Source organism: Xiphophorus couchianus, chromosome 12 (genome assembly GCF_001444195.1).
Source record: "Xiphophorus couchianus chromosome 12, X_couchianus-1.0, whole genome shotgun sequence".
NCBI lineage: Eukaryota > Metazoa > Chordata > Actinopteri > Cyprinodontiformes > Poeciliidae > Xiphophorus > Xiphophorus couchianus.
Genome location: NC_040239.1, coordinates 10,024,105 through 10,312,462, shown reverse-complemented (window position 1 = coordinate 10,312,462; position 288,358 = coordinate 10,024,105). Strand labels below are relative to the sequence as shown.

Sequence of the window (288,358 nt, the reverse complement as noted above, 5' to 3'; positions counted from 1 at the left end):
TTTGCTCCTCTAATTCATAATTGTGATCAGGTCTTTCCCCATAGATTTGCTCTAAGTTTTAACCATGAAAGAAAAACGAAATCTCAGAAATACTGAATAGATAAACTAACAGACTGAAACTATGCCGAAATGAAAATTTTGGAGTAACTCTTTTTTCAAAATGGTTTGCTTTGCTTTTGAGCTACGGAAATTAATTTTAATTGTTACAGCCTGACTTATATCTTCATGAGAAAACAAAATGTTTCTTTTAAGAGGAACTGCATCATCTTCCTCAGTCATACCAGTGAGGTAGAGAGAGAGTCACGTCTAAAACTGACCAGAATCAAGAAAAAATTTCATGTACCATAAAGATGGTCTGTTTGAAGAGCAAAACCCGATTATTCACTGCTGTCCTAAAACTCCCCAAAATAAAACAAACTAAAAAAACAACAATAAGCAATACAATAGCTAACAAAATAGGTGAATAGGTGACTAGCTGTGGTCAAGTCTTTTAGATCTAAATAACATAGATTATAAACAGCATTAAACTATGCAGATCAACTGATCATTAGACTCAGAGCATAAATGATATCTATCAATAAACAGCACCCTCTCCACAACATAGTGGACAGACAGCGGAGCACCTTCACACATATTCTGCTCCAGCTCCGCTGTCGTAGGGACAGATACAGGAAATCCTTCCTGCCACATGCCATCTCACTGTACAATAAAAGCTAAATCATTGTTCTGCACTAATCAGTCCAATTTTGCACAACTGCACTGTGGCACACTTGCTGTACATATATTACATATACATACTGTATCTGCATTTTTGAATCTTTGCAAGGACTGCTCTAAGCTGCTTTTTATATTAACAGCATTTTATTTTTTATTTTATCTACAACTACCACTCAGTGGTAGTTGTTATTGTGTCTTGTCTCTATGCTGTAACTGCGAAGTAATTTCCCTGCTGGGATGAATAAAGTACTTCTATTCTATTCTATTCTATTCTATTCTATTGTTCACATGTGATCTAAAGAAACTGCTGAAGGGACTTCACAAAAGTCAAAATGAAATATTTTGATCATTTGATTATTACATGGTTTAAACATGATTTAATAATGGCAGATGGGCTTAGAGCAGATTAGATTTAATGTATAAAAAAAGTTGGATGAGACGTATTGATCACCTCTGTGATGAAGGAATTACCGCAGTTATTCAACCTTTTTTCTTTTTTCATTTCATTTTTATTATCATTTTTGTCATTTAGGACAATAAATGCAATAAAAACCAGACTTAGACTTTTTAGAATTATTAATCAAGATAGTTGTTATTCCATAGTGGACGGTGCTAATTGTGCAAGATTATAAACATATAAAAATAAATGAAGGCAAATTGTAAAGAAAAGCGACGCTGCAATGGTAGTTGTACATCTGCACCTCCATATTTCTTATATAATTTTACTGTGGCCTTAAAATAAAGGTATGACTTAATCATCACCTAACAAAGTAAAATCTAATGAGAAAAAAAAATTAATCACATTAATCTATGGAATTTTCTTTACAGTAAATGTCACAAGAATCACAAGAATAGATCACAATTATTTTTGAAGATGTCCTATTTCAGTTATGGCAAAACCATTAATCCAGTGCTCAACCTCTTATGGATGACTCAAGTGAATGATTAACTAGACTTAATAGGAAGTCCCATTAACAAAGTGGCTTTGAAAGCGTGAAGACAAACGATTGACAGGCCAACAATGCAGCTGCCCCCCCCCCCCCACATTCTGCTCCCGTACCACCAAGTCATTACTACCATTTCAATATGAGCATGATGCACTTCAGATTCAGGGCTTAAAAGAAAAGAAACAGAGGTACTATATAAAGACATGAATGGATGATTTTGCTATGACAGGAGAGAGAATTATTCGCTCCCCTCCACTTGTCCTTTCTTTCTTCAGAACAGAGGCAGCCTGTCAGGCTGGCCATTAGGACAGTAATTTGACAAGCTGTGCAGAGTGCATTTACTTTGCCCTTACACCTATTGAACATCCTGAAGCCCAGTTCTGTAGCTTCAGTTCATATTAAGACAATAAAGAGCTGAAAAAGACCACAGCGGACGGACGGAAGACAGATGGTGCATCGATCTTATGTTCTGATCTGGTCAGCAAGGCTCTCTGAAGGAAAATATGGGGGACGAGTGGATTTGCACACACGGTCACAGAAATCCTCCCAAAATTTATTGAGGCCTGAGATAGCAGATGTTGATTGGTTATTAGCCACTGCTCATTAGGCCAGACAAATGCCTTGCAGTCATTTATGCCATTAAGATTTTAATTTATGTGCGTGTTTATTAGAAGAGATGACTTCAATACAAGATGCAGGAAATGAAATGAAAGGTTAACATCAGGAAACGGCATGGGGAGAAAGATGAAAATGAGAGGAAATGAGACCCGTTAGAAAAGACTACAAGGTGAGATGGAAAGAGAAATTATTCGGTGGTTAGCAGTGAGCTTGTGTGCAGAAAAAGGTTATGTGAGGATTTGATGTGTTTTATTTACATTAGAACAATTAATGAAGTTTTAGATTAAAAAAATTTGGGGATTCCAATTTACTCCTCACAGCATTCTTTATTACATGTTGTTTAATTATATATATATACACTGCTCAAAAAAATAAAGGGAACACTTAAACAACACAATATAACTCCAAATAAATCAAACCTCTGTGAAATCAAACTGTCCACTTAGGAAGCAACACTGATTGATAATCAATGTGATTTTGTTGTCAGCACATTCAACTTTGTACAGAACAAAGTATTCAATGAGAATATTTCTTTCATTCAGATCTAGGATGTGTTATTTGAGTGTTCCCTTTATTCTTTTGAGCAGTATATATATATATATATATATATATATATATATATATATATAAAATATACATGTCAAACATCCTTAATTAAAATATGTTAGAAAACATGTAGGTGTCATAAGGTGTCTTAATGTTATGACTGTTTTTCTCATGTTGCATCCTTGATATTTCCTCTGAAGACAAATCTACAAAAGAAATTAGCTACTGAATTAAATGAACTTTTCAATAATGCTTTCAAGAAATGTCTTAGAATATTTTTTAAATATATATATTTTTTCTAATATTTATTATTACACAGGCATGAGCGGCACTAAAAAACATCTGACTGGAAGAGCAAAGCAACAGGGAGAGGGATTCAGGTAACCCAGCATGGAAAGTGACAAGTTCTGAAATGTTCTGACAAGGAGGTTACAGACGCTGAGGTGATTCATTGTCTTGAGAACTATTCAGTTAACAGAATGGAGTACCTAAATAAACAGAAAGGTTACAGGCAGATGACTTATGAACAGAATAGAGCACAAAGTACCTGACAAAGCCGAAAACTAAAGACTAATACAAACATGAACCAACTTAAATAGCACAGAAAAACAAACTGAGAATGACAAACAAAGAGTAACTCATATCCTGAAGGCTGAGTTACCCCAACAACCCAAAGGGATACAAACACAAAACCAAAGTTAGAAACAAAACACAAAGATTCACAGACAATGACATTTTGGTCTAAAGCTTGAATTCATAAAGATGAATAATTGTTAAATGTCAAAGATTGTCACAAATAGCTTCTCCTTATCAGTAAAGTCAAGTGAAATACGCTCCATAATAGTAAACATTCCTTTACAAGCACTTCCTTTAAGAGAGTCAGATTTAATATTTTTGCGTCAATTTTGGTATCTTCTGAATAGTTTTGTGATGTTTACTGTTATGTTAATTTTGAAAAGGCCTGTGAATTTAATCAGTTATTAAACCTCAGTTCTTTTTCTCATTTTAGTTTCTGTTCATCTACAGTCACACATACTTGCCACACAAATGTGTAAAAGTAAATAAGAAAATAATTGCAAGTTACTTAAGCAAGCAAATTTAAACAATCAAAATCAGTAGTTAATTTATGCCCATTCACACATAGATAACAAATCTTGGGTGCCTAAAGGGACATAATCAAGTCATATTAATGGATCGGATCAGAAATGGTCCAGCCGGCTGATAACTGTTGCTCGCCCATTAGAATGCATTATCACACTCTTGCAAATGTCTTGCCCTGTAACCGCATTTGTTTTTCTATTGATGCCAGAAATTCCTCTTTGTATATCACCAACTTCTCCATGGAGTCTGCTTGAATCTGCAAAATAGTGAGTCCAATTCTAACATTAGTGGCAATCATTATGTATTTTTTCTCTGCTTCCTTAAAGCAACATGATCTTTTGTTTCTGATTAATGGTTTGTTCAAGATTTTTCCGAGAATCATTCCTCCGCTGCAGTTTGCACAGGTCAAAACAAAAGTTCAACAGCATGCATTAGTGCCTTTGAAAAGTTATAATTAAACTGCCCCTCCTCTTTGCTCCGTCTCTGACAGGCTACTCAATTAAATAATCAATTGCTGAGGAAAACTGGGATGCTTTTCACTCCAAAACCCATTTTGATTGAGTTTAAGGCATTAAAAAGGAGAACTGAAAGACAAGGGAAGAATTTTCATGGATGTGTGATGAGGGTGGCTGAAGAAAGCAGACAAAGTTGAGAAAAAAGCAATAGGAGAAAGAAGAGGTGTTTCCTGATGATGGATGGCATGAGGAGAAAGTGACAGGATGTGGGAAGTGAGGAACATAGCACAGAGAAGGAGTTATAATTTCTCCATATTATAATAGAGACACAACGAAGGAATTAATGTTGCCATTTATAAAATAATATGGTGACAATCTCACTTGTTTCTCTTTAGTTAGAAGCAGTTTTGTCAGTTTATGAAACGCTATATTGACTATATTCGAGTAATTTTTTTTAGGGTTTGATTTCATAATGAATTATAGATCTTAGGAAATGAAAATACAGCAAAGTTCATGTAGCCTAACATATGTTTCAAAGTTTCTTTACTTATGATGTATATGTTTTGAAAGTTTTATAATAGGTGAAAACATTGTTGAAATCATGCAGACTTCTAATTGTTCAAGTTTATAACCACACAGCCAGTAATTGTGAATTTTCAGCTATTCAATGATCTAAGACAAATGATAGACCCCCAATTCTCAACAAGTATTATATTAAGGCATTATGTAAGCTCAAATCATAGATAGATCTAATTTGGTCTAAATACATTTCAGATAAACTGAATCATTCAGTAAATCATAAAATTATAACATTGCGTATTCAGATTGAGTTGATAATTTAGTATCACATGAAGGACTAGCTCAGTCTAACAAGAGTGACTTTCCTGGACAGAATGATTGACAGAGCTATTTCTACCTTTAACACTAAATGTGTTCTCTGTCTTTCTTTTCTGTGTCTGGACTTTTTTCAATGCAGTCCTGCCTCAGTGCTGTTATTTTAAAGAGCTATAAAGATTGAAAGAAGTAATACTGCAATTAACTTTGTGTCTATTTGTGTGCCCGTGTTTAACTCTATGTATCATTTCTATTTTCTTTAGAAAGTACATCTTACTACTTGCTTCTGGAAAGTGTTTCTTTCCTGGACAAACTTAGTGACAGATCTATTACTGGCATTAGCTTTGTGTAATCTCTTTATTTTTATTTTTTATCCATAGAAAGTGCTACTGGCTCTGTGCTGTTCACTTTAGTTGTGTTTCTTGGCTGAGAACAAAGTGATCTATAGAGGTAGTGCTGCCATAAATCCAATGTCCTGTTTGTTTTTGAAAGCTATTCATAAATTTAATGGCAAATTGTTTGCCTGTATATTTGACTGAAGCTTCAGACTGACAGGCTGTGGTCTCTTGTGTATTAGTTATTCAAGCTCTAGTCGGTAATCTGAGGAAGAGGAAAGTGATTGATTCACCTTCACAAAATTTGGCCACTTTTTGTTGCTTTTTAAAAATAACTTTGCTAAAGCAAAAAAAAAAAAAAGCCAAATATTTGTAGTGAATCATGGGACAGTCTTATTAACTTTTTGCTGGTGAGAAGAAAACTATTTTTGACACATTACAATATGTTATTTTTCTTTCATTTTTAATGATAGCTTTTTATTTTATTTTGTAGAGGTGATGTGACCTGTGACCTTTGTATTTTGAAGGCTAATTTCAAACAACAATGCTAACACAATAGAAATAGTATGTTGAGAAAAATAAATGAGGGCTGCACAGTGGCACAGTCAGTTGCACTGTTGACTTGCAGGAAGAAGCTTATGGGTTTGACTCCTGGGGTTTTTCTGCATGGAGTTTTCATGTTTTTCCTGTGAATGTATAGCGTCTCTCTTGGTGCTCTATGTTTCTCCTACGGTCCAAAAACATGACTGTTGGGTTAATTGGGCCGTCGAAAATGTCCTTATGTGTGAGTGACTGCTAAAGAGGCACAAATTGATGTGTTTTGTTTACAGCAAAAGGCATAAAAGCACATAGAAAAATACAAGTTTAATAAACATTTTAATTCTCCCCAAAATACACAACACAGCCAAAGTTGTACGCAAAATATGATTTAAAAACATAAAAACTGCCATGGAAATTAAGAAGGTTAAAGATCTATATAAAAATGTTTATGCTATATTTTTCTCTACATGATTGCATTTTTCCCAATATACTTTAAGACAGGCATACTTATTTATGTGTACAAAAAAACATTCTTAATTGTCTTGGTTTTTTGGCTCAAGGTAAATTTGAAATGGAGAGGGAAGCGGCAGAAATAGCTCTTTGTATGACAAGATTGTATCTCCTTACCCTGCAGCGCAGAGGGTAGACTGCTGCTCTGTCCTTACAGCTTCATACAAGATGTTTTTAAATATACAAATAAACTGATGCACAATGAAAACTGCAGAAAAATCTTAAAGCGTTAAAAACATCAGCAAAATGTATTAAAAAAATGTACTTTGAATAAATAAATAAAAAGCAAGAGATGGGGTATGCTTTGGACAGATAGCCAGTCCATCACAGGACAATTAAGGTTGAAAGCATACAGTCCTTTATTAGGGTGTTCAGTTGTACAGTACTTTAACTATTATTTATAATTTGCTTTTCCCCGATGTAAAGTTCATACATGATGTAAATGTTTTGCTTTGTAATCAAAGTAATCGGGTCATTTAGATTGCTCCGAGTTGAGTTTTTCATGCCAAGTGACTGACAATTTCAGGCTGAGACAATGAACGCTGCTCAGGCCCTTGAAACGGGGCCCAGACGCACAGTACAGCTTACAGTGAAGATGCATCCTGCTCATCGCAAGAAGGTCCTAATGCATCCTCAAGGGCCCTCCACCTGCTCTCTGCTGCTACCGTCACCATGGAGATGAGCCTATTTCAGCGAAACGATAGGGTTAAATAAGTACACATTCAGTGGAGCATGAGCAGCGGCAACAACATGTAAACACTTGTTGGATACCAGGAACAACAGCATGCATGAAGAGGGACGGGATGTGATGCTTTGATATGCTTTTAAAACTTACATCTCTCTCCTTCTCCATTTAAAAAAAAAAAACAAGTTTTAGTAGCTGCTCTTTTGGGATACTAAATGGGACACAAATTGATGAAAAAGGGGACCAAAGAGCTGGTGGAGGAATGGTGTGAATGTAAAGGCTGAATAGAATTAAAGAATTAAGCAGCACTTGATATTCTTCAGGCCTCCAGAACCCATTAGAGAGGAGGGAAGATGGGGTGGGGGGAGCAGCCTTTCCTCTAAATTAGAGTAATGAGGAGTTTGGTACCCAAGAACAGAAGGAAGGAGTGGATTCTGGGATCAGGGCAGAAAACATATGATTTTTGATAGAGAGAAAGTGAGAGAGAGCAAAGAGTTGCAAAAAATCCCCCAGATTTTAATCGCAATTGTCTAATTGCCTGTATATGTTTCAGGAACAGTTTGCTGGAGAGTTGGTGTGCAGAATATGTTTGACAGAGTCAAGGTTTTTAAAGACGCAGGACCATAAACACAGCAGGCAGAGGTGGGAGGACAGCACTGGTGATAAGAGAAGAACGGATGAGAGGAGGATAGAAAGACGGAGAGAAAGTAAGGAGAAATTTGAATCACACATGGCAGCTATGATCCCAGCATGTGTCCATCTCTATCCCAACTAGACCACCCGCCTGGCCTCCAGGGAGCGCGTGTGTGTGTGACTGACAAGCTTGGGCTTTGGTCAGCAAGCACACACTAGTGGATGTGTGCTTCAGTGCAACCACTATGTGTCTGTGGGTGTGTGTGTGCGTGAACACTCTCAGCAGGGGTGAAAGCACATGGGATGAAGGGCACATGCGGCTAAACACATATTTAGTCATAAAACAGTCTCTCAGCAGAGGTTTTTCCCAGAAGCTGTTTCAGATTTGTGTCGTTAAAGGAGAGCAAGGCTGCACTGTTTCTGAGAACTAACTGCAAACAAGAGGCTGAATGCAGTTCCAGCTAAATCATCAATGTTACCCCTGACCTGGAGGAGATTATCTTCATCATCCTGCTAGGAATGTAGAAACTAAACAAAAAAAACCCCCAATAATAACAATAAAAAGTTTGATTATTCTTTCAAATAAATTTCAAATATCATTGGTTGTTTTGTCAGGAAGATACTTACAGATATACACTGCACAAAATATATGTATATGTACATTTATAATGCTTATAAGGTAGAAATACAAAGTGTTTATATCCTTTTTCTGAAGGAATCAAATATTAATATTTGATTAATATTAACAAATATTGCAATAATAACAAATATCATTGTGCAAAATACACTGCACAAAATATATGTATATGTACCTTTATAATGCTTATAAGGTAGAAATACATAGTGTTTCTATCCTTTTTCTGAAGGAATCAAGTATGAAACAACTTTAGAGTGATGATAATCAGTATTCACTTCACTTTTGAGATGAAGAAACAAACCCTAAATACACCCATCTTTCAAAACCTTTCATTTATTTTCAGTTTCATCTACACCTCCCTCTTTTCAGGCCCTCTTAAAACGCAGCTCAGACTTTTAAAATAAAAAAATATATTTTTGTTTTTAAGTTACATCATCTCCTATTAAAACTATTGTAATTTTTAGTTGTGAAGACCTGTTTCTCCTCCTTCACAATTTTCCTCAAAGTGTTTGCTGGCTGAATAAACTTGGGTCTTCCTTGTATTGCTTTGTCTGTCACAGCTCCAGTGAATTCAAACCTTTAAATTATTGCTCTGTCTGTAGAAATAGGCATGTGGAGGCAAGTTGTTATTTTTTCTGTAAGTGTTACCTGATACACTTTTGCATGTTTTTGTCTTTCTAATTTTGTGGCTAAATGAAATGGGCCTCATCACAGGTATACTTCAAGGAAACGGAAAGTCTCGGGTCTCTGTTAAAGTTTGAAACACGTAACACTTATTTCAATCACATTCATTTAACCACCAGGAGTAGAATATGATTGAATATAACATAATTTAAATTTCATTTCTCGTTTCAGTGGCTATGGTAAAATACTGCTTGGCGGTTTTGACCGAAAACGGTAAACATAAATAGAATGAAAACAATTTGACTGCAAAACAATATAACAGGGTAGAGTTCAATGCTGCAAGCGATAATTTAGGTTCTACAGATAGAGGTGAAAACATTCCTGCATTGGTTACAAATATCAGATTTGTTGCACAGCTATTCTGACTAAATTCAAACAGTAGTAGCATTTTCCGTCTGCAAAATATTTTAGGGTAAGAGTGCCACTAGTTGTGACACTGTTGATTGGGTTTAGAACAATTGATTTATTCATTAACTTGAGATTATTTTTTTTTTACTTGTTTGATGAATGTGTTTAGATTCAAATTAGATTTGTTTTTGTTTGGGATACTGTTACAGCAATAAAACTACAAAACTTATTTTGAGTTTCTTTTTTTTTTAGAACATATTTACCAAGTGTGCCAATCTGTGATCAAGATGCTCTGTTTTCAGACAGAATAAAATGTGAATGCTGCTCCAATACCAATCAGGTTCCTAGTGTACCATCCATTAAAAATGTAAAGAAATACAAAAAAAAAACCCCAAACTTGTAGTTTATAAAATAATTATGTAGAAAAAAAACATGTTGAATCTGTTTAAACTCTTGATCTGATGAAAGTTTTACAAATATTTGCATTTCAAACTAGATCACACCCACACAGTAAGCAGAGCTTCAAAATGCAAGATACTTACGATATTTATGAATATGACATTTGAACTCAAACATACTTTCCATTAGCTGGTCAAAGCTTTATAGATATTATTCAAGGAGAACATTAACCTTTTGATAAATTGTATGTTTTATTTCTTTGTCTCGTTCTCCTGATTCTTGTTTTTGCATTTTGAAACTCTACTTAAAACCTGGTTCTGATCCATGAAACAGGATAGTGTGGATTAAAACAAATTAAAATGTCTAAACAGATTTTTTTGACTAAAGTTTTAAAGGTTGTTAAATATCAAGACAAACTCCTTATCAAAGTACATTGGCAACTGAATTATTTATTGTTTGACTTGGTAGAGGGCTGCACAGTGGCGCAGTTGGTAGCACTGTTGCCTTGCAGCAAGAAGGTCCTGGGTTCGATTCCCGGCCGGGGTCTTTCTGCATGGAGTTTGCATGTTCTCCCTGTGCATGCGTGGGTTCTCTCCGGGTACTCCGGCTTCCTCCCATAGTCCAAAAACATGACTGTCAGGTCAATTGGTTTCTCTAAATTCTCCCTAGGTGTGGGTGTGTGTGTGCATGGTTGTTTGTCCTGTATGTCTCTGTGTTGCCCTGCGACAGACTGGCGACCTGTCCAGGGTGTACCCCGCCTCTCGCCCGGAACGTAGCTGGAGATGGGCACCAGCAACCCTCCCGACCCCATTAGGGACAAGGGTGAACAGAAAATGGATGGATGGATGGATGACTTGGTAGAATCATATAACTAAAGAATCATATTTCATATATGTAGTAAATACTGATAACGATAATGTAAATAAATAAATTTGTTTTAGTTTAAATTTCCTTTCTAATGTAAAGTTGTCTGTGTAAATGATGTACATCTGAAGAACATAATTATTGCTTTTTTGCATAATCCACTGATGAGAAGCATGTCATAAACCTATTAGACACAATTAAGGATGCATATCATCTCTTTGTCTGCACACATTTGTCAGGGATTCTCCTGATTAATTTCTCACTCTGTGCAAGGACACGTTCATGTAATTACTTGTCAACGAGCAATTAAAGATGTAGTTAGGATCACTTAGGGTTTGTTACGCACAAAAAGTGATACAGTGATCAGGTGCGCTGACTGTCTGTCTTTTCTCCTGTATTTGCTTCATAAAGTGGTGGTATTAACCAGATTTTAGGACAAAAAGCAGCTTTATATATTGTTAAATTTGGAGTAAGCACATTGATATGAATTAAGCCTTTCCATGAATATGGATAGATATACTTTATGATTTGAGTCTTTGGTGCTATTCTTTTGTAGTGAGCAAGCATGTGGTGACAGTGGATAGCAAACTCTCCTTTAAAAATAAGAAACCTCAAGCAGAACCTCAAATGACTGGGGATGACAGAGTAGAAAATACCAAAGCACTGGTCCTGGTTATTGGCAGCAATAGTTCAGCCGTAGGCCTTTCCACAGGAAGGTGTCACAGCTAAACAGAAACACAAGTCATAATTGAGGAATAGTAGAAGCATAGGCTTTGATGTATTCACACAATGACATTTACCAATAGCCCTGACAGTTTCTGAACTTGACTTCTACTTGTTCCCAGCACGTCTTCGAGTTGTTATTTTTATGTTCCCTGACATGTTTTTAAGATCTTTCACTTCCCTTTCACCTGTGGCTTCACTGTGATCAAAGAAAAAAAAAAAAACACAGAGAAAGGACAATTATATTAACTATCCAGACAAATTGCTGCTATTAGTAAAAAGGTTCTGACAGCAGACTTTAACGAGATTTAAATAATGAACCACAGAGTAACAACTTGGCTGAGAAATGTCATCCTCCTTTTTTCAGTCAGTTTTTTTAGTCTTTTAGCACTAAAGGTACTAATTGGCTTAACTTTTCTATTTAAGGCATATTTCATTCTTCTTTGTAGCCATTTTCTCTGGCGTGCTTATTCAAAAACTTCATAGGGAATCTTTTTGATATGCAAATCCTCACAAAGCAACCATGAGCAAATCATCCAAAGAGAAGCAACATTTGAAAAATAAGCAATATATATGCAGTACTATTTTTATTGTCTTTTGTCAACATTTTCTTTTCTAATTATAACATATTAAAAGTTCATTTTGTCAGTTCTTTCAGATTTGAGCTGTCTGTTTTGATAGCACATAGAGATTTTCACTCATGTGCTCTTCCAATTCAAACAAAAGGAGCTCAACTGGTGTCAAAAACCAAATGCTCTGAAAATGGTTTGCAGTGATTTGGATATACATTTTTATGAGTCATAGGATTAAATGTGCCAGTGACAAATAAATCAGATTTTTTTTAATCATCCGAATGAAAACAGCAAAACAATAAAAAGTATGGTGTTTTCCATATATCTCATGTTTAAAATTAATTTTTTCCCCCTTTCATAATTAAATATTAACATGAAGAGTTCTTTTTTTACTCACAGAGGACACATGGAAACACTGAAACCGAAAATGCCCTATGTGTCAGTCTCTGATGGCTGATTTTAATGTTCCTTCTCTGTGGGTGTGTGAAATTCACACATGCGAACGCACCTCCTGCCCACCGAGAAGGGAGCCATCTGACCTTTTGCTTGTGCCGTTTTTAATGAAGACTCTGTCATTTGGTGTTTCTATGACTGCACTCTCGAAACCCTCCTCTTTGTTCTCCTGAGCAGACTGATTTGATCCCATTGGCTAGTGGTAATGAGCTGGATTCCTAAAAAATTGGCCTGCCTATCAGACCAGCGAGCTTTAACAGGTGGTCTTAGGTGTCAATGTTGTGGAGGAGGAACTAAATATCAACAGTGACATCTACTGGTCTAAAGGGAAACTGTTGGATTCACCAAGAAAGGACGCGTTTGTTGCACATTACAGTGCGCTTGTTTAAACAGATTTTCTCTCCTTTTACTTTTTAAGGAGTAAAAAGGAACAGATGAACTCATGTTCATTCATGTTTATTGGAATAAATATGAGTTCATTCCAATAAAGTCATGTTATTGAAATGAACTCAGCTCAGCTTTAAAAAGTCATCTCAGTGATAACTGTTGGATGATGGAGTTTTATCTTAATGCTTCTCTGAAGGGACTTGAATTTGGTTTTAATAGTCTGATATTTTAACCAAGTTTTATTTTGATTTATTTGTCTTCAAACCCTGTTTTGAAGACAGAAATCACAGCTCAGCTTCTGATTTCATTGTTTAGCTTCTGCTAGGTGCCAGAAATGTGTATTATCACAGTTCTGAACATCAGAAATGGACTTTAAAAGAACCCAGAATGCATTGCATGGTGGGGCTTCATATTTTAGCTTCTAGTTCAGCTGTTTTTGCTGCAACCCCTAACAAACCATATACTGTTTTCATTAAAATGAACTCCTCTATCAAACTACACTGCCTGGCCAAAAAAAAAGTCGCCACCAAAAAATGGTCACACTCTCTAATATTTTGTTGGACCGCCTGTAGCTTTGATTACAGCCCGCATTCGCTGTGGCATTGTTTCAATAAGCTTCTGCAGTGTCACAAGATTTATTTCCATCCAGTGTTGCATTAATCTTTCACCAAGATCTTGTATTGATGATGGGAGAGTCTGACCACTGCGCAAAGCCTTCTCCAGCACATCCCAAAGATTCTCAATGGGGTTAAGGTCTGGACTCTGTGGTGGCCAATCCATGTGTGAAAAAGATGTCTCATGCTCCCTGAACCACTCTTTCACAATGTGAGCCCGATGAATCCTGGCATTGTCATCTTGGAATATGCCCGTTCCATTTGGGAAGACAAAATCCATTGATGGAATAACCTGGTCATTCAGTATATTCAGGTAGTGAGCTGACCTCATTCTTTGGGCACACAATGTTGCTGAACCTAGACCTGACCAACTGCAGCAACCCCAGATCATAGCACTGCCCCCACAGGCTTGTACAGTAGGCACTAGGCATGATGGGCGCATCACTTCACCTGCCTCTCTTCTTACCCTGATGCACCCATCACTCTGGGACAGGGTAAATCTGGACTCATCAGACCACATGACCCTCTTCCATTCCTCCAGAGTCCAATCTTTATGCTCGCTAGCAAACTGAAGCCTTTTTTTTTGGTTAGCCTTACTGATTAGAGGTTTTCTTACGGCTACACAGCTGTTCAATCCCAACCCCTTGAGTTCCCTTCGCATTGTACGTGTGGAAATGCTTTTGCATTCACAATTAAACATACTCCTGAGTTCTGCTGTTGTTTTTCTTCGATTTGATTTGACCAAACATCTAAGTAATCGCCGATCACGATCATTCAGGATTTTTTTCCGACCACATTTCTTCCTGGAAGACGATGGTTCCCCACCATCCTTCCAGTTTTTAATGATGCGTTGGACAGTTCTTAACCCAATTCTAGTAGTTTCTGCAATCTCCTTAGATGTTTTCTCTGCTTGATGCATGCCAATGATTTGACCCTTCTTAAACAGACTAACGTCTTTTCCACGACCACAGGATGTGTCTTTTGCCATGGTTGTTTAAGAAATGAGGAGTTACTCATTGCATCAGCTGGGGTTAAATAACTTGTTGCCAGCTGAAAGATAATCGCCTATGCAGTACTTATCCAATAGGAGGCCTGTACCTATTTGCTTAGTTAAATCCAGGTGGCGACTTTTTTTTTGGCCAGGCAGTGTATATTATATATATATATATATATATATATATATATATATATATATATATATATATATATATATATATATATATATATAACAGTAAAAAAAAAAAAAAAAAAAATATATATATATATATATATATATATATATATATATATATATATATATATATATATATATATATATATATATAAAGATTGCTTATTTCTTTCTGACCAAAATGAGGTAAAGAAAAAATTTGATGATTCAATCGAAATAAAGCTCTTTTTGTCCGATTAACACACATTAAAGTTATAGAAACAACTAATATGAATTATCTCAATAAACTCCTTTGATCACTTTTATAATCATGCAGTAAATGTGACCAGCATTTGGAAAATTAATCATAACAGTAATTTTTCTTCTAATAACTTTGTTCAAACCGTGTTTTTGAGACTCATAAAGTATGACATGATTGTCTTTCCGAATCAAATCTTTATTTAATTTGAGCCAAAAATCTTCACAAACTAAACTGTAAAGTTTCCAGTTTGAGCAAAAATCCATCTACAACCTTAAGTAGCAAATGAATCTTGTGGACCTGCTGAGCCTTGTGGTCAGAACCTGCGTGCTGAACCGCTCAGAGCGCCCGCATCAATTTCCTCTGCCACACTAAGCCCAAAGCGCTCCACTCAGCAGGGCTGCCTGCCGGCCTGGGGAAATCTAAACACAATCCCTCAGAATCAAATGAACCAAACTGCAAACACACTCAGTTCTATCGAAGCAGAGACGAGCTCGGCACAGAAGTTTGCCGTGAAGAAAATGAAAATACGTCGCCCCCTTGTGGCGTGAGAGCAGATTACCTGGCATTAGCGATACTGAGCAGCAGTTTGGAGGTTTGTTCTGAAAGATCCGAAGGCACCAGAACCTCCACTGGGTTTATCCTCAGGATACGGCTCTCCAGCTCGGAGCGAGACGGACCATCAGGAAAACAGTCCAGCAACACGTCTCCAGTACTGGGCTGGACCGCCTGATGCACAAGATACAAGCACAGGAACAGAAAAATGAGAAAACAAAAGATTAGAGGGTAAAGAGGTAGTTTGATCACTCAGTTCACATTAGATTAGACATTTTTAAATGTGCATACAAATGATTCTCCTTCCAACTTTGTTTAAATAAAGATGAACATTTTTTTTTTTAAATGTTGTCTTTAAAATCTATCTTTATGACAATATGGTAAATTTATTTATTCCTTAATCCAGACAAACATACAAAAAATATTTCTATAAGAGATTTTTCTCAAACATATTCACATTTTTTTTCTTACAAATTTCTGGCATCAGAGAATATTTCAGTACTCATATCGGAATGTTATGCCTTTAATCGAGGAAAATATTCATTTTATCTTGATAATTTATTATATTTTAACAAAGAATATTAAATACGTTTTTGGCAGATATTTACTCATTCATAATCTTAATCTACGATGGCCCTAATACTCTGTTATGGATTGAATATAACAAACATGACAATTCATATTTTAGAAAACTTATCTCACACTTTGCACATCATAAACCTGTGCATGCATCATTGATAATTTTGATCAAATATCAATAACATCTGCCAAAAAAGACTCCAATATAAAATATCAGCACTGACCAACATTTCACATAAGTTTTAACAGATGAATTTGTTCTGAAAATATCTCACTTAAACAGAGGAGAAGATGTAATCAGCTACAGAACCTCTTTAGGTGGAAAGTATTGTCTTACAACATGAGGCAGCCAGACACTCTCAACCCTGTTGACAAATAACCACAGATCTTCTCACGGTTTATCTGGTTCAGATACAGAATAACAGCTAAAAAAAACTATTTCCCTTCAGGTATTTCTTAAAATCTTCTAGATTTCAGATACATTCAGTATCGGTGTGCTTCATATTGTTGACCTGAATACAACGTTGCTTGGTTTCAGCTGTAGTTTATGTTTATCAGACTCACCACCACCCCCACGGAGAGCTGCTTCTTCACTTTGTCCCAGTTCTCACTGATGCACAGCAGGAAGCTGTCAGGAGGGTCCGACACCACGTCAGCACAGCCCCCCTCCTCCACATCTGCCACTCTGCAGACCGGGTTTACGTCTGGAAATAATACCTCGTCAAGGACATCAAGGGATGAAAAAGCTATTTTAGGGGCATGTAAGGACAGAAAATGTCCGTAAGGATACCCTCTCCCACCAGAGTGGACATGGTGTACAAGGCGCTGAGCTGACGGCTGAACAGAGCGCTTCTGTTGGTCCCTGACGCCTTCAGCGCAGATGTTTCTGTCTGTTTCACAACACCAACCTAAAAATGACAGACAGAAGTGACGAGACAATATCTGTCTCTGCTAACAGAGTGGAAGGGAGAGGAGATGCAGAATCTAACAATTATCTGGTACCTTGTGTCCATGAGACACCAGGCGCCTGACGTGAACAAACAGGCGATGAGTCGGGATGCTGCACGTCATGAAGTTATGATCCAGGTGACAAGTTATGTTCAGCTCTTTTGCAGCAATCTGTTCAAATGCAAAAGTTTCTAAATTATTATTTGGTCTAAATCTGGAGCAAAGATGTTTTCTCTCCTCCCCCAGTACTAGGAAATGGGGAGTGTGTAATTTCAAAAAGAATACTTTCTTTTGCAAAGTAGCAGATAAACTGGAGCTATGATTACATCTGATTATTTAAGCAAGTTCGGGTTTTTACCTCTGCATCTTCTCCAAAGAACCTGTATTTGTAGCCACACTCCACTGCCAACAGGACATCCTTTTGTTGCTGTTTCAGCTCCAGGACCTGCTGCTCCAGGGGGGTGTATGTGCTTCTGGAGCGTCTGCAGGGGGCGCTGGAATCCGACGGCGACTCTGCAACCTCGGCTCCCTCCCTTCCTCCTGACTTTGTGATCTTAGACAAGCAAAATCCCTGCAGAGGAAGAAAATATACTTTAACAGGAATAACTTTCCTGTTAAAGTAGTTTCCAGACAATGTGCAGACGCTTTCGCAGCCATTTACATATATAGGTGAACTGTGACATCCTGTGTAAAACGCCTGTCTTTGCAGTTGCCATACATGGAATGCATTTCCTGTACTTGCCTGTGCTGTTGAACACCTGTGCTTTGAAGAGAATAAATATTGAAGGTTTGCAAGCTCTCGTTGGAGTTAGCCTAAACAGCAAACAACAGTCTGACAAGCTTCTCTCTTTTTGCTAAAGACAAGTCTTTATGTCCTTGTGATCTTTTCAGAGTTTATGTGAAGAATAAACTTAACAATCACTGTTTGCTTGATGACGCAAGCCTGGCTTTACTTGACCCCATCTGAAAGAGTTAGAAGTCTGAACTTTTGCTGCATGTCCAACTGGCTCTTCCAGAACTTGTAAAATATATTAGCCAACCATTACCGCACTCCAAACAGTCCTCTGTCATATGAATATTGTGCACACTGATATTTTGATGATGATGACGATATACAGTACAGACCAAAGGTTTGGACACACTTTCTAATTGAATTCAATGAGAAGGTGTGTCCAAACTTTTTGGACACACCAAAATACAGACCGTACTAAACTTGTGTATATTGCTTTCAATGCTTTCAATCCTCATTACATTTAAAACTCTTTTACACTTTTCCATTACTTTTTGAATAAGAATTTTCCAAGTAAGGTTTTCATCCAGCCATAAACCCAAAAACTTAAACGGCTTTACCCTTTCTAAATCATAATTATATATTTGCGATTTTAAATTTTCAGACACTTCCCTTGCAAAAAAAAAAATAGTATTTGTTTTGTCTGTAAAAATTTTTAATCCCCAGTTAAAGGACCAATCTTCCATTTTATTAATTGCTTCTTGTATATTTTTTACCAATAAAATTTAAGATTTTACCCCTCTTCCAGATTGCTCCATCAACAGCAAATAAAGAAAACGCCATCCTACTCTCCAAATTGTGAAACAATTCCAGGAAAACCTTTTTAGATGAATTACTAAGCTTATTAAACATAATATAAGAAATATTATCTGGGGATGAGTTTTTTGATTTCCTATGAACATTATTTAGTTCAAATAAAGCAAAGGGGCCATTTAATAAGTCATTAGATCTTACAATTTGTTCCAACAAATGATCATTTTCATTGATTTTACAAACTTTTCCTCTGTACTTAAATTATTACACCTGTGAACTTTAACAAAATTTATAACCAAAATGTTTCTATTCTTCTCCCCTGTCACAACAATAATATCTCCATCTTTCAAAAATGGACATCAATGGGAAACAATTTCCGGTTTTGGCCGTTAAAAAAAGGTGACTCATTAGTTTAAGTGGACTATTTGCTGTAATATTAGATTTTTTTTTTAGGTAATATGTAATCTCAGATGAACATATTACACTTTTATTTTGAAATATAAAAATGGCTTTTGGTATTAAAAGTTTTTCCCCACATAATCTTAGACTCTAAAAACTAGAAAGAAAGTCAGTTTGACTCACCGGTGTAATTCTAATCTGGCAGAGCTTAACATTAACCTGCACAGCAGTCAAGGTTACGTATAGGAATAATTAACCTGCTTACCTCGATAATGCTTGTATGTTTTGTCCATATCAGACAGTAATGTCTTTTACTGTCTGATATGGACAGTACAAAATTTTAAGTAGTTTAGTGTAACTTTCCAAATTATGGCACTTTAAACTTTGAAAGTTTATAAAGTCTTGGAAAACTTAAAGTAAGAAGTTTAAAATAGTTTATAGTAAGAAACTTTAAACTTTCCAAGGAGGAAATACAACCTCAGAGAACTTTTTGATTTTTCTGACATAAACATCTAAAAGTCATCCTACCAATGAAGAAGTCTAACAAGCTAAATACTGAGCTCATATTTATCCAGAGTTCAGAACATGACATGTTAGAAAACCTTTTGTAGCTACAAACACAAAAAAAGTCATCACAAAACAGTGTGTGCAGCATGAACAATATTCTAAGTAGATTGATGCAGCATTATTGGGCCAGAATCACAGGAAACCATGTGCTCTTTTAAGTTCTGTTATTGTGCATTCACGTTTTGCTTGTGTCACTCCAGGAAAAACTCTGGTGAGACATCACCGAGGATGTCTGTGGACAAACCTGACCATCAACAACAAAATCACAATAATAGTAGTAATGATCTGCTTTTCCAATTATTTTTGACTATTTAACTAATTTACTGGTAACTTTGGAACATATGGATGGGATTTAAATTCTTAGCTTTCACCTGCAGAGAGAACATTTACCTCCTTCAGTTACCATTTACTGTGAAAGCCAATAAAATTATATGTTGAAATTCTTATCTTTACTGTAGCTAATTTTTAGCTAGATCATTGATTGCGTTTCACCAATTTGTTAATGATTTCTTAAAAGTGGATCTCTCGTTGTGTTAATTCTTTTACAAGATACTTGACTGTAAATGTTTTATACTCACTCTAGTGAGTAAGAATAACAATTGTCTGTGGACAAACCTGACCATCTTCTTCATGAGACTGTCTCAGGAATAAAAGAGTGTCTTCAGTCAGAGGGTTCTTCAAAATCACTGTAATACAGACTGTTACAGAAGATCTTTCCTGTTGTAGCTCTAGAAGAATTAATGAGCTACAACAACTTTTAATTTTCCTTTGAGATTGTTCAGAATTTTTTTTTCATTTTGATAAAGAGAGATGCACTGAATCAATCAGAGAAATGCACATTTGTTTTTAGATATTTTATTTAGAAAATCAGAGTAAATATCAGCGTCTGAGAAAAGAAAAGCAAGAGAGAAGGAGGAAGAAAAAATGAAACTTAACACATACAATTCTGCTTTTGTATCTTATCAGTCATGTACACTCTGCCTTCCACCCACCTCTCCCATCTCTGGTTAATTAGTACCTCTGTCCATAAATCAAACCTGCTTCAAAGGAGTTTTGGTTTGAAAGAGAAGAAAAAACATCTTCACTGAAACCTCCGTTATCAGATCCATAAATATAACCTGACCATCAACAACAAAATCACAATAATAGTAGTAATGATCTGCTTTCCCAATTATTTTTGACTATTTAACTAATTTACTGGTAACTTTGGAACATATGGATGGGATTTAAATTCTTAGCTTTCACCTGCAGAGAGAACATTTACCTCCTTCAGTTACCATTTACTGTGAAAGCCAATAAAATTATATGTTGAAATTCTTATCTTTATTGTAGCTAATTTTTAGCTAGATCGTTGTTTGCTTTTCACCAATTGTTAATGATTAATTTGTTAATGATTTCTTAAAAGCGGATCTCTCGTTATGTTAATTCTTTTACAAGATACTTGACTGTAAATGTTTTATACTCACTCTAGTGAGTAAGAATAACAATTCTACCATAGATTGTTTTCTATTTTGCTCGTAAACGATACATAACTTTTTTCTATTTGTTCACTTCAATGGAAGGCCTTTAGCATAATCTGGAAAATAAAATAAAGTTTTTTTTAATATGTCATCCTAGTTGACTCTTCTTATTATGCGCTGTAGCAACAAAAGTATTTGCTCATCCATCCAAATTATCAAAATCAGCTGTTCCAATCACTTCCATGACCACAGGTGTATAAAATTAAGCACCTAGGTATAGAGATTGTTTTTACAAACATTTGTGAAAGAATGGGCCGCTCTCAGGAGCTCAGTGAATTTCAGCGTGGAGCTGTGATAGGATGCCACCTGTGCAACAAATCCAGTCGTGAAATTTCCTCGCTCCTTTCTGCACTCAATCACTACAGACCTCTAAACTTCATTCAGATTAACTTAGTAAGAGTGTGCAGAGAGCTTCATGGAATGGGTTTCCCTGGTGGAGCAGCTGCAGCCAAGCCATACATCACCAAGTGCAATGCAAAGTGCTGGATGCAGTGGTGCAAAGCAGGTCACCACTGGACACTGGGTGTAAATTTTGTAGAGTACATATTAAAATATATCCAAATCACTTTATTTACATAGCAAATACAAGTGCTATACAGAGAGACGAACACTTAGGCAACCAACTATTTAGAATCAATAGCAAACACTTCTTTGTTACTGTGAAAATTATATTAACATTTATGATTTGACATCAAATATTAGCATTTATAATTTGACAAAACTGAAGCTCAATTCTGTATGTTGGTAAATTAATTGTATCACAGTAAGTTTCCACAACATGACAGAAGCAATTTTTTGTCTCATTTTATTCAGGATCACAAAAGCTTTGGAGCCTTTTATAAATAGACATCAGCATAAATTCAGCTAGTTCACTGATGAGTACAAATACTTTTTTTAAAATAAGCTCCATAAATTAGTCATAGATAAATGTTCCAAATGTATAATGAATGAAAACATGCTTATATTTTTTCATCATATCTACTTTAATACCTGATCTTATAAGGACAGGACAGTTTTCACTAAACTTTTAATTTGCCTTGTTTTGCAATCATTGTAACAAATTGGAGGTTTAAAGGTCATACTTTCTTAACAGTTTAATGTTATGATTTAGATTAGATATAAAGCTGGAGTAATTACTATTTACTTATACTGTTTATCAGGACTCTCAAGGCTGCATGTGTTAAAATGATCCTCTCATCACTATTAATAGTGCTAAAAGCACTTCAGTTGTTTAAAAAAAAACATTAAAGTAATAAAATTAATATTCTGACTGTTAGAAAAATTATCTAAGTTCATTTACTTGTGAGTTTATTTGAAAGGTTGTTTTCATATTATTATTCTGTTTGTTGTTTACTTGACTTCTCTCTTTTGTAGTACTTTATTAACTATTTTTAGTATGTTTGCCTGGAGACTAGAGACGTTTGCACATTCTTGTGTTGTCAGCTTTCTGTGGGGCTGATTGGTTGCGGTCAGCCTCGTGCCCTTGTAAGGGCATGTCCACAGAAGGTTCCAGAACATCCTGTAGTAAAGGTCATTGGTCAAATTCTTTGTGTGACTATGCGAAAAAGCCCAACCTCCTTCCTTGTTTTTTCTAATAAAAGAGAAGTGCAGACAAAGAGCTGTTTGACGGCGGCTATCCGCGTCGGGCTCAGCTCTCCTCTTCTGCAGAAATGTAATTTGTGTCTCTGGTTGATTCTTTGCAGGTTAGGACCTAAAATAAACCTATCACTGACCATTACTGGTAGAAAAATCAAAACAAAACTTAATCAGGATTAGAGAAAAAAAAGTGCACAATATTGGTATTAGAATAGATAAAAAATAAGCTGACATGTGATGCAGGTGGAGAATGAGTACCAAAGTAAAAAATAAAAATGATTTATTTATATTACTTTTCTGGTTTCATACATACATACATACATACATACATACATACATACATACATACATACATACATACTGTTAAGAAAAATGATTATTTTAGTGCTAAAAAATACAGTTAATCTTACAACATGTGTAAAGGTATATTAAGCACTCTTATTTGAAAAACAGGCTTCGAGATGGGCCAAAAGGAGACAAGCAGGCGCCTCTACAAAGGCCATAAAATTAGTATTCCCATGGAAACGGCAGCTGGAATGTGGGAGGAAGAAACTCCAGGGGAGTCAGCGAGATTTATATCAGGACTTCGGTGCTGGGGACATTCGTGCGTGGTACGCCCAGGATTAAGGGGTCCCCCCCCCTTTTTTTGGTTTGACAGAGACCAGACCACCCTTCGAGCTGAGCCGTAATGAGGGGAGTTACAAATTTCTCTGGGGGCCGAAACAGGTCTCTGATTGGTTGAACAACAGAAACGTCTCTTGAGTATAAAGTCTCACGGAGCGCCAAAATGTACAGAGAGTTTCCATTTTTTCCAGCAAAACTTTCTCCAAGGGCGCGCCTTTGTCATTTTTGTCTGTCTTTGTGTTCGTTCTGTTGATCTGTCTTCTCTGTCTTTGTCTATGTGGGGGAAAACAATGCATATTTCTGTACCTCTTTAATTTTATTCTTTTCCTTTTAATTCTTTTGTCTCAGGTAAAGAATGTACATCTTTGTAACTTTGCAGTTTTCTTGTGATTCATATGGTGTTTTTCTATTAGATTAAACTCTGTAACTCTGTGACGTCATCACGCCTCGCTGTTCTTTTCCAGCCATGAAGCCATCCGGTCAGGACCCGGGGAAAATAAGAGGAATTAGAGAGCCAAGCTTTTTTCCAAAATTAAGCTAACTTAGTAAATATTTCCTCTTAATAATACATACATACATACATACATACATACATACATACATACATACATACATACATACATACATACATACATACATACATGCATGCATGCATACATACATACATACATACATACATACATACATACATACATACATACATACATACATACATACATGCATACATACATACATACATACATACATACATACATACATACATACATACATACATACATACATACATGCATACATACATACATACATACATACATACATACATACATACATACATACATACATACATACATACATACATACATACATACATACATACATAGCTTGATGAAAACTTGCAGTTAGCCACAAGCTCAAGTTTCAGAAGTGTGACTGTGACGGTTATAAAGTGTCACTTATCAAGTGAGTTGCTCTGTTTGAAATAGTGCAAACAAGAACTGTTTCCTGTTATAAAACTTTGTGTGAGAAATAATTTTCAATTTAAAATATAAAAAAACCTTTAAAGATGGAATTTAAAGTCACTTTAAAGTTGACAGCTGGAATGTCAACTTCAAAGTGACATTCTATTCTATTGTATTGTTTTAACCACTGTTGAGGAAAAATGATTATTTTTAGTGCTTAATACAGTTAATCTTACGGCATGTCTAAAAGGTATATTGAACATTATTATTTTGAACAAATTTCTTAATTTTGAACAGGTTTGTGTTAAGGATTTAAAACTAAACTATTAATGGGTAAGTATTCAAAGTACAGTAACCAAATGCAGATCAAAGGGGATCTCTCAATGGGGCTCCTGCTGTGTTGTCAGAGAACAGGAGGCCATAAAATTAGCATCTCCTGCAGGGCAATATCACTTGAGCCTGGAGGAGAGAAGTCTGTTTGGTTCACAGAAGATCAAAAGTCTTCCAGAACCAACATCTGGGATGGTGTAAAACTGAATACAACATAGAAGGTTGAAACCACTAACATTTAATTTCTAAGACATTCTTCTAAGTACTAATAGCATGTTTTGTAATGAAGATTGTATTATCTAATTGTAGATCTACTAATCTAGTAAATGATTAATGTATTTGAAAATTGTACTATCTGTGACTATATCAGAATCAAATGGAAATTGTTTGAATGAAAATGTTTTGTTTAGTATTAGAAAATTGCTCAGGATTTATGCTAAATGGGGTTTTGTGAAGATAACCTTTCCTTGAACCAAATTACTGGATTTAAGTTTCTCCTGAGAATTTATGTAAGGAGAGATAACGGGAGAGACTCCGGATTCCACAGGTATCTGTGAAATCTTATCTCATGTTTTTCTTTACCCAAATGACCGTCGAACCCAGGAGGCCAGGACGCAGCTGTTGGCTCTTTTGTTGAAACAGAGAGCAAATGGCCTTTGATCTTTGGCGTAAATTAGGGGGAGTTCTAAGTTTCTCTGAGTGTCCAAGGTAGCTTCCAGTTGGTCAACCAGAGGTACGCCTTAATTGAATAAGGAAAGGAAAAAGGAAAGACACACCTTCAGTATAAGAGTTCGTGCACAGGAGTAATAATTCAGACAGCTGCCACTATTTTGCTTTTTTTGCATCAGCTCTCTCCAAAGACGCGTCAGTGCCTTTTCTTTCTCTATTTTTCTTGTCTCAGGTAATGAATGTATATCTCTGTTCCTCTGCAGTTTTGTTGTTAATTCATACGTTGCTTTGTATGGGATTAAACTCTGTAATTCTGTGACGTCAACACGCATTGTTGTTTTTCCTTGTGGCCGCACGTCGCCCGCTGAGAGTACCTGGGAGTTTGAGGAAGAGAGAGAGCCAAACTTTTTTTCCAAAGTTAATTTATAAATTATTCTTCCTTAACACCACAAAAAACAACACTGAAAGAAAAAAGCTGTTCATTTTACTTAATTTTATTGTGTACATCCGTCCCACACAATGCAAATAAGTAGAACCGACATATTTTCCCTCTTTCCCTCAAATACTTAAAGCTCGTCAAATCAACATATTTTATTTACATGAGATTACTTGAAAATATTAAGTTGAAACTACAAACATTTTATCTCTTACCCTAATGTAAATATATTATGTATTATCAATAACTTTTTTTATGTCTCAGCAACACTATTGTAATGAATAACACCAGCTTATTTTTCATTGCCAGTATTACTCAATGAAATTGTGTTGGGCGAACACAATTCTATCATGTTAATGGAACACATGTTACAGCTTTAAATCCTACTTAATTTTTTCAAGTTCTCTATATGCTGTTCTACTGTAAAAAATTAAAGACTGATATTTGACAAGAAAGACAAAGAAAGCGAGTGCTACTGAACAAATTAGTTTTATTTGAAAGAAAATTTAAATCACACCATTTTGTACTTAACATATTTTAAATTGAAGAGACATACATTTTTTTTAAATTTAGTAAATACAATTTTTATGAACATGAAGGAAAACCTGAGACATATTTCTATAAAAGATGTACAAGATTATGAAAAGTATGTCAAATTTCTACAAACTGTTTTTGAACATGTATTCAAATGACATTAATTAATGCTGCAGTACATAGCTTTACAGACTTTTTTAACATATTTGTTAAAACTATCAGTATGTTATGTCAATATGAGACAAAGCTAAACTTTTTACACCAATTATCTGTCACATGTCTTACTGATTACTATGTAATACCATAGTGATAGTCTAAACAAATGTGTAAAAACGAACATTTTTTTACAAGGGAAACACTACAGCTTAGAAGTTTATCTTTAAGATATTAATATGAAAGACAAAATGATTTAGAAAAGTATGTAAAATTTCTAAAACAATTCTGAACATGTAATTTGCATGACAATAAATCAGTGTAATGTAACTTTTATAGCAAATTTCTTTAACATATTTGTAACACTAAGTAGCAGTAGTGTTATAAGTAGCACTACATACTGGAACGTAAAAGCTGCTGAAGCCCAGTCTTTCAGGTGAACGTTCCTCATTAAAAAAATACATTTGTGTCCTCCAATAAAGAATACAACAAGAAATACAAAAACTGAACATGAGAACATTACCAAATTAAACATGAGAAAATCTTTATTCACTCATAGAGGTGGTTTTTAAGGGGCAATGCCTTGTTTGACAGTTTACCTCCATCCAGTTCCATTACTATTTTCTGTAATACCTCGAAAGTGTAGCGGAGGTCAGCAGGGTAGGCGAGGTTCATTGCATATATCAGTCCAAAAAGCATTGCAACAGCTGTTGGCACACTATCCAAATTGGACAACACTCTGATGCCTTCAAGAACGACCCCGATGTCTTCATCTGCTGAAGAACAGTCTTTAAGATGAAAAACACCGATGGTGGTGGCTCCAATACCCTCTTCAATATTAGCTTCATCCACACCCTATGTGAAGAAATGACAAATTAATCTCTTTCTCTAGACCTAGCTGTATCTAGTTCTTGATATATAGATATAGTTAACATAACATAGAGAAAGAAATAGATATATAGATAGATTTATATAGATCGACAGTTTTAGAGATAGATTTAGAGAAATAGATAGTTTTAGATAGATAGATATCTCTAGTCCTTTCTCTACAGATATCTCTAAGTATACCTACATGTAGATATAGACAGATCTATGTGTCTATTCATGTAAAGATAGATCTATCTCTAGATATCTAGAGACATCTAAGTCTATATAGATACAACTATATGCAGATCTAAATCTATTTCTATATTTAGATTGATTTATCTATCACTAGGTGTAAATACACATTAAGATACATACCACATATTTATGGATGAGCTTGGCTGGATCTTCTTCCATATATATGCAGACTCCCTTAATGACACACTCCCGTGCAACATCAACATCTTCACACTGAAGGAAATTCAGTATGAAAAAATTAGAATTTTTTTCAAGCCTTGTACTTCACAATGAAGTTTAATAATGTACTTTACCCAAATGTTTTTTATGGTGAAGAGATAGAAACTAATAAAGTTAAAAGTAAAGTTTTAAATGAAAATAAGCAAGAGTAAAAGTCCAAGTTGACAACATTTAAAACAAGAAAAATGTAATTTTCTATATTATTAGTTGTGTTATGGCTACATCACTTACATCATCCATTTGTGCAACAATTTGTCTAAGCTTTTGTCCGAGCTGTCCTCCTCTTCTTTTGAAGAGCTTCCTCAGGTTGTCACAGTGGAGATCCAGTTGAGAGAAGAACTTTGAATGAAGCGGTATGGTCGTAATTCTCTTAAACTCAGCATTTATCTGAAAAAAAAAAAAATGTGTTACCATATATTGCAGTTATCAGTAGATATTTACAAAGGACACTTTGCATAAGTCTTGAGAATTTGGAAAACATTCGGATTTTTACTCATACCGAATACTGTGCTCCAGCACTGCGCTGGACCATTGCGCCCCCAGCGAACTGTGCTGGATGGCCTTGGCATCCATACAGCGGCGCTTATGCAGTCGAACCATTACGTTAGCAAATTGAAATATGAAGATGGAGGGGATCATTAATGTTGCGCAGTGCACCACAGATAAGGGAAAATAACCCAGAAACCCGTCGAAGAACTCAAAATCCCTCATATTCTTATTTTGTCGTTCTGTCAGCGACGCTACATGCAGAATTGTTACCATAATAACGAATATCGGTTCTGTTAGTGTATCATGTTTCCACAAGGGTATAATCCCAGAAGAGGTGGCTCATTTGCTTGACAGTGCTAATATGAAATAACAAAAAACATGCATTTTCTATACGAACAGAACATTGAGAAGCCAGTCGGTTCTAAATCGTCACAGTAGCCATGAGGGAAATAAAGTAACGGACACTTCTCCTGGTGGCATTTCACTGCTTGGAAACTATTGAAACCACCTCGTTGATCTATCCCAAGCACACAAATTAAAAATATGATCGGTAACAACCGTCTTCTGTGGACAACTTTGATGGACTATAGCATACTGTTCTGTACTGCTGTATTTAGCTACAGCTATTAGCTATACTAATAAGAATAGCTAGCAAAATGAAAACAAAAGAACATGCAGATAGTTTAACAATGAGCTATTATACAAGACAATAATCATGTGGAAACATTCTGAACTACAAAAAATATATATATTTAGATCACTTACCTAATCGATATTCCTCTAAAGATTTGTCTTAAACGTTCTTGTCGCTGAGGAGTCGGAAGAAACTGGGCGGCAATCGCCATATCTTTACAAATATCTTGTTTGGCTTCTGATTGGTTAAGATTAAAAAGACCGCTCTTATTATTGTCCAATCATATTTGATAGTGTCTTTTGATATATTGCATCATTTCCGGTGATGATAAAACATGATTACAATGGTTTTAGTAATGTAATATAATTACGTTAAACCAATGTAAAGAAAATGTGTAGTTTCATTATTGTTGATAATTAAGTAAATGATTCTTTATTCAATTGTGTAAATACAAGAGACATGATTGTCTTGTGTAGTATTAACTTATTTTGTTTGTGCAAAATGAAAGACCCCTCAATTCTCATTTTTTCAGTGAATAGACTTCCTAAGCAGGAAAATAGATGCAGGCGTGTTATGTTCAGACAAAGTCAGAAAATCTCTCATTTTCCCTCTGATGATTTTCAGCTGCTTTTTTCAGGTCTTCAGTATAAAGTGTCTAGAGTGAAGACCAACAGATATAGACTTTCCTTTATACCTTCAACAATTGTTATGCTTGATAACTTAAAATTTTAATTATTGCTGCACATTGTACTTTGTTGATGCTAAAGGAAAAAAACTTGTGATGTTCTTTCAGTTAAATGTGGTTTGACATTGCCATTTCCTTAGACAGCTCATAATGAACCCAAATGTCACTTATGGCGTGTAGAACTAGTCAACATCAAAAGAGTTCACCTTTGCCTTTTTTGCCACCTTTTATTTCCATTCAAATTGATTATTGTTGATCAGTTTCTCTTGTACTTTTCTATATTTACGATTGTCGATGTAAACTAGAACTGGAGTATGACTTCTTTTGGATGAGAAGACAATTATTTGACTTATTTCCCTTTATTTGTTGGTGCTATTTCCCCCCTCTTTAGTTATGTCCTCTCAGCAATTCTTGTTTTAAGCTTACTTAAAAGAGTTTATATTAAATGTATTATTTATGTTTGTTTTTGTTATCCAGCTAAAATGCAACACAACCTGATATTATAATTTATAATTTCCAACTAATTCACTGCCAGGTAAATTACATCATTTGTGGGCTGTTTGTTCACATTACAGGCAGTCTGTTGGAGCTTGCAGGAAACCACAGAGGGTAAAAAAAAGTCTGCAGGACCCATATTGATTCAGAGGGCTGATGCACAGATCAAGTTCACAATGAAGCTTTACGGAGTTCTGATCCTGTTTCTCTCATTCTCTGCAGGTCAGATTAGATTTTCTTTCTAACAACGACCGATCAAATTTAAAACGCATGTAAAGCAAATGTGTCTCTCTGAAGATACTTTTTTTAACCTGAAACATTCAAGAATGTATCCTCACCTTATAACTTGACTAAATAAACCTATCAACATTCTAAATATTTCTACATTAGTTTGGAAAATACGGGTTTTGCATTTAATACGTCACTTTATTGTCCTAACATTATTACCTGTATAAGTTTTACTACATTCAAATGTTCCCTTTTAGACAATGAGTGTAAATATGAAGTAGACTCATTTTGTCACATTTTACATTAACATTCTATAACTTGCTCATGTTCAATACTTTTTTGTTTCATTATTTAGCATGTGGATTGAGATGCTACACATGTGTAGCAGCTGAACCTAACTCCTGCACTGAAATTATAACTTGTTCTGCGCCATTCAACCGATGTTCTTCTCTCAAGACAAATGGTAAGCTGCTAAATGTCTTTGCTGCTAGAACTGATCACTTACAAAAAGATTAAATTATAGGCATCAGCATTTTATGGACATAATAGTATATTTATAAACCCCATTGACATGTTCTCCTGTTCTGACTGACAGGACTGGTTTCCAAGAGCTGCATGATCAGCGTAGCATGCATTCCTCCCATAAAGTGCTGTGAAAAGGACTTGTGCAACGGTGCCGTACCAACTGGCCCCGGTGTCACCCTGCTGCTCCTGTCTTCAGCCCTTATGATGCTCTTTATTTAAGGCTCTGAAATCATGATCCTGTTCTGGTTTATTGGTCTCTTAACAATTACTCTGAGGTGACAGCAAACATGCAGTTAGGAGTCAGGACAGATATGCAGCATTTTTATTCATCATGTAATACACATGTACATTAGTTTTACCTTATTTAGAAGAACTGAAAGAAAATTAAATGACTCAATTAATCCCAATGTCCACCAACCTCATTAGAATTTTATAGTATAAATTTATTAAGCAAGCGTAAGCAGGGGTATGTGACATACAAATCAATCATTAATTGTATATAATCCAAAAGCAGTATAATAAGATCAACATGTATAACCATACTATCCTGTCTCTTTTCCCTAACCTATGTCGCAAGTTCTGAGATGGACTTTTAAGGAACAGTTTCACCTTATACCCAGCTGATGTTGGATCTTGGCAACAGTAACATTCAGAATCCTTGGTCAGAGTCTTTGTCCTTGTGTGGGAAAATCCTCCTCAGAATCGATGCAAAACAGAACGGGTCCAAATCCTTCGAAAACCCAGCTCTTTATCCCTTAGGGACCTTTGTCGTTTCTCCAAGTCTGTTGCCGAGTTAGAGATCGTTGGGTTGAGGCAGGGCCGACGGTCGAATCAAGAACCAGGGCTGGGGCGGTTGGATCTTGTCCCTTCTTAGCGGCGCGAAGTCTCGACTTCCCCGTGGCTCCAAGGCGCGGTCCGCTGCTGTTACTCAATCTGCTCCACCGTGTTGTCTCGTCTTCAGTGCCGCGGACTAAGAACAGTTGCTTCCTCATTTCAGTCTTCTTTTATACACTTCTCTGCCATATGTGTGTGTGGGGATCTACGTGACTTTCTGCCCATCTGCTGATTCCTGTGGAATGCCCCGACAGCCCCCACCCTGTTTACTGGACTGGGTCTTGTGAAAAGTCCCATTCTTCCTGAGCTTGTGACATCTCCTGTCAGCAGGACCTTGTGACATATCCTGTCAGCAGGACCTCACTCATCATGCTGACTCTAACTTCATATCTTCCTCTCTTTTCTATAACTCACTATATTATTTGTTACAAATCATTTACCACTGTATTAAAATCATTTTGAATCAATGTTATATCATCTCAGCTTTGATTATTCATTAAAATTAATCCTCTCTTTCGCTTACTATAAATCATCAAACATAATCATTACAGTTTGTTACCCTTACAGATCATTATTCCGAGATACATTTCCTAAAGTTATTTAGTGATTACTTACACACATATTACCAATCATATTCATACATTCAACTTAATTATTATTTTAATCAAACCACAAGATCGCTTTATTTCTCCCAGGCCTTCATGCACCTTTTCTGCGTGTACCTGGAAAGATCTCACAACCCCATGCCAGTTTTCTTGACATGAGACATCTGTTGTAAAATTGGTGTGTTATAGATGAACTTAATTCAATTGAACTGAATTGTTCTAAAATTGTTCATTTCCTTTATTTAACCAGGTAAAACTCCTTGGAGATCCAGATCTCATTAATCTGTAAACTCTGTGTGCTGCTGCCATTCTTGGCCAGGATTGTCTTAATATCAGTGGGATTTTCCTGGTGAAGTAAAGGTTTTTAATTTATTTACACTGCCACTCTTGAGTGGGTCTACTGTTCTTTTTCATTTGTGGATAATGTCTCTATATGTGGTTCACTTTATAACCATTTCTGGTTTGATGGATGTCAGAAACTGTTCTGACTACAAATATGCACCTGATATTTCCAACCAGTGTTTAGACCTGAAGAAGCTTTTTGGATGAGTTGAAACTTCTGTAAGAAACAAGAGATTGGATCCAGTTGCCATTTGTTTAAGTACGAAGAACAGTCACCCCAGGTGTGACTGAGAATCTGTATCATTGGAATCAAGAATCACATCAATGCAAATTTAAAATAAGGTAGTTAGATGTTGCACTCTCAATGACTTCCCTGGGAAAGAGGAGAACCTGTTATTTTAATTTTTTAACTCTATTGTTCACAAAATCTTCCGTTTTGCTCACTGGAACATACAACCTGTAATACTGAAAGGCATTTCCTCTTTCAGTCTCCGATATCAATCAACATTTCTTGATATATTGTCTAATCCTTAATTATTTACCAAATCATTAGTAGCTCTTGATTTTTCTTTTTCAACATATTTGTTTCACTGCAGCAGATTTATTGTTTTCTGTGTGTAACATGATAAAGTACAGTAGGGTTATATTCTCTTAAACTCTGTAACATTAGCAGTGACTAGAGACACAAACAATGGTTAAAATGTATTATATTTATTAGTGAAACAAATCAAGTCAAAATCAACACAATAAGGTTAGATTGTGCCCAAAAATATTTTAACATAGCAGCAAAATAATAAAAGTGGGAAACCAAATGTGACTGTTTTAACATATCGCATGACTTAAACCTAAAATTAAATTGAGTTTAACACTGAAAAAGGAAGTTTAAGAGGCAGATAAGTGTGAGATTGTGCTGGAATCACATGCCATATCAGGTTTTTGCGTGTCCTGCAGTACATTCAATCAAAGAAGTGGAAATAAAGAAAGTCAATAATCAGAAGAAACTGCTGGCATAGATTTACCAGCCAAACACTATAAGGAGTGTGAGAACTAAAAATATTTTTTTACACATACAACCTTGTTAAAAATATTACATATGAATACTATAATTACAATATGGTACAATGTTGCAGAGCATATTCATATTCATTCAAACCTACAGAATGTTAGGAAATCCATACAGAATCATTGTGAGGAATGCACAGTTCTCTGGTACACTTCAAACATACATGCACTGCATTAATAATGCATTGTTCATATTGTTTGGCACTCGCCCTTTAAATACCAAGTGTTTATGTGCAGCAACCAAATGTTACCATTAAAACAAAATTTTTAAAAAATCCCCCTTAAAGCCTTGAAAGATCTCTGGTGTCACGCTGGAGGTCCCTGGGTTAATTTCAATAAACATGTCTCAAATAACTCAGCCGTATTTTTTTGATTTATTAACAGAGTTCCCTTTAAAAAGCCTTTGGGTGGTTAAAATCTCTGCAAAGGTTATATTTTACATTTTGCTGTCATCTTTTCACTTCCTCCCAGCTGTTTTTAGCTCTGCTGGAAAGCAAAACAAGTCTGAAGACAAACCTCATGACATATCTATATATTAAGAGTGCTACATCCAGATAATTTAAACATCTTTGTGCTTTTGTCTCATGCTAGCATTCACTGTAAATGCATAATAGTTCATGCATTTGCAAAGACGTGGCTTCAAGCATTTCAGCGTGTACAGAATTGTATCAAGACTTTGCTACTTACTTTGCAAAGCAGAGATAAGGAAAGAGAAACTACAAGGCAAATGTGAAGAACAGGAAAAATATGGCGTCATAAAAAATAATAGTTTATAATAAATCTGCTACTGAAAATAAAGAACATCTCAACATTAACGGCACCCTGAGCAATAAATTTAGCTTGTGCAATTTTGAAAATGAAATGGCACAATAGGTCAGGAATCACCAGGAATTTGCAGTTTGCTTACGAGTACCTAGAATGACAGGATTTCTCCTTAAGCTGTTTGTTAAGGAGAAATCCTTAACAAAATGACAAGAAATTACAATAAAGTGCAGAAATCAAAAATGTAAGTTTATGTGTGTTAACTTGGGCAGTTGAAAAGTTGGCAAGTTCAGACAAGCACTTTTACCAGTGGTCCAAAAGCCCAAGTCAGGGTCCATATTCGCATCCAGAGCAGATGCTTTCCTTATCGTATGGCACAGTTTCTGAGCTACCCTGTATTTTAGTTTACACTGTACTTCACAGAGTAAAAAAAAACACTCTCACACAACCATGACCCTATTTGCATGTCATCTAAAGCTGATGGTCGTAGGCATTGAGAATTAGCTTTTCGCACTACAAAGGAAGGCTTTAGTTATGGCACTTTCAAGGATTAGCTTGATGGAAGGCACACAAGGATGAGGTTTGGCATAAAAATGTAAAGAAAACTAAAAACGAGATGCACAAATCAATCACCATATCTGGCTTGATAGGCTCTGATCAGTAATTTGCAAAGCAGATTCTGATTTTCTTTATATTCATTAAACCTATAAAAGCTAAAGAGCCACATTTGAATAGTGTATGCATACTGGGATTAAGAATGTGGATTCAAAGTGTTCTCCTGACAAAGGATGTCATTTTTTACTGGCATTTTATTTTACTTTCTTCAAAATATCAGGACGTTGACAGTCAGTGAATTAAATTACATGCTGTATTTGTGTACGGCAAGGGAAATGAGATTAAAGGCTCATACAGATTCCACAAGAGCAGAGAAATTAGTTCCCACTCTCGGAGTTGCAAGAAAGAAAATTGAAATTATTTTCTTCAGGTCAAATTTGACAGTTTTAGCTTCTTTTTTTGTACATATTCTAGACATAATATTTTTTTTGTGTGACTGGTCACACATTTTTAACAAGTGGTAAATGTTAAACAGAATATTCATTGGAGTTCTGGACCTGAATTACGTTTTCAAACATGACATGTTTTTTTCTACGTGTTAAAAGTTCTTAGGGAAAAAACGTAAATCAGCAGGTCTAACTTCAAAGAAAATCAGAGATCTGTGTTGGTCAGTAAAGATCTGATTGGTGCATCTCTACAAAAAGGGAAATTATTTATTTAGGCAAAGAGGAGCAGCTTTTTGGATGCGTAGACTCAGCATCCACCAAAATGTGAACTTTCTCTGTAGAAAGCAAACATTCTCTGTCATTTACTGGCTTACTTGCTGAAGATACAGTGCATCTGTCAGTGCAACCTTATGTAAAGTTACTTTTTTATGTCTCAACCCATAAAAAGTAAGCTAACTCATCCAGATCCACAGGGTAGTCAGTGAGGTACATGGGACCTTTGTACGTTCCTTTTTTGCTTTTCCAGTGGCCTGCTGGGAGGTAAATGTCCCTCTCTTGTTCTCCTGGCTCCAACACTGGAGCCACCAAAAGATCATCCCCAATCAGAAACTGGGAGTCAATCTTAAAGGCTGCTTTGTCGTCTTTGGCGATCCACCACAGAGGCCTTATGATGGGGTCTCCAGTACCAACAACTTCTCCTGCCAGCTCAAGAACCCTTGGAGCCACCTCGGTTTCATGGAGTTCTGAGAACTTACGTGCTATCTTAACCACCTGGAGATTAATAAATTGTGTTTTAGCATCACAAAAGAGCACAAACAACAAAATATCAAGCACTTATGCATTTATATTTTGCATGAACGTGGGAAATTTCATTGGTGGTTGCATCCCAGCTTAATATCTGACCAGGAAGGGAGGGTTTCGGTTAATAAAGCAACAATTTGGGATTACAGTCTAATCTTCGGCTTAGATGGTCTTTAACCAGCAGGTTGTGACATGAAAGACATGAGAAGAGACCCATTGAAACCCTGAACAATTCACCTCAGATACACAGCATTCTAACAACTATTTTTTACTTTATAACAATAGCAAATTGCCTGCAAGACAGAAAGAAAAAATACTGAAACCATTGTGGGTTTCAATATATACAGTTTGGTTTTGAGACAAAAATCCTATTTAAAGAAACATGTTGGCGCCCTCTTGTGGTAATATTGAAAACTGCTCAAAGAAAATAATTTCTTCTCTGAATATGAATCATATATTAACTATTTCTTTATTTGGCAAATGTATTTAATGTATTTTAAGCATAAAAACCAATCAGTATTTATAGTCCTTGATTTTCTTAATATGTTGTCACAATCCTCCTCCATGGGCTGCCACCTTATCGTGGTGGAGGGGTTTGAGTGCCCCAATGATCCTAGGAGCTATGCTGTCTGGGGCTTCATGCCCCTGGTAGGGTCACCCAAGGCAGACAGGTCCTAGGTGAGGGACCAGACAAAGTGCAGCCTGAAGACCCCAATGATGAGTAAAAACATTGGACTTGGTGTTCCCTCGCCCGGACGCGGGTCACCGGGGCCCCACTCTGGAGCCAGGCCTGGAGGGGGGGCACAATGGCGAGCGTCTGGTGGCCGGGCTTTTACCCATGGAGCCCGGCCGGGCTCAGCCCGAAGAGGAAACATGGGCCCACCACCCGTGGGAGGGGCCATAGGGGTCGGGTGCACTGTGTGATGGGTGGCGGCCAAGGGAGGGGACCCTGGCGGTCCGATCCTCGGTTGCAGAAACTGGCTCTTGGGACGTGGAATGTCACCTCTCTGGTGGGGAAGGAGCCGGAGCTAGTGCGTGAGGTCGAGAGGTTCTGGCTAGAAATAGTCGGTCTCACCTCGACGCATGGCTCTGGTTCTGGAACCAGTCTCCTTGAGAGGGGCTGGACATACTTCCACTCTGGAGTTGCCCAGGGAGAGAGACGTCGGGCAGGAGTGGGCATACTTGTTGCTCCCCATCTCGGCGCCTGTACGTTGGGGTTCACCCCGGTGAACGAGAGGGTAGCATCCCTCCGCCTACGGGTGGGGGGACGGGTTCTGACTGTCGTTTGTGCTTACGGGCCGAACGACAGTTCAGATTACCCACCCTTTTTGGAGTCCTTAGAGGGGGTACTGGAGAGTGCTCCTCCTGGGGACTCCCTTGTTCTGCTGGGGGACTTCAACGCTCACGTGGGCAACGACAGTGAGACCTGGAGGGGCATGGTTGGGAGGAACGGCCCGCCCGACCTGAACTCGAGCGGTGTTCTGTTGCTGGACTTCTGTGCTCGCCATAGATTGTCCATAACGAACACCATGTTCAAGCATAAGGGTGTCCATATGTGCACTTGGCACCAGGACACCCTAGGCCGCAGTTCGATGATCGACTTTGTCATCGTTTCATCGGATCTGCGGCCGTATGTCTTGGACACTCGGGTGAAGAGAGGTGCGGAGCTGTCCACTGACCACTACCTGGTGGTGAGTTGGCTCCGGTGGTGGGGGCGAAAGCCGGTCAGACCTGGCAAGCCCAAACGTGTTGTGAGGGTCTGCTGGGAACGTCTGGCGGAATCCCCTGTGAGACGGAGCTTTAACTCCCATCTCCGGCAAAACTTCGAACACGTCCCGGGGGAGGTGGGGGACATGGAGTCTGAGTGGACCGTGTTCCGTGCCTCCATTGTCGAGGCGGCCGATCGGAGCTGTGGCCGCAAGGTTGTCGGTGCCTGTCGCGGCGGCAACCCTCGAACCCGTTGGTGGACACCTTCGGTGAGGGATGCCGTCAGGCTGAAGAAGGAGTCCTATCGGGCCTTTTTGGCCTGTGGGACTCCGGAAGCAGCTGATGGGTACCGGCGGGCGAAGCGGCATGCGGCTCGGGCGGTTGCTGAGGCAAAAACTCGGGCGTGGGAGGAGTTTGGAGAGGCCATGGAGAAAGACTTCCGCACGGCTTCGAGGCGATTCTGGTCCACCATCCGGCGTCTCAGGGGGGGGAAGCGGTGCAGCACAAACACTGTTTATAGTGGGGATGGTGTGCTGCTGACCTCTACTCGGGACGTTGTGGGTCGGTGGGCAGAGTACTTCGAAGACCTCCTCAATCCCACCAACATGCCTTCCACTGAGGAAGCGGAGCCTGGGGACTCTGGGTTGGGCTCTCCAATCTCTGGGGGCGAGGTTGCCGAGGTGGTTAAAAAACTCCTCGGTGGCAAGGCCCCGGGGGTGGATCTCATCCAGCCCGGAGTTCCTTAAGGCTCTGGATGTTGTAGGGTTGTGTTGGTTGACGCGACTCTGCAATATCGCATGGACATCGGGGGCAGTTCCCCTGGATTGGCAGACTGGGGTGGTGGTCCCCCTGTTCAAAAAGGGGGACCGGAGGGTGTGCTCCAATTATAGAGGGGTCACACTCTTAAGCCTCCCTGGCAAGGTCTATTCAGGGGTCCTGGAGAGGAGGGTCCGTCGGATAGTCGAACCTCGGATTCAGGAAGAGCAGTGTGGTTTTCGTCCTGGTCGTGGAACACTGGACCAGCTCTACACCCTCGGCAGGGTCCTGGAGGGTGCATGGGAGTTCGCCCAACCAGTCTACATGTGTTTTGTGGACTTGGAGAAGGCGTTCGACCGTGTCCCTCGGGGAGCCCTGTGGAGGGTTCTCCGGGAGTATGGGGTACCGGGCCCTTTGATACGGGCTGTCAGGTCCCTGTATGACCGGTGTCAGAGTCTGGTCCGCATTGCCGGCAGTAAGTCGGGTTCGTTTCCGGTGAGAGTTGGACTCCGCCAGGGCTGCCCTTTGTCACCGATTCTGTTCATCACTTTTATGGACAGAATTTCTAGGGTCGGCCAAGGTGTTGAGGGGATCCGATTTGGTGGCCTTAGGATCTCATCTCTACTTTTCGCAGACGATGTGGTCCTTTTGGCTTCATCAGATCGTGATCTGCAGCTCTCGCTGGAGCGGTTCGCAGCCGAGTGTGAAGCGGCCGGGATGGGGATCAGTGCCTCCAAATCCGAGGCCATGGTCTTGAGCCGGAAAAGGGTAGAGTGCCTTCTCCGGGTCAGGGGGGGTGTCCTGCCCCAAGTGGAGGAGTTTAAGTATCTCGGGATCTTGTTCACGAATGGGGGAAGAAGGGAGCGGGAGATCGACAGGCGGATTGGCGCAGCGTCTGCTGTCAAGCGGGCGCTGTACCGGTCCGTCGTGGTGAAGAGAGAGCTGAGCCAAAAAACGAAGCTCTCGATTTACCGGTCGATCTACGTTCCCACCCTCATCTATGGTCATGAGCTTTGGGTCATGACCGAAAGAACGAGATCGCGGATACAAGCGGCCAAAATGGGTTTTCTCCGTAGGGTGGCTGGGCTCTCCCTTAGAGATAGGGTGAGAAGCTCAGTCATCCGGGAGGGACTCAGAGTAGAGCCGCTGCTCCTTCACATCGAGAGGAGCCAGTTTAGGTGGCTTGGGCATCTGGTCAGGATGCCTCCTGGACGCCTCCCTGGTGAGGTGTTCCGGGCACGTCCCACCGGGAGGAGGCCCCGGGGAAGACCCAGGACACGCTGGAGAGACTATGTCTCTCGGCTGGCCTGGGAACGCCTCGGGATTCCCCCGGAAGAGCTGGAAGAAGTGGCCGGGGAGAGGGAAGTCTGGGCCTCCCTTCTGAAGCTGCTACCCCCGCGACCCGACCTCGGATAAGCGGAGGAAGATGGATGGATGGATGGATGGATGGATGGTTGTCACAATCCAAAATTTCAATACATTTTACACGGATTTTATGTGACAGACCAGCACAAAGTGGTGCATAATTGTGCAATCAAAGGAAAATTCTACATGGTTTTCAAAATTTTTTACAAACACAAATGTGCAAAGTGTGACATACATTTATATAGTTCTCTTTACTCAAATGCAAGAAAATAAAATCCAGAGCAGATAGTCATCTCCAGACACAACTGATTAGTAAATGCAGCACACTGTGTGTGTAAATTAATGTTTTTGAAACAGCTGTTCTGTGAAGGCCTCAGAGGTTAACATTAGTGAACAAACAGCATCATGAAGAAGAAAAAACACAGCAGTGTTTATTCCAATTGTGAGATATGTCTTGTACATGCTCACCTCATCGTCATAAGCCCAAGGTGGTATGGAGAACTCCATGGCAGGCATAAAAGCGGACAGCTCCAACCATCGGATGTACAGCTCTTTGTCTGGCAGAGCATGTGTTTCGTTTATCAAACCTGAAATACAGCAGAGTTATCAAGACCTTTAAAGATTCAGATTAAAACATCTAGGTTCTGATATTTCCTACCTGCAGTGCGGTTGGGGTACGCATTTCCTCCTATCATGTCTGGTAAGACAAACTGGTATCCTAGAATGCTTATAGTCAGAACAGTGGGAATGATGGACTTGAGGCCAAGCTCATATCCCCAAACTGAATCTCTGTTAATGATCCTGAAGAAACAGGAGATATTCTGACTCTGGTAACCCACACGGAGCTCGGCACGTGAACTGAAAGGTATGGCCATCTCGGAGTAGCGCCGGGTGAAGGTGGAGGGGTCAGACAGCGGGACCAGAGTGCTAAACTGACGAGGGAGGTAGCTCGTTTCCCCTGCGTCAAACTTGAACGACGTCACATTATAGTGCCTTTTGAGGGAATTTAAGTGTGACAAGAACCATTTAGAAGCTTCTGAGTTTGTAAAGTCCAAGATGCCTCCAATCCCGTTCCACCATCGGACCAGGGCGGGCAGATCTCCGCTTGGCTCCCGGACAAACAGTCCTTTCTCCAGAGCAACTCCAAAATTTATGGAGTCGTAGTTGATAAAAGGATGTGTCCACAGCGTCACCTGAAACCCGTCTTTTCTGAGTTTTTCAAACATACCGCTGGCATTGGGGAACTTCTGGGGGTCAAAGTCAAACTCTCCATAGTCAGTGGTGTAGCGGTCATCCAGCTCCAGATGGGACCACTTAAAGCCATATTTAATGATGTCTGATGCGTAGCGCAGCAGCTTCTCCTGAGTTACAGCTGACTTATAAAAAGCCCTAGTGGACCACACCGGCTTTCTGAACACTTCATGGGATGGAACGTTGATGGGCTTTGGGAAGTATCGACGCACCTGACAAAACAAAACAACACACAGAACATAAAGTGTTTAATAACATTTAATATCAACCTCTTTTCTTTCTGTTATTAAGGAACAGTTTGAAATAAATGCTAATTTTGTGTACCTGGTATACTGATAGAGGACATGTAATGTAAACTAGCTTTTTGATTATACTTTGTATATATTTATACATTATATTAATGGCTTCAAGGTATAACAAGGTTTTAAAAATGAAAAGTTTCAAAAATAAAATCTTTTGTCATACCATTTAAACCTTTCCTTGAGAGTCCTGGAGTGAATAGTCTTCTCTGGTTGTATGGACCAGAAGACCATACAACCAGAAATATGCATTGATTCCATGCATACCTCTGGAATCAATGCATATCTCATGCATGGAATCAATGCAGTTACTAGTGTGTTACTAGTAGTAGAGTGATTTGTATCACTAAACTGCACACAGTAGTTGTATTTTCAAATGTTTTGGTATTTATTGATGCTTTCATTGAACAAACAGTGGAGAAAATAGTAAAACTATTTATCCCAACAATAATGACAGTTTTGGGGGGTTTTAAACATCACTAATAGGAATTTATCATGACAATGACAGAAGAATTTTGATTTTTAAGAATCACATGATAAATGATATGATAAATGCCCACCACCACCATCAGCAGCAGCATTTATCAAGGACAAACTATAGAGATTATTTGTGCAAATATTTTAGATTTTAAGCCACTAATAATCTTTAAAAGCTCTTCCTAATACATAAGTACAATTAAGGTTTTGTCAGAAAATAACTTTCTGTTCTCTCCATGTATGCAAGCATACTTACCATATATTTGTGGAGTGATGTGACATCCAGCCCCACACAGACCCTGTAGCTGAGCTCAGGGAAGCCCGAATGTCCCACCAGTGGTTTAAAAGGAGAGCCCTTGTATCGGGCCACAAATCTGAGAGTCCTATTCTTCTCTGACCAGCCCAAATGAAAAGGGACAGAGTCATTAATCTTTATTGCAGTTGCATTGGAAGACAGCCAGTAACGCTCGAGGATTCCCCCAAATGCATTTCGATTGGAGTAAACATCGCTGGTGATGAAAGGAGACGGTTCCTCTTCCCCTTGGTTTCTCATAGGCCAGTACTGCGTTGCCATCTCTGCTCCTCCGTACCAGTGAGAGTCATTGTAGGCCATGGCATGTTCCACAGAGTTTACATCCAGCAGTTCCTCCCAGCGAATGTGATAGCACATTACCGTGTCCTTTTCTCTGACTGTCTGGATGAAAAAGTTCAGCTTGCCAGTTTCTGACCGAGTACAGCCGAGAATATGTCCCTCCTTTGTGCAGGAGTCCAGATCTAGAGTGCCAGACCTAGAACAATGCATGGACAGAGAGGACACACGACACGACAGGGGAAGTTATTCACAGTACAGATTAATCAAGTTATATTCTGTGCAGCTGAAATCAAAACTACCTGGAGATAGACTACAAAGCCCCAGCTATAGGCTATTTCGGTTAATATGACCTCTGCAGATATTGGTCCATGTCTAAAACGGTCTTCCTTCAGGGGGCAATCATGTGTCTGTCTCATCTAGTTTCCCATCTCTAACTCACAAACCGCAGACTGTCAGCCGCTCAGCACGAGCAACCAAAAACATTGAACAACTCTGCTGAAGCAAACACATCTAGTCACTCTACAAGAGGTAACCATAGTTCTTTTACCAATATTTATTCTTGGTTCATTGCTGAATCCTAAAATTTCATAGCAGCTCCCCTTTTCATTTTTGTTTTAGACTGCCTGGTCCATCTGCCTAAACTTTAACTTCACAAGGTCCAGTTATCAATTTATGTACAGAATGTAATTCAGACCAAGACAATTAATGTAGTTTAGTCATATACATTCATGAGGAATAACATTATGACAAGAAAAAGCATACCGTCTCATCTTTAAGCTAAGCACTCCCATATGCAACAATTTGTGGAGCACTGTTTACTATTCTAAAAGAAAAAGGTTTTAATAAAGGAAGGTCAGTTGATTGCAACGACTTGTTGACTTTATGACCGGGTAAGCAGGTGGCAGCACTGGAGAAGAAAGTCTCCTAAGCAAATGTCTCTGATTTAGTTATTATCCAAAAACCTACATGCAATTAAGATGGAAACCACAATTCCCTGTTAATGTTCTATTTTAGATCTAACTGAACTTTTCACCCAGTAGCATGAGCATTTTACTATATTATATCCATATCCTAACTACTGATTATATTGAGTGTGTCATTCTTTGCTGTTTTTTTAGCTGATGTCACATTTTTCATTCAACAAACTTAGAAGGTAATGTTCTTCATCCATCTTCTCACTCTGCTATTCTTATACTGTCACATTTAAGATTCTCCATTAATTTCATTTGCAAACCATGTTTAATTTTACAATCAACATCAGCATCTTTTTGGACTAGTCCTGTCATCACTGAACCAATGAACCAGAGAACCAATGAAAATGAAAATCTGTTGAATAATTAAACAGTTTTCCACTGCAGACTTACCTGAATGCCATGGTGAAGACAGCATCCCCTGCGTGGTTCCGTATAATGTAGCCATCTTTTTTCAGGTCCAGCGACTCGGTCTTCAGCAGCTGGGCTTTACGAAGAGACAATGAATAATAGAACCAGGCGATGACAGCGGCCAGAACCAGTGCACCACCCAACAGACCTGCCAGCACCATCGGCCGGCTATCCTGTTGGAATTTCTTTTTCCGCGGGGAGCCATGGGCTCTGTCAATCACATGCTGCTCTCCGGGAGCTCCTGGGACAATCTGATACATGCTGGAAGCTTGTATAGAGGTGTGAAGAGAAGCAGGTTTGGTGGAGGTGCGACAGCTGCTAACTTGGTATCAGTGCTTCTTGAAAATGATCTCGCTGGCAGCTGAAGTCTACCTGCAAATTCTTGATGTCTTCATATCTGGATAACGACTGATTTGTTGAAACCTGTAAGGTGAGAGATATTAAACGTCAGCTGAGGTATGCCTCAATGTTCAATCAGAAGGAAAAAGGAAGAGTAAAACATGACAGCAGAACGTCTGAAGCTGCTTTCTGGTCCGGTTCCTAGACGCTGCGCTAGAGTTACTCACCACTCTGAGTAACTCACATTGGTTGCAAGTGTCCAGCAGCATATTTAATTAACGTCCAGCAGATAATGTGCGCAGCAGATGTAATCTGATAAACATCAGGTAGTCAGGTTCAGTGTTTATATAAAGTTACACAAGTACTAGAGCTAACAGAAGTAATGAAAGCCTAACAAGCAGCTACATCAGTCAGAACGGCACAGACACCAAGTCAGCAAGGTACAGCTTCATTTATCACTGGGCCAAAGTAAATAATATTTAGGATGAGTAGCCCTCTAATATCTGCACAGCAGCAAGCCTGTAGTTTTTGGTAAACTGCACGTCTGATAGGCCATTAAAACGTCACTTAAATAAGGCAAACTATGATTAAGTTTCAACTCTGTTTTCTTATTTTTTGCTAAAGTTACTTTGAGTTCTGAACAAACTTCCCTCACTTATTTTCATAATGGCTTTTGAGATATAATTTCTCATCCTCTGCAGCTGCAATTACAGAGGTTCAGTTCTACTTTTACTTCCTTCTTTCCTTCCAAAAGCATTGGTGCACATATAACTGTGCTACATTTTGCAGCATTAATTTCAACATATTTTATTGTAGTTTTAGACCAACACAAAGTACTACATGACTGTGAATCAGAAAGAAACAGTAAAACACATCTACAATAAAAAAAAAATCTGAATAGAATGGCATGCTAATGTATTGATTAGAATTCACCTGTGTGTAATTTAATCACAATGCAAATGGAGCTGCGTTGCCAAACAGCATTAATAGGAATTTCTTATCATGACAAGAAATTCATCATGATAAATGATAAGCAATACAATAAATGCCCACCCTTAGCAGATAGGTAATAAAGCTGCAATAAGTTTTAAGACAGGACTAAATTAAACAAAGCAACATCCCAAGTTCTTAATATCTTTCTTCCCATCATCCAAAACAGAAAGAATATGATACCAATGCAAACATAGCAAAACACTGCCAGTTTGCAGCTGTTTTTAACCGGGCGAGTAAAAGAGAGCATTATTTAGAGAAGGAGAAGATGAGAAGAAGAGGAATTGCAGAGATTCACATTTCAAATAGGAGAGTGTTAGTAGAACAGCTATATAAATAGTATCTAAAGGGAAGAGTTGCATGAAGAAAGACACTGAAAAAGAGTAGGGATGGTAAGCATGTGTAAGGTGACACCACAATTTGTAGCTGATTGGCCATCGTGTGATGGAAAACAAACAACATGAACACCATTTCCACAGTGTTACACAATGCTGAGGGGATGGTTTTCCTGAGATGGGACTATGTGACTGGCCAGAGTTGATAGGAAGATGACACACAAGACAATACTTTTAGAGAATCTTTTACATGCTCCAAAAGACTTAAGAATGGGGTAAGGGTTCATCTTCCAGCAGGAGAACAAGCGCTAACATGGAGCCAGAACTACAACGTTTAGACCAAAGCATAAAGCTGATTTCAGGAAAAAGCAGCCAAGTCACACACCCCTGATCATCAATGATGCTGCAGTGGAACAGGTCAGGGACATTAACTTCATGGAGATACAGATCTCTAAATCTCTGGTCTGCTGAAGAAAGCTCACCAACCTCTGCACTTTTTACATCGGACGAGAAGAGCAAACCTCCCCCCTCCCATCCTCACCATTTTCTACACAGGGACAATAGAGACTATACTGACCAGCAGTATAATACCAGCAGCTGTCTGGTTTGGAGCATTTAATACCTCTGACTGGCACCGTGTAGGTGAGGACAGCTGAGAAAATCATTGGGACTGAGCTTCTTTCCATCCCTGACACAGCTCACAATCGCTGTCTGTCCAGGGCTCGGGAAATTATAAAATACCCCTTCCACCCTCACCATAGTTTGTTCTCCCTGCTGCCCTCTAAGAAAAGGTTCAGCAGCTTCAAATGCAGAACAACCAGATTCCACAACAGCTTCATCCCTCATGTCATGGCCCATAAGGATACTAAACTCCCATTAGTTCAATCTTTTATTATATGCATTTATATTGATCCTTTTATTATTACTTATTTATTTATTCATTTATTATTATTGAAGCCTTGCAATATTCAAGGCTTCTTTCAATTTCTTTCAATTTGTACATTTTTAAATGTATAGTTGAATGACAGTAAAAATCTGTCTAATCTACGTCTATATTCATGTATTACATTGTCTAAGTCAAAATCCAGATTCTAAATCCAATCCAAAACCAAATGTGACCAATTTAAAGGGGAAGGTGGACTTTAGCAACTCCTTGTAACATACTAAAACTCTCCTTTATTTTACAGCTGAGACAGAATGCGCTTCTGTTGGTAACTCCGGAAGTGCGTACTATTGCACTTTAACACCAAAGCATGTTTTCAAACCTTTCCTACATGATAAACACAATCGTACACCTATATTTTCTCCATAGTAACTCCAGGTTTATAAATTTATATATATTTTTTATAAATTAAAAAACAAATGAAATTCTACTTTGATAGACAAAGCTGTTGTCTAGTGTAAGTTTTCACAACAGACTAAACCAGTCGAGACGTCAGTGTCACAGTAGCACTTTTCTTTTCGGTATATGAGGTTTCCCAATACAATCTGTCCTGCCAGCTACCTTTACAGTTGAAATACACGTTAGTACAACAAATAAAGGTAGAGAGATATGCCTAACATATCTAAAACGACCCCAGCAGCTTCATAAACAGGACATATTTACCTTATTTCTGCAGTTGAGTGGCCGAGGTCACTTGGCGTAGCCTATACACGAAGTCGCGATGTCAACCAACGTATCGATCGTACTGCGCATGTGCGCAGTGGTTTGAACCCTCCCAGCCAATGCGGAGATTCATCCATGAACCAATCACTCACGTTGCACCGGAAGACAGCCTCATGGGAAATGTAGTATACAAACAGTTTTGGCTTTTGAAATGAAATATCCAATTTTTTTATAGTGTTTTGTGTTCTCAAATTACAAATTCGAAGCTAAATTAAAATCTATAAAGTACCTTTAGCCATTAAGATCATCAAGTCAGGTTTTACATGCATTAACACGGCCTAGAAATGCAAAATGTGTCAGTTACCTTCAAATATTCGTTGTCATAGGAAACACTGAGTATCTATTTGCTGCTAAAGGTAAGGTGGTAAGATTGCGAACACTATTGAGGATTTATAATTTTAGTTTTCTGCTTATACTAATTTAATTTTTGTTGTTATTACGGTTTTTAAAAAGAACTAGTTTGTTGTTTCTGTGCAATAAAAAACAGTTACCTTGGGGGGGGTGGTAGAGTAGCTAAAATTATCCTCAACTTCCTTCTTTAACCTATATTTGATCAAGTTAAAGTAAAAAGTACCCGTCCAAGAATTTACTCAAGTTAGAGTAAAAACGTATTTAATTAAAAGGCCACTGCCTAATCATAACATTTGACGTAGTATTTTAGAATGGTATAATCAGACTGACAAAAAAAATAGATATTTGAAAATTCGGGTATTTTAAAAACGAAATGCATGCCTATATTTACAAAATAATAAATTAAAACAAGAGAAATACATTTCTAAGCATTTTTATATTAAAAGTAAAACATTGCAGTACATTAGATAAGTATGTTACACCGTACTTCAATGTATAACTTATGGTGTTTACAGTATATTCACTATCTCCAAATGGCTCAGCAGATAGAAAACAGCATTAGAACAACAGAATATATGTACAAACACTATGTCACTTTAATACAAGCTGCAGATGTGTGTCATATGAATTTTTGGTTAAAATGTTTTGTTCTTCATTCCCTGAACTTAAACAGAGTATTCAGAAAAGTAAGAGAGATGCTTCATAATATTATAAATCAAGTAAAAATGAAAATATTGATGCAGTGGTAGTACTAAAAGTTTTCCTACAACGTTACTCAAGTAAAAGTAACGGAGTGAACATGATAAGTTACTACTCACTTCTGTAATTTAGCCAAGCAGCACCCTGAATGAATAAAGAGGTAACATCAGTAGAACAGGCGATGTGTGTAATGCTGTGTCCTTTTCTGCCACTGGGTGACAGCAACAAGCTACATACAGATGAGGTCACTGTTCTCTAACTAAATCTGGCTTTGATTAAACACGTTGCAGTGCCTTTCAGAAGTAGTCTGACCTATTGAACTTTTCCACATTCTTCCACATGACAATACAATTTATTGTGTTCTCAACCAGCTTTCCATGCTTAGAGAAAATCTTGTTTATTTGTTCTTTTCACGCTTGGTCAAGCTGAGTTTAATACAATTTGGAATAGAGTCATAACATTACAAAATGTGGAAAAGTGATATGCTGTAAATACTTCACATATATACTGTAAATATTTCTGCATGGCACTGTAGAAATCATGTTGATGTTTCTGTTATGTTAAATGTGGAGCAGCACCAGCAGTACCAACAGAGGGAATACTTTCAAGCTTTTCAGTATTTGTATTATTTACTTATGTATTACTTATTTTAGAGATTTACATTATATTTTGGAAAAGGTATTGTAGGAGTCTACACAGACTCAATAAACTAAAATGGGACAACAACAAAAAAGCGATGTAGCGAATCAACAGAGGACTGCAGAATCATTGTGAGAAACGCCAGATGTAGAATACAGAACAAAAATAATCAAGCCAGAATAGAAACTAACCACTGAGTCATGAGACAGATACAGTCAACTAGTTCTTGTTTCATCAGTAGTTGAAACAAGATTTTCCATATGGTTGATTTATTTTTTTAAATATCGTCTTCATTAACAGTATGGTAATAATACTTGTTTGTGTACAACGTTTTGGCCTTCAAATGAGTTAAAGTGCTTTTGTATTCCAGGTGAACTGATTAAACAGCAAAAAACACACCCGCCCCACACCATCGACACAGTTATACCAAAAGAGCATCTGGTAAAAATGGATACAAAAAATATGTGGATGCTCTGCAGCCTACAATAGGACATCCTAAAGAACCTAGAGATGTATACTTCACTTAAGATCAGAGAGAATATTTGTATATATTTAAGCCTATATACAAAATTTACACTTTAAGCGAATTGGAGAAAACCAAAATAAATGTAATGTTTTGCACCCGTTTCTAGTTTTAGATACCGTTGTGGGCAGATGATGCAAAGTAATTTAACCCTAAAAAACAAACTATTCAAACCAATGTTAAAGAAAGCAGCACAGCAGCATTGAAAAAATATTTGTCCTTGTGATTAACTCTTTTGACGACAGCTCTATCTCTGTACATTTTTTCTGACAATCAGACAGACTGACCTGGACTTAAAAATCAGAAGCAGAAGTCCAGCAACATTGCAGAGGTGTTTGCATCTTTAAAGCAATATTATTTGATAATTCTGCTATAAAATATTCAGATCTGCTGAACACATTCATTCTGGTTCATAGAGCTGCAGGGAGATGCTGCTGATTGTGGTGCTTCTGTTCCACCGCATCGTTACAGCTGGGGCCTGTCTGCAGTGTGACCGCTCCATCAGCACCATGCATGAGGACTTCATCCTGTCTGCTCCCTCCGTGGAAGACCAAATTATTTTTCAAATGATTTCCGACCAAGCCTATGTGACATACAGGGAAACAAGTCAGAGTCGAAAGGGAGTCATTGGTGAGACTATAAACCCTGAACACTGTAAAATCTATTTAGTTCATCTTACCCCTCTAATGTATTCGTCATGCGATGTGTTAGCTAATTTTTTTTTACTTGTGTGGACCGCTTGATACAAATTGAACCCTGCTAAGAATTACTAAATATCTACAGCAACTTACTGCGTACTCATTTTGTCAGGTTCACTTAAATTAAACAAGCCAATTTTCTAGAATGAGTCCTTGTCCTTCTTCTCTCTCACACACTTCTTGTTTTATTAAGGTTTTATTAGCTCTGGTGGCCTTTATTTGATAGTGTTCAGACAGGAAGGTGGGTAATGAGAGAAGGGAAGACATGCGGCAAAGGTTATCACGCCTGGATTCGAACAGCCACAGCCGCTGCAGCACGCCTCTCTCCCACTTCACAGAATTATTACTTCGTAATTACCATCACTGTCATTTGCAGGTGTCAGATTTACAGGAATACCAGAAACACAATACCAAGGTTCCAGCTTGGGACATTTACGTGTAGAAATAAATGCTATTAATTGCACTAATGGCCCAAAAAAAAAAAGAAAAAGAAAACATTAAGAGTGGTGATATCCCTATTACGTCAACACACTGTGGTAGTCCTGTGTTTGACAAGCACAGACTGTTATTGTTGGAAACTACTGTTAGCATAGCGCTAACAGTGTAGCTTAAAATAAAATAATAAATTGAAACTTGTTCTGATGTGAATGCGCTCCTGTTCATGGAAACGCTGGGATTAGTCTTTCTTCATATGTCAGATGAGATACATTACTGGTCCCAGAAAAGAAAAGAAAAACTCAAGTAAAGCACTTGTACTTGGAGGCAGTATTGAGTCAAAATACTTTCCAACACAGGAAAAAAAAAACAATTATCAAGTGGGACAGACTTTTCAACCACAAATTCCAAGTATTTTTACTAAAAGTGAGTGTTGATAGCAATTTGTGATTGCTTGTTTCTTATTATTGTGATGTTCTAAAATATCATCACCAAGATTTTTGTTTTTTTGGTAACTGCTTAGATCCAACCACGTTGTACAGAGCCAAAACTGAGTACCAGAGTGAATTTCACCGCTTCTTGAATGCTCCTCGTATTGGTGAGATTTAAAGATAAATGAGAAGGAAACTGTTACTTAAAATTAGTGAGTAAGTTTCTGGAGTTTCTGGATGCAAAGTAAAGTGATGAGCTCAGATATTACTCATATCTTTGCATTAAATCTAACATCAGTTCATCCTGTCTCTGTTTTCAAAGAGCCTCTAAAATATGAAGCCATTCAGATCATGGAGAAAGGCAGGAAGATCTTAGAGAAACACTTGGAAGCTTTCATCCCTAAAGGTAATCAACTTGAATAGTAGCAAGTTCTGTCTGGTATGAAGCAAACCACTTTATGCAAGTCAGTGCTCTGCATCAGTTATTAGCATTTGTCTGTTTCTTTTTCCTTCAGAACTTTGCCCCAACAAGTGTGGTACGTTTGCTCTCTGATCCCGCCACCTGTGTTGCTTCGGCCTGTGCAAATCGTGTCGAGTTGGTGCATGCTAACTGAACACGTGTGCATGCATGTGTGGCTTACAGGGCTTCTCAATAGAAGAGTAATGGATTGTGTCTCTTGCAAGTACAAGACGTACATCTGTCCAGCTCTGTCAGACCAGCTGGACTGTGATGGTATACTTTAATTTTTTGTACCTCAGTATTTATATGTTGTTAGTGAGAGGGCTGAGGAATGGATGGGAGTCCTACCTATGAGGTAGGAGCGCATCATTCTTGCGAGTGCATTAAAACATGTCACGGGTGTGGGAATGTGTTCTTGAGCAAAATGCTGCTGCATGTCCATGTGCAGTGCTAATGAAGAAGATTACAGAGGTAATCCGGATGCAAATGAATAAAAAAGCTCCTGTTCTGCCCTCATCTCATTTTTTTCCAGTGCATCTGGTGCAGGCAGAGGAGGAAGGCCAAGCGGTATTGAACTGCTTCCTTCCATGGCATCGTTTCCTTCTGGGAAAACCAGAGTACCACTACTCCAGGGCTACTGGAGAGACAGACGCCAAAAAGGTCTCTCACAGACGAAACATGTTATTGCAAAAGGAAGCATGCATGGCATTTTAAATTTCACTTTAACATAACTTTTCATAACCCGAACCAAGTGCATGTCCTGGTTTTATCCCATATTTAGCTTTTTGAAACCACATGTTTCCTGTTTGCTGAATCACTTCCAAATATGTATACACAGCTGACTGAAAAAGACTTCCAGCCCTTGGTGGTGACACAAGACGCGTCTATAGTCCTGAATCAGCTTCATTTGGATGAACAAGGAACATATCGCTGCTCTCTGCAAGATGAAAATGGAGCCGTCTACTATCGAGCCTCTTTCCTGCTCACAGGTGAAGTCAGGTTTTATTACATGGCAGACAGTCGATGCAATGCAGGGTATTTGCAGAAAGTGTATTATGCTGTAACACTGTGAGTGCACCCACGGTGAAGATGTGTCTTTAAAATGAATTAACTAGATTAAGGTCAAGTTGAATTCAAAATAATATGCAAGGAAACAGAACGATCAGGCACTGAATGAGAAACCAAGAAGTAGGATTTAATCTGGGCAGCTTGATTACTGGAATGCTGGATAGGTGAGATATACAGGCAGCTTGGGAGAGCTGCCTGTTAAACATGGAAAGAAGTTAATTGGTAGATGTACCGACACTTAGTGGACAATAGTAGAGATATAAGAGTACAGAAACTCCAACACTACAGATACAGATAGTGAGCTAAAAACTAACAAAGAAACAGAAAATCAGAAACTGAGATCAAAAAAATGTAATTATCAAGCAGAAGTGGGTAGAGTAGCTAAAAACTGTACACAAGTAAGAGTAGCAACATATTTTTACCCAGGTAAAAATATGCTGAAGTAGTGTTGGCTAAAAATTAACTGTCCAATAAATTACTCAAGTAAGAGTAAAAAATCATTTGGTTAAAAGTTTACTAAAGTACTGAGTAAATTATCAAAACATTAGTCATTTAATATTTAAAAACTGCATCATTAAATGGATCAAAATATAAAGTTATGTGGAAATTTGGGTAAGACCAAGATGAAAATAATTCATATGAATAATGTAATTACAAAAAACAAAATGAGGATAAAGAAAATTTCTTCCAATATAAAATTGATCTAACTTTAAGAAAAATTTGTCTCTGGTAAAAAAATGTTTTTGTTAAAACAAGCTTGTTCAGACAGTGAAGATGCTCACAGTGGGTAGAGTATCCACTAGCAATACTTCAAAATAAAATTACTCAACTTAAAGTAAAAAGTACACTACAGTAAAAATACACCTAAAAGTTTGGGGGGATTTCACAAAAGGTTACTCAAATAAATGGAACTACTGCCCAACTCTGCTAATGACTACGACTCTTAGCAGAATTAGAGTACATACCAAATACTAAAGTACAGAACAAAACTACAAAGGATCTTAAAACTACGTAATAAAAATCCTTAAATTCATGTCCTGGTTAGATTTTTGCTTGTTTCCACTCGTTTTTATCTTTTTTAAAAATGTTTTTTGGCTCATTCGGCTTATATTTTAGAGTGATTGGACAGAAAAATAGCTAAAGAGAGAAGGGGGAGACATGTAGCAAAGGTCATCATGCCAGGACTCCAACCACGTCGAGAACTAACGCCTCCATACGTGGGTTGTGCTCTACCACTGTGACACCACAGCAGCCTCATATTTATCTTTTTGGTTGGTTCTATTTAAGGTTGGAAAGCTTCCCTTACTCTTGCTACAGATTATCTCTCAGTCCGGGCAACTGGGCAACAAATCCAAAATGTTAATATTACTTCCAGTCAGAAGAACCAAAATAATTTAAACCTTTTGAGGTTTTGGGGTTAACTCTAGATGGAGTTAGAGGATGGCGTCCTGATAACTCATTGTATTCTCCTGTGTTTTGTATTAACATGTATTGATGACCTATAAAAAGTGAGGTGTTTAGCGATGTGTCTGTTTAGTGACTTTAATCTGAAGAAAATGCTTGGTGTTAACAGTCCCTGGCCTGTAACACAGACACTGACTCATGTCTGTGTTCATTCTCCTCCTCCTTCACAGTCGAGCCTTTGCCTCTTCAGACCCTCCAACCCTTCGTCACTCTGCCCCCACTGGCTCATGGCGTCTACTCTCCTACAGAGAACCGGCTTGTGCCTCTCATTGTCGTGGTTACAACACTGAGTCTGGCAGCGAGCGTAGGCCTCATAGTTCTCCTGAGGTGAGAGACCTGGGTGGATGAGTGGGCAGGGTTCCCAGGAAGGGTGTAGGTGAAAAGATATGATACCAAGCAACATGAATGACAGACTAAATCATGTAACGTGAAGTAGAGCCAGCTATGAGCTTAGATTTTATTACTAAATCCTGATTTATTAGGCTGAGTGAACACAGCTGAACTGAGTCAGTCGACTTTTGTTATTTGAAAAAACTATCTTTACTTCTTCCAGTAAGTTATATTAATATTAAAAACCACAAGCATGTTTTTCAAAAAAACATTTTTCCTTTAAAAGGACTTTCTCTGTTATCCTTTCTGTAGGATGATGATGAATCGGCAGAAAGAAGTCAAAGACTTGAGGATCAAAAAGAATGACAAACACACAAAGGCCACAGCATGATGTATACAGTAATTACACTTTCACAGGACGGGAAAGGTTTCCTCACTTCCGTTTCTAGATTTTACGCCATGACCAAATAAATTTTCCAGCATGAAGTGTCAAGTCATGTCTAGAAATGATGTGAAAGTTTGTATAGGTCTTGGTGGTATGGAAAAAAGATAAGTCACTCGAGAGTTGTAGATCTTGCTTTTATTTGGATCAGGTGTAAGCTCATATGATAGAAAGTTGGCAGAGGAACAAAAGCAGAAATTGCTCAACACGGAGTTATTTCAGCTGCACTCAGACATTTACATTCACATATGATCTGTATAAATAACATACTAATTTGGGCCTTTGGTGATTTATTTTAAACTCTATTTTTGAAGATGGTTTGAGTCTTCAACAAATAACCTAAAGACACCAGTGTTAATGTCCAGAGCTAACAAGGTTTGACATTAAAATGCACTAAGAGTGACCAAAGCACAGTAGTGGCAGCATAGGACTTTGGGACTGTTTTGCATTAAATCACACTAATAGGATCTACCAGTTGTATTTCTGTAATGTTCAAAGTATATGTGAATAATAAAGATAACCTGCAAATCTTACAATTTTACATTGAAGCTTACAAACGTAAGAACAAAATGCCATCTGTCAAGCCAGGTGTTGGAAGCGTCATGCTGTGGGTTTGGTAATGAAGACTGAATAACTTCTAAAATTCATTAACTTTGGTTTAAATCAATAATACGGTGTAGCTTTGACACTGTTGGATGTTCCAGAATGACAAAAGCATTCAAACATATCAAAAATTGCTTCAAGAATTGATAAAGCAGCCCAACATTAAGCTCCTGGAATAACTTTCAGTTCTACAAAAAGCGTGTGGACTATGTATAAAAGCCAAATCCATCCAAGCAAATCATTCAAATTATACGAGTCCTTCTGTTTCCCCCAAAGGAGGAAATTCAGACAGATTTTTACCAGGAAACCGATGATGACTACACTGAAATCAGAAAACAGGTGATCATATAATGCATTAACTGGTCACAAGTAATCAAATTAAGTTTATGCTGTGGTGGCGTAGGGGTAAAGCAAGACTTATGTACAGAGGCCTTAGTCCTCAACGAGGCCGTCACAGGTTTGAGTCACGACCTGATGACCTTTGGGAATTCCCACTCTCAAATAAAGGTCAATAGTGTAAGGATTTGGTTTTCTCTGTCCATCCATTCATCTTCTTCCGCTTATCTGGGGTCGGGTTGCGGGGGTAGCAGCTTCAGAAGGGAGGCCCAGACTTCCCTCTCCCCGGCCACTTCTTCCAGCTCTTCCGGGGGAATCCCGAGGCGTTCCCAGGCCAGCCGAGAGATATAGTCCCTCCAGCGTGTCCTGGGTCTTCCCCGGGGCCTCCTCCCGGTGGGACGTGCCCGGAACACCTCACCAGGGAGGCGTCCAGGAGGCATCCTGACCAGATGCCCGAGCCACCTCAACTGGCTCCTCTCGATGTGAAGGAGCAGCGGCTCTACTCTGAGTCCCTCCCGGATGACTGAGCTTCTCACCCTATCTCTAAGGGAGAGCCCAGCCACCCTACGGAGAACACCCATTTCGGCTGCTTATATCCGCGATCTCGTTCTTTCGGTCATGACCCAAAGCTCATGACCATAGATGAGGGTGGGAACGTAGATCGACCGGTAAATTGAGAGCTTCGCTTTTTGGCTCAGCTCTTGACGGCAGACACTGCGCCAATCCGCCTGTCGATCTCCCGCTCCCTTCTTCTCTCATTTGTGAACAAGATCCCGAGATACTTGAACTCCTCCACTTGGGGCAGGACACCCTCCCTGACCCGGAGAAGGCACTCTACCCTTTTCCGGCTCAAGACAATGGCCTCGGATTTGGAGTCATCCCGGCCGCTTCACACTCGGCTGCGAACCGCTCCAGCGAGAGCTGCAGATCACGACCTGATGAGGCCAACAGGACCACATCATTCGCAAAAAGCAGAGATGAGATCCTAAGGCCACCAAATCGGATCCCCTCAACACCTTGGCTGCGCCTAGAAATTCTGTCCATAAAAATAATGAACAGAATCAGTGACAAAGGGCAGCCCTGGCGGAGTCCAACTCTCACCGGAAAAAAGCCCAACTTACTGCCGGCAATGCGGACCAGACTCCGACACCGGTCATACAGGTTTTCTCTGTGTTGATTTGAATTTTTCTGTGTTTATTTTGGGTTCCTGTGTCTTTTGAGTCTCCGTGTTGTCCTGTCTACTTGATTGTTCCCAGGTGTGTCTCGTTCCGTGATTACCCTCTGTGTATTTAATGCCACCTGTGTTTCTGTGTCTTTGTCGGGTCCTTGTCTTTCCAGTCTGTCTACTTTGTCTGTTGTCTTCAAGTCGAGTCCGGTTGCTACCAGTGTGAGTCGTTGCCTCTGCTCACCTGTGCTGTCTGGATTATTGAGACTTTCATCATTAAATCACCTTTTTTCACTTCAACCTGGGTCCTCTGCGTCACCTCTCACCACATTTCATGACAAATAGAGCAAATAAAACCTTAAATAAGTTTATCCAAGTACATTTATTAGATGGATTACATTACAAACTTGTAGTCCTAAAAAAGAGACCAGTATCTTTTTAGGAGGAAATCATACCAATGTCTCCAAAATACTGATTTATATCTTACTGCACTGTTTATTAAACAAATAAGTATGCCAAACCTAATCTGATTACATGTGACAAATTAACAATTTTTTTATAAATTGGAGCTCGATTCTCTTATTTCAGTATACAAGTTTTGTGTCGAGCAGCAACTTGCAAAGGGTCATTTCAGCTGATATTACTAGGGCTTAATGTATTTATTTTAATGTGTAAGTATAATTTTGACCCTGTGTAGAAGAAAAACAACCCCATAAATTTCAAAATTGTTCACCCAATTGTTGTTTTTAAAATTCACTGAAGTTGCTGTTTGTGCCCGGAGTAAGTAGAAGTTAACTTTTTGACCGTAATTGCACCAGAGCGTATTACAATTCAGACCCCAGCTTGGACACCTCCTCTTCCTGCCCCAGCCAGATGAAGTGGAGCTGTGTGGCCACGTGGACATCTAAGAAGAGAATCAGGGATGAGGAAAATCTCCTGGATTAGTGTTTTTCAGATTAATAGCCCCAGCCACCCAAATAATCCTAGATAATCCCCCTGGTGGGGGAAAGGAGATAAAAACCAAGCAGCAGATGTTGTCGTCAGGAGTTCTGTTGATGTTTGTTTACTTATGCGTTCATTCAGAGAAAAAAAAAAATCAGCAAATGTGACTGTGAATATTAAGTCTTTCATGATTTCCAATCGTGACCGTTAACTGATTCAGAGGAAGTGTCTCTTCTGATCTTGACTATGTTTACAAGGCAACAGTGCTTCATATTTTGTATGCTACTGAGTTAATTTGCTTCCTGATGTCAGTGTCAAGTCACGCTTCCTGCAAAAACAGTCATTACCAACGACAAATTTAAACCAGTCTTTCAGCATTATGTAAAGGGGGAGATAATGAAATATCAAGAACTGAAAATGAAATTAACTGATGTTAGATGAGTAACCAGCACCAGGAAATCACCTGTGAAATCACAAATGGTGCTGAGAAGTTTTCGGAAAATTTCTGTCAGGGGCTTGAATATGTGTAGGTAGTTTGGGTTATGAGCTATGACAACAGAGGTTGTGACAATACAATGTGAGGGTGTGTGGAGGCTGAGGTTTGCATTGATGGTGGCAGGATGTGTGTCTGCTGCTGCTGCTGCTTCCGTTGGGGCTTGCTGACATGGGGGAGAGGAGTGAAAAAAAGAAAACACTCTTAAAGACACCCACACACAAAGGTTCTCGCGTCACAACCTTCCAGCCAAGCAGTCTTCAACATCTCACCAGTCTTACGCTATTGTGTTTAAACCCACTGTGCATGCTGAGGCTACCGTAAGTGCACTCTCAGCTGCTCTCCTGACAGCCATGATGAAGTGTGTAGTAAAGTGTGCTTGAGTGTGTACACTGCAGTGGATTGAAAGTGCTGCCTCAGCAGGGAGACGGGATGACAAAGTGGTCGCGCTACCGGAGGAGAAACAGGCAGCGGCGGGGGAAAGGGAAGTGGGAGCATGAAGAAAGTTGGAGTCAGAGGTTTGAGTGGGAGAGAATCATGTGGGAAGGCAGAGTAATTTCAGTGTGGGCTATGAGGAAACGAGGACAAAGATGTGAGATTACACCCTATCATATGAGCAATACGACAGTAAACATACAGACACCGTACTGATAGTTATGGAAAGACATCTGCATGACTAGTTCTCTAAAATAGAACTTCTGGCATTTAACTTCCTTGTTATCCTTGTTTTACTGAAACAGTTGTATTTTTACAGAACCAGTTTATTTCAAGGGTAATCTCGGACACTGCACAAGCAAGCAAACTGCTCCAGCTATAAGCAGTCTAATCAAAACAACTCATTCCATTGAATTCCCGTAAATTCACCTTGAAATACACCTAAATAGCGATAATCAAATGATTATACAATTATTCTACACAAATTTGAAAAATACTTGATTATAAGTTTTCAATTCAAATCATATTTTACTGCTTTTACTACGCCGTTTTTCTTTAAATACTTGCCTGCTTGTATTGTTGTATCTGGTTTTCAGTTTTTTACCTGTTTTAACCCAAAATATTTATAAATCTGAAGTTTGTCAGTGTCCATCATCATGTTGTGAAACTACAAAAAGATGTTAACAATTAATACTAATGGTTTTTATGCCCACTTCTAACTTTGTCTACTCTAATCACCCTTTGAAAAAAAACAAAACACTTTTCAACAAAGATCAAACATGGCATTCACCAATGATGAGTGTGAACTACACCATCCTCTTTAATGATAAAAAATGTAGTGTTGAGTTTATTAGATATTGATATTTTATTTATTAACAGCCTATTTTTGTTTGTTTTTTTGTTTTGTTCATTTATTTTGGGTCATAAATATTCATTATTTCACATTTGTTGCCAACCGAGCACGATAAGGCTGCTAATTTCTTTACTAAACATTGCAAACCTCTTAACATCCATACTTGTATATTTAAAATTTCACCCTCAGAGCACCTGCAAAACAAAATACGTAACAGTTTTAGTCGGTTTGATTAAAATATTTTCTATTTATTGCATTGTGAATTGGCAAAAGTGAACATATTTAGATCATGAAAGCAGCATATTGATCCCACTGAGAAATATTGTGTCATTGTAACATATCTTCCTCTTTCCCATGACGTCCATCATTGAATAAAAATAAATTCGCTATATTTATTGCTGAATAAGGCATTGTTTTATTTAGACTTCCCTACATAAAAGGCTTCAATGAAGGTCCTGTTTTAGTACACTTCTGTGAAACCATTTTATGACCTTTGTGATAATAAATGTTTTTACAGATTTCTTTTACTTTAATACTAAAAACACTCAAGATAAAACTGTTAGCTAAGTGGCTTGCATTTCTTAGTAATTTATATTTTTTTATAATAAATGTTGCATTATGCAGTAAAATGCCCCAGTAGTCTTGGTAAACGTTTTGTATTAGACACAAAGTCTATAACGGCATACTTTGAATGTAACATTTCCCCTTTCCAAAAAGTGAATTCATAATAGAAAACAAACAGGGATGAACGAGGAAAAGTGTAACATCTGCTTGTGACAGACATGGAGAGAGAAAGAGGGCAGATTTGCTGTGGCTTAGAGCTCCGGGGGATTAATTTGACCCAAATGATAGCACACAGCCTTCAGCGTTTCCTCTGAAGGCTGCAGTTCCTAGCTTTCAACTCGCAGCATCACGTCACTCAACACAAAAACACCGTATAACCCCAAACGACCACGTGCGCAGTAGGAAAGTTGAGCTTTACGTCAGTGTCCATATGAGGACTGTCGGACAAACCATATTTGGCTTTTCCGCCTGTGACGTTGCTGCCTGTGCGGAAAACGGGGCGGAGCCCACGCGACCCCGCCCCTCTCGCGGCTGTTATCAATGAACAACTGAAACTATGAAACTGAAGACGGTCTTAGCCGCCTCAGGGAGAGTTCAATTTCTCTCTACACTTACTCAAAATCAGTGGTTTTTCAGTTTTCATACAGGCGCATTGTTTTGCATTTACATCTATAATAGTTTAGGTCTTTTTCTTAAATAAGCACCTCGTTTTTGTGTACTTTTTAAAGTTTTTTAAGTTGACTTTTCACCTATTTCAAACTTTTGCGCCATGGCTTCAAGCAGTGTAACACTAGGAATAACTAACAACGAGCTGGTCCACATCCTCAGGACCCCACGGGATCAGTACACCTCCAGTGGGTGCGTGGTGCTGGACTGCAGACCTTTCCTCGACTTCTCCACGACGCACATTTGCGAGTCCCGAAACGTCAACTGGAACTCGATGCTGCGCCGCAGGTCCAAGAGCTCGGTGGTGGCCCTGGAGTGGCTCATCCCGGACAAGGCGCTCCTGGGCCGGCTGCGGCGCGGAGAGTTCTCCCCGCTAGTGGTGGTGGATGAGAGGAGCGGCTCGTTGGCCGAGCTGAAGTCGGAGAGTGTGGCCCAGATGTTGCTCACCGCCCTGCAGAACGAAGTCCAGACGCAAATCTGCTTTCTGCAAGGTGAAAACACTTTTGATTTCTGAACATTAATTAGTGACAAGCAATCATTTGCTAAGGCATTTTTTTTGACACTTTAAACAGGCATATTAATACAGTGAATATAGAAAATAAAACAAAATGATCAAATGTTCTTATTTCCTCCTACATTATATAAGAGGAGCATCCTTGTAAACTGTTTCACTAATCTAAAACGCTGTTTGACTTCCATTTTAGGTGGATTTGAGGGATTTTCAGAGGCCTTTCCAGATCTTTGTTACCACTCTGGTGTAAATCCCCTCCATTCAGTGGAGCCAGAGCCAATAGCGACAGGCCGGAGGACTCCAGCATATGATCAGGTATGTCAAGAAATCCTAATCAGTGCATCTAAAGGTTATCTTCCTAAATAAAATATCAAACTTATTAATTAAATGCTGTTTTAATAATTTCCAGGATGGTCCGGTGGAGCTGCTGCCCTTCCTGTTCCTGGGCAGTGCCATCCACTCGTCCCGCAGAGAAACGCTGGCAGCAGCAGGCATCACAGCTGTCCTCAACGTATCCTCCACCTGCCCAAACTTCTACGAAGGAGAGCTTCAGTACCTTCGACTGACTGTGGAGGATACGCTGGTAGCCGACATTAGAGCCTGCTTTCACACAGCCATCTCCTTCATCGGTGAGCCCCTTCACCTTCTGCTCAGAGACCTTAAGTCATTGATTGACTGATTGATTGATTTAAATCCCAGTTTGAACTTTAACCAACCAGATTTTAGAGGGCAGAGAAACTCAAGTGACCTAATTTGATATGAAATGCAACATAACACTTTTAAGCAGCTTATGTACTTGAGATCATTTTGTGGCTTATTGGCAAAATATAATAATCTAGTTACAAAACAACTGGATTATTTTCCACAAGTTACAGATGAGATTCATTCACTCCTAAACTTTGCCCTTGTAGCCAATTGTACTTACAAATCATGATCAGAATTTACTTTCTTCACTTTTCCTCACTGTGGGTAAATCTGGTCCATTTGGATAATTTACTGCATAAAACGAGGTTCTCTTGAACCCCATGTTCAACCAATCAGTCAAGTTTATTTGTAAACCACATTTAAGTAACAAGGTAGTTTTAAGTGCTTTTACATCATAAAAGTAAAAAGTAATAAAAAATCTTACATTTTGTTAAGTGCCATCATCAAAATCATCAGTACATATCAAATTGGTCAATGTTTCAGTGATAATGGGTCGAAAGTTAGCAAAGTTCGTCTATAATTCTGATCACTTTTTGCAGTTTTTATCAGTTTTTACTTTAAAGCCTGAATCTATATGTTCGTTTACCAGACAAGTAAAGATTTGGCCAGTGTAATGATTGATTTAAAATGTGTGAACAGTACGGATTGTTCTAAATTTTGTTGTTTTTTCTGGTGTTACCCACAGACTCTGTGAAAAAAAGCGGTGGTCGGGTGCTGGTGCACTGTCAGGCAGGCATCTCCCGCTCAGCCACCATCTGTCTGGCCTACCTCATGCACACGCAGCGCGTCCGCCTCGACGAGGCCTTCGACTTTGTCAAGCAGCGGCGCCACGTCATCTCCCCCAATCTGGCTTTCATGGGACAGTTGCTGCAGTTTGAGACCGACATCCTCTGTCAGGGATGAGACGAGTGATGTCTTCAGCTCAGATTCTTATCAGGACTCAACAAATGATCCGTTAGTGCAGAAAATGGTACATTTAACAAGGACTCAGAGAAAAGCTACTTGTGTTGCTGGCATCACATGACTGGATTTCTGTTTAAAGCAGAAACTGACAAATGTATTACTTGTTAAACAAACTGTTGCAGTGTAGAAACCTGCTGAAGTATTGAACTTGAAAATGACTACAGTCCAGAAGTAGCAGGTTGGAGCAGCTACTTTGTACTTTCCCTTCAGTTTTACCAGCGAGGGAAGTTGTTCCTGCTTTTCTGGTAGTGTGTTTTTGTTGTGTGGGGTGTGTGTGTGTGCTAATTTAAGACTGATGTGCCTGTTTATTTGAAAGGTCTGTTTTTGCTTTCATACTGAAGCCACTGTGACATCTTTCAGACAGCACTGTTAGCTACTTAAAGCAATAGTGAACAATTCTAAGATTTCTTCCATTGAAGTTATGAAAATGCACTAACTACAGCCTGTCTTATGAGGCGAATATTGGCTGGCAGCAGTTTTTTTTTCATTATGTAAATAGTTTTTAATTATTTAAGGTTTGCAATGACTGTTAGTTTTTGATATGTTACTGCACTTTTATCCTGCAAATTTCAATCTGTTCTAGTTTTTTTTCCACTCGAATAAAAACTTGCAGGAAAACACGTTTGATTCTTGTACTCCTCTTCCTTTTCCATAAACACACCTGTCTGTTCTGGTACATCAGATCATTTTTCTTCAACACTGCCTCTCTGCAGAGACAAAATAGTCCCGAGAGTATTGCAGTGGTTTCCCAGAGTATGTTGCAAATGCATAACTTCACACACTGACCCTGCAGTGCTCCTGCTGAATCAGGGGATATTGAAGCTGTTTGTTGCTGCGTGTTTTGGAGGATTATCCTGCAGAGAGTGGATTTTACAGTCTAAAGTCCTCTTCCACTGCCAACACGGACATAAGTTCTGTCTGCACACTAGAGTTGTGTGAACAGCTTTAGAGATTTGAGTTTTGCAGACTGTTCTCATCTAGTTTGGAGAGTCTTTCCCAAATGTCAACAGGATATTTAAAGTGCATACTGTTAAAGTTTACTTCCAAACTGACTTTTTATATACCTTATTTCAAACATTCAGCTTTAGCTCTGTAAGATATTTTCCACTTTACAAATGTCTGCCATTTCTCCTTTCATTTACATCCCATTTTAATGTGTATTTATGTGGAACTTTTGGGAAAATATTCCATGGAGTGACGAGTCAATAGTGGAGCTTTTTGGAAAGTGTGGGTCATGTTACACTGGGTGGGAAATTAACAGAGCATTTCTGGAAAAGCAGATGAGACGTTTAGTCAGAAAAGGTGGTCGTGTAATTTTTTACGGCTGCTTTGCAAATGGATCCATGATTTCTGGTCTTTACCATCCGATCCTGGAGAATGTCAAAAGGAAAAATTTGAAATGTGAAAAATTTCTCATAAGAATTTAGATTTTTTTTGTTATATATTTCAGTTGTATGGTAAATTTAAAAAATAAATAAATAAAACTGACAGTATGATTGAAATTAATTTAATTTCCCTCTGGGATCAACAAAGTAGTTTTGAATTTGATTTTGAATTTACCGTAATTGAAAATGTTTTTTTCCACTGTTTGTTCCATAAATATCAGTAAATTTGAAAAAAAAGATTAAATGCAATGACATAAATTTTACCTCTATGGGAATGTTCCAGAACAATATCTATGTTTGTGGCGCTATTGATGTTGTGCCATGCAGTCGCAGCCATATAGTTACCCAGAATTTCTTTTTTCCACGATCTTTATTGTTACCACAACAGAACAATAAAATACCAAGTCTACTTGACTTTAAACTCAAGTAGTACTTGGAATATGCAACAATTAAGTATGTCCATCTCTTAATAGCTAAAATGACATAATAAAGGTATCTGAAGTGGTCTAGTCAAAGTTTGAATGTGACTGAAATGTTCTGCAAACATAGTGGGCCAAAGTTCCTCTACAGTGATGAAAAAAATTCATGACCAGTTGTCACAATTGTTAGATTTTGCTGCCATTTGTTAAAGGTTAGGAATAATTAGTTTATAATAAAATCATTATTTGTTTGACGATTTGAAACATGTAACATGTAACCAGTGCTTTTTATAGCACTGTATACATTAATGCCCCACTTCTGTTAAAAGATCAGCTCCAACCACTACCTCATTTTTTATTATCGGGCCACCTACACTTATTTTTACCCATGGCCAAAGCAAAATCCCCCACTTCCTCTCATTTACAAGTATCTGTTCACTAACGCGTTCTTAAGTGGAACTATATTTGACTTCTTTCTTCCATTTGACACATTTTTCCACCTCTAGAGCAGAAAAATGCCCAATGGGCTTTAGTCAAGACAAACATAAATAAATAAAAAGGTTTGAAATATGAATATTTACCGATCTTTCTATAAAACTTAAACTTCCACTTCTGCACCTTGGTTTCATTTAATCATAATGTTCTCTGCAAGCCATTTCATGAATATAAACTTATAAATATGGATGCATTCCTTCAAGATTTCAGAGACTGACAGGATTCTCCATCTCGTTGCTTTTCTTTAAACAACCTTTGTAGAAATAAAGAATAAAATCTTATTACATATCAGGTTGACTTCAGTGCTAATGTGAAGTAGAAAACAACATTATATATTTTCTCTTCTGATTTATAATGTTGTAAAACAACCTACAGTTCTAACAGGCACAAAAAATCTGACATTAGTGGTAAATTCCTACTTTGACCGGACTTTGGCACAAATATGTAAAAGCACGACGAACGGTGCTCGCCACGGGTTTTAATGTAAATGCTTGAGTCTTCAGCTGAAAAATGTGGAGAAATATAACTTCCAGTTTGATTACATGTAAGAATGTAAGAATTTCTGTGTTGATTTGTACAGACATCATCATAACATTTAATGGCAGCTCATTTTTTAAAACTTCTATCTAACCAAAGCACATGTCTGCATGTCCCAGTAGAGTTTATCAAACTCCAAACAGAAAATAAACCTTTTGCTTCAGTATCTATTAAGCCATCGAATGGTTGTGACTTATTGATCTTATCATGCCTGTCTCTCTTTGCTGCACTTATGAAACTATGAGTCTTAGAGATTATTTTTACATTCTTTGCCATTCTGCTCACTATTTTTGATGACAAGTTAAATTTTAGTCTATTTTTAACTAAGTGTCCAGCCGCCAGAACAAGTGTGCCTCTGTGTCATGTCATATTTATACACCAATCATGGATTACTAATTAAAAGGATCAACTCAAATCAGCAGAAGTTTAAAAAAAGGCTCTGCAAAGATCAGATTTTTTCTCATCATCATACGCAGTGAGGAGCTACATTTATTTTCAAGGCTATGTTATGATAAATGTGGCAGTAGCTATTCTATATTATTATAGCATTTTGTTATCAAAGGGAAGCTTGGATTTGTCAAAATGTTTCAATTTATGTTCATGCCACAATAAAAGCTGTATTAACATGTTTTGCCATCTGTAATTGCATGATGTTAATATTTAAGTTGCACATTTTACAGTATGTTGATTATTTTAGCTCTGTCTAAGAAAGATTATCATAAAAAGAAACATAAAAATAAATCTGCTGTGCCTCACTTGTGGAACATCCTCCCTGACCTTTTAAAAAAAATAACAAATTCATTCAAGTTTATAACATTTAATGAATAAAATTCACAGAGTCATGTTGAGTCAAGCAAAACAACACTTTTTCAAATTGTTTGTGTTTCTGTCTGAATGTTGAAACATTATAAATTAGATTATTTGATTTTAAAATAGTGTCCTAAGTGGAGATGAGGCAGAGATAATGTGCAACGTTATTTATTTACAGGGAGTTAAATGTTCACTACTAAATATGGGTCAATCGGACAAAAGTATCTGTTTAAGGTCATTCATTACTATGATAAGAGGAAGTAGTAGTTGTGTACACAAGGAAGTTTGCTCCACACAGGGCAAGTAAACAATAATCGTCACTTAAACAATCATGTGATGCAGTTTGCTGTCGTGCATTCTGGGTCAAACGTTAGAACGACGGCATCAACTTTATTAGATTTTTTTATTTTTTAATCAATGTATGTTTTGCAGACATTGCACCTTGTACAAAACTCGTAGGCTGACATCAGTTTTATAAACATTTTGCGATTTCTATGACTATAAACAATACTGAAATATTTGAAAATCATGAAATTATAGTAAATATTTTGGAGCCACTGACCAGGGGACAAATTAAACCTGCCATGCATCAGCTCATACCTTCTGATGCATAGAATCACTCATTAGTGAACTGTAATTTGCATCAGTAAAATATTTTTTTGTTAGTGGATCGGGCACCATAACTGGGTTCAGCCCAGGGGCCCTTGTTAATCCGGCCCTGCATTAATCCATCTCCCCTCACTGAGAGGGCTTTTATCACTGTCATTGTTCACATTTTATACATTTACCAGTGTTTGAAGACAGATTTTTGATTTACAACTATGGATCAGAATCAGAGTCAACTCTATTGGCCAGGATTCTGTGCAGAAACAGGAAATTTGACTTCAGTCCCCACGTCATGTTGTTAGTTTTACTCTGGTGTGATCTGTAGGCTACTCCAGAGGGAAATGCAGACTACCTGAGAAAAGAATAAGTCCAAAAATGTTTAGTTTGCAGCAGTACAGTGCTCTCTAGTGACAGCTTTTAAAACAACCAGGAAATGAGGTAATTTCTGAGCGTCCAGCAGATGACGCCAGCAGGCTGCTTATTCTGCCTTTTTCTGATCAATTTAACCCAGAATGATCTCAATCACACACAATCTTTATCTGCGGTGCTTCCCAGTGCATTTTTTTTTTTATTAACAAAGAGTTGGTGTTATTGTCCTTCTGTGGGTTTAAATAGTCGTGCTTGGAAGTAAAACTATTCCACCATCTCTCTGTTCAAATGCCTCTCATTAAATTTGTCATATTCAGTTCATCCTTTATCAATCAGCCTCCCTAATGAAAACAGACTCAAACTATTAGTCACACTCTGGGCCTGGATTAAACTACTGTCAGCTCTAATCATATTATATTAAGCTGCGGCAATACCTACTGATGGCTTATACGTGTGTGTTTGCGTCTGTATGTCTCTGTAACGTATTTACAAATGGGTGAGTGTGTCAGATTAGGGATTAGCACAGAGATCCCTCTTCCTTTTGGACGTGGAGTTTTGCTGGGTTTGCTGTTCACAGATGAGGACGGTTCATGTCACTTGTATGAGGAATACCAGGTGATGAACATGCATCTGTGATATAAGAGGCTGCAGAATAACAATGTGCATTTATTTGCAGAGGCCTGCTGGTACATACAGAAGCAGCAGGGTCTCTCATTACAAATGCAGTTTGGGAAATTACTCTTTGACCATTTGACAGCAGTAAAATTAATTCTTTGCATGCTTTCAGAACTCATATTAAAAATAAGGCCACTAGAAGCTTGAAATACTAAACCATGATCTCTTATTTTCTTCCGAGCACTGAGTTTTCCTCTGAAATTGCTGGAAAATAACAAGAAAAACTAGCCGAATAAACATTCTTTGCATTCAATGTTTGCAATCCTTGCTATTGTGAAAAGTATTCACCCTCTTGTACATTAATTATGTTTTTGCTATATTATCACTCTTAAATGTTTTACATCATCCAACAAATGCTAACAACAGACAAAAATAGCCAGAGTAAATACAAAATTTATTTTTTAAATTGTGATTACGAGGAAAATGAACCAAACCTTCCTCTTTATACCTCAAAAAGCAACACGCCATGCCTTCATATAAAGGAATTCATGAATAGATCAATTAGAAAACCTTAGAAAGTCATGAACTCTGGGACTCCATCAAACTGTAGCATTATTCACAGAGAAAACATGGCACAGTGGTGAAATCTTCCAGGAGTGGTCAGTTACCAAGATTACTAAAAGCGCTTCACAAACACATCCTGGAGGCCACAAAGCAGGTCTCACTTGCCTCAGTAAAGGTCAGAGTTCATGATTCAATAAGTAAGAAACTGGGTAAAAATGGCAGCCATGGGAGAGCAACAAGGTGATAAACATAGAAAAATGCTCATCTCATATTTACATATTTACTGCCATGACGTTTTGGAAACATATTCTGCATAGCAAAGGAACAAGATGTTGTTTTTGGAAAATGTTTAGCCTGTTAAAAAATTCAGGTTAATGTTTTTCAGAAAAAAAGGCTAAAACATGGTGGTGGTGTTATGATGCTTCAGAACCTGAACGACTTATGGAACCATGAATTCAGGTCTCTACCGGGAAATCCTGAAGGAGGTCATCTGACCAGCCGTTGGTGACCCGGTTAAACTCGAAGAAGGTTTCAAATTGTATTTATGATCAAAATCTGGACTTAAGTACGACTGGAATACTGTGGCATCACCATATGTGGTCTGTCCATGGTAAAAAAAAAAATCATTAATATGATTAGAATAATTTTCTGAAGTCGATGTTGATGTCATATAACAAACTCACTGCTTTTTACCCCAAATGTTTGATTGTAGTCATTGCCGGTATGGTTTGAATAGAATATTTGTCTTTGTAAAATAAATTCTGATTTGAAAATTTACTGCATGTTGGAACAGATGGGAGCAGGAAGGTCCTGACCTCATCTTGTGGCTACTGAAGGTGGGCGCCATCTTGATGAGACCCTGCAATGATGATGGGAGTCAACAACACATATTTGAAAACAGTCATTTTGTTTGCTGATGTTATCTTTGTACGACATTAAAATTTGTCAGGAGATTTGAAAATATTTACTTGTGACAAAAATAAAGATAAAATCCCCAAGATACAGTATGTACAGCACTATAATTCACAGTAAACCTCTTTAAGTCACTCGAAATGTATTCTCTTGACTCCCAGAAATCAAATTTGCACTAAAAGTAGAAGCTCAATAGAAACAAGGTCCAGAAGTTAAAAAAATAATCTGAACTTTCAAATCAAAAAGGCAGGAAGTGCCCTCTGACTGATGTTGACCTGAACCTGACATGCACATAAACGCCCAGCAGAGTCCTGCCGTGAGTAAACCTGCAGAGACGGAAGTTCAAACACAACATTTATAGACTTTTCCCCAACGTTTTTGATCATTTTGAACAGATTTCAACAATGGAAAAAGTTCAGCAAGTTTTCCTAAAGAGAGCAGCTCCAATCCCCGGAGGGAACTCAATCTTTTCCAGACCTGGATGTCAAGCAAGAACTGTTGATCCGGTGTGCTTGATCCATGACAGCAGAATTACCTCCAGGCTCGTGAGTATTTGTGTGCAGCATACTGTACGTGAGAGTGTGTGCACATGGTCTTACACAACAAGCACTTCAGAGGCAGTGTGTATACCGCACACTGAACGCTATGAGTTGCAACCTTGGCATCGGTGACACACCCCTTAACCCCAGAATGCATTTCCAGCGTGTTACTAAGCACAGTTCACCTACAAAAACAGACGCACTTGATTGGAGTGCGCTCTCTCTCGCTAAAAGCTTTATTCTCCGTCCCTTTATATTTAGAATGTGTAGCAGGAGCAGGAAAAAATGTACGAGCATTATTGGCTGCTGCTTCAGGTCACGCAATCAGTAAGCGGGCCATCCAATTGTAATTCCATGGGTGGCTTGCAGAGCTTCTCTCTCATTAAAGCTGAGATACGTGTGTGTGTGTGTGTGTGTGTGTGTGTGTGTGTGTGTGTGTGTGTGTGTGTGTGTGTGTGTGTGGGTGTGTGTAGGTGTGTGTGTGTGTGTGTGTGTGTGTGTGTGTGTGTGTGTGTGTGTGTGTGTGTGTGTGTGGAGAGTGGGGGGAGAGGGGTATGCACAACAAAAACAAGCAAGCACAACCTCCCACTCACACACCATTCATAAGACTGCGCGTGTATTTGTGTGTGTGTGTGTGACAGGTTAATATACACTCCAAAAACCGCTGTTTTAAAAACAGGGTTACTTTGCTCACACACTGGGTTGATTTATTCAACAGGGTTTGATAGTTAGGCTTTTCTCTCAAATGAATTGGTCAAAGTTACTTATGTCTACCGGTGAAGCTACCAAAGAGTGGGTTAAACAGAATGACTCTTAATCTAGATTATGGGTAATATGTTGATGAAACTTTAATGAGAAGACAATCAGATGCTAGATCTTAAGTGGCCAGCCAATCACAGGAGAAGTTCAAATACATATGTCATGGTTGTTTTTCTCATGGGAGAAAGAAAGCGCTGATTCTTAATGCAGATAAATTTAAACAGAAGTCAGTTTTATGCCTGCTTCATCACGCAGTGGAGCAGGACGTCCATGAGTAAGAGGAGAGGAATCTCAGCTGGGTTAGCAAACCTCAAAACAAAGCAGAATTTCAGGAGTTTCATGCAGGTACATTACTAAGGAGAGACATTAAATTTATGAGTAATAAAAACACAGTAAAGACATTCATTAGAATTATTCAGATAACTAATCAGTGTCAAGAAATATAAACTAATTTGATATTTTTGTTTGTGAAAAATATTCTTTCTCTCCTGATTCCCAACTTCAGCATAAGATAGAAACGCTAATTGAAATAAGAGACTGTACAGCATGGGCGTAGGTTTGGGTATGGACGGTCGTGACATGTCACGACCAATATTCAAGGGATATAAAATAGTCCCGACCAATTTTTGCCATATTAATTTAAAAAAGAAAAAACATATGTATTTTTTTGACAAAAACAAAATAAATAAACGAAAATCTACATTGATTAGTTTAATATTTCAATATACAACGCAGTGGTAGCATTCATTTTAAAATTCGCTGTTATGAACTATGACGACCCATGCCGCTATTGGCTCACAGGACGTGGATCTATGTTCTTTGATTAGCTGCAACAGGCGGCGGCCAGCTGGCCACACGCGGTGGGGGAGGGGGTTGGTGAGTAAGTTGTAAGGTCCCACCAAAACTTAGACCAAACCTATGCCCTTGCTGTACAGTAACCTTGAGAAAACATTCAAATTTCACTGAGAAATTATTACTCTTGTTTATATCTTCTCTGTGTTGTTTTTGTGTATTTGTGTTTTATCGAATCTGTTTTCCCTTTATCTTTTCATAAGAAATGCTCCCTTCTTTTGTTGAATGTTATTAGTAAACAATGAAATTGTAATAAACTGATTTTAAAAGTCCACGCTGTGATTGACCTTACTGACGCAGCCTTAACCAAACTCTTATAAGAACATATCAAGGCAGTAGCTCAGGGCCCAAAGTTTCTAAATAACCAAATTCATGTTGTTGCTTTTTTACTGTTTCCAAATTCTGTTTTATGCTTCTCAAAAACTTAGAAGCCTTTGTCACTTTCTGAAATGGTGTAATTTGCTAAACTTTCACAAAATAAATTGCTTTATGACTATTCTACAAAATAATAATTAATATTAAATACTTTACAAATGTTCTTTTTCACAGTGGGTAAGGAAATTGGAGGTGCCATCCTGGGTACAAAAGGCAAAGGGAGTTTGTTCAGTGGTTCAAAATGCATTTCTCTGGATACTGTAGAAGCTCCTTCCTTAACAAACTGGGTCACAACTTTGTGACCCATTTGGATTAAATCACCCAATTTCTGTCCCAGTAACATTAACCCATTTAAGTTCAATTTAGGTTTAGAGTGCATGTTGGAATATTGTTCGTTTTGCATCCGAGTTTGCAGCAGCAACAGGAGCCCCGTCCCTGCTGCTCCTGTTTAGTTTTATGGCCCAGTAAAGCTTCCAGCGTGACGCAAGTTTCGCAAGATAATTGAACAATCGGACGCTCGATCTCAAGTGGCCAGCCAATCACAGGAGAGGTGTCGTGGTTGTTTTCTCTCGTGGGAGAATGAAAGAGCTGACAGATTCTTAATGCAGATAAATTTAAACGGAAGTCAAGTGATGATGCGGATGCATTATCGCAGAGCGCGGCTGTTACCGCTGCCCTGCGCCTTGCACCATCAGCAGAGGTGCAGGGTAACACGGCGCGTTTTCAGGCAGGGGAGTGGAAGCTGCTGAAGAGGGGAGAAGGTTATAATTTACTTATCTTCTTGTTGAAATAACCCCCGTTCTTCGGCGGGTGGTTTCATAACTGAGATCTGAAACCTCATAATATTCTGCGCTGAATTCCCAGTCCATAAGGACCACTTCTACAGTTAATGCATTAGCGCTGCAGCACTCAGGGAGGCTCCAGTCTCCAAACTGAACACGTTTATTTTTAGGTGAACTTCAGAACTTGTCATGATTTCACTTTATTAAGGAAATCTCATTATGTTTTTTACAGTGAGACATCAGTCTGTGTCGATCCAATCATTATGTGCATTATAATCCAACTGAATAATTAGACTTATAAACACAAATATCAAATTTAAAAAGTTTCTGACCAAGCCCTCAGAAGAGCGGCCACTCCTTCACATTTCCCAGACTCCCCATCCAAATATTCTCATATGCATTTATTTATTTCTGCTGCTTTGCTATACATCCACAATGGGACTCACCACCGAGGTGGACATCCTTTAATGGGGTGGCATAGAGGGCGACAAATTTATGTCAACGGCCCCAAATGTGTCTTATGTTGTTTGTTTGCTTGGCTACTCACTGGTGAGTGGACACAGCGTGCGAAAATATAGCCCATGGTTGGCTGATGATCCATAACTATTTGATTTACAGCCTGTAGGGCTACACTAAATCATTATTTCACCGTTTTAAAGGTCAGTATTATGTGTTTTCCAGACACATTTTGCCATTTTATAGCACAAACAAGTAACTATGTTACTTTCAATTGTTATAAAAATGCTGTGCATATCAAATATGACTTAAAATAATTTTGACTTTGTAATTTAATGCCTTGAAATTAGGCCTCTGTCTCTTTTAGAAACTCCTGCTGTTGTTGAAACTCCACCTTCGGGAAACCATCATAGCATCACTGCTCTATTGTTTTTATCAGCATTTCACTCAGAAGTAGCTGGTATAAGGAGCTCAGCAGACACACAGTTCCACCAGATGTTTGCTAATTGCTCTGGCTAGTTGAGGGGGGGAGGGCTACGCTGTGAAGTGACATATCGAAATCCTAGAAACTGCCTTGTGAATTTCTGTCAAACTTTTGAATGTCGTTAGCTTCACAATTCTTAAAGACTTCTACTTGTGCTCCTCTGTGTGCCACACTTTTTTCCTCCACTCAACTTCTTATTGAAATGCATGGACAAAACGCTCTTGATCTTTTCTAGATTACACCTCAGCGGAGAGTGACGTGATTATCTTGGTCATCATAACATATAATTTATCTTTTAAGACAGTTTTTACTGCAGGTAATGTTCAAATTCAATGACATTATTAGGATTTTATTTAGCTGTGATCAAATAATCAAAATGATCAAAAGTAACAGACCTCATTTGTAAACCTCTCTGTGCGTAATGAATATAAAATTTGATTTATTTTTTAAAACCAATTTATGCTCTTCTTAGTGACGCCGTCTGCTATGGTTTGTAGTCTTTTAAAAATCCTTTGGTGGATATTTAAAAATGCTTAAGCAGAAAGAGAGCGATGAAGTGGGGCCAGCTTCTGAAATCCAGCTAATATTTCCTCTGATGCGGGCGGCATCAGCCCTCATCTGGTCGCCTCAGCATCCAGGGGAAACAAGCCATGTCCCATCTAACTGTGTTGGCTTGGGTTTATGTCTTAAGCTGCGAGAGTGAGGGGGGTTTGCAGCGATGAAGAGAGCAAGGATCTCATGACGCTCCACAGTGACATCACCGGGTCTGAAAGAGGCGCAAGAGGCGGATGGGAGGCACCCCCACTTATTAGATTTCGTCGGAAGGTCCTGCTCGCAAGAGAAGATGCTGCTGCGCCTCGGCGAGGAAGTCGGGTGATGTGCGCCAGTGGAGCGGCTGATTCAAGGGTTCTTCCCGAACTTCTGTCGCACCGAGGACCAAAAAAAAGCAACTCCTGAGGTCCACAGAGCTTAGTCCGAAAAGAGGGGATCGTTTCATAATGTGAGGAAACGCTTCAGGAGCACATCTGGCTCCGTGCGCCAGGTTGGAGAGCCGAATGTTTACTTTTCCTCTTTTTCTCCCCTCCATCCCCCCTTTTTGCTCGACCGACGGGAAACACTGGGACTGACGCAGCCTGTCCTTTGAAGTTAAGAATAAGTAGCTTTTATTATTGAGCCATCGTGAAAATTTCACTTTTTTTCTCTTTCTTATTATTTATTTGATACGTGCGCGTCTCCAGACGAGGACGCACGGTCTGCAAAAGTGTCCAAATTTATCCTGATCCAATTAACAAAACTGAATTATACATATTTTAATTGAATTTCCTCGTAATTGGGACACAACTTAATCATCAAAGACAAATTGAGCGGAGCAGAAGTGTCAGTAGTTTTTCTGTAGTTTTATAACTCCGAAAGGGCAGACGCACCACATCAGAAAAAAAATTACTTTTAATCTTTTTTGAGGAAATTAGTTCCAAGAACTGACAAGAATCTGCTGTCTGCGCTCTGACGCATTGACTTGGACTGGTTTTTGTGCCTAAAATGGACTTAGAGAAAATGTTAAGGAGGAGGCAAAGAATCAATCATTTGACGGCGCTGAAAGAGAACTAACAGAAGCGAGGTAAATATGACTTTTAATTCATTATAAAAAGGATGACTGATGTCTTGTTTTAAATGCGCATTGGATTGCAAGAAGAAACGGCGCACAATTGCACAGTTTCTTGCACTTTTATACATTCTTTAAGTAGACGCTCTGTGAGTAATCACGGTGTTCTACGTGCATATTTTTGTTCTGATTTAGAGAAATAATCTAGGCATGGCTTCAGCAGTGGAGGGCGGCTGCTCCATGCTGCTGACCGGCTGGAACAGCAGTGTGAGCGGCTCCGGAGGCTCCGCGCCCTGCAACCAGAGTGTCCGATCCCTCGCCCCTTACTCCCCCGAAGCCACGGCGGCCTTCGCCACTGCCATAACGCTGATGGTCGTCTTCACCATCGTCGGAAACATCATGGTCATCATCGCCGTGCTGACCAGCAGGTCTCTACGAGGTCCGCAGAACCTGTTCCTGGTGTCTCTGGCTGCTGCGGACATTTTAGTGGCCACGCTGATTATTCCCTTCTCGCTGGCCAACGAACTGCTCGGCTACTGGTACTTTAAATCTCTGTGGTGTGAGATCTACCTGGCGCTAGACGTTCTGTTCTGCACCTCCTCCATCGTGCACCTGTGCGCCATCTCATTGGACCGCTACCTGTCCATCTCCCGGGTAACTTACGGGCGCCAGCGGACTCCCAGACGCATCAAAGGCGCCATCGTGGTGGTGTGGCTGATCTCTTCCATCATCTCATTCCCTCCTCTGCTCTCACTCAACAAGAGTGAGGTTAGTGATGAGGCGAGTGAGAGAGGACCTCAGTGCCAGCTGAATGATGAGCGCTGGTACATCTTGTACTCCACCATAGGGTCCTTCTTCGCCCCCTGCCTCATCATGATCCTGGTGTATGTGAGAATCTACCAAATAGCCAAACAGAGAACACGCTGCCCTCCTGGGGAGCCCAGGAAGGACGGGGTCGCCTGTGCAACTCCAAGTCAGCCTGCACGACACATACAAGCCAACGGAAAGGATGATGAAGAGAGCACTCCCCCTTCAGCAAGCAAAACCTCAAATGCCAGACCCCCTACCCTTGCTGTCACCCCTTCCCCATCCCCAGGAGACTCACAGAGTCCCCAGAATCCAACCACTAATAACCTCCTGCAGCCCCCTGCCCAGTCTCCAGCCGTCTCTCCGGTCACAACTCCCCCTGACACCTCGGCCCCCTCGTCCAACCCTGCGCCTCAGCATGCACCCAAAACCAAGGAGGAGGTGAAGAAGGGCAAAAAACTGAGAGGGAAAAAGGCCGACAATAACAATGGCGACAGCTCGAGCACAGAGAGTGACGCAGAGCACAGCCAGGGAGGGGGCCGGGGGAGCGCCAGCATGCCGGGGTCACCTGCTGGGGGGGGCATCCACTCCCCAGCCTCAGTCAAGCGCTACCGTGACATGATTGCCACTTCGAAGGGCGCTCGCCTGGTGCCAGGAAGAAAGTCAAAAACAGAGAGCAATCCGGGGGCTGCAAGACGTAAAGCAATGGTCAACCGGGAGAAACGATTCACCTTCGTCCTGGCCGTGGTCATCGGTGTCTTTGTGGTGTGCTGGTTCCCCTTCTTCTTCTCCTACTCTCTGCAGGCAGTATGCCCGGAGACCTGCATCATCCCCGACCCACTCTTTAAGTTCTTCTTCTGGATTGGCTACTGCAACTCTTCCCTCAATCCAGTCATATACACCATCTTCAACAAAGACTTCAGAAAGGCTTTTAAAAAGATTCTGTGCAGAACCACCAAGGGTACTTTCTTTTAGGATGTAAATGTGCTGCACAAAACGTGCACACAGAAAGAGCTTCTTCTGAGGCAAAACAGAATAATCATTTCCATTTTACCAAACACTCAAAGGGCTGTTTTAAAATATGTTAAAATGTGGAGATTTCAGTGTAAAATTTAGAACTGAAGGACACTTTTTCAACCACAGTGTGCAAACAGACAAATTGAACTGTGTTTAATCATGAATTGAAGCTGGGGATGAGTTGAAAATGGGACATGAAAAGGCATAAGACTGCTTGGCGCTTCAGGACTGCTGATAAGATCCCGAATGCAGCGTTTTATCTCCAGATTATATCGACTCAAGGACACATCGCTGCAGAACTGCACACGAAGAGCTACATGTTGCAGGAAATGTTCTGAGAACCACGTTTTCATTGTGAATAAAGACTTTTATAATATGTACATACAATGTTTTGTAAGTACCGGCTATAGAAAGGCAAGTGGCCTTAGATTCCTGTGCGCCTGGGGGCCTTTTATTTATCAGCACAGAGCACAAGGAGGACACAAGGTTAGCGGTGATTTCTTACGTCTGCAGTCTTAATTCGTCCCGCTGCAGGGCAAACATGTGTTCCTTGATTTTAAAGAGCAACAACAAGAGAAGGTTTCGAACGATCTCAGATGTGATTTCACAAACAAGGGCGCCCTTTCAAACTCAACTTACAGAGTTTTCATGTGGAAAGCCACCTTTGCTCTTGGCTTTTGCAGGAGTCCCAAAAATGGCTCCTACTTTTTTCTTCTTTTTTTAAGAACTTAAAGGAGATGTGGGTCATTTTTGAACTCGTGTGTAGGTTATTGAAGTGTGGGCCTTATGACATGTTGTTTCCTGTGTTTAACTGGACTGTCACTTTGAACGGACTGGACCACGAGGACCTCTTCCAACTAACTGGACATCTATGTAACCATCAGAACTGCTTTAATCCTCCTTCAGAGCTCATTAATGTGAGCTGCATCTGTTGAAGACTGAAAAAAAAGTTGAATACTATTTAAACTCCAAGCATTATTTTCAGAGAAATAAAACTGCTAGTATTTACCAGGTAGACACTTAGAGCGACTGTAAAAGGTGGATGAACAATGCAATTATGGGTGCATGATGTTCCCCTTAATTACACCTACAGGGGTCATGGTGAACAATGTGTCTGAGTGGCTCTTCAGCAGCACCTGGGACACATCGTCACCCGCAGCAAAACCTCTCTGCTGCAGGGAGGCAAGAGAGGATAGATGGATGGCAGAGGTATTGACAGTGATGAAAACAAGAGAGGAAGATGTGTCTAACTGTGAACGCCACAACAGGCTTATTATTAACTCTATGGGACAAGGGCTGTCAGCAGTGACACACCAATTTCCTAATCCTGCTGACCTGTGTGAATGTGTATGTGTGTGTTTCTGCATGTGGGACGACTTTATTGTTCTTTTCTCCGTCTGTAGAAACAGTCAGTGCCTCGTCTGGCTGCGATGCTGCAGATCTACTGTAATATTGATCAGAGCAGAGACCAGATTTACAGGTTCAGGCAACATATTGCTGTCAATGAAGAGACCTCTACATTGAGACAGTGTTACCAAACTGAAAGTCAGTGTTTCTCTTTATGTGAACTGAGTGCATGGCTTTCTAGTGAGCACCCTGCAGGGACCAAAGAGCCTTACAGAACACCAGCCTGACTCAGTGACATCTGGCTCTGTGACGTATTTACCTAGTATTACTTCTTCTTTTTTGTTTTGGTGTATATGATGAAACGCACAGATTGAAGATTTATTTGCCTTGCATTTTCTGTCTGTAACCTATTTATTTGTAATTATACTACGCTTTTATGCAGAGAATGAAGCCAACCGAACAAAGAATGAGAACGCTGTACAAATTTTTAAGTTCCTTGACGAGAGCGAAAGTTTCTTTTTGCCATCAAAGTTAGTGCTTGGTGAGAGTGCAGTTTATTTTAACTCAAAACAACAAGAACTCTTGAGGATTTTGTGCAGAATCCAAAAATGCAAAATTTGCCATCATTTCATCTAGTCGTAGTGACGTGAAATCGTTCATCGGAGTTACAAGCACATTCAGCAGGGGACAATTTTTACCAAGCTTAAAACTCTGCAGCAGGAAAACCTCTGCCCTCGTCAAACTTTCCTTGGAACAGTAATCGAGCATGAAAATGTCAATGGTTTGTAGGACGTTAAGGCCACGATCCATGTCACATGGAACTGCTGGGAGGTTTAAATATGATTTAATCAAACCGATGTGAGCGGGAGCTTTGTACACTTGTTTAACAGTTCCCTGGTTTCCTTTACAAAAAATGCTGCTTCAGTTCCATGAAATGACAATAAAAAAATAGCCACAAAGGTCATGTTCATGTTGGTTTTTAATAATTTTGTGTGACAAAGATGTTCAAAACTCACCAAATAAAGTCTCCTGTGACAAGAGTCCTACTTTGTTTATTTAAAAAAGTCAAAATTCATGACTTAAAAGGTCACAGATGCAGTTGATTGCCATCCTTCTGAAGCTCCCTGCTTTGTCTCTTCCTCAACTGTGTTTAGACCAAATTTTCAGGTCTAAGCTTTACAATCTACTATCTCTCCCATCTGTCATGCCCCCCCTCACCCCCACCCCCAACACACACACCCTCCCAGTTCGAAAATAAAGCAACTTGAAAAAGCATGAGTCATTCTCCGGTCCTTTTATTTCATACATTTTTATGTAATGAAGCATCATGGAAAAATAGGAGGGGGGAGACGACATTGTAATTTCCAGGAGGACATTTTGGAATATGCTCACAAATATGAGGTGCTTCTCCTGCATACGCGGCGAAGCCGAGTGCAATTCAAAGCAATTTCCAGCTGTCGTAAAAAAGCCCTCAATGGCAACACAACTTCAGGAAATAGTCCATAACATTGTGGGCTGATGGCTGTTCAAGATGTCACTGGGAAATCTCCTATCACAGTGGGACATGAGATGTAGGCTGCCTACTGCCAACAAACACAGAGGAAGTCTAGGAGGAATTAGGCTGTGTATGAACACACACACACACCCTCATGCTTAATATGTCATTCTGCACCAGCTGTATTCAAGTCATGAGACGTGCAGCAAAGCAGCCCCCACACACTCTCCCTTGTTGTGACAGCTTGTTAGATTTGAGGTCAGGAGGTCTTCAGTGAATTATGATTGATTTATGCTGACGGGCAGTTTGGAGATTTCACAGATCCAAGTTCAAGCTGCTCTGTCCTGGTTTTCCATCTCTCTCACACACACACTCACATATGCATGCACTAGTCATAGAGGATGCACCTTCAAAATCTGCCCTCCTTTATCTCCCTGTAGTTTCATTTCCATATTCATAGCAGAGCTTTGATTTAAGCTGCACTAGGAGGTGAACAGATAACTTATCAAGGCCAAGAATTGAGAGCAGTCAGTTTCATGTTTACCGTGTTGTATATTTATTGAAACACAGCATCCCTGAGCCCCTGATTCACTGACCTGAGACTGAATACAAAGCAGGACTGGTCCGCACAGCCGACCCTCAGCAGTGAGGAGGGAGACGCCTGCACTGGCAGTGAAAATGCATAATTAAAAGTTAAAAGTTCACACCCCTCCTGTTCCACCTTTATTGAGATCTTATTCAATTCAACTTAAAAGCAAAACTGTGAAAGTAAATAAATGTGCACATGCTTTAAGTCCTTGTCAAAGCACCTATAATTTTCGTTTTCAGACTTCGTTAGTAGGAGTAAATCAGCCTCTCACATCTTCATTTGGTAATATCTGCCTACTCTACCTTTCTAAACCAATCAGATTGTGGGTAAAAGCATCTCTTTTCCACAGCCCTCTTTGGGTGACAACACATATTCAAATAAGGGAGGGTTGAATTTTAATCTCATTAGGGAATAGCTACATTGATGTTGGAAGTATGCTTGGACTCAACATGATGTTGAACTTTTTTAATTTTCAGCTGCTTAGCAAACAACTGAAGATTTTGGGTAAATACTGATTCCGCATTTGAAAGTGTTCATATTTTAATCCCCTTCTACAAAAGCATGACTGCCATGTTTCACTTAGAATATGGTTTTCTTTTTAGATGTGAAAAGTTGTTCTTGTGTCAAAGTTACCTTTTGAAATCACAGCATAAAGTTCAGTTCAGATCTGTTCAGACCACAGGAGATTCTCACACAATATTTTAGCCAGATCTGGACAATTTCTTGGAAAGAAGGCTGCTGTTTTTGAAGTCCTATTCCTTACACCAAACATATCGACATATCATTTGTTTGGTCAATGATGAACAGATCTAGTGGTTCGCAGTTATTTCAACATTACTACTGGACTCTGGAAAGTCTCTCTAATCATTTCCTGTTATGTTTTTCATTAATTTTGGAGAAATGTTACTGCAGAAAATGTTATACTTTACATATTTTTCTCATATTAATTATGACTGTCTCTACACTGTGATGGTGTAAATTTAAAGAGAACCTATGCATTCTGATACTCCCGTTTAGGTCTCAACTGCTTTTAAAAACAACCCAAGTGCTTAACAAACCACTCAGCCATTTTTTTGGCAATACGTTAATGTTTTTTGGTGTCTGGAAAGTGAGCTGTTTCAACAACGTCTCGATTGTTAAGTCACGTTTGTTGGGCTCTGCGCCAGGAGAGTCCCATCACTTAGCAAACCAAGCTGACTTTACTGCTGCATACCCTGTACAATGGCTGCTGGAAGAGACACATGTTTATTTGTTGACTTAGCATCGAGAAACCACTAGCTGCACTCTTGTTGGTTGTGCAGGAGGCTCTACTTCTGCTTTTCCAAGATGTATCATTGTGTAACTGTGTATCTGCTTGTGACCATTTTTATGTGAGACATTGAGTTGGGGGCGTGGCCAGCAGCAGCTTCTTTGGATTAAAAGTGACAAGATGTCTTAAAATTGCTCATTGTGAAAGGAGATCAAACTGGCCGGACTAAAATCTCATTATCTAAGAATGATTTGATCAAAAAATGTTATGCACATGTTTTGCCCATAGCCCTTTCCTAACCTGTTCAAGAAGGAAAAAGTCACCTTTAAAGCTCTTTTTTGTTCTCCCTAACTTCACTGATTCCTTCACGAGGCAAGACAAATCCAAACAAGTTAACTTGTATAGCAATAATCAAAGAAACAGTTCATGAGTCAGATTCTTTGATCACAAGCAATCATTTTTCTCAGTCCTGATTGAAAGGATTCAGCAGTTTCTGCACATCTCAGATTGTCATGGAGTTTATTTCAGATCTGAGAGGCATAAAGACTAAATGCTGCGTCGCCTTGTTTTGTGGAACGCTGAGTAATCAGGAGTCTGAAGACTTCAGGGGTTAACACGGTTCATACTTGACAAGCAGCTCAAAAATGCATTTTGACCCAAGAACATTTAGTTCTTTGTAGACAAATGCCAGAATTTGTTTGCACAATGGGATCCTTTGGAGTCTTTGTAACATCTCTCCAAATTATCTCTTCGGATGTAAAATGTCAGATTTTATCAGGGCAGATGAAACTCATTTCAAGTTCATCAGGTTCACCATAAATGATGTTAAATACGTAAGATCGAAAGCTGATTTTAAATCAAAATGTGCATCAGCAAAGTTTCAGTTTAGGGTGCAGGCACATTTCTCCAAGCAGTTTACTGATTTTCCATTTCTTCTCCTAACAGATTTGTTCGTGTTTTAGTTGAATTTTACACAACATGCATCATATTATGTAGCATGTTTTTTTTGTTGTTGTTGGTTTCAAGAGTCACTGCAGGCTTGGATTTGGATGTGCAACAAGCATTTTATACATTTTCTGATGGATGTGGCATTTGGCTTCATGAATATGCATGTTTTCAAGAGGGCGTTCCACCAACGAGCGTTCCCCTTTTCCAATCTCAGCCCCATTCTGAGGCCAGATAAATTCTCTCTCTGTGCAATTTGGCTTCGAAAAAACTCCCGAGAGGCTGGATGAGAAACGAGAAACGGAGCGCAGGGAAGGCGACCAGAGGTGGAGGCATTAAAATGCACTTTTGCTTTGTGAAGCCTGTGATAAAAATGTCATTTTTAAGAGGGCACAGGCAATTATGATTAGAATCATTTCAGCAGCTGTTGTGTCGCAGTGATGCTCTGAATGTGTGCCTCTTCTGTTGTTCACTGGGAGAATCCCAGGTGTAAATACTGACCTGGTCGGTAAGACAGACTGGTTGGGCAAGTTTAGACAACTTATAAAGCACATCTTTTCTTTTCTAAGACCAAACAGAGGCTAGTTTTATTTATTTTTTATTCGCTATTCATTTTTTGCACGTGTGAATAAAGAAACCTGTTAAAAGCTTAATTGGGCATTCATTTGTTGTTCATTTGACTGTCCCTTCCCTCTCCCCCCTCCGGCTGTTACCTTGGAGACATCTGTTATTTCTGAAGGAAGAAAAATCTACAATTAAGTTGAGTTAGGAACGGTGCCACATGGTGTTCCTTGGTGTAATCGATCCGGGAAAACACCTGCAAGTAAACAAAGAAGAAGCAAATTTAGAAAACTACACCATCAATTTGACTTTATGGCTCCAATAATTAGCAGAAAGATTATGCAAATGTAGAAAACATTCAGATACTAAAGCACTGCAAATACCAAGTGAGACTTAGAAAATGTTTCTTTGGGTAGAAAAAAGTTTATATTAGATTTTTTTTTCTGCTTGTTTCTAAATTATTTCTAGTCCTTGCAGCAAGAAGGTCATGGGTTCAAATCCCAGATCTTTCTACATGGAGGTTCTCCCCATGGTTTCTTCTGGGTACTCCAGCTTCCTCCAAAACAGGAAGTTTTGTTCCTTAGTCCTGTTTTGTTTGTTACATCTGCTATTCTAAACTTTTTAATGGTCTGTCTCATTCTTATTATGGACAAGCTTTGAGCAACAAACTATTTCAGCATGAATCCTTCTCATTTGAATGGCATGTTCTCTTGTCTGTCCAGTTTTGAACACTATGTAATAGGAATGCAGCTGTCCATACAGACTCTATGCTATGATTGCAGTCAAAGGTGCAAATATTCACTTATTTTATGTTATATAATTTTTATTTATTTATTTTCACTCATTTTCACTTTGACATAAAAAAATATTTTTTTTTCAAAAAAGGCAAATTTTGTTGGCCAAGAAATAAAACGGTAAAACATCTAAGGGAGTGAGTACTTTTCCTGGGCTGTGTTAATGCCTTTACTCAAAGTGGTTGGTCCAGAACATTATGAACAGAGATGTCAAAAAGTTCCAAAGTTCCTATTGAAGAAGGAAATAAAGTATTTTTTTCACAGTACTTCAGCCAGTTTTCCAAACCGAGCCTTCGATGGCTGCTTGCTTGTGTCACATGCTTGTTTACCTGCTTTTACACACCTGAGGCCGGCATCATAAAATAGATTTAGTGACTTTCAGCATCAAAAAAAACTTTCCACATCGATTTTCTCACCATGATCATTTGAAGCCCAGTTTTCTGCAGAAAACCTTTGTGTAGTTCCGGGGATCCATAAAGTGGCCAAACTATTCACTAAGGTTTTATTGAAACTTCAGGAGGATTTGGAGAGATAAAGTCTGTATGTTCAGCCTTGATCCAGAGGAATTGGACAGTTGTTCAAACATCTCATTTGACAAGGTTGACTCAAACTGCACTGTAGACATTTGAGTTTTCTGCTATATTTTGTAGATTAAAATTTTTAAGTATAATTGTACATCATTGGGCACAAGAGACAAATTTTCTCTCCTTATTGTAGAACAAATTTCAGTTTAACTTGCAGTGATTTAAAAAATATACTTTGTACTTTAGGTAACCAACCGATTATGTATTCTAGCTCATGCATATTAAAGCACCGTCTTCTCATCTTCCACAATTTTTAGCTTGCAACTCATCGCCAATAATCCCACCACAATTGCAACATCAAATATTGTGCCAAATCTTATTTTCACCTAAGGGAAAGATTTTATTTTTATTTTTATTTTTTTCAAATATTGGAACCTAATAAAAAGTAGAGAAGAATGTCTCAGTTATATTTATTTTATAGTATTTGTCAAGAGTCCCAAATCGAGTTTGTTCATTTAGTTTAAAACAGTTTTTTTAATTGGAATTTTTTGCCCCCATTTAATAAATGTACTAGATTAAAAAATCTAAATATTTCCATATGATATGAAAATATTAAGGATTTTGTGGGTGGACATCTTGGAGCATATTCCTGATGGCAAAGAAAGAAAATGGTTATTTTCTGTTGAAAATGTTTTGTAAGATTTTCAAGAGGTACCAATAAATATGAAGGGTGGAACATTTGAATAATTAAGCTTTTTCACCTTAATACTGATTTGTCCTCTTTTTTACTCTTATAACTATGCACATATTTATTGAAACAGACACCAAGCATGATCATTTATTCCCCTGATATTGTATTACACTGTTGACAACAGCATACATAACTTTCCATCATACAGTAGATTAACATAATTTGAAAAATAAACTTGAACAAATAACATTTGCGCAGAAACTTCCACACTGAAGTAGGTCATAAGAGCTTTAATCGGTAACTAATAATAAGCAACAAAATGGAACACAGTTACATAAAATCAGATAAATCTATCTGCACTGCACAGAGCACTAAAGAGAGGCTGAATAAACATAAAGTTTAGCACCCCTTGCTGCATGTGATTTATTGCTTCTATGAAGGTTTTCTGCTAGATCTTTGACTTGTAATTCAGCTCACGTATTTCCAATGAGATATAACTGTAAATGTACTATTTGTTTTTATTGCACCAGTGTTGGGCTGAGCAAGGTTCGAGGTTCAGGGGTTTGATAAAGCATTATGTAAACAGGTTGGGGCTCCTGTATGTGAGTTTGAATAAATCGTATCCTAAAAAAAGGCTGTTTTCCGACTGGATGTGTGACACTTTGAGAAAAAACAAAAAAAAGATTTAAGCATGAGACTCATTTTCGTTTTCCCCGTGGACACAATTACTCCCGTGTTTTTCCACCGCTTCATAAACACTGACGCATTATTGTGCCTCCTGGTGTTGATAAAGAAAGAGTTGAGAGGCAAAGCTGTCACATGATTGTCATGGGTAGCATGGCATCAGTTTAATAACTCCATTAGAGCTGTTGAGAAAGACTACGACCTCGTCTGAACTCAGAGGACGAGTCAAAACTGAATCTCCTGAGTGAAAACCACCATTACAGGCCGTGAAATCCTGCAGATCGACGTGCAACCTAAACCTCGACTGGTGCAGTTGTTTGAGACGGCAGAGCAAAGCTGCCAAACATGAAGAGGGGAGAAAGATGTGTGTGTCTTTATTTAGCCGGACCATCATGGAAAGGTCACAAAGTTCATTGCAACGTGCACATATGTACACACACACTTAGATAAACACAAACACGCTGAAACCAGAACACATGCAGTCACACGCTAAAACAAAACCCACTCAGGGAGAGAGAGAGGGAAACAACTTGAGCCTAAAATAGAGAAACAGATGACCAGCCCTCCCTGGTACAACAGGACACACACTTTTTTTCTTTTACACTCCCTGCACATGCTTTCACACACACCTGAACCACAGAGAGCAACAACCTAAACAATAAGGACACTGAAAAGACAATAAACAAGATGTTTCCACATTAAGCTGACTTCCTCTTTTTCACTTTGCAATTCTGTGGGACCTTCAAAGTTTACTCTCAGGACAGTGGCATATTACAATAATTTTTTTTAAAAAGAGAATAAAAAGAATGAGTAGAATGTAAGAAGCAGGATGTTTGCAGAGATGCATGTTCTGTATTATTTGCGAGTCTTTATGTGTGTCATATCTGTGTTTGTGTGTCACTTTTGGCGCAGGAAGCGGGACAGGATGTACTGTTTGGATGTGAAAGTGTCGTGTCCTCCCCAAACTATACGGTAGTACAGTAGCCTCAGTGAAAAAAGGCCTTGTTAAGAAGCGACGTTTTTATCAAAATTATCAATGCCACACTGCTGTCACCCCAGACATCCTGTAAGATAAACGTAAGAAATGAGTTAAAAATAGATCAGACTGTCTGTGAACATTTAATCATGTAATCCACAACTCCATGGGGTGATGGAAATATGATTTGGAACATAAGAGAGCAAGTCATTGACAGCATCGCCAAAAGTTTGTTTTCCACTTTATCAACCTTTGGTCAAGGAAGGGATTAAACAATTGAATTTGGAGGTGTGAGTGGTGGGAATCACGTGCGTGCAGATCTTGTTGAGTCAGGAAACAGGTGTAAGACTAGATATTTTCTCTAAATCCGCCCATATCTATAGTCAGAATAACAAAAAAGAAAGAAAGAAAGTTTATGGCAGCTGGAACTTTGACAAGAAAGGTTGACAAGGGCCCAAGCTTAACCATCAATAATTGCAGTAAGGATGATGTTGAGGCAAAACAACTCCAAACTCACAGTAGGAGAACTGCACCACACAGAGTGAAACTGTACAACTGTAATAAAAGGTTGCCTTATTTTAAGTCTTTTTATGGATCTTTACCAGAAGTGCCAATAAATGTGGAAGGTGCTAAAAATACACATCCTGATAGAGTCTGGAAAATTCAGGTCTCCTGAGGTAATGTGTGATGCTTATCGGTAGAAAACCTGCATGCAACTATCATTGCTGAAGCTTGATGGTGAACTTTAAGTAAAAACATTAAGACATCTTGCTTTCAGCCCAACAATTATAACTATTCAATGGATCTTCAGATGCCTTCAAGGAAATAGCTGTTTCCCTAAACTTGTCCATTTCTATGGACAAATGAAGAGTTAAAACGTTTTAAACAACAGAAGCTGCGACACAGAGCTGTTTAATAAAAGATCTCCAAAGCTGACTGGTGTAGAACCAGAATAAAGAATGGCATCTCTGGGTCACCAAGTCTGCACAACAACCATGTGTTTTATGACATCGGTACACATCTACAGTACAGACCAAACGTTTGGACACACCTTTCTAATTCAATGGGTTTTCTTTATTTTCATGACTATTTATAAGGCAAGAAATCCCACTTATTAACCTGACAGGGCACACCTATGAAGTGAAAACCATTTCAGGTGACTTCATCAAGAAAATGCAGAGTGTGTGCAAAGCAGTAATCACAGCAAAAGGTTGCTACTTTGAAGAAACTAGAATATAAGGGGTATTTTCAGTTGTTTTACATTTTTTGTTTAGTGCATATTTCCACATGTGTTATTCATAGTTTTGATGCCTTCAGTGTGAATCTACAATGTCAATAGTCATGAAAATAAAGGAAACTCATTGAATTAAAAGGTGTGTCCAAACTTTTGGTCTGTACTGTATTTATTGTGGAGGGTGCTGTGCAATTCTTCATCCTCATACGTAATTGTTGAATCTGTTACAATGAAATAAAACACAGAGCAGGAAGTCAAAAAGAATCTGAAATACTTGAAACTAAAGTAAACTGTTTATATATACAGATAAGAGAGATGGGAGTTTAGATAAATAAAGAAAGTCCTTCGGAACAGTTTATCAGAAGCAAGAATATCTATTTTTCAGCAGTTTGATGAAAATCTTAGGGATAGGATTAAGCGTAGGAGGATTAGCACAACTCTTTTGTTCTGTCTTAAAATAATAAAGTTACAGCCGGCAGCTAAGAAGGTTAGTTTAGCATTGAGAAAACAGCTGGGTGGGAAATCTGTTTTTGTAAGTTAAATAATTGGTTAGCCTGCATCCCAGGTGATCACTTACTGATATAATATATTTTGTTTGTTATATCATACCTTAAAAATACACACTGAAACTCTGCCCATAATGAAGTGCCGATTTAAACATAATGGCCCACTTCAGACCCACTTTATTGCAGGCTTTTGACGCTGCAATTGCATTTGTGCTCATGTCAGTAAGTCATAAATATTCCATAGGCACCCCCTAATTGTAAAAGATAAATGTAGATCAAATTTCAAATCAAATTCTCTTGGTATTTCATCAGCATTACCGCCTCACCATCTTATTTCCCATCTATGAAGCTCAAAGGAGTGGGCTGACTCTGCTGCTGCAGCTGCAGGGTGATGCATGATGTGTTGGATTAGGCTTTCGGTTGCTTTTCATTGTTTAGAACTAGTATAGAAAACCACTTTCCTAATTAGACTCTGATATTTGTTATTATTCTTTGTAATACTGTCAAGTTTACTTTGTATACTGAAATTAAGTGTGCAATCAGTTCGCCATTGTTTTTACGTTTTGTATTTTTGTGCAGTTCTCACAGCTGTGACTTCCTCTGACTTTCTTGATTTAATTGAATTGGGCTGGATAAAAAACAGGAAAGGAATAACTATAAAAAAGAAAAGAAACTACTACACTTTAAGTTTTGTTTCTCTGCACACAGTTAATTTATTTGTTTTTCATTTAAAAAATATTGACAGAAATTAAATAAATTTTTTGTGGAAAGGATTTTGACAAAGCAGAGATCAAACAGCACCTGTTAATGTCTCTCAACTCCCGAGCTGCAAGATGAAGTCTATGTGTCTCCTTGGTAACCAGCGACTCTCCATCAACCCGCATTCTGTCACCAGGGTAACCAACGACTGAACTGAGCTGTGGGTGGCATTAGCTCTGATCACATCCATTGTTTTTTAAGGTTTTAGCTCATAAATCCTCCCAGTATCACAATATAGGTGTCACATCTGCACAGCTAGCATACAAATAGTATCTAGTTTTACATAGATTGTGGATTATGTCATGTTTTCTTACTACAAATATGTCTAAATCTATGTAAAAGAGTTGAGTTGTGCTACACACACCTGGACTGGCCAGACATGGGCTCTCTGTCCAGGGTGGCACAGATTTAGGGATGGCTCACAGAACAGGATGTTGGCAACAACAAACAAACTTTCTTTCGCTTATTTCCACATCATGTCAATGAAGATCAGAAACTGCCCTATATTAAAAATGGTTCTAGGACTGTAAGAAAATATGAAAATTGACTGGATAATACTAATTTTTAAGTCATAATATCTACAAACCCACTTCATAAATTTTAATATTACTGAAAAGCATATTTATGACGAAGTGAAACACGTTATATCAGATTAATTACACAGATTCATGTTTGAAAGCCTTTATTGAAATTATCTATGAGGATTTTCCACCTAGAGCTAACAAAAACATGACATTTACAATTAAGAATTTGCACCTGATCAATAAAAAACACTAGCTTTCAAAGCAGTAATGTAGCTTTGAAAAAGTGTTTACCAGTTTGAAAATGTTTTTGAAAAGCTGATTTTAATCTGCCAAACAAGACTCACCAGTATGTGTATTCTAATTAACTGAATGTGGCTGCAATTCAGTGCTTAAAAAAAAGTCTGCTTCGCTATTTCAAAATGAATCTAAACTGCATATTTATTGGGATTCAATTTAAGATGTTACTTTGGTTTTAACTGAATTACTGAGCAATGATTTTTAGGGAGCCTTTATGTACCTCCTCTGTGAAGAAGTAATCACCAAAATACAATTTTGCATGAATGCTGCCAACTAATTAGAGTTAACTGCCAAAAGCAATACTAATACCACCACAGACAGTCGGTGCTGATAAGAGTAACTGGACACATCTGAGGTCTAAACAAACTGCAGTTTAACCATATATTATAGTCGCAAAAAATAAATCCCCTTTCTATGCCTTTTTTCATGTTTATTCCTCTTGTTTTCAGCTTTGTGTCATGTTATGTTTCAGCACATTTTTAAAGTTTGACATTTCATTCATTAATTTAAATAACTGTTTGACTCATCAGTCATTTTTCCACTTTCCTGAGATGCTCTGAGATGTTTGGTTCTTTTGAAATCTGCTGCCTATTAGAAATGATTCCCCTGTATTTCATCCAAAAGCAGTAACACAATCCAAACATATATTTATTTGATTTTCATCATCTCATTGTCAGATTTTCCTGTTTGCTTCATCCCAGTTTATTCTTCTGTGTTGGCTTTTGGATTCCTCAGCTTTTGTAGATCCAGAGTTGTGTCACATTAATCGCCCCATCATGTTGTGTTCTGCCTGACGCCTGTTGCCTTCCTGCCTTTGGGTCCGACTCACTCTGCAAACATGACACCTTCTCTGGATGAATGGCGATTCTTGTTTAGGAGATCCTGGAGGGTTCATAGATATAATGTGACCAGTTAGCATGCTCAAACTGTCCTCACTAATATTTACATTCCTTTAGAAATTAACATGTTTTTAATTTTATTTTCAATCACATTTTCTATGTTGCTCCCGTTAGAACTGTTTTCTGCTAATTTAAGGTTGTGAAAGACGAATATGAGGATCACATCCAAGCTCTACTTATGCCAGTACCTTATTAACCTACTCTGCACAGCTCATCAGAACAAAACAGACTTGTATTACTGCTTTTGGCAAAGTAACATTCTTTGCTAAAAGAACATTCTTTATTTCTGAACTCTACGAGGACATGCACATGAGCATTACAGAAGACACCCACTTCTTTGCTGCAGTCTTTTTTTATTCTTATAGCATTCCATATGGCATCCTTGCATCGAGGAGTCGTTGCAACAGGATTCAGTCAAATTGCAAAAAACAACTGAATATTTCTTTGTTTTGGACCAGCTGTGTTTGTAATTATAGGAGCATTTTTCCTCGCCACCCTAATTTAAACAGATTATGTATAAACATGTGAATCATTCACTCTCCTGCTGTAACAGATTCACTCAAACTCAAATTAATTTTCCAACATTTTTTCTCTCCATGTAAAATTCACAGAAATAAAACTGTCTGGTTGTTGGGGTTTTATTTGCAAAATTACATTAGAGGAAATTTACCTGTAACACAGTTTCTGAAATGAGGTTGCTGACCTTAGACTTGCAGCATCATCACTCCGCTCTGAAGCTCTAATACGGCTAATTTCAGTGGCTGGCTTCTCATTACAGAAGCAGACGAAGAGCTCCATGTGACTTTCAGTTCTCGTTTGTTTTATTTTTTTTTTATGTAAATTTTTTGTTTTTTCAGAACTTTTGTTTTTTGTTTGTTTTGTTTTTATATGAGTAGGTATTTATTCCTGAGAGAGCAAAGAACGAGGGCAGCAGACGAAGATATTAAGGAGTGCAGACTGTGTTAACACAGCGTTCTGATGTCTCTCGACTCGTTCAGCTCTCAACCCGCACATGTACTCGTGTGTGGGTAGCAATGTGCTGGCAGTTCAGAATATTGTGTTATTACCATTTAAATTATTATGGATCCTCTGAAAAACAAAATGCTAGAATGTGTTTTGAAGATGAAGTAGCTTCACTTGCGTGGGCATTTTACAATATGGAAATGCTTGCATTTTTTTGTGGAAAATATTGTTCTCTTAAACATTAAAGTGGGAATGTGTGAGTGGAGAGAGGAAATTCTTGCTCTCTTTCTATATTCTGCAGAGATGAAAACAATGAGATCTTTAAGTTAGACATTTTCTACAAGCATCGCTGTGAAATGTAGGAAGTGCTTAGAAGCAGAATCACAGCAGAGCTTATTTCAGGATGCTAAAGCACACAAACATTGTTCCCATGCCAGTCATTTGGTAATGGTTAATGTCAAATGTCAAAGCCATTTTACAAAACATTGATGTGATTTTCCCTGAAGCACTTTACTGCACAGCAGAGACGTGGACTGTCACTAGAAAACTACTTTGTCATTTAATAGATTCTACTGCGAGATAGGTATTTTTAGTCCATCTGCTTTATAAAAACGTTTATGTCAGAGGTATACTTTGTCGACATTTAACAAATTAAGTACAGAATACAGTGTGGTATACACAGTGCCTGAAAAATGTAAGCTTTTTACATTTTGAGATCTTAAAACTGCAACCTCAATGTATGTCACTGGGATTTTATGTAAAAAAAAAAAAATTAAAGTAAAATACTGCATTATTAGGTAATTGAAGCCAAAGTGATACATGGTTTTTAATGTTTTACAAATCTGATAGTATAGTATGCATTTTTACTTACTTTCAAGAATCAGTACTTTGTTCCACCACCTTTGAAAAGTGTCCCTCTCCTACAGTGTGAAGTCCTCTGATAGATTTTTATCCAAGGGTTTCCCTATTTACCTCAACTGTGACCAGCTTCCCCGTCCCTGGAATAAAACACAGCAGTTGCAACATCATGTTGTGGGGACGATGTGCTCATCGCAACACATACAGTGTCTGACACTGACACTGTATGTGTTGCGATGATACATACAGTGTCTGACACATACAGTGTCTGACACTGTATGTGTCAGACAGATGAGACCAAAACCAAGACTAAGACAGATGAGACCAAGACACACTGTATGTGTCTTGGTCTCATCTGAGCAAATCATTTTCTTCTACATATGTCCCCATACTTTCCTTTATGAGTTGTGACAAATTGTAAACTCCTGGTCTTTTGATGCTGTTCTACTTTCCAAACATCCATACAGTGAAAGCCAAATTTCTGGAGTTAGCTTGTTTTTTAATCTGTTCTCTATTCACCAATTAGAGAACAGAAAGTTAGAAAATTATTTTCTAATTATTTTCTAATTTCAAAGGTTAAAAGAAAAAAGGTTTATCCTAGTCCACATGTTAATCAATTTCATTTTTATTGTCACAACAATTGATTATGTCCCTGTGTTTCGTTTTTGTTTTGAATGTATTCATTATAACGTTTACCTCCTTGTTTGTTTGTTTGGTTATCTGGATCCCCATTAGCCGTTGCCATGGCAATGGCTGCTCTTCCTAATAGTTAGTGTGGGATTCTTAATGCTTCTCTGGTAAGACCTGTGTATCCTTTCCTATTGCTCCATATGCACAACTTTGTGTAGGTCTGTCATGGAAAACACCAAAGAAATCCTTTGAGATTTGTGATTTTAACATGAAATGTGGAAAACATTTAAAAGGTCTAAGTGCTTTTTTTGAATAAAAAATGGATTCAAGACAATACTGGCTTCTTCGCTAATCCTAATCCAAGGGAAATTTAGAAAATGCAACCGAGGTACTCTGAAGAAAAAGAAAAAATGTTATAATACTGATATTTTTCTCTCAGAACAGGCACAAGCATTACTAGTTGAACCTAATTTAAATACATCAATGGTGTCAACAATGAATTAACTATTAGAGCAGTGTGTTTTAATGCTATTTGAATATGCCTGGGGACCATATCTGAGCAATGCAAACACATAAAAGCTGTTACTCTCTGTTACTTACTGATGTTGAGTGTCTATCATCTCCATCTGACACCAAATGGAGTTTACAAACCAACTGATAATTCTGATAAGAACCAAGACTCTGATTTCTCAGAAAGGCAGTGTCTTTATCACTGCTGGATTCAAGCAGAAACAACACCAGCCATTTGCAGTTATTGATTTTGTTATTTTCAAACGGATGAAAAAATAAAATAAAATAAAACCCACAAGCTGCTGGTGAATCAGCATAGCCTTATGATAGTTACAGAAAGATAATGACATCACTGTGCAAAGTCTTTGTAAAGTCAGAAGCTTACATAAAAGTACAAAGGGCATTAATGTCACAGTAACTACGTGACTTTAACAACAAATTTCTTTTTTTTTCCAAAGACAAAATGCTTGCAAAGCCTAAAACTTCACTTATTTTCAAAAATAATAATGTGATGCACAATAAAAAAATTTTAGTGGATTTTCTGTGTTCAAAACAAGTCAAAATTATAAATATAGGCTGAAACTTATTCATACACAACCACTAATATTTGAATATTAGTTCCTTATCAAGTTGAAGATCTATCAAACACTTATAAAGAAAAGGGAAAATAGTTAGGAATACAAATAATGACTATACCCAAAACAAACTCAAACAAACCAAGATCCTCACATCTAGTTTCTTTAATTTCACCTCAAATCAACAGGTTCAGATTCAAATAGAAATTCAAAAATACTTTATTGATCCCAAAAAGAAATTAAATGTTGTTATAACTCATATTAATTAAAATTCTTCAAAGAGTTCTTTTAGACGGACTTATCTTGGTGGACATAAGCTGATGTTTCAATGGGACAACAACCCCAAACATACACCAGAACTGATTTGGGAATAGAAAAAATAGACTAACATTAGGTATATGAAAAATGTATTAACCATTCTTCAAGACCTGTTCCTTGCCTAGAGTACAACCAAATTAAATAAACTTTCTAAACTCTCTCTCAAAAGTCTGCCAGGATCCTGCAAAGGTCCAAAAAGTATGATGATGTCTGCAACTTGTTAAAGAACTTGTACATGTTCAAAATGTTTTGGGCGTGTATGAATACATCGGAGCCTGCATCCAAAATTTTCATCCTGTGAGAATTCAAATGTGTTTGTCTATTTTTTTAATTACTATTAATTATTGAAGATACATGCTGTAACATCATTCCAACCTGAGAAAAGAAAGGCTCAGCTGTATCATTAAAAACCTCCCAAATTATTAAGACATTCACACGATGATGTGTATATGTAAACTTAGAACTTGAATGCAAATGATGGATTTGTTTTTCAAGTCACTAGATGTATAATGTATTCATAGAGCTGCTGGAATTTATGCAAATAGACAACTAAGTGGAAATGGAATAATTAACTTAAGCAAACATTTTGTGTTTACATTTCTGTGCCACTTGAGGACAATAATGCCAGAATGTTCCTCTGAGAGTTTTATATCTGTAAAAGCACAGCCAAATGAAGAGCTTGGCTCTTATATCCAAGAGCCTTTATGTGCATGTGTGCACGCTCATTCTTTTCCTCTTCGAGACTTCTCACACACTTATTTCAATATAGTGCATGGAGGCGGCGGGAGTGTTGCAATGTATGATTGTTGAATACAGATCCCCTCCTGTGGTTGTCACTGCACGCCAGATGACAAAAGCAGCTGACTGCGTGATTAAAGACAAGAGGGGAGCCAAGAGAGAACAGAGTAATTTGATTGGCATTGGCGCTTCTGATTGACAGAAGCAAAATTTCCTAAATTGTGCACCGTGCCTGTCGGATGTCAGAAAGAACAAAAATGAATCATGACACGGGGCTAACAGGAAGTCGAGGTCTATCAGTGCTCAAGGCAGGGTGACTTTTACACTTTGCACTTAAACTTGCACGCAATTCTGAATGTTAAATACTCTCTTAGAGGCTAACGTAAGTTTGCAGGGCCTTTCACCAGCAGTCAACCCATCCAGTGAATGCAGAGATGCATACTGAGTTCTATATCAGCTTGACTGAATACAAAACATGTTCAGCATCCTTTAAAACTTAATGTTCCTCTCAAACTTTTCTTGGGCACATATGTGATTTTCGTAGCGCCTACGGCAATTATTGCATTGACACATGCTGAAAAGTCTTAGAAAGACCCAATATATCAGTCTGGTAAAAAATGTGTAATTTATATACAGTTCAAAGTGGGTCTATCCCTATAATCACCCAAATGTTGTGCTTGTCTGAACGTCCCCTCTGGATAAAGAGCAGAGGAACGCCTACATGGAACAGATAGCAATTAAAGATATTCAAAGCATATATGGTGAGTCAGCCGGTAATGTGTCTCCACGGTTGATCAAGCTGAGAGACGCACTTGGCTCAAAAAAAACTATGAATTTTTCATGCCTACAATAAATATGTTATTAAAAAATACATAATTAACCAGGAGCATATGGGGCTTTTCTCTTTCTCCGTAAAGATTTTATTCTTCGTCACTGCTTCCCAGATAGGGAGCTGTTAAACTTGACAAGAGCTTTGCTGTGCACTATTACTTTGCACCACGTCTCTTGCCTCTTTAACACCTACAGCTGCACAGAAGAAGATTATTAAAAAATGGAAATAAGGAGGAGACAGGTTAAGTGGAAGGCATTGTTAAAGGTGTTTGTCAAGCCATTAAAGAAACTGCTTTTGTAATGCACGGCATTGTCAAAAGCAGCACAACCAAAACTAGAGATGTAGCCCCTGCAATAGTCCTACCCATTAAAGATTTTCACATCACTTTTCAGTCAGAAATGTTATTATATTTTGTGGACTTAATATGTAATAGAGCAAAAGAAAGTTGGCATAACTGTAAAGAGGATTTGATATCCATCCTCCACACCATGATGACATCATTTGACAAAAGGGGGAGCCTAAATCAGGCCTATCCATTTAGTGACCCGAGGTCCAAATGTTTTTAAAACTCCTTGTTCCCCCAAGAAAATTGCCTGGAACTCCGACCAGTTTGTGGATCTAATATTATGAAATACAAGTCAGCTGCTATGATGCAACGGGGTGCACATCAGTTCAGTAGATTATTTGTAAAGGAAACCATGGCACCAACATGTGTAACACTTTTTACCTGATTTACTTGACGAAAGGCAGTAAGGCATTTGGTCAAGTCATGCTTTACTTGACCAAATTTATAATGTTCTTCATGGACAGAAGAACATTGTGAAAATTAACAAAGTCAAATAGCTTCAAAATGTCTCTTTGAAAGACAAAAAGATGAAAAGTTATAAGTTGTACAATAAAAAAAAAACCCACCATAGTATAAATTAATGGCTCTTTAACCCTATGTTTGAATCTGAGGAACATAGATGTAAACCACAGAGCCTGCTTGCATACTTCTGGTGAAATCAATTAGCTATTGGACACTTTCCCACAGAACAGGACACAGCAATGATAGCATCCAAGTAGCTTTGACATTAACACAGCAGAATCAACTTTTCACTGAGGCTAAAACTATGACAGAATGCATGGCCACTTTCCTCTATGAAGTTGTGGTTGACAAAAGATTTAGGATGAGCGTCATCCATTAAAAAGTACCATTTGCGGTGGATGAATAGACAAATTGCACCGACACAGCTTAGCTTTGCATCTTTGTTCTTTAAGGTGCATCAGCTAATTTACAGACTTCCAGATATTGCTCCACATATGCAGTTTTTTTTATTTTCTGACATCCATCAGTCCATGCAGTTTGCAAAGCTCAGTAGCGAATTTGAACAACACAATGGAGACCGTTGTGATTATTGTTAATTTTACTCTCTCTACATCTAGCTTACACCACCACCTGCTCCATAAGCAGCTTGCCAAGGCATTTGCACAAACTTGCTGGTTCATAATGATAGCAGATGACTCAGCAAAAGGAGTATTCTGGTTCAATTATGTAAATTCACTCATAGTTGTTTCTTTTATTATTATTTTATGAAAACAGGAGAACATGTTTCAGATCTCATGATGGAAGAACAGTTTATGGTAAAAAAAAAAAAAAGCACTTTCTGATATTTTTGGATATTTGAACACAGTCTGTAGCAGATTTGGTTGAGAGACCTTTTTGGGGAAAAACTGCTTTCCAAACTGATACCATCTCTGATGAAATGTTGCACTTCCCAAACCTCAACAGTTATCATACCAGCCCGTTGTATTCAATATTTTATGGCTGGAGGCCCAACATACTGTGGCTGTCCATTTGAAACATGTGTAAGCAAACAATTTTCATGTTTACCAATTCATCTTATAAGGTGACATTGTATCTGAGGGTCTTCTGTTCTTTGATTTCTGATTCTGCATGACATCCGTGTCTGATTACCTATGTTTTGCAAGTGTTTTCAAGTGTGAAGTCTGTTCCCAGTGAGGATATATTGGCTGAGCTCCCTTGTAGGGATACACCTGTGTTTTCTTTGGGCTTTTCCAAGAACAGCTTCTCTCATTTCTGCAGCTATTCAGCTAAACAGTGCTCCCAGCAAGGAGCCCATGTCACTGTGAAAAAGAGGAAGGATGCTGAATCAATGGGGATCACTGCAGGTGATTTTACTGATTAGCATACCTTCACTCCCAGAGAGAGAGAGAGACGTAATCAGCAAAAGAACCTGGAGTGAATATCATATCCATCCAAGCCTGGTCAATACTTGTGTGCCTACTTACAATACAGTAAATCATGCGCCAGGTGCTTGGAAAATAATTCTCTTCCCAAAAGACAGAGCAGAAAATGAATTCTTGATGCACTTAGTGTGTTATGCTGAGCACACTGCTCTTCATTTCCCTACCAATTAAACCCTACTGACAAAAGCACCTCAGTACAACATGTAGAAATCATGATGCTTGCAATTCAGCCAAGTTATGTTTATTGATTTTTATACTGACTGCTTAACTTTTAGGACTTTCAAAGCATCCACACAACATGCTATTAGTTTTTCCCCATGGGCAAGGACAGTTTCCTGGTCTTTATGATGCTGTTTGTTCTCTAATGTTACACAACCCTGAGGCTTGTGCTGAAACGGCTGTATATCCTGGGATTGAACTAAACACAAGTGGACTTTTTGCTAATAAGGGAATTTTTTAAGGTAATTACTTTATTTGGTAAATTTTTAGAGTGAAGGGGCATGGGCAGCACATGTATAATTTGTCTGTAAAGGATTTTGAAATATTCCTTCCATTTTAAAATAATTTGTGTTGGTATTTTACATAAAATCCAAATAAATCATATAGCAGAATGAAATGCAATAACATCTGTGGTTGTAAATTGTCAAAATGCAGACAGATTCAAGGAATATGGATATTTTTAATAGTTACTGATCTTTTAAATAGAACACTAATCTTGTTTTGTTTTGAGAGCCTTCCTGAAAAAGTGACTTTTGGAATGTTTTTATTAACACAATGAAACAGAAAACATTCTGACAGGTGTTTGCTCTGCTGACTTCAAATGGGCTATAAAAGATTAAATTAATTTAATTAAATTTTCTAAACTGCTGTCTTTTTGGGGTGTTTTCTACTATCACAAAACAAAATGAGCTTACTGTTTTTAATTATTTGTTTATTCATTCAAGTCCCATCATCATGTCATTGTGACTTTCAGCAATATTGTCAAATATAACATTTCTCCTAATATGGAGCAGCCAAATGGTACAGTTTTACTTTTTTAAAAATGCAGCTCATTGAAGAGGAAAAATGTATAAATTGCTCATAAATTTGTTCTTGAACTTTCCAATTACCACTGAATACAAAAAAGACTAACACACAGTTATTTTTTCCTAACACACCTTAAATGATATAATTTATAGACAACAGGTTAAAAAAAAAGGCATCACAACAAATTGTTACTCTAACTAGGTTGTAGTTTTTAATCTTTTACGTGACAAACTTCACAAGAATTTAGAGGCAAGCTATTTTGATTTATAAATGCCGAATTAAACTAGAAAAATTAACATAATGTGCATATTTTGATAATGCACAAGCTAATATTTATTAATCAGCAAAAACTACTTGTCAGGTTTGAGTTGCATTATGGCCGTCTATATTCTTAAAATAAACATCCTTATTTTCAAAAGCAACTTATCAGATATCGCGATGTTTGGTGAATGTCATTTCCGGCGTCCATCTTCGTTTCTGATTGAACCCTGACGTTGGAAAGACCATAAAGTAAATCAGCAACACCAGAAAAAACTTTTAAAACATATGCCCAACATTCTGGTAAGTGTTGCTGTAATACTGTTTGTGTATTGAAATGCTTCTCGGGATTTCACAGAACAGATGCGATGTTATTTTTTTTTTTTTTGCTTTCCACTGAGGATCTTACCAGCTGCTAGCTAATCTTGTGATCAGGTGTAGCTTAGCTCACCCAGGGATGCTGCGCAGATCCTAAACGCCTGTCGGCTCACAGCACCGTTTTTGTGCAACTGCCTTGCTGCTGCAGGTTTGCTGGATTTTAATGCTAAGAAAAGCTGGGCTTTGGAGAGGGTAGAATTAGGGTCTTCAAATTCAGTCTTGGTCCTGAACATTTTAAATGTGTCCCTGAATAAAATGGCCGAATTTCCTTCTCCGTATGGAGTCTATCTCGTTGGCTCCGTGTTTTAGATGTTTCCCTGGCTCTGTACACCTGACTTCAATTGATTGCTGATTAACAGCATTTGCTGAACTGCCACGTGTGTTAAAGCAGGAAAACATAAAACATGCAGGGCAGTGTGCATTGAGGACCAGGGCTGGAAAAAAAAAAACATATTTAGATGACTGGTATTGAGTGCGTTTGTAAATTACAATTAAAAAAAGGGATTATGGCAAAGTAATGGATGTGTTGATTAAAAATGAACATTTTACAAGCTGGAAAATGGGTAATTTCTGTTCCCCCAATTCATATAGAAATGTGACACAAAATACCAAAAGGGGGCATATCTTATTTTTAAGAGACATACAAAATGATTCTACCATGAATTCATACACCATTTCTGATTAATTTCCTGCCTGTTAGTGGTTAAGACCTGTGTCATTTAATTAACTATGGATACAGGGATTAAGGTAAACTAATGTTGGAAAAGTTATTGTCAAAACCAGTTACGGATTTTGTTATATCATACTTTCTGTTTAAAGTGATTTTAGAAAAAGTAGCAATTTTCTTAAAAGTAACTTAAAGTGTGGCTCTTGTAATGTATAAAAAAAAATATAATACATTGTTATCTAGAAATGCATGTAGTAATTTACCAAATATTGGGTCCCTTTAGTTTTGCTAAATTGCAAACACCAGTGTTTTGATTTGACATTGGGATTTAATATTTAACACAATATTGAATTTTCCATTCTGAAAATGTAATGAAACTATTTGTTTCTTGGACATTTTAATTTCTCTACTGTAAGAAAAAAGAGTGAGGATAGAGATATCACTGAACAGAAATTGTGGCTGCTTATATTAGATCTCTTTTAACGAAAATCACACATATAGCTGATGAAATTCAAAACATGTTAATACGCAAATATTAAGAGGTCAAAAGCAGGAGTTCTGAAAGCATCAGCGAGCGCTTTGAACTAGACATAAATTATCTGTGAGGATTTAATTAAGGAATTTGCACTTGCTTGAATTTCTTTTTAGATAGAAAATCCAAAAGGCTTTTCTGACATCTAAGACAGCCTTTCAGATGAGAGGTGAAATATCATCAAGGAAATCGAGCAGGTCCAGTTGCATTCATTTAGCACTTTCCCGTCATTAAAGTCTTGTTTACCTTCTTTATATTGAAATTATGGTTTTACAGTCTCAGCTCTACAGGATCCAGCAGCAGCAGTTGAAATCGTTTTATTTGCATATTATCTTAGTGTAATTTTCATTAGTTTTCGCTTGATATACTAAAGATTTAAGTCAAAACCATGAATGTGAAAATACCACATCATTTCAGTCAAAAAAGCCAAAACTACAGAGTTGTCTGATTAATGATTTCACAGATGCTTCTTTTTCTAAATAAATGCAGTCATAAGTTTTGTTATTCATGATTCTTTCAATTTGACTAGTGAAAAGATGGAGCAATATTTCTTTAGTTGTGTCTTGCAGGGCTTTTCCTGCTCCATGCACATAAAATAATGGCGTATTTTTGTGGTTGTATTTATCTTCTGACACATAACTATAGCTATTCATTTGCTTCCTGAGTGCAAAATTACTTGGATACACACTTCAATTTACAGAAATATTTACAGTGATCTTATAATTAGTTTGTGTCAATATTATAACCCTCCACTGACTAATCCTCCTATAGAAAAAAAATGTTGGTCCCTGCTTCATATCTCAAGAAGATTTGACATTGGGATTTAATATTTAACAGAATATTCACTTTTCCATTCTGAAAATGTAAATGTGAAATAATGTAAATGTAAACTACTGCCTCACAGTTTCATTAGGCAGGGATCCTCTTTAGAGGTTTTTAAAGATCCACTTGTGTCAATTCAGTGTAAAGTTTACTAGTTTTATTGTTTTTGCTTGTTTTATTGAATGCTTTTATCTTCTAGTAACTTGAAATTACTTTATAGATATGATTATTATTATTATTGACTTTAAAGCCTGCTACTAGATCAACTTGTTCCTTGAAAAATCTAAATGTTCTTAAATATTAACAGCAATGTTGTGTTAGTTTCTTCTAACTCCTAGATTTGAAGATGTTAAAGTGCAAAATAACTCAAAGGTATATCAGGCCAACATCAGCATGACAAAAAAAGAATTAAGATGTTAACAATTAAAGTTAAGATATTCAAATATTTCAACTTGTTTCTTAATGTCATATTAAATACATTAAATAATGCACTTAAAATGGCAAGTAAATCTTTTAAGATTGACCACATGAAGGCACTTTGTAAATTCAGAACCTGGGATTGATGTTTACACAGGCAGAAAATAGAAGAAAATGCTATAAACAGACAAGTTGTCTGAATGCATTCAGCTTTAAATACACTTAATGTGGCTTTGTCCTGTCTGTCGACTCACCTTTAGTGTCTGATGCTAATGCATCTGATTGTTCTACCATGTTAATCCAAGAGACGTTATAGAGCATTCAAATCCTCCATTTGTCTTCATTTAATTTTAAGTTCAAATCTGCCTTGATTATTTGAGAAGTACCAGTGAGACGGAGCTTTACCAATGATTGTTCCTGAACTTCACTGACATATGCAGCTCACAAACATGTACACAAAAGAACTAGATTCTCCTGGCACACTGTGTGTAAGGAGAAGCCTGTCGTTATTGTTGTTGAAAAAGGTAATAAAGGAAACATAGAAATGGAAATAACCTTTGTGTCCCTCAGTGGGGAAATCTAGGTGCACCAGCAGCAAAGTGACAGGCAAGTCAAAGCATGTGAGTTCACACCAAGATAGAAATATAGAAAGTCAGAATAACAGGCTATAAAGCCTGTTGCAGAATAAAAAAAATAATACTGTGCAGTTTAATAGAAATCATAAAAAACTCAGATTAAAAGAAATGTGCAACGGAGTAGGATAATTTTAAAAAATATACAAAATGTTTGTGTATTAGTACATAAAAACAACAGAATATTTATAAAACCATAGAAAAAATGTGCAAATAATCAGGGATGCATATCAACACTTAGTTTGTTTGGGAGCAGTGATGTTTATAGAGTCTGGGAGGAAGAATCTGTAATAACGCTGCTTTGTGCTTCATGGATGCAACAGTTTGTCACTGAAGGAGCTCTCGAATCTGCAACAGCTTCATGCATGGGATGACGGACATTATTCATCACAGATGAGCTAATCTCATCAGAAATTAGCTGCTATTTCAACATTTAACACCATGGAAGACGGCCATTTTCACCAAGAACATCTTTAGGAGACCCTTAAAGATCCGTCTCCTCCGCAGATAATCTGTTCTCACCTTTCATGTTAGGTGTTGACTAAAAATATTAACAAATATGCTTGAGGTAATTTATGTCACAACTAGGGCTACAACTAACAATTAATTTAGTAATAGATTATTTTATTGATTATTCTGATGATTAATTGCTTAATTGAATACAAAAGTAAACAAATTCTACAGTTTTTAAAAAAATCTACAAATTAAGCCTTTTTTTATACAATGTCAGAAATACATAAACAAATAATTAAATTGCTTTTCTAAATAAGAAAAACATTTTTCTGCATAAAATGCTATACCAGTAGTGTAATGAATCTGAACCGAGTAAAGATAAAACTATGCTACTTGAAGTTTCGTCTTAAACATATATACAGATAAAGGTGTTTTTGTAATAAATGTGAAATGTATTTATATATATAGTACTGTTGTAACAAATTATACCGTTGAGTATAATCCTGTTAATGATTAATCGATTACTAAATTAGTTGACAATTACTTCAATTATTGACTCATCTAATTTTCTCCTTGTCACAACAAACCTTCTGTAATTTTTAAAACAATCTTAAGATTATTTTGTCAGTAAAAAAATATTAACACGTTAAGAGCACTAAAGGTCTGTCCCAGTGAAGCATTTTATGATCACCATTTGTTCACTTTTATGTAATAACAGGCTGTTTAAACCAGATTATTACTGTCTCCCCTTTATTGACTGCAGTGCCACGGCAGAATGAAATATAGCTTGAATGCAATGTCTGTACCTTTTTTTCCCAATAGGAGTTAAGTTAGTAAGAATTGCTTTTGCAGAAAACATGTTGGTGGGATAATGAAAAGAACCGATGCTTATACACGTTGGTATTATTCCAAAGAAAACAACCGAGGACACATTTAAATGACATGGGTTATAACCGCAAGCGGATTAGGATTGGTATACAAGTTTGTTTTCTCTGCATAAATGTCAGAAGTCGCAATGTTTTCTTTGTTAAAACTGTTTATCATTAGGCTGTTTTCCAATTATAATTGTTATTTCTACAAAATTCCATCTGAAAGGCTTGCTCATGTGTGCATAATAAAGGAGTAAAAAAGGAGTAACTGGTGAAAAATGAGAGGAACTGAAAGCCCCACTGAAAGTCCTATTATACTGTGTATTTTTAGGCTCTGACAGGATCAGAGGTATCATGTCATTTCACCCTCTGTTGGAGAGGAGAGGAGGGAAGCCTGCATTTGTGTGTCATGTTAGTACATGAGCTAATCCTCATTTCTTCTGGCTGCAAGAGCGTGTAGCCGTGTAGCGATAGCAGGCCTAAAATGGATCGAGTTTATGAACAGAAGCTGCGATGTCCATCTCTACTGGTTCGCCAGTCCCAGTGAATGAATGGCTGTGAATAGTGCAGGAATACATCATGATATATAGGACGGATTTGTTCTCTGCAGTCAGATGAGCTCTGAGTCAGAGGTTTTCTCCTCCCTTCAGATCTCTTGGCTCTCATCTCTCATTTGTCTTTGCTCGCTGCATTGATGTCTTCTCTATTACTGCTGATTTGACTTGTCTGCTTGTGAATACTTAATCACTCTGAAGATGCCGCACTTTCATTCCTTGAAAGGTTTATTCCCTTTCTTCTTTTGCCTCCTTTCATAGTTGGGTGACAATTATTTATCAGTGGAAGGGGAACATGCCGGATTAAATTTTTTTACAAATCCTGTGTCTGGGATGATCTTTGTTCCTCTAGCTCGGCACAGATAAATGTTCTTAGAATGAAAGAACTGTAATTGTAGTTTTTGTTTGTCACATGTGGATCTCCATCTTGTTATCAAAAATGTTTCCTTCAAGATATTATTGGTGCTAAAGTATTTTTTTCTAACAAGTTTTCTTTTTTTTCCAAGGCCACCCAGAACTTCTAGCTGCCAGTGGTCTTCAAAACATAAACTTCTTTGCTGCTACAGAATAAGGTAGGACAAACAATAGTCTTCTTGCCAACAATGCACAGCAAAATATGAAAAGTCAGCTTTGTCCTTGCTCAGTCTATTGTCTGTAGCATTTACATCTTGCAGTTGTTGTGTGTTGTAACATTGTTTTATTCTTGCCAGTATTGATTTTTTAGTTTTTCTCAATTCCACAGTTGTTTTTATTTATTTATCTTTTAACTACTATTGAAAAAGTCACTAAGCTGCTACATTTTAAGGGGCAGTAGCAACTGTACACTTTCATCACTGTCATAGTAAATGGTGAAAACAAACAGTCCTCTAAATGAGGAGTATTGCCTGGATATAAAGTTGGAAAACCGGATGCAGTTTTTAAATCATAACTTTTTAAAGCCTTGCTATACATTAATACCATAAAGAAAATTGTTCATTACTTTCATCTGAACCTAACAAACACTGTAATGAAAACACTGTTCCTGTTTGTTACTATTAACATCGGTGTACTCTCTGCTCTTTGAAGTACAACCGTGCTACAAACCTTGAACAGAGAATACAATTACCGCCCAGCTTTTATTTTCAACAAGCTGGAGAACAGCCTTGATTTGTAGGTAATGCATATTGTGAGCGGGTTGTATCAGGGATAACTGTGTCAGTGGTTTGTGATATTTGATGGAAAGTGATTGCATTTGTATCCATAAAAGAGTCATGTGATTGCTTAGTACTTGAGGGTGGGAGGCTGTAAATTCAGAAAAAGTGTTGATAGCTTTGAGGTGGTCACAAGACTTGTAAAATATAGACTGTGGTTTTTAAGGGTTAACAGATACACCATTATTTGTGTGAACTGTGAACCATTTCCTACAACAAAAGATAGACTGAAATGCTGAACCATTGTTCATGCAGGAAATTGCTAAACCATGGGATTCCTGCATAGTTTTAACCATATTGTTATCACCTTTCTCTTCGGTGGCAGTATAGTGTCTGCCTAACATTTTCGGGGGCCAGTGTAGTCTGTAACTCTCAGGTGCGAAATAACCGACAACATAAACCCAAAACCAGAACAGAAAAAATGCAAAAAACTAAACAGATGCACTCGATCAAGGATGTATTTCTGAAAGTATACATTCTCCCAGATGTATACTTTCAGAATACAATTGTGAAGTATTTGCACAATTGTTACTGCAGTTAGTTAACAAATTGACAAGACATCATATTTTGAAACATCCATCCATTGTCTATACCAGTCTGTTAGGTGAGAGGCATGCACACAGATTACTAAAATGTTTGTTTACAACAGCCTTAATATCAGTCGTGTTTTTGGTCTGTGGGGAAAAACTGGAGTAACCAGAGAGAACCCACACATGCAAATTTAATGACCTCTAGGCTGCTGGGATTTGAACTCAGTTGTCATAAGAAGTGATGACATAAATGTGTACAGTTTTCATTCCTCCTATGTTCATCTGCATGCACAAAGCCAGAGAACTGCATTTGTTAAGTAAGCCTGTAGTGATGTGGTTTCAAACCATCAATCAATTTTAAATAAATGTTTAATAAAGCTTGGTTGTGTGCCTGGTATTCCAATACCCTAATGGTATTTCAATAGTGCCTAACCATTTAAATCACAGCTGTGACCTAATTTACCAGTAGCAGCATTTTAGAATGGATGTTGGTGATTTTATAGAGGTATTGCTTATGAGGTGCCCCCTTGTGTGACAGCAAGTCAATGTGCATGCAGCTTTGTGTTTCTCCCTTTCTGCAGACATGGTGGGTGGGCTAATAATCTCATTTTCCAAGCTGCAGCTTTTATGGGTGACTAACGAGATGGCATTCCTCCAAATACCAGTTCTCTTACTGGTATTCCACTAGTTGCTGATATGTCTGCTTGATGCAGAAATGACTATATTTCTGCAGATTTAGCAATGGAGGAGTCTGAGTTTGGTTGGAGAAATGTACCTGATTGACCTCATTTAAAGATGCTTACTTTCATCCACTTTTAATAAATGTTTTCTTGTTGCCAATTCAACAAAAAATAAATGATGTACATGTTTATTTTGGTAATATTAGTTTAGCTCTTAGAAAGAAGCTATTTAACTGAAGCCTGGCTCAACGCAAATTTCCAAGGACTTTGGTTGAGTCTTTTGCTGGATATTTTAGTTTTCTCTAAAATGGTAAAGACAAGCGCTGAAAGTAGGTATAAATCTCAAAGAATAGTAATATTCACAAGGCTATGTGTTATATACAAATTAACCCTATTAAAATATTTGTGTAAGTTACCTGTGAATTCAAACATTTAAAAAAGATATTAATGTGGAAACAGTTTGGATGTTTAGTGTAATTCCGGTCTGGTTTATAGATATTTCGGTGGGTATCATTGCAATATCAGAATTGACCGCATGTGAAATCTCAAACCCTGACTGCGATCCAAATAACTGATCAACTTTGAGCTACTGGCTTACTTGTTCACTGAATGAAATGATTGTACTTTTTTTTAATCCACCCCAGTCAACTGACACACTTCCCCCACCCTCTCCCTCCATTCCTCTTCCTGAGGTGCCACTGACTGGTGAACCACAGGAACAGGCTTTAGGGAGATTGTCTGAATTTTATTCCTCGCTCTTCACTGTTATCCTTGTTTTTATCCTCCCCAAGCATATGCTTTCACACAAAGCTGGCATTCTCTTTCTTAACTGCTCATTGGATCACACTTCTGCTTGCCAGGAGACAGTGGGTGGGCATGCATGGTCTTGTGGCTGCTAAAGTATCTAGAAGTATCTTTTTAGCTCAGCATCCCAAACCACCTCTTCCACTAGGTGCTAATATGCAACTTCTTCTATGGCAGTACTGGTAAACAGATATTCAAGATGTACAGATTTTAAGAAATTATGCTCTGTATATCTGCAACAAGATTGAATTTCAGCAAAAAATCATAATTGCACATCCAGACCTGCTGTGTGAATGTAGCCTCTAATTCATGAGGTCACAACATAATAATTTAGCACAATTTATAAGTTATGCTTTAAATATTGAAAATGTACTGCAAAAGTAAAATGTATAGCACAAGTTATTGTTTTGTAAGAAATTAACAGAAGGAAATGATTGATGAAGAAAACATCCCAAGCATTCTGGAGGAAAGTTGTATTCAGTTGTGTATCCTGAGCTGCTTTGGAAAAAGTGAAAATGCTGTGAATCAAATACATGAAGACTGGTTCAGGGTAAAAAAAGAGGCATGTTTCCACTTTAACTGATGATATGGGGCTTCATCAGATCATCTGAGCAGTGCGGATGGCAGCCATTACCGCTACGTTAAATGCACACGAGACGAGAACATCAACATTTTAGACATACGTTTCTTTCCATCATTTGAAAGTAAGTTTGGTTATGATGATTTCATTATTCTTAATGATGCATTTATTGGAAATATATTCCTTTATGCGAAAAGATAAAAGTAAATGTTGCGTAACAGTATTTTTCACTTAACATTGCAGTTCATATTCCGTCATTTTCAGTAGGTTTGTTGTTTTGCTGTTTGATCATAGACCAGGTAAAATCAAACCATCTTCTTTGCACTAATGACACCTATTTCCTTTGGTCATATATTCTAAAACCTGTCATCAAATAGTGGCATATATATTGTCGTATATTTTTACTGTAAAATTTGTATTCTCTCGATTTTCTATACTTGGCAGCTCTAAAAGAAACCATCCAAAATTAGTTATGATTATCTTTTAGTTTATAAACAAAATCAACAGACTTCCCTGCAAATCTCTTGTGGCACGCTCAGATTTACTGTGTGGGCCAAGTAGAGAAAAATCGAAAGACTCATTGTGTAGGACTTTCCCATAATTACAAATATTGTCTATGGCAACAGTTGCAGCCACTTTATAGGAGATGGGACATGGACTGCTGTGTTTTTTTCCTCTCTGCTCCTGAGCACACAGGATGTAACTGTCAAGTTCCCATTAGTCTGAAATTCATTGAGCTGTGACTTTCACATAACCGTTTGTGTCAAGCGATGTCGTCTCATGTACAGTTACAGCTAATTTCCCATCCGTTTAGATAATCATATTTTCCTGTGCACAGCTGTGCTTTGTATAGTAGGAATAGCATGTTTTAGTAGTTCTTTCGTAACTTTTGAGGAACAATATGTGAGGTCCATGTGTTTACAGATAAACTTCCTTATTTTGGTGGGGATTTTTCTGCAGTTTTTTTTTTTGCCAGTTTCTGCTATTATGATGTGTGCTAGCTTTAGTGTTGTTCCTCCATTGCTACACTAAAGTGGTGGGTTTGTTGTAAAGTGGCATACATGTTTTCTACAACCAAGGTAAAAGGTATTATTAGTTACAGTCCAAGTCTTAAACTAACAAAACTGATGAAATTGCTAATAAGTTTCATTCTGATCACCAGAGCATCCAGCAGTTTAAACTCCATGGATGATTAAATAGATTTTTACATAGCCTATCCTTTAGAACAGCTTACTGTGTTTACTGAATTCAAAGGAGCTACTGATGTTCACAGCTTCCCTTCATTTATACTTGGAAGAAAAAAGGACAGCTCTAATTTAAAACTAGCCACAGGCAACTTGACAAGCTTAGTCATGAGATGACGTTGGAGTCCAGCTGAGGCTGGCTGGTTCACACTTATCCTACAGCCTAAAATGTTTCGTTTTTATTAGATTAAACGTTTAGATGGTTTAATAGTCTTATTTTTAAATCGAGTACCAGAAGCTCCAACAAACTTCTGCTTCTTAAAACGTTTCTTTATGGGAAGCAGAACATCTCAGTGTTGCTGATTTCCTCTTAGACTCTGAGTGGCACTTCTGTGACTTTGAACTGGAAATCTGATTGGTCTGGAGAACCTGATGATGCACATCAAGGAAAATAAGTATTATATAATATTTCTCTTAAGTCTTAAAGTCTAAATATCTGATTGGAATTGGTCAAAATCAGCAGGTTGGATGTCAAAGAAAAATGGAAACCAGAATAATTTCTAAAGGGTGGATTGATTCACCTCTACCTTTGCTGAGCTCAAAATTCAGGCGTTAAATCATAAAAAACACAAACCAATGCAAGAAGACTAAGAAATTTCCAAGCTAAACCTTTTAAACATGCTAAAATGATTAATAAAAAGAGGAGATTACAATCACAAGTGTTAATAATCTTTTTACTCTACAAAGAACTGTAGGAACACATTTTATATTCTTTGAAATAGAAACCAAGCTTTGTTATTCCTCCACACTGGAACTGAGTTCATACTTTTTAAATAATTGGTTGAAATAGAGTTGCATTCTCTTCATAAGAAAGTAGATTTATTTGTATACCTGGTGCTTAACTGTCGTGTCTCAGTGCATTAGAGAGGTGTAACATTGGCTGTGCGTCAGAAGCTCGTTGACGTAAATTCATTTCCACAGTGGTGGCCTCTGTGCAGCAAAGTCCTTTGTGGTGCTTTGTTTGTGCATTGTTGTCACCACTTCATATTGTAGAGTCTGCAGCACCATCTCATCTGCATTATGTGAAGAGGCTTGTTGAGTGTTTATTTGTTTCAATATCCCTGCAGGAATCAGCTTTTTTTTTTAATAGTCCATCAGCCGCTTCATACCACCACCAAATTAACACTCTAGTGACGTTTTTATAGTCTATCCCTTTCTTCCACACGCTGGTCCTTTTTCATTTCCACAGTCCCTCTTCAAACTCACTCTTAAGCCACTTATCAGTTTGTCGCCTTTTTCTTTTGACAGACTTTCTACTTTGTAGTTTCTCATTGTCTTTCACTGTGCTGCTTGTTTGGGATCTGAACTGTGTTTGCAAAGATTTTTATGTGAATAAATTGTTTGACTTGATCTGAGAGTGTAGGCCTGTTAATAGTATGGCTTATTTGATATAGTATTCCAGGAAGCAAATATTTCATTTATTTTTATGTAATTGAAATTGACAGAACTCAATTTTGGATTTAAGTTTTGCTGTATTTTCAAAAGAAATTTTCTTTACTAGTTAATCCCTTTTTAATTTCTTAATTTTGCTTAAGTTATTAGCCAATAAGGCAGTATTGGCTAATAAATGGCTCAGTTGTTCTCATACCCATCGTTTACTAATGTTCTCTATTAGACACATAATGAACAAACATCCCGACCCTTTTCTGTTCCCTCTTTTGTGACTTTGTGCTTTAGCCATTTGTTGATCTGCCTAATGGTGGATTATTTTAAGAACATTGTTAATCAGTTTTGCTTTCCATGACCCAGTTTCACTTTTGTTTGGATTCTTTAACAAACAGTCATCCACCAAAGCATTACTTGCTGCCCCTCAGACTGACATGTTATCATTTGGTGGATGTTTTTGCTATATTCCCATGACATTAATCAGATGCTCTACAGGGCTCTCAACTTTTAGTTTGTGCACATGGATTACTGGCTACTCGTCTGCTCACACTAATGGCATTGAGCTGAGTGTCATGTCCAATTTAATTTTTTTTTCCTTTTATTTCTGTCAGTTTGGCTTTTTTTCTCCAGCTCTGCCTCTGCTTTTGACTAATCAGGCTACTGTTGGATAAAAAGGTTTAATTTTCATCACTAAAGCATTAGAACTGAACATTTTATTATAGGGAAAGTTTTTTTTTCCTTCTAGTATTCTCTATGGACATGAAGTTAAATTACAAAAAGGAAACTTTGTATTTGTATTTCAAATCAATGTCAGTGTTTATTGAACTGAAAATTATATGAAATGAGGTTTGTTCATCCAGAAAGTTATATTCCCAGTAGTAGTGTGTAGACACATTTAGGCTTTGCTTTCACTTTATCCTACACTGAGTTTTATTTGATCACTTCTGGTTACTTGTCTAATTGAAGCAAACTTAATAAAACTGTTTTGAAACAAGCCTAAAAGCTCAGTGTGGGTTACATGATAGTTGACACCTAATTTTCTCTTACAGAAAAGGTTTGAATAAAATCTTTGGTGTAATATTTTTCCTCAGGCTTAAGAAATGTTCTGTTCTTACAGGTTTTGTGAAAATTAGCAACATTTCTGATCAACTATGTCTGATACAGATCACCCTTCTTACACTACTTCTCCACTCAGCTCCTTCAGACTAACAGCAGCAGCAATTAGCAAACACCTGGTGAAACTACGAATCTGCTAAGCTTATACAAACTATTTCTCAGTCCAATGTTCCTATGAATGGTTGTAAAACGCCTAAATTGTTGTGATGAGTTACTGAAGGTGGCGTGTTGAAAATAGCAGGAGCTTCTTAAAGAGACAGAGGTCCAATTTTAAGGCATCAGATTTTTAAAAAGGTTGTGTTTAATATATACAGAATATTCATAACAACTGAAGGTAAGAGTTACTTGATTGTGCTATAAAATGGCACTGTGTGCCTGGAAATTGCATAATACGGCCTCCTTAAAGCATCCATGATGTTTGATGCTTTCACAGTCAGTTTGAACCCCATTTGGACAAAACAATATCCTCCCACTGGATTCAGGTGGGTTGCAGAAACGACGCATCCAAAAGATGCCGGATAGCAGATCTCAAGGACTGGACTAAAGTTGTGGGAGTGAGCAGCTGGTTTTACTGCTGCCTTTGAAAATTCCCACATTAGGCTTTTATTTTCCATTTCCCCTCCTATATGTCTCTTAAACTTCACAGGTAGTCTTATAAAGCGTTTGCAGCTGACTTAACTTCGCAAGGATGTGACACAAATTAAAGTCAGACATGGTGATGTCTGTAGAATAATGTAGTTCCAGTAATTTAATCTGTCTTGTGACATAAGCTCCTGTTAATATTCCTCAGCTGACTGCATGCAAATAAAATCTAGCCACATCATCAGAGAGCCCAGGAGACATCTTAATGCAAAGTGTTACTGCTGTTGTTGGGTTTATCTACTTTCAGTACATCCTGACCAGCCAGGATGGATGTTAATAGTAGATCTGAACAGAACCGAGTCTCTGATGCCAGAAAGACATGTTTAAAACACAATTATGGATAACAATAAAACTAGGAGCTACCTGTAAATATTTATTTTCAATTTCCTGTTTGAAGTGTATACTAGACATTGTTCTTCTTACCCATCATGCAGAGTAGTCTTCAAATATTAGCTCTTCTAGTTGAATTTTGATTTAGGAATCAGTCACAAAATGACTTCCTGAACTCATATTTGTTTTGGTCCAATATTTCTTTTATTACTGACTTGAGATCATGTTGTTTCAAAAGGCACTAAAATAAAAAAATTTAAATGGTACAGTTCCTAATCATGAAACAAATTAGTGTCTAATTAAATTACTGAAATTGCAGAGACTTCCCTAATAGCCAGTGTTCATAACCGATTTAATTGTCTTCTCAGTTTCATAAGTGGCAGCACTGTCACTGCTGTAAAGCCTGTTATCACTGAATTGACGCAAGTCACTTTTAAACTGGTGTCTTGAGCACCAAATGCTTCAGAAATATTACTTCCCAAAAAAGGAGTCATGCAAAATTGAAAAAGGGGAACAATGATGTAAACATTGGAAGGCTTCTTGATAAGTTTAGATTTCTTAAAGTATGCAAATTAGGGGAAATATGTGATTGAGAGATGCTGGAAGTTGAACTTCTAAATTATTCAGCTTGTATTTCATAAAAATTCATTGTTTAGTTTTTTGAATATATGGCTTCATAAATTTTCCATTAAAACCTACAAGAAAAAAGGCGGTTTTTCGTCTCTCTGCTCGCTGCTTATCTCTTTACCAAAACATTCGTTAAATATGTTGCAATTTACATATTGTAAATATGTAAATTTACATATTGTAACATGTTCTGTTAAAGCAACGATACAGCAAGGAGATTAGAGGTCAGCCCGCTTCTGTTACACTCTTGACTTGTCAAATGAGATCATCACAGGCTGGCATGTGTCGGGCCACCTGCTTTCACAAACGAGTGACTCAGTGATGTCTTATAGTTTCTGCTACCAGCCAGTCAGCGAATTTCAACGAATAAACGAGGGATGTCAAACTCATTTTTATTTCAGACCACATCAAGATGATGAGTCATCAATGGGCCTGTTATGGCAGAATGTATTAATAAAATCACCTATTAAACTGTTGAAAAAAAATACAGCTCGCTCTTTCTGTAATCAATAAGTACTACTAAAAAATAAATAATATTGAACTTTTTCACATTGATGTAATTTGATACTATGCAAATGAAGTCAAGCCAGAGTTTATTTATATAGCACATTTACAACTTCATCTGATCAAAGTGCTTCACAACAATCACAACATCACAGGTAGATAAAATAAATTATAGAAAATAACATTAGATTTGGTAAAAATAATATTATAAAATTGGCAGAAAATACCAAGACATAATTAGTTTTAGCTCCAGCGATTTTTAAAAGATTTTCCCCCCAAAAAAGACTTGAATCAGTGAAGTACTAATATATAATTTATTTATTTATTTATCTATTTATTTATTCTTTAACTGGTTTTGAAGACCAGGGAAAATGGATGCATTTTCAGTCTGGACTTAAACTTACCTATTGACAAATTAATCAAAACTGATTTAATTGGACTAATAAGAAAATATTTACACACCCAACTCTCATTTTGAAGTTCTGTTTACGTAGCCATCTATAGAGTCTCAAGGGCCACATAAATAGCTTTGGCAGACCATATTTGGCCCGCTTTCCTTGAGTTTCACATTCATGAATAAAACTCAGGAATCATTGATTTCTGACTGAAATCAATGATTTTTTGTTGCTCTGCATGTAGTATTAAAACTTTTATCTGTGTTGATTGTCCTTGTGGAAGTGTACTTGCCGTACATAAAGTAAAGAAATGTTTGACCTTTTTATAATGCTCTGCTTTGATGCACCAATTTGATTTGCAAAAGTTTTTTGCAGAGTAGGCAGTCTGACAATTTTTAATAAAATTTTACAGTTGGATTTGAATAATTGGCAGTTTTTGAACAGGATGTATAGAGAAAAATCTTTGTCAGTATGCTAGATATGATTTTGTAAAAAATAGGAAAAAAAGGTTTGCAGTCAAGATTTTTATGTCTTTCTTGGGTTGGGAATTTTTTATCTTAATTAAATGGTAATGTGGATTTTCTATTTCCTTGAGACGGAAACAACATATATTTTTAATGTGTTCATTTTAATCTGATTTTGTTTTGTACATATAGTTATGTAGACAAGTCTGCTTGTGAAATTGTTCCGCACTTGGAACATAAACTGATTTTGTTAACTTTTCTTTGTAAAATAAATAAATAAGGAAATAAAATGAACAGCAACAAAACTGGATGTTGTAAAGAGCAGTGCTGTAAACATGATTGTGGAGTGGTACCTCATGCACAGTCTGCTGAAGAGGCAGAAAACCTGCATTGACTTTAAAAATTTTTGTTTTTCAATTATTTCCTGTTGTCTTTCAGTTTCCTCTCTCTTTTTCCACTTGTACTGTGCAGATTAAATTGGCTCAGAAATGTAATATCAGATGTTTTAGTTAATTTGATTCTTCTGAGACAGGCTGTAGGCTAAAACCACTTTCTTTCAAATCAGAAATTGATGATTGCTTTTGGCGTTTTTCATCCTAGTGATTTTTTTTAGACGTTTAATGGAGGAAGTATGGTGCAGTATGGGAAGCCTGAGGTAGCATTTTTAGTGCATGTAATGTTATTGTTTCTATTATTGCATTTTGCAAGCAGTTAAGTCCCTTTTTTCAGGTACCATGAAGTGTTGTTTTAGAAACTTTTTCCTAAAATTCACAGGATACCCTCACTGTTTCCATAGGTCTTCAGCAGATAGACAATTAGGGTGCATTCACACCAGCCCTGTTTTGTCCTCTGGACTCTAGTTTGATGGCCTAGAAAGTCCGATTTGTTTGGGTTAGTGTGGATGCGCAGTCAAACTTTGATGCGGACCAAAAAGCAAACTCTGGTCCACTTAAAAACCTATGTCTCCTTTCAGTTTACATAAACTCTGGTGTTTTTGAATGCATATATGAATGCCAAGCGAATCAGAGGCTGCTGTAAAAACACAAAGTGGACTAAGTCCTACAATCGCTAAAATCTGATGCCACTGCATTTTGTGAAGAAGAAAGTTGTGTTTAGTGTCTTCTTCAGATGTTTTGATGGTGTTTGCTTCAGTGATTCTTGGTGCAGCGCCACCACAGGCGAGGGGGGGAACAGGTTTTTCAAAGGGTTTGGCTCGTTTGACACAGTGCAGTGTGAAAGCGAACCGCACCAGTTGAAAATGTAACAGATGTAGCAATTTTGGTCCTGCTCAAACAGTCTATTGGACTATTAAATATACTATAAAATATTCATAGGCAATTGTTTTTACCAGGAGTTTAATAAAACTACCTTCATGAGAGAATCTCTTGTGACTTAGGAAGGAAGTAATGCATAATGTTTCTTTTTTGTTGCTGGAGAAGTGAAAAAGAAGTGTATCTCAGATTAAGGGGGAGAAAAGCTGACACCGCACAGATTTAGAGGAGAGAAAAAGCTATGAGAGAATAAGCCAGCACAGACGGTGAGGAAGGGGGGTAAATCAGACCTGGAAAGGACTGCAAAGCCTCTGTGACTCAGAGCTGAGACAAAGGATGTGACGGATAGGAGAAGGACTAGTCTGTTGTTTTATGGCTGAGGTTAAGATGCTGTTACGTAGCCTTGTGCTTTTGTAAGCGAGAAGCTCATGATGGGCAGAGGAGAGGTGGAAATGGGACATTTGAGAAAATATAACTATCCATGACGAGGTGGAGGGTGACACCTTACATGTTCATTGTTCCTTAAATCTCTGAATAATATTGCATTTCAGCAATTGTTTCTAGATTTATTCTGGTTTCTAAATATAAGCTGCAGAAACTAACTTTAAAAGGAATAAAATAAGCTGCAGGTGTCATGGTTCCTTGAGGAATTCCTTTGAGCTTTTGTTAAATGTTTTGATATTTTATTTTTTCCCCACAAAATTGTTGAAGGAAAAACTTAAAAATGGTGTTTTATGTCACAGTAAGCACGTAAATACTAAAATAAAATTTTAGGATTTTAGATTCCTAATTTTAATTTTAGTTTACTTGTTTATTTGCAGGCTGGCGCTTTTCCTACAAGTAAATCTGACTGTGCAGTGAAGCTAACTAAAAATAAGTAAACAAACTTTTAAGGATTTTTCGTTGTCTTTATTTGGGAGTGAAGTGACAGGAAAACTAATTGAGATAGGAGGAAGACATTCGGCAAAGGTCAACGGGCCGTGACGGCTGCGTCGAGGACTGAGGCACGGGTCAGGCTTTTTACTCCTGCGCCACAGTAAATGGACTTTTAAACGTTTAGATATTTTAAAAATGTTTTTCAAAAGGAATAGAAATGAAGCAAATGTCACTTCACCTCCTGTGCATGTCACAAACACAGGACTGGAGAGTTCTCTTCAGATAGGTAGGCTTGGTTTTCCTTTTTGATTGTATATGTAAGTGTGTGTGTATGTGCCTGTGTCGCATTTTGTGCTTTGAATCTTGAGTGGGTTTTGCATGCCATGCACATGTGCTTGACCTATTTGTGGGTCAGGAACTGACCTTCCGGTGCCCGATGCATCATGTGGCCGTTCTTTGGTCGGGTCAGGTGAATTGTGCTGGTTTTGTGCGCCCCATGTATGATGTGTGTTGGGGATGTGGTTGTGTTCATGTGGGTCAGATGTGGTGACGCTCTTTGTGCTTGCCCTCTGATAAAATCCTGCAGGCGTCCCTGGTTACACACGCACACACACTTCCTAAGTCTCTCTTTGGTTATTGCTCTCAATAACACTTTCGTCTCACTCTTGAGCTTGTGTTGTACTCTTCATCACGCAGCAGTCCAGCTTTTCGAAATATGTTGGTAAAAATGCGTATATTATAGTCACATTGCATTGTTCAAAGTGTGGGGAAAAATATTGTGGGTTATTGTATTTCAGTGCCTCAATATTTCCTTAACCACGTTGTTCTATATTTATTTGCTCATGAAAAAGTTTGTCTGCATGGGACTCTAGTAAAAATGTGTGTGATGCCTTGATGATTTAGAATAAATCCAGTTACAGAAATAAAACAACAGAGGCTCATTGTTTCTTAGCAAAGGCCAAAAAGTTGCAGCTCAAGAATAAAATGTCAGTTGCAGCTTTTAATAGGCAGAAGGTGATTTAAACATTGACAAATTACATTATTACAAACAATGCCCACTCAATAATTATATCAGCAAGAAATATTTTCAAACACTTAAGGAAAAATGCAGATGTAGAAAAGTTTTATTAGTGTCTGTGTGTGAGTAGGCGTGGGGTAATATTTGCATTTAGTTTGTGGTTCACACTGCATTTCTATGCATAATGTTTATCATTTTTATGTTGGGGAGAAATGTGTGTGTATTAGATGTGTGTGTTACACCACCAGCATGCCTGCTGACTAATGCTGTGAGAAGACCACAGCCATCTTGCTGATTCAGATCAGATCTTCTTTAGTAAACACTGAGTACAGTTCTACAGTACTGTGCAGAGAACCTCACGCTGAATCTGACAAAATGCTGCAGGAAGTTCTGAAATATATTAAGTAAATTCTTCATTTATGAGCTTAGATAGGACTTGGTGAAAACTGAAGGACGCTAAATGCTGGCCACACATCTTCACCAGGTCTAGCTCATATCCACAGTGATAGCAATGGATACTCATGAAATGGATCGCAAATTAGATGAGAACCTTTAATAGTAATAATAATATGTACCTGGAAATCATTCAGTGGCTTCACGTCCCTACTTTGAGTAGAGACAATGTCCAGTATTTACTGCTACTTCATCAGCTCCAAAGAAAATAGACAAACAATCCACATATTGTCCTCTGGTTCTGCAGAGGCTTGTCACAGTCCTTGAACAGGACAGAAAAGATTATTCAAGATCAGATTATTCTGGCTTCAACCAACAAATAACAAGAATAGGGATTCAAGTTAGGGAGGTGGACAGAAAGCCACACACCTCCAAATTCCACCCAGGCCTAACTGTACTGGTTGCTAGAAAATCAATGAAAGTGTGTCTATTTTTTTATTGCATTGCTGCAGATTGGAAAAAGCCAGTGGCAATAAAAAAAATTCACATCACTTATTAATTTAAAAGCATCATCCCTGCTGTGATTCCACCTTGATGCCTTTGAGATGTTGCTCTTACAGTTTTTGGAGGTTATGTTTTGTAGCTAAGTCAACTGTGAGCTGATGCAACAACAGGTGGAAGATTCTCGCATCTTGATGGGCATGTTTGCATCTGGGTGTCGTTAATCCAGTGTAGAGATATGAAAACAAAAAAAGACAGAGGAAAAAGAACTGAAGTAAGCAGTTCAGCTTAATGGTTCTGCTCCAGTGACTTTTAAGCCACATATTAGTAGAGATGAAGTCTTATCCTCCCCCTGCAGAATTCCTGTGTAATACTTAATGTGCTTTTTGACAACCGCACTTTTGTACAGATTCAGGAGATGAACGGTTGAAGTGAGAGAGTGTAGCTGGGAGGAAGGACAAAGTCCTGAAATATATCTGAAAATCCCAAAGGTTTTTCTCTTTTGTGAGTTTTCTAATGAAACAGGTGTTCCCCTTATTCTGCTGATATGAGAGGTGGGAAATGAGTTCAGTCCTGCCTCATTTAAAGAAAAAGTAACAAGCCTTTTCAACGTGTTTCCTGTAATTTGACTTGGAACAATGTGGTTTCCTTATCAATTGTGGCAAAGATTAATCTTGTTTGACCTGCTGACAACAACAATTTAGCAACTGAATGATCATGACTACGGGTCAGATTTTACCAAACTATGTCAGTACAAAGATTAAACTGGCTTTTAAAAGATCCGGTTGTTTTTATGTTTATACTACTTAGAGGATCAGTCATGAAACTTTTTCTTAAATGGTAATAATTAAACTGACTTGCCATATTTTTACTCTACAGGTTTCAAAGAATCATTGGGTGCATATTAAAACTAACAAATCATCCTGACTCGAGGGGCACCAATCAATCAGCCAGAGATAAGAAACTACTATTTTTCCTGTGATTGGCTCTAATCTTGATTGGCAGGTAAAAATACTGTAAAAAAAACAAAACAAACCCAAAATAATTAATTACCTTAAAACTGGGAACTTTTTTTGATGCAGTCCTTCGTTTATTTTCTTTTTGATTCACATTTACTACATTTATCAAGAATTATTTTTCGATTTTATGTTATTGCCCTCTGGGGAAAAATTAGGGTGATAAGTGTCAAATCAAACTTTGAAAAAACAAAACAGAAATCGTGTTTCGTGCATATTTACTCTGACCAGAAGTATCTACAAATCATTTTGCAATTTCTGTTGCCTCTAAAATTCTGATTACATTGTTTTTATGCTCTCTGTATATAATTTGCTTAATTTAAAATGCAAAAAGAAGAATCTGGACCAAGATACAAAAGTAATGCAGCGGACAATTCTGGGGGGAGACGAGATTTAAACTCAAACATGCTGCTTGTCAGCAGATCATTAGTTTAGGACCATGTCCCAAAAAAGCCACAAAAGACAACTTAAATGATAAAATAAAGACTCAGGACTGAGTACCTCTACTGTTGATTACTTCAGAAATTAACTCAGAAATGCTTAATGCAAGTCTTTTCAATTGACAGCTGGGAAGGTGACTTCACGCTCGGCCTCCACATTCTGGAAATCACAATTTTATTAACATCTCATGCCATGTGATTCAAACCAGGTGAAGATTTAGAAAAGTCTGAAAGCTGTTGCTTTTATGTTTTTTGACCGCTGCATATTTGTCCTGAAAAAGTTATCAACCTCAGTCAAGGCTGATGCCCACTTCAACATCTCCACATAGCCAGCCGTAGCTTGATGCCTCCTCACGACCTGAAGCTGTATTGCTCTAGTGAAGGCCTTGTATCTTGATGAACTCTCATAGAAAATGGGAGATTGCCTTGTCATGTCACTAATGTTGGAAACCACCATGACTATGCAGAATAAATTAATTTTTGTCAGATCTGATATCTGATTCCTGATGCTCATTTGCAAAGTCCAAAGGAGTTTGTGGCCTCAAAGAAGCCCCTTTTTAGGGGGCTGCAATTCGCATCATCAAGAACCTAAATTGGGGTTTAGAATCTGACTGTCTTCACAAAGAGCCCAGCTGATCTTATGTTTTGGAAGTACAATTTGACTTTTTTGTCCTAAAACCCTCAACACTTTGTCGGACCTTTAAAGTTATGGTTTGCCAAGATGAACTGTTGCAAGAAGTTAAAAAACATCAGCGAAAAATGCTAGTATTTTGTTGTAGATGGTTAATTGAACAATGTTACATTTGAAGGAGATGCCACACTGTGCACCAAAATGCTCAATAATAAACATTATGTTCAAACTGTTAGCTTGACATTTTGGATAAGCATTAAAATGCCACTACCAGTAAAGACTTTCAAGATGATGTAAAAAATTAAAATTTATTCACAAATAGGATTTTCAGATGAAAGTTGCACTAAGAGGACAAGCTGTCTGGACAAACTTGTGTTTAAACTTGAGAACAACAATCCCCTTTCCAATTTAATATGCAGAAGACAGATAATCTTGCTCCCTGCACTGCTTGAAACATTCATCGTTCATTTGGTGACAGTTGACTTACATCTTAGACTAATGACAATAGCAAATGAAACCTATAGAAGTAGCCACTGCCCATCTTTCCTCTCTTCACAGCCAGTTTATGACACTCCTTATAAATATCGTGTCCACTCACCTTCACTTGGGTACAGTAAAACACTTTCCAAATACCGAGTCACAAACAGACAGCTGTGCTGCTGCAATTTCTTTGGTGTGATCATCGGCCCCCACATCAACATTGTTTTAAAAACAGGAGCTCTGCCTCTCAGCCCACACACAGGTGGCACTTATTACCGTCTCACAGTCCTGCAGTCTCTAAATAATAATGTTTGTACGTTTAGAAAATGATGATTGATTAGTTCTCTGGATTGAATAACTCCTTGGATCAGGTCAAATGAACCCCACGGTTGTCAGATTAACAAAAAGATGTTATTATTTTGTGGAAAAGGGAATTACTAAAGCTTTCCATTCTCTCATTATTTATTTTTAAATTAACAGAGAAGAACTCAACTCTACTCTTCAAAGGCTGGTGGTGTTGGATTTCTCCCTGCCCTAACACACCTGAATCAAATGGCCTAATTACCTCCTCAGCCTGTCAGCAAGTTCTGCAGATGCTTCATAATGAGCAATTCATTAAAGAATTTGCCATCCTCAGAGTCAAGATGCCCTCAGAGCTGAGGTGAGAAAAAAAATAACCATATACCAGCAATAAAAAGGGTAGCATAAAAACAGGTTATTAAATCTATCTGAATAATCATTCAGGCCAATGAATTTGTTGTTTTGTCTATCTGCTGATGTTCTTTTGTTGATCACATGCTGTGGGGTGTGGCTTCAAATGATTTACATGCAGTGTTTGTAACCGAGATCTTATCATTTACAATGTTTTTTTTCTGTGGCAGAAAAAAACATCCTATCTAAAGCTGTCCACTTGTGACAGAATCAGTCAGGATGGATATTAATGCCAGCTCTGAACTTGACGGCACTTCCCAGAAAAAGGACCAGTTCTCAAATTAAAATATCAGAAGAAATGCAAGCTTGTTAAATATACAGTAAATCAGCCAAAATAGCAAGAAAATTCAGCAACAGATTGATTTCGGCAAGTACTTAAAAGATAAGGAAAAAATTTAATATTTGATCCATATCAGCTCTTCAGTAATATCAGCAGGCTTCTTTGGTTTGACCCAAGATACTTTTCATTTAAAGTATTTAGTTAATACTATCTAAATCTCTGAGTGAGTTTTATTGTTTATTTTCTTCTAATCCCCAGAATTGCAGTCATGCTGCAGAGTTTTGGTTAGCTTCTACATTATGTTACATAATCCATATTTTACATGTATTGGAAGTGTTTGCCTGAAAGCTAATGAGTTTCAAGATAAGATTATTTAAGTTAAAGAAAACTGATTTAGTCTTAAGTGAACTATTTATTTTCAGGGTGTGCTTAGGTTTTTGAAATGTTTAAAGTTTAAAATATTCTTCTTTAAAGGATCTGTAAGAAGTAAATTGTGTTGTAAAATGTTGTGATGGTAATGTGTATTTAATGACCTGACTTTACAGTATAGTTATCTGATCGCATTCTTCGGCTGTGACGTTCAGGTCTGCTGGTCGTCTGCAGCACCTGCTGAGTACGGCTGTCCCGCGGCTGGGCATGGCTTAGCATATCTACTCTCTGTGACGGTGCCAGCCTCTGTGTGGCTCTGAGTTAATGGCTTTCTTAGAATCATAAATTAGACTTGAAAGGACGGAGACAATGAGCACATGATGGAGGACTGTGAGGTACAAAGAGAGCTTGATAGATTTTTCTATCATTAATACAGATTGTCTTCCCGGAGTCTCCATCATGTCGGCTAATTACATTGATTTTGTCTGTCAGTCAAGTATTTTAGCCAAGTATAGTGTTCATTCAGTATGCATGTGTATGCCTGCTGGAGAGAATTTGCCAGGTCACACAAGGGCCTGTCAGAGGACTTCGTCTGTAATTAGAGACTGTGTGACAGCAGCATGTTTCCCATTAGGCCACCAGTATCCCAGCCATGTGACTAAGCTTGGCAGTCTGGCACTCTTTCCCTAATAGAGTTAAACAGAAACGCTTAGGCTAATTTGTTTACGTCACTGTTTGGATTTGCCTGTAGCAGTCGATCTATGGGGAGGTATCACCAATCCGCTATACAGAGAGGGATTATTAGAGTTAGCTAATAATCTAACTCATATCATATGAATGATAGGTTTCCATATACATTGAGATTTTTCATCTCAGTGGTGCCAGTGAGATGGTACCAGAATACCATCTCATTATTTTTTGTTTTTAATGCTGTTTTTCTGTGTTTTCGAAGTAGAATCTGATTCGTGCTGAAGCTCAGCAATTCATTAGGAGTGTATGAAGTGTTGGTGTGGAAATTATACCACATTAACACACAGTGTGTGTAAATGTCTGCATTTTCCTTTACAACTCAAAACATTTACTATGTAAACTACTGTAATAATTGAAATAATGTGAGTTTGAATCAATGACCTTGAGTTCTGTCTAAATGTTTTATGTAGTCAGTATTTTGAAACAGCAAAAATTAATGATTCAAATTATTGTTTATAAATTTACATTCATAAAAAAACCTGATATAAATCTTAGCTACCAACATGTAAGAAGAGTGGTAGTAAAATTGTGATCTAAGAAAGGAAGAAAATCACCCATAATTCAAAGTGATTCATCTGATGCATAGTTTGACAACATAACATGATGCTTGGGATACCATACTGCAGTGTACTGTGGGTTGAATTCAGTATTTGGAGATTTGTTGGTCTATTGCTTCATTTCTCTTCAGGCCAGTCAGTATAATTTGTCAAATTGAAACCTCCTATACCTTTGTCATCTTCTTATATGATGGATTTTTTTTTGTCTTTGCCACATGGACATTCTTCACTTCATTGGAGCGAATTTTTTATTTTTCTCCATGTCTTTCTGGTTTGGATTCCTTTATAGAAGCATTTGAGAGCATTAGTTTAGCATTTATCCATTTATTTTTCTCAGTCCAGTCAACTTTTTAATCCTATTTGCTGTTCATCTGAACAGAGTATTGAAGAGCACACTTTACTTCTCAGAGAATAGCATTATAACCAGACTGTAGAGTAAGAATGACTTGAATTGTTGGTCATTGTTGAACTATATTATTTTGAAAATGACCCATTTGGTTGTTGCACAAAATCATCAGTGTGTGTGTCATGACTGTTGTCTTCTAGGTTTGTTGGTTTTCTCTTCCTGTACTGACTACTAGTACGTTATTTACCATGTATAAGAATAATTCTTACCAAAAAGCAATGATTCCTCAGACTAGTAATGATAGACTGGGATTGTTTCCAGCAAAACTGTACATATTAGAATAACATTCAAATTATCAGTCAAAAACAACATTAAGCATATTTTGTGTGAGCTCTGAACAATAAGTTGGATTTATTATGCTCTTATTCATGCATTGTAATAAAGATAACAATAAAAATGGCTCACTAACTCAAGATTGTCGAACAATACATAAAACAACAATGTGTTGTTTGTTGCTATTAATTATTATTAGTTAATTAGTCTTTCAAAATCGACTACAGGTTGAAATTGTTTTAAAATAGGTTTGGGATGATCAGTTTACTTTTATTTTTTAGTTTGGACAGATAAGAATTTGCTTAATTTAAAATGCAAAACAATTACCACATGAACTCATGAAAAAAAGTTGCCAACAGCAGTTTGAATAAAAGCTTTTATTTGAAATCGGCTCGAAAAACATTTAGTATAATTCAGTTTGCCCTTCACATCAAGTTGATTTTGTTTTTCTTGGGGTTTTTTTGTGTTTTTCTTTTGTTTAGCTTCTGTAAGAAGGACCCAAAAATAGAATTCACAACAATCCTATTGTTTGTGATTTGCTTGATTTCCTAGAAGCACCTAATGCCTGTGAAGACACATCCTGTTTGCTGTGTTTAATCTGGTTACATCAATTGACCAGCCTGTCCTTTGGGGAGAAATGCTGGAGGAAGAACTCCTACATCCTTTGATTTTTGCTTACACTTAGAAAGATTCACTGTTTTCTCAATGACAAGTCACAGCTGCACGGAAATTGTTTTATGATTGTTTTGGTTAAGGAAGTAGCTCACATGATGATTTTTAAATATTGAAATTAGTTTGGTTTCTCCAGAGGTAGTATATCTGGTTATAATCATAAAATTCAGTCTTTCTTACCTAGCTGCACAGATAGTCTTTAAGACAGATCACTTCTCCTGTCTCTTTTAATATTTTCATGCAAATAGATCCTTAATTTTGCAAACTCCTGCTGACACAATCAAGCATGCAGATGAAAAAGATAAATTTAAAAGAACAGCTTCTACAACTCATGTTTTCTGTCCAAATCTTAGCAAAAGTGATCAGTCTTTTTAAATATTTTAACAGGTTCCTTGTGCCGTACCATACAGTAAATTTACAGCATATGCATAAAATTTGGTCTCCTCTCCTGGTTGTTGTAGATGAATAAACTTCTCCAGTTACATATTAAGAAGATACGACCTTGTCAAACAGCAAGCAGGGAATCCTGACATCTTTCACTGACGCACATAAATAATCTGATTTTTGAACTAGATTGTTCTACAGTTATCTAAAGCTAGTGCACAATACCACAAGGTTCACAAAGTTTATATAGGTCTACATTGACAAGAAAGGACATGTCAAGTGAGGCTGCACAATATATCCCAAATATATCATCATTACTGTATCTGTGTGCAATGTTCTTATTGCAATTGAATGCATATGCTGCAATAACCTTTAGAAGGACAGATGAGAGTGAAGAAAATAAGTGTATATCAAAACTGATGGTACAGCAATATTTATGAATATTATTTTGAAGACAGTTAATAGCACAAGCAGGACAAATGGACATTCTAATATAATGTTTCTTCTATAAAGTCCAGCTAGTCTGGTTCAAATCTAATTACATGCTATCCAGTTCAGTCCAAATTATAATACAATGCAGTCAAATTAATTTATTAATAATCCATGGGATGACAAACTGAGTACATGTAATTACAGAAAATGCTATTTTAATTGCTTTGTTTAGGACAGAGCCAGGCTACCCTCTACATACAGAAAAACATAAAGTTATTGGTAGCAGTAGCTTAGTTCAGTGGTTCCCAAAGATTTTCTGGGCCCCCCTATGGATTACAATTTTATCCCCCCCAAAAAAGAAAAAAAAAATCAACTGGGCACACATATTGTTCAACCAGATATAAACCTATGCACATATTTTGTTTTCAAACACCACTGAAGTTTATTTCACACTTCAGGTTGCAACAAAACACACTACAAACCATCTTTACAGTGAAACACTTTTATGTAACTGTTTTGTTTGGGGGGGGGGTGTAATTCATCAATGCCGCTTCCCATGTCCCCTCTGCATGGCACTGCGTCCTCCCTAGGGGACACGTCCCACACTTTGGGAACCACTGGCTTGGTTGATGCAACCTCCAGGTTGGTCAAACAAACAGAAATACTTGGTCTGGTGTGACTTCTATGGAGAGGAAAAACAAATATAAATTCAATGTCCGATAATTGCAGATAACACATTAGAGAGCAGTAGAAGAAAGTGGAGGAAAGTCGTTACTATGTTCTCCAGCTACCTACTCAGATTAACATAATTAAATCTAACTAAAAGCTTTATTAAAAAGAACATTTTAAAATTTGTGTTAAAAGAAGATGGGGTGTCTGTAGGCCGGCTGCAAAAAACAAATATTCTGGATGATTATCCCAAAAGTTCTTGTGATAAATGATATTGTTCTTCAAGACCATTTAATATAATGAAAACCTTCTCAAAAATCAATAAACTATCAATTCTAATCAACATTTCACACTGGAACTGGACGACATTTCAATTATCCAAAAATAAATAAGCAAAATAAAAGAAAGACCAAATAAAATAAATTATGAAGTCTCTGTAAACAAAATTATCCTTCAAAAGAAGGGCTAGTTGAGACCAAAGAACCAAATTGAAGAATTTTATGATCCAGTTTTTTTCCAAGGAGAGAGGAGAAAAACAATAAATCATGCAAATGGAAATTTTTGAGCTTGTTTTAATTTATCATGCGATTAATTGATTTATGTCTTATTGTGATAGAAACTGGGAGCTGGTTCCACTGGAGAGGAGGAACTATTTTGGTCCAGTTTGTAAAGAATCAGATTAGTAATTATGAATATCTGAGTATAAACGTTCTCTGCCACTAGACTCCATATTTAAATAAATGCATATGGTTTGGTATCCAATAACAGTTTAACTTTATGGGGCTTGCAATGAGCATAGAAGGTCATAATGCACACTTGTCTAATAACTGTACATGCAGTGAAGTTATAAACCCCAGAGCTTGCGTTTGGATGTTATTGATACATGTAATCATGGAGTGCCCTGCTTTAATGGAGGAAGAGTCAATGCCTCTCAGGAAGTCTGGCCTTTTGAAATGTCACAGTCACTTCAAAGGGCTCTCCTTTAAAAGAAAAGATTTCAACTTTTTGTCTTTCACTTGTCTTTATTTTTCATTCTGTGTTCTCTCTTTTTTTGTGCTTTACTTTTCATTGCCCTTCTTCTCTTGAAGTCCGCATTAAAGCTTTCGAGAGTTTGACAATGTGGTTTTTGATGTGGGCACTGTTGAGAGAGATCAAACCTCAACTGTGCCAGTCTGTAGCGCTGTTTTACACCCTGAGTAGGAGTGGTAGTAGTAATCGGTATTTCGTTCCATATAACACAGTAGGGTGTAACCGGTAAAGCTTTTATGGATGCAAAAGCAAGAACCCCCCAGTTGATGACTTTGTGTTTCTGTGTTTGAGATGATGTAAAGCACTTTGACATGCCTTGCTGCTGAAATGTGCTATACAAATAAAATTTGATTTGATTTGATTTAGTAGTAGTAGGCCTGTCGCAATAAACGATAAATCAATTAATCGTACGATAAATTAAAACTATCGACGTCATTTTAATTATCGGCATTATCATCTCTTCTGCCCTTTTTCTCTTTCTGTTAATGACACTGAATGAAAAAAGGCTCAACTCCGGTGCTCTCCACTGACCCTCCCTTCCTCATTTCCTTAGTATAATGCCCAGCGCACACGACACGATCTTAGAGCTGTCGGCCCATTTTTAAAACTTGACAGACCACACATTAGCCGACATAAATCCTAGGTATAAAAGTTCGACCGGGTTCGTTCCTGCCCTGTGGTGTCCAACAATGGGCACAAAATAATGGCTACAAGTCCAGTGAACTAATTTTAAAACCAGGCATTAATCAATGCTTTACTACAATCTACCTGCAATGCATGTTGCTAGTTTCAGCGTAAAGTCCTGACTGAATGAAAATCATTAGAACCTGTTTACGTCACGTTAACTGAAGAACAGCTGAAAAGTTACCGGGTTTATCAACTGCGGTAGCAATTTCGCTCCAACTCCTCCCCTTGTCATTTCTATATTCTTTGCATGTTGAATAAACATTGATGTTGTTTCCACATATCATCTCCATGTCTGCTGGACTTCTGGTTGTGCAGTGTCAGCTGTTTGGGATTCCCCTCCGTAATTTCCCCTCAGAAAGCAGTAGGAGAATCCACTCGCTTTCTGATTGGCTACCTGTCACATTCAACAGGCTGCTTAAGCTTCCAGTCAGGGAAAACCCCTGATTTGGATCAGAGCGCCATGAAGATCTACCTCTACCGTAACAACCCACACAATCTTAGAACGACCAATTTTCTTAAGATTGTCGTAAGGGGAAAAATAGGAGCAAAAATCATGTAGTGTGAACTATTGCATCAGGTAGTCGATGTGCCCATCTTCTCTATTTAAATCTAATTATTACTGAAGGGCAACATAATATACAGACTTCATAATCTTTTGGTCAAATGCAGTATTTATTTCCACTTTGGCTTTATGTTGTTTAGTTTTTTTTCAAGTGCGTTTTTAGTTAATGGAGGCTGAGAATCCTTTTTGTTTTCGTTTTTGGTTGTTTTGCTTATTTTGTTTATCAGGTCCAGTATTTAGTGTTCTTTTGAAAATAAAGTGTATCTATCTTTGGTAAGAAATCACATGCATTATTACGTCATTTCCGTTAAATCAGTGTAAAAAGGTCTTCAAACAATATTATCGTTTATCACAATAATTTCTGAGACAATCGTTCAGCAAAATTTGTTATCGTGACAGGCCTACGTAGTAATAACTCCAATTACTATGCAGGACTGTGGCTTTAGACACAGTTAGATATTTCAAAATGTTTCCTCGTTTTAAGATGCAGAAGAAGGTTTTTAGGGTTTGCTTTATTAAATGTTCCTTCTGCATCTAAAAACAGGGTAAAATTTTTAAAAGCACTAATGTAGATTTTAAAATGGCTCATTTGGACTGATAAATTATTTACTGTGGAAAGATGAATTAATCTAATGAGTCTACCATGTTCCTTACAAAATATTTGTAAGGAACATCATCCAGCATCATGGAGATTATTAATTGAAGCAAATGTTACCTGACAGAAAATCTATTTGCTACCTTTTTTTTTCAGGCTCCTGTATTAGAGTCCAAATCGATGAACTGTACAACGCGAGTCAGTTGCAGTTAAAGTTAGCTCTCAGGTTTATTCCATTACTGTTTATTTAGTCACAAAGCATCTGGAAAATAAATAGACTCTATGCAACCTGATCTCGATGACATTTACAGCATGGGGTTATTTCTATGTAACTGACCATTAAATCAGTGGTCATTAAAACTAACATTTAATGTTAGTTTTCTAACATTAAGTGTTAGAAAACTTCAAAAATACAAATAGAAAGGGAAGCAGGAACTGATCTATCAGTCGGCTCAACACATCAGCTACAATCCCTGCTTCCAGAATCTCAAAGGTCCTCCTATCAAGTGAGCAAAGAATAAGCCGTTAAGTGCTGTTTGAGAGCGTTGAGCATGAACTGGTCACGACTGGTCACTGCTGTGCTTCTTGCACATTTGTGCTTACAGTGGATTGATTATCTCACAGGGATTCTTCTCTGCTCACAACTCCTGTTGAGTTTACTCACGGTGCAAAAATGCCTCTTTGAAATCTATGTTTTCACATGCTTGTATTGCGTGTGCATCATATTTGTCGTTCTGACACTATATTGTCCCCTCAGATGTTATTGTCTACATCCGGAACTACAAGCGCACAACAATGGAGGGCAAAAAAATATTTCATTAGTATGTCGAATGCTAGTTCATAATCTCAGTGACATGCGGTGAGGTTCATAGCTGGTGAGGCACTGACTTAATCATAATCAGATATACAAATGTAGTCCACCTGCATGTTATTGTTTACAGTAGGAAATTTGCGCATGTGGACAACGCTGGAGGGCAAAAAGACAATTCTTTTACATACCATCCATAGCTGCGCTGCCGCGGTAGAATAACTGTGCTAACTGCAGCCAGCGCAATTGGCGAGAGGTTGCGCAATCCCAGGTGAGGCTCAGCTCGCTGCTGCCTCACCAGCTTCGCTTCCAAGAGTTTGAATTGGAAAATGTGAAAATTCCGTGGTTTTGAAGAAAAAAATAATCAAAATTGGTTAAGCTAAATAGAAAATAAATACTTTACAGTACAAACCACAGGGTGAAAAAAGCAATATAAATTTATTTTTTCCATTATGACAGGTGAGGCTCTGCCTCACTTGCCTCCCCTGACCGCGCGTCACTGTTTTAATATATTGGCCAGCAATTATTGCAATCCAGTTATTGGTGATATGAATATTGCACACACTGATATTGCAGTCACTAATTGGGATATATTGTGCAGCCCTTTATAGAATAAAGGTTCTGAAACAGCTTTTTCCCACTTGCCATCAGACTGCTGAACTCTTAGCTGGACTGCACTCAAAAACTGGTCTCCACTTCATACCTTGCACATATACAGAGCTAAATAACTTCCATTTTACTATCAGTCCTGCACTTTATATTTTATATTCATATTTATATTCATATTTTATACTGTATTTTATTTTAGTCTGGAGTAACCTCACAACATTGGAACCTCAAAACATTGTCCTGAGCCGTATGCAACGAAATTTTGTTCTGTATACACCCTGTGCATGCAAAATGACAATAAAGTCAGTCTAAGTCTAAGAATCAGATTGTCTAATTTTATATTTTGGCTATAAGAACATTGATATGAATTTAAACATTGATGTACATAAAGTGGTTCAGTCCTTATGAGACTCTTCTCTCCAAGAGTGCGGTGCACATATTTTACCCATCCTGTGCCAGTGGGGCCCAGCTGTTATGAGCCTCGTACACTTGACCTTAACATAAAACCTTTAAACACTCACACTGGGAGTGAAATGGTTTGCTTCGTCAAAGGTCACTCCCACAGATTTCTCCCACTCTGGTGCACTGCTTGGAGTGAGAAGAAAAAAAGGGTGAGCGCAGCAGGCTGCCACTTTATGACCTGAAGCCAAATACTGTCCTGAACAAATATGGCTTTGATTTGTCTTTACTTGTAGAATCTTGTGAAAGCGTGCTTATAGCTTTTAGAAATCTGGATATTTGATCATTTTTAGTTTATAAAAACCTTAGCATTATATTAATTAATACTTGAACTCATAGAAAAGTTAAATCTGAGCTACTATGTTCTTTGTAGAGAATAATGTTTTTTAAAGTACTGTTTTTAATATAATTATTAGATATTGTGGATTATCTATGCAACAAAAGGAAAAAAAACAGAATGCATACAGCACAGATACAAATAACTAATCAAATCAGGAGGCATGTACATAAATTACAAGAAATACTTTAAAGAAGTAACCTTGGTTCACATTACTGGCCTTTAATTTTTGAGACTGTCCAGAACTCTTTCCCATTTTTAAATGGTTGAGATTTCTCATTGAGACAATATCTCAGGATTGAAGCATTGTTTGGATTTGTGAAACTCATGACTGCGGAGTTATGTCTGTAGTTATATGTTTATGATCAATTGAAATTAATTGTGTACATTTTTAGAACCTGGTGAGCTAATCTATTTGTTACACTATCACTTATAGTCCTATTTGACAATGTGCTTCTTTTATGGTGAAAAAGCTTTGCTAATTGTTTTCATCATGGCAGTTTACAATTCTACAGTGGTTCACATATTTTACCCATCTAAATACTTTCTGGCTTTTAATTCTTATTTTTTGATTAGATTATTCCCCCCGAACCTTAAGCAAGTAACTGGTCTTTTAATATCTTTGTGCAAGATTTGTCAGTTTACTCCAGAAGATAAGCTGATTTCCAACCACTGAAGAAAACCTTGTAGATATTTTAACAAGTCTAACCTGAAAACAGCCACCCAGCACCATAAATGAATAATTTTGAACTGGCCAGCATTGTGACCTAAATCTCACTGAAAGGTTTATGTTTTTTTAATTAAACTTTTCTCCATGGACTAAATATATCAGCAAGCAATTCTGGTGTAAATTCTGACTATAAAACAAGGAGTTGTGTGTGTGAGTTACCACAAGCCTTTGCTGTATCTTCCTCAGGCCATTTATCAGTATTGAATTTTCACATCGCTAAAGGAGGATGGTTTGACTCATTAAACTCATTTTTTTGGATGGTAGTAACATTTTACTTGTTTTAATTAGAATAAAATCTAGAAAGTATCATTCAGCTTCTATGCACCACAAATCTGGAACAAACGTCTAGAAAACTGAAAAACAGCCAAAACACTGAGTTTCTTTAAATCAAGACTTAAAACCCACATTTTTTGAATTGCTTTTGAATCATAATAAATTAAACATTTGTCCAACATATATGATGTGAATGATTTTGGTGATGGCACTCATCAAAATATATTGTCTGTTCAATTGGTCAGTGTTTGTTTTCTTTATAATTTTGTAATTTTCTGTTTTTATTATGTAAAGCACCTTGAACTGCCTTGCTGCTGAAATGTGCTACAAATAAACTTGATTGACTGAAAAAAAACCTAAATCTAGAGCGCTATACCATAATATCTTTAGTAATGTAAAATTGCCATAACATATTTTATTTACTCTCATGTCAAAAAAATAATTTCCACTCTGGTCTTTTTGCCCTTGATATTCTGATGTTTTGATTATGTTTTTAATGATCTCCAGTGTGACCGACTCTGATTCCTGCCCTGTGTTTGATTCAGCAGCGTCCTATGCTCCCCTTTCATCTCTCATGGTTGCTTGCTTGTTTTGTCTCCCTGCCATGAGATGAGAACACGCAGTGAGTGTCGCTGTTTACAAAAATGACAACCAACCTGACATTCAAATGTCCATCAGCTGCCTACATGAATTCATATTACCCACGTTCTGTCCTTTTGCCTGTCACTTTCTCTCTCCATCGCTAACATCACACGCCTTTCTTCTTCCCTGTCTGCACTCCGTCCTCCTTTTTCTCCACTCTTTCTTTAAATCATCTTTACCACTTCTGCACAGCAATCGTGGATGTCGGTTTTTCAAAATGCTTTTCTTACCTTTACATTTCTATTTCGTTTGATGTTACTTTCTTGTTTCAAGTTGTGTTGGGTTAAGATCTTCCATCATTTTGTTTAACCTGGAAAGAGCCTTTTTCTCCCTTCTTCAAATATCCTCCCACCGACCCATCACATTTATCTTCATCCTCCACTCATCCCACCTTCCCTGTGAGCTTTTCAGTCTCTTCTTCTTGCACTTTAATGTTGTTCCATCTTCTCTCAGTCGTTAATCTTCCTCCTTTTCTCCCACTTTAGAACCCTGTCTTTCTATTTCTTCTTCTTCGAGATTAATATATCTGTCCATGTTTGTCAGTGAGGTTTATCAAGGTTTATGAAGGTGCATACCTTTCAAAAATGTGGAGAATCTGCCTCAGCTGATGGTGATGTTACTTGGGTTTTCTTCAGTGGCAGCTCCATATGTTGGAAGAAAATGTGAGATTGACAATTTTCCAGAGTGAAAATGCTTGTTTGCATTCTTGGGTTTTTATTGTCCAACATGATTACAATTGTGATCATGTTGTAATCATGTTACATGTTTTTGAATGTAACATGATTATATTCAAAAATCATGTTACATTTTTGAACTCAGTTCCTCAGTTGAAAGGACTGATTTAGATATTTGTTTTAGTCAGTCCAACCTGGCCAGTTTTTAAAACCCCGGAATAAATGGATAAGATCCAATTATTGAAGAAAAATGAAGATACTTTGTTTACTGTTTGTATAAAATAAAAAAGTATTTCTCGTGCCTTAAATGTTACAAAACGGGACTTTAAATTCAAGAGTTGTATTGAGCCATGATCTTTTTGTACAGTTGCGTCTCCACTATCTGTCTTTCTTTTTTTGTTTTTTTGTTTTGTGGGTTTAAAATTCAAAGTCCGATCACTGCAGAAATATTTACTAAAGACTCATAGTTACACACACACATTGCTGCAGGGTCTAAGGATAATGATGGGTTGTGTTTTGTAAACTGGCAGGACTGGTGCATCAGCTCTCCTACTTTCCCCTACTGGGTGGTTGAAGACCTTCATCTCTCTATTTATCCCTTTGTGATGTAGCAGCAGTCTGTATTTTCCCGCGTTGCTCTTCATCCTCTTCTCCTTTGTTTCCCACTTGACTTCTGTCATTTTCATCCCACCATGGTCATTTATTCTTTACTAGTTTATTCCCCTGTGGGCAAGAAAATAAAAATCAAAATGTCACAACAATGACACATCCACGGGTTGGCCACACACACAATCACTTCACTACAGCTCATTAAAAAAACACACACACAAGAGCCGGGATCATACTAAATGTTAAATGTTTTGATCTGTTCAAAACTCCTTTTAGGACAACAGGACTAATTTGTTTTTCACGGCCTTCCCAATTGTTAAGGTGATGCTCCCTTTTAAAGACCATGATTGCCAGTCATTTAACTACTACTGGTCTCTCTGCTAGGCTAGAACCGATGCTTGTTTTTCTCTATTTGACAGACATGCAAGAAAATCTCTTACACCAATCATCTAAAATGCAAACGCTGAGTGATTAACTTTATCTGCATATTAAAATATTGGAGGAACATAATCTTTGACATGGATAAGGCTTTCATAATTGTTGCTAATTTGACTGGGAATAGTGGCTTCATAGGAATGGATAAAAATTCCTCATTTGTATTTTATTGCTGGAAAACCCCTGCGCTCCTTCTACCCCTTCACCCCACCCAAAGGTTAAAATGTTATTTTTCCTTCAGTGGTTAGGCCTGTTCTGTTTTGCAGAAATGCAGATTATTTTGTATTTCTTGATTTTCTGTTTGATTTAAAATTAGTACCTCTGCAGCACATTTTTTTCCCCGTCCTTCATGTTGTCACTTAGGAAATAAAATTAAAATTATGGGGTCAGACTTCTGAAAAAACGAACATCAAAACTTAATCGGTGCCATCTGCTGAAATACTGATCAGTAAAATCTTTAATTTTGGGAACTTATGAAGGCAAAAAAAATTATTTCAATTATTTCCACATTTTCAAACTTTTCAAATCAAGTAGTTTGCTGAAAGAAAATATTCAAGGCAAACAAAAAAGTTCAATGTTATAAAATTAAGAGGGTGGGCAGCAGTAAGAGTAAATAAATAAGTGCTTAACAAACAAATCCATGGTATTGGTGATCTCATGTGATTCCACCTCCTGTATCATTATAACATTACTCTAAAATAATTGACCTTTCGCTCTAAATCGCCTGGTGTGTTTTTGATACTTGAAGTCTTCCTCTCCATCCTCTCCTATTTTAAGATTCAGCTTTTTTACTTATCAGCTTAAATCAGTTATTTATTTATTTATTTATTTTGTAATTTTAGTTTTATGCCGTTGCAAAGGAACTGATTATACCAAAAATGAGTAGAAGCAGGTTATTCTGCAGATTGACGATTGTTGTTAACACAAGAGGACCTCAGTAAAAGTGACTGAAGCATGAAGTGGACAGTCGTATTGTTAGGAGGAGCTGAGGTCATTGAGACACTTTTGTTTTTAAAGTGTCTTTATCTTTTCACTGCATGCAGCTTTTTGTTCAGAATAACCCTTTAGCCTCATTTCTGTTCCCTACAAGCTGAAAAGCTCTAAATTTAACCTATGCTCTCATAGCAATTAAATACCTCCCAAACTCAGAATCCATAATTAAGCAAACCACATTTCTGATTGAGTAATTAAAATGAGATGTGCTGTTCCCATTCCCCTGAAGAGTTCAAAAAAGCTTTTTGAATTAACTAGCATGGGACCGCTGTAATCAAATAAACATATTCACTCAATCGAGCAATATAATGTTGACTGAATTTATAAATAATCAACTATTGAGCTACGCTTACTCACTTCTTTTCCAGTTTCTGTCCAGTTAAGAGGTAAAAGAGGAAACCTAATTTATGACCACTTTTAAGATTTTTTTGCATTATATAAAAATAATGGGTATTTGACAAGACGCAAAAGATGAACAAATAAAGCAGCTTATTAATCTGCTATGCGGTTTGTAATCTCTGAATTATGTCTTAACATTGTTGAAATATGATAAATGTTATATATTTAAAGCTAATTTTTAAATAAAGTGTGTCAAACTGCTTCAACGTGTAGCTACATTGCATTAATTTTAAGCATAACAATAATTAGCTGTTTTCTTATAGGAAGAATCTATCTCTCATTGGAAATGTTACTGAGAAATTACGATTTGTACAGTTGTTATTGAAGCAGAACTTAAATCTGCTTTTATGCTATAATGGATGGGAACACCAATAGTTAATCCAATCACACCTCTGCGCTAAAATATGTACGAGCCTAAATAAATTAACCCAGCCATTGAACTTGAAACAATACAAGGTTTAAATGGATTCGTTGACAACAAGCTATTATGAGATTCTCCTCGTTTAAACCTGTCCTAATTAATTACATATTGAGATTCTCCTTTCCAACTCTTGTCAACGGTTCAGTGCTGCGTTTGATGTGCGTGTCTGACTTCTCCTTGTACTCTGCTGGATCCTGTTTGTTGATTTGCTCAGTGGCTGCTGTGCAGGATGAAAGTGTCATACAAACGCTCACACATATGCTCTCCCACATACACACACACACTCTCCCTTGAAAAAGGACCCTTTTTTTGAAGCTGCAACTTGTGTTCAAGCTGCTGAATGCCTTTTTTCCCTTCTGGACAATTGAGCATCCACAGAGCTCTTTCTTTCTCTCGTTTGATTTTATATATGTATTTTCATACTAATGTCTTTTATTTCCAATCATATATGTGTCTCTATAGCTGAGCGAATCAATTCCCATTAAGTTGAAATGCTTCAACCACAAATTTTAGGGCTGATCACCTATCACTACAGGCAAAAAATGAAATATTGCAATGTTTGAGAGTTTATTTGGAATTCAGAATGTCTTAAATATGAGCTTAAAGACTGATTATAGTTTTTCACTTAAGCTATCACTTTTGGTAAACTCCAATTTCCTTTGAGGTTTTGATGAGAAGAAAATTGTCCTCAGGAGATGGGTCTAAATAACTGCAATTTAGGAATCTCAGTGGCAGATGACACACCGATAGATAAACCTTACCTGAATTAAGCAGACTGATGTGTCCTCCTATAGCCAGATCTGGTGCTGCTGCATAAATGCTGAAGGCTCTGGAGATTGCCAGGCTGTCATAGTTGAGATAAATCTTAAAGACAGCTGGATTGGATAGGATTGGTGGTTCCAGAAAGGAGACTGGAGAGTGTGTTCAAATTATTGAGGATCCTGGAAAACCTACTCCGGGATTGTGGGTTACCGGATATGCTTGTAAGGGCTTCCCTATCCTTGTATGAACAAATCCAGAGGGGTCTCTGCTTTCTGGGCACAAAATAAAGAGTATGTTCATGCATGCATACTTAAAAGGTTTTAAATTAATAAGATATTAATAAAATTAATAAAAAATTTAAGTTAGCCTTAAAAACGTTAAACACAGGTCTTAAATTTGGTCGCGTTAGGACTGTTTAATGTTGTAAATTCTTTGTCATTTATTTTTCTCATGGGACATTTCTGATGGACAAAGTTTAAGTTGCACGCAGATATCTTCATTGCTTTCTGTGACTTGAGGAGTTTGAGACTACTGCTAATTAGATGCTAATAAACTCTTGCTAGCTAGCTTTTTTGCATCTATCAATGGTAAGTGTAAATTTATCACCAGTTGGCTATGTGCATTCTGTGCAAAACAATCTTGGCAATACTATATAAAATATGCAATATTCTTTATATACATTTGTCATGACACAAGTCTTAAACTTCATACATAAGGATCTTAGGTCTGAAAAAGTCTTAAATTTGAGTTAGTTTATTTTAAATCATTTAAAAGTCAAACTCCAAACATGACATTAAATATCAAGAAGTTATTGATAGTTGAAAGTTGCACACTTCTATTCATTGTTGTGTGTTTTGGACTGTTTCAGGAAGTTATTCAGCAAGAAAGTAGGTTAATGACTAGGTAATTAGTTAGTTATTAAACTAAAGTGCTTCTGTATCACTCCAGCATAAACAACTGGAAGAGAACAGCAAACACATTCTTCACTCAATCAAAAGGCCATTATTTTTGACCCAGTTTGCTGAAAGTGTTCCAGACATGCTCAAAAAAAATATGATTCCTTTGTCTATACTTCAGTCTTTCACTAAGTTTGACATTCGTTTTGGTCGTCCTTGTTCACTCTCTTCTATCTTTGCAGATAAGCTGAATAAAAATTAACAAAAAAGCAAAACACTGAAACCTTACCTCAGCCGTGGCGCTCCATTTGGCAGACGAGCAACAGCGATAATAAAAAACATCCTGACGGCTGTTAATATAATATGCAAGGTTAATTATTGGGATTATTCAATCTCAGATCTTAGTGGAGCTATGCCTTGCATCCAGATAGCAAATAATTATGTCCACTGCTTTGAAAGGCAGGCAGATGAGGACTGAAGTACATCTAGGGCATCAGACGTATATTAACTCAGGAGAATATTTATTTACTAAGCAGAACAATAGATGTCTATGACAAAAGTTCCTTCTCAGCTAAATTAAAAGGAATTGAAAATTCCTGGTTAGACTTCAACTTTTGCATCCACTATAGTTTATAAATTTGTCCACTGATGCTCTTTCAGAAAAACCAGTTAAAAATGTTTATTGTCAAAAGATAGATCTGTTTATCATCTTAAATATTAATGGATGTTTTATGAGCCTTCCCCAGACTAACAGAGGAATGCAATGCCTAAGAAAACTAATAAATAAAAATCTTGTATGTATTGTTTTGTTAAACATTTAAAAATCTTTTTTTCTTTACTTTGACAGGTGTCCGAGTTGAATGAGAGATCAGTTTTCTTGAGTCTAAATCTATCAAAAGACAGTATTTCATGCTACTCAGGTGACCAGTTATTGAATTTCTGACTGACAGCACAAATGCAGCCTAATAAAAGGAGTTTCTTGTAGGTCCTATTAAATTTTATGGGATTAAGGCTAATGAAGTTTGTCTTCATAAAGAATCTATAACCTGCCACACAGTATGAAATGCTTGCTTGCTCAGCTACAGAAACTCAGGTTGAAGTTGCATCACAGTTGGAAACACAAGGTAACTGAGTATTAAAAAAACTGATGTGGCTTATATATGAGCAACTTTGTATCTGAAATAGCTCAGAAATTTGACCTAAAGCAGCTGAATGTTGCAGGATAGTTGCTTCCCTCCAGTAGCACAATTTCTGTAACTTCAGGTGGATGTTAGCCTTTTCTGTTGTGGCAATGCTGCAGTATTTACAAGCTGCACAGTGTTTGGTGTGTATCTTGCTGAAAGCTGGTCTCCTATAAATGACAACTAGCTGCAGCACGACTCAAGCTGCTGCTGACCAGTGCATGTCATGGCGTCAAATTGTGTTTTCACTCATGAGGTGTTGAGTCAGTTTAAAATGAAACCAAGAACAACTGGTTTGTTTGTGTAGATGTACACACAGCAATCGCACCAGGATGCGGACCGTCATACCAACACCACCTCAAAACGGACTCTAGACAGTCAAAGGCGTTAGCATCAGACACAGGTACAAAGTGTACACTTCAACATTTGAGCCAAATGCCTTTTCTTTAAAGCATAAAGTCCTTTGCAACCTTCCCGATAGACTCCCAAAAATTATTCACTATACTTCTTATCATTTTGCCAATATAGTTCTCTGTATTTCTGTGTTTTCTATTAGTTTAGAGCACAGCATCTGCTTCCTATATTTACATTTGGTACTAGGTTTGGGCATATTGCCAAACAATTATATCATGATGTAATTAATATTTTTCTTTTTTAATGGTGGAGGTGCACAGGGAAGAATCTTTTCTTATTTACTTTCCTTTATACAGTCACTACAGTCACTTTATACAGTCACTTTGTACAGTCACTGAAAAATATTCATATATAAAACAAAATTTTACAATATGTTTAATGCATCAAACGGACTGTTTGGTGGAAACCAAACAGCCTGAAGTCAACTAGCAAATGGAAATAGAAATACTTAAATACACAAATTAAACAAACTGTTGTTAGTTACCAGTATTATCATGAATGATATAAAATGACCTTGCCTTATTTGGTACTGCTGCTCCAGACACATCTGACTAATAAACAAACTCAATACAGAATTTTAACTCAGCAGCTGTTTTGGACCAAAGTTGACAAGTTATAGGTGTTAAAAAAACACCCCAAAAAATAACCAAACATCATGACATCTTTGAAACACAATTGAAATGTCACATTTAGGTTCTAAAGCCACTTCCAGAGAAAAATAAGAAATGGTTGCTACACAGGTTTGAAGTGGACCACAAACATGTTGATTGAAAGTTGCTCTTTGTTAACCAGAGAAAAGGCTTTGAACCACTTGGAATAAAACAACATACAGAAAAAAACCCAGTCATCTTAATTGTCTCTGCTGTCTTAGAAGTAGAAAGAACCCACTTCTCTAAAGCCAATAGAGAAGTGGATTATTTAGTACTGCTCACAAGCACAGAGTGTTCAAGTTGAAGAGGGCTGCATAGTCAATAAAGCAGAATTCATTCTCAACCTGCACCCAGATCTATTGTGTTTTAGAGCACAGAGCCCTTCACAATACATTATTGTGATACCCAACGCTTTGGGGATGGAAAGATAAAAAATGGTTTATTCATTTGCTTTAATTTTATCCATTTTAACAGCATAGTGCAGGTTAGAAAGAGGTCCCTGGACAAATGGAGTGGTAGTTCATAGACATAGATGCTTGTTCAACCAAGTTAAGTGGTGTTTGTAAAAATCCTCTCTATGCATACAGCCATATCTGCTGCTGTTCCTCTGACAGCTCCTGTTTTTTATCAAGAGTAAATTACATGCATTTGACCTTTAAAACAGTAAATGGACTCAGATAAAACAGTGAACTGGGGTTATTTTTGGGGCATAAATGCATTGGAAATTTCATTAGCACACTAGAAGCTGCAGAAGGATTTTAACGGGTCGTGAGAGACAAACATGGCCACCTCTTGGGTTACATCAGTCCACCCACTGAGTGGATGTGTGAAGATTTCATGGAAAACATTTTGAAACAGCTATTCATAAAAAAGCTATTTAATGACCGTTCCTCTAAACAAGCATAATAATAAATTGTTCTACAGGCTTTTCAATGTGCTGCTTGTGTGCATTAAAAGGATCTCTGCTGTTTCTTAGTAAACTTATTCGTATAATTATTTCAGTCATTTGATTATTTTGCAAATGGTGATGTTTGTAGGATTATCACCAGCTGCTTTTTGAAATCTGCTTTTGGAAGTTTTCTCATCCTCCATCACAGACCAGAATTAATAGCATAAACACTGATATGGTAGAAAAATATAAGTACCTTGAAACTGGAACAAATAAGGTGAGATTTTGTGCCAACTTGGAAGCAATCCTTAAGAGTCAGTTGTAATATTTTCAATCACTGTCTGGTTAAAAAATATCTGCTAAAGCTTCAGGAAAATTAGGTTGGTAAAATGGCCAGTAAAATAATGTACTGCCTTACTAATATATCTAAAATATAATTAGAATATTTGTACAAATGCCATCAGTATATCTCCTGCTATTATCCGATATTATTTTGCTCCAGTGGCGTCTATTTTATAGTGAATTGACAGGAAGTGGGTTGTGAGAGGAAGAAAACATGCGGCAAAGGTCAGCAGGCCTGGATCAATGGGTGGTGCGATTTACCTCTGCGGCACCAACACGCTCGTGGTGAGATATTTCTGTTCCTTCGCTGTCACTCCACTACTTTCAGCTCTCTTTCTAATTAGGTTTATAGCTACTTGACGCATTACCCTATGCACGAAGTGGCCAATAGAATGAAAAAATGTCTTTGTTCCCAATGCAATACCTTATTTGAATAAGTAAAAGTGATCTAATTTCTTTTCATTGTTTTTTTTAGTAGTAGTTTTGTATTTTGAGGGATGTTGGCTGTGACTTGAGTTATTTTGTTGTATTTCTGGAGGAGCAGCTGAAAACTAAGTTTCCGAACTGGTTTAAGAAATGTTTGTTTTATAATAAATCTGCTCCGTCAGCAGTTTGTGGAGTACAGAGGACAAAAGATTCAGTCTTTGTCAGACAAAACGGCTAAATGTAAAAATGTTTTATCATTATGCAGGTTTTTATGTCCTTGACAGATGTAGTAAAATCTTGGACACGTTGAATTAGAGATTCAGAAACTACACGACTCGTCCTGTACTATAACCTGGTAGCTTTAATATGATTTTTCCTTTCTGGGATCTTTATGCCTTTTTTTCTGCATAGACTGAAACTTAAATGACAAAAAAATTAATATCATATTTCTTTTTAATCTTTTAGGATTATGAAAATGTTTGATTTATGACTGCTTTAGCTTGCTAGATTAAAAAAAATTCATAAAGAGAAAAGCTCCCTTTCCTCTAATTTTTGTAATTCCAGAATCCACTAGTATTGCATATAAAGCAAATGGTTTTTATTAATACATGTATGTGTATTTTTTTAATTTTAATATTTTCTAGGTCTAAAAAAGTATAGAAAAAGAAAATAAACATACAAAAAGAGTTGCATTTCCAAACTTTATCCTCATCCCATTGCATGAGTTTCATTTCCTTCATTCTTTCCTTCAGGTCTCCATTTCTTCTTTCTATAGTGTCCTTTGTTCCTCCCTTGAGTTCTTCTTTATCTCCTTCCTCTCTTCCTCCTTTACTTCCTTCTATCCTGTCATCCATTTTTCCCTAACTTCCTTTGTACTAAAACTGTGAAGGTATGCAGTATTTCTAATGTGTACAACCACAGGGAGTGCATTTCTGGTTTGTAGTTGATGCAATACGTTACCCACAATAACTGTCAATTATTTCATACAGTAAATATTCCAAAGTAGCAAAAACAATAAAACAGATTTCCCTACAGTCATGATGCTTTGTGGTATCATGTGAGTTTGGATTTTGCAGAAATCTAATTAATGCAATGCAATATGATGACAAACCAAAGGAATGTTCCAGTTATATAGTAACCTAATAAACCTAAATTTCAGGTTGGCCTTGTTTCAACATTTCAGCTCAATAAAATACAAATAAAGTTCAAAATTAACAGGTACACAGAACAGTAAAATATAAATATAAAAGAAAAGCTTACCACAATTGTTCCTGGCATTTAATGCTTAAACAAATGAAGTGATTAATAGAAATATTACAATTAAACATTCCACCCATTGTGAGACTACAAGTACTAATTGGCTGGACATGGTTGGATTAGGTCAGTTTAAAGTGCCAGAATATTTATGCAATCACTTATTTTATGATGCAATTTGTAGTTAATGGTCACTGTTTTGTAGAAATCACTTTTTACTTTGAAATTATAGGTATTTTTCTTAATTCTTTGGTCAAAGAAAGTCTAATTTTGTTGCTTATGATTTTTAAAAGCAATGAAGAGGGTAAAACCATCCAATACCTTTCACAGGCACTATGTTTTTACATCTTAGCATCATGTTGAAAAACTTTGTGACGCAACTTCAGGTATATCAGCAGTCTCTTATAATATGTTGCCCAAAATAAACTCATAAAAAGATTTGAAGGAATTTAGTAGCATGGTGTTTCACAAAAACATTTTTTTCTGCAACTGTAATCTGATAGGAAATATATCACGAGCTTCTAAAGCTGTTTGTCACCAGAAAATGTGGCATGAAGTGGATCTGTGTAATTTTGAAGTGACAAAATCCAGAACATTTGCTGAGTATCAATCAGTTCTCAATGTGTGCACTGTAATGGGGTCATTTTTAAGTGAAGGAATAAATGCATCACCAGGATTTTTCACAACAAACTGAAACATTCACAAAGTTCGATCTCAGCATTCATATTGATGTCTAGATCAATTTGCAGCTCAGTGTGTGTGTGAATGGTTTCTATAGACTGGTTAATGGAATTGCTTTTCTGTGAGTGTTTCTTGCTGATAAAACCCACAGTGCTGCTTTCACTAACAAAAAGTCCATTCATGCTTGAACCTTGACGGAGCCAAGTCCACCAGATCTGCCAAAATCCCGGCAGTGGAAAATGATGCGGAGCAGATGGGACCGTATTGGGCTGTATCCACAAATCTGGGAAGTCGATGGTGCTGCATAGATGATGGTGCATTGCTGACTGCTTCAACCTATGTTTTAAAAGTGCTGCTTTTTGCAGTGCTGTTGAAATTTTATTTTTCTCTCCATTCTACTTTGTTGTAAAAACTAACTCATACTTTGGAACACAATTAAAACCAGTTGATGATAATGGTACATTTTAATGCAGCTTCAAAATGTTACATGCGTTTGTTCATGTTGAACCATGATTGCACAATCATCAGACATCCAGGAAGAGTTTTTAAGCTCCTAATTAAAAGATAATTTGTGTTGGTGATCCTTAACACTGTACTTTTGAAGCTATTTTCACAAGAAGATTCTTTTAAGTCAGTTATGGCAGATTGGTACTGATGAATGAATACATTTCTCCAATTTCTTCTGCTGTCAGCTGGACATATACTGTTTCGAAAAAAAGGCTGCCAGAAATATAAGACCTGTCAATATGAATTAATGGGTCAGAGAAGACCTACTCATGTGCTTTTAAAATCATCCTGTACTAAACTGTAAAGCGCCAATGCAAAGTATTGCTTTTTGTTGGCTGCCATGCAAGCTTTCAGTTGTTTTTTTATATTTTTTATTTTTATAAACCAGTGCTGATGGTCAGTCAATACTCGTGTGCGTCTCTTAAGTTGAATAAAATGAAAACAGGTGTTTTGGGGGATTTTTGGCCACAAAACATCTTGACTAATTACTAACAACATTAGATTTAATGGGTTTTCAAAAGTGTACTTGTCTGCTTTGTAGCCAGGCCTGTGTTGATTTATTTAATGTATTGCGAGCTGCCAGGATTGAAAACAATCCCACACTGACCTTGGTGTCATACTATGGGAATACTCCCAGGTGCCGGAGGATAGAGTTTCATGCAGAATTTATTGTACTTACTTTTTCACCTCCTTTTGTTGGCAGTGTTGTGAAACAAGTTGCAATGATGTGAAGCATTTCTTACATACATCTCCGGTTCAGCATCAGAGCTGTCTCCACATTTGCTAAATATTAATGTTCAGACATTAAATATAAATACTGTACTCTTCAGCTGAAGATGAAGTCAACTTTAAGTATGAGTATTGGCTAAAGGTGACACAGGGGGCATTTTTAAATTAAACTATCAGAGCCATCATTGTAAGCCAATGGAAATTTGGCGTTATATATATTATTTTTAATGACAATTGTACTTTTTTTGCATAAAGAAGAGGAGTCAACCTATTGGTGCACCTGTGTATTCAATGGTATTAGTGGTATGGTGTCCTGTTAGTGATCGTTAAGTGTAATCATTAACAGAGAAACATCTAAAGAAAGACAGCTAGACAAACTTGCCAACAAGCAAACGGTTCTGCAGTCGTCTTCATTAGTACTTGTGTCAGGACACTAGCCGTCTGTTGCACGCAGGTCGATTGGCTTGATAAGGGACAATGTCGTACTAATCAGCTCAATCCACCTACTATGTGGAAAAGGGGTTACTGCGAAAGACATCACCACTACAGACCCATTTTGCATTCTCAGAGATAACCACCAGACAAACCAACTATAGTTTCTGCTTGCAGAAGTCCCAGTTTCTGGGCAATCATATATTTGCTTGCTTTAAAAAGCTGACATGTACAGTCAGTACAGAATAATCATGACAGGCAACAGGTTTGAACTTCCTCCAGTAAAGACATGCTTCAACCAAACAATCAGATGAACAAACCTGGCCACCCATTCCTGTTGGAAACAAGTTTTGACCTGACAAACAGTATTGGATTCACCAGATGTCTATTTCTTTCTTTTAAGTCAGCCATGTTGTCTGGTATTGTTTTTCATATTTATGTACCAGAAATAAACGGATTAGATACTTGAGCACATGCTTAATTACCCTGAAAAAGGTTCAGCAGGATTTAAAAAAAATAAAAAACACAATATTCCATTAAGCCGTTTGTAATAGGACAAATGTAATTCTTTAGAGGAACATATTAGGCATTTAAGCTGAATAAAATTACTCAAGTTAATTGATGGATATTTATTCTAACCAATGAAATAGGTATATCGGGGCTTCTGTGCGGTGGTAAAAGGTAAATGATTTCAAATTAAGGCCAGTAAAAGGTAGTAAGAAGTAACAAACTGTTGATGTGACAACCTTCCTTGGAGCACTTCTGGTAAATAATGATGACTTTAAACCACAACCCACTGCAGGAACTGAAGTTTTGACTGGTGATTTATCAATGATTTAACCCCATCCTCCAGCTATCATCATTTTGTCCTTGCTAATTTTATAATTTTGATACAGAAGTTTAAAGCTATCAGAATTCTTTTACTGCCTGTTTGCACATAAATATAGTAGAGGTTATAAAATATGAAATTTGTAGCTGAATCTAGTTTAAATTTGAGTATTTCTAATCTTCTCTTTGCCTCCAAAGTTTCCAAACTTTGTTGGGAGGAGAGTAAGAACCAAGGGATTGGGTTATAATGCAGTATTTACAAAGTAAATGATTTATTTATACAGTTTGTGTTTTAGCTCAAGTATTCAGAGTTCTTGAAGATTATATATGTAAATGGGTTATTCTTCCAATATGCATTGAAATCCAGACAGGCTGCTTTATCTCTTCCTAAGGCTACATATCTTATTACAATGAATATTATGCCAAATTTATAAGAACTCTTCCAATCATTTTAATTTCAATTCTAAAATAATCCAGATTTATTTGGTGATTCATACTAGTAAATTTGTCATGACTTTAATGATCTGTTATATAATATCTGTCAGGATCTGTTCCTTATCTGTGTTTATTTTGAGTTTCTGTGTCTCTTAGTCTCCGTGTTGTACCGGCTCCCCTTGATTGTTCCCAGGTGTTTCTTGTCTCCTTGATTACCCTCTGTGTATTTAACCCCGCCTGTGTTCTTTGTTCCTCGTCGGGTCTTCGTCGTGTTTGTCCAGTACCGGTTGTCACTGTTTGTGAGCTCCTGCATCCGCTCTTGTGTGCTGTCTGGACTTTGTGTTTTGGATTCCCTGGATTATTGTTTCTTTATTAAATTCACCATCATTCATCCTACCTGGGTCTCAGCGTCTGCCTCCACCACTCACCACCGCTAAACCTGACAATATCTTTGCAGTCAACTTTTGCCAAACTGGCAGATGTGGGAGAGTCTCAGGGAGGACAGTTTTGACACATGTAGGACAATGTACTCGCTTGCTGTAGATTTGTACCTATTTAATAGTCGATATTGTACAGACTTCTGATATTTTCATATTTTATACTGTATTTTAAACATAGATAAGATTTTTATAGATACAAAACTGATAGCTGCTGCTGTTATGGTTACAATTTCTGAATGGGACAGTAATATGTCTGATAGTAACATTTCTGGTGATGATTGTGAGAGCTGTGAGACTGACTGTAGGAAAGTGGATGAATACTGTAAAGCCTGAGACTAACTTCCTACAGCTGGAGCTGAAATGATCTATTGGAATATTTAGAAGCAAAAAATGTGATATTTTACAAAATGCAACATTTCTACGATAAGGGGTGGACAATCGCTCTGCTCAGAAAGATATAAACCACCTGAGATTAGGTTATCCCACTAATCCAACCAGATGACAGAGTCTAATGTGGATCCTATTTTTTAATGAAGCATTACTGAAGAAATAAGATAAACAGCTTGTGTAAGTCATAATTATGCATTTTATCTATTTATGTGTATGTCAATCTTTCACCTTCATGTTATGAGTGTGATCTCTGTGGGCCAGGATCATCATTATCATAAAGAGGCATTTTTAAGCTCATTGATATTCAGGTTTACAGTTCTGGATCTGATTCAAACATTTTCTAATCATAGTGGTCACTGAGGACATTTTATCTCCATAACCCTATTTAAGCAGGTCACTGCTAGAGCAGGAAGTGAAAGCTAAGTACCACAGAGCTAATGAGTAAAGAAAAAATGCACCAATCAGGTTTTCTTGGTCATTACTGTTTTCAAGGTTTCTTTGATGCCTGACCTGCTGATTCAGATCTTTTTCTGATTATTTCGTTAAGGGTTTTAACACAAAAAATTTAGTTTTGTTCAACATCTAAATGTGTAGTTAAAAAAAAAAAGTACTGGAGTACCTTTTAGGTCAGTGGTATCAATCTCCACTCTTCAAGGGCCAATGTCCGGCAATGATTACACATGTCTGTTGGCCTACACACTTGAATTATACAGCTAAAATCCTCACAAGCAAGAAGTCAAGCTCTACAGAGGTCTGCTAATAAACTAATATTGGAGCCAAGTGTGCTGAAGCAGAGAGACGTCTAAAAGTTGCAGGACGTCGACCCTTAAGGACCAGAGATTAAGACCACTGCTTGTGTTAGTGGTTTTTAAACCAACAAAATGACGGAATTACAACATTAAAGTTTGTGCAAGCAACTGATTTTTAAAACTACCGAAGTGTTTCTTTTTATGCATTTATCAACTATTTGTTTAATTGATTAATTGAAAGACAAATTTTCTTTAGTATTAAAAAACATTTTTGGAGTTGAATTATATGTATATACAGTATATATAGGCTCTATATACAGTATATATATATATAAATATATAAATATATATATATATATATATATATATATATTTCTACAATAGCGTTGCATTTTTATAGCACAAAATATGAAATAGACAAATATTTGAGGTTTAGTGTTTGGCATTTTTGTATAAAGCCACAGATTGGGGAAAGTGGGAAACCTGCTTGTCTATGTATTTAGAAATGAACAAGTCTGAGCCTTCACATTGTTAATTATGAAATTAAAATGTAAATGAACAACAATAAGCTTAAATTCTGGGAGTAAATCCAAAGGAAAGAGAGTCTGTTCAAACTGCACTGTTTGAAATGCAATCACAGAGAACGTAACATTTCCATTTTTCTCACAAATGACCTAATGATATGTATAATTTATGACTTTGTTTTAAATTTTATTCACTTAGATACTAGCATAATCTGTATAACTAAATCTAATTAAAACAGGCAGTAAGTAAAATGGATTTTGTTGGCAGCACAAAATCGGCATATTAACAAAGACTGGGCAGCGTTGATTAATCAAACATCTCTAAATGCTTCCATACGTTCTTACTCATGGTAAAATAAAGCTGGCCAATGTGTATTATATCATAAAGTGCATTCAGCAGCTTAAAATACGTAAACCAAAGGAGGGTCTGTTCTGTCATCTAATCATAAACCCCTCCGTGTCTTTGCTTCAGATGCTCACGCGGACACAACAAAACACCAAACCTTCTGTTTATGTAACTTGAAGTACTAACATATTTTGTTTAGTGTTTTTACACCTGAGTGTCTGGTGGACTCGGATTTCGTTGGTGATCAAAATTGCAAAAAAAAAGTTTTATTTTCACTTGGTGTGGTTTCTCTTTCACACTGCACTGTGTCAAACAATCCAAACCCTTTGAAAAACCTGTTCACCCCTCTTCATCTGTGGTGGCGCTGCACCAAGAACCACCACAAGAAATGATAGAAAAACCTCTGAAACACATGAGCGCAACTTCCTTCTTCACAAAATGCAAACAAAAATCAGGGTACCATCAGATTTTAGTGATTGTAGAATTTTTCTTTTGTTCTTTGCAAAAGACCATGAACCATTTTTCCCACTAGCGTTAGACTTGTGCATTTGTTTTGGATGTATTTACCCAGAATGCCTTGCACTATAGTTCGCTTCCTGCTTTTGCAGCAGTCTTTGGTTCACTTTGCATTCAGGCCTTCAAACTGCAAAGAAAGTTCATTTCAGCCGAACTGAGACAGAGGTTTTTAGGCTGACCACAGTTTGCTGTTTTGGTCCGCATCAGGTTCGATTGCACGTTCGCACCTCCCCAAGCGAACCGGACGAGTTTGATTGAAGTGGATTGAACTTTGGTTTTGGGAACCAATTAGAAAAGTATTTCTAACCCCGCTCATTTGACCGTGAGTGTCAAAACCTGTAATGTTGTTTTTTTTAATAGTGTTTTTAACAAACATCATGAGCTGTTTGGTTGTTTCTTTGCATTGCAGAGCGTGCATATCATATTTTCTTAACTTTATTGTACTCATGGTGTAAATTTATGAATGTTTTGATTGGAAGGATAAAAGAATGATTGGACTTGAGAATCCATATCAATAGTTTCTTCATTTTAAATTGCTTTGATCGGTATCAAGAAGAAAACAAACATTTCATCATTATGATGTCCTGAGCGTATAGTGTACTGTGTAAAACCCTTGAGTTGTTGAACTTTATATTTGTTATTGCACTTGGTCCAAATGCCTCCAGACAGATGGAAGCAAAACTTATTGTTGTGCTCTATAAAATTAATTTGCACTGACTGAAACACTTCTGTGTGTCACAAGGAGAATTACTATGCTAACTTGATAGTTGTGTTACAAATATATTACAGCATTAAAATCGAAACAACTCCACAGTCTATTAGATTTTAAAGGGCAGAGATGAAACCCTGCCAGTACCAGTCAGGGTGAAACACTATTATAAAAATAAATACTGCTAAGAAGTCTTGAAAGAGAGAGAAGAAGGGAGAGAGTGTAAGTGGGAGAGGGAGAAAGACGGAGCAAGAACAGGACCTTAAGGGCCTTGTGTAAGATATGTAAAGAAAAGTGAGTCAATATAGCCTGAGGGAACTTACTAACTTGGCTCCCTGTGGTATTTATGTATGCTATAACTCTATATAACTTACCATCTGGTGGTATGAGGACTTAGAAACATGATGTACTATTTGCACTCACTGTAACTACCTATTATGTGTAGTGGACAGGAGTCTTGGCTAAATATTTTTAGTCATTATGTCTTAAAATTTGCTTTTAATGATGGAAAATCACAAAGCTATCAATCATTCTGACATATTGTAGCACAGTGATGGTTTTCTTCACAAAAACGCTCAATAACCATCCTCAAAACATCTGTTTAGCTTGGCTTGAGCATGGATCAGTGAAACTCTGGCTTTTCTTTGGCCACATTTAGATACTTTTAGATACAGACCAACTTTGTGTCTGTGATCACAAGTTGCCCTGAAGCAAGAGAAATGCATGAAATTAAATACTCTTTGAAAGCAAAAGTCCTTACATATTTGAAGGCACTTATTCAGAAGATTGTACAACTTTTAATGGCTGTTCCTTAGGGATGGACAGAAACTTTTATTATTTTTCTATTGCGACATAAAAATTCATCTTTTTGACTACAAATCTTTAATTCTTCACAGTTTAGATTCTCACAAATAAAAACATTATTCGCCAAACTGAAACCCACCATATTAAAAACTAATTCATAGACTTAGACTTAGACTTGTACTTTATTGATCCCTTGGGAAGACTCCCTCAGGAAATTGAAGTTACCAGCAGCTCCCAGGCAAAAAACAAAGATAACACACAGTACGCAAAAATGCAAAAGAACAACAATTACATATAATTACTCTAAAGTAATCCACAATTACAATGCCACTGAACAGAACACAATCATTCTATATTTTGAAACATGAATGTGACATTTAGTGATTTTTTTCTTCTTCATGTTTTTAGCATAAAAAGTATGAGACGGTATCATTATTGTTGTATGACTATTTCTTATCCCTTTTCCGTATTCTTCCTTTCATCAACCTTTTTCCTGGCAGTGTTGCTGAAGATTGATTTAGACTATAACTTCCAGCAAGATTTAGGAAAGTGTCTTCAAACAGATTTTGTAAGCGACCCATTTATACAAGTGGGATTTTTTAACAAAACGGTGTACATTTTAGCTAAGTTTCTTGTTTTTTGTGTGTCTTTTTCCTCTTACTGACTTGTACTTGTTGCACTGTTTGCACTAGAACAGATCATACAAAGACCTTAACTTGAACACACACCCAAAGTGAAAGGGGATTAATTTCTAATGTGGTTCACTTCCAATTACCAACAATCAAAGTGGATGTGTTGGTGTAGTGGTGAGGTGCTGGTCACTTTGGTGTGGCGCCAATTCAATTTCACCTAAAACTTCATCTCAGTAAACGCATATCATTACCTTACAATTTGGTTGGTGAGTTTAATAACAAACACCAGAGGAGAATATAAGAGGTTTAGAGTTTTTACTGAATAATCAAAGTAAAGGTAAATTTAATCTTTCAGGTCAACTTTCCACCTATAGGAAAATACAGTATGTTCCTTTAAAATAGTGTAAAATGCCATTTATTTGGTCTCAGCAGTTTTAAAAGCATAAAAAATTATTTAGCTACATATAAAAACATAAATTCAGCTTCAACAATGTTGCAGCTTGCTGTGTTTAATATTCCCTTTGTCGGCCAACATGGGAAAAGCTGGTGATCTGAATTTTTTGAGACAAGACTAGAACCAAAACCTGGTCATTAAGGCTCCAACTAAACTCCATGTTTGCTTTGATGAAATTTTGCCCAACCTTCTTTAAGAAAATACAGCCAACCTTATCAATGTGTGAATACTGATAGGCTTCAGAACTCTTGGGGTTGTTCAAGGTTTCTCCATTCATTGCACTGGAGTTGACGAGACAGCTAATTAAATCAGACGCCATTCCTTCAGGTTATTCTAGAAATAATAAAGGGACTTCTATAAAAATCTAGCAGCTGCATCACTGTGTGGTTCAGCGGCTGCACCACATCCTGCAGGAAGACCTTACAGCACATAGTTAGAACAGCTGAGGAGGCCATCAGTACCCACTTTCCCTCCCTGAAGAATATCTACCAAACCCACCTGGCCAGCAAAACACTGTGCATTGTGGGTAATTCTGCCAATCCCACCAGCTGCTTCTTTAGTTTCCTTCCCCCAGGAGGAGAATAAGGAACCTCCAGGCAAAAACCAGAAAACTGAAAGACGATTTTACCCATCAGGAAGTTGAACTTCCTCCCAACTCTCACTCCCTCTGTTTTCCTTCTCTGACCTCTGCTCGCTTAAACTCTGGATTCTAAACCTCTAGCCAGAAAGTTTACACTGTTTATTCCTTTCACACTACATTATTTATTATATTTGTACTATTCATAGCTACTGCATGTGTTTTCCAAAGTATTTTGTTTTTAATGCATACTTTTATGTTTTATGTAAATTACTGTTTTTACCTGGAGATATGAGGAAAATACCATTTCAGTTCTGGGTAGAACTTTGACAATAAAGTGAAATGGAATTGAATATTATCCCATTTAGAGTGTTAAAGTTGATGTTTGCATAATGCTTTTTTTAGCTACGTTTGTTTTGCAGATATTGTTTGTTTATAAATAAGAATCAGTTCTGTGTCAATTATAGTAATTGGTTCGTGATTTATGCAAAGCATCATGGGTGCTATACCAAAAGACTTTTGCCAAAGGTAAAGTTACAAAATCCAGTAACTAATAATTACATTTTAGTTTACATTTAGGCCTTTTATTTTGTACATTTTAGAAACTAAAGCTAAATTCACAAGAATATGAAGTAGGGTTTAATCTTGGCTAATATTCAGTAGATAAGTTGCATTAGTTTCTTACATGAGTTTCATATCAATTTTGTTTATGAGGGAGATAATTCAAAAAACAAAACTGTGTTCAGTTTGACCATTTATGGTTTTGTTTATGAGCTCATGACTACGTTCTACTGTTCTATGAAATCCCACAAGGGATAATCTAAAAGGCTGATTTCACATAATAACCCGCTCTTAAATATGTTTTTAGGATTTAGGGAAAAAAGATATTTAAATGACTAATAATAATGATGTTTTTATGATCCTCTCCAGACGTTTCCTACAGAAATGAGGTGTAAAATCTGTACAACTGCATCGTTATTGAGTTTTCCAGCATGACTAAATATTGAACAGCGGTTTAAAGCAACTGCTGAAGAATTAGCATCATTAAATTACGAACATTACACTAATGAGTTGGAATTAAATCTGTACTGCAAGAAAAATGTGACTCATAATGATGGCTTTAAGCTGGATCTCTGTTTAGTTCTTCTGGGTAAATATTTTTGTAACAAAGGCAGCTTTTATACTGGCTGCATCAAAATAGCAGAGGTCTAAAACTCATAATTTAGTATGTTAATGACCATCAGCTCATACTGTGTAATCTGGGTCTACATCCATCTTCTTGGATAAAAAATGATTGTTTATGAAAATAAAGAAGCAGAAATTCTGACCTGTATGAAGTAAAGTTGGAGATGAAAGGGACTTACTGGCTGTAGACCAGCAAGCTTTTTTTAATCTTTACCCATTATTGCCATCCGTCATCAAGCTGAGTCTTTTTGGGATTAAAGCAAGCTCTGACAAATACCTCACGCCTAGTCCTCTATTCTTCAGGGTCGGTGTTTGTCATGACTTGTACAAAGACCCTTAGAAAAATGTAATTCATTTTGGGTATGCTGGATGTATTTCACAGTCTCTCCAGATTTTGAAATACTTGCCTGTAGAAACTTCAGATGAAAGAATTCAGGATGCAGTTGTATCAGATTCTGTAACCGTATGTCCAGGCTCTGGCTGCTTGAATGCATCTGCTCTGTCAGCACAACCGAGTCTGACTCCACAGCAGTTTATTCATTCAAACGGTGCCTCAATTTTCAGCACACAGGATAAAATACAATAGTAGCAAACACAAGGGTTTCATATTGTTTATTCCCAGTGCATTTCTTTAGCCATAACCTTTGAACTTTTCATGCTTTTTTTTCTACTTGACAACAAACTTTAATGTATTTTAGAGGAATTTTATGGGACAGCTCAACACAAAGTGGTAAAGAGAAGGAAACTTGTAAATATTTGAGATAAATACAAAACTTTTTTTTTTTTACAAAGTAAAGTAAATATGGACAGTATGGCATGCATGTAGCCTCCCTAGGACAAAACTTTGTAGAACCACCTTTCAATGCAATCACATTTGTAAGTGCTTTTTTCTACCAGTTATCCAGAGACTGGAAAAAGGGAATAGATGTCCCCCTATTGACGCTTACAGGGATAGAAAAACCATTTATCAAAAGATATATCAGTCTAACTAAATAACAATATTTGAAAGTGTTTAAACATTTTCCTGTCAGAAAAATTTGTTATCTTTTACTGGGAGCCTTAATTCCACATCCAGTAAAAGGAATGAGTTAAATATATTATGAAGATATATTTATTGTTAGTATCACTGTATAATTATTAACTCAATTGAAATTGCACCTAGTCACTTAAAGAATTAAATATTTATACCAATAAAGTGACTAAGAAATCTGACTTTACTCGGGTAATTTTCTAGTAAAGATGGAACTTTATCAAAAGGTCGGAGTAAACTTGTGGTTTTCACACACAATTTGGATTTCTAAGTACATGACTTAACTTTGGGGAAAGTTTGTAAAGGAAATGAAGAATTCACCGGAGAGAGTCTTTCATGGTTAGACGGGTTGTGATGCCCAGAAAACAGCCAGAGAAGCCTTGAGACACTTTACTCTTAGCCTTGGGTCTTGTTGCTTACCTGAGACTGGGTCCATTGATCTGAGGTTCTGAATGTCCCGCTCCTCTGCTCAGTGAACAGCAAATACTGAACATTTGCCCTAATGTACTCTCTCTGCAGAGAGGCTTTGCTGTTTTTAGGTGTTGTAGATTCAGGAGTTCCTTTTTTATTTCATTCAGTCCTGAATTATGATCAGTGGGAAATATTATCTTCCCAAAATACTAAATAATTTTACAATTAGCCAAAACAACAATCAAATGTCAAGCAAATGGATCGGATTAGTTTGCTGACTCAGTTGGGGTTAGCTTTAGTTTCTGTGCAATGCTGGTAAGTCATAATCTGCGTCTCTGTCCATTCATCATTTCTTTTGCTTTACTCATAGACTCAGACGTATTTTTGTCACATGTACATAAATGAACATTAGGAAAAATAGATTCTATTTTTTTAAATATTTTTTCAGAGAGAATTTAACTTCTTGGTCTGAGATCTGCGCTGAGATACTCCTAGCAGAGATTTTTGAAAATATTTTAAAACTCATCTTTCTCAAATCTTTCACATCTTGTGAAAGGGATTTCACAAGTATGTGACTTATCCTTTATCTTACCTAAAGAACTGAAGGCTCATGATTCTGCTTGTGCTCATTTCTGGATTTTACTTTGTGTATAGACTTTATTTGGGCAGGGTCTCCACTTCCAGCTAAATATTCTTGCTGTAGTACAATTCCATGTAATGTCCATGAACAGTAGTCATTGTTGACTGATCAAAATCAGTGTCATAAACTTGTCCTTATCTCTGGCCATACACAAACTCTCTTCTCTATTTTGTCTGCAAAACTACCTCTGTCTGCCTGTTTCCTCCTTCCTGTTCTGTCTTCTTTTTTCTTTATTTTAGAAATGTGTCCATGAAAATACTTACAGGACTAATTACTGTTGGAAGAAGGGTCGGGGGTGTAAATCTTTCCCTTGGGTCCCAGATTAAAAAAAACAACAAAACAAAACAGATAAGTCTTCAAAAGGCCATACAAGAACTTAAACTCTTAAATGAAAAGTAATTATCACAAATACATCAGTTCTGGATAATTGTCTGTTTTGACTCTAAGCAAGACTGTTTCAGCTATTTATTTTTTTCCAATAAATGTTGTTGCTGGATTAGAAATAAGTAGGTACCAGTTGCACCATTTGACAATCTCACACATAGTGAGGGGAAAAAGTTTCTTGTCTGCTACTGGAAGGTATAACTCACAACTTCCTCATCAAAAGATGAGTTATTCAATTCAGTTAAAATTTAATTCAGATTTTTTTTTTTACCTAAGGGAAATCAAATGTTGTAACACCTGTTATCCAAGTGTCTTGAGTCATTGTGGTTGGTGATGCCATGGACAGGAAGGATCTCTGTTAGCAGTCATGCAACAAATTTGAAGGGGCATCTGACTGAAGACTGTTGCTGCATGTCAGTCTTATTACTGTCATGACTTGCTAACGGCTCAATATCTGGGCAACAGAGACTATCTTTGACAGTGATATGTCCTACATGACACCATTAGTTGTTGACGAGCACTGCTAATCCACCTCATTTGCTTTTGCTGCTCCTCTTTAAATTTCTGTCTGGTCGAAAAGTTGAGCAGAGAGACGTTGGAGTTGGGGAGATGATCCTTGCCCTTTACGATCCACAGAAAAGATGGTTTGAACTTCCTCATTTGCTCTCCCCCTGCTCATAGTTCATGTGACTTTACAAGATTTGAGCTTTTGAGATGCTGGTCAGCTTCTTCCAGCTGTAACAATTATACTTTGTTGCCATGGTTACACATTATAACAACTGTTGGAAACTAAAAACGTAAGAGCAAAAATCCTTCCAGCTGCACAGCATCCAAAACCTGAGGAAATAATTGTCCAAACATGCAACGCTTCAAGCCAAAATATTTTGAACAAAAGTGTATACGTATATATATATTCAGAACAAAGTGGCAGAGCTATTCCAATTTTTTATTATTTTTTTTAACTGACTACAACTGCAAATCTCACCTTCCATTAACACTTATGTGGTTTATGAGAGCCACAGTGTGAAACACTTCACATTAATACCGATTTTCCCAAGCTGAGCTAATGAGTCATGAATCTTAGTGCGTACAACTGTTCTATTTTAAAGCCATCATGTCCCCACTGGATGTTTCTTGGCAGGAGGTGTTGTTTGACTCTTGCCAGCAGTGGCTTCACATATCACTCCCACTTCCACTCAAGTTGTACACATGGCAGCTTACAAGGTGTTTCTTCTTTAAGCATTAAGCTCCTTTATCACTAACCGAGATGATTTTCCGAGGTCTTATTAAAACATCTGTGATATTACTTTGGTTAGAGTACAACAAGATTTTGGAGCAAAGTACTTTTTATTTTTAAATTCTTTTAACCGTTTTCTTTCTAGTGTTTTAACTCGGGAAGAGTTCAGAAATCAATAAATGGTTTTCAATGGGGTTCAGTGTAGTGGTCTCTTAATTTTTTTCCAGAGCTGTACATTGTCATTGCAATTGCAGTTTGTGCAATATTCATCTTGGAAAGGACTTACTGTCTGCAATAATTGTTGCTTGCAATGCAATATTTAGCTGTTGGACATGGCAGGAGAGGCTCGCACTGGACACAAATGACAATGCCCAAAATGGTGAAGGTTACAGAGTGTAAAAAGCACAGCTGAAAAAGAGAGAAAAGACACACACACACATTAAAACATACATAATCCCGAAGACCAAAGGTCATATTAACACCGGTTAATTTTTCATTATGCATACTGTGATGTCAAGGGTAATCCTGATTTAATATAGTTAATTATGCAAGTAGGATATCATCCCCAGATATACAGTTTTGCTGTTGTGAGGGACTGCTTTTCAAAATAAACTTAGCTCTGTTGCGTCCTTCAGCTTGTAAACATTTTGACACCAATCACTCTAAATGTGGCACTTATTTGGGACTGGTTCTTGGCACCCAATAGCCATGCCAGCTGAGACTGATAACTTTTCGGATACAATGACAGATGATCTACTTTAGCAGCTTTACTGCTATATTGTCAACTGAATTAAACACTCGTCCTCTCCCAAAGCATTTGGTAATGAGAAAGTGAGTGAGAAGATTATTTTACACATATGGTAGCAGACAAAGGTAAAGTATCAGGTAATGTGAGTGCGTCATTAGATAGGAGGCATCTGTTTGGCAAATCTTTAAAGTATGTGCTTAATCTTTTGAGAATTAAAGGCCATCATGAATAAGTTATGGACCCAGCTGGTGTGTAATAAAATAAGTAGACCGAGCCAGAATCAGATGCTCTATGATTCAACTGTACCAACTTTTTTGAAAGGCTTTTAAAAATCAGGTCTTCATAAATAAGAATTTAAATTGGCTGGTAATTAACCAAATATTTTGTTACTAAAAGAGGCCACTTGTTTTAAATACAATTAGAATAATTGTCTTGCCTAAATGACTCATCAGAAAAACAACCAAAAGTGGATTAAGATCTACAAAACAGCAGCATCTGTAGTTTTCCACAATGTCACACTTCATTGGTTAAAGCTGACATAACCAGACAGAGCAGCTTAATTTTACACTCAATGTATCATTGCTTACATGCTATTATCTAAACATAATTTACACATACTAGTGAACATGCTAAACTAGTTTACACCACCAAGTGAAACTCTCCTGCCTCAGACTGAGGAGAGTTGTGGCAGGAGAGAGTTGTGACCAGTTGTCTTCATTATTATGTGAATTCTTTTGGAAAATTTGCCTCCTGGGGCTCCTGTTTGTGTCGAGTCAAATTTTGTAAACTTTGGCAGGCAAATTTGCATCACTGACAAGTAACAAAGTCATCTAGACAGTGTTGACCTTTTGAAGGAGCACGGAGCTGGAGGCTGCAAAATGGGGATGCTATTTTAGCCTGTTTGGTGTGTCAGACAATTTTCATTTATGATGCTGCTTTTTTTTCCTTTCTTTTACGGCATAAACAGCCTCACAAAAACTGACTGCACAACTATCTTATTGGTTCTACTAACTGACCTTTCTCACTAATTGTGGAAGGGTGGAATTAGAAAAGGTATTAAATCAATTTCTGAGAGACTGCAAACACTCGAGTGTCGTGAAAATGAACATCTGGATTGTGGTGAACATTTTCCATGGAAGTGAGGCGTAAAACACGATACGTTGTACTGCAGGGAAAGCAACTTTTTACACATGCCGACACATTCTTTAAAGATTGCAACTCCGACATTCCCTGCAGTCAGTCAGTTTTTCAGCATAATCTTTTATCAATGCAGTGACCCTTAGTAACTTTACAGTCTATTAGGACAGGTAGTCTCTTTCACACATATGTAAGGTCAAACATGCTGGAGGACAGAAATGCCCTGTCAAAACATTATTTTGTGTTTCACACATGGAGAGAAAATTCATGAACTTGTCATGGTATTTATTAGGGCTGAAACGATTCCTTGAGTCATTTGAGTACCTCGATTATTAAAATTCATCGAGAAAAATGTATCTGCCTCGAAGCTTTATTAATTTATGTTTTATTATTCAGTGCACCGTGTTAAGGGCCGGGTTATTACTTGCATTGTACAGCGCTCTCTCTTCGCCTGAGTCGTTGACGAAAGTTAAGTGTTAGCAGCATAACGTCCAGTTTTCATGTTCGGCCTGGGAAGATTTAATTGATTGATGATAATGTCTGTGTCTTTGTCATTTTTCGGGGGACCGATAAGCATCCTTAAAATGACTGGTGCGATGCCTGGAGTACGGCAGCTTTTCTCCTCCCGGAGCTGCTGCCTGGTGGCGTGGAAGAGCGCTGCAGGTGTATTTGTACAGATGAGCGAATAGACTGAAGACAGCGGGCGGCTGCGCATTAGATGATTAACATAAGTGTAGCTTTACGGACGAATCGGAAAATTTATTTCATACCATCCCAGTCTCAACAAATGTGTGGCGGGGCGCATCGTGATGGCACGTAGCTGGTTGATGTTTCTGTGTGTGACGAACAAAGGTGTCAAATCCCGTCGCTAACATAAACACAAGAGCTATAAATGTCTGGGCAAGGTGAGACTTTATCTATTAAATTGACTGAAGATGAATACATAAACTAAAAGCTGAATTGTAGACTTTTTTATTATTAGCGTATTTGTGAGCCTGCCTTTTTATTATTATTGAATATAACTTCAGATTCTTGCATAACTTTTCTTCAGGTTAACTTGGAAATTGAGTTATTATTGTTACGAGTTAATTTTCTAAACTAGAAAAAAACTTATTGTTAGGCAAGCTCAAATGTGAAAAATTGGACTGATGTTAATATGCAATAGTAATACTGGTGTTATGTTAGATTTACCAATGTTTTATTTGATCTTTTTTTCCAACTACTTGATTAATCGTAAGAATAATCGATAGATTACTCGATTACTAAAATATTCGTTTACAACAGCCCTAGTATTTATTCATTATTTTTGCAGTATGTGGACTTGTTACTGGATGTTTATGTGTTCATAGGGCAATAGACTGTGGCCTTGAAGGGAAAGTAGTGCTTCAATCTTGAAAACAACACATTCATAATTAATAAATCTTCAGCAGACAGCAGAACAGACCTTCTCTATGGACCAGAGGCTTGTGTTTGATGTTGTATCCCTTGCCCCGTTCTATTTTCCGTCTTGAAGAGAAGACTGTCTTTGGGTTCTTTCAGAGAAGGGTCACATGTCAAAAATAGAAACATTTTATAAAAACATAGTTTGCTCTGTTGTATTTCATAATATAGACATTACATCTCTGACCAAGTTTAAAGATGAAGTCTTCCTTCAATACCTCCATAAAACTATTGTACATATGCTTTTCATTTCAATTGTATAGGACAGAAAGCCATAGGAAAATAAGTGGTGAATGGACTGTGTTAGTGAGCAAACTCACTAACACAGACACATTCATACACTAACATTGAGTACCCAGAGGAACATTAACATGTAACAGGGGGAAGCTGAAATTTAATCTTTATCCTTTAGAGTACAAGACAACCACTATACCCACTGAGCCACAATCACACAAATAGCTCTCTAAAATCACCTCACTATGCATTATAAATGCTACTTTGCACTATTTTGGTCACCAGATTAGCCAGTCAACCTCAATCCAGTCAACTATCAAACCCCTTGTTCACCTCTCAAGTGCACCATTTTTAAAGAATCTACGCAAACTATATGTATAGCAACAGTCACCCAATAATAATTTAATCAAATGCTGCATTATGCTGTCTGCACTGATGAAGATTCACTCACATCAGCATGCTGGATGCAGAAAATGATTAGTTGCTTTACTTTCAGCAATGTTGCTGCAAAAGTAACACACAAAGAGCAACCACAACTTTGATCTGAATACACATGTACTAAAATGAGTAACAGGACTCAATGAACCCTAACCCTGTCCCACACCTCATCCCCAACAAAAATACACACACACAAATTTCAAAAAAGGCTTTGCTAAACTTTTACAAGTCAAGTTTGGGAGTCTCTGTTCATACATTTTGTGCAACAAAAGATGACATACAGATATAAATCACTAAACTCAGCAAGACAACACTAAAAATTAAGAATATATTATTGATGTTTTTAAAAATACAAATTGGGCCTAATCTTAGCCATAGTTGAAAAAATACATTGTCATGTATTAATCATTAATCATTAGCAGATTGTAAGTAATAATGACATAACCCTGGTCTGACTCGGAGAATTTTCAAGTTGAATGCTGAAGCTTGAATTTTTCTCCTTCAATTAAAACCACAATCTGCCCCACATCTAGCCTTCTGATGACATTCATTAAAAATGCAATAACATCTGTATTCATATTGCATAAAATAAGCATGGAAATGACAACAATTGCAAGCTTCCCGGGTTTGATTGTCATTTTGCACTAGAGAGACTTGTGTGCCTTTAGAGTACACCCACTTCTGTTTATATCAAAGCCATCAACATCAATTTGAAATTCTTGACAGCTTTCAAGAGTTGCAACAAAACAGGGGTAAAAGAAATCAGAAGTTGAAAAACTTTGGGTGAGAGAGATGGGAGCTGCAGACCCAGGAGTTTGCTAAATGAGCTATTTCTGTAATTATTGGTTACATCAATGTAACCAGCAATGCTGCGGCTTGAAAGGATCACAATCAGAGGGAATTGTTGTCCAACACCTCAGCCAAAAAAGATTATACAAATGTCTACAAAAAGAACACATCAGAACTTGTGTGACAGAACTATTCCAATGTATATATATATTTAGCTCTGTTAAGTGGTGGAAAAGCTTAAAAGCAATTGCTGAAAGTGCCTGAAAAGTGCTTGAATATGACTCTGAAAGATGTAGCCGCCCTCTTTGACCTGCTCACTTAGATTCCTCCTATACACTGGTTAGTCATTTCACTGTCATTGCCACTGGGGATTATTTTGTCAGTCAAACAAATCGACACTGACCTGAACCTTATTGATTACAGCACAAAGTGTAAAATGTGCTTTGAAAGTGTGGTGTGAAAACAGTACAAAAATTCTTTAAGTCCAACTTTTTCCTGCTTGTCAGCGTTTTTTAACACAGTGGGGGGGTTCCAGCTGATGTGATTTAGGATTTTTTTTTTTTTTTTGGTTGCTAGTCCCCAGACGGGAAATTCACGAACTAAAATGTTATGGTCCAATTATCCCATAGATTGTCATTTAAATAGATTTACCTTTTCCTCCAGTTGGTGTGTTTGGAATATTTGTGTGTGGGCACACAAGGTTCAGAAAGAGATCCATCCGAGATAACTTGCCTACCGTTACTTATATCAGCAGCCCAGATAATGCTGGTGGTGTTCTTTATTACCGTCATCAGTTTTATTGCGGGTGTTAATACTATGGTTTGTTCCTCTGGCACTCTAATGCAGAAGAGATGAGTGGATCAATCACAGCTAGATTGGTTCCTGGAGGAGAAATAACCAGCGTGAGACAGAAGGAGAAGTGGGTAGACTGAACGACAGAGATAAAAGTCAACAAAGAAAAAGTTAGACAATATGAACGGAAATAATGAGGAACCTCGGTGAACAAACTAACAGACAGAGGTGAGCAGTTTTTCAGATGAGAGTGACGGAAAGAAAAGGCAGAGAGAAATGGGATGAACTACATTGTGCTTTCGCTGTGGGCAAACCGGAGAACAGAGACAATGCGCAATAGAGGGGGAATATGTTGTTTCTCCGGTGTTTTAAGTGCATCTTTTGCTGGATTGAGAGTGGCAGTTTCACAGTCATAGACTGTGCAGGCTGATGAAGTGAGCTCTGTGTATTTTTTCTTTTAGTGCAACAGAAAAAGAAAACAAAATCAGCAGGTTGAAAAGCTGACATTTTTTAAGACCAATACAAACTGCTGCATGGCTGCTGCTTATTTGTTTCACTGATGGATACCTGGACAGAGGGCACAAAGTGTTCGGATCTGGATCTTCTCTGTGTTGTTTACTGAAGCCCCCTTTAGCTGCGCATTTAATGTTACAAACACAATCTCTAAACAGAACAATTCAATAACTAAAGAGACCACAATGGTTTAGCCTAAACTTAAGCTAAAAAGACAGCTTTTAAGGAGAAAGGAATCTTAAATGGCTGAGAAAGTCCATGTCAAATGACTCCCTGCAAGTTGTGAATCATTCATAAGTATATCCCATTCAATTTTCCCTATTAGATTGTGACCTGCCATTTTAACCCCCCAGTTTATCATCTATTTGCATTTTATGTAGAGCTGAATTTTGATGCAAGGAATGAATTTGACTGAAAATCCAAGGACACTGCATGTCACTGATAGGCGTATATGTACTCATCACCTGAAAATCAATTTGGCAAGGGTGATTTCAGCTCTCCAGTTTCAAAAGAGATATTCGTATGATGCTTTATGAGGTCATATGTGAGGAAACCAGCCCACACAAATTATTTAGAACTGATTCAGGCTTCTCCTATGCTCATTTCCATATGAAAACTCAGACTGTTTACATCCCTGCTGTTACTTGCAAGTTTTTCATTTTAGTCTGTGGTCTGTTCATTTCTTTAAATTTAAGTATATGATGATGATAATTCTAATCTATGTAAAATCATGCCTCATATGTTATTGCTCAAGAGAAGCCAGTCCAGTGTAAATTTTATCATGTGTACCTACTTACTAGATCTGCCGTTACTCCGTGGTTGTCCGTCTCAGATTTTTGTGAAGGTATTGAGTTCAGATGGTGACAATAAAACTCTAAACTTACGTTGCCAAAAACACAACAGATATAGAAAAACATGAGTGGCATTCTGAGCAAAAGAAAAATGCAGGGTTTTTTTTTCTTCTAAAAAAATATATTCTGATGTACTTCATTTTCTAAGAAACTACATTGCATACTAATTTCAAAACAGTTGCAGATGCCATCATCATCTTTGTCAGTATTCAGCCTTACCTCTTCTTTGTTTTTATTTATTTTTTAATTACCTGCTCTGTCTCAAAAGGCAAAATTTGCAACTCATCTGAGCTTATCTCATTGTCATTACATTTAACTGTAATAAATCATACTAGTGCTACTTAGAAGCAGCGTTGGATATTTAATAGATTAAAATGCAAAAAGTTGGAAAAAAAGTTTTTGAAAACTAGCTTTAGGCTTAATGCTAATATAGAAAATGTTTTCTCTTAACTGCTGATTGATAGCTGGCAGTGTAAAAGTATGTGTGAGTATGAAAAATAAAATGGAAGTAAGTGTTTTCAGTTATATAATATAATTTATTTGCCTTTTGTGTTGCATTGAATGGTCCCTAACTCTCAGAGGTCCAGTATTAAAGCAATGACCTATTTATTTATTTATCTAAAATGTCCCTTGTACAGCTCAGGGCTTCTGTCCAGAAAAGCCTAAATATGATTTAAGAGTTTTCCAAATATGATTGAGAATGGAAAATAAAATGGAGGTAGACGTATTCAACTGAGTGGTATCATTTGTTTTCGCTGTTGCGTGGAATCATTGCATCATGTCATATTTTTTGATTAATCAAAAAAGTAGGTCATGCTGACAGTTTCAGTTTCAAGCATCTAGCAATCTGAGATGAATCATAAGGGTAGACAGAACATTTGCATTGTGTTGCATGATATCAAACAATGCTATAATTGAGTTAGTCCTGCTAATCTTGAGTATCATTTGTGTAGATGTAGGTATTGTTGTAGCAGTGGTTCACGTCTGGCATACGGTGGGTGTTGAGTTGCATTTTTTGATCTGGCCCAAAAAATATATATGGCAGCAGTCTCTCTTTGCTGGGGATCAAATTATGTGTTCCTGCAGTTTTTAAAAGTGATGCAGGAGGAACATTTACCAGAGGCAGCACAACTCTCTACTCCATTGAAATCCTTGGTAGATAGAGCAGCATAAATAAAAATACTGACTTGGAAAGAAATGCATCGTAAGTTTTTAAGTTGTCATAGATATATGCAGTACATCATAAATTTACTAATGTAGGTTTTAAAAAAGTTGTAACAAATTACCTGTCAACCCCCCAAAAAAGGTTGTTACACAGTCTGTTTAGTTTTGAGGTATTTTTCTAGTTTTCTTCACAGCCTGCAGCACATTTACATTCACAGCATCTCAGGACCATACATTTCTTTCTCTCCTTCATCCCCAGGAGTATTAGGCAAATTACTCTTCTGAAATATGGGAGAAATGTGAAATTATAAACCCTCTGTTTTTTCACTTTCTAGCTTTGAGAGTGTTTTATGTTCCTCAAGCTCTTCTGTCATGATGCGTGCTGAATTTTTAAAAGTAAAATGTATAACCTAGTGATGCTTTGACACAAGAAAAGGAGCTTGACAGGGTGATGAGAAGAAAAGATGAGCAAGCATCAGTGAATATTTCTAAGCAATCAGAGAAAAGAGAAAACTTCACAGATTTGTTAAATAGAATAGAAGTACTTTATTCATCCCAGCAGGGAAATTACTTCGCAGTTACAGCATAGAGACAAGACACAATAACAACTACCACTGAGTAGTAGTAGTAGATAAACTAAAAAATAAAATATAAAATGCTATGAATTGTGAAAATATAAAATGCTGTTAATATAAAAAGCAACTTAGAGCAGTCCTTGCAAAGATTCAAAAAATGCAGATATGTATATTTAAATATACTGTATGTACAGCAAATATGATAATTTATTATAATGCATTTTGCCCAGAGAAACCTTTCTGAAAATTTCTAATCTTTTCTGATCCTTTTTGTGTTTTAAAAAGTTTATCAGAGTGATTAGACTTTAAGAAAGAACTGGTATGACTCTAAAAAATGTAAACCTTCATAGTTATTGAATCCTATTTAAACATGCTGTTTTGTTCAAGCATCTCTGTCTTGGTTGTGAGTCATGATATTATGAAGAAGGAGATGGATTGATGGGTTGGGAGCTTGTCTGCAGTAATGAGGACACAGCTTCAGTCTGTTGTTTTCAAAAAGAGAGCTGAGCTGAAAAACGAATGCTCCTGATTTACCTATTCATCCATTTCTCTCACCACAATCGTGAATAAGCTTAGGGGAATCAGTTATCCTAATAATATACATATATTACGAAGTTATTTGTCATCTCATGTTAGTAATAAACTAGATTTAATTAAGATTGAAGCAGAAATCATTTTGAATAATTGCGGTCAACAAGTAAGAGGCAGGATACACCCTTGACCGGTCGCCAGTCCATCGCAGTTTTATAAATAATGTTTAAATAACATTGTATTTGAAATACCATTTCCTAAAAATTTGCTAAATTAATCATTAAATATTTTATTTAGTGCTGATACTCATGTTCAAAGTATTATTACTCCAAATATATTCCTACCAGCCGATATTGTAATATCTGGTGATTTCTTTTGCATTACCTTCCTGGACATGGCAGTAAAACAGAAAGCAGAAGATGAGATGCTGGATCAACTGATTCATGACATGAACTTGTTAATAAGCATTTGTACTAAAAGCCTCAATTACCCATCCCTTTTTAGGAAGATGCTAGATATTTTAGAAAATTGCCTGGCTGCTATGATATGAGGAGCAAACTCACGATGATACAAAAGAGCAGATCCCTGTTATTGCTGCAGAAGATGATGCGGAAGGTATTTGATAGAAAAACTACAAAAATGAAAGATTAAAAAAAAATTGTCAAAACTGTGAAGATTCAATTAAATGCTCACAGCAGATATTATTTGGTGTGCTAGCTAATGTTTCATTTCACCAAAGTGCAAGTGGGTAAATCGTTTTTAAGTCGCAGTGTTTAAAAATTTAAGCAAATTGAGAAGTGGTGCATTGACTGGGGAGTCAGGAGGAGGAGCAGAGAGAGGGATGACAGGGAAAGAGAAAAGTGGTTTGTAGTGCAATTAAAATGACTTTTATCCTGAGCCTCCACTGGGAATGTCTCAGTTCTCCACTTGAGCACCTGGTTGTTTATCTGAACATATGGCAAAGGGAAATTAACAAGACTAACATCGCAAGTCAGAAGCAGAAATCTTTATATTTCTGTTTTTTGGAACATAAAATAAATCCTCAAGACAATAGACAAACACTGAGGCTTCTGCATTGTTGTTCAGCTTTAAGTGCATAACAACCTACAGCAGCATTTTATTCACTTTGTCGATCATATTCTGAAAATTATGTTAGTATAAATATTTGAACCTATTTTTCTATGATATATTTTATATATCCCATGGTTTCTATGAGGTGCCACAGCAAAATTAAGGAACAAGTTGCTAGAGCAGAAACAGAGAAGAAACATAAAACCCATAAATTTCTGAGAAAATGGTAATTTTAGTTTGTGAAATACACTAGTATAAGTCACACAGAAATCAATGTTAACACAGCTAAACAGCTGCGTTTAGATTTAACAACTGTTTTTTTTTCTTTTGAAACAGTGACTTGATTTTTGTGTTGAAAATCAAAGTAACAAAATAAAATCTAGCATTGCAGCTGTAATCATTAATATGTAAGGTGGGAATAATTGTTAGAATAGAATAGAATTCAACTTTATTGTCATTTCACTGTCACAAGTACAAGCAACAAGATGTATTTGCTTTTTTGTTAGAAATAAAATAAAGTCCAAAGTATTATTGTTAGTATTACCTCAAAACTTTAACAGATTTTAATGTCTTTTTCTTGTTGAAATTTGGAGTTAATACCGTGAAACCATTGTTTTTCTTTTTTAAAGCTGGCATACCATACGAATCTTACACCAGTCCCTGGTTCCTCTACCTTGGAATATTAAATGTTTCTCAGAGCAGTTGAAATCTGAGGTTTTGCCAAATAGTTTGCTCCCTCTCCCCATCCTCCAGACTTGCTGCATGTCTGCAACCATTTTCCTCGGCCATTACTGTGGACAATTACGCTTGAGCTGGCAGCATTCTCTGCACTCCTCTGCCGATTGTTTGTGAGAACTCATCGCTGGAAGAAGAAATAGCCTCACTCCTGCACAATTTTTGTTATTTCTTCTGTAGCATCTGGAAATTTACAACAAAAAAAATATATGTTGGTGTGTCTTTATAATAACTGATTTAAGAATTGACAAAACCATCATAAAACAACATTACAGGTCAAGTAATTGAATTTTTTTCACTGACGTTTTTTCCCAACTTGCACCAAAAACTCTTCCAAGAAATCTTGAAATGATCAAATCCATTTCTTTACTTTTATAAAAACAAGACTTTACGTAAGCGAGAAAATACCTGGATACATAGATCTTTTGCAGTGCCTGTGTTTTCTATCTGAGGTAAACACAGATAGTACCAATGAACTAAAGGGCAAATCAAAACAACAAAACCCCAACAAGTTCAGGCTTCAGAGAAGACAGAGTCTGCTCTTTCACAAAGGAAGCAATATGCCCATGCTGACAAGAAATCTTGTGCAGTTGTTACTGCTGGAGGTAGCAGAGAAGTAAACAGAAATGTTGTTATACTTGGTTTTGCTTTTCTTTGGTGTGGACCAAATGTTGATGTCTTACACCCACAAGACACCTCCACAAACATAACAAAACATGGGCAAAAGCAACACTGCAAATTTAGGTAGAAAAGACTGACCATTAACCAAAGCTTATCTGTATATTTAAGTAATTATATTAACTTATTGGGTGCACAAAATCTGTTTTGTATGCAGTGATTGAATTATTTATTACACTTATTATTTCTCTGAACCCCTGAAATGATCCACTCTGGCTCCTGGGTTTACTAATAAGAGTTTTTGTTGCTCCCTTAATTAATTTCGACCTGAACAATGCTAATTAAACACCAGTGTGGGTAAAGTTAAATATGTCAAACCTTTGCAGAAAAGCCTTCTGCATTAATAAGATGCCTTGTGTTAATTCCTTTAAAACCGCATGGGTGGATTCCTGCAGATGTCATAAGGATTTCAATAAACTATTAAAATCCCACTTAATATGGCAAAAAATTACATGGTTTAGTTCTGCCTTATTTTAAAATTTACCCAAGAGTCCAAGTCCTCCTCTGCAGAGACCCACAGTGAGGTGTATTGCATTTCTCTGAAGGGTACTAGCAGGTTCTGTTCCCACATCCAGCAGGTGAAATGGGTCCTCCAAAGCAACTCAAGTAAGAAGAAAGCTGTTTGTTTACAGAACGCCCCTGAACAGGCCTCAGGTGCTTTACACCGGGTGTGTATATCCTTGACACAATCACAAATAAAGTTAAGTGCTGCAGTCCTTCAGGCTAACTCTAAGTAAGAAAACTCTGCTTCTTAGTACCCTTGGTAAAGGCAATGAGCATAGCTAAATCTAAAAATCTGTTGACCCTAAAAAGTTTAAAACTTCAGGTGCTCCATTTGAGTCACTACATAAGAAGATTTAGCTTGCTCAAATCAGAGGGATTTTTTTCTTTGCTTATACAGCTGAAACTAAAAGTTAAAGTTAAATCAGACAAGTCTTCTCTTGTTTTAGGTCAGTTAGAATTACCAAAATAAGTTCTTTTTGCTAAATATCACAATAATTAGACAAAGAATATATCAGATATGTATTTATGATTTTCTTCAAACTCCCAAGTTTGCATTCAGAATGATCATTATTTGTAAACAAAGAGGGGAAAGCCCAGATGACATAATGGCTTTGGAAACTTCTGATAGTTTATGATATTTGAATTAACTGGAGGCACACCGTGAACACACTGCTCAAATTAAATCAGCTAAGATATCAGGGAGATAATTGTTTGAGCTGAACAAGTCTGGTTCATCCTCAGGAACAATTTCCAGATTCTTGAAGATATCTGGTCAAAGAATTATACACAAAAAGAAACAAGATGGGAATGTCCAACCATCAGAATGCTCAGGAGGGAAACTGCTGCGTTACTGTATGCATCTTATTGATGTTTAAAGATGCTTACACCTGACAAAACTTTGGATTGGTCCACCTTTCCTTTGCCATGTTGGGTTTCTGCATTAGAAACCCATAAAGTGAGTTTATTGAGAGCTGGCAGTTTTCTGTTTTATTTTTAAAAGTTGCACTACAGAATTCTGCATTGGACACTTAGTTCTACACATGGACCGAACCAACAGGATTGTACCGGATATTTCAGTGTGAATTTGTTTACCAGTGCACCTCTAGTGAATAAGCTAACCACTTATAGATTTTGTCTGCTGTTGAAAATGACCTTAAAGCCATTACATTGTTAAGGTTCTATTAACTAAAATGCTTGTATTGAGAACTATTTTAACTTTTTTTTGTTATAAAATCACAAGTGGCATGTAATGTTGAATGTAATGTAAGTTTTGCGAGACTCCTTGTTGGTGAACCCAAAGTATATTATAAGTATACGTATATTTTACTGCATCTTTTCATTTCATACTTGAGGGACATGTACAACATGTACTTATTCAGCTGTTAAATACACGATCCCTAAACACCCAAATCTCTGAGTTAGTCTTCAAAACCACCTTCCTGAACTTGGTTGTGATCTTCATATGCTGTCATTCAGCATAAGGGCATGGATTCATAAGAACTCAAACTTTCCTCTGGGATCAAACCCAGAGATATTAGTTGCAGATCCTGCAAACCCTGAAAGTGGCAAAGATAAGCTAAAATGGATTAAAATGTTTTCTTGTTTTATCCCACAGATGCTTAGTGGGATATGAGGAAGTTAGAGGCCAAGTTAACGTTGTGATGTTTTCGCACAGGGCAGCTCATTGCTGCAAGAGGCTGCTGCTGTCTGAGGTTACTGCTCCTTTTGAACGGTGTTCATAATCACCAACTTTTCTATTGGAAGTACAGCTCCCTCTAATGACTGTTATCTTTAAATCCAAAATGTTCTTCTAAAAACAATAATCACACATACTATAGCCTACAAATTAAAATCAAAACAAATATTTGTCTAGCATGATGAGAATAATAAAGTTGTTGCATGCATATCAAAAACATTAAATGTGAGAATGAGCTGGATATATTTAGAAATAGACCTAATTTCAGTGTAAGTGCAACTTTATGAAAAAAAGAATTTGCTTAAATTGGAGCTGCATATATCAGACCACCAGCGTGTAAAAAATATTGCTCTTGGAGAGTGTTTCTTGGAATGCAGTAATTGTTGGCACATATTTATGACTTGGAGAGCTTTTCAGACAGGCACCAGGTTATATTGATGACATCTGCACCCATATATCCGTCAGGTTCCTGTGACCAGGTGGCCCTTACTAACATCTGATTAGTGGCCCACAGACTCTGGAACTATTTTCCTTTCTGTTTCAAAAGCCAGTCAGCACATACGTTTTTAAATCTACTTTTTATTTTATCTTGTGTTTATGCAATGTTTAGGTGCTGTAAGTTTATTTACTGACTTTGAGTGCCACATCGCCACACTTTACAGCTTGTTGGATGTGGATTTGTCACTGATTAGTCATCTAGATGGTGAGGGTCAGATCAAGTGCTTGAAGGGCATATAAGAGAGAAAAATGAGGAAAAATATATTGCAAATTATGTATAATCATCATCTCAATCTATACCAATAATATCACCACCGCTTTATTTTTGAATACTTTTTGAACTCAGAATGTCATTTAGACTTCAACATTTCCAGGTAACCAATATGCATTTGACACCATGGAACAAACCAATCATCAAGACAGAAACATAAGAGGATTACTTGGTGTTATGTAACTTTTTTACTAAACCAGATTAGTTTATGTGCCGTCAGGTTGATGCAGATTCAGAAAAGTGTTTTTGTTGTGGTTTTGAACGTATTGCTTCTGCTGTTAAAACCATTCAGTTAAAAACATTCAAACCACCTTCTGCTCAGCTCATTTCCAAGTTGCAACAACGGCTTGTAAACATTAATACTAACTGTAGCGATCACTTGGTGGTGTCGTTTTTATTGCTCTCAGTTGTATAACAGCTGGTCACGGTTCTATATCCAAAGCTTCTGAAGTCCATTATTTCAACTTCACTTACATCCAAACAATAAAATATACATTTTATGATACCCAATAGGCAATTTGACATGTGGGTTCATTTTAATGTTTGTGTACGTCACCAGGGGTAATCGGAGTCAGTTGTGAGATGCATTAAAGCGACTGTTGGTTACTCTGATGTGATGGCTCCCCTGAGGGTCTTCACTCTTTGTACACATGTTGCTTCTCATCTTCAAGAAGAAGATAACTCAAGTGTTTGAGTCATCTGCCAAATTTTAACAACTCTAGTTGTAAAATGGATATTTAATCCAACGTTACACACTTAGGTCCTCACATTTCTGAGTGCTGAAATAAGTAACTTCCAAATGGAAGTTAATATTCTCATGTTGATTCTGTTTTCTATCACAAATCTACACCCTAAAGTTTATTGATAATTAATTCATTAGTCAGTGTCCTGCCAGGTTTAATCAGATGAATTATCTCATTTTGTTCCAGCATAGTTAACAAATGTCAATTAACTGCCTGCCATTTAATACAGGGCCTTCTGTGTAGTTTAGCTCCAGTGCTTGTTTTATGGTCCTGATATTGTATTTCATAAGACAGATAACTTTGTGTGAGGCTTCCGCTAATATAGTCATTGATACCCAGGGTCAGGTTTGTTCTAATAATTTATCTGCTGTAACATAAAAGTCATCTGATTTCTGCAACCATGTTTTAGTTGGAGATGTCTTAATTTTGCATATGAGGAGCACAGAGGTTGTACTTTTTGAACCACAACCCACTTTAATGGGAATTTTATGAACTTGACCAGTATTCCACCAGTTTATCCCTGAATATAATCCAGTTGGCTTCTGAAGTCACATAGATACTAGCCAGTGTTGTGATTAAAATCTTAATATTGCTAAAGATTTATTGAAGAACCAATATTTAGGAAAACACTACTCAAATAGATCTATAGAGATCCTTAGCTAAGGTGGAAAGGACAACGTTTTGTGCACTCCACAGATCTTGTCTTTGGTGAAAACCTCTAAGAAATCCAATCAGTGGTTTGTAATGTAGGAGAAACAGTTACAATGTGTCCATAAATGATTAAAAAGATTTACTTTTGGTCACTGTATGTGGCAGAAAAGCACATTATCTTGAACACGCCATGGTGAAACATGGCAGTGTCAGTATAATGTATTGGAGATGGATAGTGTTAAAAAAGAAATACTGGCAAAAAGCCCTGTTAAAGTCTCTTACAGACCTGAGACTAGGGTGGAACTACCAGAACAACATTAAAAATAAAGCCACAGAGTGTAAAATAGTTTAAAGCCTATTGATGAGTTAGAATGGCCCAGTCAAAGTCCAGACTAAAACCTAATTGAGTAAGATGATGTTTATACACGGCATCTATTTTGCAAAAAAGGATTATCTAAAGTCTGTCTGTGGTTATAAATCCCAAAATACTTAGAAAAGTGAAAGTACTGACTGACGGGGAGGAGAATAAATGCTTTTAAGGTTTAAGAATATGGTTTTTTTTCTTTCTCACCATTTTGTGTTGGTCCATCATGTTTGTGGTTCTAAAAAAGCAAAGGAATATAAATAATGTTGACAGGTTCTCTGCTACCCCACTTATTTTGATTATTTTTGATTGTTTCAATTAAGTATGTGGTCAGAAAATTTTTTTTTTTTTTTTTTACTTTCTCTCTATTGAATCCAGAGCATTTCTTTTTCAATTTGTGTTTTATGTTTTTCAAGACCCAAATAAGCTGCACATTGTTTTGAGTATTAGCCTGAGAGGAAGTTTTGCTATTTTCACTCTGCAGAGAAGTAAGAGAGGTTGGCACTAAGGTAAACAGTCACACCACTGTTTTTCTCAAACCGTACACCCACAGCAAAAGAGGAATGGAGAGTCTCACAAAGAATATTTACCCCTGGCAGCCCAGAGGCTCCTCATTGAGCCCACTTAATGACACTCACATGTCTTCCTCTCTCAGTCTGACATATAACCACAGATCCCTCAGCCTCAGTTGTATTAGATTAATCTGCTGCTAAAGTTGTGATCATGAGACATTGCAAAATTGCCTTCTTTCTCTTGTGCTTGAAAAGCTTCTCAGCCATGAGGCAAATTTGCATAGAATTTCACATTATAATTTTAGGAATGATGCACATAAAACAGGCCAGATTTATTGTTGCAAGTGACTAGAGATGGACTGAGTGTGTGCACAGAATGTGCCCTTTTAAGGCAAAAGTGATTAGTAAAGGAAATTGATTTGACTTGCATATGATGGATTTCAGTCGCTTTATTTATTATGTTTTAGAAAAGGTCTTTATTGTTCTCTTGGTAAATTGCTGTTTATTACCATAAATAAATACAAGTGGCCAGAAATGACACAAAAGGTTACTCAAGTTTATGGTGTCATAATGTGCTTGAGAACGTCTGGAAGTTTATGGACAATTTTTATTTAAAATATTATCTAAAATATCTTTTTTGAACTAGAAAACAGAAGGGAAGACCACATTAAAGCTGTGCTTTACCTTCTGTTTCAAAATGTGATTAATTAATGTTTTTAACACACTTCATCCAACCTCAATAAAATACCTGCAGTAAAACCCTCAAGTATTTACTTTTAATATCTAGAAGGTTTATAATTTGAATTAAAACATTAGTCTCATCTAAAGAGGCTGAGGTAAAAGTCTGATTAAAAACGTGAACAATGTCCTCTGTGGCTTCAGATGAACTGCCTCAGGCCTGAGGAATACATCTTGATGCTTTATGAGAATTGTAGGGTCACAGTTGTATAAGGTCTCGTCATTGATGCATTGCTTGCACACTGTGCAGTACAGTGCGTACCCTTCAGGCACTGCACATTTCTCTTGTATTTTGTACAGAAAAGAGAAAATGTTCATTTAATGTGCCAACGCGGTTTCTTTGAAATTATTTCTCAGACTTTTAAAAGGTTTTTAAAAGTGATCAGCTGTGTGATGGCTGCTTTTTTCTACTAATTTCCATTTATTCCAGTCCCTCTTCTTCAAAATGTTCTAATTATAAGATATACAAATCTCTAGTATAAAAAGTTGTGTGAATGCAAGAAAAGCCTTTGTTTATACATAAAAGTTGGGAAAGATTCACTTCTAAATTAATCTTAATCCACTTTTTAAAAATTTTTTGCATGAAAAAAAATAAGTAGGGTTGTCGAGATAGTCAATATTGAGATATAATTGAAACTAAAAAAATCTTTAAAGATGCTCATTTGCTTTAAGATCAGTACAAACCAGACCCATTTACTTCTTCTCATAGCAGCACAGTAACATCAAAAACACTCTGAACTCCCTTTAATGCAGAGACTGACATGAACGATCACAGGGAAGAATTAAAACAATCCTAAATTTGACTAAAATAAGATTTTCTCAGCTGAGATTAAACTGAAGAAAACATTTTAAAAAGTAGTTAAAGTATTAAACTGTTTTGATGGTATGTGTTGACATTTAGAGTTGAAGTTTGATGAAGGGGAATAATTATTTGATATATCAACTTTGAATCGGGTGGAAAAAAACTGACCAAATGGGGGGAAAAAGCTATTTATTTATAGAGTTGAGAAGCTTGATAGGAACAATAGATATAAAAAAATAACCTCTAAGCAGGCTTTAGACGAATTGTCTATCAAAGTCACTGAATGAAGGAAGCTGAATTGATCGGCAGTCACTGCAGAGTATTATCTGACATGAAGCTTAGATTTATGAAGATAGGAGTCAGGAAAATATGTCCTTTTGTGACAAGAATCTTATGAATCTCACACAAAAGAAATCTACAAAAATGATGATTAATCCAGAAACCTGATGGATGTTTATTAAATGCTTAAACTCAGAGATGCACCAGCTGCTTGATTGTCTAGGAAGAAGTTATCTTCCATGTTTGTACCTTTAGTGCATACGTTCAATCTGTGATCATTGTCCTGTAGATATTAACTTACTAACGCCTCTTCATGCCACTTCAGGAGGCAGTCAGAGCCATTACCTCCATGAGATTAAAGGGTGTCATGAAGCGCTGCGGTGTGAGGTGGTGAGGCAGACGCTTGAGACCCAGGTAGAAATGAAAATGATGATTTTAATGACGGGAACACAGTCCAAACAACGAGCAGCAGGCAGATGGACACGACGACTAGACATTGACAACGACATACAACGACAAGGACCCGACGAGGAACAAGGAACACAGGTGGAGTTAAATACATGGGCGGGTAATCACAGAAACGAGACACACCTGGGAACAATCAAGGGGAGGACAGGACAACGAAGAGACTCAAGGACACAGAAAACTCTAAATAAACACAGAAAAACACAGATCCTGACAGTACCCCCCCCTCAAGGGCGGCTACCAGACGCCCACAAAAAAAAAACACAACAAGGGTGGGCGGAGGGGCGCTGGACGGGGGGCCAGAGTCCAGAAAAACAAAAAACAACCCACCATCGTGGGCGGAAACACAAGAAGGGCCAAGAGTCCATAAACAAACAAAAAACTACCCACAGGGTGGGCGGAGGCAAAGGAGGCGGGAACCACAGAGGCGGTCCGGCGGCCGTCCGCGGCGCTGGAGGCGGGAACCACGGAGGCGGTCCGGCGGCCGTCCGCGGCGCTGGAGGCGGGAACCACGGAGGCGGTCCGGCGGCCGTCCGCGGCGCTGGAGGCGGGAACCACGGAGGCGGTCCGGCGGCCGTCCGCGGCGCTGGAGGTGGCCATGATGAGTCCCGGGGGCCGCCCACAGACGGCGACGACGAGCCCCCCGAGGCAGGGTCTCTGGTGAAGCACAGAGAGTCGGGGTCTCGGGTGGAACACTGGGGGTCTGAGTCTCAGGTGGAACACTGGGGGTCTGAGTCTCGGGTGGAACGGACGGGGACTGAGTCTCGGTCGGAACGCTGGGAGTCTCGGTCTCGGGTGGATCGCTGGGAGTCTCGGTCTCGGGAGGAACGCAGGGGGTCTCGGTCTCGGGAGGAACGCAGGGGGTCTCGGTCTCGGGAGGAACGCAGGGGGTCTCGGTCTCGGGAGGAACGCAGGGGGTCTGGGTCTCGGGAGGAACGCAGGGGGTCTGGGTCTCGGGAGGAACGCAGGGGGTCTGGGTCTCGGGAGGAACGCAGGGGGTCTGGGTCTCGGGTGCGCCGGCAGGAACGCCGGCTGGAACGGCCTCCGGTGCGCCGGCAGGAACGCCGGCTGGAACGGCCTCCGGTGCGCCGGCAGGAACGCCGGCTGATTCGGCCTCGGGTGCGCCGGCTGGAACGCCGGCTGATACGGCCTCGGGTGCGCCGGCTGGAACGCCGGCTGATTCGGCCTCGGGTGCGCCGGCTGGAACGCCGGCTGATTCGGCCTCGGGTGCGCCGGCAGGAACGCCGGCTGGAACGGCCTCCGGTGCGCCTGCAGGAACGCCGGCTGGAACGGCCTCCGGTGCGCCGGCAGGAACGCCGGCAGGAACGGCCTCCGGTGCGCCGGCAGGAACGGCCTCCGGTGCGCCGGCAGGAACGCCGGCTGGAACGGCCTCCGGTGCGCCGGCAGGAACGCCGGCTGGAACGGCCTCGGGTGCGCCGGCTGGAACGCCGGCTGATTCGGCCTCGGGTGCGCCGGCTGGAACGCCGGCTGACTTGGCCGGGGGTGCGCCGACCGGAACGCCGGCTGATTCGGCCTGGAGTGCGCCGGCTGAAACGGCCTCGGGGGCGCCGGCTGGAACGCTGGCTGGAGTTGCTGGTCCCGGAACTGGAGCGGGATCTGGGCTGGCGGAGAAACTGTGCGGCTTGGGAGGCAGAGGTTCGCCAGCCATGACGGCTAGGGCCGCCTTACGCTCCCACTCTGCCTCCCTCTGCAACTCCACCAACCCCGGGTGCGGAAAACGAGGAACCCAGTAGTCCAGCAACAGTCCCAAGCGGATGGCGAAACCGAGGCGTCGGCCGGCAGCGTACGGCTTGGCCATAGCCTCCTCATACTCGCTGATCGTTTCCGTCAGCTCCTTTAACTCCTCTGGGTTGGGTCCATGATGAAAAGTAAAAATAGCGTGCCTCACCGTTCGGTCTGGTCGGGTCCTTCTGTCATGAAGCGGTGCGGTGTGAGGTGGTGAGGCAGACGCTTGAGACCCAGGTAGAAATGAAAATGATGATTTTAATGACGGGAACACAGTCCAAACAACGAGCAGCAGGCAGATGGACACGACGACTAGACATTGACAACGACATACAACGACAAGGACCCGACGAGGAACAAGGAACACAGGTGGAGTTAAATACATGGGCGGGTAATCACAGAAACGAGACACACCTGGGAACAATCAAGGGGAGGACAGGACAACGAAGAGACTCAAGGACACAGAAAACTCTAAATAAACACAGAAAAACACAGATCCTGACAAAGGGCGAGTGTAAAATGGTAATGGCTGTGCAGTGCTCCTTTAGTCCAGTGCCATCTTTAACAGAATCCAATGCAGATAATTCAACTAAATATTACTCAGTTCTTTCAAAATGCCTAATTCATATTTTACGTGTGATGCCAATGTTGCTGTAATTGAATTATACAAAAATCCAGTTGCAAGTGCACCCAAAGGGTCACAAACCTTTTGGTTTTGTGACATTCAAATTGCAGCCACAGCAACACGCCTGCTGCATAACGACCTGATGTTTTATGTGGGTTTGGCTTTTTGCTTTCCTTCACCGGTGATTGATGGCGATGCCTCTCGCTCAGTGGTATCTTAACTTGAAATTAATCGACATAGTTTTTCAAAATTCTCTACTTAAAATATTTGAGCTATTTGAGATGCGTGGCACAATTGACTTTTCACGTAATTGTTTCCCTAAAGTCAAAGATGAGTCACAAATGTGTTTAAAGGGGACGTCTTATGCCAAATTCACATTTTTCAATGTGAATTTCTAAAATCAGCTGTTTTTTGGTAATAGGTTAATTCTTTTTGTGTCTGGAAAATGAGCCGTTTCAAAAAAACTCCAGAATGTAACATCACAAAATCAGCTGGCACTGCCCCTCGCTGGCAACCCAAACAAAGCTGAGCTCGTCACCTAGCAACTCAAATGAATCCTAGCCTGTTACCTAGCAATCCAACTGGACCTCCGGCACATTTGGTCAGCTGGTTTTACTACTGCATGTGCTGTAAAATGGCTGTTGGAAAAGACAAATGTTTTGTTGTTGACTTACCACCCAGAAAGTACTTGCTGTATTCTTGTTGGTTGTGCAGGAAGCTCTACTTATGCTTCTTAAAAATGTGCGGTTGTGTAATAGCTCATTTGTTTGCAGCCATTTTTACTTGAGTTGGGGGGCGTGGCCAGCAGCAGCTTATTTGGATTTAAAGTGGCAAGACACCCTAAAACTGATCAGACTAAAATCTCATTAATCATCTGAGAATGTTTTTCTGCAAAAAGCATATTTTGTGCAGCCCACAGACCTATCCTAACCTGTTCCAGTCAGCATTTTAGGTCATCTTTAAGAATTGGTTCACAAATGGATGCGTCACTTTTAGAACACCAATAGCTAAGCTGTGACTGCTATCACAGTAACAAATGTTTATTGCTTTCAGAAAGTATTTATCTTCCACAGCAGAAGTAATTTGGAAAAAGATAAGTAAGACAGAAAAAAAAAACTGAGTGCACATTTTGTATTTAAAAGTGGTATTAACAGCTCGTCTTTGGCATCTCTATGATCCTTAAACAAATCAATAGAGCATGAGGATTGTGCTGAGCCGGCAAATAGAAAGCGCCACAGGGACAACGATATAATAGGCTTTTATTTACAGTGCGCGCACCAGGCTGTTGGAAAAGAATGCTAATAGGGCAAAGGTACACTACGATGCACCTGGATGTGTTGGCCGTCTCACTGCTTCACTGCGTCCGCACCCGGAAAATCAATCTGTGAATCAGTGGCTGTGCGTCATTGAGCCAGGGAGTTTCATTGATTTCCCAGAACAAAAGGAATTCTATAACTTTACTTTGCTCTTTTTCTTCCTGCAGCAGCACACAGGTTTCACTTTAATGTCAGAGGTAGAGCGCTTGTAGAAATTTCTTACACAAACATGCTGACAGTGGAGCCATCAAAGTTAAGGGGTTCACAGCCATTAATTGTCAGCGTACGAGAGATGATTATGTAATAACAGTAGCTTTCATTTTTAGTTACAATCGACATGCATCATATGGCTTTAAAAGACGTGCAGTACAATATATTAATACAAGAATTCTCTTCAAATGTCTTGTGAGGACAACATAATCCTCTTTCTAATGAAAATCCACTCCTACACAGCATTAGAGTTGGTGATAAAATAAATATCCACATTTTGCTGACAGTGACTGAAACTGCCTGAATAGGCAGTTGTTTTTATGCATATTAATAAAGACTATGTTTCTACAGAAGGCTAATATACCATACTTTATACTTTAACTTTCTTACAGAACATTGTAACTAAATGTACAGCTATGCTATTCTTGAAACTTCTGCACATTTAAGCTAACTTTTACTAAATACATTAAATATGTGCAGATTAAGTGGATAATTCACAATAACCTGGAAAATATGTAAAATAAAAATCTCCATTTGTAACAAAAAATCTTCTTGCTCTCTAAGCAGATGTCCTATGCATCCCCAGGTCAGCTACCCATGCTTTTAATAATTTTGCTTGATTTTATTTTGATTATGTTAGAAAATAACATTTAATAGAACAGTACCAACTTTTAGTCAGAATTTGTTATTGTCATGGTCATAATAAATAAAAACACAAAAGAGAAATGGCATAAGACAAGTATAAAGTAAGGTTTGCAGAAGCTTGAGTAAAAACTGAATTTCAAAGCAGATATTAAAGTTTTCTTAAAACTAGTAAACACTAAAAACATCACCTCAAACTTTTCTGATCCTAGTCAGGATCAGAAAAGTCTTTACAAAGGCCAGGATTGCTTCAGTTTTTGCATATTTTTCTATATTTAAATTCTTGTAAAGTGTAAGCTGATAACGCAGATAGTAGCCTTTTGGATTTAAAATGCTGGCTGCAAATACAGAGCTTTTTTGATTGGTTTCAGGTACCACACAGTAAAAAAAATCTGTGCAGTCTGTATCAAATGGAGTAGATAAACATTTTCTTTACAAGCTGCAGAAAGCCTCTAATTTAAAAAAGCACGAGGTGTGAATGACCACAAATATCTTGTAAACAACACATAAGCCCAAAAGAGGCTTCTTTTCTTCCACTTCAAGTGTATTATGTTCACTTACCTTATTGAGTTAAGCTAATTCCCCTTTCTGCCTAATTAGGTAGAATAACTGTCAACAGTTTTATGTGTGTGTGTGTGTGTGGGCGTGTGTGGGTGTGTGTGTGTGGGTGTGTGTGGGTGTGTGTGTGTGTGTGAGAGAACCTTTTTCAGACCAGCTTTGGGGCATGCTAACATGTCCCTGGAGAATCTGTGCATAATTTACAAACACTGTAAATAAGGGAGAAGTTTAATTGGAGTTCAAGTGTAAGTATGTGCGGTTCAGATAAAACAAACCATCGGACTCCACAAGAACAGAAAACTTTGTTTTCGCTGTCATTTGTGGTTTAAGCGCTCAATTAACTTATTCTTGATGTTTATTCTGGGCACAACTTTTTCTTTTGTGTCCAAGAATTATGAATTATACTTACAAGAACTTAGAAGTGCCCTTCCCGGCAAGAACTGCCTTCTTGATCTTAAAGCATCAAGTTAAAAAATAATACTTTCTCTGTTCTGGTGGAGTTTGTAAAGACCTTTAGAAAGTATTGCCATAACATTGTTATCCCACTGCTTGATCAAGTTTAAGCAGTGGGATAACAGTTTAGTTACCAGAATGAAACTGAGTCATAATAAACTTTTTTAAAGTGAATTAAGGTAAAGGGCAACAGTTAAAGGAGAGGATGTACGGTGGACGTTGATATTTGTGGGGTTTGGTGACCTCAATTCCACACCAACAGCTGAAATCTGCATTCACTCTTCAGAAACATTTATAACTGCTTGCTTTAATAGTTCAATAACCAAATACACCTTAATATACATTAATACACAGAGTGGAAACCTTCTTAACGCTACAGCTGAAACTAACATCTACAGCCTTATTGGTCTCTACTGTTCAGGGTTCAACCAATCAGCACCAAAAATAAATACATGGATTGGCTGCTTTGCAAAAACCATCCAGTGGCGTGTCAAGTCGTTTCTTTCTAGGTGCTTTCTCCCAACCTAGATATCTTTTGAATATTTTAGATATGCCCTACCAAATATATTCCACAATATAAATCCTGAGATGAAATGTAACAATCATTTGTTTTGGTTTACAAAAACAACATTTTGTCTGTTTAACCATTCCAGTATATTTCTGGTGTGGTTTAATAATAATGATGAATTATGGAGACCAATAATCATAAAAATAATTACATTTCATGTGTAGTTTGTTTAATGGGGTGTTATTTCAGTTGATTACAGTTTGAGCCATCTGCCACAATGAAATTTCACACATTGTGACCCGATCAAACCAAAATACGAGTTACCATCTCCCAACATATAATACTTATTGATACAGAACATTTTCCTTTCAGTAGACATTAACAGACAATATTAATTTAAATCATCTGTTGTTGAAAATGTTTGGTAAAAAGTACAAAATGATGAGTGGTATTGATACTGAACTCAACATTGACTGGTGGCTCTTGTTAAAAACTAGACAGTCGTATAACTAAACATTGTTAAATTTCATTTCAAATAAAAATAAAAATATATCTAAAGCTATATTTAATTTTTGTATCATCTCCTGTTTCCATTTGAGAAAGTTTACTGGTATTTGCTAGAAGCTTTGAATGAGAAACATCGCATCACCCTCAGTTCCCTCTTGAACTCATCTGGGCTTTTATGATAGTCTAGCAGCTGTTTGGTGTTTATGCTGCTTGATTAGAAAAGATAAATGTTGTTTTCTAACTGCAAAATCACCATGTACTTTTGTATGTGACCTGTGGATTTATCAAATTAACTCTGATTAGCATTTTTATCAATTTAACTACATTTTTCCAGTTAGTGATTTCCAACTGTCTGAAAACGTTTTAACTTTTACATGGATACAAAGTTTGGTATTTGTAGCATACAAATGATGCAGCCTATACATGGTCATAGAGCCTTGAGAGGAGTAGCTGAAGGTCAGCAGGGAGCCAGATGGAGCTTGGTATGTCGACTGTTTTATTAAAAAGGTAAAGGTATAGAGCAATATATAAAGAATCCATCATGGTTTTCAAAGAGCCAACTGAGAAAAGGCTCCATGGTACAACATTGGTTAGCCTGTTGCTAGACTGTTTGTGTTTACATGTAGTGTGCTCTCCGAGGAAGCCATAAGTTTTCTCCAGTTACCCAAGTTTCCTTCAACAGTCTAAAAACATGCATGTTAAGGTTAAACAGACTAGGTGCTTGCATCAGTGCAGTGCAAACAGTGTACATTGTTTTCCCATTGAGCAGGAACAGCCATGCCTATGATAACACTTATGCATTCAACATGATGTATTGACAGTGGAAGCATAAACACAGAAGCTGCTTCAGTAATAGACGTCTTGGCTAATGGGACGAACCTCCAACCCAACACAAAGCTATAAGCTGTGCAAGAAGACGTTCACTGCTAAACATGCAAGCAGAAGCAACATGGGTCCATTTTCTGATGCAAAAACATTGCACATTTATACAAGATTATGTAAATAAATTAAATTATTTTCAAATCACAGTGGTTCACCATTTTATTGCAAATTTGACATAAATTTTCGAATTTACATGATTTACTTTTTCCCAGCTCTGCAGCATGTCTTCGATAAGGACTTTCTTCTCTATGAAGAAAAAAAAAATCATTTAAAGTTGCTGTTTGAGTAAAAGTACACATTTATTATTAATCAAACTAATCTATATTTACTGAAACATAAGAAACACACTGGACACACAATCTATTGATCAGAGTTTAAAGGGAAATAATGCACAAACCTTTGGCTGAAGGTGGATTCTTGGTTCTGAATGTTTATTTAAAATCTCTGTTTAATTCATTGTGTCCCATTTTCAAGATCCTCAAGAACACCAGTGGTTATTCATAGTGCTCACATTTGCTTAGTTTTAAATAAACTTGTAAACAAAACTACCACAAAAAAACTGTATGAAACAACCTCTAAAATCGCTTTGTTTACTATTAAATTGTATCACAATATTTTATTTCCCATTTCCCCCTCAGTGTATCAGACTTAAATGCTCTGAAATGTGTGTCCATTTGTCGGATGATTGCGTGAGGTTTGTTGTCATCATGTGACGTTCACTTTAGCACTGAAACAGAACAAAACAACCTGCAGAGGGAGGACAAAATGACCGGCCGGAAATGGGCTAAAGGTCTGAAAACGGCTTTGTCTATATAAACATGTGCTTTATTATGAACTTTGTGTTCCCACTCGGGTCACAAAAGATGACAAACAGATTGAGGAAAAATGTCTGAGATATACTGAGGATCAGAGGGAAAACAGAGATTTAGTGAAACCTTTTGAGGTTTTCTTAAAAAACATTAAATCTGGAGAAAAAAAAATCTGCCCATTTGATGTGTAAGGCACATCAAATGGAGTCAAGATTGTTTGGGACTAACAGGATTGGATAATTACACTGATCAACATGTTTTTGACTAATAGGATCTGATGATAATTATGATCATCACTGAGTCATTTCTATCTGATACTGTCAGATAAAAAGGTTCCTGCCTCGCTTGTGGTGTCACAAAAAAGAGCTCTAATTATGTGTCAGACACACTTCATTTTCCCTTTTTACACCTCTGTTTTTCTCCTCCTCTCCTGTACCTTTAAGCAGATCTTCATCTCTCCCTGACAGCTGCAATGTTTTATTAATCACTGTGTGATGCAAGACACCTGAGCCAATGTGCCATATTTATGTTGGAATAAGAAGGAAAAGAATCTTCACCATCTTTTAATGTCCCAAACTCTTAGAAATATACAAGTTGTGAGGCACACGTTGATACTTTTTTAGACTCTCAGCCATGTGCGATTTGTGTTAATTTAGGGAAATTCACCTAAAATATAATTCAAAAACAGCTATGCAACCTGATGAGTTATGCCACATGCCTGTCTGGTAATTGATTCAGAAACCAAGAATGTTTAAGAAGACTTGACAGCTTTTATGTGAGAGTTGAGAATAAACTGTTATGAAATAATTTAATGTGCAAAGTCCCAGTCTCACGTCGAGGATATTTTTTCCCAGCCATCACAGATTGATTGTAACTTCCTGAGACCTTTAAGTGTAAGCAGTTTACATTATGTATACTGAGTATTTATGTTATCTTTGTCACAGTCATCATCTATCAGAGTCGAGATAAACCTAACCGTAGAGCTTTGATGAATGTCTAACATTAGTTACATTTCTTAGAGGTTGTAAATAACGCAAAGGAGGAATGCTGAATGACTTCTCGCCCAGAAAAAGTCAGCGCAGTCTGGTGGAAAAATTCATAACCTAACATACATCTAAAGTTGCTGTCAGGTAGGAGTTTGTGCAGGCTGTGATGAACTGGCGACCTGTCCAGGATGTAGGCCTACCATGCCAACATCTAGACCTCTGGGCCTGGTGTCCTGTAACTTTAAGAAGTGTTCCTGGTCCAACATACCTGAATTAAATGGTTGAATTATCTTCTCAACATGGAGTCAAGTTCCCCACAGTCCTGCTAATGTTGTCATTATTTGACTCGGGTGTTGAAGCAGAGATGCATCTAAAAGTTGCAGGAGCCTTGGATTTGTAGATCCCTGCTATAGAGCATGGTTAGATGTTCCTCTGTAGGGTAAATTATGCCACGTATGTATTATAGAAAGATTTTAATGTATTCTGGCCAATAGTTAAAGCATTAGTATTGTGTAAAATTGACTTTTTTGAGCCTTACATTATGTTATAATGTTATTTCCTCATCAAAAACATACCTGGACTGTCGCCTTGGTTTCATGCATGTTTGAGAAATCTTTTAATCTCCCATGGCAACCATTCAGCGGTGCAAAACGCCTGGGGTATCGAGCACCACCTTTAAGACACAGCTCCAAAGAGGAGCTGCAGTTTCTAAGCTTCTGTCTCAAAGAGCAGACTGTCCCCTGCGACTCCCCAACTCAGCTCCTCCAGACTAGCCAGCAGCAAATAGCAAACACCTGGTGGAAGTGCGCGTCTGCTGAGCTCCTTATGGGAGCTACTTCACAGTAAAAATGTAGGTAAAACATTGTTAAAGGGTTAATAGAGGAGTGATGTTGTGATGACTTCCTGAAGGTGGAGTTTCAGAGAGATTGACTTTTTAAAAAGACTGAGGCGTTAAAAGAAATTTGAATTTGTAATTTAAGTCATATTTGATATATATATAAAGTTTTTATAACTGAAGTTAACATGGCTACTTGATTGTTCTATAAAATGTCAATATGTGCCTGGAAAACACATGACACTACCAATTTGAAAATCATAAATGGGAAATTTTGTATTTTTTTAGTTATGTTGGCAACTTAATAACTCATTATCCATTGTAGCCATGGATTAGCAAAAGCCTTTCTTTGCAATAAAAATCTGCTTTTCAATTGCATACTTACTTTATACTTTTGATTAAAATCAACAGCACAGATCGCTGGAAATATATCAGGAATCTGTACATTAGTTTCACTTTTACACTAAATAAATTGAGATAAATTACCTTTTTTAATTGGCTTCTAAAATGATTCATCTGTATGAAAGTTAAAGTTCAAAGCAGTGTAGAGAAATTTAAAGCTTTTCTGTTTTAAACCATCAAACCTTCTTTGAGTCGATTCAGATGCAAACAATTCAAGTATATAAATTGCACATTCCTTTCTATACATCGGTATCAAAACACACATTATGTGAGCAGTGTGCAGGGGAATGGCTTCATGCTAAGTAAGCAAAATCTTTCTATAAAAATAAATAGGACATGCCTGGTGGGACAGACAAATGGCATTCATTACATTCTTATAATACACCACTTGTAATTGACGTCTTCAATTGAAAGTTGCTTTACGCAGAAGCAGTATGGAGTTACTCCAGAAGATAAGGTGTTGCATGTGAACTGAATGGTGTTGTTGTATATAAATGAGTCTAATCTTTACAGTACATCTATACACATGCACACATTCAAATTTAAATGCAAATTAAAGGAGAGTCTGAGACTCGACAAGATGTTTGTCCAAAATAAGTTTCCATCATTTTAAATCGACCAGATTGTGCACACACAACCTCTTCAATCTTTCTATTTATTTAGTTTTGTTTTTAATGAATACTGATTTAATTTTAATTTTCATTTATTTGTATAAATGAGCTTCTCGCAGAGGTTTAAACTCCATATGCGCAACATATCCAGGAACCATGAAATAAAACACAATAAAACAACTCAACGGCTAATAACAGTAAAACGTCAGCAACAATGAAACACAAGCAATATCAAAATATACCAAGCATTAAAAATTCATTAACGTGCAGCTATAAATGTTGTTTGTTTAGATAATTAATGGCCAGTGTGTAGAGTTTTTTTCCCTTTGTGTTTTAAAGTTCGTACTGTACTGAGCGCAACCTCCTTATTGTTTTATGCCTGCTGAATCGAGTGAAAACAGCCAGCAGGCATTAGGGATTTTTTTTGTTGGCACAACACAGCACAGAAAAACGATAACATTAATTCTTTATCATGCATTTTTCAAAACAATGGTTAAAAATACAAACAGGTAATACAGGCATGAGATCAGAAAATAACATTTAAAGCTAATTACAGCAGTGCTTGCAGCCCGTAGGGCATGTTTGGCATTTCCTTTATGTTAAAAACTTTCTTCAGTCGACTACAAAAATAAAACAAAACTAAATTATGTTATTGGGGGACTAAATTATTCAATGTTTCCCAAGATGGAGAATCTGTAAAGGCTGTAAAATATTTCATGATTACACTGGCGGCAGAGGCAAGATTTTGTGGTTAACAAAATTAAAAAGAAACAAACTTTGTCTTGTAATGGAACGTTTTATGACATTCTAGATGATTACTAGTTAACGTGCGGACAAAATCATGACAACTTAATATATTTGTAATATTTTATTACCTTTTGAATCAATAGTGATATCATGTACCAGATGGCAGGAGATTAAACAGAATATGGGAGAGGTTAAAGGAAGTTCTTGCTAAACTGATTTTTTTTTCTGCAACATCGCCTCCAAAAATAATCTCTTGAGGCAGGAAGAGACACCTTGATGACTCCTTCAGACATTCCCACCTTAGATTGCAAACTCTGTCAGTTCCAGTGCAGTTACTGCACCAAGTTGGGATGCAACTCACCATGATGCTTGTGGCGGTGCCCTGATGAAAGGTGGTGTTCTTTCATGCTTCAGGCTCTGGTGGACTTACCTCCTCTTCTAAGGTTTATTGGTGAGATAGAGAAGTTGGGACTCCAAGGAAACTCTTCAGTAATGATGACAGCGATCATTACAGCTTAATTATAAAATTCATGATCACATTATTTTAAGATCAAAGAACATTGAGAAAAGGCAACGGAAAAAAAAAACACTAGTCAGGGGGCTTGGCATGTAGAAGTTTTTGCTCCTGTGATTTAATTATTTATGACTCTTGCAAGTCAGGTTTCTCTGTATTGCACCATTTACAACTTAATTTAACAAGCTTTACTGCAAAACAAAGGAAAAAGGTAGAGAATCACATTAACACTGAATAACATTAAAAGAACAAAAGGTTAATATTAAACCATCACATTAAAAAGTAAACAAAGTGCAAATTTAATATAAAACGTCAAGACATGATTAAAATGAACCGATAAAGAATTTCTTTTTACCTTTTTTTCTCTTTCTTTTTTCACCAACTTATATCATTTCTGTACTGCAGTTTGGTGCCGTTTTAAACCTGTTTTTAAGAGTGCTGTATTAATAAATTTGACATTGACTTTATGGGAATGCTGTTATTTTCAGTACTAATTTAAAGGAGTCAATAATTTATGAAGATTTTAGGTTTTGAGAGGGTTTGCTCCAGAGCTTAGGAGCACAAGCTTGGATTTGAACCAAGGACCTTCCTGCTGCAATGCAACACTTCTACCAACTGTGACAGCCGTGTTTTTTATTTTATTTTCTAAAAGATAATGCTTAATAGCAAATTACTCACCACATAATAACTGTTGGTCTTCCCAAACATGTTGCCTCTTTTTATTCCACGGTAATGAAAGTATGTTAAAAGTAATTTTAGTTGAACAGATATGTGTGTAACGTGTTGGGTTCTTCTATCAGTATAATTTGGGTTTTGTTGAAACCAATCAGTCTTAACCAAACCTGGTGCCCTGTGCAGATTTACTTCCTCTGCAGCATTTGTTCGGAGCCTTGCTGCTGCAGTATTGATTCTGCTAAGAGATAAAAAAACCCAACATGGATGATTAAAATATGCAACCTGTCATTCAACCAGAGATTAAAGCAGGGATGACTTTTTGAGAACTATTTATGGTAAAATATAGTCACACTGTGCTTAAAGCAAAGCTGTGATAGAGTTCTTGGCATAGAAAAATCCTTCTTTTATAGTCCACTGTGCTATACTGTCATGCTCCAGTGGTATATATCACAGGATGGTAACCAAACACTAGAATTACAAAGGGATTTAGATGTTGCTCATCTCTTTTTTGCTGCCACAGTAGTTTCTTCAATACTTCTTTCTCTACAAAGAAAAGGAAGATGAAGGATTTTTTTAAATGAGCTTTCAATCTGTGACTTTACTTGTCCTTAAATCCTCTAAGTTACACTTTGGCTTTAAAAAAGAGCAGTTCAGTTTTAGTCATCACATTGACTAAAGTTTTATTATATCACATTTTCATCAAATGTTTGTTTTTGTCTCAGCAGTGATGTGCTGTAGGTGGAACATTATTGCAGTTGTGCACCGCAGCAAAAAGAACAATGAGATGATGAAACACTATTCAGCTGAAGCATAAAAAAAGTCCAGATGAAATATTTTCTTTATAATCTGTTTTTTTTATGTTATTTGCACACTTGGAGCCTCTAGTGTTCAGGGAAGGACGTTGAAGAAAGAAAGGTCCAAATATGGATTAATACTTTTTTCCTGGGAGTTGCAGTCAGTGTTTGATTGACAGGTTGTTTAGCTTAAATACCTTCAGGTGGGTAAGGCCTCTTATTGGCTTCAAGCTTCAGCATTTCAAGACTGTAGCAGGAGGTGAGGACAGCTAATATTTCTGCAAACTCCATAAAAATTATATATAATAGAGAATCAATATTCTGGTACCGTAGGTGTTTACTTGTGGTTTCAAGTTAGCTGTTATTTTGACAATTTTTTCTTTTACTGAGTTTTTAGCTACCGTGTAGCTAGCCTCTTTTTGTAAATATGTTGTCATTCATCAACAGTGTAGCAGTCAAACTGTTTGGTTAAGGTAATTAATGCATGTTCATAATTACTTACTTATGAAGTTATTTACATATTTTGTGGCACCAATGGTATTTATTCTTAGTTTTGGACAAAATTGTGCAAAGAGAGAAGTTCGGTGTAGTTGCACCGTTAGCTTATTAGCACATCAGCTAAAAGAAGTAATAATGTAGATCTAAAAAGTGTAACATATTTATGAAAATAATAACTTGCAATGTAAGGATCTACTTTTCTAGACAATGTTATAATTTTCTTAAGGAATAATAATTGTCGTAATTTAACTCAAAGATTATAAATCAATATAAAATTGATTCATTGGATGGCAACATATACACCGTCAATATTGTACTCATCATAAACAAGAGAAAACATTTAAGTTTATAATATCTACATCTTTATGAAATTAACTAAGGTGTTAAAAGGATTATTATCTTTCCTTACATTTGATTATTGTACACTTGATATCCCCCACCAACCCCATAAAATAGCAGTTAAAGCAGTCAAAAAAAAAGTTTTTTGACTTTATTTAGATAGTCATCATTGAAAAGATAGTAAAACAATACAAGATGTCATTTCTGGAAAAGCAACATTAGTTTCAATATACATCAAACAAGCATTTTCAGGACATTGTTTACATCCTTCTGTAAACAATGTTATTGATGGTAAAACCTTTTAATGTCATTGCAGCAGCCTTTCGCCTCTGATAATGGTGATGCACTCCAAGTGTTGACATTTGAAAGTCCTCCTTGCCATCACCCTCATCTTTAGCTCCCTTCTCTGATTCTTTAGTGAATTAATTGGGATATTATAACTTTGAGTCAGCAAAGTTTGAAGCCTGTTTGTAAACTTAAGATTATGTTAAGCCTATATAAGCTGCAACTTAAACAGTCACATTTAGAGTAAAACTCCACAGTCTTAGCATAATGCTGTCTTTATCTTTTTCTATGTGTTCTTTTATTCCCTCTTGCATTTATTATACAGTCCAATTTGAGCCTTTGGTGATTCTCTGGCCTTATTAATTCACAGCTTTACGCCCTTTGGCCCCGTTTTACCCCACAGTTTTACTGCCATCTTGTCCTCTATATCTGCAAAGATTCCCAGAGCCTGGAGAACCTCTTCTCAATGTCTGTATTCCCACTGGACTTGTTAATGAATGTGGGAACTTGGAGCTAGTTGAAATGGAGCGTCTCCCCATGGGTGCATCTTAAGTTTTAATTAGCAAAGTTAATGGGGCAGAGAGGGATCAACAGAGTGAAAGACAGAGATGCAAAGGGAGCGTCTCCTGAGCATAATGAGTTTTCTGAATCTGATGGATGAACACGGATATATTTAAAGAGCACTTGATGACATCAGGACACATCTTCATCCTTTTGTAGTGGAAACTAAGGTTTCCACGAACCAATGTATATTTTCACAGGATGGCAACTTTATTTCCTAGGAGATTGCAGACCTCTTCTTGATCTGCAGTAAAACTACCTTAGTTTTATCTGATTACTCACTTGAAGACCAGCACAGCCAGTTCTATATATTCACTAATCTGTTTAGGTCTGAACCCATTAGATTTTGACCAGTTCTCATTAATGCATATCCAAGTGGCCGAGGGACCAACAATAGTTATATAAGCTTTAATGATTTATAACCCACCGGTGAGTGCCCTGCTGCTCCTGAGCAAAGCTCCCCTCCACCTCTAACCTCCTAGGAGAAAATATTTCCTTGTTTTATTCCTGCCTGCATACATAAGTTATCGCAGAAGTTTTAAAACTACAGTTTTAATAAAATGACAAACCAGTGCAATGAAACGCTTTTCGGCCTCAACTTAAAAAGGTTACAGTTTCGGTCAGAAGTCTACATACCAATCAGGAAATTGTCATTAATTTTATGCTTTAGATTATAAATGAGCTTCTCTTGAAATGTGCACAACAAAAATGCTGCACCGGATTTCCAAGTTTTTTTCCGTGTTTTTGCTCTGATTGGACCCCGTCATTTCTGTCCAATGGGAGCTACATTTATCGTCCACGTGGTTTTGTTTACAAATTACAATCTTCTTGAAAAAACGTACCATACATGCCAAGAAGAGTGGTTAAATATCCAGATATTTCTTTGGTGGAAACTTCTTGGTGGCTACAAAATAGTTTGATTCTTGCTCATTTTGCAAAAATGTTGGTGGAGTTTTATGGCTAAGTCCAAGCTTGTATAATTTTATAAATTCCACATGGATTTGAGAAAATCAGCAGGAAGTTATAATCTCAGCTAAATCAGTCTCTGTGAAAGACTTGTTTTTGAATTCACTCCGAAACATTTTATAGTAGTCAAAATGTAAAAAAAAAAAACAACAAAAAACCTCAGTATTTAACATGATGGCAGATAATTTGATTGTTTCTGCTTTGTTTTCTTGATAGGTGTCTGGCAATAAATCTGCAGGGGCTGCATGATGTTGAACGAGAAAGGAGATAGGATAAACAACAACACAAGCCTTCCACCAATTCAGCAAAATAGACCTGCTGTAAGAACTCTGCTTGTCTCCCACTGTCCTTTTCCTCTTACCCTGTGTGCGCTAATCTCAACCGCTTTGTTCTTCACAATCACTAGAGAACACGCTTGGCCCCCTGTGCTTAATTCTGTTTGATGTTTACCAAATCACAGAATGCTGTGTGATGCGTCAGTGAGTCATGTCGAGCCATCAGAAAACGAACAGAGTTTTCAAAGGATTACTAAATACTGCATGAATACAAAAACTTTGCCTACACGCTTGAATCATTCACTGTTTCTCCTCCTCCTTCCTTCCTTTATACTTTTTCCACAGAGTTACTGTGGCAGTTCAAATTATTGATATTTAAATGAAAGCTTTGTCACTGCTGCAGTGTCAGGCCTTTTTTGCCTCTGACTGAGTCTTCTGGAATCCATCTTCATTATTTCAGTCATTGATTTCAGGGGATTCATTAACTCATCTTGTCTAAACGGCATGATCCCTCTAGCGCCAAACCATTCACAGTAACGCCACACACCAAGCAAGATAAGAAGCCTTTTTGTGTTTATCAAACTGAGAAATATTACTGACAAACAAGACCAAACCGCAGCTGATTAGTAAACAGGACACACACACACGGTTTGAAATGTTCTGTGCATTCATTATTGGTTCTCAAAGGGATCATTAACTGCGTTTCCTTGACCATCTGATTGCACAAATTGAAATTATGAAAATAAATTAATGGAAACACGACAATTTTAAAAAAGCCTCATGTTTTTCTATAAAAAGTTTTTGAGCTAGCGTGAGGTGGTTTTTCAGCTGTATCGGATCGCAATTAGAAACTGCAGTGGAAACACCAGAGGTTACTACTGGTGGAAAAGATGAAGAAGATGACAGGAAGTGGCAGGTAGATGAAGGCTGATGAAATGTCAAATTATTTTAACAGATATATTTTTAAGAATTAATTCAGTGTTCTGTGCTGCAGTGTGACAAGTTTTTGCTTTTTATTTCAGCACTTTAACTGGAACTGTTAAGTGACTAATTTTCAACTACAAATCGTATCTTTTGAAAATATAAATCCTAGAATTGAATTTTCTGTTTTCTCAAAGTCAGACCAGAAACAAAGTCTTTAACACCCTGTCACAAATTCAAACTGTTTCTTTTCCTGAATTGTTGTGAAATCTTGCTGGCTTTTCTGAAATCTGACCTCTGCTTGTTGGAATGATTTCCCTTTGAGAGCCTCCATCATCACCACTAAGTTTGTGTCTTTTTAGTCCTGGTTTAAGTGACATATTTGCGTATTCCTACCTTGCAGTTGTCATGGGAACCGAAGATCAAGAAACGTGTGACTGTCCCCTCCTGTCTGGGCATGTTCAGACCCGTTATGGGTCAGTGTTGCCACCAGTGCACCCCGGACAGTCTGGTGAGTAAATCGTCCACAAGTGGAACTAGGCCTGTCACGATAGCAAATTTTGCTGAGCGATTAATTGTCTCAAAAAATTATTGCGATAAACGATAATATTGTCTGAAGACCTTTTTACACTGATTTAATAGAAATGACGTAATAATGCATGCGATTTCCTGCCAAAGATAGATACACTTTATTTTCAAAAGAAACTAAATAAACAAAACAACCAAAAACAAAATGGATTCTCAGTCTCCATTAACAAAAAATGTACTTGATAAAAACTAAACAACATAAAGCCAAAGTGGAAATAAATACTGCATTCAACCAAAAGAGTGCAGATTATGAAGTCTGTATACTATGTTGCCCTTCAGTAATAATTAGATGTAAATAGAGAAGATGGGCACATCAACTACCTGATGCAATAGTTCACACTACACAATTTTTTGCTCCTATTTTTCCCCATACAACAATCTTAGACCTTTGGTCTTCCTAAGATTGTGTGGTGTGTTACGGTAGATCGTCGTTGCCGCTCCGATCTAAATCAGGGTTTTTCCCGACTGGGAGCTTTAACTCCACCTGTTGAATGTGACAGGCAGCCAATCAGAAAGCACGGATTCTCCTCCGCGTTTTCTGAGGGGAAATTACGTCGGGGAATCCCAAACAGCTGACACAGAGCAACCCGAAGTCCAGCAGATGTGGAAACAACATTAATGTTTATTCAACATGCAAAGAATATAGAAATGACCAGAGGAGGAGTTGGAGCGAAATTGCTACCGCAGTTGATAAACCCGGTAACTTTTCAGCTGTTCTTCGTTAACGTGACGTAAACAGGTTATAATGATTTTCATTCAGTCAGGACTTTACGCTGACACTAGCCACATGCATTGCAGGTAGATTGTAGTAATGCATTGATTAATGCCTGGTTTTAAAATTAGTTCACTGGACTTGTAGCCATTATTTTGTACCCATTGTTGGACACCACATGGCAGGAACGAACCCGATCAAACCGTTATACCTAGGATTTCTGTCCGTTATACCTAGGATTTCTGTCGACTAATGTGTGATCTGTCAGGTTTTGAAAATGGGCCGACAATCAGCTGACAGCTCTAAGATGTGTCATGTGCGCTGGGCTTTACACTAAGGAAATGAGGAAGGGAGGGTCAGTGGAGAGCACCGGAGTTGAGCCTTTTTTCATTCGGTGTCATTCGGGGAAAGAGAAAAAGGTCGGAAGAGACGATAATGCCGATAATTGAAATGACGTCGATAGTTTTAATTTATCGTACGATTTATCGTTTATCGCGACAGGCCTAAGTGGAACAAAGTTAGACACAGAAAACAGGAAGGTAGAAAATTAAGTGATGACATAAAAATAGCTGAATTTAGTTTTTGTTAAGGTAACGATGTATGGTTATTTTTTTTACTACAATGTTTTAACCTTTGCCATACCTGAAAAATGCTGACTATGCATTAGCATCCCAAAATAAGTTGGATTTTCCTTACAGATGTGACACAATTTAGCTTTATACTGTACAAATCCAGAACTTAACCCAGGACTGAAACAAACATTTAGATTTATACTTACTAATAGAATCAAACATGGAGAACTAATATTTATAGAGTTATATAAATATTTAGTTTTATGTCTCACTAATCTTATCAAAAATGGAGAATCAACATCTAGCTTTGAGATGAAGAATCCAAACAAACCCCTAATAGTTTATAGTAGTACTACTTATTCTTATTAAACGTGGGGGACCAATATGTAGTCTTATACTTTACTTTTTTTTTGGTTTTGTTGTTTTGTTTGTATTACTTTGTAATTCATGTGAAGCACTTTGAACTGTCGTGTTGCTGAAAATGTACCATATATAAAATGACCTTAAATGGAAATAAGCAGGCATTACAATTATGTTAGATTTATTGAAGAGATGCATTTTCAAAACAAATTTTTGACCAAATACACACTGTCCCACTTTCTGTGCTCTGTAGATAGATCATAAAAACAACGGTATCACTTATTTGTCTGTACTTATCGTGAAAATAAGCACACTTGGGTAAATATATATGGTTACGACTTGAACAGAAACTCTCTGACTGTAGATTTGTCCACATTTTATTCTGGAATCCTTTTTACTTTCCTCTCTCACTCTTTGTGTTAAGATTTTTCTCAACATTAATCTGTTTTGCCCAATATTTTTTTTAAACTTGTATTGTATAGCCCAGTTTAAATAAAATGTGGAATCTATTCCTTTTTTGCCTGTGTGGCTTTAAGCTTTTATTCTTCTTTTGATTTCCATATTTCCAGTAGTCATTTAAACATTAATTAGCTTCTATTTGTTTACAAATGTGTGATTACTACTTTGATTTGTCTTAATTAAAATATCCAAATCCTTTTCATGTTTAGAACAAAAAGCTTGGCCAAAACTCTTTCCTTGGCTTCCGCAACCTGCTGAGCATCAACGAGACACAAACCAGGTACTGATGTTATCTGCAGTATTCAGACTCTTCCTTTTGAAGCTTTTTTTTTGTTTCCAGTGCGTTCACTGATGCCTGCTACTTTGAGCTTTGCTTTTTTTCCTGTTTCAGATATCGAGGCTGGCTGGTGCGCAGGGTATGCTGCATTTTGTATGTGAGTGGGTGCAAGGTTTATGGGAGTCCCGTTACCGACAGGCTGGAGAGAATCTGTCAGAGCAACAGGTACCTGAAGAGAAAAAGAGTGGGAGGGAGAGGCAGGTGCAAAGATGCCAGAGGAGTGTAAATAAATGATAGGCTACGATCCAGAAAATGAAATGGCCTGCAAGAGCTCTGGAAAAGAAAAAGGGACTAGGAAGATAACAGACTCAAACCAAGATACAGAAAATGGAGCCTATCATCCATTTCTGTGCAAACTGAATGAAAAGAAGTGGGCTAACTTTGGACCTTCCCTATCTCTGTCACAGTCCCCAGTATCTGTTGTTTTCCCTCCTCCTGTGTAATTGAGTTTAAGCTTTATGTAATCATGTCACTAAGGGCTGCTACTCTTGCTGTTGTCGTGTTTCTGGAAGGCGGATGTTTGTGTAAATGCAGCACAAATGCAGCTTTGTGCCGTTTCACCCTGCTGTCCTGTGACCGTGTGTTTCAGGGTTAGGGAGGCGCTCACAGCGGCTCATAAAGCACCCGAGGGGGAAGACAGCCAAGGGCAGCTCAGTCTTCTCTCACCGCTCCTGTCCCTCATTAACACCTGCATTTCCCCCGGCCTCATCAGGTGTGTGTGGGGGTGGGGGTGGGAGGGTGGGGTGCAAAAAGTGTCGAGAAAGAGCTTTCGAGCCGCAGCACTTCATATTTTATATGTGAAGAAGCACTAACTTTACATTCAGTCAGTTTAAGATAAGAAAAGATAGGATAATCCTTTATTAGTTCCACAAATGGAAAATTTAAGCTGCCAAGACAGAAAGTGGACAGAACAAAAGAAGACAGAAATAAAAACTGCATAGTGCAGAAAGATGGCATCAAACATGCTGAACTAGAAATATAAATATAAAAATATCAATATATAGCTCTGGAAAAAATTAAGAGCCTACAGCACTGAACCCCCATTGAAAATTTCCTGGTTAATCCACCATGTATGGATTTCTGAACTCTTCCTGAGTTAAAACATTTGTATTGTTGTTCCTAAATGAATATGAACTTGTGTCCTTTGCATTATTTGAGGTCTGAAAGCATTGCATCTTTTCATTAATTTGACCATTTCTCATTTCATGCAAATAAATACAAAATTGTTGCTTGAAATGTTAGAGACATGTTAGCATTTCATAGAATAAAAGAACAATGTTCATTTTACTCAAACATATACCTATAGAAAGTAAAATCAGAGAAACCTATAATTTTAAGTTGTTAATTTTTTCCAGAGCTGTAAATATGCAAAAAATATTGATGGATATATACTATATATATATATATATATATATATATATATATATATATATGTATGTATGTATGTATGTATGTATGTATGTATGTATGTATGTATGTATATATATATATATATATACACACACACACACCTACAAGTAAACATGCACACGCATACATAGACATATATATAGACACACCTGCATGCATTTAGGAAAGTAGCTCGATTATTATAACTCCTAAGCTGCTTATTTTGCTTGTGATGTTTTACTTTTTTGATCGCCAGCATTAAACCCCATAAAAATGATCAAAACAAGCAATAAACTGATCCTAATAACAAATACTGTTTGCGTTGCTAAAGTCTTGCATAACTTATTTTCTTCCATCAAGTTCTATTGCCGTCCGGTTAATGAGCTAGTGGAGGGCATGTTTTTCATTATAATAAACAAGGACTCCATTGAACAGAAGGCCCTTGAGCCTTAAATACATAACGAAGCCCTGGATCTGAGTTGGAGATGTTCTTTGGCGTATTAATTGATAATAGCCATAAGCTGCATCTGTAGTTGCTATGGTGAAGTTGGATTAAAAATAGGATCAAAGTACTTCATGTTTAAAATACATAGAAAACAAGTCAAGGCAACTTACAGATTTAAAACAGGAAAAGTTTCCTTCTGCATCTGTTTATCAAAAACAGAAATCTACCATGCTTTAAACTTTCTTATTTTGAATACATTTTGTAGTTTTACTTTTTATGTCTTCTCTAATTTGAAGTGTTCAAAGTTGCCATATTGGTCACTTTTCAGGTTTTTCTCTTGCTGTCACATTTTACATTCAATTGTGTAATTCTAATCTTTTCAAATTGTTGCAATCATGCATGTGTAATTATCGTAATTGTCTCTATTCCCAGCCTGAAAACGGCTGCTGGGAAAAAAAGTGTCATATAGCACACAAATAATAGCCATTTTTTGATGAATGGGTTACATTATCATTTGTATTCTGTTGTGATTCCTCATTTAGAGTAGTATAGTTGAAAACTAGTTTAGAGACGAACACAAGGACATTAGTTGTATATCAAAGAATCATCAGATGTTGTAATGAAGTTAAACTATATTAATGTTTATCAAAGTCAACTTGAGGAGTGAATACTTTTTCTGTGAAAAAGATTTCTGTGTATTTTCTTGGGAAAAATAATTTAAAACATGTTCAGGAAACATGTAACAATTGAAGAGAGTAAGTGAACAATAAAGTCAAGAGTCACATCTGTTTATAATTAGCCATTATCTACTTATTACTGAAAAACTAACTCAAAGAAAATATATGAAACAAGTAAACACCATCCAAGCAGTATATAAAGCATCTCCCTCCTGATTTAAAATTAAATGTAACAGAAACACCCAATGTAACCATAACGCAATTAAATTCCTTTATTTATATATATATATAGAGAGAGAGACAGAGAGAGAGAGCAAATTTACAACAAATGTCTGAAGACACTTAATAAAAAAACTCATAAAAATCTGAAAATTGCAAGGAAAACTCTTGTTTTTCAGAAGATTAAAATAAGAAATTGTTTTGCATAGTTATTTATTCTATTGCCTAATTTTCCACAAAACATCCCCTTTGTAAGCTGTCATCATCAGACAACTTCGGGAAAGGAATGGAAGAAAATATCTTCCCGTCTTAAGCACTTTAAATTGCCTTGCTGCTGGAAATATGCTATATAAATAAAATTACTTTACCCTAAGCTGTGAACATGCCTTTAATTCAGTTCTTGGGCAGACTACTCAGAAAGAGGTCTAGAGGACATTCACACCAGCTCTGTTTAGTCCGCTTTAATCAAACTCCAGTTCTTTTGCCTGGAAAGTTGGATTCTTTTTGGGAGGTGTGAACATGCAATCAAACTCTGGCGCAGATCAAAACAGCAAACTCTGGTGATCTCGGTTTGGTTGAAGTGAAGTCTGGAGAAAAGGCTCATGGTATTATACCAAAGACACAAGAGAAATCCTACAACTGTTAGAATCTGATGCCGCTCCATGTCACTTACATTTACAGAGAGACTCTTGTGATTGCCATACATAGAAATTTATGATAAAGCAGGACGTGAACAAAACAAAGACACAACCTACTGAGTTCACCTGAAGTGGCCAGCAAAAAGACAATTCTTACTCATTACATTTGGATCCTTTTCTACACCTTATTATAGCATTGACAAGAGCTAAAATTAGGTTTTCCTGATAAAAAATAAACTCAGATTTGTCACTCTGGAGGCTTTTATATACTTTCCCCTTTGGTTAGTGACTGGTAAAACAGAAAACCCGTTTTTGATGTCATCTTCTGATTGACTCACACAGGCTTGCCTGAAACACTGAAAGGCTCCTATGATTGAGACATTTCAAAATGTGGCTACCTACAATCTATCAGTCATTTATCACCCTTCTCAAGATGACACTTCTCCAGTCACAAACTTGTCTTAGGGAGACTTTTGGAGCCGTGAACATTTCAGGTTCTCAGATCCTTTTTTGTGCTTTTAGTCACAGATGATGTCAAAAATTGAGCTAATGTCTGATGAAATACATCTAAACTTGTCCCTTTCTTCCTCTCTATGAAACTTTTCAGGCTTTTCTTGGGGCTTAACAAATCTCTTTTCCCCATTTCTGCTCTCCTCTTTTCTTGCTCATTTATAGCTACGACCTTTGTCTCCATCTGCAGCTGTCACCCTCACAACCCATCCTCTTTATCGCTTTCCGCTTCGCCTCCTCCCCATGTCATCACTCATCCCTATTCTCCCTACTTTGTCTCACTCCCATCGATCTCATTTACATGTTGTTCAGCCGGTCTACATCCTCCTTTTTTTAAGTTACTTTCTGCTACTCATTGTTAGCAGCTATATGTCTTAAGTTTTACAACAGCCTCTCTGTATTCATTTTTTCTCTTCTTTCCGTTTAAATGTCTCTACACATTATCATATCCTGAGTAGATTCATGTCCTGGGTGATGCTGAAGATGTTTGCCTCTGTGTTTGGAAGTATTCAAGTCAACAAAAATCATCTTCCAGCTTTACACAAAGCAACACTAGAGGTATGAATTTTTTTTTTTTTAAATCTTTCCATCCAGTGTTACAACTCTTGCTCACAAGGTTTCGGTCCAGGAAAGTGTACTTACTAAAGTATTTTTACACAGAAACTGTAATGTTTAACCTTCATGCTCATCCATGCATGGTGTGTGAAATTAAACCATACCGCATCATATAATTAGATGGTAAACGGCTACAGTGGTGTTTGTCTTCAAGATAAATAAAATGTCTGTTTTCAGCAACTCTATACAAAAACAGCTGAAGATCTTTAAAAGTTTTTCTCGTCTTTTTAAACTTCTTTTGCTAAACAAAAAGTTATTCTAATTACACGCTTGACTAAACAGAAGTTAATGAGTCACGCTGCTGATGCAGAGTCACAAAGTAGGCATGAATTAGTTTCTTTGAGCTATGTCTTTTGCATTGATCTTACTAAGTTTTATACATATACAGTAAAATGTGAATCTTAACTTTTAACGATTACGATTGTTTTTGCATTTTTAGACAAATATAAGTTTTTCCTGTGTCACAATCAAGATATAATAAGCAGATAACTGTATATAAAGTAAGATTAGGTCTTATCCATGTTTTAATTGGGCTAAGCCTTCCCAAACTCTACTGAGCTTATTGTTCTTATGATGCTCATAATTACCTCATATAATTTAGGGCATTTTAGGAATTCTGAATTGATTTTTCACTTTGCTTTCTTAGACTAAAGGACAAACATACATCTGTTTGTGGGTTTGTTCACTGAACTCGTATCATAGAACAAAATGTTCTTAAAGTTGCAGAGTCATAATATCCAGAGTTTGCTAGAAATCCACTGAACAGCATATTTGCCTCCTCTGCTGCAGAGGAGACAGACTTTCAAGCTGAGGATATGTTAATAGTGGAAGGAAAACAGTGGTATTTCTGTAAAAGAACAAGTTTATTTTTTTATTAATAAAAACCTCCACTGTTCAACGATGTATTGATTAGTCTTTAGGTCAGGTACTGTTGCCATTCTTAGGGTTTCAATATTGAATTTATACATCAATATATCATTAACCAACCATCCATGTAACCATCCAATCCATACATATATAGTCCTATCCGTCTATTGATTCATCTGACATTCCTCCATTCTCCATCCATTCTTGCCTCTGTTGACATTCCCATCCATCCATCCATCCACCCACTTATCAATCCATCCATCCATCGACTCATCCATCCATCGACTCATCCATACAGTCTGTCCATCCATGACTCATCCATCTACTCATTCTTGCATCTATTGACTCATCCATCTATCCATCCATCGACTCATCCATCCATGCAACCATCCATTCGTCACCTGTACATATATTGACTTAACCATCTATTGATTCATCTGTCATTCCACCCCTCCATCCATCTTTGCTCCTGTTGACATTCCCATCCATCCATGCATCTATTGACTCATCACATTAATGCATTTGAATGAATAGCCCATTCCACTTTACAAAAGAGATAACATAAAGAGGAAAGAACATTGTATAAATATTGAAGCAACATCTGGAAACATCTTCAAGGAAGTCAAAGCTTGGGTGCAAAAGAATCTTCCAAACGCAAAATGACAGCAATCATGCCACCAAATTAATTACCAAGACATTGTTGTCTTAAGGACAAAGATTGTTGTCTTAAGGACAACAATGTCAATGTTTTGGAATGGCCACCAGAAATCTTCAGCTCAGCACAATTTTTACCAAATAATAAATAGAGTAAACTTATTTTTTGAAAAGTACTAAAAGTCTCTCTCATAATTGTGGTGTCTAGCAAATAGAAATCATTTTAGATATGTAAATCGCTGGTTTAAACTGTAAATTTACTTTCTTGATGCTTGATTTTACTGATATGTTGTGAAGTCTGTAGTATTTGATATCAGGACTGATTAAACATGAATGGTCACACACCTCTGCAGAGTCCGTCTCTGTTTGGAATAATAAATGGCAATGTGAGGAGTTTGTTTTATCTGAAACTGCTTCTGTTGTTTAATTCAGGGCTCTCCCCTGGTATATGTGTATCTGCGTCAAAGCGACGTGGACTGCGCTCTCATCTCTCTCGCGCTCCTCTGTCACAGCCTGAGAACGCCATACACTGTTTGTCCTCTCCACGTCAAAAGCTCCTTCCTAAGGTATACAGACTCAAACACACAAATGCTCAAAGATGTGTAAAGGCAAGGTGTGCTGCAATAACAAGTAACCTCCAACATTTCATCAGGTTACTTAATGCCGGTGTAGATTCTCAGTCAGCCATATTATGATCGCATTAACTGGAGTTATTTTGTTTCTTGAAGACATCTCGGCTCCCATCAAAAAGACTTCTTCAGTTCTAAAAAGATTAAAAATACATCCATCTGCTCATTCATTTAACATAGATGGCTTCTTTCACTTCTCTTCATCCACTTCTCTTCGTCTTCCCTGTCCAAATCCTGGACAGGGAAGACAGGTTTGATAGCAGAGTGAAAGACGCCATTTAATTTAAACATGAATACTAAAACTAAAAATCTTTCTAGAACTGAAAAGTCATTTTAGATGAGCTGTAAAAGCAAGATAAATCAAGTTGTAGTTGTTTTCTACTGAAGCACAGATGCCACTTTAGATGCTGGACTTAGTTGGTTTTAAAACAGAAACCAACGTGTAATTTATCATTCCTTTATCCTATAGATCCGTCTTGGAGAAAGTAGGTGTCATCCTGCTGCCTCCTAATGCAGCGACCGAACTTGAAGCTGAAATGGATCCTCTCTACTCTGCTGTCATGACTTCTGTAAGTCCAAACTATCCACATTTTCTTTATGGTTAAGAATTTAAGGTAACAGAAATTACTGATGATTTCCAGCATCACATCAGTTGAATAATTATTTGTTGCTCAGGAAGTCCCCCTTACCAAGATATACTTTAAAGTTGAAATAACTTACAAATTACTCATATTTTACATTTAATGTCATGCTTGTTAACATAAAATGTAAAGAAAGTATATCTTTAGAAGAACAGTGAAATGATTTAAGTTAATCTTACAGGAATTCAGTCAGCAGCTCTTGGATTCTTATGAAGTATGTTTGATTCTAATTTAATCGAATAGTTTTATTTAATCAGTTTAACAGGAAACATTAAGGTGTGGAAGGAAGAAGCTAGAAAATATTAAAAATCTGTTTTGGATTTGTTTTCCCTTGTGGAAGCTCGGTTGTTTTGTCCTCATGAAGGGTTGTCCGACCCAACAATGCTCCTCACTCTCTCAGCCACAGCGTTGTACAAGACCGTGTTATTGTTGTTGTAAAATGTTGGGAAGCTTTTAGCAATTTATACCAACTGTTCTTTTGTTTGTGGTGGAATACAGCATACACTGAAACTCCACAAAACATTGAATCACAAATGTCAGTGCAAAACCTTTCAGTATCACAGAGTAAAGGATTACTTTGGTTCAATATTTGGTTAGCTCTAAACTTTCAGGTTCTGTGTAATTTTATTGTAGTTAGACATTTGGATGAACTTTCACTGCGCTTTATGCTCACAGAGAGAGATTGGGGAGGAAAATGTGAGTTAAACATGATAAATGTTGTCAATATTCAGCAACTATCACTCAGTTCCACGTAGTCCTAAGAAACATTGCTCTGTTTGGTCCACTTACACCTGAAAGCCCCGTTTGATCAACATTTATGAGTTTGATTGTTTTCTTGTAACAATTTAGTTTTACCCACCAATATAACACATCACCTGCTTGTTTTAAAGGAATGATGTTGTGCTAAAGATTAAACCAGGGGTGTCCAAAGTGTGACCCGGGGGCCATTTGTGGCCCCTGACCTCAGTTCAAGAAGGATACAAATTTGGCTCCCAGTTCAGGTATTTGATATAGATGAATCTTTAAATTTCTATCTTTAATTTGAACAAAATTGTCACAAACAAGTAAAATATTGGTTATAAAGGATTTGCTTTTTGCATTTTCTTCCAGAACCACAGACCTTTACTCAAAATTAAACTTTGCTTCTCAAATCTGTTTTTAATTAATTTTGAACTTGGCTAAATATAAACATTTTATTAATCAGAATTGATTAAACTGTGTTCTTTTTTTCCAATTGATACCTAGGAAATAAGCAACATAATCTTTTAATAAGACAAATCTGCAGAACATTTTTAAGTTTTGAAACTATAATAATAATATAATAATAAATATAATTAACGCATCCTTTTACAGCAACAAATCTGACTACTTTGTTTAATTTAAGTATTGCATGTTTAGTTATTGAGTTGGTAAAAATCTTTTTCTTTTTTTGTCCTCGAGTCCTTTTAAGTCTAGGATTTTGGCCCATTTGACAAAAAGTTTGGACACCACTGGATTATAGTGTTCAATAAAATTTGTTCATAGTAAATTGCAGTTGAATTTCCTATGTTTTCAGATTTCAGGTAACTTTTGTCCGTCATTATACAAATAGTTTTTCGTTTTACAAGCGACAGATGTGTTGATTCAGTCACTCCAAACCTTCATGCCTGGGTGTTTCCCAACATCTTCCAAATGTAAATATTATGCTGTGAAAATAACTACAGACCTTTCACCTGCTTACTCTGAGAATAAAAGATTATTTCGCTGTTATCCTTACAGCATGAATGAAAATCTGCAAATTAATTATGTGCAGTGAGGCCTTTGGACTAATATGCAACAAATGTTTTTAAAAAGCTGTAGACCTTGGGCGTGCTGTGGTGGTGTAGGCCTGTAGGGGATAGCGCGACCCATGTTTGGAGGCCTCAACGTGGCCGTCGTGGGTTCGATTCCCGGACCCGGTGACATTTGCGTCATTTCTTTCGCCCTTTTCTTCCCCCTTTCCTGTCAGCCTACTTTCATATAAGGGAAACTAGGGCCCACAAAAGACCCCCTGCAGGGGAGGACAAAGAAAAAAGAAAAAAAAAAAAGCTGTAGACCTCAAGAAAATAGCTATTTGAAATGTCCTTTGGTTATGGAAACCATTATTGAGATGAAAAAAATTATCAGAAGAGCTTGATGGAATAGAATTAGCTAAAACAAGCAAAAATTGTTGCAGTGTGGCACTGAAATGCAATAATGCATGTGCTGTCTGTAGAGCTACTGCACCCATGATGTGCTGATTTCAGGCCATCAACCTGAAATTATCTGTGGACATCCTCCCTGTCAGCTGTTTACATGTAACCAACAACGAGGAGAAGCAACCCTGACAAAAATTAATGAATTTTGGGGTTTTTTTTTAAACAAAAATAAAGAAATGGCAGGTAATTGTATAAAATTGCAGGGTAAGCAATGTGCATCATTATAATTTGGCTTTCTGTGGTGGCGTGTTATCACAGCCAACTCCTCGATCGGAATACAGCCTGTATTTTCCTGCTTTCCCTCGTTCCCCAGCTTCATCCCACTTTCTTTTCATTCCTGAAATTACCAGAGGGGTTGCATTTTGCTACAGAGATCCCACTTTGGGTTTTGCTCCACAAAGCAATGAGAACAGGGTGGAGAAATGAGAAGAGCGCTGGTTACCTGATTGTGTTTACTTGGCAGGTCTGCCCTCATTGTTATTCTCTTATCAGAGGATGGTTTGTGCTTTTTTTTTCTTCTTTTTATTATGCAGCATCTACTATTCCCTCACATCTTTTCTAGATTTTCTGGTGCTGTTTATCTGTGTAGCACTGCAGCAATTAATACCTGTTTCTATTTAAAAAGAAGCTGTTGTTTTGTACAAATTTCTCTAAAGAGGTTTGCTTCCCTCTATAAAGTAAAATTATTCTTATCCAAATTATTCATTGTAAGAGAAACTTAAAAATTCACATATATTTGACATAGACTGATGCTTTTTAAGTATTTATTTATGTTTACCTATGTAAAGTAAATACTGCGCATTCATAGAGCTTCACTTTTTCCACATTTTCTTTGTTACAGCCTTATTTCAACTTGTATTAAATTAATATCTACCTTAAAACTGTATACACACTTGAATAAGTAAGCTTTTCAATAAAATACTTATTTATTGATGAGCATCTGTAGGTTTTATTCAAAGATCTGGACCTCTTTCAGATCAATGCTGTGCTGTGAAGCTCAAACTGTTCTACACAGTAGTACAACCCCAGTGGTATGTAAAGAGTTTTATTTATTCGTTTGTCCATTTATTTCTTTCCTTCATTTACCATTTATGTGACTAAGCATATTGGCCTTGTGTGAGAGAGCAGGCCTGTTTATCGGTTGTATTTCAATGTTAATAGACCTTTATTGTTTATTGAGTGTGGGCCTGCTTAACTGCTGTTCAATGGTAATTGAATTTCTCCTGTTTGTAAGGGGAAAACAGTACTCGAGGCGAGGGAAGTGTCTCTGAATGTCATAAAGTGTCCTCCGCCCCCACACACACACAATCGCTCCTTTTTCCTGCTTTTTACCCCGTCCGTTCTGTTTTGATTCGTCATCCTTCAGCTGCTTCTATCATCTGTACCCCTTCCTCCAGCATCTTCCTACTTTACCTTTGTCTCAAGGATGCAAACAATGAATCTACTTAAATTGTCGATTCACGGTTTATTAGATTAAAATGAGTTCTAATTGATTAACTAATAATGTCCGCTTAGACCTTCTTTCAGTGTTGTAGTTTGGCTGCCATCCACAAGAGGGCACAACTGGTTATCCTCAAGCTTAGCTGGTTGTGAGAGAAACAAATATGGCGGAGGGCGCATCCAGTCCAAACAGTCCGAGATACAAAATGAACTTTATGTGGTTCTGTTTAGAAATATAAACTCTCAACAAGCTCCTTAAATTTCACCTTGATAGTGCAAGTCGAGCTGCATAACGGAGCAACGTCAACTTCTCATTCCTTCAAGAGCAACCAGGCCTTCTTTATGAATGTATTCTTTATTTACTCTTTTTATCTTTCATTTTTCTATTCAGCAAAAGGTTCTTGTTTTATCTTGTAAATCTGTCCAAGTTTAATAATGAACAGGGTTTCCCACAAAACTTCCTAAGTCTGGCGGTGGGGGCGGTAGAGCAGTCATCCAGCGGCCCACCATGTTTTTGAGTAAAAAAATGTTTGAAGTTGACAGGAAATGTTAAAATATCACATGGTAATTATGTGTTATTGTGTGGCTTTATTAACAAAACCGAAACACCAACTATAAAGTCTTAAAAAAGAGGCAAACATCAAGCAAATGCAGTTAAATAAATATCAGTTTTTTTCACTGCAGTCTTGTCATTCGAATTATGATTGAAATTTTCCTAAGACATCCGTAATTTGATTAAATAAAAAAATGTTATCCTTTATCTGTCACTTTATTTGCTGATGTTGTCACCAAAAAGACTCTTTAACCCGTCTTTGCTGTCACTGTTGTGTATAAAAACATCTATAATAAATAAGCAAACAATGCTTAGCCTGGCGGGGGAAGCATGTAAAACCTGGTGGCCTGCCAGGCTTATAATACCCTGGGGGAAACCTCAGTGTGAGAAAACCACAATTTTATGTTAATGTGGTCAGTATTTAATACAGCTGATAGTTTTTTAAGAAATATATAATGTTCTTTTTTTCATATCAATCTATTTAGATTAATTCATTAATCAATAATTAGCATCGTATGCAACTGATGCCAGGATTTACAGACCTTTTTTTTTGTCATGTCTCTCCTCCTCAGCTGGTATGTGAGCTGCTTCACGAGGGTCAGGCGTTAAGCGTCGGCGTGTCAGCGGCATTTGGCCACGGCGGCCAGTGGCTGGCTCGCATCAGGCAGCTCATCAAAGAGGGATCTGTCCCTGATGTCAGCCTGGTCCCTGTGGGCATCTCATACGACTGTGCGGCCGACACCAACGTAAAGGTGCACGCGAGTAAACACACACTAGCAGGCACACGGTTAATGGCAGCCATCTGTAACTGCTGTGCCCTCGAGAGCAACACAGCAGATTTGGTTTCTCAAGCTGTGAGAGGAAGAAATGTGTGAGGCCACGATGCTGTAAGAGGCGGAGGGAAAAAGTGCAGATGTTGGTGTTCAGCTACCAACAGGAAGCAAGTTACAGTAGTTTGGTTTGCTTCGCTCGTTATCAAACTGATTTGGTGTGACACGAGGCGCATGCAGTCACTGGTAATTATTGAATCACTCAATATGGCAATTTGCGTCAAAAAATAACATAGCAATAACCGACTGACTCATATCTGAAAACAAAGACGTGGTTTACAGATAATTTTTGATTTAGCGTGACTTGTCTTTCCTTAGGATCTTTTATGTTTGTTGGTATCTCACATGCATAATAAATCTTCTCAGAAATATGAGCAAACATGCAGCCTACGACTCCTACAGCTGCAGGAGAAATCAAGAAACTGAGGAAGATTATCACATCGCCCATTTGGAATATAAACAAAACATAAAGTACACCTTTAAATTCTCAGGTTTTACATATTTTGTGTTTTAGTGCTATAGGGGTGTTCTTGGTTTCTCTCAAACGTTTCCTTTTTGGCTTTTAGTGGTTTAAGTTCACTTAAGATTAGATTTTAATAATTGAAATCTAGACCCTTTATACATTAAACTCGTGGAATGGTGTACTTATATCCATTTATGTATTTAACATTACTGCATCAGGGTTTTCCCTTAAAAACAGTTGCAGGACTCAAACAAGGCGAATGCAAGAGCCACTTAATGGCTGGTTTTCCTCTTCCCAGGAGCCATGTCATTACATCAGGGTTTCTACAGTCTTGAAAAAGTGGAAATGTTGCTTTTATTGTACAGATTTTGATAATTTTTTAAAAGAGAGGCAATTTTCAGTGATATTTGAATAAAATTTATTTTTGGTTTATCAGATCACAATTTGAGCTGGACTTGTTGGCCACCAGTATTTTCTGTTTGAGTTTAAACTATGGTAACAGTGGGCATTTTTTTGCTTTCTGCCTTTAGTCCAGCGTTGCTAAGCCCTCCTCATCGAGGTACACTGCCCTGCATATTTTTAATGTTTTCTTGTACTTCAAAAACACTAAATCTTACAAATCTTTTGTCTAATTTCTAGTGCAGTTATCTTAATAAACTTGAAATAAGACAAAACTAACTTACAAGTAAAATTTTAGCAAGATATAGGAAATTGTTTTGAGTCAATGATTCCATAATATGATTTAAAAAGTCCTAGTATCCCTGGCAGATTATTTTACTTATAACATGGGGAAAATATTGTATTAGTGAAAAATCTGCCAGTGAAATTAGAACCTTTTTATCAATATTAAGGAATTATTTATACTGAACAAGCTCTTATACCTTGCTGAAAAGTTACTACTGTATTTCAAGTTTTCTTAGATATTTGCACTAGAAGCCAGACCAAAAATACTTGGTAAAATTTAGTTTTTTTGCAGTGTACACTCCATGTTGTTCAAAGCATAGTTCTTTAGTTAATATGATGATATTAGAACTTATTTTGCCAGAATACTGGGATCATCCAGCTTTGTTCAGTTAAACTATCTTCCTTCTCTGTGATACTCCATAAACACACAAAGTATTAAACCTTTATTTGATTGAAACAGTTACTTAGATGTGAAGGTGTGGCTCTGAGCCCAATCTCGAGTGGTACATCCTAACTGGTCCTTTTTTATAACAATTTTAAACAGGCACCAGCCTTCAGAACCGCTTTGGTGGAAAAGTATCCTAAAATAAAACAGGGATTTCTGTCTAGGTTTGCTGGACACCCCTGGGTTTTAGATGATACTGCAAGTAAAGGAAGCACTGAAACAGGAAGAGCTGCTACTGCTCTGCCAGAATGATCAGCTAAAAGCTCAGCATCAGCACCGCCCTTAAATCTGCACCAGCCATATGGTTGATGTAGGCGTAGGCACCACTCGGGTATATTTACACTGTTTTAAGAGCGTATTTTCACAAAGGGGCAGGATCCTCTAAATCCATAACACCGTATGCTTTCTACCTACACCCCCCTGAAAAGGTTTGTTGAAAGCATAATGGTTCTCCAAAAAGTATTAAGCCAGACTGTTGAGTGCATGAGTGCCTATTTCAGTGCTGCAGACGATGAATATTTCTCACTTAACCAAGGCTCAGGATGTCATTGTTGCTGACACAGTTTTCTCAGGCTTGTACTGGGAGACGGCTCGTTGTTACACATTTAGGGTCAAGAGGAAAAACATTTTCAGTGACATAACAGCTGCTAGACTCTCTCAGGGTTTTTCTCTCTCACCAGCCTGCAGAGCTTGATTAGTTAAGGGTTTGCTGATAATTTGTCCAAGGCATCATTGATTGCTGTTGGTCTCCATAAAAGCTGCCCTCTGTTATCTACACTCCAAAGCTCTGCTGTAGAGAGTGGGTGTTGCTCTCTGTTAATTGCAATACTAGGGTTTTCACTCTAGCATTTTGTTCTTTCATTCAGACACGTAAAGTACAGAACGCACTGTTCATGCATCCAGAAGCCGGATGTTTTCTCTTACTACTTGTACTTTATGGCCATCAGTGATGTTAGAATTGGAATTTTCCTCCTGATGTACTTATTTCGGGGATATAAAGAGTGAATTTCTGTTTGCTGACGTATATTTTCCATGTCCACACAGGAAGCTGGTTTACAGTCTGTGTTGCAGTGGCTGTCGTCGCTTCTCTGGAAGAAACCAGCAGGAAGTGTGATGATCCACCTTTCCCAGCCATTTTCTCTCAAGGTGAAAGATACGGGCCCTCATTTGGGTTAAGAAATGATCAAAGGGTAATTTGCATATGTGAGTTATAAAATGAAACCTGGAAAATCCCAGCATACAAGCAATCCAGAGAACTGCCAACTGGAAACATCAATTATCCACTGCATCTATATTTATCCATGGTTTGGAAAAAGTATGGAATCTGATTTGTTCTAGTACAGTTGATCTGAGCTTGCATAAAGTGAGGAAAATGTTGGTCATCGCAGTTTTTAACCATTATATCACAATCTGTGTTCTTAGTATTATGCAGCCATACTTTAGACTCCTATCAGTTAATCACGCAGCAGCGACGCATTTTATGGTAAACCCATAAATTGATTCAAACAGTCTGATAGTCTCTTTTCAAGTTTGTACAAAACAGTTCCTCCAGTTCTCCTTCAATACACCTGTCTGTTTTTTCTCCACCTCAGTCTGTTTTTTAAACGTGTTAATGTCTGTTGTGCCAGTCCCACAGTGTTGTAACGATCAGTAGTTTTAATGGTTTGGAAACATCAGTTTCTCTATCTTAAAAACGTACTCCCCGTTTTAAAACAGACTCAACAAAATAATTTCTTTACTGCTATTTATAACAGAATTTTTACTATTATTCAAAGTGCTACTAAAATAATATTACCTATTACTATAATATTATAATAATATATTATTATTGTTACTATGAACAATAGGTAATAATTACCTAATATTACCTATTGTGTAAATAGGTAATAATTGCAACATAACAAAAACATTACATTTCATAACTGTTATGTTTTTCATATCATTTAATTTGCACCTTCAGTTTCCAAACCATTACAGTTTTTCAGGATAGTATTTCCAAACAGCCAAATGTGCAGGTCTGTAAAAAAAATGTAGAGCCCACTGCACTGAGCCCCATTGAAAACCTCCTGGTTATTCCACCAATTATTGATTTCTGAACTCTTACAGAGTTTAAATATTAGTATGGTTGTTTCTAAATTAATATAAACTTGTTTTCTGTGCATTATTTGAGGTCTGAAAACACTAAATCCTTTTGTTATTTTGACCATTTCACATTTTCTGTAAATAAATACTAAATTTTTGCCTGGAATTTCAGAGACATGTTGTCAGTAGTTCATAGAATAAAAGAACAACGTTCATTTTACTCAAGCATATACCTATAGAAAGTAAAATCAGAGAAACCTATAATTTTAAGTGGTTTCTTAATTTTTTCCAGAGCTGTATGTATCGTGTAAGTAGGTCCCTTCTTTCAGCCGGCTGACTGGCAGTGCACAGATACATTTAGGGATGGGTTACTCTTTTTACCAAACACTTGGAAAATTTTAATGACTTCATGACTTTATTTTAGAAAACAGTGAGTTCCTCCTCTTTAGAAGCACTTTAAACTCTGAAAAGGTCATAAGGGGAATATTTTAGTGGTTTTAAAACAATAACTGTTTAAAATGTCGGTATGCATAGGTTGCATTTTCATAAATATTTATATTTTTTCACAGACAGGTCACGGTTGATTTGTATGACAAACGGTGCGCCTTGCATAAATCATACTGACCTTTAAAAGTTGGCTAAGTAAATTTACTTTTAAAAATGAGAGCTGAGACTGTAAATTTATTGAAGCTTTATTCTTGTAATGAAACGCTCTTTTGACCCATAACGTATATATTTTGATTCACTTGGATGGAGCTGTGTTAAATTGAACATATTAGTATAATTTGTGCAGTAGAAATAACCACAAATGTTTTTTCTTCTCCAAAATGATTAAAATGTTATGAATCTCTTTTTAATAACTTGGCAAATATAGCCAAATTATTTACAGATTGATACCATTTTGAGACGAAGCTTCTGCCAAAAATTGTACCAACTTTCTGCATTTCTCTTGGCTCTGCTGACTAAAAGTGTGTTAAATGGTGTAGAACATCTGCTTTCCTGTGCGTTAATCATGAGTTTTTCTATGTGTAGGAGATGTGTGAGTCGGGGCGGTGCAGAGTAGATGAATGGCTCCCTCTACAGGACCTGTTGCTGCCTGTTGTCCTCAACAACAGGTAATCCAACCGCCTGCGCTCCTTCCTCTGTGCACGAGTGAGTGTGAAAACTGTAATGTAACAACACCCCCAATAGGATTCCCGTTTGTTGTTTTTTTTTGTCATTTTTATCCAACATCTGTGAAATTAGAAAAGTTCCTTTCTGTTAAACTTTGAACAACTTCCCCTCTAAACCTTAAATCTGGCACAGGCATGATGCAAGCCCTGATGAGAGCTTCATCCTCTTAGACTCGCTCCAATTACCATCAACATTACAGTCTGCCAGTGAAAAAGATAACGGAAAGAAAATAACATCCACCCTCAATCTCTGCTTGGCGCCTAACGAGCAAAGCAGCTTCTCCCCTCGTGTGTTTACTCTGCTCAGAGAGGGGCTCTCCACTCCATGTTTTCAGTAGGAATATCAAAACTGATTCCTGAAAGTTCCAAAGAACGGTGAAGATATTTAATTGTTACCAGCATGAGAGTACTTTTAGCTCCCAGTTCAGGTCTGCACCAAAAACGATGCTGCGGCACGATTTCTTGGTTACTTAGATTTCATCTCTCCAAGCGTCTCTCTGCCCCTGCATGTTAATGCTGCACAGAAAACAGATGGATGAGTGGGTTGTTAAAAATTAAAAGTCCTCACGTGTGAAATATTTATTTACAAAGGTGCAATAACTCTGAGCGGTTTGTTTATTCTCAGTTGAGATCAAGAGCTTTTACAGTCAGTGGGTCCAGATTTGACACACACACAGACACATGCTGATGCTCTTGTGCGTATCTCTCTCGCACACGTGCAGAGCTAAGATGCATAAATAACAGTCAAGCTGCGCCCACACTTCTCCAGGTAAGAGGCCGGAAGTTTTTATCAAACACGGCTCAGTGTTTGAGTGATGCACCTGCAGTTACTTTTCCGAGTTGACCTTATATTTCTGAAGGACTCGCATTCACTAGACCGTTTGTCGGTGTTTACACTGCTGTGTTTGATTGCAATTCACAGCTACATGTCCAAACAACAAAAGCACTACTGTAGAGATTTTGTGTTAATTTCTGCAGTGTTTGAAGCCTGCAGCTGTACCGCGGTAACAGCAAGTGTAGTTGTCCAAACATTGTTCAAAAGACGCTTATTGTGAAGAATAGCCACACAGCTACACCTTTAACAACAGCAAAGGTGCTTGTTATGAGGCAAAAACCCCTTCGTGGCTTGAAAGCACACATTTTTATGTCTAAATCAGGGTTGAAATGATTCATTGAGTGCCTCAAATACCACGTTTCATCAAGACAATTACTGTCAAACAGTGAGCTTTAGATAGAAAATCAAACAGACTTTTATCCTACTTTGTTCAGCTAGATTACTTAGAACTTGACTTGGCTGTGGAAAATTTGGAAAATCTTCTGCAGTGAGAGCAGTCATGATGCGTCAAGCTCTTAATTCTCTAAAAACGTTTTTCCATTTTGTTTTCTGCATCTACAAGACTTTACACCACAATCGCATCGCAGTATGACTGTCTCAGACTGCAACACACATCAGCAAGCATACCTGATGCTATTTTAATAAGAAAACTAGACCAGCATCTGGCAAACCAAAGCGCCGCTTCTGGTTGTCCTTTTAACACCTGTTCTGTTCTGAACCGTTGATACTTTAATAAAACTCTCCACATCTGAAAACCAGATGGAAGTTCTGTCTCATTGTGTTTCAATACGAGTCCAAAGTGTGTTAAAGGAGATGAATGATGGTCATCACTTAAGGAGAATTCACATTCAAATTCAGAAATACTTTATTAGTCCCAAAGGGAAGCTAAATGTTGTCGTAGCTCATTAATTCACATTCTTCAATGAGTTATTGAAGGTGGTGATGTGCTGTTGGTAGGAAACGTCTCTTGTAGCAGTTTGTGTTACAGCAAATCTGAGAAGCCTCTGACTGAAGAGTTTTCTCAAGATAATTAATCAAGACACAATGGGCTGAAATTATTCATGCTATAGTTACTAACTTTTGTTTTATTGAAACTCTGAAGAACATTTTTTGATTTGTGACTTCAAGAACCATCTCAATCCGAACTTTGGAGTCCGCTGGGTTAGTAAATCTCACATCTCTAAGCATGATACTGCCACCACTCGAATGGACTAGAGGTGAACTGATCGCAGTTTTCTGGCCGATCGGTGATTACCAACATTTAAAAAACCTGACCTGCCGGTTCAGATTTTGGACTCATTTTTTTGTCTGTTGCTACATATTGCAAGAAAGTGGTTGAGTTGGCAACAGTGGGGCCAGGATTGTTAACTGTGCAAATGTGACCTGGTGGCCCAATGTAGGCTTGTTGCAGGTTAAGATTAAAGTAGGTTAAAATCTACTGTCACAAAATATTTTGGTTTCTCAGTGTGATAGGAGAATGAAAGGTAGGTCAAATAAACACTTTACTTTGGCCTCAATCTGGAGTTGGAAGGTATAGACCTGGTTCCATGTGAAGCTTAATTACTCCCTTTGTTAAATGTTAATTATTTTGAAACAAAAAACAAAGAGCAAAAGCAGATTTTGGTATCATTAAAACATACATTCATTAAATGCTAACCTGGATAAACCAAAATAAACACAAAGACACAAGATGCCTGTTTGGGAAAAGTATAGAAATTTGTTTCAGCATTTCCAGATTTGGATATACATGAGAAAGGAGAATAAAGTGAGGCAAATATTAGTATTTCCAGACATTATCACATTTTCTGTTGTCTACAGGTTGTTGTTCATTTCCAGTGTCTTTGCTTTCTTTCTTTTTTTAGATTAAGAACCTTGAGTCTTTATATTACTCTGTTGAAAGCAATCGAGCCACATCAATAAATCCCTTTCTTTAGTAAGAAAATAATTTTTATAGAGTTTATTTTGAAGAAAATTACATTTCTGTTTGTTTTCTTCACTTTAACTGCACTGAAAGCACACCAAACTTTTCTTTCAGAGTCTGCATGTTGAATATTGATTTCATCGTTACACCTCAAACCTCTCAAGGTTTTCAAAAACTAAGCCACGCCAGTGCTGCTGTTACCCAGGAACTTGACGCGATGCCCTTCAGAGGTTTTGTGCATATCCAAAACACTCTGGAAACTCTCACACTCCCTTCCCACTGCATTCTTAATGCATAACACCTTCATCTGAATGGGCCCTAAGAAGATGTCAAAAACATTTTCACATCTCCTCCCTGGTTGGAGTTAAAGATCAAGCTTTTTGTAATAAATTAATGAACGCTTCTTTCTTTGTGCAGGAGTCTAAACTCAGGTGGGTTTAGACTCAAAGGGTTGGAACTCATAACTAAAAACAAATGATAAAATAAATAATTAAAACATATAAAAACATTATTACCTTTAGTAAAGCTTTCATTACTGTAAATAAAATGGAGATATTTACATTACTTGTTGAAAATGGTCTGAAAAATCTCCAATTTAAATGTTTTTATTAAATGTAAATAAGATCAGATAAATATTTTTCCCCAAAATCGGTACGCCTTTTTTCTGTTCCATTTGTTATGTGAAATATGTTCATCAATTTAAAAAAAAAAAAAAAGTCTTTATTGAATTGAAATAATTTCATACATAATCCTTTGGGCCTTAGTCCAAAAATGTTACCACGTTTTAGTATGAATATGAAAAATAAAAAGCAATCCTAATCCAGAATAGTTTTATTAACTTTCAAGATGGAGTGAACCCGTCAAGATAACCAAAGAAGGCAAAGCAAGTTTATTTCACCTTTTATATACAAGACAAAATGAAATTACAAAGCTAAATTTAAAAGTCTTTAATAAAAAGTAGATATTAAAAAATAGATATCATAAACATTTCGTAAACAAAAATGTTTTCGGTCATAATCTATTTATATAACAAATATATAAAACAAATATATTTGTTATATGTTAACAAATATATTATCCCTATTGATATAATATTGATATAATGATTTAAGTCATCAAACTGGCTTTGTCTTTATTTAGTCAGGAAATTAATTTTGTTTGAAGACACCATGCAACTTTAAATCCAATCTGTGCCCATTGTTGTATTTTGCAGATAAATCAGTCGTTTACTATTGAGCGCAGGGACAAACAACATTTCCAGAGGCTAACTTGTTTAAAAGCTGCCCTTCTGCATTTTTACAATTAGAGTGAGTTCAAAGAGAAACGAGCTTTGATCGGATTCGTGTGATTAATGATAATGGGATAAAATTGCAGTGGCTTGCATTGTTGTTACCTTGATTCCTATCATACAGAGTGGAGCTGAATTTACCCTGAATAAACCCCGGAGCCGTGTGAGTGTGCAACAAATAATCAAGCTATCTAAAACCACTTGATTGTTGTAATTGGCTATCAGGAGAAAAGAAGTGTAATTTAAAGTTTAGTAGGGAAGAATTGAGTTGAATTGAACGTTCAGTTAAATGCCTCTTACTTTTTCATTTTAGAGCTGACAGTGTGTTTGGGAAGAGACGGATGTCGTGGCTTCTGCCTGCGTTGCATTCTGCTCCTGAACTCGAAGAGAAGAGGCATTCAGATAGAGACCTCAGCGTTGCCATCGTCCTCCACCTCATCTTCTGTAAATCCAGAATTATTTAAAATCCCACTGAGCCTTAATTAAATCTTTATCTCAGGACGGTGTTTGTGTTTTTATGTAGCGGTCGCTTCCTGCACGGCTGTGATGTCCACCAGTCTCGTGTCCAGTCTGCTACTCTACAAACACAGCAAGGTACACACATCCTTCCTGTGTTGCTATGTTCGCTGCTCTCTGCATTAAAGTCTGCCGCTGCTACTCAATATCCATCAATTCTCCTAGAGACTCTTAAACAAAATTGGTTTTCAGTGTAGTAGAGTGTGACAGTGATTTTTCTGAGTCATACCCAGCAATCCCAGACTCATATCTCCAGATGGTTAATGCTCATGTCTGATTCTGGAATTAAACATCTCCTTCTTCCGCTGCTCCGCAGGGCGTGAGTACATCTGTCCTGTGTTGTGACGTCGCCTGGCTCCTCGAGGAGCTCTTGTTCAGGAACAGAGACGTTGGCTTTAGGGGAACTCTTCCAGAAATCGTCCACTACTCTCTCTCCCTGCTTGCACCTCACCTCATCATCGCTGCGTTGCCGACAGGGTAGTTCTGTTGTGTTTCTGCTACAGAATCAGAACAAACACTGAAAGTACATACGTTCACCCTCTTGGGCACGTGTCAAACTCGAGCCCCGAGGGCCAAATCCGGCCCGCCGTAGCATTTTAAGTGGCCAACTAGATTCCAAATTATATCAGGAAGGCCCTCAAGTTTTTTCACAAATCTACAAAATTCACACAAAATCAACAGATTCCACATCTTTCTCAAAATTGACCAAAAACATTGGGTTTAAGTGACTGCTGCCTTAGTCTTACTTGATGTCAAGTAACTGATAAGGTGATTAATAAAAAGTTACATTAGGGCAAATATCCTAACAATTCTTTACAAATATTTTGAATTTAGCAGAATCTGTGATTTTGATTGCAAAATAAACCCCACAAAAGCAATCACGAACTCCTAGGAGGGACTGGGCAGTGTGAAAAGATGTTCAATATTATTTAATTTTAATAAATACTTATTGAAAATTGAAACAACTATTTATTAATATCAATATTTTCTGGCGCAGCTGGCCCTTTAAGAACATTCAGATTTTTGATTTGGCCCAGAACAAAACAAGTTTGACACCCCTGCTCTTGGGTATTGTACCCTTTTTACTGCTTGTACAAATTGAGTATGATTAACAAAATTTGGCTCTTTTGACAAAAAATTAAATTATAACTCTTCAGTGTAACAGTGAAAACACTTTTTAAGCAGTAAAAACTCTATTTTGAGTAAAACCTCTCTTTTAGGAAAGACCCTCTCATTGTCCCTCGTCCGTCCGCTGCTTCTGTTCTTCACCTCTCTGCTCTGGCCCAGAAGGTGACTCACACCTTCATACTGGAAGCTGTGGGAGGTGAGTGAGTTTTCCTGTGACGCGTAAGCTGAAATGTCACCTTGAAATATATATATACTGTATATATATTGTTGGTGTGTCTTATTTTTTTGTGTTGGGCATTGGCAGTTCTGACCTCTTGGCTCGTCAGATCTCAATTGATATTCCTCCACTATCTAGAAATTGAAAGACTAATAAAGAAGTTTAATTTCTTCCTGATATAGGAAAATATGTAAATTGGTCTGAAATAATGTTCCATCTTTAACAAAGTTCCTCCTAAACTTTTTATTATTCTGTTGAAAAATTCTTTTTTTTATAAAGGAATAAAGGCAAATTAAAAGTAACCCAAATGCCAAAGAAGGAGGAAGAGTAGACTAAGAAATAAGTGAGAGTATTTAATCATCGGTTTCTGTCCACCAGCTTAAATCGAAAATTTCAATGATAACCAGCAACTTTATTTACTAACTGGTTCCCAGCACTACAAATTCACTTTTTACTGGTCAAATCCACTTCAGCATCAGAATGATATGCATCATGTAGGCTGTTCAATGGATTGAATGATGGCAGCTGCCAGCCCAACATCCAGCAATGACACTAGATTGTTAAATTATACCTTATAATTGACCCTTAGGAAAATGTTTGTGTATTGTTGTGCAGTAATCAATGTTTGTCACATTGATTACTGCAACAGTGTGTTCACAGGTCTGCCTAACAAATCAATCCTCCAGCTGCAGCTGATCCAGAACTCTGCTGCTTATGTTCTCACTAAAACCAGGAAGATGGAGCACATAAACCCAATTCTAAAGACCCTACACTGGCTCCCGTTAGCTCAAAGAATAGACTTTAAAATACTGTTGTTAGTTTATAAATCACTGAGTGGCTTAGAACCACAATTCAATAAAGATCTGCTGCTGTTGTATCAATCTTCCATTCTCTTCAACCTCAGAACTAGAACCAAACAAAAAGAAGCATCATGCAGATGCTAAAAACCCATTTGATTAGAGTTGCCTTTTTATTAAAATTAACTGAAACATAATTTTTTGTTAGTAGTTCAACTTTTCTTTACCTTCCATTGCAATTAACTTTTTTGTGTTTTCATCATTTTGATTTCCCTTGTTGCTGAAATTTGCTGTACAAACAAACTTTCCTTTTCTACTTGTACGTGATTCTTTATTCCATTGGGATGCAGAGATGTTGCTATGGAGACAGTCAAAAACTAAAAATCAAGAATCTCTTTCTTCCAAGTGCACGTGGTGCCGCTATAATTGATCCTTTATCAATTATTGATCCATCCTCCATTATTGGAGGACAAATGTTAGCAGGTGAAAGGGATGCAGCTATTTCCTGCAGATCAGCGCTAGCCGCTCTAATCCCCAGCCTCTGGTCAGCTTGGCAATTAGCTTCTTAGACTTTGGTCATGCAGGTCCTCTTCCACAACAAGCTTTTTATTTTCTCCTCTGCATCATCGAAGTTCACTCTTAATCTCCAGCAAAATGTTAAATAAAAAAAATCCTTCCATCGACCAAAATAAAAGCCCCAGTCCTTTTCCAGGAGGAAGAGTGGGCGCAGATTCACTGACAGAAAATGAGGAATTGGTGAAAATTCTGAATTGTACAGAGAAGCAGAACAAAGTGAGCCAAGACCAGAGAGATTTGGTGCCACATGGGGCTGGGCTTTTTGTACCCGCTGATTTAGCAGAGCAGGGACTAAATATTTATTACCAACTGTTTAAGTCTATTGAAGGAGTATTTTCTTTTACTCAGATACATTAAAATTTTTGATTTGGACCAGATTGTGCTTCTCAGATTTGTTGTTGGGATCAGACAGAGCAGCAGAACGATTTAGCTTTAAATGAGGCAGATTGGATCAGTTTGATCCGGTTTCCAAGGAACCTGAACAGCGACAAACATGACATTTAAAAGTTCAGTATTTTGCTTCTTTTCATAAACTATCACTAGAAAAAGAGCCAAACTTGTAAATAATAAATGTCTTTCATAGTATAATCACCTCAGGTTCAATTTCTTTTTCAACTTTCAGCAACTGATTAGCTTCTTTAAAGCTAAATTAGTTCCTGAACTACGGCCCAAATCCCAGAAGGGTTGAGAAAGAACCAAAGAGCAGAGAGGGAAGGAAGTTCAAACCGTCCCAGACCCGGTCTATCTTCTCGACTTTCTAACAATATGAGGAGAGAAATTTAAAGAGGAGAGGCAAAAGCAAATGAGGTAAATTAGCAGAAAACTACAGAAAAAAACAGTTAAAACAAAACTGGATAATGACATGTAGAAGTAGCCATATATCAATCAATAAATCGAGTTTATTTGTTTAGCACATTTAAGCAACAAGGCAGTTCAAAGTACTTTACATCATAAAAACAAAAACATCAGCAATTGAAAAACCATTACATTTTCCACATTAAAATGTTGGTGACTGTTTCACTTATTATGGTACAAAAGCAACTCTAAACATATAAAATATATTTTCCAAAAAATAATTTCAATAAATAAAACACATTCAGTCGTTTACGTCCAGGCACCTGATTTGTGCCGTTTAAATTTTTTCCACTCGCCATTTTACTCGATAGTCTTTCTTAATTTGGTTCTCCGAGTTGCCGTTTTTCTGACTGCTTTGTGTGGAGCTCAGGAAGTGCGCGACGTGTAATTATCTTCAGAGCTCATAGATAAAATTATGCAGAGTCATAAAGAGGCATCACGCTGCAGCAGAGGACCCAGCCATTATACAAAACTACAGCAAGCAAACAGCCTCTTCCGGTCGCAGTCCCGCTGGAATACATTTTCCTCATTTATTTTTTTATAGAGACGACTTCAGATTAGTCCTAACTGCCTCGTTCATGTTTCATTGTTGCTAAGGCAAAATGCTTTTTATAGTTAGTTTTTTTCAAGACTATTTAGCTTTTATATGTAATATAATCCATAGACTATACTGTTGTTAATTTACTTATCAATTATTTATCTAATACAGCTAGTTGGCAAAGACTTGAATACTTAGTTTTTTTTATCCACAACAGTTTTATGCTTTAAAACAAAGGTATAAAAGGGGATAAAAAGATAAACTCCTTTGCTGTTTTAGTTTTAAGAATGAATCTGGTTACTGTCTGCTTAAAAAAAGTTTGATGTGCTTCATACTTTGCAGAATTTAAGTTTAAAACTTTCAGACCAGCATTCTTACAAATAATCTAACAGATTTTATCAGAGAAAATGTTGCTGAAGTCGTGGGAACAACTTTTACACCTCAGGAAAGTTGAATATCTAAAACTTTCCAACATATTTGTGTTCCAGGGGATTTTGAATATTGTTTTTTTGTACAGATCCAGGTTGAGTTCTGCCTAAATATATTCTGGAATGCATCCAGGTTTGGCATGAGCCAGTTGTTAATCAGTAAAATTAACTCCTCCTTGTTTTATCTGCTAAACTTTATTCCACCATGCTCGTCACCCAAAGACGTATAACATGAAGAAGAGTATAAACCTCAAAACCGACGCTTCTGGCAGCACAGTGCCCCCTAGTGGATGGACATGTAAAACAAACAAAACAAAGGAGGACCACTGATATCAAGATACTTGACTGGTTTAGAAACTGTTTTTAAAACTACAGGTATTTTATGTAAAGCACTTTTTTTTTCCTTCAGGTTTTCTTTGGTTGTATAGTGATAACCCCACCGGTTGCTGCTTATTGCAGGTCAGCTGGCTGAAAGAAGGCTGCTACACTTTTCCCTCTGACTCTAACTCACTTTTCAGCAACTGTAGAAATAATTGAAGCCACAGCTGGAGTCTCACTGCAGCGCCTGTATATTTAACAGCTCACCACAGGCATCACTGTGGGCCGCATAAAAAAGTCAGATGGTCATCACTGCTGAGCATACTTGTGTTGACATGTAAAGCCATGCTGTTCAGCTCCCCAGAGCTGAAGGTTTACTTGCTGATTTTTAAATAATGCATGGCAATGTTTTATTAAATCTGCGCGCTCCTCTCTGGCTGAAGAGTTTGGCGCGCAGCAGAATATGCATCAGTAATGCATGATAATCATCGAGCAGCAGCAAGCCAGTATAAAGTCATCGTTTAGCCCCAAAGCTATCTGTCGGCTACTTCTTATTTTCATGCTGACAGGAATGCTGAGGTGAAGAAATACCTGCTGTCGCTCTGGTTTGGCACTGCTGGAGAATAATGTTTCATAATATGATTCATTATTCCTGCATAAATGATTCTGGGGGCGAAATGGAGCAGCTGGTCAGTGTGGTTTTGTGTAAAACATTCACAGATGGGTGGCAACTTCCAGTGACAACAATAAAGTGACTACTTATTGATATGACATTGCAGGGATTTTAAAAGACATGAATGAAAAAACAAGACATAACAAAAAGTCTTTCAACCTAAAAAGCGGAATGGTATTGAATATTTTTAAAATTTGCTTTGTGAAATGTGAAGGCTGCTTTTGTTCAGGAACAAAAACAGTGTGTGGAGGTTTCTTCTAGCAACTCACAAAGGAAAAATAATATAAAGGACTGAAGCTTAAAGGTGACATATTATACAAAATTCACATTTTGCACAATTTTGCACTTTGATTTGGGTTTTAAAAACTGCCTAAGCACTTACAAAACAAACGCCCAGCTGTTTTTTGGTGTCTGAAAAATTAGACATTTCAAAAACCTGAATGCAACATCACGAATCAACAGGCACTGCCTCTCATCTAGCAACTTCGGCGAAGCTCTGCGTGTCACCTAGCAACCAAAGCGGCACTCTAGCATTTTTGGTCAGCTGGTTTTACCGCTGTATTTATTGTACAATGGTTGCTGGAAAAGCCAAGTGTTTTGTTGTTTACTTACCCTCCAGAAACAACTTGCTACTTGGTTGTGCAGGAGGCTCTGCTAATGCTTTTCAAAGATGCATTATTTTCTAATTGTGAATCTGTTTTCAGCCATTTTCAATTAAATTTAATTCAGAAATACTTTATTGATCCCAAAGAGGAGCTAAATGTTGTAACTTGCATTCATTCAAGATTCTTCGAAGAGTTGTAGATGTAGGAAGGATTTCCTGTAGCAGTCTGTATTACAGCATATTTGAAGAAGTTTCTGACTGAAGACTATGACTCATAAGAGGATGACCACAGTTGCCCATAATATTCTTGATTTCATATAAAATTATGTTGAGTGTAAATGTTAAGTTGGGGGCCAGCAGAAGCTTATTTGGATTTAAAACGGCTCAAAATAGACAGAACTGACCAGAAAATCTCACTGAGAATTATTTTGTGTAAAAAAGTTTAATAAATGTATTTTGTATAGCATAAACCTACCCTAACCTGTCCAAGGGAGCATTAATATGTCACCTTTAAATAGATTATATAAATCCATCCATCCCAAATATTTCAGCCAAACTCTAACATCTTCATGTGTTCTGCTGCCAAACGCTTGTTTTCCTCTACGTGTCTCGGCAATCACTCGGATGTTTTCGGTCCTAGCGTGCGCGGTGTCGGCCATGCTGTGCGAGGTGGTCTTCAGCGGCGTCAGCAGCCGAGTGAGGAGCGACGGCGTGGAGGGAGAGGAGGTCAAAGGTGACATGGAGTTTGATGTGGTGCTCGGTCAGTCGGAGCTGACGGAGAAAGCCTTGCAGCTTTGCCATCTCCTGCCTCCGGGCATCATGCCAGTGAGTTTGTATTCATATCACACAAATCCACACCCAGTGTGTCTCATTCAATGGATGTTTAATGGAGCTGAACAGCCATTCATCCTGCTCTGCTGCCTCTATCTCAGCCAGAGAGAGGTTTTGGATTGTGTGGGTGTGTGTATTTCTCTGAATGCGCACGCTTCATCAGGCTGACTTCAAGGGCTCCGAATCTGAGCCACTAATATTTTTCCTTTCTGTGAGCCCACCTTTCATTTCAGCAGCTGCTCTTTCTTGTCTCCTTTGCTTGTAGCTTTGTTTCTCACTCCATTTTTCACCAAGAAATATCTCCCCCAGCTCTCAGCCTCCTTCCAGCTGCCTCTCGTTCTCCCTGTGTGATCTTCGCTACATCTCTACTCCAAACCTTATGCCTTCTGTCAGCTGTCTCCGGCTGTATTTCTTAGAACGGTGATAGTCTGAAGTTGTTTTTACTTTTGACTGCTTCACCACCAAGCTAAGCCATTTTCTCTCTCTTGCTCTCTGCAGCCTTGTCAGTCGGCTCAGAGTTTTGCTCTGGATGCTGTTGACAGTCTGGTCCGCTGTGGCATCCTGATCATGGAGGAAGTAAGAACCGCTAAAGAGTTTTGAAAGTTATTTCCTTTAAGTCTAAATCATTTAAAACAGTCATTTCATTGAGAATATCTCTGTAAATCAAATTGAAACCTGATATTTTCCTTGAATATTTGTGTTTTCTGTCCAATATTAAATAAAAAATTTTTTAGGTTAAGTTAGGATTAGCAAAATTATTTTATTTTATGAAAACAAATTAGAAAGGTTACAGTTGGGTTCTTTCTCGCCTTTCAATCTGATTGAACATTGAAAGTAGCTCTTTTTCATTAAGCATTTTCAAATCATCACTACTGTCAGTAGAAGGATCTCCTGTAGCAGGCTGTGCTGCAGCACACCAGAAAGTCTCTGACTTAAGACTCTGTTACAGAGTTGCTGTTTCAAAGAAAATTTATATTTTCTGAAATAACTTTCTTTGCACAATCAACTCCAGGCCGGATCCAACCTCCTTTATCAGATCATTTGGTTTTGTTGTCATTGCGTTTGATGCTGCTACTGCCAAAGAAAAGATCAGATTTTTTTTCCTGAAACAACCGACGGAAGATTATCTCCGTCTTGCAGCAGAAACAGTACAATCTGCTCAGTCTCTCCTTGTTGGCAGCTTTGCTGTTTTATCTCCTGCCTGGTCTGTTGTCTCACTGAACACTGGGGTATTTGTTCTCCTTAACGTCTTCATTTATGCAAACTTATCCGTGTTTCCCATGAAACTTGCTTTTGTTCTGTTTCACTGAAGATGACACAGAATGTACACGTCCTCAGTACTCAGTATCCTGTCCATCTATCTGGTCATTTGAGTGTTTCTGCAGGTCACAGAAACAGTCTGTAAAACCAAAGGCTTTACAGACTTTGGTTTGTAAAGCCTCCTGTGGTGATCTACAGCTCCAGACACCCTGATCAGAAACAGACCTTCAGTGTCTTGTACTGTGTTCTGTTGGTCAGGAAGTTACTGTATTTCCTCACTGTTTAATGAATGGTCTATTTTTATCTTTTTTCATATTTAAAGGTGCTTTAAGAGAGGCTAAACAAAACAGCTAAAGCACAGTACGTCTTACTCTGACTACGGTAGCCGTAATGTAACTGGAACGTTTTGACAGAGAGCCGTGTACCACACAAAATAGCTCAACTACAACCACAATTGATCCAGATTAATTAACCACAGAGCGCTGTTTTACTCCAGAACAACATATAAGGCTCTCCGGATTATAAGGTTGTTTTTTGATAAAATTAAAAGATTTTAAGTGCGTCTTAGCGATCCAGACGATGGTTGAGGACTCCACCTGCGTCTCCTGGAATTTAAATCAACATGAATTGTGTCAACATTACGGTTATTAATGTGAATCTAAAAAGTTTAACACATTGCATAATGCAGGCTAACTGCTGTATGTATTTTGACCTAAAAGCCTCCAGGTTCACAGCAGTGCATTTCACAGCCTTATACTGCGTTCAGCAACGCAGAGTCGCAAATGTGAGTAAAAAGACGAATGAGGAGAGTTTAACTGGTGAGGAGAGTTTAAAGCAAATTTCACTTTAAAAAAACTGTAATGGATGTTTAGTTAAAACCAAGGTAGTATGTAGCTTAGTTACTGCAATGAAGAATTATCATTTTACCAACCAGCTACGGTTAACGTTTGAATCAAACCTGCAAAAGTTAAATATTTTTCAAAATCATGAACTTTTACATTTCAAGCTTACAAAGTTGAATTTGGTGATTTATGCAATAATTAAAATCATTGGAGAAATCAGAGAACATGACTCTCACAGTGCTTCCCGCTTTATCAGTCAGATGACAGTGGGTTTGTTTCAATCGTGTGTTTTATATTTTATATTTGTTATAAATTAGTTTTCACTTAAAGGCTTTTTTTTGTGGCACTCCTAAAGTGACGAAAGCAATTTTTTATGATCATGGTTGATTTGTAAAATTAACAAAAAGATTAAAGCATCTACAGGGAATGAATATTTTTTATCTGCATTGTATGACTGAGGTGGAAGATGAGACAGCAACAGTGTGACAGGAAAAGGAAGGAGATGTTCAGTTCATTTACTCCGTACAGACATCCATCTATCGGATATTTCTCTCTGTTTTCACCCCTCATGAAACATATTCCACATCATTCTACTCGAGCATTCTCTCCATTTATTTCCTGTTTTTTGTCTTGACTTTGAGTTGCTTGTAAGTTTTATTCCTTTGTCCATCCCTGAAGACGTTAGAACTCAGAGCAGTGATGAAGGGTAAGATGGGATCGTTGAATAAGTGTGAAATAGTGACACAAGGCAGCAGCGGCGTAGCCTGCAGCTGCACACAGACCAGCGCAGCTTTATGATCCTCCAGTGTCATGTGAGAAATGTCTTAATCTGAAGATTAATTTTTACATTCAGAATGCGTATGATCTCTGTGAAATCTAGATGGTTTCTCTAAAAGCAAAAACTACCAAAGTAGTATAAAAATGCAAAACCTTTTAGACAGTGCAGTGTCTATTAAAAGACTTTTGTTAATTTCTTTATTTTGCATATCTTTATTTTTAAAGGTCACACGTATTCGGACACCCAACAGTGTTAATTAACTCTTTTCACATACATGTACTGCACGGCTTTTGTGTTTCACTCCCTTGTTAGAAGATTTATAAGAAGTCCAAGGCACTCAGAACACTTTTCTTGAAATAAGTTATTATTAAAGCTGCAATCTAGTGATGAACTCGGCTTGTTACCTACTAGTTAATACCCTCACTGGTGACACTTTATTTGAAAGGATGGGCATAAGAATGTCATAAACATGACACAACACCTGTTATGACCATAAAGGAGTCTTTATGAATGTTTACGACTGTTTTCAGAAAGTGCCATTTGGTAAATAATGACACTTTTAATGCAACGTTGCACTAAAAGTTGCATTAAAAGTCTATTAAAAGTGCCAGATTTGCATCATTTGGTAAATATTGCCAAATATTTAATGTAAAGTTTAACTGAAAGTTCTTTAAAAGTGTCCACTTTGCATTAAGAGTGTCATAAATATGTCAAAACATGTCATGTTTATGACAGTATCATGTCAGTCTTATGCACACTCCTTCAACTAAAGTGTTACTGTTTGCTCTTCGGTTTGTCTCATGCAGATTCACCGAGACGTTCACATCTGTGATTTCTGGAAGAGGGAAGGCACTCTGAACTGGACCGCCACCGATGACCCATATCACAGCGACTCTGACTGCGAGGACCAGGACTTGCGCTCATACAAGGTAAAGAAAAGCTTCATGGGTCGCCTTTGGATTTGTCATATGATTCAGAGTAGCATGAGGTTTGAAAATGGGACAAAGGTTTTCTGCTCATCCAGAGCACTCACTGGGAGACCGCAGTAAACTTGTGCATGCAGAAACACAGAATGGTGACATGAAAAGAACTTTGAAGTATCTAAATCTCCATTACAAAAAGCTTCTACACATCACATCTCACATATCTTGAATGTGAATTAGCAGAGTGTGGTGTTTAGACGTACTTCCTGTTGCATTCGATATTTCAATCCAACTCTAAATCAGCCGAGGTTCTTCCACAGGGACCAAACAGCAGGAGTTTAAATATTTCAAAGTGACTTTGGGTTGTTTAAGAATCATGAAAGAAGACATGATTAACTTAAAGATGGACACATTTAGGGATCGTCACTCAACTAAGCTTTGTTTTTTTTTTTTTATCATTTAATCTCTCATTTTAATAAGTTGTTTCTGTGTAACATTACCATTAAAATAAACTAATTTGACAAAAAATTATCTATTATGAATTACATTATTGTGTTGCAACATACAAGTTATTTAGAAAGAATCTCTATAATGTGAAAACTTGATTGAAAACCAGTTTAATCAGGAGGTTTGTAGATGGCATCAAGACATTTAGTTCCATTTTATAGCGTAATGAAGTAACTATATTACCTTCAGTTATAAAAATGCTTTGTATATCAAACATGACTTAAAAAACATTTGACTTCGCAATTCGACACCTTGAAATTGGGCGTCTGTCTCTTTAAGAAGCTCCTGCTTTGTGTGTCTTATGTTTTTTCAGGTAAATATATATTATGATGTTTTTTTTTTATCATCTCAGTCAAATTGATGGACAATAAAAAAAAATCTAGTGTGACCTCTTCCTGCAGTTTTTGTATTTTTCCAGTATGGATTTTATTCAAAGTTTATAAAAATAAACATTTCGGCGTAAATATCTCTGATACAACTTGAACAATTGTGGCTTATAGACAAGTTTGGCTTGTATATGTGCATTGTTTTTCTTATTAAAGTTAGTGAGTGCAGCTTATATTCATGGTACTCATTAGTATGAATCAGTATCAGATTAATATATTTTTGTCTCATTTTTGTCCAAGTTGACTTAAAAAGCAGAACTGTTATTATTGTTGGTTAATTTTCTAAGCTACAGAAGAGAAACTATTAGAGATGCAGCAATATAAAAATTATTCTGATATTATATGTGTCATGTGCTTATAAATATTCTTTTACTCTGGGATTTTCTTCCCTAGTTGCAGAGGCATTTTTTAATAAAGTCTTACATTTAAAGACAAGCATTTAATAGACTGAAGTATTGAATTCCATTGCTGTCATTTAGTCAATTAAAAAACAGAAATATATATTCACGCCGATTGCTTCATTAAATGTAATAAACATCATATGAAGAGTAAAATGTCGGGGTCTGGATGTATACTTCTTTTTTCAGCTTGCTGCTTGTATTTCTACAACAGATGGGTAAAACTGTGAGTTGAGTAATGAACTTAACCTACAAATGAAAAACGCAGGTCACCGACTCGCTGCATACTGCAGCCTCTCTTCTCTAACAGATAACCAGTGATGGGACAGGTTGGCTCCAGGATTGTTTTGTTCATATCGGACCATTCTGGAATACGGACCAATAAATGGACCGCAGTTACATTGGGCTTTTATCCAAAGCGCTTTACAATTTTCCTCCCACTCACCTATTCTCACACACAACCGTGTTCCTGTCGCCCCTCTATGGAGTGAAAATCCAGAAACATTTTGTACCTTTTGTAGCTACATTCAGTGTTTGTCTAAATCTAAACTTGAGTCAAACAGAAGTTTTTACTCTGAAGTTGAATTTTTGTCTCTGCTGCGGACAAAACAAGACCCATCATGAGTCTCGGTGCCATCCCAGGCAGTGGCTGGTAATTAAGATCACCTTTAAGTAGACTTTTACCAGAGAATCTGAGAACAAGCAGCTGACCTGCTGAACGACCCATAACTGTGAGCAATCACAACTCATCCGCTTCAGTTAAAATAAATTTTCCCTTTAGTCGGATTTATGGTCTTCAACACATTTACCAGCAAACTGAAGACTCTGATTAGTTCCATTTTATAGCATAATGAAGTAACTATATTACCTTCAGTTATAAAAATGCTTTGTATATCAAACATGACTTAAAAAACATTTGACTTCGCAATTCGACACCTTGAAATTGGGCGTCTGTCTCTTTAAGAAGCTCCTGCTTTGTGTGTCGAACATTAAAATGACTTCCAACAGATGGGACATCCAGAATATGTCTTTAATCATAAAAAATATTAAAAATCAATCATTGTTGTATAACAATCTCGGCAGAAAATTGGCCAAAATTGGAATTGGCAGGTGAAGCTTTTTAAATATTGGTAATTAACAATCAGCCAGAAAACTGCAATCGATAACAGGTATTACTTCCTAGTATGCATGTAGGATGAACATTGTTTTCAGCGATTGAAAAAGAATTAAAAAATCAACCTTTGGGTTTTGTCCTGCCACAAGCGAGTCAGTGGTTCACTGCAGTTGTTCAGTAAAACCAGAACCACCCACACCACTACACGACTGACTTCATCTTTGTCCTCTGAACAAGCAGCAGTTCTCTTTTCAAACACCATGTTTTAACTCCGTCCATCCAGCGTTTTCTCTCCTCCTCAGACCTGAATGACTGCAACAAAACGCCTCCCTAACAAGCAACAGAAAACATTCCCTCCTGTTCCTCCTCCTCAGCCCGGACTCGATTTGGCTGCATAAATTCACTTCAGGTGGTCATTCTCAGCAGCTGGGCAGTAACTCAACTGGATTTGCTGAACAAAATCTGCTGTTATGAGAGTTTTACTCCCAGATTTCTAAAAGATTTATTTTTCTGCCAACATGTTTGTCTTCCAAAGGCACTTAAGCTTTTTTTATATCAAGGCCGACAGTAAACGTGTGGTGACGGGGGATCTGCAGGGTCGGGCGTGGAACCCATTATAACTGCTTGCAGTTCTAGTTTTATTTGTGTTTTTTAGATTATTTATTTATGTCGTGTCTCGGTCCTGCAAGCCAAGGGGCTTTGTTAAAAAGAAAATATTTTTTCAAGATCAGAATATATTGATCAGCATTGAGCATTTAGCAGCGAGAAAATATAATGCAATAACACACTGCTGGATAAATTATTCATTATGCATTTCTGTGCTGCTGTTTTATGCTAATTTTCAACCGTTAAACTGATTCATCCTCGTAATTACCTGTAATTGACCGATGGTTGTTGTAGTTGTTGCTGTTTTTCGGTTTTGTATGTTGCTTTTATTTGGACTAAGTATTCAGCTGTTTTAAACATTATCGCTGCCTGTCTGCCCTTGTTTGCACGGCTGAAGGCAACATTCCCAGTTTATTAAATACATTCTCACTCCTTTTTCAGCTGAACCAATCTGATATTTTTTATTGCAACGTCTAGTTTGTTTAGATTCTTTAAGAGCTGTTTTGCCTCAGAATTACTGTCACTTTAATCTACTAATCTATTAAGTATTGGAGACATTAGCTTTCTTCCTCATTAACACAGCTCTAATAGGGTTATTGACACGACATTTACACCTGAAATTTGTAACAACCCCTTTCATCTATGCATACAAAGATATTAAAATAATATAATCAGTGAAATTACATTTAATACAGGGAAATGACTGAAAGAAATCATATGAAAAAATGTGAAAAAGTTAAATTAAAGAGAGATTGGCCTTGAGCGGTTCGGTTTCGTCTGTATTTTTTCCCCTGACTGTTTTCAGTTTTTTCAATTCGTAGAAGAAGAGAATTTGTTGCTCGTCGTGTCTCTGGGGCTCAGCGCTGCCCTCTATCAGTGAGGCATGGTACTTTCCGCCTCACCTGACGCATTTTTGCTGCACATTTATGGCCAATCAGAAACACTAAATGTGTCACACACATTCATTAACGTATAGAAAATATGTAATTAAACAAGTACATTGGCAATATAAAGACAGACAGCAATGGACATGCGCCAAATGCCTGCTTCATTTACTTGTGAGACGCAGCGCCCCCAGAGGTGAGACGCAGCACTGCCTCGCCCCGATTTCCTTTCATGTATTTCAAAAGGCAACCTTGACCATAAAAATCTTGAAATTACCAATAAGAATAAATATGTACGGAAAAGTTGCGTGTTCAGATTGATGATCTTTGTATTTTACTTCTCATGGCCTTAATTTCTACTTATCAGGACTACAGGTGTCTGCCTCCCTTGACGTCACTGATACAAAATAGTATACAGTACAATAATGTACCACCACAGTTTGTTTGGGCTTATCTGAAATTATCAATGAGGATAAATGAACGTTTATATCTTTTTGTATCTACAAGCAGAAGGCGACAACCCGTAGTGGCGATAAAGAGGGTGATTTGGGTCAGGAACCATCTGTGGTTCTAATTTGGATACATATCCAATTATTTTCAAAACATCTGCAGCCTCATCTTGCATTTTAACCAACTTTTATGACATTGATGTGAGTCATGTGTCATAATAAAAGCCAAATGCTGTAAATCTGGATGTAAAAAATGGCTGAACTTTATAACTATGAAAAATCTGAACGCACCACTGCAGAATCCAACCACTCCTGGTTCTGACTAAACATCCAGACTTCACTACAGAAGTTGAAGTCAGTACCCGACAAAAAGACATTTCTATTAGTTCTTTCTTTTTATCAACTTCCTTCCTCAACTCTCATTGATGAATAATATAGAAAAATGTCTTGTTGGAACTAATACATTTTTATCAATATTAAGGAAATATTTACTTTAAACAAACTGCAATGTCTTGCTAAAGAGTGACTTGTTAGTTTTGTCTTACTTTAAGTGTACTAAGATATTTACACTAAAAACAAACACTACACTAGACAAAAATACTTGGTGATATTTTGTGTTTTTGCAGTGCAGTAGTTGCAGACTTTATTGTGAATCTCTTAATAACCTTCAGGGGGTCTTCTCTGAGATTTAACGTTCAACAAGTCCATCAGCAATAGTTTTCTTTCACATAAATGACAGGTCTTTGTCATTTCACAACATGAAAGTCAGTGAGTCTGGTAAATTTCAGGAAAGTTTTTCTTTTTTTTTTCAACTGGAGTCACACAAACCATCAAACATGATGATGAAACTGCCTCTCAAGCTGCCCCAGGAGAGGCAGACCAAGTGTTCCCTCTGCTGCAGATTAGCCCACATCAATGCTTCCCTGAGTTCAAATAGCAGACGCATCTTAACGTCAAGTGTTCAGAGAAACCCTGTGAACCAGCCCTGCATGTTCAAACCGCTGCAACACAAAGGAGAAACAAGTTACTGGGGCCAAAAAACACAAGGAAGTAACATTTAACCTGGAGAAATTTGAGTTTTGGTTGGAGCATTTCAAATTTTGGTGGGAAACTAAATTAAACAACTATAATGTTGACCAAGAACTCTGACTTATTGATTTGGTTTGATTGATTTTCATTGTCCTTTTTGCCCAAAACGGATATAAATCCTAAGTTTCTGATATCAAGAAGCTAATGGAGAATTTTCACAATTAAAAAAGTTGGAGAAGTGAGAAAAATGCAGATGAATCGTAATTTATGTAATCTTAAGGTATTCAAAAATATCCATCCATTATCTTTCACTTAATCCAGAGTCGGGTCGCGGGGTCAGCAGCCTAACTGACCCAGGCGTCCTTGTCCCGGCCGGTTGGTCCGGCTCCTCCAGGGGAATCCCAGGCCGTTCCCAGGCCAGCGCGTCCTGGGTCTTCCTCTGGGTCTTCTCCCAGTGGGACGGGCCTGGAAAACCAGACCAGGGAGGCGTCCATTTTATCCCAATGTCTCCCGCCAACAACCTAAAGCACGTCAGATGTCCCAGTTGTATTGGACCGTCATATTGTTTAGTTATTTGTGTGTTAAGAGGCATTGTTGTGTATTAATGTTTGGTAAATGCAAATTTAGCCAGTTTTCAGTTTTTAAGATATTATATCTTTGTCCATCTATTGCGCTCTAGCTCTCTGTTTAGATCTGTATAGCTCTATATCTATCTCTATATCTGTCTATATCTATCTCTCTCTATGTATATTTATCTATTTCTACCGGTCTCTACAGAGGTGGAGATAGAGATCTATCTCAGTTTCTTTCTCTATAGATTCATATAGATATTGATAGCTCTATCTATATCTACATCTGTCTATAGATATAGATGCAGAGATCTATTTCCTGAATGCAAAATTTCACAAGGAGTGTGAGTTTTTAAAGAGACAGAGGCTCAGTTTCAAGGCATTAAATTACTAAGTCATATTTCTTTTCAGCCATATTTGATATGATGTAGCATTTTTACAACTGAAGGCAGCATTGTTACTAATTGTGCTTTAAAATGGTACTTTGTGCCCAGAAAATACACAGTACTGCCCTAATTAAATGGTAAAATAAGTCTGGACAGTAGTCTTGGACTTCCTTGTTGAATAAAAACTAATTAATTTTCTTTGTCCTTACTTTCCTAGATAAGTCAGCCGAAGCAGTTCCCAGAAATGCTCTTCTTCCTCTGCAGAATGCTAGCTGGACATTTGAGGGCGCTGTGCTGGACCACCAACGCTCTGGACGTGATGGACTTGCCTCTGCTTGGTACAAAACTCTGGATTTACTCAAGTTCCCTGTGGCAGGTTCCATGAGTTATCACAGCTTTAAATGACTTGGATAAAAAGGAAACATGTTGGACTTGAGGTTAAATTTTTAATCAAAGTATCGGAGTTGCTGCAGGAATGAAATTAATATTGATGCTCATCTTTCAAATGTTTTTTTCTGCAGTGACCAGCTACAAATTTACTATACGGTAGCACGTTGCTGAAGCATAAAGAGAACATCCACCATCTGTAGGAAGTGTCAGGCCTTCACTTTGGCAGAGTAATACCTCTATTTTCTCGTCTTTCCTGCTGCAGAAGCCGAATTTCTATCTCAGATACACTCCCATCTCTGTGAAACGGCAAATCAGAAGAAACAGCACTATGGTGAGCCTGACCCGACACACACCCACACTGAGATCCTCTGTGTCTTTGTGTCATAACTTTAAAAGCCTGTCACCTCGTTTTTCCCACTGATTCACTGAGTCCTAACAAATCTGCAGAGGCCAAAGAGGAAAGCCACCGCAGCCCCCCCACTCACTCTCCACACTCTCGCATTTCAGAAATAACACACAAGGCAGCGAGAATCTACCCAAATGGCAGCCCTCAATAATACGTAGTATAAAAATTACAGTCCCACTGGTAGAGGCTTTGTTCTGTTATCCCGACCTCATTCTCTATATTGGATATGTGGCTGTTTTTTTGATTCATGTGTGCCTTTGTGCTGTATCTCACAGAAAGCTGCTCAGAGGAGGCGGCACACACTGCAGTTAGAACACTAATAGACCTCGGGGTGAGTGACAGCCTCCATCTCTCTCTCTCTCTGTGTGTGTGTGTAAATCTGTCGGCTGAGAATTACAGCTCCGCTCAGCGCTGAGGCTTCAGGTGCAATTCAACCGTCCATTGGTTCAGACTGGGTTCATATATCGGTGCAGAAATCCTTGAAATGCTTAAATTTTGTTGTGGTGCTTTCAAGGTTTGGAGAAATGTAGGGAATCTAATTTTGTCACTTTCTTGTTGAGTTTCTGTGTTCTGGGTTTGTACGGTTTTTAAAAGTTTGAGGAAAGTACGTAACGGGATGAGTGACATGACACAAATATTATACAACATCAGATTTTTTTTTCTCCACAATAAAATCATCACTCCTATTGAAAGACACAACTACACCATGTTTATTTACATACTAAAGGTGAGACATTATGCTTCCTTGAACAGGTTAGAATGAGTCTACAGTTAATACAAAATATGTTCATTACATTTTTAGCACAAAAAATGTAATGAACAGTTTTAGATAATGAGATTTCCTTCCAGAATGAGCTGTTCTAGGGCCTCTTGTCACTTTAAATCCAAATAACCTGCTTCTGGCCACGACCCCCCAACTCAACATTTACACTCACACATGAAAATAGTTCCAAACAGATGCACAATTATACAATCATACATCTTGGAAAAGCAAAAACAGAGCCTCCTGTACAACCAATAAGAAGTGGTTTCTGGACGGTAAGTCAAAAACAAAACACTTTTCTTTTTAAGCAGCCATATACAGTACAAACAGCGGCAAAACCAGCTGACCAAATGTTCTGGAGCTTAGCTTGGGTTGCTCATATTACAGACACCAAAAACATTAATTTATTGCCAAAAAACTGCTGGGTGTTTTGTTTTTTGTTTTTAGCAATTGTGCTGCTTTAAGAAGCAGTTGAGATACAGATGGAAGGATAAAAATGTGCAAAAAGTGAATTTTACATAATAGGAATATCCGTTAATTCACCACTTGGATACTCTGAGATCAAACATGAACTAGCTCACCTTTAGTCATCAGTTTTGAATGTGATAGTCCTTAGGAAACCTAAATATTAGTGATATTAGTGTCTAATTTTAAGAAGAAAATCAAAATTAGTGCTTTGCAAATTACTTAAATATAAAACATGAAGAGTGAGGGTCATGTTTTTTGTTTAAATTGTAAAATATCTGATAAAACTCGCTGTGTTCTATCGGTTTGGTAACACTTTATTTGACGGGTGTGCAAAAGACTGACATGACACTGTCACGAACGTGACAAAATACCTGTTATGAATGTTTTCGACTGTAAATAATGACACTTTTAATGCAAACTTGCATTAAAACTTGTATTAAAAGTCCATTAAAATTGTCAATATTGTCATAATTAAAAAACGTACATTTTGTATTTACTCAGATTACCTTTAAATTGTATTTGATTATCTAAAACATTTAAGTTTGGCAAAAACAGAAAGAAGTCTATAATGCTTTTTCACCTCACTCTACATGGCAGTTTTGGTTTTTGCGATATAATTTAAAAATATCTTCTCTAAATAAAGACATCTGAGTCTGGTGCTGCAGCTATGAAGGTGTTTATTTTGCTAAGAATCGTTGTTGATTTTACCGAGGGAAACAGTCTGCGTACTTGACTGAGGTTAAACAAGTAAAGAGTTATTTTTAAGGTACTCCTCTGGCGACATTTTTCCTGTGGGTTGTGTTGATGTGAAAAACTCACACAGGCGGCGGAGCGAGGATTAAACTCAAACTTTGATCAGAACAGATAAACTCTGCATGTTTGTTGTGAGGGATTATCACTCTGCAGCTTTCAAAGGCAATAAAAGTTGTTTTCCATCCAGTCCAAGATGGAGGGTAGAGAATGTTTTTTTAATTTGTTTTTTCTTTAGCTGATGAGAATACGAGCATCTGGCGTCTCCGTCTGCTGATATTTTGAAAACGGCTCCAAATGATGAGGAATCAGAGGGGCAGACTGGCTAAAGTGCATCAAATTCGACACTAAACCTACATGAGGAAAACGCTAATCGGTTTTAGAAGAAAGTGTGGAGTTATAAATCTTTATTATTCTCTGAATCGGTGTCTCGACTGTAACTTCGGAAGCTCCTTCTTTAAAAATAGAGCATCATTGACCCATATATCTGCAAAGATCCCTGGAGGCAATTATTCAGTTTATTATTGAGGTTATCAGTCAGCCTTGTCTCGACTCGTCCCTGAAGTCAGACAGATGGTGCATTGAAGAACTGCGAGTCAAACCATAGAAGAAGAAACGCTTCTGGTGCTTAAAGAACAAAAAGGACGGCCTGACTTTTGTCTCTTCTTTGGCCTCATGATTTCAGAGTTTGCTCAGTTATTGTTGTGTTTTTATCCACCATCTCTCCTTGGCTTTTTATGAGGATTAAGGCCAATCTAAGAAAATAAAATAAAAATGGGAGAATAAAGTCATACATACCAGAATGAAGTTGAAATAATATGAGAATAAAGTCGTAAATTACAGCTTCATTGGTTATATGACCTTATTCTCATTATTTCAACTTTATTCTCATAATAATTTTATTTGTGAAATATGACTTTATTCTTTTATTTAGACTTTATTCTTGTAATATAAAAATGTTATTTTCAAAATATGACTTTATTCTTGTAATATTGACTTTATTATTGTAGTAGTATAACTTTATTCTCATATTACAACTTTATTCTCGTATTTTTTACACTTTATTTCTGCTATTGACTTTATTCTTGAAGGGTGACTATATTTTATTTACACTTTATTCATCATTATATTGAGTTTATTCTTTTAAGTGTGCCTTATTCTCTTTATTTCAATTTTGTCCGTCTCTGGCCAAGAGGGCACAGAAACGTTTGTATTTCCTGCGGAGGATGAGAAGAGCACACCTGCCCCCGCCCATCCTCAAGACGTTCTACAGAAGCACCATAGAGAGCATTCTGACCAGCTGCCTCTCTGTGTGGTGTGGAAGCTGCAGCGCCTCCGACTGGAAGAACGTGAGGAGAGTGGTGCGGACAGCAGAGAGGATCATCGGGGCCCCCCTTCCCTCCATTCAGGACATTTCATCCCAGCGCTGCGTGTCCCGAGGCCGAAACATCATCAGTGACCCCTCACACCCCCGCCATGGACTGTTCTCCCTGCTGCCCTCTGGAAAGAGGTTCCGCAGCATCCGGTGCAGGACCACCAGGTTCCGAAACAGTTTTTTCCCACTTGCCATCAGACTGCTGAACTCTTAACTGGACTGCACTTAAAATCTGGTCTCCACTTTATACCTTGCACATGTACAGAGCTAAATAACTTCTATTTTACTGTCATTACTGCACTTTATATTCTATATTTATATTTATATCCATATTTTATACTGTATTTTATTTTATTCTGGAGTAACCTCACAACATTGAAAGCTCAAAAACATTGTCCTGAGCCATATGCAACGAAATTTCGTTCTGTATTCACCCTGTGCATGCAAAATGACAATAAAGTCAGTCTAAGTCTAAGTCTAAGTTTGTCGTAATGCAATCTTCTTATCTCAACCTTATTCTCGTAATACAATGACTGTTTTCAAAACATGACTATATTATCATATTATTTCAACTTTATTCTTTTAATACTATGACTTTATTCTTGTAATATTCTGATCATACTAAAAGTCGTATTTATTCTCATAGTGTTGCAACTTTCTTATAAATTTCTCATATTTTTATTACAAATAAAAATATGAGAATAAGGTTATTCACATAATGTTCTTTTTTTCCATTAGTATGGCCCTAACAGTTTTTCTATGTTTTTTAGGTAAAGATTGTATTTTAACCCTGTCCAGGATTAAAAGCAGTGATGAATCAGAGGCTGCAGCTGGAGTTTCCTCTAACGTTTTTATTTTTACCTTCATTGTTTTTTTAATTCAGGTCCTTCTGCAGACGCGTCAGACGGGAGCCATCTTCCTCGGTGTTAGTCCTTTGTTCCAGTTGTCAGAGAACCGGGAGAAGCTGCAGCGCTTCATCTCGCAGTACCTCTACAATTAATGTTAAGTGCGCAGAATGACTCAAGGCCTCGTCTCCGCTTTGTTCTGTTGAAAAAAATCTGACCTCGTTCTGTATAGTTGTCAGAAAAAGCCTTTGTTCTGTTAACTAAAATAGTCACTCTGAGTTAGAAGCAGCTTTCTTTGTTTTAATTGCATTTTATAATTTTACATTTCTTAGCTGCAGGAGAGCATTACGAAGAACCTGTCATCAGCTGCTCCTTATATGTAAAATGTTTTAAATAAAGAAGTTCTTGGTTCATCTTAGATTCACGTCGCGTTCAAGCAGCCTGAGCTCTTTAAGGATGAATATAAGATATTTCTCGACAAGTCATTTTTTTTCTCAGGATCTCTCGCCCCTGAATGTAGATCATCCACGCTGAGTCAGGCCTCTGGGGAGACTCTTTGACGCAGACCTCTGGACATCAAGACGGGGAGAACAATCGATTCCTCGCTTTGATGGGAGTTTTTTCTGGCAGCCGTTAATGTTTGCTGTGTACAGCTGACTGTTTTTACAGTCCAGAGTGAGTGCAGCTGCTTTTCACCCTCAAATCAGGAACAAACCGCAGCTCCGAGTGACGGTGCAACTTTACCGCCACCCGGTGGCACTTCTGAGGATCTACAACCTGACAAATTAAGCTTTAAATGTAGTAAATTTCTTCTTTAATGTTTAAACCTTTTTGCAGTTTTTACAAATGATCAAGAAGAGACTTGATTTATGTTTGACATTTGAAGTTAATTCAGTTCACAATATGAAGAATCTTTTACATTTATTGGTGATATATTTTCAACACTTTGTTCTTTTATAGCTAGGAAATATTGGTTCAGATCCACTTTTTAAAAATTACATAAGCACCCCCACATTTAAATCAGGCAACAAAATATCTGCTGGCTGTTCAGAAAATGCTATCTGAATAGAAAGTTCAGTGGAAGGAAAAATTGTGGTAGAAAAAGGTGCATAAATTTCAGACAGAACCAAAGCAAAATTAATTAAGCGTTCAGAGAAAGTTTCTGTTTAAGACAACTGTACAGAAATTAAATTTAAGATTTTTGGCTGATATTTCTTCACTGAAAATGTATTTCTGTCACAATAGTCAGGATGGTTGTAGGACTTATATCTAATATTTAATTGAATAATAAAACTCAGAAATGTCAAAAAAAAAATCCAGAAAATGTGAGATTAATCTCAAAATTTCTGACTTCTGAAACTCAGAAATGTATAATTTTTTTTTGGTGGAAATGTACTATTCCTTTTTTCTATCTAGAAAGGCCCTAATAGGCTGTGGTAAAGCTGTGATTTATTAAATCACTCAGAGTTAAGGAGCTTCAAAGTAAAAACATAGAATATTTTTGGAAATGCCCTCAGATTTCCCTTTACTAGACAGTAAACTGATCAATTGTGTTATATCTGGTCAATTATCCAGCTGGACTGAAAAAACAGAACAAATACACGTTACTAATACTACAGCCAACAAAAGTGCCATGAGAAACAATTGGTGAAAGGAGGAACTACTTCTTCAAAATGGCTGGACGTAAAACACAAACTTTATGTAATAAAGAAAAATGTGAACTGGAAAAAAATTAAACATTTTCTTAGTAATTCACCACATTATATAATTGTTGTATTATATACACTGTATATTTTTAATCTCGACCCAAAACATTATAGATTTTTTCTGTGTCCTCTGCTTGTGTTTCATTTATTGTAGTTTGAAATGCAAATGCTCAATAGAAATAAAGTTAAAATATTACAAATCAAACTGAAGAGCAGCTGGAAGTAATAAAACCCAATTATTAATGATTGTCTGACAGCTGCAAACACTCATAAGAAGCTCATATTAAACCATCTGTAATGTTTCACTAGCTGTAAAAAAAAAAATTAAACTGGGACACTGAGCAACAATTAAACCATTCATAAATATTCTCTTAAGCAGTTTGATATTAATGTTTAATATTTTTGTTGCACAATTTTGACTAATCTTGCTTTCTTTGATATATACGTCTTAATTCTTGTTTAATTTTCCACAGAAAAATCTAATTATTATACAAAATGTCTTCAGTCAGATGTTTCTCTTCAAAAAATGTCAAACTGCGTTTATTGGAACCAGATAAACACATTTATTAGTTCCCCTGCAGCTGTCTGTGGGTGGTAATTAAAGAGGGCTTCTGTGCTTTGAGCTGCAGGGAGATTAAACACAAAGTTCTTAATACCGATAATAAATTTTCCTTCAGATAATATGAATATTTTTATTCCATTATAGTTTGTACAATCTTCCTTTTCATGAAACCGCTGCCAATCAAATCCTCTAAATTTGAAAATAAAAAACGAAGCGTTTATTGTCCTGGTTTTTTTTTTTTCCCCCGGTGTGTTAGTCAGTCAAGAGGTTCACGGTTTGTGCTGTACATCATGAGTGGGCGGCTGCTGATGGTCTCTTTACCAGCTGGTGAGTCAGTAGGTTGAGTCACTAATTACATTGTTTCATGTTGTAGTAAAAATACCACATTTTTCCTCTTTGTTACTATTAAACACTTGCAAATAAAACAAACAAACAACTAACTAAACGTTGTATTTTTTTTTATTATTTTGCAGTTTCCTGCTGAAGAGTTTAAACCACCTTGTTGATGATGGAGCCGATCTGGTCAATCTGGCACTCCACTGTATCTCCTCTCTGAAAGGAAACAATAAAACATTAGTTCAACTTAGATTATTTCTTTCTTTTTCCTAAACAAGCATCACAGCAACCAAAAGACAACAGATCCTTCATCTGGTAAAAATAAACAGTTTTAGAACCACTTTGCTGATTTTCCCACTTTATTGAGGGATAATAAAGGTTATTTCTGTTGTATTCTTTTTTTTTTAGAAAAGTAAAGATGCTTTGTAAAAAATATTTACACCACCTGAGCTCTAGATTCACAACTTGTCATGTTACCACCACAAACCTGTTTTTATTGTGATTTTATTCAAAAGACCATAAAAGTAGCACATAATACTAAAGTAGAAGAAATAATAGATTTTTTTATCTAACTTTTAAAGTATGTGGGGCTTTTGCATGAAGCTCATTTCACTTTGATACCCTTAAATAAAATCTAGTGCCACAAACTGCCTTCAAAAGTAACTTAAAGAAAGTGGATTAATTTTGCTAAATAAAGTTTTTGCATCATTTTTAAACTTCAATTTGGGTCTCAACTCCCTCTAAAGAGACAAAATGCTATAAAAATTTTTTTTTTTTTTTTTTAAAAAGGGCTTTTTTTGACAATAAGTTGTTTTTTGGTGTGGAAAATGAGTGGTTTCCAAAAACTCCCAATTAGTAACAATAGACATTCACAGTGCCATTAGCTGTCAACCAAAGCCAAGCTCCAGCATGTTTGGTCAGCTGCTTTTACCGCTGTACGTGCTGTATAATGGCTGCTGGAAAAGACAACTGTTTTGTTGTTGACTTACCATCCAGAAACCACTTGCTGCATTCTTGTTGGTTGTGCAGAAGGCTCCATTTCTGCTTTTCAAAGATGGACGGTTGTGTTACTGTGTATCTGTTTGCAGCCATTTGCACATGTAAGTGTAAACGTGGCCAGCAGCAACTTATTTGAATTTAAAATAACAGAATAGAGCAGACTGAAATGTCTTTATCCGGGAATGATTTTGTGCAAAAAATATAATGAACATGTTTTGTATTTCCCATAGAGCTATCCAAACCTGTTCAAGGAAGTATAACATGTCACCTGTACAATTTTATCTTTTCATTTTAAAATGATTCACTACTTTCTGTTTCTTGGTCACATAAAATAACCATTTTTGTGGTTGTAACTTGACAAACTGTGGAAAAGTTCAGGACTGTCTGAATGCTTTTACAAGGCTCTGTGAGTCACATGGAAGACAGTACATCTATTTCAAGGAACGCTCTCCTGTTACCATTATTACTTAATTAGCTTTTTGTCTGCCTAAACATTTGGTCAAGAATGGTCAAACCCCAGGGGAATGGAGAAAGGGAAACCAGGAAAAACACAAACTGCTCCAAAAGAAATTGAATCATGCTGCCGAGTGTAAGATCTGCTAATTAACAAAGCGGTACTGTGCCAGAATCTGATCCCCCTTCTTTATTTTTTTGGCCCATTTATTAACAGGAATGAAGCTTGATACTTGCAGATAAACTAAGCTCTGCACTAATTGTATGTCTCATGCAGCGGCTGGTATGAGTCACTATGCTAAAATCCACTTTTCTGTGATTTAGGAACTCATTAAAAACATGTTTTGTTGTGAACAGTAGAGCTGAAGTGAAACAGCTTTCTATTTTTACACTGAGGTTGTGCAGAAAAGTTGCATTAAAAAAGCCTGACGTCAGCTGCACTTTGACATTTTCACTTTGGGCTTTCATAACTCGCCAGGATTTTTCTTCTTCTTTTTTGGCCTTCCGGTAACAACTTTCCCTTTGGCAACGGTTATAAAACAAGCCAAAGCATGATGAGTCCACCCCCATAATCACCAAGTGGGAAGATGTTCCTTTCACAAAGCTCTGCTTTTTTGGGCCTCCAAGCATACCTACATGCTATTTTTACTGTATTTTTCCATTTCAGCAGAACATGTGACGCATTTTGCTATGCAGCTGCATTCAAAGTTACTTTCATACACATAGTTCATATTTCTGCGTTCTTATTCAGTCTGGAAAAAGTTAGGAATTTAGATATTTTCCATGTCTGGATAAAAATGAAGAGTGAAAACACACAACTCCAGTCCTCCAGGGCTAACCTGAGTGAAGTTCTGCAAATCAAACAAAATCTATGTCAAATAGTTGTGCAGCAAACCTTGTTTGTGCCGCTAACACTTCAAATATATCAATAAATGTTTCCAGAGGTCATCAAAGGTCAACCAGCCGGTCCACATTTACAAAATCAAACTAATTTGGTGACAATCAACTGTGCTACAAACATTTTGTTGGAAAAAAATGCAATTAATTTCCATTTAATGTTGATCTTTGACTTTTTTTATTTTATCTAAAAAATTATAACGGCACAAACCGAAATTATTACTGTACAAAAGGCAGCCTAGTAGATTGACACCATATTTTCTTTGATTTTGTAAATGTGGACTGGCTGACCTTTGATGACCTCTGGAAACATTCATTAATATCTTTAAAACCTTTGACGCAATTTCACTCAGGTTGGGCGTTAACCTCCTGTGACTTTTTACACCTGAATTAAACGAACGGCTCGTTAACAGAGTTGATCAGGTGTGTTGAAGGGAATTAGAGGCAGTCATATTCAGAAAATTAGAATAAATCTCCCATTGAGTCTCATTCATCAGAGTAAAAAGTTAATATATTTTTAGTTAAACCCAGGTAACATTTCTGTTTCTTTATTGGTCTGATGTAATATTCTAATTTTAAATGTCTTTTTTGTAAACTAAAAACAGAAATAAAAGCTTTCAAATGTCCATCTGTGTGAAAATAATCTATACAAATGTGTTTTAGTGATAAAAAAACTATTGAATATATTAATTTATTGGGTGGATCTGGGAAGTTGCAGGAGGAAAAGCTCCTACTGTTATTTGCGTCATGCATGAATCACCTTAAGAAAGACGGGTGGGTTCCTGAAAACGCCCACACCGGGAGGAGTTCCCGTCAGGAACACGTCTCCTGGAGTTAACGTCACAAACCTGAAAGATACAACATTTCATTTTTATAAAGAAGATCACGCTGTTGCAAAACAAACAGATAATAGTGATTTACTTTAAATTCTGGGCAATAAAAACATTTAAAATAAGTGGTGCCAGTTGTATTTTTGAAAGGAGCCAGAAATGTGTTGTGAGTTGCCAGCAGGGCGTTCGTTGTCCCTCTAGCAAGGGAGGGAGAGGCTTTACCGTCCAAAAATGTAGAAATCAGATTAGCAACGCTCCAGTTGGTTGGCTGGTTTTGAGTGAAATGTTCCAGTCGATGTTGGATAATTCTCTGCTGTAGCGTTTGGTTTCAGTTCAGAGACGTGAAGACAAAACTGTGTGCTCTATTAGGGGATCAAAAACAGCAGATTGCATCTGTGACTTACTTTGAGACCCAAGCAATCAGTTCTGCAGTCTTAAAGATCATCTGGCTGGTGTTGCTGCTCTGCACAGTGTCCCCATTAACCAGGCAGCGGATCCCCAAGTTATGAGGATCTGGAGGAGAAAAGGATGAACAAAGCAAATATCCTAATTAAAACATTTGAAAAAGACACACATTCATAAAAGGACGGGACTTTAACCTGTTAATTTTGATTAATTACAAAGATTTTAAAACGCTTAACGCAATGAAACATTTTTTTTTCTTTTACAAACAAATGTTTGTGTATTTGTATGAGCTGTTTGCTGCTGCTGTCTGTGCTCCCCCCACTCAACGTTTACACTCACGTGAAAATGGCTGCAAACAAAAGCACAATTACACAACCGTTTCTTTGAAAAGCATTAGGGGAACTTTGATGTTTCACTGACAAACTAAATGTATTTTTCATCCAAAAAAGGCAACGTTGCTCACAGAGGCTGAACTAATGCAGATGTTTTCTCCTTTGATATATTTAAGATGACCACAACTCACCGTTTGCTGCTTTTTAATGTTATTCTTGTCTTTTTAACTCACAAAATCCACTTTATAATTTATCTGGTCAACTTATCAATCACTAATGTACGCATGAAGAAACAAACCAGTGTCAAATCCTAAGATTTTGCCCATGTGGGGTTTTTCCTGAACATTTAATCTGTTTAACTAACTGGAAATGAGAAGTAAAGTCAGACTTGTTAATATCATCACTGATTTAGTTGTATTCTCATTTTGTTTGAGTTGGATTTTTTGCAAAAACATGGAGCAATGATGCACATTATTCCATTTTTTCCTCTATAATGACTTTGTTTTTTGTCACCGATGCGGTACGCATTCAGGGAGCCATGCTTTCCTCTGATTTTAGCTTGTTAACTCAGTGACGCAGCAAACAGCCAAAATCACAGTTAATTGCATGATTCACCAGATTGCCGCCTCCTCGTTCTCTTTCACCTTTCACAGCATCAATAGTTACTAGGGCGGGTCCGAGAGGGCAGAAGCTGTCAAACGTTTTCGACAGCAGCCACTGCTTCCCGTTGCGCTTAAACTGCCAGTCGCGAGCGCTCACGTCATTCGCCACGGCGAACCCGGCCACATGGGAGAGAGCGTCCGACTCCTGAAAAACAGCAGGAATGACAATGGTTTCACCAGAAATGCTTCACTAAAGTGTGTCAGCGGGGATGAGAGGCTCACCTTGATGTGTTTTCCTCTTCGTCCAATCACAAAGGCCAACTCCACCTCCCAGTCCACCTCCTTCAGTAACAGAAAAGACGAGGATGAAGTGTTAAAGGTGACCTGTTCCTTGAACAGGTTAGGGTAGGTCTATGGTCTATTCAAAACATGTCCATATATAGATAATGAGATTTTCCGGTCAGTTCTGCCTAATTTGAGCTGGGTTTTTTCTTCTTCTTTTTAAGCGTTCTTGTCACTTTAAATCCAAATAAACTGCTGCTGGCTGTGCCCACTAACCATGTGGAAATGGCACAGAAGTGGAGCCTCCAGCACAACCAACAAGAATACAGCAAGTGGTTTCTGGACGGTAAATCAACATAAAGAGGTAAACCAGCTGGCCAAACAAGCTGGACACAATCAAATGACTAACTCAGAAATAGTCTGGATGTATTATTTCATTCTTTCCTTCTTACAGAAAGTTTCTGGTTATACCTTAGAAGGGATGGAAAGAGAGGGAAAGTCCATTTTTGGCCTGTTTTGCTTTTGCACATTGTTTTGTGGTGCATTTCTACCTTAAAGAAAAAGATATAAAACTAACAAACGAGATTTTAACCTCATATAATAGCAGAGAGTACGATGGATGGCCACCGTAAGAAAGGCTTTCAGTATTCATACAATAACGTACTGAACTGATCAGTACGTTATTGCGAGAGAACGCAAAAGAAAAAATACCCTCCATGTCCCCTAGTGGGGCTTCGTGCAGCAGAGACCCAAATGGAAGCAAAAATGGGCAAAGTCACACATCTGACATGGATTAAAAAGCTCAGATAGGACTTCATTTTAAAAAAAAAAGAAACAAAAGAATCTCCTCACCCCTGAGAGTGATAATTCATCTTCACTGGAAACATGACAAACTGGTGTCAGGTTGTCTCTAAGTCAGGAGAAATCGGTGGATAAAACTGTTCAGGTAATATTTAATCCCCATCAACAGCATCAGACATCTGCAGAGATCTAACCGAATTAAAGGACGAAGCTGAGCCCACACACCGCCTGCTCATCCTGCTGCTACCGACTCCAACAATACAGAAACATTTAATGCAGCACAGCAGCTGTAGCATAAATTAATTACTGTCATTTCGTCCAGTTCAAACATTTTCAGTTGAAAATACTTTTAGATCACAAACATTTTAATAGTTTTTTAGTAAAAAAGCAGAAGTTTTATTGTGACATTTCAATTTCAAGGGCAATGAATTAAGCATGCAATATTTTAAATAATCAATCTGATTATTTGGTCTGATTTATGTTCAAAATGGACATGTAACATAAGGATTTCGCTCATTTGCCTTATTATAGCCTATTCTATTCATTAATACGTTTGTTGTAAGAGGAATCGATAGACAAAGTGCTAGATGATGGAACAATGGGATAAGGTATCAAAACTGGAAATATTCTTTCCATGCTCTGTTCTCTTATTCTCCTAGGAACCCTGCTGACTGTTCAACAGGGTTTCAACATTATGACTGCAGGAAATAATGTAGAAATGAGCAGCAGAATCATCATCAGCCACCAGCCCAGCTTGAAGCAGAGGGAGCCTGTTGATGTTTCAAAGGTACGTCAATCGGTCTTGGTCTTAACCCAGAAATTAGTTTAAATGTCTGTGCATAGATCTATATATACATATATATAGATCTATACAAATATAGATTTACATTTTACATTTAATTTAGACATTCTCTCTCCTCCTGATCTCAATAATTCTCGAGTGTTACGCTTAACTTGATTTATTACTACTGTAGGATTTTTTATATGAACACATATGCGGGTATTTTCCCATGTGACTTTTATTTGTTTTGCTGTCAACAAAACAAACATATATATATATATATGTTTGTTTTTTAGTTTTGATCCTCTGTAGTTTACAGAAACTCTACAATCAGTTAAAACTTGTACTTGTTTTGGTACAAACTTAAAAATGATGACCCACAGTCTGGAAAATGAACATGGCAAAGAACAAACCAGCTGCTCTCGCCAGTGAGTTCATCATAGTGGAAGGAAATTATAACCGAAAAGTCTTCCACTTAAAAAATCAGTCTGCAGCTCCAACAGAGAGAAAAATGGTTCGCCTTCTTGCTATCCATCCACCAGTTTAAAAGACTGATCTCTGTTGCTGCTAAAAAAAGGAAAAAGAAAAGCTATGAGGAGAGTGGTGACAACATCTTCAATCTGATCTTATACACGTCGTTTTAGATTTTCCTTCCCAGACTTTATCTCTGCAACGAGGGGAAGGATTTACAGGCCATGATGTCCTACTACCTTCGATTCGCAGAGTGAAAAATAAAACAAATGTTTCACCTGAGAGGCTGAAGTTTTAAATTATTAGCAGAGTTTGTCGTCTGTGTGAACAGATTCATCAAGATGGAGAAAAACAAAGAAATCCTGCAGCCACTTTCATCTGTTCTTCTGAATAAAATCACTAAGCAGTAGAATTACAGCCCTTATAAAGAGTTTTTATGTTCCGTACATTAATATAGAAATTAATGACTTATAATACTACAATTACTACATTTTGATTGAAAATATGCTGCTTTAGCGACTAAAGCTTTCAGTGATCTGCACTTGTACCACAGTGCCACCTAGTGGTCATACATAACTATTAACCCAACATGCTTTAATTTGTTCAAGTTGTTTGCAATAATATTCAGAGCTGAATATTATGTAATCCCTTAACTTGATAATTAGTTTATACTCTACAGTAATCAAGCTATGAGTATATTTAGATCAGAGTGTCTAAATGTGGCCCTTCTATTAATTTATTGTGGCCCCTGACTGGAGTTCAGAAATGGTACCAATTAGATCATCCAGCAAATGCAAATGGGCATTTTTTATTTTATTTTTTTTAGGATGAGATTTTCTAATCTATATCTTAAATGTAAAATGTTAGGTACAACTCAAAGTATTTTTTTTATTAAAGTTAGGAAACTACGCAACTTTACTTTTGTAAGCCAAACATCTGAGGCCCTTAATGGGACATATAATATTTTATTATTTCCTTCTTTGTTTCTTAACACATTGCATTTAATTTAATGCTTAAATTAAAGTAAATGACAATAAAATTATTTTTGTGCTTTTATTTGGGGTAAAAAAAAACTAGCAAAAAAAAATTTTGTTTAAAATCAACAATGTTTTTCAGACGGTCCCACAGTTCATTGCTTTAGCCTCATTCAGTGGTTTCAAAGCAGCTCTAAGAGTCATTTAGTGGAGGCGTTTCCTTTTTCTCACCTGGCTCTCTGTGGGCAGGATAATGTGGTCATAAGGACCCGTGATGGCACTGGGGAACTTGCTGAAGATGATGGGTTCTTCTGGGATCGGGGCATTCTGCTCCAGACAGTGGTCCCGGTAGTTCATGCCCACACACACCACTTTCTCTGGGGCCAGGATGGGGGACAGCAGCTGGATGTTTGCTCTTTCAACCACAAACTGGCCAGACGCCAGAGCTCTGAGGAGGAAGAGCACTTATTGGAGGATTTTCATAGTGATCATCTGTTGGGTTCATTCATAATATGATGCTGACAAGAAGAAAAACGGAGATCAGAGAAGAAGAAAAATGGGTAAAAGCATGAATAAATCCGGTTTGGGTACCTTTGTGCACACTCCAGCCCTTTGTCCCCCAGCTGCAGCAGCTCTCTCACAGTTGAAGGCATAGAGGAGTCAAACGCCTTCAGATCCACCACATTTAGCCCCTCGCCTTGTTCCACTCCAACTCTGACATCATCTCCGTCACCTCTGCAACGAAACTGCACCAAGCGCATCGCTGCGCCGCTTAAGCCACGCCTCTGTGTGTCTAAAGTTTGTTTCTGAGAGATGAAACTCCTGAAGATGCAACAGGAGCGAAGGGGAATTCTCATCTATTTATTAAAAAGAGAAACAAACTTCATGTAACATAAACCGCTAACGAGTGTAATGGATCAAGCATAACAGCAACTGACTATTATGAGCTTCTTTGCTAATATAACACATTTTATGAAGGTTTTGATCTGCAAAATAGAATATTTTAGAATTTATTTCAATCTCTCTGGAAAGAAATGTGCTTTAGCAGAGTACTACTTTGTCCAGTTATCATTATGGTTTAAAGCATAAGATTTTTATCTATTACTCCAAGATCAGAGGTAAATCCAAGAGAATTTGAGGTAAAGCTTGAAAATTGAATGGTGTCCAATTTCAGAGCTTTATCTGTTGAGCCAAGAGAAAAAAATGTAATTTGTTATGCATCCAAGTTTGATAGAGATAAAGAGAAAAAAAATACTTGCAGCTGTATTTGCACCCAAGTCTGACGGTGCAAACAGAAATGTACGCCACACTTTTTAGACATATCAAACTTTATGCAGGGGTGTCAAACTCCAGTCCTCAAGGGGCGCTGTCCTGCAGTTTTTAGATGTGCCACAGATACAAAACACTGGAATGAAATGGCTTAATTACCTCCTTCTTGTGTAGATCAGTTCTCCAGAGCCTTAATGACCTAATTATTCTATTCAGGTGTGGTGCAGCAGAGGCACATCTAAAAGTTGCAGGGCTGTGGCCCTCCAGGACTGGAGTTTGATATTAGTGAATCAATAATCACATGCTAAAACAAGGGAGAACTTGGTTACTGCCGTGTAGACACGTTTACAAATGATGCCAAAATAATATGAATTCTAACCACTTATCTGTCGCAGCATTTAAAATGTGAAAAAACTTCCTTAGATTTGATTAAATGGATCCTAAACACGATGCTTCACAGCTGCCTACCTGCAGGTCGAAAGCTTCCTATAAATGCCTCCTCGGGAGCAATGTACCATTGCAGCATAGCTACTGTTGCCAAACTAGTGATTGTGCCCTTTGCACTGTCTGCAGCCGACAAAATCACTCACCTCCACGGTTCTGCACAAGAAAACGCTACCACTAGCTACTTCCTGTCAGCTTTTGTAGTCCAAAATGTCAGCTGTTAGTCAACAGTGATTTGTATGTTTCAATTCACGTTTTATTGGCACTTCAACTATTTTAATGACTGCGTCTGATAAATCAGTCTGTGTTATTTTAAATATCAGTAATATTCTGTGTGCGTTTAGTCAAGAAATACATAAAACTACATTACCCAGCAAGCCCTCTAACGGAAGTTTCCCGCCTCTAGCTAATTTATGGGCAAACTGATTTGAAAACACTTATTTTTACAGAAAAATATAGCACATATTACCTTTTTATATTCAGATTAGATACAGAACTGTGATGACTCAATGTTTATTTTAAAATCGACGATGTTTTTCAAACGGTGGACTCGTTTGAGTCCGTGAAGGCATCACCGGTCATGTGATCAAGAGAGGAAGCGGTTCGCATAAGGAGCTGCAGATAACTGGTGACTGTTGTCTCTTTCACCTCCAAGGCTGCAGGAGAAGGACGGCAACAATGTGCACCAGGTGGAGTTAAAGCTTTTATTCATCAGATCTGATTCTTGTCCGGTTTTAAGTATCACCTCTCGCATTGATTCTTGTTTTGAGCTGCTTTTCCATGTAGCAACTGCAAAACGTGTGGCTTTTTGTTAGACTTTATTTTTACACAATTAATTACCTTGCTTTCTTTAGACTTATTTATTTTACCTATGTATTTATTTATTTATTGCTAATATTAAAGAGGCTGTTTTTGACCGTTTTGTTTGGGGAAATTTGACACTTATATTCTGCTTTTGGGATTTAAACTAATTTGGATTAAGTTTCCTTTAAAAGGCTTCACAACTGCATACATGACAGTTTTAGTTTCTCTTCCTGTATGTCATATGATAATAAAACCTTCTGTTTGGTGTTACATAAAGTTGATTTGTCATCAGATTTAAAGTTGCAGTCTTCTACAAAAGGAGGTGATTGCAGCCTATAAAGTGTGCAAAGAAATAAAATAAGTGTTGGATGCAGAGATTTTGTTTTTCTATTGTCCTACTTCGCAGGTCGCAACAAGAAAAATACGTTGTTATCCTCTTGAGTCTTATCGGTTCCTTTCTCTCTTTTTTAGCTGCAGGTTTCAAAGGTCCTACAGTTTTTTTCTTCTTGCTGTTATCATTAAGCCATATTTTAAACCAGACTTGTTGCTTCACTCTGTCTTAGTTATCTAGTTATGTTGTGTTGCTGACATCACACTCTGTTTCTCTGTCCAGCGTCCAGCCCACTGAGTGGACCGCCGACCTCAAAAACCAGAAGTGAGTATCTGGAAGTGTCCTGCTCCACGTATTCTGTCTGTTTCAGACAGAATTTAATGCTGATTTTATTGGGGCGGGGGGTTTTGTTTTGTTTTTATAGTTTTGATGGCATCATCTTGGTGACCCAGAGCCATGACGCTCTCCCCGCTGAGCTGGAGAGCCTGAAAGCCCCTCTGCAGGATTACAGCTCTGTAAGTGTCTGCACTTGCATCCCCACTGGCTTATAAAGTCAAGCTGCCACATCATTGGTTTGTGGAGGTTTAATTTTTCTTCTGCATTATTAGTACAACACAATGGTCCCAGGTATTTAGCATATTTACCATTTGTGTAACGTTGAAACCAAAACTTTGCATATACCAAATAAAAAGACACATACACATTTTTCCCTCACTTTGAAGTTAAATCAGACAAAATTTCAGGTTAGTCAGAATTACCTAAATTATTTCTAGTTGATAAATGCCAGAAGACTTGGTGAGAATATTTATTAGATATCTTTTTGTAGCTTTCCTTGAGTTCAGTAGCTGCATTTCCAATAATCATATAATAAAAATAAATTTGCTTAATGGAAACATGGCAGTTTTGGAAAACTAGTTTTTCAATAAAATGTTTTGGCGCTAGGACAGGGGTGGGCAATCCTGGTCCTCCAGGGCCGGTGTCCGGCAACTCTTAGTTGTCTCCCTGATCCAACACACTTGAATCCAACAGCTGAATCACCTCCTAAGTGCAGTCAGGTTCTCCAGAGTCCTGCTAATGACCTCATTATTTGACTCAGGTGTGTTGAAATAGAGATGCATCTAAAACTTGCAGGGACGGCCCTCGAGGCCTGGAGTTGCCCACGTCTGTGCTAGGATGAGGTTTGGTTTTGGCTTTACTGAAATTGGTTTATTTTGCAAAACTGCAATGGAAACGTTTTTTTTTTTTTTTTTTTTTTTTGCATCACACAAGTCACAAGATGACAGGAAGTGGCAAAGTTTGTTTTTAATGACTTATTGTGTGAACAAACTTATTGATGTATAATTCTAGTTTCATTGCATTTCTTATGTATTGGAAATATTGCAATTGTAAAGCTGAGTGTTTTTTTTTTTTTATTTTGTTTATTCACATTAGCAGGATATTGATAAAGTTTTGGACACATTTTGTAATGGAAATGCTGCTGCCGTCAGTGATCATTGTCCTCTAAAATCTGCGACAGGTCAAACCTTTTAGTTTTGACTCATTTCTCCTGACAGAACTGGTGGAACTTGCATTTATTTGTTGATCTAGGTAAATTGTTTATTTAGTTTGGATTATTAAAATGTCTTCCAGTATGCGCTGCATCCCTACAAAGAATCTACACTCCAGTTTAAGTCTGAAATAAAATGTGAAAAATGAGAGAGATATAATTTCTTTTGTTAGACGGCTCATTATCAGACTTGCTGCTGTTCTGTGTGACCTCTAGGTGGACAGCGGTTTGGGGGATGAGGTGGTGCTCATCAAGGTTCCCAGTCTTCCCGGGAACCGTCTGATATTTGCCTCTACCGGCCCAGTGAACCGGGACTACGATGACGTCAGACGTTTCAGTGACGCCGCGGTCAAAGGCATCAAACGGTCAGTTAACAGCATCTCACCGGCCTCTCCTCCATGTTTCATTTTATCCATCATCGTCATTGTCTCCTTTGCAGTGCCTTGAAAGCTGGCATGCAGCGCCCCCTGCTGGTTTGCCCCCCCCACAAGGACTATAAGGAGAACGCCTTGGCGGCTGCACTCGGTGCCCTCCATGCTCTCTACATGGTGAGAAACTAAAGACTCTTCTGGAAATTAAAGATAGTTTAGTCATTTTTCCAGACAGAACGAATGATAAAACTTTTGGGATCCCTTGTTTTTTTCCCACGTTTTTGGTGGAAAAACACCTGTAGCATTTAAAACAAGTTGTTCAAGCTGTTTCACTTGCTTGATTAGCCATCAATTAGACACCTGTCAATATAAAAAGTGATGAATGCTATAAAACTCACTCAACAAAGAAATCCATCACTGACCTTGTCAGTAAATGTTGACGGTTCCCTGGTAGATGGGTGTAAAAGTTGGCATGCAAACAAAATGGGAAGGCTATGAAAACATGAGATCGATCACAGTCTGACATGATGGGACAGAGAACCGAAGGCATGCAACGTTGGAATGAGAAAAAGTTAATGTGTGCTCACTGAGCAGGACAAAATGGTGCAGACTGCCGTCAAGGTGCTAAATAGATTGGTTATTTGCTCACTGGCAGTTGTTCTGTTGGGTAGATGTAGTTTTTGAGCTTGGAAATGTCAGATTTTACGCTTTTGAAACTAAGAAAATTTCCAACTTTTAACATTCGGAAATTTCCAAGTTATTTCCAGAACATTTCTCAAAGTTTCTGAGATTTTTGGCAGCAAAAGATCTGCTGCCTTTATCGTATCTTAATTTACTCCGCATATGTTTTTTTTCTATCTACAATGGTAGATATAGATATAAATATCTGTAGAGCTTGACTGCATGCTAGTGAGGCAGATTCAGCATTTAGGACAAAGGACGCGTCTAAAAGTTGAAACAAGCGTCGGACAGTTGAGATTCCTCGAGTTGACCCAGTGCGGCCCTCATACTCAATTAGTTTGCTGCACGTTTACCAATCTTTCATCAGAGGCTGGTACGTCAAAACATTTCACCGCCCATAACAGCCGGATCAACACCAGGGAATGTGGTCATAAAGAAATGCTTGCAATAACTTTACGCATGTTTGGTTTGAAAACTGTAGTTGAGCAAAACTAAAATTGTCCTATATGCATTATATCATCGTCAAATAAATTTTTTATCCGTTCTTAAAACACTGCAACAATTTAAACAACTTGCCTGAAAAGGTACAGGCAGGAGAAGGAGCGAGCATTTATCCTATCTTTTATCATGAAAGATTTCTTACCATAAGAATTTTGATTTATCGTTGTCACAATAAAGTTTAATTATCGGAAATGTTACTCTTATATTTTCACCACTATTTATTCCACATCAAAAATATAATTAAATTAAGTTACTGTGTGCAGTTTATTGATATAATTTTTTAAAGTAGCATCCTGAAGAAGTCTGTTTCAAATGGGAATGTTTTTCAAAAACAGTATTTGTTAATGTTGCTGCGAATGCTGTGCCATGCAGTCACAGCCATAGAGTTACCTACAACAAGAAGTAATATTTTTTTATCATTTTCACAATATCACGCTAAATTTTAAAGTTCATATCGCCCACCGCTAAACTAAACTACCCCTTCATTAATCATTACAATCTATAAAAATATTTCACTTCTTGTATACAAATCACTAAACAGAAAGAAACAATCTAAAGCCAAATGGATACGATTTGAAGTTATTTACTCTTGTTATCAGGAAATATTTTCATCTTTAATCATTAAATAATTTAATTCAGACATTTAAAAAAACTTGTTTTTAGCTTGATGTTTTGTAAATTTACAAATATGTCGCAAATTATATTTTATATTTGGATTCATGTATGTAAAAATTATAATGCAGTATTTGAGCTCTGACATCACTTTTAGTAACAAGTTTTCTTACCTTGAAAGCCCCTGGAAGTGCGAGAGGCAAACATCAAGTCGTCGGTCCACAAGGTGTGCGTTCTGGGGCTGTGGGCGGCGCAGGAGGCCGAGGGGCGCCGGCTGGTGGAGCTGGCCAACGCTCTGGAGAGCGGAAGGTGGGTCAGACGCTTCGTTTCACCCGTTTTGTCAGGTTCTGTTGTTGAAAACCCAGCAGCTGTTTGGTTTTGTCTCCTCAGACTGGCCTACCGCGACATCGGCGGCTCTGACCCTGAACGCATGGCGGCTCCTCGCGTGGCCGAATATGTCCAGGAACTGTTCAAGAACAGCCCTGTGGAGGTAGGGACGAGTCCTGCAGACATGCTAAACAAAACAAAAGAAAAAGTCTTGCCATGTTATCACCAAATTTCTTTTCAGTCATGTTTGATGTATGCAGCATTTTTATTACTGAAGGTAACTTAGTTACTTGATTGCAGATGTATATATTTTTACTATACTATACTTGAGTGAATTTTTTGGGATGGCTACTTGGATAAAAATATGTTTAAGTAGTGATGCTCTTACTTGACTGCAATGTTTGGATACTCTGCCCTCCTGTGTTTAATTGTGCTATAAAATGGCTTTATGTGCCTGGAAAATGCATAATTCCCATGTTTTAAATGTGATTTTATCCTGCAGACCAACACAATTGGGGCATAATTTTAAAGTAGAGGAATAGTTACTGAACTTTTTATTATTACAAAACTCTTTAGTGTGGTGTGCATTTGTACCAACTAACTCCTGGGGTGTTTACTTTTTCTATTCAATTACAGCTGCAAAACGTTCAGGGTCTCTACCAGCTTCAAACATCTAAAGATTGAAGTTCTTCTCTGCAAAACAGATGAAACTGTGTAAAATGTTAAATGTTTATTGGTTTATAATACAATAAAGAAGTCTTTGCAACAAACAAGTTGCATTAAAGTGCTGCACTGCAAGAACAAAATGACTGATAGCATTTGGGTTTTATTTATGGGTTTTACAGTAAATGTTTTAAACATTTTGAAAACTATTTCTCATTTACCTTCCAGTTAAATTAGTCTGTTCCATAAAATTTCAATAAAACTAATGAAAGTATAAATGGTTCAAACGCAGAAACGGCCGGATCTTCAGGCTGACCTGGTTTGTGTGTTTCCAGGTGGAAGTGCTGAGCAGCGTGAAAACTCTGGAGAGCGAGTATCCGTGTCTGGCTGCAGTGAACCGCTGCGCTAACAGTAAGACGGAAACTTTTCTTTCCAACACAGATTTCCTACAGATCTAATCAATGCTATTAAAAACCTAAAACCTCTCCAGATGTACCTCGTCATCAGGCGAGAGTCATCAAGCTGCAGTACTGTGGAGAGGGACCGATCCAGAAGACGCTCATGTTGGTTGGAAAGGTAAGAGTTTGAAATGTTTGCTGATCTGTAATGGAGGGATAAATAAAAATAGTACTACTACTTGTAATGTCCTCGTCTTGTTCTCTGTTTGCAGGGCATCACCTACGACACAGGAGGAGCAGACATCAAGGCTGGAGGCATCATGGCCGGGATGCACAGAGACAAGTGTGGAGCTGCTGCTGTTGCTGGATTCTTCCAGGTAAATAATCAGTTTTCCAACATCTCACCTGAGCAGAAGTAAGTAAATCAATCCACAGGTCAGATAATCACAGCTAAGCGCGATTAGGAGAAACCAACGAGCCTGAGAGACATGATAGAAAAGACAACAAATAAGTGTATGAATATTAAAATATTTGTTTAGGAGAAGGATGCTTGAATGTGAATGTTCTTTGCTGCTTTTAAAATGAGTTGTGAGAATTGGTAGGGAAAAAAAGCAGGAATTATTGATTAGACACATATTTAGGTGTCCAGTTTGTTTGATTTTTTTAAGCTTCCCTGTGGGACATTATCAGACACTTGGGTCTTCTTTATTTTCAGTTCTAGTGAGTTCTTCTTTTTTTAAATTGTTTCTTTCAAGCTCTAAAATATTCAGACAGTTTCAAATATGGATCAGAGCAGCTGTATATTATCTTCCTAAAACTGATTGAAGACATTGTAATATATATTAATGATCTGTCCAAGTGAGTGAATACATGTTGTTAATTCTTTATTATTATTTATTTATTTAATTCATTTACAGTTCAAAATGAACATGTTACATGTTGACATAAACAAACATTTTCAATCATAAGGAGTAGTTTGAAGAAGAAGATCTTGTATAAGAAGTCAATTCACTTTATATAATCAACTAATTATCAATCCATCTATCCATATAGATATATCTTTGATTACAAAACAGAAGTGGGCCCAAAGCAGAGCCCTGGGGACCCCCATGTTAGATCATTAGATTCTGTGGTTTATCTGGACACTAGAGCTTCTCTCCAAACTATAAAGTCTGTTAATTGAGATGTTGCGATTGACTGTGTCTTGAATTTTTTTGCATTTGTAAATAATAATAATAATAATTGAGGCATGACTTAGAAAAAGTAAATTGGACTGAAATATTCAGTCCAATTCACCATTCAGATTCTGTTTGATGTAGATCTAACCTCGTTTAGATTTTAGCCCACCTGAAGCCGAGACATCTGAAAGTGTTCGGTGCGATGACCATGGTGAGGAACAGTGTGGGTTCAGGTGAGTGTTGACCTCTTCATTCCTCCACTGCTGTATAATGATAAAAGACACATCCTGGTCTCACCTGCCACCTTCCTGTGTGTTTTCTCAGACTGCTACGTTGCAGACGAGCTGGTGGTCTCCCGCGCCGGTCGCAGAGTCCGGGTGGGAAACACGGACGCAGAAGGCCGCATGGTGATGGTGGACCTGCTCTGTGAGATGAAGGAGAAGGTTGGAAGCGCTGCATTAACCCTCCCACAGATCTGTCGTTTCCTCTGAGGCATCTCCTCTAAATGTGACGGTTCGTCTCTGCAGGCGGCGCAGGAAGTTTCCCCGCATATCTTCACGATTGCGACTCTGACCGGTCACGCCATTAGAGCCATGGGATCAAACTATTCTGTGAGTTCTCCGAAAAATGCAAACCTAAAGTGTTTACGCTTTTCCTCATTACAAATATTATCGTTGCAGATCATCATGGACAACGGGCCGGCCCACCGCAACGGGAACGCCGCTCAGTGGCAGAAAGGTGAGGCTAACTGTGACTCACTGATAGGAGAGGACATTTATACAATACAATAGAATTTTCTTCATTGATCCTCAATGAGAAATTGCTTATTTGTCCACAAACTACTTCATCCGAAGTGTTAATTACTCAAGACAGCATCACCATAAGCGATACAAAGTATGTTTTAGAGAATCATTAATAATTATATGTACATGAGTTTGACGCAATTTAAATACTTATGTAATTTAATAGTTTATTTATATATAGAATAAAAAAACTAACATAATAACAAGCATGGACATGGAAATATGTTAATTTATGAATAAATCTCTAAATGAGTCCAGAGAAAATTTTGATTTAAAGGTACCAAGTTTGGCTTGTATCATTTATTGTGAAAATATTCTTATAATAAAAAAAAGGATTTATCGCTATTATAAATGATTATTTATGTTAAATTTTAAAAAGTAAAAGTAATAACTATGATGACATTATGATCGCATTTTTATTTTTTTTCTCCACTTTTTTTTCGAGAGTATCAATAAATATCAGTAATTTGAAAATATGATTAAATTGAGTTAATGTGTTCAGAGTTGATTTAACGTATCGGTATCAGCCGATACTAAATCTCAGATATCGGAAGTGAAAAAATTTAATTTGTGCATCTTTATTCGTAAATAATTCTGAATTTTTGCTGCTTACAATCCTTAATTTGTCCTTTTTACCTGCAATAGATCTAGTTGCCCACAAGGTGTCACTGTTGGGACTATATTAAGATGGTAAAATGAAAGTTTCTGCGTGAGGTTGAGTGTTTGCAGCTCTTTGTGACGTGAGCTCGCCCGTCGTTCCTGCAGCTGGAGATGTGCTGGGTGACGTGTTTGAGATTTCCAACATCAGACGGGAGGACTACGAGTTCCACAAGGGCCCGTCTGAGTACGAGGACATCCTGCAGAGCAACAACCTCCCGTCCTCCGCCACACCGCGAGGACATCAGACCCCTGCGGCCTTCCTCATCATGACCTCGGGCCTCGACAAGGTCGTTAGAAAAACCCAACGCTTACGCGTCTGCCGCTCATTGGATCAGAACCGCTGACCTCTGTTTGAATGTCTCCGCAGCATGGAGTCGACTCGGACGCGCCTCTGCCCTACTCCCACGTTGACATCGCTGGCTCCAGTGGTCCTTTCCCCGGAGTCCCCACGGGAGCCCCCATTGTTGCCATGGCAGCCAACTACATCTTTCAAGACGGCCTCTAAAAAAATATATTGATTTAAAAAAGAAACACACATACCTTCTCAAACCTCTATGAAACGCACCTAATCTATCATTTTCTTCAAATTGAATCTTGTGAAAAAACCTCAGGTTCATCTTTCTGACTGTTTCTAACTTTCTTCCGTTCTGAATCATGGGTGGAAGAAACCTGCAAAGTGGCCTGAATCAGCAAACTCTCAGGGCTTAAATTTAGACATTTATGAAACCAAGTTTTGCTCGTTACTCAATAAAGAAGTGGGGGTTCACGGTTACACCGATATGTGTGTCTCATATTTGTGTTTTTTCTTCAAACAGATGAAATGTTGAATAGAAATCAGATGACTATTTTTTTTTTTTTTTAAAAAGTAGGTACCAGAACATTTATGGTTCTAGTAAAACTGTGGTATGATGTTGGTATATTTTATATGAATTGTTGGAAACGTTTGTCCTCACACATTTTATCACAATATTTTGAGGTAAAGATTTGTTTTACAAACTATTACTTATTTTTTAGTTAATAAATTGACTGCATGGTACAGCATTTATAGCAACACAAATATTCTTGAAAAACATTCTCAACTGAAATTTTCATCCTGGAGTTTCATATTCAAATTACTTACAACAACCCACATGACATCACACTTATATATATATTATTACCTTTAAAATATATATATTTAATTATATTTTCAAAATTCTGTATTCAAAATATATAATTAAATATATTTAATATTTTCAAAATAACTGATTTATTAGGTCATATTTAAATTACAATATACTCATGAACATATTTTTTTATAATTTAATTAGATTTTAGAAATTAACATATTCAGACATTTAAATTACAATATCACATACATTTTTTAAACAATTTTTGAAATTATATATTTGGTCATATTTTAATTACAATATCACACTCATATACAGATTTTTAAAATATGTTTAATTATATTAAAATCATATATATATATATCAATTATAAGATATATAATTAAATATATTTACATTTTTTAAGTCACAGAATTACTCTGGAACAAAAAGTGGATAGAAAAAGCAAAAATATAATTCCAGTTTTTTTATTTTTCATCAATAACTGACATTAATAACAATAAATCAAAATTCTTAAAGCTTTAAATGCTGTGATGAATGTCCAGCCCTACTAACACACACAGCGCCTTGTAAATGTATTCATGCTCCATGTCACGTCACAACTACAAACTTTAATGTTTTGTGGTGAACAAATTCAAAGTGGAGCATAAATGTGAAGTTGAAAAACAATTCATATCATAAATGGTTTTAGAGTTAAATCGTTTCTTCAATTCCCTTCAAATAAAATCCACTGCAATCATGTTGAGCTGCCAAAACGAACACATGGCTTCATAAAGCTGTCACAAACTTACCATCAAAATATTGACTTAGTACAGTAAATACAAACTATCGTCACTCTTCTATGAATATTTTTATATTGTTTTGGTGAAGTGTTAACAAGCCAAACTCCCATTTTATGATGCCAGAGCACAAAATAATGCATAAACCTCATTTGATTTGCATTACAAGAGATTAGATGCAGGTCTTAAATTCACAATTATTTTATAAATCAACAACCAAAACTTCATGTAGACTGATGAAAAGACTTTCTGAAAATAAAATGAGGGTTTGAAGAAGCAACTCGACGTTATCAACTAGTAAAGGCTAACGTAGTTTAATTTAAGGAGTTCATCTGTGTGGAAAAAATCTGTAGTTTGACAATTTGATGAAGTTTGAAAACAAAATAGATCTATACATGTTCAGTAAGTTCATAAATCAAAATGAAATTAATTAAAGACAATGCTGCAAGCACATTTTAATAAGTAAGCTTCTAAACAATTTGAACAAACATGTGTTTTGTGCAGAGAAATAAAAAAAAACAATCTACAACACATTTACAGCAGCATCAAACCGCCCCCTAGTGGCCAAGCGAAGGATAAACTCCTCAGTCTGTCATCAAAGGTTCATCAGCAAGACGAGTTTCAAAATTCCTCCTGAAATCTTCGTCGAAGTGTTCGAGGTCATCTTTACGGAGAAAGTCCTGCAAACAGACACAGCCACAGTTTACTGATGTTTTTATACACACACGCTCTAAATAACATCTGTGATGATGGGGTATGAAAGCCAATGTAGATAGGAAAAAACAGTAAATCTGCAAAAAAAAAAAAAAAAATCTTAAAATTTTGACATAAATCTCAGAAATTTCTGAAAATTAAATTTTTGTTTTACTTAAAACTCCAGAATTTGGGAGCTCAGAAATGTCTTTATATTTCTGCAAAGAATTTCTCAGAATAATCAAAAAAAGATTTCTTGCAAATTTTCAACTGTTGGAGCTCAGAAATTTCCTTGTTTTTTCTAGAAAATTTCTGAGATTCATCTCAAATTTTCAGTATTTGGTAGAAATTTACTCCTCTGTTTTTATATCTACAATGTCTCTTATATGTGTTGTACTTTTCAGATTCTCTCTTACAGACCTTGGGAAAGTTTCCAATGAGTTTTAGTGCATGTTGCTTCAGGAGCTTCAGCCTTTCTTCTTCTATGAGCCGTTTAATCGCCGCCTCTTCTTGCTGCTCAGCTGCTCTGGCTCTAGCTTCCAGTTCCTGGTGAGATAGAAAATGGTTTTAAAATGTCTCTACTTTCTAATAAAACACGGCACATTGTTGTTGTTCTTCAGTCAGACCAGCAGGAAGGTTCTCTCTGCTGTCATCATGTCTTGGTACTGATGTAACTGACAGGTTGTGATTCGTACCTCTTCAGCCTCCCGCTGTCGTCTCTTGTCCTCTATCAGCTTCTCCACCTCGTGTCTGTGCTCCAGCTGCTTCATGCGCCGCTTCCGGGCGTTCATCTGCTCGATCCGATCGTCCTCAGCGAACTTGGCCATCATGGTCTCCCTGAAGGCCTGGTCCTCCTTTTTCTGACGCTGCTTCTGTATCTCTCTGAAGGCCTTGTGCTCCTGGAAGCTCTGCTGTATCATCAGCTTCTGCCTGATCCTCTTTTCCATCGCTTCCTAACAGAGCGGATTAATAATATATTTAACACGACGGCTGAGCTCAAGAAAAGTTTGTTTTCTGCTTGATTCTCACAATGTCTTTCTTTCTCTCTGCCTCCTCTTGTTCGGCCATGTAAAGCTCCTGACGGACGCTTTCGAAGTCTTCACGCTGCTTCTTGTCCTTTTCCATCTTCTCACACATCTGGAGATCAGATGGGAACAGCAGGTAAAGGTGTTTTCCATAAATTAATGGACATTAATAATATCAACAGGTAGAAAAGCTTTTTTGTAACCATTTTCTGGATCTGCTGCTTTGCTTCTTCCCGTTCTTTCATCCGAATCTTTCTGGACTCTTCCGCATCCTGCTGCTGCTTCTTGAACTCCATGATGCGTCTGTTTTCCGCCTCGATCTTCTCCTTCTCCAGGCGCTTCCATTTTGCCTGCTCCTGTTTGAACTCCTCAATTTCCTGCTTGGTAGCTTGGACCTTCTCCAGCTTTAGCTGTCTCTCCCTTTGACGGAAACATTTCATTTCAACAAACCAAAAACACTTCATAGAAATGATATAACAAAATGTTTTATATGAATTCTTAACCAGGTCTTGGATAAATATCTAATTTATTAAAGTGGACCTATTATAGTTTCTTGAACTGGTTAGGTCTATCAGTATAAAAAAAACAATATTACATTTTTTTTTACACTAAATTATTCCCAGACAATCTAAATAAGCTGCTGCTGGCCACAACCCCAACTCAAAGAAAATGGCTTCAAACAGAGGCTCAATTATACAAACATCTTTTCTGAATGGTAATTAAGAAAAAAAAACAACCATTTACATGAAGCGGTAAAACCAGCTGACTAAACACTCTGGAGTTCCGCTGGGGTTGCTAGGTAACAGGGCTGGGCTCTGCTGGGGTTGCTAGGTAACGGTGCAGCGTTACTCAGTAATCGGGAGGTTTTTAAAACGTCTCATTTTCCATACACTAAAACACATTTACTTATTGCTAAAAAAAAATGGCTGTTTTTAGAAGCAGTTGAGACTAAAAATGAGTACAAGAATAAAAATGTGCAGAGTGAATTTCAGACTCACATCTGATCCTCCTCGTATATTTTCCTGATGATCTCGTCCACCATGAGCTTCTCCTTGAGGAACTGCTCGTAGGCCTCCTGTTTCTTGATCTCCCTCTCCATGACCTGCCCATCCAGCTCTTTCTTGTGCTGAGCCATCTCCTGATGGTGTTTCTCCTCCTGCTTCTGGAGCTCAGCGGCTGCTTCTTCACGTTCTTTCTTCATTGCTTCAGCCAACTCTGCCTGAACCAGCTATCAAGTCATAGGAAACACATGACTTCACAGTAAGCTCCGGTATTGATCAGTATTGATTAAGAACGATTTTTCTTCTGTGAGATGTCATGCAAAGACAAAACTAAATAACTGTAACTATGGCTGGACAATAAATCAATTACAGTATAGATTGGGTTAGAAAATATGTTCAATAATTTGAACTCTGATCCAGAACCGCACAGAATTCTGGGAGATGTAGGTAGAGGAAAGGCTTTAGCTGCTCAGCCTCTCATGGACAGTTCAGCATGGTTTGTAGCATCACTCACTCTTTGGTTTCCTAGCAACTCACACACTCTTTTGTTACCTAGCAACAACCTGCGGAGTAACTTGTGCAGCAGCAGTTTAAGGTTTTGCCAGCGTCCCTCATAACAGCTTAGAAACAAAAAACAGCGTAAAGAAAAAACAGTGGCACTACTTCAGATATTTAAAGCAACAAACTAATCAATAATTATAGATATTGGCTGATATGAAACTCTTATATCGTGATATGTTTTTCAGCCATATTGTCCAGCCCTAACTTTAACTGAGCGTATTTTAAAGAATCTCAACTTTCACGAGACAGAAAACGTCTGGAATCTGACTGAACTATCGAAGGCGGCACCCACAGCGTTCTGACGTCTCATCGCTTCCCGCTCAGCCAGCTGAGCATCTCTCTCCTTGCTCACATACGCAGCCAGCAGCTTGGACTCCAGCTCCCTGATCTCCAGGCTAAACATTAAAGGAGGAAAAAACAATGTTACTGTAATTAATAACTCCGGTTACACATGAAACCAAGTGTGGAAGTAATAAAGAGAGCGTACCTGTTTGCTCTAACCTGCTGCCTCATTTTCTCATCTTTTTGCTTCTCGTGGGCGATGCGGGCCAACTCTTTAGATATTCTCTCCTCCTGATCCCGCTGTTTTTCCCTGTTTATTCTTTCCTCCTCGGCCTAGAGGGTCAGCAATTATTTAATCAGCAATAATCTGCATTAGGGAGAGCAGAGGTAATGCAAAACTGTTTTTAAAGCAATGGTTGGATTTCCATCTCCAGATCATTTTATTTTGTTGCCCTGAATCCGAATGTCATGAAAGTTTGCATATAAGTTTTTTTGTGAAAATTGTGAAGCAGTCAGTTCAGTATATGTGAATATTTCATGCTTTATGTTGGGTGGGTGATTCATCAAATTTTATCAAAAGTTTTGTTTTTTGAAGACTTAATTTTTGGACTTGAAATCTGAATTTCTTTGGTCACCTTTGCTCTCATTTTCTTTCAAAATGATGTCAGCACACCCACAGCAGCCATCTTTGTTTTACAGCTTCAATTTCTTGAATAAATAATACCATAATGAAGCCATAATATTAGGAGGATGAAGTAGTAATTTTGAGAATTTCAATACATAAAATAACAAGCTTTTTCTCATTAAAACTTTTTTCTCATAATTTTAAGATGTTCTTCTGGTAAAATTGTCTTTATTCAGCTAATATTATGACCATATTCTCGTAGTTAAATAAAAATTATTAATACTCACAAAAGAGATGACATAAAAGATCATTTTTGAAAGAATTTTCCGTCATTTGTGACTTCTCTTTTATAAAAGAAAGTGAGAAAAAGTTCTGAATTTGCTGATTAAAGATAATATTTCATGCAACAAAAAATTTCCAGTCTTGTTTCATAAACATTTACCTTTGTATGCTCCCCTGTGAAGCTTGTTTTACTAAAGGAAAATAACACTTTATGTCAGAAATGTTTAGATTTCTATAAATGTTATAACAATTGTTGAGTTCACAGGTATTTCCATCAACTACATTTTTATGTATTTTTGTCAATCCTGAGTTTTACCCAAGGAAATCCGTGGCTTGCAGAAAACCTCTTCCATGTTTTAACCATGTTTAGATTTTAGAATAAAACAGAAAGATGTTAACTGTCAGGGCCTTTTATGTGTCCGGTGGATTTTAGAGACACAGTCAAAAACAAAAACACAGCAGTATTTCCCATGCAGCTGTAAATAAGCCACCCTGTTATCCTGGGGATGCAGTTGTTTCCATGCATCCTCCAGCCATCAGCCAGTCAGTTTCCTGTCTGCTTAGCAGCTGGTCATACAGTTGTTTCATAACAAGCTTTTTATTGTCTTGCACAAATCATTTTAGCATATCCATAAAGTAATCAAAAGCTAACTTTAAAAAAAACTCATGCAAGTAGCCAAAATTTATTTATTTTATTCAATTATTTGACTTGCCTTCGAGAGTTATCTTTTAAATTAAGTTGTGCTTTCTTTGTGCGCAATGGCAATAAAATTAATTCTGATTCTAATTCAAAAATAAATATGGAATCAAATTACAATTTTAATGTACACGTCTTTCAGTTGCTTAGCAAAATGTGTTGTCACGCTGCGCATTCGTTACATGTGACTCGATCAATTTAAAAACTGATTTATCGCTTATAAAATACTTTATAAAAACTTTTAGATTTTTTTATTTTATTTTTGGCGACTATATTCAAGTTAGACTACAGAAACATGGCTGAACTTTAGGAAGACTAAAGTTGACTCCAACCTTGATTAGAGCCTCCTCTATCTGCCGCTCCTTGAGCTGCTGTTGCATTTGCCGTATGTGCCTCCTCCTGTCGACGGTCTCCTCCACATTCAGACCGGCCTTCAGCCCCTTTTCCCGGTATAGCCGCTTGACCTCATCTTTCCTGTTATTTTCCACCTGCAGTAAATGGTGGTACCTCGCCATCCCGTGACGACTCTGTTTTAATAAAACGAAAAGACAGACGCCAAAGCATTTACAACAAACATTAAATACATTAAAATAACCAACAAAGCCCGCGCACAGTTTAAATGATCTGACTACAAAAAGTTACCATGTTTGCAGTTTTTTGTATGTCCCAGGTCTCCTAACTTCTTTTCCACTTGACTACACGAAAAACCGTAACTAAAACGAGTTTTATCTGTGAACTTGCTGTGAACTTTCCGAAGTTAAGCTAGTTGCATTCCTTCTTTCGGCTGTTTAGCATTTCGTTGTCCAGGAAACGGGCGAATTCTTTCCTAGCCCAATGAGAGTGAGCATAGACAATAACGTCAGTTCCGGTGTAATAAAATCCAAATTAAATTAATTTTCTTTTAGAACATCGTCTGATAAAAATGTTTTATTAAAATGTTTTAAATATTAATTTAAATATATTTAAATCGATTTATGAATTTAGTGTTCCTAAAACTCGCAGTTGGTAGAGTATGCAGAAATGTTACTCAAGATTAGCATTACCTCATAATTAATATTACTGAAGAAAAAGTGAAAAGGTATGGTGTGGCAAAGCTACTCCTAAATGTTATTTATTACAGAAACTTTATTCGTATAAATGAAATTGAGCAAACGTAAGAAGTTATTACCGACTTCTTGCTTCCAGTTAAATGTATTAGGTGCCCTCTTCAATATGGCTGGAATCTGTTTGCATTCTTTAGCGGTTGGGCGGTACGTACAGACGCACGGAAATGACGTAGTATGAGAATTATAAAACTCCCGTTAGCGCGCGCTTACAGCTCAAACTTCTCGTCCTGCTGTCGGTGTCGCGTGTGCTGCGTCAGAGTTAGCGAGCAAGACAAAGACTGAACAGCTAGAGGAGTTTTCTTTCCCTCCCGCTTAGTTATAACTCTACGCTCCAGCTTCTGTCTCCACGGAGCTTTAAGGCGGAAAATTACGTTTTTCTCTTCGGTCTACGCAGACGTAAATACTCTACAGCAAACATGTTCGAGGCTCGCTTGGTCCAGGGCTCCATCCTGAAGAAGGTTCTGGAGGCGCTGAAAGACTTGATCACAGAGGCCTGTTGGGATGTCAGCTCGTCCGGCATCTCCCTCCAGAGCATGGACTCGTCGCACGTCTCCCTGGTGCAGCTCACCCTGCGGCATGATGGCTTCGACTCTTACCGCTGCGACAGAAACTTGGCGATGGGGGTCAACCTCAGCAGGTGAGGCCAACTTTATTAACACGTTTTAATATTAAACATCGATATTAATTTGTTGTCTTAGGGTAAGTAATTGCGTAGTGTTAATTTCACAAAGACGGAAGCCATCTTGGTGGATTTGCCCGGGCATGTTTCCCTGCTGCACTCATAAAAATAACATTTTCAAGCAGTTTGTGTATTTTATTTATTCAAGACAAATCGTGAATTTTGCGTCAAAAACACGTTTAGATGCAGTTATGGATGATGCACAGCACTCTCTGTTGAGCGCGAAATTGTTCGCCGGGTGGGTTGGCGGGAATTGTTAAACCCGGGAATTTGTACTTCCGCTTACGTCACTACCGCTTGTAACTCAATTCCGTCACTTTCCTTTGGTCTTTTGGAGTTAAAATACAGCGATCAACAAATATTTTTATTCACATATAACCACTTATAGTAATGGCTGAATTATAACAAGACGCATTTTATGAGAGAATGCAGCTTAATAAATAAAATATATAGCAGTTTCTTTCTTGTATGTGAAAATTGATTTACAAGAATGTTATTACTTCCAACTTTAATTGTTGCTCTTATCAACGGATCTTAACTGTTCTGATCTTGTAGTTTTAACCCGTTTTGGTTTTTACCATCCTAAACTTTACCGTCTCATCTTTCTCTTAGTATGTCAAAGATCCTGAAGTGTGCAGGAAACGAGGACATCATCACCCTCAGAGCAGAAGACAACGCAGACACGCTGGCTCTCGTTTTCGAAACCCTCAGTAAGTGTTTACTGGTATATAAGATTGTGTAATTGTACTAATTATGTTGCTTTTTCTCCTCTTAGTCATCAAAAGAGGAAATAAAGACAATGTCAAAGTTAATTAGGATGTTGTTGCCTCTTGTAATTTTTGCAGATCAGGAGAAAGTCTCAGATTATGAGATGAAGCTGATGGACTTGGATGTTGAGCAGCTTGGTATTCCAGTAAGTAACTAATATACAGATTAATACTGGAATTAGGACTCAAACAATTGAAATAATCAACTAATTGACTACATTAACTTGAATGTTTTGATTTTAAAAAATTACCATTAACTGGAAAAAAAAAACATGTTCAGAGCATTAAGTGAAACCTGTGCAAAAATATTTAGATTTTGCCTTCAAGATGAGAAAAACAACACATTTATCTATAAATATGGTTTAGCCAGAACTCCTTAAGTGGTGTTTTTTTTTTTAACCAGTTTAGATTTACTAAAGGAATGCTGTTGTTGCATTTTAGGCAAGAAAATATTTATTAAATTATTTTTGTGCATCTTTTGATGTATTTCTAATATTGTAAAAAAAAAAAAAAAGTGGTTGGATTAAAAAATCTTTATTTATTTATTTTTTGACTAATCGATTGCTAAAATAATTAATTGCAGGCCTAATTAGATTTTTTTTTTTTTTACATATTTTAATGCTTTAAGATTTGTTTAAGGGGTTTATTCTCAATAAAAATAATTTTAATTTTATGACGTTCCCCCCCACAGGAGCAGGAGTACAGCTGTGTGGTGAAGATGCCCTCTGGAGAGTTTGCCCGTATCTGCCGCGACCTGTCCCAGATCGGCGACGCCGTCATGATCTCCTGCGCCAAGGACGGCGTGAAGTTCTCTGCCTCCGGAGAGCTGGGTACCGGAAACATCAAGCTGTCCCAGACCAGCAATGTGGACAAAGAGGATGAGGCTGTGAGTGTCGACAAATACATGGCTTTATTCAGATCAGTTTGGTTTGGTGTAGTTTATTAAATCTAATTTATTGTCTTTTTTTTTCCCCCCCTTATCAAGGTCACAATTGAGATGAATGAGCCGGTCCAGCTGATCTTTGCCCTGAATTACCTGAACTTCTTCACAAAGGCCACACCGCTGTCCAAAACCGTCACCCTCAGTATGTCTGCTGACATTCCCCTCGGTAAGTCAATCAGTCAATCAGCTTTATTTATAATTTTATGCAGATTGGTTACAGTGATGAGTTGGCTCTTTTTCCAGACAGGAAGCTTTACATTGAGACACAATAAATGTAAATGTAACATGATTCAAATGGCCTGATGCTTAATACTTTAAAATATTAAAAGATAAAAAGATATTTTGTATTATTATTGAATAGTCATGAATATTTTATTAATTTAAAAAAGGCACATTTCGCTGTTTTTTTATTTAACTATATGATCTGATTTTCTAAAACATAATAAATGCATAAAACATACAAATAATTCCTTTTTTTGTTTGTTTTTTACAAAAACAAATATTTTATTTTCTAAAATGCAGTAACACAGCTTTTACTTTAATTTACATTTAATCATTTGTAGCAAAACATTTTTCTGCAAATAGAAAATTACTTCTAACATGTGAAAAGCTCAACCCTTTCTGCATCTTCTTACATAAATACCATGACCTGTTTTTTTTTTTTTTAAGCCAATTAATAACTGAATAGCAAAATGTTTTTTATAGGAGTTTTTACAGAATTTGAACAGGGTGAAACTGAAACTATGCCATTTGCGGAGTATAGTTTTAGTCTGAGGACCAAAATATGAAGTTAAGTGGAAATTTTGGTATTTTAAAAATGACAATAATTCAGATAAGTAGCAAAAATAGAATTTTTCTCAAGAGTAGCGATACTTCATAATAAAATAAGTGAAAGGAAAAAGTTACTCAAGTAAATGTAATTGAGTAAATGTACCCAACTCGCAGTTAATCAATTGCTAAAGTACCTGACGATTATTTCAGTAATCAGTTAATCATCATTACTTTGATTAATCGCATCAGTAAGTGTTTCGTTCTTGGTCCAAACGTGACTTCCTTCCTGTTTCCTCAGTGGTCGAGTATAAGATCGCCGATATGGGACACATCAAGTACTACCTGGCCCCGAAGATCGACGAAGAGGCTTCCTAAGTCGTCTTCATCACAGTAAAAAGAGAGAAACTGAGGGCTGGGACTCATCCTGAGTGACTGAAGGACTCTTCTGGTTGTCGGCTCTGAAAGAAGAGCGGTCGGCTGTTTTTCTCTCTGAGAAAAGATTCAGCGGCTGGTTGAAGTCCTGATGTCACCCGGTTTAAATTCCAGCACTTCTTGGTCTGTTCTTACATTTTCTCTTCCAGTCTTGGACGGGAAACCAAATTTAAAGTTCTTTTTTTGTAGATAACACACTTGTAAATAAGTCCTGTGGTTTTCGCACTGTTGGCCACCTCCAGATGTTTTTGTATGAATAAAATCTGTCCGAAAATTGATGCCTCGTTCAAAAGATTTGTTTTTAAATCTGTTCTTAAAAAAACTTTGCATCTGATTTTGATTTTAGATCCTGAAGGCTCAAATATGTCAACATTTCTACACTAGGTCATAAATTATTTCCATTTGAATCTTTAACTTATAAAATTGTATTGCTTTTTTCAGCAGTCTCATTAGTTTATTTGAAGTGAAATTATATAAATTGTAAGTTCCAGCTTCATTTAACTAAAATACAATTTTAGTTTTTAAACATTTTAGTCGATTAAATTTGATTCTAACAATCTGGTGAAATACATTTTTAGATAATTATCTTTAAATGAAAATAAATATTTATACCCCAGTTAGAAATGCTTATCTAAATTTTATTTATTTGCTGTTTTTCCAACTTGTTCGTCCTTTTCGGCAACTAAAAAATTAGATTTGTTAGTTACTAATAAATCCTTTTTGAGGGTTTATATCAGAGCAAATATAAAGGCTCTCCAAAACAGCAAGTTTTATTTTTTTATACATTAGCCAATTGATTATTTCCTTACAATTACTTTCTTACAGCTGTGACTGAAAATGAACTATGAACCTATTTTTTTTTAAAGTGCAGTTTTCTAAAACAGCCACTAGATGTCACTGTTTTACCACTTTTATATGTATTGGACACTACATTTACCTCTGACCTTGGAGATTTCTTTTTATCTTTAAATGGAAATAATAAGCCAACTTTTTTATTTTGTAATTCCAGATCCAGTTTATTACCACTCAAATGAGATAAAGCCATTAAGTGAAACTACATAATTTTCCCAGGTTAGACAACATACCCTTTAAATAAAATAAAAAACTGAAGACATGGTTAAACTGCAGCTGGGATGTTACATCAACAGAAATATAATGAGATTAAATTTGTTTTGCTTTGATTTCACCGGCTGTATCACAGTTATTCAATCAAATAATCTGGATTTCAACACTGAGTTTAGTTTCTGAGAAATAAAATCACAAATCTGGTTATTAAACTCCGTCTCCTTAAATGCCCCGGGCCAAAACGAACAAGCACCACCATTACGTGGGGTTCACCTCTCCTTAGGCCAGGAGGGGACGTTTGACTTGTCTTAAATGGTTGGTCTTCGTTGTGCTGGAGGGCAGGAGGTTGGATGGCTTTGGATGGACAGTTTTAATCCTCATAAACCTTTAATCCGTTGGACAGTCACATCTGGCACATGTCTGAGTCACCACTTATCGTAGATCAGTCAGAGGCCACATGACGTAACGGGAAACGGGCCGTTCTCAGCAGACGCATTTCTGGGGTTTGTTTCACTGGGATATTCAGCTGCCATATGTCCCTCACCTTTATCTGAAGTTAGGAACACACAGTTCCTGAAATATTTAAGTTCCTGAACTTTGTTGTGGGTATTTTTGTTAGCTAACAAAGGAAATAATGTTTTGCAGGTCTTCACAAGTCAGACTAAAACAAGGAATATTACATTTCAGTCACATTTCAATGGTTTCAATATAATTACTGTTTTTTATATATATATACTGTATATATGAATGAAATTTTAACATTAATACAATAATTATACCAAGTGGAATGGTTTTTCTATTCCAAAGCATTTATTGCATTTGACAAATTAACCAATCTTTTCTTCTTCTTTCCTTCCTTTCTCTCTTTATATATCTCTTTCTTTCTATTTTCTCCTTGTGCCTTCATTCCTCTGTCTTTCAATTCAGTTAAATCCAATTTTATTTTAATTTAATCCCAAATTGTTGTAGATGATGATGATAATCCGCTGTAGCTGCCAGCATTACAAAGGCTGTGAAGAAACCTCTGTCTGACCTTCCCCCATCTCTTCCTTGTGTCCTTTCTTGTGTCCTTCCCTGGTTTCCTTCCTTCCTTCTTGCTGTCCTTCCTTGTGCTCTTCCTTTTTTGTGTACTTCCTTATTTTTTTTTACTTAATCCCTTACTTACTTGCTTCCTTCATCCATCTGGTTGTTTCGGGTGACATAATGTAAAGCTCACCTTCTGTAAATATATTACAAAATAGAAAAGAGAAGTGAAGAAAAAAAATTATTCTGCCATAAATTCAGTTTAGCTAACTAACTTAGCTAGCATGCATACAGACTGGAAACTATGTTAACTTAACAACCAGCTCAATTCAAGGAGACAAAAATAATTAACCAGCGTCTATGAATTTACTAATATAAATTTAATTTGCAGAAAAGAACTGCATCGTATTCTAAGTTTAAAAAGGACTCTTCAATGCTTTGTGAGCGCTATGTGTTTCCCACTTAGCAGTTTCTTAGCAACAAGCTCAGAGGAAACCTTTGGTCACCATTGGATAGTTTCATTCAACAATTAAAAAATGTCAAAAGTTAATTAGTGAGCTCTAAAGTGCTGCTTGATTTTTCTTCATCTCTGGAGAGTACTTGGCCCTGTCTGCTTCCTATGCTAAGCTAAGCTATGTGCTCACTTCATTTTTGTAGCTAACTGCAGAAATACCTTTAATTTTTTATTTGTATTATGTTTTATTCATCCTTTAGAAGGATTTTTAAAATGTTGGCTGTAAAACATTGCTCTACACGCACCTGTGGTGTTTGGATTAAGAGCAGATTACAGAATCCCAGCAGATTGCATGTCAATGTAATCCCAGACTTTCCTAAAACATCAAAATGTTTCTGCTGAAAATCCCCAACCGACACCAAGCAGCAGCAAAACAGGATTCTAGTTTTATACATATATTAATAAATATTTTTCTGATAAAGCTGCGTTTATGTCATTCCACTCCAGATGTTTTCCTTAGCAGTAAACGCTCCTGAGACGATGGAAGCTGGTCGAATAAATTATTTCCTAAAGAGCACCATAAGTGCTTTAAGCGTGCATTAGTTAACCTGATGGAGCTACTGCTTTTCAGATAAGGGAAGCAGACAGTCTCCCAACAGAGAGTCGGGTAATGAGATGGGTCTGTCATCTAACAGAGTGACCGATAAAGCAAAGTCACAGCTCAGCCATTTAAGATGCCTCACTGTTTAATTAAACACAGGCATTCAATTTAAGATTAATTATGCCCTGGGATGGGAAGAGGAGCGTTCGGGATGGGGGGGTTTCCACTTTTTAATTGGCTACTATTGTATATTCCCCTTATCGTCAGAGGTGCAGTTCTGTGTCGCACATAATGATTTAAGGAAGTTTCGACAAAATTAGGTCACTCAGACAGTTTATCTTTGATTCAGCTGAAGGTTTTCTCTGTTGGAAATCAGAAGTACTTTTTCAGGATCTTGAACCCTTTCTAAGAATTTGTAGGGTTCCAAACACAACCGTATTTTATTATTTTAGATGATCAATGAACAGAAATTTTGAGAAAATTATAAATATTTAATATATACTTGGTAGAGCATCCTATCACAAGTCTTTTGAAAAACTGTCCCACAAGGTTTGCAGATTTAAACACTTCCGCTTGGATTGCTAGGTAACGGGGGCTGGGCGGGGCAGGGGTTGCTAGGTAACGGTGACTGGGCGTGGCAGGGGTTGCTAGGTAACGGTGACTGGGCGTGGCAGGGGTTTTTCAGATCAGGGAAGCAGCAGGTGTTTTACAGTAAATCTGAAGACACTCTGCCGTCATGAAGACTTTCTCTTGATCTGCAAAGATACACGAAGAGAATGAACTCATGAACTTGGCTCAGTTCAAACGCCTGCCACAGTTTTCACATTTTTACTCATAATGTGAAATTCATATTTGACTTTCCTTTAGACTTCATAGTTTTGCACAACCTTGTGCATTACTATCACCAAAAATCATGTGATATAAAAAAAAGCGAAAAAGTTTAATGGGTCTAAATATTTTTGCAAGACGCTACTGTTTTGACTAATATTACTACTATCACCATTCATATAATGTCTTGTAATCTTATTTAAGGAGGTTTCTTTATGTTAAACTGCATTTTTAATTAATGAACCTGCAGCTTTATCGGGAGCCTTCCTTCCTGCATCTCTCTGGTTTGCTGTCTCACTTCTGTCTGTCTTTCTCTGGCCTTTAAATTGCTTTCTGGAGGCAGGGGATTTTGGCCAGAGAGATAAGGGGAAAGGGATGAAACACTCTCTCTGGCTGTCTATCTTTGTCTTTCTGGCTCTGTAGCAGAGTGTGTGTTAGTGTGTGTGTGTTTGTGGGGGTCTACACTGACACAGCAGAAGGAAAGGAAAGGGTGGGCGGTTCTAGCTTGTCCCTCGGGTCTGTGAGGCTGAGGAGACGGTGGAGGCGTCTTTCAGAGGCTTTTCAAACCGCCTGCTGTCTTATCAGCTGCAAAACAAGCGGCTTGTGAATGAATGGTGTCAGAGCGCACAGTGGATTCACACTGGGAGTGAGCAGGACAGATGCAGTAGTTTGTCGTTCATCTCTTTCTCCTCTTGTCAATCAAGCCCTGAAGCATCTAAACAAAAGCAGGTTGCATGGATGATTTATCCCAGCACAGAAGGCTGCACATGGCAAGAACATGCAGTCCATGATCTGTCAGACAACATCCTGCTTAAAGCTCCAGTACGCAATTTCTGTTTAAAAAAAACAAATTATTACATATTTGTCTGCCGATAAACTGTCACCATGTTGTGACAGTTTAATATGAGACAGATAATCTGTGAAAAGATATTCCACCTCCTCCCTGAGTCTGAAGAAATGCACCGCTCCCAGTAAAAACCAACCAATCAGAGCCAGGAGGCGGGTCTTAGCGCTGTCAGTCATGCTCGAATACGCGCTGCTAAATGCTCTAATGGTGGAGAAACAACTTATTGTAACAGGAAAACCGTCTATTTGATCTCATTGGTGGCAATGCTAACTAGCTTTAGCATTAGCAAGAGTAGCTTTGATTGGTTGGTTCAGACCGAGCTGTGACAGGAGAGCTCGAGTTTTATCACAGATTATCTGTCTCATTATACTGTCATAACATAGTGGCAGTCTAACCAAATATGTAAAAGCATTCTATTTTGATAAAAATTACATTCATATATTTTTATTTAACCTTTATTTAAGTTGATTTAGAAGAAATTCTCCATTTCAAGAATGACCTGTTCACAAAACATTAAAACATCAGAAAACAGAAGAATAACAAAAAACAGAGAAAAAAATAAATTCAAACCTATTCATACTGACTACACATATTTTAAAACACGATAATTCCTCAGTTTTTAAAAGGAGGAACATTTAACTTGTAGTTTTTACTGAGTTGATAAAGGTCGATATTGAAGACGGAAAGATATTGACGCTTTAACAAATACAGTAGATGCAGTTTGTGATTTCTGTGATGCAGAGGGGATTCCCTCTGCAAAAGCCTTCCGCTTTAGTTTTTATTCATGTCGCCTCGGCTCCCTTTCTCCACCGTTCACCTCCCTCCTGCCCCTCTTCCTCCTCCTCCTCCTCCTCCTCCTCCGTGAGCTTTGATTTTACACAGCTTGCTGCACGGATGACACACATGTATTCCTGACTCTGCTCCGTGTGTTGAAGACATCCCCACACAGATTAGCATATTAATGGGATGTCCTCTTTGTCCCTGTTTGCTGTCAGTCAGATTTCACAGCAGCGGAGGAGAAGTCGAGGAAACCAAATGGGAGGAATGTGAGGGGAGCGCGGTCGTCCATCGAGAGGAAGAACTGTCTCTCTCTCTCCCCACTCGTGATTTCTCATATCGTACTGGTGTCACGTTTTTCCAACAGGCTGGGAACAGTTCAGCACACATGGACGCTGCTGTGCTTCTTCTATTTTTATGATCATCAACTTTTAGCTTTTTTTTTTGTGCCTGAGAGGGAAATCTGAAATTCAAAAAACAAAACAGAAACAAAAAAGGCCTCCAATCTCAACAGGTGAACTGTTTGATCAGCCAGATTTGAAATGTAAAATACAGAAAACATCTGCGCTGTCATTTTAAAGGCAACCCTTTCTTTTCTTTACTCCTGAAACAAACTGCTTTTGATTTTGATGATCTACAACAACAAATGTGCATCTTTAAATAAACTGAAAGTTTTAGATTCCAAATTGGTGCATCTTATAAAACTTATAAAATTTCAATATTTATATTTTTTTCACTCTTATTGCATTAAATCTTTCTGACAACTTCAGACCTGTAGAGATAAAGTTCGTCATATTTTTTTAATGTTTTTGTCACAAATACTCCTAATTTTGAAGGGAAAAACCCAGATTATGCATTATTTCCAAAAATATTTTATACATGAGTCACAGTTTCGACTGGGTCAAAATTAATAACATTTATTTTTATGCTTTATTTTTGTCACATTAAAAAATAACTTCCCTTAATGTTTCAACAGTTATATATCCTTTTGATTTATAATTCTGTAAATTTTGCATCTTTCATCTTGTTTAATCCCAGGTTTGAGAATAAAACTAATAATTTTCTTTTAACAAACAAAGAGAACCAATTTTTCCTTCTCACTGATCTTCACTTCATTTTGTATCCACTGTTTGTCTGAACTTCTTCTAGAAGTTGGCATCTATCATATTCTTATCATTTATTATGACAGGTTTATCACCATGATAAGAATTTTGATTTATCGTTGCCTTTATATGTTTCAATTATTGATGTTACTGACATGATCACACATTTTACTTTTGCTGTTTTCTCCACTTTTTATTAGACGAAAGCCTCTATAAATATCAGTAAATTAGAAAATATTAAATGAAGTTACTCTGTGCAGCTTAATGATATAAATCACACTATTTTTAAGCAAATTAGGAAGTTTTTCCGAGGGTTTGAGTCACTATGAATGCTGTCACTTCCTGCAAAATGACCTAAAAAACAAATAATAGTTTTTTTTTACCACAAATACTGTGATAAAGTTCAAACTCTGTATCGTAACCTGCTACTTTCTTCCATTCTGATTTCCAACACCTTGCTTTCCATCACAATCAGATCTTTGTCCCTGTTTGCCTCAGGTTACCTAGCAACGGTTTCCACAGCTACAAAGTTAGCCGTCTGCCCCCCAACTACTCAATAAACTGCTTGTGTCCCCTTGTTAGTTTGCTGATTAGTGGGTTTATTTTGCTTAATGCAGCAGTCGTTTAAGGAGTTCTGGGTGGATAAATGTTTTCCTCGGTGTCAGTGTGGTCTCAGATCACACAGCTCAGTTATAATGTCTCTGAGACAAATTGCACTTTATTTTCCACTTTCTCAGTAAAGTGCTCGGCGTTCTTACTGTCAGTCACACAAGAGAGAGGGATCAAACTTTTGCTGTGCAGCTTTGAAAAGCAACATTAGGGTCAGAGAGAGAAAAAAACAAATGGCACAGAATAATCGCTTCTGGGGACTGGATTTTGAGCATTGGAGCTACAGGAAGATCTATTTATATCGCTTCTAAAAATAGGTATACTTCTCCATAGAAACATGAAATCCTGAGGGGTGAGTTACTCCCGAGCTGCGGCTTTTGTGTGTCTGTGTTATTCCTCAGCTTCTTCTCTGTCTGAAGGCACAGGAGTGACGGCATATTCCAGCCGTGAAGCTTTCCTTTGGGGAATCTCCGCCAGCGGCAGACGGGGATTTACATTACTTTAGTGGGTCCTCATCTGCCTTCATGGTGACGAGCTTCCAGCCGATGTGAATGGACTCACAAGCATTCATTAAAAGGGAAACGTGTGACTTCCGCTCTGAGAGGGAAGAATGTAGATGCAGAATTAGGAGAGCAGTTGCACAGAAATACACACAATAAGCTTTTTAGTTTGATTTAGCATTTTAAAGGTAAAGTTTCCGTATATTTCATTATCCATCTGCATTGTGATGCAGCCTTGAGCTTGGAAAATAATACAGTATCCCCAAGCTGCAACTTCAGTGGTTCATTTGTCTTTCTGATGCTCATTAAAATCACATTTTTTACTTTAATCTCACTGTCTAAACATAGAGTTGCTCTGGATTGCATTAAGCAGAGATATGTAAGCTAAAAAAGAAAATCGGTGGAAAATACTTTGATGTCAGATCTTGGTCTCATATTGAAGTAGCATAACTCTAGAAGGTGGAAGGTATTTTCTGGAATAATAAAAATGCAGAAAACATTTCAACCACAAACTTTAATGTATTTTGTTGGCATTTTGTATGACGGACCGACACAAAGTAGCGCATGATTGTGAAGGAGAAGATAAATTATGCATTTCAAATGTTTTCACTCTCACAAATCTGAAAATGGAGCATAAATTTGTATGTGAATCTTTGGAGAGCAATCATTTGCAGTTTCAAATGAAAATCATTTATGTTTCTGCTTATTTTAAACACAAAGAGACGGAAATTCCCAAATCTTTTTTGCAAACTGGCTCACAATCAGACAGATTGGATGAAATATGTATGTCTAGTTCTGAATTAGATTTAGGTCTGCACTTTGAATGACGTGTTTAGGGAGATGGGAAATGTAACTTTTCATTTACACATAACGTTTTGGATTTAGGGCAAAAGGTTCTGCTTTAGTCTCTCTTCATGTTTGCTGTGAGTGATATTAATATTCCTTTATTTAATCAGGTAAACCCCGTTGAGATCTAGATCTCATTTTCAAGAGGGACCTGAAACAAACTTCAATTCATGCTAGAAACGGTAAAATATCAAGGTGGCATTTAAGACCCACCAAAAGGCCATCTACAAGATGTGAGGAGACACAGACAGTTTAATGAAGGGGAAATGGAGTGGACAAGCAGCTTTACAGCTCTGATTTAACTTAAATATATCTATGAAAGTAAGAAAACCTACAGATAATGAATGGAGGCTTGTTTTGGCCTCTTGGTCTTGGCATTCAAATTCTTACTTAAATCATTAAAGGATAGCATATGGAGCAAATCCTGAGCTGGATGCTTTCTGCAGCATCCAGCTTGAGCTACACAGAAATAGTTTGAAAACAACAACAACATTAATGTTCTGGCCTAGTCAAAGCCACAGCAGATCCCCAACAAACTGACTGAGACTTATCCACAGAGACTCCGAGCTGTGATTACAGCCAAAGGAGCATCTACTAAACTCTGACTTGAAGGGGGCGAATATTTATGCGATTAGTTATTTTATGCTTTATAGTTTTATGCAGAGTACCCACAAATTGTACTCAGTTAGGAGTAGCACTACTTCAATTTATTTTTGCCCAATTAAAAGTAAAAACTTACCATCCAAAAAATTACTCAAGTAAAAGTATCAAAAAATTTAATATTTAAAAATTACGTAATTAAAGAGACCAACACGTACTGTATGTGGAAATGTTGGTATTTTAAAGACCAAAATGAAAATGATTCATATAAATAACAAAATCAGGCAAAATAAATGTTTTTCCAAATTAGTTTCTTTCAATATTAAACTTATAAAACTGTAGATATGTGTCTGTATCTGCACTGTAAAAAAAAGTATCTAATTTACGGTCATATACTGGCAGCTATGGTTGCCAGAACCTTAAAGTATAAATTTGGTAAAATCCATATTAACATGGTAAAATCCATATTTATATAGTAAAATACATATTTATACGGTACAATTCGTATTTATACGGTAAAACCACAAATGCTGGTATTTCACCGTAAATTAGAGACGTTTTTAAAAGTCTGGTGAATTTTTGGTTAAAACATGTTTGTTCTTCATTCAGTGGGTGGATAATTCAGAAATATTACTCAAGTAAGAGTAGAGATACATCAATAAAATTACTAAAAAAAAAAAAAAGCAGCAAGAAAAGTGTAGTAGAAATACTCATAAAGTAATTTTTTCCCCCCAAAATTTTACTAAAGTAAATGTAACTGCGTTAAACTACTTAACTGGATTTAATTTTGTAGAATTTTTTTGGTCAAAAAAATCCAAAGTTTGATTGATTTGCAAAATCGATAAACACTGTAAACAAAATAAATACTTTTTTATAGACACTAAGTTCAGACTCATTCATGTAGAGACAGAAATCAGAGCCATCAGTCCCAGCTGAACTCGTTAACTCGTTATCTTTAAGGGTTTGTGATCCATCAGATTGTTCCTGTTTGAGCTGCAGATGGAGCTGACCTTTACTTTGTCCTACTGACTCTTTCTCTCTGGTAGCTGTTTCTGATCCTTCCTCACTGTGAGGAAGACATGCTAATGTGTGCGAGGGGATAAATAAAAGAAAACCAGGGAAACAACACATCCAGAATAACACGATGTTCTCCTACTCTGACCTCCAAACGATGCTGCGTGTTTGTGATAACATACATTTACATTGGGGTTGCAGTAAAGTGTGTGTGTGTGTGTGTGTAGGAGATAACATGGCAGAGAGGAGATAAAATTAAAACAACATGATTAGATCTGAGGTTTTGTCAAAAAATCCAGTTAGTTAAAAAGTCTCTTTAGAGATAAAATCTTCAGTTACGAGAATAATATGTCTCTCTCAATAAAAACCGGGTTTTTATTGTGTAGGACTGGTTTTATTCTTATCAGACAGCAGCTAAATGCAATGATGATTCTGTCTTTAAAGAAATAATTGTCACATTATAAAATGTTTATAAGATATTCAGCAGAAACGATGCACAAAAAAAAGACACTTTATGAAATATATTTGCAGGTGAAACATCACTGTTTTTTAAGCCTCTTCAATTTAATGCAGTTTATTATTATTGCACCAATTCACATTAAATATCTTTACAAAAATAAGCCATTCAATGCTCTTGAAAGCATTTATTTATGTGTAGCTGTAATGAGAGATACAGCTACACCAATATAACGTTTTTGTAACCAGAGATTTTATTTAGCTTAAACTTTCTTGTCTTGGTTTGTGTTTTACAAGTACATTTTATGTTTCACTTGGGGCTCACACAGCATATTTAATGAGGTACCAAATACGCTCTGATGGGACTTCACTGATCCAACTGAAAAGAGTCTGATCCGAAGTACTTGACTTTCATATTTTATTAAAACAAGGATCAAACTGTGTTTTTAAAACGTTGACCCAGAAAAATACCAGAAGTTTTAGTCAGAGTGACTCCGTAAAAAACTAAACCTCCTCTGAAAAGCTGAATATGGATTAAAACTATTTAATAGTTTATTTTGATTTCTGTAACTTTTACATAATATATTTATATCATATTTTGCTATTCAGGTGGTTTATAATAATTGTAAAAGCTGTCATGCTCTAAGAATATTGATTTCCACTATTCTAGATTTTGTTTCATATTTATATTTTCTGTGTTTTCTGGGTAAGACTTTAGCTTTAGTGTTTTCTTAATTAATTGTAAACATTTTATTATTTCCCATTTAAACATTTAAATACATCTGCAATGTTTTCTCTCTAATCTACCTACTTTGGTTTCCACACATCCTTGTTCTCTATAAATTGAGATTTTCCCTCATTTTAATTCATTATTTTATACCCAATTTAA

General features: G+C 37.3%; 11 protein-coding genes and 1 long non-coding RNA gene across 18 annotated transcripts; 7 read left to right on the top strand and 5 right to left on the bottom strand.

Annotated features, from left to right (window-relative positions):
• Nucleotides 1-6,151: 6,151 nt before the first annotated feature.
• LOC114154443 (DNA mismatch repair protein Msh3-like) lies at nucleotides 6,152-17,822 on the bottom strand. Its single transcript, XM_028033541.1, has 7 exons — nucleotides 17,769-17,822; nucleotides 17,452-17,664; nucleotides 17,148-17,264; nucleotides 16,936-17,053; nucleotides 16,710-16,849; nucleotides 15,574-15,740; nucleotides 6,152-7,287 (listed from the first exon to the last, which is right to left on the bottom strand). Exons 1-7 carry the CDS (start codon nucleotides 17,820-17,822, stop codon nucleotides 7,188-7,190), a joined length of 909 nt encoding a protein of 302 aa, XP_027889342.1. The 3' UTR covers nucleotides 6,152-7,187.
• Nucleotides 17,823-30,117: 12,295 nt separating this feature from the next.
• On the top strand, nucleotides 30,118-31,159 carry LOC114154651 (lymphocyte antigen 6G-like). Its single transcript, XM_028033949.1, has 3 exons — nucleotides 30,118-30,289; nucleotides 30,651-30,758; nucleotides 30,891-31,159. Exons 1-3 carry the CDS (start codon nucleotides 30,244-30,246, stop codon nucleotides 31,037-31,039), a joined length of 303 nt encoding a protein of 100 aa, XP_027889750.1. The 5' UTR covers nucleotides 30,118-30,243; the 3' UTR covers nucleotides 31,040-31,159.
• A 2,132-nt stretch (nucleotides 31,160-33,291) lies between these two features.
• Nucleotides 33,292-47,460, bottom strand: LOC114154650 (myogenesis-regulating glycosidase-like). The gene is made up of 6 exons (XM_028033948.1): nucleotides 47,327-47,460; nucleotides 44,039-44,479; nucleotides 42,339-42,870; nucleotides 40,714-41,518; nucleotides 40,524-40,642; nucleotides 33,292-36,197 (listed from the first exon to the last, which is right to left on the bottom strand). Exons 2-6 carry the CDS (start codon nucleotides 44,314-44,316, stop codon nucleotides 35,853-35,855), a joined length of 2,079 nt encoding a protein of 692 aa, XP_027889749.1. The 5' UTR covers nucleotides 44,317-44,479; nucleotides 47,327-47,460; the 3' UTR covers nucleotides 33,292-35,852.
• A 55-nt stretch (nucleotides 47,461-47,515) lies between these two features.
• izumo1 (izumo sperm-oocyte fusion 1) lies at nucleotides 47,516-54,977 on the top strand. Of its 2 annotated transcripts, XM_028034393.1 has the most exons (12): nucleotides 47,516-47,742; nucleotides 49,446-49,516; nucleotides 49,876-49,929; nucleotides 50,015-50,228; nucleotides 51,255-51,329; nucleotides 51,485-51,568; nucleotides 51,678-51,698; nucleotides 51,806-51,895; nucleotides 52,155-52,282; nucleotides 52,461-52,611; nucleotides 54,325-54,481; nucleotides 54,797-54,977. In XM_028034393.1, the coding sequence occupies exons 4-12, from the start codon at nucleotides 50,027-50,029 to the stop codon at nucleotides 54,873-54,875; spliced, it is 987 nt and encodes a 328-aa protein (XP_027890194.1). In that variant the 5' UTR covers nucleotides 47,516-47,742; nucleotides 49,446-49,516; nucleotides 49,876-49,929; nucleotides 50,015-50,026; the 3' UTR covers nucleotides 54,876-54,977. The 2 variants fall into 2 exon arrangements, with proteins under 2 accessions (XP_027890194.1, XP_027890195.1); XM_028034394.1 differs by lacking the exon at nucleotides 49,446-49,516.
• Nucleotides 54,978-60,869: 5,892 nt separating this feature from the next.
• dusp2 (dual specificity phosphatase 2) lies at nucleotides 60,870-63,783 on the top strand. Its single transcript, XM_028032647.1, has 4 exons — nucleotides 60,870-61,474; nucleotides 61,688-61,809; nucleotides 61,904-62,123; nucleotides 62,885-63,783. The coding sequence occupies exons 1-4, from the start codon at nucleotides 61,087-61,089 to the stop codon at nucleotides 63,100-63,102; spliced, it is 948 nt and encodes a 315-aa protein (XP_027888448.1). The 5' UTR covers nucleotides 60,870-61,086; the 3' UTR covers nucleotides 63,103-63,783.
• Nucleotides 63,784-74,833: 11,050 nt separating this feature from the next.
• Nucleotides 74,834-80,173, top strand: adra2b (adrenoceptor alpha 2B). The gene is made up of 2 exons (XM_028033903.1): nucleotides 74,834-75,739; nucleotides 75,920-80,173. The coding sequence occupies exon 2, from the start codon at nucleotides 75,935-75,937 to the stop codon at nucleotides 77,504-77,506; it is 1,572 nt and encodes a 523-aa protein (XP_027889704.1). The 5' UTR covers nucleotides 74,834-75,739; nucleotides 75,920-75,934; the 3' UTR covers nucleotides 77,507-80,173.
• A 20,584-nt stretch (nucleotides 80,174-100,757) lies between these two features.
• gpat2 (glycerol-3-phosphate acyltransferase 2, mitochondrial) lies at nucleotides 100,758-246,056 on the top strand. Of its 3 annotated transcripts, XM_028033987.1 has the most exons (25): nucleotides 100,758-100,883; nucleotides 106,411-106,476; nucleotides 196,146-196,249; nucleotides 197,529-197,636; nucleotides 200,026-200,096; nucleotides 200,208-200,318; nucleotides 200,743-200,865; nucleotides 204,490-204,589; nucleotides 206,600-206,733; nucleotides 207,266-207,365; nucleotides 212,219-212,398; nucleotides 215,113-215,214; nucleotides 217,183-217,265; nucleotides 221,680-221,810; nucleotides 221,890-221,960; nucleotides 222,199-222,359; nucleotides 223,103-223,206; nucleotides 228,657-228,841; nucleotides 229,346-229,423; nucleotides 232,534-232,656; nucleotides 239,196-239,316; nucleotides 239,631-239,699; nucleotides 240,050-240,105; nucleotides 244,014-244,131; nucleotides 244,496-246,056. In XM_028033987.1, the coding sequence occupies exons 3-24, from the start codon at nucleotides 196,175-196,177 to the stop codon at nucleotides 244,128-244,130; spliced, it is 2,403 nt and encodes an 800-aa protein (XP_027889788.1). In that variant the 5' UTR covers nucleotides 100,758-100,883; nucleotides 106,411-106,476; nucleotides 196,146-196,174; the 3' UTR covers nucleotide 244,131; nucleotides 244,496-246,056. The 3 variants fall into 3 exon arrangements, with proteins under 3 accessions (XP_027889788.1, XP_027889787.1, XP_027889789.1); XM_028033986.1 differs by lacking the exon at nucleotides 244,496-246,056 and having other exon boundaries at nucleotides 244,014-244,388; XM_028033988.1 differs by lacking the exons at nucleotides 229,346-229,423; nucleotides 244,496-246,056 and having other exon boundaries at nucleotides 244,014-244,388.
• On the bottom strand, nucleotides 226,646-236,468 carry LOC114154674 (uncharacterized). The gene is made up of 3 exons (XR_003597595.1): nucleotides 236,458-236,468; nucleotides 236,290-236,294; nucleotides 226,646-226,747 (listed from the first exon to the last, which is right to left on the bottom strand). It is a non-coding gene; the product is annotated as an uncharacterized LOC114154674 (long non-coding RNA).
• Nucleotides 246,057-246,359: 303 nt separating the features above from the next.
• On the bottom strand, nucleotides 246,360-256,405 carry fahd2a (fumarylacetoacetate hydrolase domain containing 2A). Of its 2 annotated transcripts, none has more exons than XM_028033991.1 (8): nucleotides 256,266-256,405; nucleotides 254,998-255,263; nucleotides 254,638-254,854; nucleotides 251,380-251,439; nucleotides 251,140-251,302; nucleotides 250,163-250,271; nucleotides 249,689-249,776; nucleotides 246,360-246,795 (listed from the first exon to the last, which is right to left on the bottom strand). In XM_028033991.1, exons 2-8 carry the CDS (start codon nucleotides 255,261-255,263, stop codon nucleotides 246,733-246,735), a joined length of 966 nt encoding a protein of 321 aa, XP_027889792.1. In that variant the 5' UTR covers nucleotides 256,266-256,405; the 3' UTR covers nucleotides 246,360-246,732. The 2 variants fall into 2 exon arrangements, with proteins under 2 accessions (XP_027889792.1, XP_027889791.1); XM_028033990.1 differs by having other exon boundaries at nucleotides 256,144-256,318.
• Nucleotides 256,406-256,677: 272 nt separating this feature from the next.
• On the top strand, nucleotides 256,678-265,774 carry LOC114154672 (putative aminopeptidase W07G4.4). Its single transcript, XM_028033989.1, has 16 exons — nucleotides 256,678-256,808; nucleotides 257,537-257,578; nucleotides 257,679-257,769; nucleotides 259,017-259,165; nucleotides 259,240-259,348; nucleotides 261,147-261,274; nucleotides 261,356-261,455; nucleotides 262,291-262,366; nucleotides 262,446-262,531; nucleotides 262,626-262,730; nucleotides 263,689-263,764; nucleotides 263,856-263,974; nucleotides 264,059-264,142; nucleotides 264,212-264,269; nucleotides 265,100-265,281; nucleotides 265,362-265,774. Exons 1-16 carry the CDS (start codon nucleotides 256,798-256,800, stop codon nucleotides 265,497-265,499), a joined length of 1,554 nt encoding a protein of 517 aa, XP_027889790.1. The 5' UTR covers nucleotides 256,678-256,797; the 3' UTR covers nucleotides 265,500-265,774.
• Nucleotides 265,775-266,554: 780 nt separating this feature from the next.
• On the bottom strand, nucleotides 266,555-273,332 carry mns1 (meiosis-specific nuclear structural 1). Of its 3 annotated transcripts, XM_028034451.1 has the most exons (11): nucleotides 273,217-273,332; nucleotides 272,691-272,874; nucleotides 272,381-272,575; nucleotides 270,650-270,777; nucleotides 270,455-270,557; nucleotides 269,599-269,828; nucleotides 268,804-269,020; nucleotides 268,605-268,712; nucleotides 268,271-268,528; nucleotides 267,996-268,121; nucleotides 266,555-267,562 (listed from the first exon to the last, which is right to left on the bottom strand). In XM_028034451.1, exons 2-11 carry the CDS (start codon nucleotides 272,691-272,693, stop codon nucleotides 267,467-267,469), a joined length of 1,464 nt encoding a protein of 487 aa, XP_027890252.1. In that variant the 5' UTR covers nucleotides 272,694-272,874; nucleotides 273,217-273,332; the 3' UTR covers nucleotides 266,555-267,466. The 3 variants fall into 3 exon arrangements, with proteins under 3 accessions (XP_027890252.1, XP_027890253.1, XP_027890251.1); XM_028034452.1 differs by lacking the exon at nucleotides 272,691-272,874 and having other exon boundaries at nucleotides 273,217-273,310; XM_028034450.1 differs by lacking the exon at nucleotides 273,217-273,332 and having other exon boundaries at nucleotides 272,691-272,938.
• A 44-nt stretch (nucleotides 273,333-273,376) lies between these two features.
• pcna (proliferating cell nuclear antigen) lies at nucleotides 273,377-277,024 on the top strand. The gene is made up of 6 exons (XM_028034453.1): nucleotides 273,377-273,791; nucleotides 274,446-274,543; nucleotides 274,679-274,746; nucleotides 275,292-275,486; nucleotides 275,586-275,709; nucleotides 276,613-277,024. The coding sequence occupies exons 1-6, from the start codon at nucleotides 273,571-273,573 to the stop codon at nucleotides 276,687-276,689; spliced, it is 783 nt and encodes a 260-aa protein (XP_027890254.1). The 5' UTR covers nucleotides 273,377-273,570; the 3' UTR covers nucleotides 276,690-277,024.
• The last annotated feature ends 11,334 nt before the right edge of the window (nucleotides 277,025-288,358 follow it).

What these genes read in the sequence shown, in the direction of transcription:
- gpat2 (XM_028033987.1), top strand. Translation starts at nt 196,175, where the DNA reads ATGATGTTGAACGAGAAAGGAGATAGGATAAACAACAACACAAGCCTT. An exon ending in TTCAGCAAAATAGACCTGCT is followed by an intron (nt 196,250 to 197,528) that starts GTAAGAACTCTG and finishes CCTACCTTGCAG; the next exon opens with TTGTCATGGGAACCGAAGAT. An exon ending in AGGACTTGCGCTCATACAAG is followed by an intron (nt 232,657 to 239,195) that starts GTAAAGAAAAGC and finishes TTACTTTCCTAG; the next exon opens with ATAAGTCAGCCGAAGCAGTT.
- dusp2 (XM_028032647.1), top strand. Translation starts at nt 61,087, where the DNA reads ATGGCTTCAAGCAGTGTAACACTAGGAATAACTAACAACGAGCTGGTC. An exon ending in GCAAATCTGCTTTCTGCAAG is followed by an intron (nt 61,475 to 61,687) that starts GTGAAAACACTT and finishes CTTCCATTTTAG; the next exon opens with GTGGATTTGAGGGATTTTCA. An exon ending in CACAGCCATCTCCTTCATCG is followed by an intron (nt 62,124 to 62,884) that starts GTGAGCCCCTTC and finishes TGTTACCCACAG; the next exon opens with ACTCTGTGAAAAAAAGCGGT.
- izumo1 (XM_028034394.1), top strand. Translation starts at nt 50,027, where the DNA reads ATGCTGCTGATTGTGGTGCTTCTGTTCCACCGCATCGTTACAGCTGGG. An exon ending in CTTGAATGCTCCTCGTATTG is followed by an intron (nt 51,330 to 51,484) that starts GTGAGATTTAAA and finishes CTGTTTTCAAAG; the next exon opens with AGCCTCTAAAATATGAAGCC. An exon ending in AGCCTCTTTCCTGCTCACAG is followed by an intron (nt 52,612 to 54,324) that starts GTGAAGTCAGGT and finishes CCTCCTTCACAG; the next exon opens with TCGAGCCTTTGCCTCTTCAG.
- mns1 (XM_028034451.1), bottom strand. An exon ending in CAGCAGGTTAGAGCAAACAG is followed by an intron (nt 270,558 to 270,649) that starts GTACGCTCTCTT and finishes TTTAATGTTTAG; the next exon opens with CCTGGAGATCAGGGAGCTGG. An exon ending in ATATACGAGGAGGATCAGAT is followed by an intron (nt 269,021 to 269,598) that starts GTGAGTCTGAAA and finishes TTTCCGTCAAAG; the next exon opens with GGAGAGACAGCTAAAGCTGG.
- LOC114154443 (XM_028033541.1), bottom strand. Translation starts at nt 17,822, where the DNA reads ATGCATTCCATGTATGGCAACTGCAAAGACAGGCGTTTTACACAGGAT. An exon ending in GTTTTACACAGGATGTCACA is followed by an intron (nt 17,665 to 17,768) that starts GTTCACCTATAT and finishes CTTCCTCTGCAG; the next exon opens with GGATTTTGCTTGTCTAAGAT. An exon ending in TCTTTGGAGAAGATGCAGAG is followed by an intron (nt 17,265 to 17,451) that starts GTAAAAACCCGA and finishes GCATTTGAACAG; the next exon opens with ATTGCTGCAAAAGAGCTGAA.
- pcna (XM_028034453.1), top strand. Translation starts at nt 273,571, where the DNA reads ATGTTCGAGGCTCGCTTGGTCCAGGGCTCCATCCTGAAGAAGGTTCTG. An exon ending in TCTCGTTTTCGAAACCCTCA is followed by an intron (nt 274,544 to 274,678) that starts GTAAGTGTTTAC and finishes TAATTTTTGCAG; the next exon opens with ATCAGGAGAAAGTCTCAGAT. An exon ending in TTGAGCAGCTTGGTATTCCA is followed by an intron (nt 274,747 to 275,291) that starts GTAAGTAACTAA and finishes TCCCCCCCACAG; the next exon opens with GAGCAGGAGTACAGCTGTGT.
- LOC114154650 (XM_028033948.1), bottom strand. Translation starts at nt 44,316, where the DNA reads ATGTATCAGATTGTCCCAGGAGCTCCCGGAGAGCAGCATGTGATTGAC. An exon ending in CATCACTCCACAAATATATG is followed by an intron (nt 41,519 to 42,338) that starts GTAAGTATGCTT and finishes TTGTTTTGTCAG; the next exon opens with GTGCGTCGATACTTCCCAAA. An exon ending in CTTGGGCTTATGACGATGAG is followed by an intron (nt 36,198 to 40,523) that starts GTGAGCATGTAC and finishes ATTAATCTCCAG; the next exon opens with GTGGTTAAGATAGCACGTAA.
- LOC114154672 (XM_028033989.1), top strand. An exon ending in TCAAGAACAGCCCTGTGGAG is followed by an intron (nt 261,456 to 262,290) that starts GTAGGGACGAGT and finishes GTGTGTTTCCAG; the next exon opens with GTGGAAGTGCTGAGCAGCGT. An exon ending in CCATGGGATCAAACTATTCT is followed by an intron (nt 264,143 to 264,211) that starts GTGAGTTCTCCG and finishes TTATCGTTGCAG; the next exon opens with ATCATCATGGACAACGGGCC.
- adra2b (XM_028033903.1), top strand. Translation starts at nt 75,935, where the DNA reads ATGGCTTCAGCAGTGGAGGGCGGCTGCTCCATGCTGCTGACCGGCTGG.
- LOC114154651 (XM_028033949.1), top strand. Translation starts at nt 30,244, where the DNA reads ATGAAGCTTTACGGAGTTCTGATCCTGTTTCTCTCATTCTCTGCAG. An exon ending in GTTTCTCTCATTCTCTGCAG is followed by an intron (nt 30,290 to 30,650) that starts GTCAGATTAGAT and finishes TTCATTATTTAG; the next exon opens with CATGTGGATTGAGATGCTAC. An exon ending in TTCTTCTCTCAAGACAAATG is followed by an intron (nt 30,759 to 30,890) that starts GTAAGCTGCTAA and finishes TCTGACTGACAG; the next exon opens with GACTGGTTTCCAAGAGCTGC.
- fahd2a (XM_028033991.1), bottom strand. Translation starts at nt 255,263, where the DNA reads ATGAGAATTCCCCTTCGCTCCTGTTGCATCTTCAGGAGTTTCATCTCT. An exon ending in GGGCTGGAGTGTGCACAAAG is followed by an intron (nt 254,855 to 254,997) that starts GTACCCAAACCG and finishes CTTCCTCCTCAG; the next exon opens with AGCTCTGGCGTCTGGCCAGT. An exon ending in AACTATTGATGCTGTGAAAG is followed by an intron (nt 250,272 to 251,139) that starts GTGAAAGAGAAC and finishes TTTCTCCTCCAG; the next exon opens with ATCCTCATAACTTGGGGATC.